The sequence below is a fragment of the Plectropomus leopardus genome, chromosome 10 (genome assembly GCF_008729295.1).
Source record: "Plectropomus leopardus isolate mb chromosome 10, YSFRI_Pleo_2.0, whole genome shotgun sequence".
Taxonomy (NCBI): domain Eukaryota; kingdom Metazoa; phylum Chordata; class Actinopteri; order Perciformes; family Serranidae; genus Plectropomus; species Plectropomus leopardus.
In genome coordinates, this window is record NC_056472.1 from 26,684,741 (window position 1) to 26,943,038 (window position 258,298).

At 38.8% G+C, this 258,298-nt stretch overlaps 8 protein-coding genes and 3 long non-coding RNA genes across 18 annotated transcripts; 8 read left to right on the forward strand and 3 right to left on the reverse strand.

The window, feature by feature from the left end:
- Nucleotides 1-2,427: 2,427 nt before the first annotated feature.
- On the forward strand, nucleotides 2,428-25,624 carry itga4 (integrin alpha 4). 2 transcript variants are annotated; one of them, XM_042494369.1, is made up of 29 exons: nucleotides 2,428-2,822; nucleotides 4,451-4,633; nucleotides 4,893-5,011; nucleotides 5,444-5,544; nucleotides 6,664-6,796; nucleotides 7,093-7,160; nucleotides 7,575-7,707; nucleotides 9,866-9,951; nucleotides 10,165-10,227; nucleotides 10,310-10,450; nucleotides 10,646-10,754; nucleotides 12,730-12,824; nucleotides 13,724-13,814; nucleotides 13,908-13,953; nucleotides 14,308-14,462; nucleotides 14,589-14,743; nucleotides 14,887-15,039; nucleotides 16,456-16,532; nucleotides 17,137-17,278; nucleotides 17,697-17,798; nucleotides 18,354-18,430; nucleotides 18,576-18,665; nucleotides 19,226-19,313; nucleotides 19,561-19,668; nucleotides 20,547-20,672; nucleotides 21,373-21,498; nucleotides 21,992-22,090; nucleotides 22,223-22,342; nucleotides 23,193-25,624. In XM_042494369.1, exons 2-29 carry the CDS (start codon nucleotides 4,464-4,466, stop codon nucleotides 23,298-23,300), a joined length of 3,081 nt encoding a protein of 1,026 aa, XP_042350303.1. In that variant the 5' UTR covers nucleotides 2,428-2,822; nucleotides 4,451-4,463; the 3' UTR covers nucleotides 23,301-25,624. The 2 variants fall into 2 exon arrangements, with proteins under 2 accessions (XP_042350303.1, XP_042350304.1); XM_042494370.1 differs by having other exon boundaries at nucleotides 17,700-17,798.
- Nucleotides 25,625-26,037: 413 nt separating this feature from the next.
- cerkl (ceramide kinase-like) lies at nucleotides 26,038-60,425 on the reverse strand. The gene is given in 16 exon segments (XM_042495171.1): nucleotides 26,038-26,594; nucleotides 27,403-27,599; nucleotides 31,517-31,613; nucleotides 31,718-31,826; nucleotides 31,941-31,966; nucleotides 32,206-32,253; nucleotides 33,579-33,756; nucleotides 36,524-36,598; nucleotides 36,692-36,822; nucleotides 39,694-39,716; nucleotides 39,719-39,762; nucleotides 39,962-39,964; nucleotides 40,979-41,110; nucleotides 52,053-52,283; nucleotides 59,820-59,929; nucleotides 60,274-60,425. Coding segments are annotated over 16 exon segments (1,635 nt in total). The 3' UTR covers nucleotides 26,038-26,515.
- On the forward strand, nucleotides 33,672-36,779 carry LOC121949478. The gene is made up of 3 exons (XR_006106237.1): nucleotides 33,672-33,751; nucleotides 34,754-34,844; nucleotides 36,698-36,779. It is a non-coding gene; the product is annotated as an uncharacterized LOC121949478 (long non-coding RNA).
- LOC121949479 lies at nucleotides 52,255-61,773 on the forward strand. Its single transcript, XR_006106238.1, has 3 exons — nucleotides 52,255-52,297; nucleotides 59,687-59,866; nucleotides 61,702-61,773. It is a non-coding gene; the product is annotated as an uncharacterized LOC121949479 (long non-coding RNA).
- Nucleotides 61,774-64,009: 2,236 nt separating this feature from the next.
- On the reverse strand, nucleotides 64,010-71,399 carry neurod1 (neuronal differentiation 1). Its single transcript, XM_042494382.1, has 4 exons — nucleotides 71,327-71,399; nucleotides 69,356-69,597; nucleotides 66,109-66,338; nucleotides 64,010-65,113 (listed from the first exon to the last, which is right to left on the reverse strand). The coding sequence occupies exons 2-4, from the start codon at nucleotides 69,583-69,585 to the stop codon at nucleotides 64,554-64,556; spliced, it is 1,020 nt and encodes a 339-aa protein (XP_042350316.1). The 5' UTR covers nucleotides 69,586-69,597; nucleotides 71,327-71,399; the 3' UTR covers nucleotides 64,010-64,553.
- Nucleotides 71,400-76,427: 5,028 nt separating this feature from the next.
- On the forward strand, nucleotides 76,428-130,689 carry itprid2 (ITPR interacting domain containing 2). 7 transcript variants are annotated; one of them, XM_042494375.1, is made up of 24 exons: nucleotides 76,428-76,497; nucleotides 86,103-86,226; nucleotides 88,283-88,507; nucleotides 90,891-90,933; nucleotides 93,795-93,844; nucleotides 94,131-94,184; nucleotides 100,900-100,939; nucleotides 101,043-101,138; nucleotides 103,894-103,953; nucleotides 104,051-104,198; nucleotides 105,261-105,321; nucleotides 115,486-115,518; nucleotides 115,695-115,802; nucleotides 116,936-117,299; nucleotides 117,716-117,938; nucleotides 119,190-119,241; nucleotides 119,703-119,785; nucleotides 121,050-122,792; nucleotides 123,205-123,255; nucleotides 124,397-124,521; nucleotides 124,677-124,791; nucleotides 125,829-125,894; nucleotides 126,054-126,374; nucleotides 127,330-130,689. In XM_042494375.1, the coding sequence occupies exons 2-24, from the start codon at nucleotides 86,184-86,186 to the stop codon at nucleotides 127,435-127,437; spliced, it is 4,212 nt and encodes a 1,403-aa protein (XP_042350309.1). In that variant the 5' UTR covers nucleotides 76,428-76,497; nucleotides 86,103-86,183; the 3' UTR covers nucleotides 127,438-130,689. The 7 variants fall into 7 exon arrangements, with proteins under 7 accessions (XP_042350309.1, XP_042350311.1, XP_042350310.1 ...); XM_042494377.1 differs by having other exon boundaries at nucleotides 88,283-88,453; XM_042494376.1 differs by lacking the exon at nucleotides 115,486-115,518.
- A 920-nt stretch (nucleotides 130,690-131,609) lies between these two features.
- cwc22 (CWC22 spliceosome associated protein homolog) lies at nucleotides 131,610-153,022 on the forward strand. The gene is made up of 20 exons (XM_042494383.1): nucleotides 131,610-131,702; nucleotides 133,044-133,100; nucleotides 133,208-133,431; nucleotides 135,060-135,427; nucleotides 136,174-136,428; nucleotides 137,520-137,648; nucleotides 137,779-137,947; nucleotides 138,735-138,788; nucleotides 138,935-139,070; nucleotides 139,490-139,696; nucleotides 139,844-139,880; nucleotides 139,998-140,086; nucleotides 141,168-141,249; nucleotides 141,721-141,781; nucleotides 147,165-147,242; nucleotides 149,118-149,270; nucleotides 149,409-149,536; nucleotides 149,997-150,098; nucleotides 151,015-151,199; nucleotides 151,304-153,022. The coding sequence occupies exons 2-20, from the start codon at nucleotides 133,046-133,048 to the stop codon at nucleotides 151,840-151,842; spliced, it is 3,051 nt and encodes a 1,016-aa protein (XP_042350317.1). The 5' UTR covers nucleotides 131,610-131,702; nucleotides 133,044-133,045; the 3' UTR covers nucleotides 151,843-153,022.
- Nucleotides 153,023-183,275: 30,253 nt separating this feature from the next.
- On the forward strand, nucleotides 183,276-218,209 carry znf385b (zinc finger protein 385B). Its single transcript, XM_042495106.1, is given in 12 exon segments — nucleotides 183,276-183,411; nucleotides 184,004-184,147; nucleotides 184,244-184,360; nucleotides 210,685-210,821; nucleotides 211,044-211,154; nucleotides 214,270-214,441; nucleotides 214,866-214,903; nucleotides 214,905-215,271; nucleotides 216,824-217,008; nucleotides 217,242-217,337; nucleotides 217,827-217,967; nucleotides 217,969-218,209. Coding segments are annotated over 12 exon segments (1,776 nt in total). The 3' UTR covers nucleotides 218,101-218,209.
- Nucleotides 218,210-223,325: 5,116 nt separating this feature from the next.
- LOC121949475 lies at nucleotides 223,326-228,226 on the reverse strand. The gene is made up of 3 exons (XR_006106236.1): nucleotides 228,149-228,226; nucleotides 226,833-226,934; nucleotides 223,326-225,329 (listed from the first exon to the last, which is right to left on the reverse strand). It is a non-coding gene; the product is annotated as an uncharacterized LOC121949475 (long non-coding RNA).
- Nucleotides 228,227-230,362: 2,136 nt separating this feature from the next.
- On the forward strand, nucleotides 230,363-239,811 carry LOC121949356 (solute carrier family 22 member 4-like). Its single transcript, XM_042495022.1, has 12 exons — nucleotides 230,363-230,426; nucleotides 230,728-230,992; nucleotides 231,837-232,043; nucleotides 232,787-232,890; nucleotides 233,230-233,384; nucleotides 234,147-234,318; nucleotides 235,138-235,258; nucleotides 235,338-235,438; nucleotides 235,793-236,007; nucleotides 237,423-237,605; nucleotides 238,538-238,673; nucleotides 239,205-239,811. Exons 2-12 carry the CDS (start codon nucleotides 230,783-230,785, stop codon nucleotides 239,305-239,307), a joined length of 1,707 nt encoding a protein of 568 aa, XP_042350956.1. The 5' UTR covers nucleotides 230,363-230,426; nucleotides 230,728-230,782; the 3' UTR covers nucleotides 239,308-239,811.
- A 1,663-nt stretch (nucleotides 239,812-241,474) lies between these two features.
- On the forward strand, nucleotides 241,475-256,228 carry sestd1 (SEC14 and spectrin domains 1). Its single transcript, XM_042494786.1, has 10 exons — nucleotides 241,475-241,713; nucleotides 246,019-246,088; nucleotides 246,210-246,318; nucleotides 248,845-248,935; nucleotides 249,033-249,146; nucleotides 252,688-252,801; nucleotides 252,899-252,993; nucleotides 253,080-253,135; nucleotides 254,489-254,560; nucleotides 255,957-256,228. The coding sequence occupies exons 2-10, from the start codon at nucleotides 246,019-246,021 to the stop codon at nucleotides 256,226-256,228; spliced, it is 993 nt and encodes a 330-aa protein (XP_042350720.1). The 5' UTR covers nucleotides 241,475-241,713.
- The last annotated feature ends 2,070 nt before the right edge of the window (nucleotides 256,229-258,298 follow it).

Genomic DNA, 258,298 nt, shown 5'->3' on the forward strand with positions numbered 1-258,298 from the left:
AATAATTAGTACAATATGTAAATATTAAAAAATAATGTATATCATGTTGAGTAGGTAAGTTTGTAAAAACACAAATGTAAAGAAATACAGTAATAAACAATTAGCACTAATATGTGAATATTTAAATTATAACATATCTAATGTGCTTAGTGTGTAAAGTGTGTAACATATAAAACTGCTTTATGCAACATAAAGTGTATAAAACTAGTATGTAAGTTCAAAATATAAAAATAATATGTTTGCAATGCTACAACGAACAACAGAGATATACATAAGAAAGAATAACAATAAGAATATATACAATATGTGTCAATATGTGACCTACCCATAACCCCAACTTGCTCATTGTGCAGACTTTTCCTTTTTTTAAATGCCAATTTCTTCTTTACACCAAAACTGCCACTTCCATCATGCTCAGTTCTACTTGGTGGTTTCTGCTCATTAGCAAGTGTTAAATCTAAGAAAACATATTGTAGCATTAACATAAATGCTGCCATTAGCATTCAGATCTGTAGTGTGGCTATAGGGTTTGACTTAATTATTAGTGTGTTAAAAAGACTCAGATAACGCTACATATTTCAATCATGATGCAAAATAATTAGGATTCATAGTGTTTAATGTATTTCAAAGGGGAATAGTGAATGAGTGATACAATGATAATCAGTTGGGATTTTTTTTTCCACAGTGCTGTTTCAGGCAGTGTTAGTTCCTCCTTAATTATAGGTTACACTGTTAGAAGTGTCACTTCAGTTGAGCAGGAGGCTCATCTGTGACGTCACACAGTGTTACATTCCCAATACAGAACTACATACTCCTAAACTTCTTTAAATCCTAATAAACTGTAAATACACTGTAAAACAGTGTTTTAATTCATGTACAACATAAAGCCCAGTTTGATCTCAAGTGGACTGGACAAGTAAAACCACTACATAATATCCCATAAATAACAACGCCTCCAAATTTTGCCCTCACATCTAGTGAAAAGAAGTTCATTATGAAAACATCCATCCATTTAGAAAAACACACCATGAACAGCCTGAGATGTCTGAAGGAAAAAAATAAGTGCAATTTCAACAATCTGTCTCAGTTTTTCCACATTCAGCCCGTCTACTACTCACTGTCATTACATGTGGATTTTCCACACATTTCCTCTCCTGTGTAGTGATGCTGGCATCACCACTCCAAACTAAAGTGGAAACTATCAAGAAACCAGTTTAAGTTATCCTCTGCCATTTAATGTTTTGGAAATGACTCAGCAATCTATTTTCATCAATGCCAGCTTTGCTTTTTTAAACACTCAGCTCATGTCCTGTTTGTATTTATGTGTTCTCTTACTAAGATCTTTCCAGTAGAGGAAGCAACACCAAGGCGTAAAAATACTCTGATAAAAGAAACATGCATTTGAAATTAAACTTAAGCTAAAATTTTAGCACACAAAGTGTTAAAAAAGGCTATTCATTATGCGGACGGGCCCATTTCAAAATAATACATAATATTTTAGCCCACTGTATTATATTATTGGATTATCCTTATATTTTATATCCCATATCTATTATATGGCATTATGCTATAAAACATGTTAATATATTAACTGTTTTATTTACATTATTTACTAGGCCTATAGTATATTTCTATTATACTTTTATATTTATACAGACAAACAAAAAGTATCATTACTTAGTGATAATACACTGTTGACATAGATTTTTCTGACTTAAATTCCACCACATCATCACTCATCACTACATTGAATGTAATTTTATTTATTTTAATTTTATTATTAATTTTAATTTCTACTTTTTTATTTATTGATATATTAGATGCTCTGTTATTGATGCATTAAGGTATACATTACTTTAATGTTATGGCTGCTAAAAGTAGAGCAAAGTTTATACAGCCTACTACTGGGTAGCTTGTCAATCTTTCAAGGATCAATTAAGTTTCATTTTAACCTATAATAACACATCATGATGTATTTGTTGTTAAACTTTTTGCACTTTACATGATTCCTTTGAAATTGCAAAGAACCTGAAACGGTCAGAAAAGTGGGCTAAATGTTGCCTAAGTATTGAGATTCCAGTGTGGTCTATTGTCACATCTGTAACATCTGTAAAAGCTTTGAGTCCGACAGATATTAATGTTGTTTGTTTGTTGTTTTTACATCTGTGTATTTGACTATTTATGTGTTTCAGTGTTCAGACACTGAAATCAGATTACAGCCACTGACTCCATTCACACTTTAGTGATAACTGAAGAGGAAACACCCCAAACACACACACACACACACACACACACACACACACACACGCAGGGAGCCGCGCGCACATCCTCGCGCGCTTACTTTAGGCGGGGGTGGAGAGGAAACACCGTTACACACACGCGCGCGCGCGCACAGACAGAGAGGGAGGGAGGGAGGGTCTCCACGCGTTCAGTTCTCAGTTTCATTGACTTCATCTCAAACTCAGATGAAACTTTTGGGTTTTTCTCTTCAGTTTCTTTCGCTCTGCTTCATTGTTTTTTTTTTTCTGTCTGTCACACAGTCTCGGTGCCTCGTGCGCTGCCTCCTCGAGCGCACGGACAGACAGTGGTTTCACGCACGAGACGTTTAACGGACCGAGGAGCAACAGGAGGTCTCCCCCAGTGACTCACACCGGGAACAAGAGGGATTTAACGGGGACTTTTTAAAGCACACTGCGGCTTTTTGAGGCTTTCTGTCCGGTACTCATTCAACATCTGCCCGGTGCTTGCCGACTGGATCCATAGTTTGACCCGGGATAACTGCTGTCTGACCCGGGATAACTGCTGTCTGACCCGGGATAACGGTACAGTAAACCCACCGTCAGTTAGAGGTTTAACGGTGGTGGGTGGACAGAAAAATAATGATTGGCAAGAGTCAATGAAGAAACGTTTTCAGTCATAAATTTTCATTTTTTAAACGATTTCTCTCCTAAACTGAATGTTTTATTAATGAACAGTCAAACTGAAAAGAGAAGTTTGTAAAGTTAGATATTTTGTGTTTTTAAAAGACATTTTCGGGACAAAATCTCGGATCCATCGAAATTAATCTGTAAAAGTAAACAGTTAAAGAGAGAAGCCTTCCTTTCAGTGCTAAAAAAATATTCCCAAAACCTTTACTTAAGTAAGAAAAACACAATGTAAAAATGCTCTATTTCAAGTCCTCATATGGCCATTTATAAACTAAGAAATATGTTAGCAAAAGTTCATTTGACAGGACCGGACCAAGAAATTTTGGGGTCCTAGGCAAAGTTTGTTCCTCCAGCTGATTAGTCCTGATCTCATGTCAAAGTGTGAGATGTTGATACGTTTGATTTAATGCTGTATATTAATTAGGCTAGAAGTTAAGAATGACTTATTTTATGAAACTGATAATTACGTAGAACAGTAAAAATAATTCAAGGTGTACTATTGCTCATGATTTGATTAGAAAATATATATGTAATGTTAGCTAATGTAGAGTTAGCAGGCGCTTATCTTAGCTTAGCATAACAGGTGAAATGTTAAACAGATTGAAGCGATTAGCTAGCCTGGCTCTGTATGAACAGAATTTGCGTATGTGCATCTCAAAAGCTCACTTTTTTAACACATTGTATCTTGTGTGTTCAATCTATCCAAGTTTAAAGACAACAATTCACCATTTCCACTTTTTTAATATTTCGATTTTAAAGGCAACTTGTGGAGACTGCGGGAAGCTACTGGTAAAAAATGTTATCGCTTGTTTTTACGTTTTGGTTTTGTATTAATTAAACAAACAAGATGTAACATGCTAAATAGTGAGTTTTAGAGGTGGTGACAGGTGGTTTTTTTTGGACAGAGTCAGGCTAGCTGTTTCTCAAGGCTCTCAGTCTTTATGCTAATCTACGATGTAAATAAACATGAGACCAGAGTTACCATGGTCATGGAAAACCTGGAAAAGTAATGGAATTTGACAGTGTCCTTTCGGGGTCTGGAAAAGTCATGGAAATCATTCAAAATCATTGAAAGTTTTGAAAAATTTTGTTGTGTGTAATGAAATGAATTGTTATGGTAATCTTCTGTGGATACAATTTCATGTAATGTAACAAAAAAAGGTTTGAAAAAGGTTGCTGTTTATTTTTCATACAGTAATTAACATTTAGAGTAAAGCATAGTATACAGTTCTGACTACGTTATATGTTGTGAATGTAAATTGTATTATGGGTCCTTGAAAAGTCATGGAAAAGTTTTGTTTAATAGATTAATATACATTTTCAGTTGGCCCATATTCAGCCTGACATCAGCCATCGTTGAAAACTTTACCTCTAATAGTATTTTAAATAAGTTTTTTGAGTTTGAGCAGAATGGAGTCATGCAACATGAACTTGTACAGATGGAGATGGGGGAAAAAATCAAGTTTGGTGTGATCTCATGTGTATTAATTCATGATTTGTGTCTCTCTCTGCTGTCTTTGCAGTCTTTTCTCCATCATGCATCCCTCAGCAGGGAGCCTGTGGTTGTTCTGCAGCCTGATCCTGGTCCTGGTCCATCCTGCAGCAGGGTACAATCTGGATCAGGAGCACAGTCTGGAGTTCAGTGGCCCCCCCTCCTCCATGTTTGGATACTCAGTCTTGCTGCATCACCATGGAGCCCACAGCTGGTATTGACCTACTATTAAACCTATTTTGTAATTTCACAATTGGTCCTTTGAACAGTCAGTTTAGATCAATTTATTAATCTTAATGACACCATCTCCACAGTTGGACTGTGTCTGCGTGTGTTTGTGTGTGCATGCTAATTAGCCAGTTCTTGTCAGTGAGAGAAGCTCTTTGATGCTTCACACACAGATGCCATTCAGACACTGAACAGACACAAAGACAGATACTGTCTAACGGTCTCTGTGTGTGTATCTCTCTCAGGTTGGTCGTTGGTGCCCCAGTGGCTAACTCGTCCTCAAGGCCGTCAGTTCGATCTCCAGGAGCCATTTACCGCTGCAACATCACTGCTCATTCCCATCGCTGCCACCCCATGCATGCTGGTGTGTTTCTTTCTGAGTGTGTTGTTAAGTCTTTTCTCGAGTATTTGGAATACTAACCTGTTCCTCACATGATAGACCAAAAGATGACGAGCAGTATCTAAAGCTTTACCTCAAAGATACGCTAGTCAGACTGGATGTTCTGGATCGAACAGTAGAAAGCAACACATTCACACCATGAGCCCCCTTGTTATTTTTGACACAGTGCTGTTGTCGGCCCGTGACATGACTTAACACAGTCATTTGACTGATGTTAATGTTAACACTATCAGCTGCTCAGCTTTGACCTTTAACAGTTAAACACCATTGAATTACCTGCAAAGGCTGCATGTGTGAAACCTTGTAATCAATGTGTGTGTGTGTGTGTGTGTGTGTGTGTGTGTGTGTGTGTGTGTGTGTGTGTGTGTGTGTGTGTGTGTGTGCGCGCGCGCGCAGACGTGCATACCTGTGGGAAGACGTGTGATGCAGAGAGTGATCACCAGTGGCTGGGAGTCAGTCTGTCCAGACAACCTGGAGACAATGGAGGACACATCCTGGTAACACATACTTTTTCCCTGGCCTTGTTTACACCTGATATTAATGTGTCTGAGGTGATTGGATCAAAAGTGAAAAGCTCTAAGTACAGCTGTGAAGGCACCCGGTGTGTCTTCAATGCATCTTGAGATCCTGATGCTCAGACCACATTCAGAGGTGGTCTTTGCTGAACTTGGCCACTGCGTGTAAGCTTATGTGTCCTGGGCCACATTAAAGGACTGCCTACTAAGCTGAAATCCTTGCTTATTAGACTTCCTGTCGAAGAAGCAACTTTCAGTTTCTGCCAATACACAGATAAGTTACAGTGCTTGGAGCTGCTCTCCCCCCAACAAATGGTCACTTTCAAACATCTCAAAAAACTCACACCAACACTAAAGCAATTCAGTTCTGATGTTAAACCTGTTAATTAGGTAACGTTAGCAGTGTGATGCTAAAAATCAGTCCTGTCACTGTGTGTGTGTATATGGACTCTCATTAACTGCCCCTGGCATAGAGCTCACACTCCAGCAGCAGACGTCTCCTGATGAGGGTGAAAGAAATCCTGTAAAAATGAGCAGATTTTTTAGCAAGAGTGAATTTTAATTTAAATTAAACAAAAGAAATATAAAGCAGTTACTCAGCAGCAGAGTGAGTTTGAAAGTTCATCAATGAGGAACTGAGAACACTTCTGTTATATTTTTACACGTTGTTAAATTTTCTCCTGCAGTGACACAGCAAATCTGTTGCTCTGTCCCTACTGGTCCTGTCATGTGTGAGTAAAGCCATTATTGAATGTAACAAAAAGTTATGCTTAAATAACTTCAAGAAAAGATCTTCCACAAGCCAGCGATGTTTAAGACTTACATTTCTGAAAGAGGTTTTAAATGTAACGATCGAGCAAAACTTTTTTCCAGCATCATCAGCTGTCTCCTCGCTGATCGACTCTTTTACACAGTGAGTGAAAGATTGTTGAGGTTTCAACTGAATACACAACAGGGCTGAAATTTAGACACACACGGCATCCCTGTCACAGTGACATGGGTCATGGGAATAACGACACTCTGCTGCTGACTTGTGATTGTGTTATTGTCAGTAATGAGTCCATGTCACATGTTGTTTGCATGCTGTTCGTGTTTGTTCAGGCGTGTGCTCACCGCTGGAAGAACGTCTTCTACTCAAAGAAAGACGGTCAGAACCACAAGCTGCCGCATGGTGTCTGTTATCGCTATGGAAGTGACCTGAGAAACGCCCAACCCATCATCCCGTGCTACAGAGGTACAAACAAGCACATTAATATAAAAATGTGATTATTTCCACACGTGTGTCACTATCCAAATGTCTTGTGACTACATAAATAGCAACCTGTCTGCAGTTTGATGGAAACAGTTTTTAGAAGTCAGGACAGTCTCACATGTTTGAATTTTGGATTATTTCTTGGCCTCATATCTTTAGTATGTGTGTGTAAACGCAGCAGCTGTTTAGCTTTAGGACGAAAACATTTTGGTTTTATCTTCTTATTTGTTTGTCCACCTTCACCTCTCAACACATCTGTCTGTCTCCGTCTCTTACAGACCACCGGAGGAAGTTCGGCGAGGATTATGGGTCGTGTCAGGCTGGTATTTCCAACTTCCTGACAGAGGTCAGTAAGCTTCTTCAAGATCCTGTTTGTCTTCACCGTTTCCACTAGCAGACAGAATGTGATCTATCTCTGCCGTCTTATGTGTAACTTCAGTGAATGTGCGTGGTGCTTCTTGTTCCTCCTCACGCTGCTCAAATGTAGAAATTCATTTTTACCGTTTTGAGAAACAGAACTAAGACTGTCAGCTTCCTTTGTCGAAGACAACTAGGAGAAATACTCCTACGCTTCTGTTTTGAAATACATGTGCAAAGTTTCCTTTTGTTCTGAGCTTCCTGTGTTGAACATGGAAATTCCCAACTTCCATTTTAAAGCCACAAATGTTAGAGAAATTATTATTCTGTTAGAAGTATCTCATGTATAGAGAGATGTAAGTCACATTATATCATCGAGACTTCATCTGCCTGTCTCTCTCAGGATTTGATCATTATGGGGGCTCCGGGGACATCTTATTGGACTGGTTCGGTCCTGGTCTTCAACACGTCCAGCAGAGGGATGTCCGTGTATTTGGACGACGCCGCCTCAACCGTCAGCTTTGGAAGCTACCTGGGTAACTGATACACCTTCTGCCCTACTAGTACTACTAATGTAATACTGCTATAACTGCGTGTGGTTGTGTGTGCATGCACACAAACACACGCAACTCTGTGCAACTCTGTCCTTATATCTACTGTAGCTACTGCTGATACAACTACTGTACTATAGCCACATACAGGGGCTACCAGATACAGTTACTATGAGTGCAACTAAAACACAACGACAGTTTGTTATAGCAGCTGATACACAATTGAACTCTTGACACACAATCTACACAGGAGGAAGTTTTCAGTGTTTTTAAATGTCCATCTCACATGATTCAGACTGAACAGATACTCTTCAGTTTCTTTCAATACAGTTTTCAATGAATAGTTTATTTAGATACCACTGAGCCCAAAGCAGTGCTGAGGCTGAGTGCTTCCTGTGTGCTGATTGATGACTTAGGCTGCTGCTGTTATGCTGATGATGCAGTGCTCAGACTAAATAGCCTGTGTAGTAGTGATGCGTGGGTTAGATTTTTGTAAAACCCCACCAAACCTGGCTGCAGTGAGGGCCATCATACCCTGCACAACACACACACTGCTAGCTGCTTGTAGTGTGACAAAGACAAAGAGGAAAGGGGAAGAGAAATTGTACATTGGATTACTGCACAATGTCTCTGTAAATTCTGACAATTTACTCAAAAATCGGGTGTGATAACATTCAGCTGCAAAAAAAACTAGTTGCATTTAATAGTTGTTATTCAGTCAGTAATCAGATTTCTTCCCTTCACTTTATCGTCCTCGTGTAATATGAGATGAATCACTGTTACGATTTTTCTTTCCGTGCACATGTTACTTATCTCAGTTTCAGTTCTGACTCCATGGGGAATCACTTTAGGTAGACCTGCTGTTGTGCTGTTTCTTTTCATCCCACCACACTGCTGTCTCAGTGACCTTATTCTTCCTATTTATCCTGATTCTTACAATAGACCTGCCGTTGACAGTAATGCTAGTTATGTTGTGGATCCAGTTGGACAACTGGAGATGTTCATCCTTGCAGTAACCTGTTCTTTTTTTTTACATGGAGTTTCAGAGAGCTCCATCACACCCATCCATTTTTGCCACTTATCTTGATCAAGAGTACATTGATTTAATTCATTATATCAATAGGAATTACATGTTATGTTGAACCCCGCAGAGACCCAGCATATAAATACTTAGCCAAATGTGTACATGAACAAGAGTCAAGTCTCTCTTAACCCTAACCTTAACAGACCAGGCTTGCATGACATTTATGATATTACTTGAGTGACTCCATTACCTCTCAGAATTTGTGCATAAACAGGAAGTTGAGCAGAAAGGTGCAATGTTCTGCAAATGAAGTTGTGAAAACATCTTTAATTTTCTCACCATGTCAGAAGTACACAATAAGATAATAACTGATGAGCTGATGATCAGGTAGTAACATCAGCACACACTACAAAAAACTTTGTTTGAGCCTGTGTTGTCCTCAGTTTGGAGTGTGTGTGTGTGTGTGCAGCAGTTTAACACAGTAATCCACACATATTAACAGAGAGTGACAGCTGACATCAAAGGCGGAAGTTCATTTCGAACACATCTGAAAGCTGTGGTTGTGCAACTTTCTCTAAGACACTTACACACACGTGTTTTTTGCACATAATGTACAGCTGTAACCACTAGATCTCAAAACCTAACCAAAACCAAAAACCTTTTTGGTCACACTGGTTTCACTCTACCGATCTTCACATCTGACTTTTCAAATCTTAGTTTGGTATTTTCAGTATGATTTACCTGAAAAAAGTTCTCTTTAAACAAAAGCTAGAACAAAATCCCCCTACTAACACTTTTTAAGTTCTTGTTTGCAAAAAACTTACCAATTGGTATGAAAGTGCCTAATTTTAGATCTTTTTACAGATTATTACAAGGTGCACAGTAGGAAAATGCAGTCTCTGCAGATCTGTCAAAACCTGGAGTATCATATGTTTTTATGTAAAATCTTAATCTGAAAAGTCATCAGTTAAAGCAAAATATTTCTTTAAACCTTACCTAAATACTCAAGCAAAATACCTTGAAATTGTACTTAACTTGTGTACTTGAGGAAATGTATTTAATTTCTCTCCACAACTGCAAAAGTTTGAATATGTGGTGCTGTGTCCTGCTGATGTTCAGGTTACGCCGTTGGAGCTGGTCACTTTCTGAGTCCCTCCTCTGTGGAGGTGGTGGGAGGAGCTCCGCAATACAACCAGAAGGGCAAGGTGAGACCTATCTGTCTGTCTATCAGTTTACTCACTGCATTTAAAGTCTGAATGTTTGCCTGTATGTGCAATATCGAGACTGATATTCCCACTTTGTTTGGATGGTGTTCTGAAGACTTTTCGGTTTGTGATAATGAAGAAGTTCTTGTTGATGGCGTGTTGTGTTATGTAGTTGTTATTGTTAAAGTTGGTGTGTGTCTTTGTGCTGTGCAGGTCTTTATCTTTGCCGTCGAAAGCTCTATACTGCAGGTCGTCTCTGAAGTGTCTGGAAAAGAGGTGAGGAGCCTTTCAGCATTAGCCTCCTCCATTCAAAACAATTGAATACTTAGCACTTAGCTTGTGTGTCTTTGTTGTGTAGCTGGGATCTTACTTCGGCTCCAGTGTGTGTGCAGTGGATCTGAATGCTGATGGTTTGTCGGATCTGTTGGTTGGTGCTCCGATGGAAACAGGCGTCACCAGGGAGGAGGGAAGAGTCCATGTATACATCAACCAGGGGCAGGTGAGCATGTACCCAAACACACATACCATTTTAGCACTAAACGGTGGATATTGATCTGAGATCTGTCAGTGGAGCCAACATGGCCGACACCGGGATGAGGTTCTTCTGTTCCACACAACATACTAATTTCATACTTCTGTGAAAAAGAGTTTTTGAGATAAAGTTTTTTTTCCTCACAAACTGACTCTGTCTCAGGCGAAGCTGTTGGAGGCGGAGTTTCAGCTGACAGGCAGCAACGCCTACGCTGCCCGGTTTGGAGAGACCATTGCTGACCTGGGAGACCTTGATGACGACGGTTACCACGGTAATGATCACACATGCACAGCCTGACTGATGAGCTTTTATATAGGTGACACAATTTTAAGTATACAGCGCCCTACTGATACTTCCTTTGCTAATAACAATGAAAATACGACTAACTATTGCCACTTCTGATAGTACTGCAATACATCTTCTACCATCACTTGTACTTTCACTCTGATACTATTACTATTGCCAATACCACTGCAAATACTGTAACTTGCTACTGCTAATAGTACTGCAATACGATGATTCTACTTATAAGTACCGCTACTACAAATACTACTACTCCTTGTGTTGGGGGTTGAGTTTACAAACTTCCTGTTTTGTTTTTGTTTTGTTTTTTTTTTTTTGTTTGTTAGAGCTTTCTCTGCCAGTTGGGTCTGACCCGACCTGCCGGGTTTGGGCCAGGCCAAATTGTAATTTCTCACTGTTCCCTCTTGAAGCGGGTCGGGTTCTCGCCAAATTAACGTCTATTTATTTACATTTTTTTTCTTTTTTTTAATGAAACCGATGTGATCTGTCTTATGGCACTTTGGCTGGAGTTTTAATGGACTGAACCGAGAGGAAAAGAGAGAGAAAGAGGGTAGAGAGAGAGGGGAAAGCAATGGAAAATGTGGAGAACCGGGAGTGAGAGAGTGCAGGTGAGAGAGGGAAAGAAAATGAGAGAAAGAGAAAGGTGGGCTGAAAGGTGAATTAGGTGGCAGTTTCTGCTTCTCCCTCTCGAATAGTGGAAGACATGTAAATAACATGCAGCGGAGAGTGGTGATCATCATCTGCATGCTGCATCACCATCGCTGTGCGTTCTAGACGCACTGAGGAGGGCTGCCTGCCTTAATACTATAGACCTATTGTTACAGTACAATCCAGCTCAATGAACTGTTAAGTTTCTCTTTACTGCATGAGAGGTTCTTCGTTGCCCTAAGTACACTTTGCACTCCAAGAGTGTGGTGTAGTGCACAACTGAAGACTGTATATATATTGCAGTAGTGCTCATAATCAACTGTGCAGCTTCAAAAATATGAAATCAGTTCAGTTATTGCAGATGTTTTGATTATGGCGGGGCATCACAAAGAAATGAATATGATAACAATGATAATTATGGAGGTTCAAGATCTGTTTGGCTTTTTGCCCAAATCTGCTGTCTCATAAATGACCCTACAATACTACTAATACCACTAAAATTACTACTACAGTACTGCGATGACTGCTACTGCACTGAACAACCAAAAACACACATACAGTTTGTTCATTTTAGGTTTCTCACCAAGGTGGCAAAACCCACCCACCACCAACAGTAACTGCCACTTCCTGATAACTAACATCACTAACTTTGACACAACGCCCTCACACACGCAGACCTCTCAACATGTGTGTGTTTGCATGTGTGAGGGTGGAGTGTGTTATTAAGTCCATTAAAACTGTAATGACAAACTGTTGCTGCTCTGTAACTGAACCTGCCTTCTAATCTTTCACAGCTAGATAAAAGGCTGTGTGTGTGTGTGTGTGTGTGTGTGTGCGTGCGTGCGTGCGTGCGTGCGTGCGTGCGTGCGTGCGTGTGTGTGTGTGTGTGTGCGTGTGTGTTCAAATAGCTCTGTCTTGCTTTTTTTTAGACCTGTACATCTTCAAAAGACTCAGGTTAAATATTAAAGGACCATGCTGGTGTTTTCTCATGTTTATTTACTAATCCTGGACACCTTTATCCTGCTGAACATTTTCCAGCAGACTTTCCAAACACAAACACTTTACGGCCCTCAGAAACATTTGGACCTGACTGCCCAGAGGATCAATTACCAGCTTATTGTAAACAATCTGCAGCAAGTTTCAGGCCTCGTAGTAAAAGCAACATAAACTAATAGCTGCCTGAAAGGAAGGAAACCAATTTGTAGCTTATTGGTTAGGTCAGGTCAATGGGTTAGTTAATGGAGACCACAAGAGTCCTCACAAATACAGTAATATAAACTAATGTGTGTGTGTAGATGTGGCAGTTGGCGCCCCACAGGAAGACGATCTCAAAGGAGCTGTTTACATTTACAACGGCAGGAAGGAAGGCATCTCACCAACTCCATCTCAGGTACTACTACTACTACTGTAACTACTACTAATAATAATAACAAGAATTTACGATTCAAGCACTTTTCAAGATACTTAAATTCACACTTAAATTCATTAAATGGATAATTGTAGCTTATTACAACTTGGGTCATATTTTCATAGTTTATTCCTATCAGCTGTAAGGGAAAACAATGGTAACTTTTGTTATGTATTAAATTATTTTACATAACTCTAATAACAATAATCAATCTCCAATAGGAGTCCGTGCTAAGAGAGGTGGAAATGAATAACTAGAGTGAGTAGATTATATTATATTATATTATAGTAGAATAATTAGAATACATTTATATCTGTAATTCTTTCAGTGTAAAGCAAAGTATAATAGATTTCGAAGTTTGGATTATTGTCATTACAGCCAAACAAATACATGAGAAGAATAAAATATAGAACTCAGATATCTGTGATTCATTAAACAATAAACATTATGATAAATAAAACTGAGTTGGTAAATAAGTAATTAAATAGATAAATAAATAGATAAAGTGAGCAATGCAGTGTGTTGTTAACAGTAAAATACTAAAACTGGGGACTGAAAAGTAGTCAAGCAGTGACAGGACAAAAGCTTTTCATTAAGACTGATCGACCCCAAATTATTGTTGGCTATGTGGGACACCTGCTGTTTTTACCAAACCAAGTGCTTTAGCTCTTAAAGATTGTGATTTTTACACTGAAGATGTCACATGATGAGGACAATGTGGTGCATTATAAGAACAACGTATAAGTCAATTTTTATCATGGGAACATTCATATTAAATTTAATCAGCACTGATTTTGTTGAATGCCAAAATTAAGTTTCAGTTAACTTGTTCTGTTCTGTGGTGTCCAATAAGGTATGTGTGTGTGTGTGTGTGTTTTTAGAGGATTACTGGATCCACACTGGGTCGTGACCTCAGGATGTTCGGCCAGTCCCTGAGCTCTGGCATTGACATTGATGCTAACGGCTACCATGGTAACCTGAACTGTCATAACAGCTGTTTCCTGTATAACATTGTGTCCTAATGTTGCACATGTAAACGAGATGAAATCCCCCTTTTTTCTGCAGATGTAGCAGTCGGTGCTTTCCTCTCTGACTCGGCCGTGGTTCTCAGGTAAAACATTGTTTTAGCTTTCTGTTCAAACACAACCTCGAAATGTTCCAGTTGTAGTTCTGTCTCCTTTCATACAGGTGTACAGGAAGGAAGTGTCCTCATTTTAGCTGATCTCAAAGGAAATTACTCAGCAAAGGAAGCGGGACATCTCACAATAAGATAACCAAAACATCTGCTGAAAATATTGAAGATGGAAATCTTTGCTTTAGGGAAAAAAGATTTTCAGAAAAGAGATTCATGATTATAAATGATATCCGTCTACTGTGTTCAGTCCAAATATGAATCATACGACTTTATTTTGATTCAAGTCTGCATGCTGCAATAACGTTTCTGAATGTGTCCTGTGTTTTGTAGGACTCGTCCGGTGATTCAGGTCACTGCGTCTCTGACTCTGCCTAAGCAGATTGACCAGCGGGTGGCGCTGTGCCACGACCACAAGACTCCAGCTGTCTGCCTCAATGTTACCGTCTGCTTCAGTGTAAACTCCAGACACTTTAAAGGAGCTATAGGTAATATAAACACAACTGTCCAGTTTGTAAGACTTGGGTTATAATTTATTATTAACAATACTAATACTGTCTGTGAGAGCTGATGAGTTATCTAGTGATAATAATATTTTTCCTCTCCTCTCTTAGATCTTCAATATAATTTGACCTCTGACCTCCTCCATAAACCATCTTTCCCTCATCGTTTCTATTTCCATGGGAACGGATCATCCAATAGCACTAAGGGGCGCGTGAGGGCACGACATGGCCAGCTCACTTGTACAACACACGTGGCTTACCAAAGGGTAACACACACATGGAAAAATTCATACACTGAATAAGTTTAATTTTTTAAGAAGTGATAGAATGTTAATAACTGATCGGATTGGCTGTGGTGACGCTAGCAGTGTTCATTCCTCCTCTGTTCCTGTTTTTTTTCCTCCTACAGAAAGATGTGAGGGACATTTTTACTCCGGTCAAGTTTGAGGTTTCCTACAGTCACAGAGAAACAAACTCCCACAGAGGCTCTCCCAAAACTTTCCCTCCATTAAAACCAATTCTGCAGCAGAGCGCAGGACACCAGAACACCATCACCAACCAGGTACCAACCAGTGCTAACACCAGCGATTTACAGCTAGTTTAAATACAGCTGCGTAACAGCCAATACTACAGACAGCTAGGTACTGGCTATTGGTAAAACCAACCAGGTACCAGTTAATGCTAATACTAACTAGGTACAGGCTAGTTATACCACCAACAAGGTACAAGTACTAACAGTAAACATTAACCAGCTATTGCAAGCACAAACAAGTGCTAAAAACAAGCAACTTTGTGTATTTGTATAGTTATATGCATGTCTGCTACTGTGTGCATCTTATCTCTGTCTCTTTTTCCCATCTTTTTTAACAATATTTTTATTGAAGTTTCAACTGCACATAAAAAATCCCCTTACACAGTCACACACTTTACTGAAACGAACAATGACAACAACACTAATAATTACAATAATAATAATAGCAGATTGCAAATCAACTGAAATACATACATTATTTATGTAAAGGAAGTACATGATGATAGATTAAAAAATAATGACGTTAAAAAATATGAAAAAATAAAAATAGAATTGTAATTAATATAACAAACACCAAAGGAATAAAATAAAATGAGGTCAAATTTTAAAAAATAATACAATAAAATAAAAGGCAGGCTCAATACTTTCATTTTATCCATATCACATCTCCCTGTCAGTCAGAGATACATGGCTCGTTGGCAAACAAGGACATAAATGAGTCCCAAACACAAAATCCTTCTGTTTACCTTCAACAATACATCTCATCTTTTTCCCATCTTACTAATATTTTTATTTATAAAGTAATGTAATAAGGTATACAATACATCTCTATTGCTTATGTATTACTTTGTTTTTTTTGCATATGTTTTAATAAATAAATCAAATTAAATTGTAACTGATTACTAACTCTTTGTGCCAACTCTCTTAAAGCCTCTATTGCCAAGTATTAACTAGAAGTAAATACTAGTCTGAGTTTACTTTTGAATTTACTTACTAATACCAGTACCGTGTGCACTGTGCTGTGGCTTTTATCAGAGCAACAAGATGAAAAAAAAAAATGATAACAGCAGCTTCAGTATGAGATCTGTCCATCACCAAACTGATCTGTGTTAAAGGGCAGGAAACAGCTAATCTGATGTCAGCTCCACCACACTGAAAATGACTTCCTGCTAATCCAGATGTGTTTACAGCTGCAGCATATTAACCCACATCAGTCAGCTCATCCTGTGTCCACGCCGTGTCCCACTGACTCATAAAAACAGAGCCCAACCGGCTAACATGTAGGAATGTACAGCAGGAGCTATTCACCAGGATATTACTCATCATCTGTAGGCTGAGGTCAGAGGTCACGGGAGCTATTTGTAATGTCATTTATCAAGAACGGCTCCATTCATTTTTATTATTGACACCATCGATGAACTTTCTGCCTCGTTCTGTCTCTGTCAGACTTGGTTCGCTCGTTCCTGTTCGCTGGTGAACTGTTCGACCAACATGCAGCTGTCTGCTCAACTAGTGCTGCCACAGTAAGAACACACACACACACACACACTAATGCACACACAGCAGGGAGTATGTGAATCATAAAGACGGACTGAAATAACAGCAGTATTGTATTTTATTAGTCTAGTAGACTAACATTAGTCAGGAGGTTAACACACGATGCTTATTAGCTGCTGATAAATGACGAGAATTATTGTAAAAAACATCAACCAACAGCAAGGCTCTGATGTTGGTTCATGCTGGTGTTGTATACGTGTTTCTTAAGTTCCTGTGCCATGAGAAGATTTGTATCAATCAAATGTCATTAGAGACAGCAAACAAGCTCATTTCAAAATGTTTACTTCACCTTTAAAGTTAATATTTTTGTTGAAAATACTCCTGGTGGTGCAGCCTGGTGTGAGATTTGAGCCTTTGTTGATGTGATGGAGGTGGTTGTTAATACCTCATCAAGCAATGTAACTTATTTACTGTGTGTCAGAGTTAATAATTTTCATATGGGGACATTTTTCTATAAGGGTTAATATGTTTTTTTGTTGCCCAGCCCTTGTGTTTGTTGTTGCCATTAGTAAGCAGCTGTAATTTGATGTTGCTTCTCACTGGTACCTCAATGTTGTTGTTTGTCATCAGTCAGCAGCAGTACTTTCCTCTCGGCTCTGGACAGACCATCATGTTAAAAACCTCGCTGCTGAACTCTGGAGACGACGCCTTCCTGCCGAGACTGACGCTGCGTTTCCCCAACAACATCCATTACATTAAAGTGCTGCAGAACGTGAGTTTTTGAACACACTGCAAACACTCCCTGAGCAGATACTTAGTTGGAAATACAACAGACGAGCAGTTTGTATATTTGTAACAGTGAAGCCAAAAAAACATGTTGTTTTGATAAAGAAGTTAGACAACAATCTGTCTTTTCCCATCACACCATGAAACACCTTGAACTGATTTTATGGTGCAAGCAGTTCCCGACACAACAGCAAGACACAGTAAAAATAACAGCTACTGTATAGAAAGTTATTTGCAGAATGTGAATGTATTAAATGGCTCGTGCTGAAAAGATCCAACCATAAATTGTATCAAAAACGTGCTTTAATTTCATGAAAATCTTACGGATCAAAACTCTAGCAACATAAATAACTCACTAAACAAAGTAACAACAACTAACTAACTGCCTGTTTGTGTGTGTGCAGCAGGACAATGTGGTCAGCTGTGATGTCACACAGGGGGTCAGCAATACAACGGCAGGTGTTGACTGCAGTGTCACCAGCCTCCTGCTCTCAGCTCACGCCCAGGTAAGTCAAAGCCCAATCACACGCAGTTATGAGATAGTTTTTGAAGTCAACAGCCGTGCTAGACGCTCTGTGAGGCACACTGGTGCTTTGAGCTTAATGCCAGCGTCAAAGGACAGCCGATGCTAATGGGAATATCATTGGTTTTGCAGGTATTTAGTCATAAACAGAAATATTGGACAAATTATGTTTTGACCTGACCAGATGTCAGAGGACTGTGAAAAATATTCTAATTTATCCTGAGGAGGACATAAGTGACTGAACCAGTGCGTCTGCACTTTTTGTTCTCCTGCTTTTGTCTCATCAGCAAATATTTGCTGTATTTCCTTCGACTCTTGTTTTTCTGAGTAAGTAAGTTAAGTAAGTAACTGTTGAAATCTCTGAGTCCCCCCCCCCCAAAAAAGACAGAGCAGCAGTTTTAAGAAGGAATTTCCTTAAACATGTACATGCAAATACTAAAAATGATACTGAGAGGAGGCAGTAAAGGAGGGAAAATTAATCATCAGATTGAACATCCTGCAGTCTTCAGTAATTAAAAACATTTCCTGTTTATTGTAGCTAAATATCAGCTTCCTATTGGACGTCAACCAGAACAGCACACCTGGTGACATCATCATTCATGCCAACACCGAAAGGTAAGGAAACACCCCCTCCTCTAGTTTCAAGATGTGATGAAAATAATAATTTCAACTGAAGTAGAAATATAGAAGCATTCACAGTAAAATAAATGTATCAAAATGTGTTGAATGAATGAATGAATTAAATCTGTTTTCTCTTAAGTGATAACTTTGAGAAGGAGGAGTATCTCCATGACAACTCCATCAGTCTCCCCCTTCCTCTCAAATATGGAGTCAACGTAAATATCCACGGGTGAGTCAGCATGCATTACTATTATTATTACTCTCTTTAAAAGTTAATATTTATAGTATTATTCATATATAAATAATGAAAGTCCAAGTTATGAAGTGTTTCTCTCAAGGCAGAGAATTAAAGTCAACAAAGTGATGTAAGACAAAATAAACAAAAAATAAAGAGAAACAAAAACTACAATTAAGTTAATTTAATTATATAATAACCCACAATTCAAGTAAATCTAAAACGTTAAGTAAAATCAGAATGTAAAATGGTATATGTGTGTTATAATTTAAGAAGCAAAACAGAGGAAAAACAGGATATAATGCATGTTCAGCATCTATGTGGAAATTAATATATACATTTTATACACTTACTTTCAAGTCTAAGATTTGTTTTTCTGGTCGATGAGAAAATAGATAACGGCTTGATGATTCGAGTTGAGTTGAGTTTTCTGATTAAATTGTTGAGTGAATGTTGCAGTCTTAGCTTCATAAACAAAGCTAGAAAACAACTTTGTAACAAGGAGCCCTCAGTGTTTGTCACCGCTGATGTCTGTCTGTGTATTTGTCTTGTAGTTTTGTGACTCCCACTTCATTTGTGTTTGGCGATGAAGACACGACTCCAGTTGACTGCTACACTGAAAGATTCAACTACACATACACAGTAAGTTCCCTCAGGTTTGTTCAGGAAGAACATCTTTTCGCTGCCACACTGTACAAGTGCTTCTGCAGTCTCCCTAAACTCCAGTTTTTCCCTCCAGTGGCAGCCTGAACAGAAACCCAGCACTTATTGAAGAGTTTGTTTTTATAATTTGTCCTTTGCAAAGATATCAGGTCATAAAGTGAGTGAGTGACTCAAGGAGGTAAAATCTGAACTAATCAGATGAATCTGCTAATTTGTGTGTCTGCAGGTGTTAAACTCTGGTCCCAGCAGGTCTCTAGATACTGTGGTCGACATCAGGTTACCAAAGATCCTCACACCTTACCGACACAGACTGCTACAGGTGGTTGAGTGGCAGGTACGTCCAGTACTGACAACAGAGGTAACAGCAGTAATAACAGAAGTAGAAGTGACACAATTAGTATAAAAACTATGAGTAGTATCTGAGTGGATCCTCACAAGTATTTGCTTTTGTTTTGTCAGTTACTGGTTAATTGCCAGCAAAAACATAGATGAATCCGTGTTGCAAAAATCTGGTAAAAATGCATTGGAATATGTCTTTTTAAGCTTAGATATCATTTTAATTTAACACTGACTCACATTACAGTAAGTGAAATGATCTACTGAGACATGAAGTTATTGTGGAACAAAACTGCTTTGTTAAAAAAAATAGTTAAAAAACTAGTCAAAAAAACCCCAATCTTTTAGAGCAGCATCTAGTGGCCATTAGAGGAACTGCAGCATTAAAAGATTTCCTTCACCTGCAGATGCCAGACTACACGTTTTATGATTTTTTTCCACTCATAAATAGTTTTTCTTTAAAACCTTTTTATACAATTTAACAAAATAACTCAACTATTTTAAATGTTCCCTCAATAATTAATTTGTCCTAATAAAAAAAACAGTAAAATAAAGGTAAATAAATTGGATGAAATATTAATTAAACCAGATGAAAAATCTGATCCAGAAATTGAATACCAACTTTAAGAACTTTGATACACTGCGCTGATTTTGGTCAATTCCACGAAAAGTGTTTACGCAGATTTCGACCATGGTGGTTGCTGGTTGGGTAATGGTAGCAGTGGTGGTTTAAGCAGTATTAGAAGTATTAGTAGAAGTACAGTAGTAGTTGTGGTACTAGTTGTAGTCATGTTAGTAGTCATAGTGATGGTAATTTAAACATATTATTGGTGGATGTCAGAGGTGTTTATCAATATATTAATTCTCTCTCTGCAGACGTCTCAGGGTGTGTGTTCGATTAGTGACGCAACTGTTTCAGTCGTCGAGGACTGTGACGTCCCTCCAGCTTCCTTCATCAAACAGCTCGTCTTCTTCTTCTCCTCCACCTCTACACGCAGAATGGTACACACAAACACACACACACACACACACACACACACACACACACACACACACAAAATAAATACAGCCCTACTTGACTCTTAATTCTCAGTATTACCTGATGCAGTGTTCATCCAAAACATTTACTCACAGTTGAATCACTAATTAAAACCCTGGGAACTCATGAGTACTAGACTCTGTCCACATCAGAAGAGAAGTTAAGTCCTTTAAAGCTTTGGTGTAAGAAACGTGTTATCAAAGAGCTTTAAACTCTGTTGCTATGTTGCTAATGTGAGGGTTAAGTTGGAGGTTATACTATTTATAATTTGTGATATAAGTTTAGGTTTTAGATCAATTTTAGATCAATTCAGCAGCTATGGCAGCATGCTTTTAATTTCAGGTGTTCCAGAAATACAGTAGATTAGGGGTGCAATGTTGTTGATACACTTGAGAATCTTGATATTGTGTTTGTCTTATTGTGTTTTTCGATGTTTAGTTGTTTAATTTTTTTTTATTTTCTTTGTTAAGCTAAAGAATCCTGCAAGCTCAGATTGCACAAAGTTCATTAATTGCGTTACATAATGACCAGAGTTTGATTACAGTGTTGAAGGTTTTAGCGCTGCTAGTCTGCTTGAGTTGGAGCCAACAAGAAGGCCATCTTGATTACACTTCACAGTTTTTCTCTCTGTGTGTGTGTGTGTGTGTGTGTGTGTGTGTACAGTTTTGTGGCCATGGTGACGATTTGTGTGAGCGGCTGGTGTGTCGTCTCGGTGATCTGGATGTGGGAAAGGAAACTCTCATCCAACTGGAGATCAAACTGAACCCTGCTGTGCTTCTGCAAGCTCCGGTAACGCACACAGATCACCATTTTCACTCAGAATAATTCAGCTCTGCAGAAAAGCTGCAAGCTGAGACACAGGTGACCTGCACTCAGCACTGTGCCTGAATGCATCCTGTTCAGACACAGAGGACTGAAGCATTGCCAGCGTGCTGCTTTCAAAACAATTAATTTACCCATAAAACACTAGAAATTTGATAATTAAAGAAAAAAATAGATGATGACTAATAGCAGTGACCAGCCAATAACTGGCCAAAAAAATGAAACACCATTAAGGTGCATTATGTAAAAAAGTCTCAAGTAAGGTAACCTTTAAGTGCACTTATCAATATTTACACAAGGTGATCATGTCTTCTACAATTTTACATACAGTGAAACACATTTCTGGTGGCGTCAACGCAGTCATAGAGCGCATTCATTAAAACACTATCAACAGCTGGACAATGTTGGAAAAGTTGTGCTTGTACTCTCGTCTTTCTATAAAAAATGATCTCTGTCTCAGGGTCGTCACGGTGTCATGAGGTTGGAGAGCATGGCAATGATGTCAAATCCCAGAGAAAGTCCTCACACAATCCTCATCCACGAACAACCTGTAGCAGAGGTAAAAACCCCTCGACACCATTCACAACAAAGCTCATCTATGTGTCCAACTTGGAAATATGTTTATGTTTTATGTGCTTTATATTTCACACAATCCTAATAACCATACATTGTATATGTGGTGCGTTTGCAGGTGGTGGTGGAGGCTATTTTTACCCAGAAACCCTCAGCAACAGTAAAGGTCTTTATCATTGTTGTCAGTTTAGTTTTGGGTCTGCTGATCTTGGCTGCTCTCATCTGGTGTCTGTGGAAGGTAAACACAATTTTTTTTAACATCAAGTATATTGTTATATAATGTACTTAAAAACTGCAACATATGGCAATAAATAGTACTGATAAACTTAAGTATATCACAATATATGGTACTGATAAACTGCAGTATAATGTGATATAATGGCAATAGTACATTGCAATATAATATGCAGATAAGCTGCAGTATATTGCAATATAAAGGTACTGATGAAACAGTATATTCCCACTGGAAAGCTGTAGTAAATTGTAATATGATGGTACTGATAAACTGCAGAGTACTGCATTAAAATTAACAGATAAGCTGGTACTGAACAAAACACAATATATTGTACAAATAATGTACAAATAAGCTGTGGTATTTTGCAATAAACTGATACTGAAAAACTACAGTATATTGCAATATTATACTAGTATAATGCAATATAAGATGCAGATACGTTGTAGTATATTGCAATATCATGAAACTAATAAACAGTGGTATATTGCAGTATAATAGCACTGATAAACTACAGTATATTGCAATATAAAAGTAGTAGTTTGTTGCAGTATAAGATACAGATGAAATGCAGTATGTTCCAATATAATGGTTCTAATGTATATAATATAATATAATGGTTTCTAATGTAAAGTACAGATAAGTTGTAGTATATTGCAATATAATAGTACTGATGAAATGCAGTATAATAATGGTCGGTGTATCGTAACTTAATGGTATTGACAAACTGCAGTAAACAGCAGTATAATCTACAGATAAAGCTCAGTATATCACATTTCATAATGGTCAAAGTAACAACACCAGTGTCATTTTTTGACTTCATGTCCACCCGTCTGTCCACCTGTGTGTCTCTCAGGCTGGTTTCTTTAAGAGGGAGTTCCAGAAGAAGAAGGAGGAAGAGGAGTTCAAGAGGGACAGCTGGGACTATGTTCCTAAAAACGAGAAACGAGAGAGCACTTCCTAACCCCAACAGCCACCTCTAACCACGACCTCTGACCTTTAACCACAGGATGGAGTTCACGCGACACTTTCAATGGGACATGTCTGCTGACGGATGGATGGAGTGCTGTGTATAAAAATATGGCAACCCCAGTTTGGCCCAAAAACATGGAAAGTGCTGCTGTTGAACATCATCGGCCAATGAAATCTGTCCACACTGAGTCAGCTGATCTGACTCATGACGAGTCAGAGCTGATGCGAGTGTGACAGATGATAAAATGTCTCAAGTGAACGTCTCCTGACCACACCTGAACCTGAACGTGCCTTTTTAAACTATTTTTCCGAATGTGCCTTCACAAATACAGACAAGCTCAGAGACTAGACAAAAACTGCAGCGATTAAGAGAGGATCAGTAAAAAGGGAAAAAACAAAAACAATCAAAAGGCCTCGGAGCTTCCCGGGATGCGGCATCACCTGAGACAGGTGTTGATGACCGCCGTTTTGACTCTTTCAAGAGGAAACCAAAGGAAGTGACTTTCTGATGACCTTCGATCTCAGGGGATGGAAACCTGGCCTCTGATTGGCTCATAGCTCTGGAAAACCTCCCTTTTGTGTGTGTGTGTAAATTATATTTCTACGTTTTTGTTTACCTGCTGACTCACACTTTATGCACTGGCGACGCACAGAGAGCAGACTCACACTGGATGCTGTCCGAACAGAAGAGGCAGTCCAGTTAACGGCTGCCTGGTGCTGCTGGTACAGAGCTTTTGAATCAAGCATGGATGCTTTAATGGATGCCGAACTCCATCTCTGTTTTACTCTTCAGCCTTTTTTCACTCTGGGATTTGTTATTTTGGTCCCTCTCAAGTCACCGTCACACGCTAAAAACTGCCATTTTGTAGCAGAATCACTTCATTTCAGTGGAGTCACATGATCAACGGATTTGCTCGCAGAGGTGAAGTGAATCCATGGAAATTCTTTTTGGGAAGCTCAGCTTTGGTATGCAACAATTTTGACTGATATCTGAACCGCCATCTTCACTGTGCTAACATTTGGGGGAACGGAAAGCTGCGGAGTCCACTCGCCTGTGAATCACTGTTGTAAGGAAACCATTCAGGAAAACTGCTTCGGAATAACTTTGAACAATCACCAGGAGCTGCGTTAGCACAACTGGATGAAGCCTAAAGAAAAAAAACAAGAACGCTTCTTCTCCAATTTCATCCTTAGAACAAACATCATGTGAAACCAGTGGATATTTTTTTACTGTTTATAAAATCAGTAAGTAAGACATTTATTTTGCTCTGTAATAATGAAATTCATCCTGTGGGATTTCTTTAATAATAATAATAGTACTTAATTTATTAGATCGCCTTTCAAGATACTTAAAAATGTGGTAATTGTAAAATTTAAAAAGCATACCACAAAGCATACCACAGCTTCACTGACTTCATGCCTTATTTCCACTGCATCGTGCCGCTCGCCTCAATTTTCCGTTCATTTTTGGTTTTCAGTTTGCTAAAGATGTGCCTGGTATTTTTTAGGACCTCAATTGAGGTTCCAGGTGAGCTGAGACGATACGCAGTAAAGAGAGAGCTGTCACTTGCACAGCACAGAACATCCTGCACCAACGTGCAGTTTTCAAATAGCAAAGCTACCATCACTATTAATGAGAATTATTTTTTTCCCCTTGACCCAAATTTAAGAAGTGGCAGCCCACAAACTGCAGCAGAGGTGCAGAAATTCCTCTGTTTGGTTGCAGATCAAGAGATTCATCAATTGCTGGATGGAGCAACACACACTGTGTTGCTTTAAAGTTAATGTCACAGCAGTTTTGCGTGCAGGAGGAAACAAAACTGCGAAAACCTGGAACCAAAAATGAGTCGAGAAGAGTAGAGGTGAACCATGCAGCGGAAACGAGGCTTCTTCAGGTCAGTCCAGATAAAATTCCTCTCGACACTTTGATTTGTAAAAAGCTTCAATGTCACCAAATTCTTCAGTGAACTGCTCCTGAATTCAGACTTAACTGTCAGTGTGGAAAAAAAACAAAAACAAATCGATGCAACCTGTTGAGTAGCCGAGCCACAGGGTTGAATGATGAAAGACTACTTGAAGAAATGTTTGATACTTTAAAATATTCAGATTCACAGATTTAACTGTATTTTGTAAACACGGACATTTAAAACAGCTGCCACCCTCCCTTCTGTCTATCTGTTTAGTACAAATGCACATCACACAGAGAGATGTTTTTGATATTTTAATGGTTTGTTTTTGTGAAAATTGTTCTGCACTGGAGAGTCTCACTGCTTTTATCAACACTTTTCTATTAAAATGAAGGATTTTCTATTTAAACAATCTGTACTCATTTTCTCTCATTATCGCAGCTTGTACGCTAAAAAAAAAACATTATTTCAATAAAAAAAACAACTTAAAAACAGCTCAGTAATATTGAAATATAAAATGTAAAGTCTTTGACACTTTTTGCTCATCCAGTCTGATTCTGCTCATCTGTACAGAAAGCTGCTCGACTACTAACATAAAAACAATAATCTAACGATTAATACATCAAGATTCAGCTGACACAAAAGAAACTTTACTCTTTTACTCTTTCTCGCCGCGTTAAATTCAGTTAATTATTTTCAGCTCACATGATTATTGTTCAAATTACAGATGAATCTCTGCAGCAGAACCAGAAACTGGACAATGAAAATTGTAATATTAAAAAAATAGAAAACATAAATTGGATCATCTGAGAAGAGCTGGTGATTAAAATAGTAAAATGTAAACATTTAGTTGAATTAGAAAAAAAAACATTTTTAACCTCATCAATCAGTTTGAGAAGTGCTTTATCTTTACATCATGAAGCACAGGTAGTTTGGAGTCAAAGGTAGCTCACAAATTGACTTGAGGTTATTAAACCTGCAAGAATCAATCAAAATCAATTAATGCAGCTTTAACATAAAAAGGAAGCTGCAAAAATCTGTTGCTATTTTATAGTGGGGAGGTTTTTGGCGCTCTGCTGCTCCGTCTCCCACACAGAGTGCGCTCCTCTGCTCCAAGAGTGTCCTTCTGAATAACTGAGCAGTGCGGTCCAACAGCACCCTGAATTTTACGAATAGTCAAATCTGTGAGTGTGCACTCTGAGTGGGTCTTTTCAAACACACTCCTAGAGAGGGCAGTGTTGAGTCTCTGTGGTCACCATGGTGACATGTCTTGCACGCTTAGCAACGCCCTCTGCTGGACTCAGATACAGCTGCAGGAGACGGTCGACTGGGCCTCGTCCACATCCTCGCCATATAGAGTGATGAGCCTCGGGTGGACCCTGAATAGATCATACACACACACACACACACACACACACACATACACACACCAGACAGTTGAATGCATGGTAATATGTATGTAGTGGATATATTATGTATTTATAACTGTTGGTTAAACTATCACACAGCTAATTGATACTTTTTTGTGGATATAAATTTTAATACTTGGACATCTGCGACTTAAAAAAAAAGAATTTTAACTTTTTTTTTTAATTTAAAAGACTAAACAAGAATTACACTTATCAAGAAAAATGTTGGAAGAATAATTATTAATTAATAATGTATTAAATAATTACCACAAAACTTCAATTAATAACCCGGGCTATTATTTGTTTAAATCACTCAACTCCACAGGCTTATGTTTGGGACGAGCGTCTATACGGGACGGGCTTTTAATTCCTTTCACACAAAACTCAGCAAAGATGGAAATACAATCATATTATTTACTTAACCCTTTGAAACCTGATCAAATTGGCTTGTAGTATGTCCATATCGACAAAAGTTTGAACACACACAGATATTTGTATGCGTGATCTTAGCAGCTAGTGTTAACTCGAGCAGGTAGCTAACAACCCGGTTTTATACATCCACAGGATTTCTATAAAATTAACTGCATGGCAGCCGAAATGGGCCTCTAATTGAGACAGGCCTTTATTTGTCAAAATGTGTCACCACACAGCTAGTACACGGGACTGGGCGTTTAATTGGGACTAGACTTTTAAGTTTAAAGGTACCTCTGAATTTTAAAATTAAAGGTACCGTTAATAACAGTATTTATGATTATTGTACTAAGTTTATAATTTATACCTGACGAGCACTTCGTTAGCGATCTCCACCAGCTCTCCATCGATGTTCCAGGGGAAGGCGGCTCCCTCCGACTGGATGATGGGCGAAGTTTTGGACTCGCCCTCATCCTCGCTTTCCTCCTCCGACAGGCCAGTCAGAGAGCGAGGGCGGATCCTCACCGCTGACACGGCGTGCGTCTCCACGAATGAGAAGCTGAACTGCAGACAGAAAGGTGTGTGTGAGTGTGTGTGTGTGTGTGTGTGTGTGTGTGTGTGTGTGTGTGTGTGTGTGTGTGTGTGTGCGCGCGCTCACAGATTAAATGTCAAGACTCATTAAGATCCTCGTTAAGAAGCTTGATTATCTGGAGGAGTGACTGGGTTTGTCCCTGTTCACTGTCCTCTGCTGCCTCTACTGTCACACCATGATGCTCCAACAGGGGGGAGCAAAGACCAACAGACAGACAGAGAGACAGCCGGAGAGACAGACGGAGAGACAGACTTTTCCCCTCAGGTTTAATTTTTTTTTTTTTTAAATAGAATAAAATTATGTTGGAGGACAGATTCACCATTTCTGTAGTCTGTCTAACAACAATCATCCAGAAGTAAAATGTAATTACAACATCTACTAAAGTACAGTACTTCTGTAAAAAATGGAGGTATTTGTACTCTGTATTTCCATTTCATGACACTTTATGTTTATACTGTATTTGTCTGAGGAAAATATCATAGTTTTTACTCCAATTAGTTAATTTGACATCTTAAGTTACTAATTACTTTGTAAATAAAGACTGAAGCCTTATTGGAAAGTTAACTATTTCCCTTTCAAACAAACCAGTTCTCTGTAGATGAGGCGTCTGACTGGAGTCATTTTACTTTAAACTGTTTTTATTGCAGCTACAGTCTGTTTTCCAAATAAGTATTTTAATATTTGCAAAAGTTGAAAATAAAAGCCTAAATTGGAATTCTTCCCACTTTAATATTATTGTCCACCCAGATCTAGTCACTAATTCTGTGTAAATCTCACACCAGAAAGCATCAACTTTTGAACAGCCCCAAAACATACGGTAGTGTCTGAGTGATGTTTTCAATGCAGGGCTTTTACTTGCAATAGAGTATTTCCTACAGTGTTTTATTAGTACTTTTTCTTCAGTTACTGCTGCTTTTACTGTAACTCTGGTAGAGACCCACTTGATGAATTTAACCCTTTAAAACCTTAGCATTTTGGTTTGATTAAGAAGGCAATGAGTAACTTAACAACATAACCCCCCCAAAAAGCAAGAATTTAGTAAAAACAAAAAAGCAAAACAGCAAAAGTAAAGAAAGCAAGAAAGAAAAATATTTAAATGTGCTGGGAAAAATATGTGTGTACAGTTTTGAATACATAAATATAGAATAATTATAAAAATAGCTGTCTTTTGATAGCTTTTGATACATTTCTAATAACCCGATTTACAGGTAATATTCTTGTGAAAATCACCAATTTCTTGCAATTTGTGTAATATTTTTTGCCAGGTGTATAATTACTGTTTTAAAGAAATCAAACCATTTTGCTAAAAGGGTTAAACAGCTTGTGAATGATGTCTGAAAGCAGCACCAGAAAACGGATGATGAAAGTAGTTTCGATGTTTTTTTTTGTTTTTTTTTGGTCTTCAGATCACACAGCTGATAATTCTGCTTTGCTTTCTTCACCTGGCAGATCTGACTCAGGTGAGGGTTAACTTTCAAACCGGGGTTGTCATGGTTACGTGTGGGCCGCTCCACCACGATGCCGGTCTTGTCATGTTTGACTCTTAGCTGTCCCCGTCAGGACGGAGACCAACAGGAAGTAGGTCGGTGAGTAAACAGCCTGTTTACTCTGCCGGACGGTGAACGCCATGCGGTCGGTATATATAGTAAGTGGGTTAGTGTGCGGTCTCTGAGGCCGGGCAGAACCGGGCTAATCTGCTCTCACACCGCTGTGTTTATTTTCGCCCCGCGGAGCCTTCAGGACGGGGAGGTCAAGAGTGACGCAGCAAAGACAGGCGGCGCCATTTTGGCTCCGTTTCCTAGTCTGAGAAATATCTGTAACTTTTATCTTTTCACTGTTAGCGGACCGTCGCTGGTTAAAATGAAAAGTTTGTCTCTTTTCTGATTTATGAACTCTCGACATCTGGAACAACAAAACGTAGAAAAATGTTTAAACGGGACGGTGATGCGTTGGGCATGTAAGCTAGCAGGGATCGTCCCGCAACATTAGCTAATTTTACCTACAAGTTGCAATAATGTTTAAAGATAACATTTTAATCTAAAGTTAAAATAATCCTTTAAGGTTGTTTAGCATATAATAATGTCCTTTTAAGATTAAATGCTGACTAAGACGTAACGTTTTCGCTGCAACATTATGATTCTGGTTTCGCTTGTATGGAAAGTGCTGCACAATAGAGTCTGATTTGTTTACTGTCTAATGTTTGGTGCTGAGCAGGTAGTGCACTGGGATGATTTAGGACTTTTCTCCAATATGACACTATGAGATTAGTGGAAGTTACTTAAATTACCATTTTTCTAGCAAATTTAAAGCGCATATGCAGGTCTTTTAACTTGGAAAAAATCCAGTAAAATTAGGCAGTAGACTCCTTTTCCGTCGCCAGTGGACTAGACAGTAGATAATCGGCTTTGAAGGGTGTCATAGTGTAGGTGTTTACAAGAGTTTTTAAAATCTTGAAGTTACCATCAAAAATACAGACCGTCCTCTTTCTACAAACTCATGTGGAGGTGCAGTATTGAGGAAATAATGTATGTAATGCACATCTCCTGCCACCAGAGGGCAGGCTATAATTGTGTAACAGGCAGCTGAGCTGATATACATGGCGAGTGTTGGGGATAAGGTTAAAGGACTTGAAAAAACAGCCAGCAAAGATAGAGAGTGCTAGGAAAACAGCATCATTTCACCTCTACCTCTGTCAGTTAAGGGTTTATTTGGACCAAAACAGAGTTGGTGATTGGTGGAACAGAGGATTAACTAACAACACTAATTCTGCCTTCACATGCTCCTCATAGATATTGTATTTGCTGTATTAACGAGTTACAAGCACATAAACGACCCTTCAAAGTCATAATTATGAGTGGGACATTGTGAAATTTCAATGATACTTGTTGGAAATCATGGAAATAGTGTCAACAATTGACAGTAAAAAGTTATATATTTCGATATTTTGTTCCTGGTAGCTATCATCTTCTTTTATTAGTTGCACATTGTAGGTTATACATCTATTAGCTGTAGCAAGCAAGCAAATTTGAACTCTAAAGCATGTTAGGTGATTAAACTTTTACCTTATACAATGCACAAGCATTTTAAACTTGCACTTTAAAGCACCCAATTTTTGTTGCAATTACCTGCAACACCTTAAACCTTTATTCACTGACACAACAGGAACATAAAACTAGGCAAATAATACATAATTGTAATGGTATTTAAGTTGGTAACGAATTCAAACATCAACTAAATGCCTGATGTGCATTTTATGTGCTTCATTCTGCCGCTGAAGCACAAAGGAGCTCTGTGCTACTTGTTTTTGGTAAAACATCAACCATGTAAAAACAACCTTTTTAATTCTAGCGTCCATGTTTGTGCTTTTTTCTGACCAGGGCACTTGAATGTCGTAATTATGACTGCACAGCTGGGAAATATGATATTTCCAAGGAGCACGTGAAGGCAGCATTTTGTTTCTCTTAAGTTTGAGTGAAGTGTATTTTATGGTTAGTTGACAATGTATTTAAGCTAAAGTTAGCTTTGTGAAAGAGAGAAACTTTGATTCAGAAGGTGTATGGTTGAATTTCTCTGATGAGGAAAATATGAATGAGAATATTAACTTTATTTACATTTTGTGATTTTATTGTTTGATTATTAGACTGAAAAAGTGAAGACACTAAAAGCTGCATCGTTTCTACCTTCTCAGCCAAGAAAAAGTGATTAGACATATTTCAGTTTTGGTTATTTTGGCCTTAAAATACTGTCAAATGTTAAAAAAAGTGGACGTAGATTTGAAAAGATGTTGATTCTGACACTGGATTTTAAACCCCGTCACTCAGTCGGGTAACCTCTGCAGAGTAAATCAGAGGTAAAGATTGAGAGGGTGTTGACTGACAGCTGTTCTCACCTGTCCACTAGAGCTGCTGTATCTCTTCAGGTGTTTGATGAACTCGGACCTGGAAGTGTTTCCCACTGCGATCAACGCCGCGCTGCCGTTTGACAGACTGTCACAAACAGGAAGTGGAGGAGAAACATGATGAAATAAACCTGCAGTTTGGTGACACAGCTGACGTTAATGTTCTCAGAGGCGTAAGCTGCTCTCGTGTACCTGGTGTTGGGAGCCAGTCCTTGTGGAGTGTGTGGACTCAGACAGGGGATGGACATGACGCTGATGCTCAGATACAGGCCCTCAGTTGTCGTCCAGGACTCCTCCCCCTCTGCATCGACCAATCACAGAAAGAAAAGCAGTCAGTCAAACTGGTTAGGTGAAGAAATCTCAACCAGCTGTGATCTCCCGTCCACAAGTGTCCACAAACATGAAGTGGTCTCACCTGACTCCGGGTCCTCGTCCTGGTCTCTGAGAAAGAGATCAAATTTTGATTTGAACATGACAGTTTAGTTTTTTCTGGAGAGAATCAATATGACATACAGACATTTATAAACACAAAGACAATATTTCACAGCATTCAAGTCTGAGTGCACCAAGACTAAAAACAACAGTGTGTAAGCGGCAGCCCCAAAAATCAGGAACACAGCCTTGAAACAACCACGTACTGTTTCGTTTCATACAGTGCTAATGTAGTGTGTGTTTCTCACCTGTGTGACCTCTTCTCAGGTAGAAAAGACAGCTGGCAGTCTTCTGGTCTGAGGGAGACAGAAGAAGACAAAGGAGAGACCAGAATGAGTCTGCAGCCATTCTAGCAGCTCTGTGATGCTAAACGCTAACATCAGCATCCCAACGAGGTAAATACTTACATGCTAATGATCAGCAAGTACATGTTCACCATTAAATCTTAAATGTGCCAACATTTGCAAATTACAAGGAGGTTCGATTGGACATCTGTACCAAATTGAATCAGACTCCATCTAATACCACACCTTCACAGCCAAAATGGTACTTTTTTCAATGTTGGCATGTGACCTTTGGTGACATCCTTATTAGAAACAGAATTCAAGTCAGTTTTTTGGAGAGTGTGAAGTTGATGTCACGCCGTGTTAAATGTTTCTGACAGGGGCGCAGTCTCGTGAGGTATGTGCTCTGTTACACCAGAAACACTGTGCCTGCATCAGCAGTGCATGAGTGTCGCCAAAACGGATTTTTTTTTTCCCAACGCCCATGTTAACTGCGTGAGCTGACGTTAATCAAGCGCATCTCAGGTTTTTGTCAGTGGCAGCACATCTAAGAGCTCGCTGATTTTTTTGATGGGCCACAAGCAGTTTTCAGCAGAAATAGACAGTGAAAATGCTGTTTTGATACTTATACTGACCCCATACCACATTTTATTACAGTTTCAGTGTCTTTATCTCTCACAGAGATGAGAAAATACAAACAGTTTTTTTTTACTCAAACTTTCTTGCTTCCGTTTCAAAATAAAAGTCCCCTGACACAACGTCTCTGTCGACAGAATCACACCAGTTATAGACACAAGGCATTTTATTGTGAAAGATTTGCAGGACTGTGTTGTTGACAATGCTGCACAACTTGATAAATGAGTGGAATCTGTGCTTATAAATCTGTAAATAACAGCAGGCAGACCTGCCGAAGCGTCACAGGCGAGGTTGGCGTCACGTGCTGCTCATGCATGCAGTGTGTTTCTGGCGTTATTGTGCATGCTACAGTGAGCAGGAAACTGTATTTGGACAAACTTATTAGAGTAAACAGCATAGATCTGTATGACTTGGCAGCACAAGGCTGGATTAGCGATCCTGTTGCACTGCTTCACTCACACACCCTGACGTTTTTTTGGACTGAGTGCGTACACTTTGGTAACAGAGCACGTACCTTTCAAGATGAAGCCCGTGTCCCACACGGTGTGAATGTACCTTCACATTTTCTTTAACCTGAATTATTGTTTTATCTCAGAGGTCTTTACAGTCTTAAAACGTATAACCTCCAACCTTTGACCCTTAAAAACATTTAAAATCACTTCAACTTCAAAATTGTGTGTATTTGTTTTCGTGTGTGTTACCTCAGTCGAGCCAACGTCTTCACCAGAGCGTACTCTCGTCGCCGCGCTGATGGCATCCACCTCTTCTTCTCCGCCCGCGCCAAACTCCGCCCGCCAAAGCCGAACATGGCGGAGAAACCGAAACACACCAACTGACCGAGAGACGAGAAGCTGCACATGTCCACCTGCTGCAGGTGACCTGAAGACAGACGGAGAGATTAAATACTGACGAAAGATTATTTTTATTTATGAATATTTATTAAAATCAGGACCCTCCTCGTGGACAGCCTGTGAGAGGGCCAAGTGTTCCTATGGTGAGACATTTATTAATATTGATGAGGAGCAGCACGCCAAATATGAGTGACAGAAAGAGGTCGAGAGTGTGTGTGTTGATATCTATAAATGACACTGCAGTCGAGTGACCAGTCTCTGGGTGTGTATCAGTCCAGCAGCGTTCCTCCAACAGCTGGTGGGATTTAAGACTTTAATGTCACTTGGAATAAAATTTAAGACCAATTTTACTGCAGCCAATACTAAAGGAAAAAAAGCATGATCTGACATCAGTTACTTAACGTCACGGAGAACTTTGCTTTATTTTTTAAAATAAATATTGTAACATAAAACATGACTTTTGGATGATGTTTGTGCAAGAGACATTTGGGTAAATAGTATTGTTATTCTTTTAAAGTTTCCCATTATTTTTTTGCAATGCAAAAATGTCAGAGAAAAATGATCAGCAACAACAAAAACAACTACTTCCTATGTCTGAGCATTTTTAAGACTTTCAAAAGACTAGTTTAAGATATTTTAATGCCAAGTAAGGCCTCATATTTAGATTTATGGATTTAATGCCTTAATGCCATAAAGTCTTTTTATGGATCCGTGGGATCCCTGCCCCAGTTTGACCTGTCTCTGACGCAGCAGATTTAGGACAAATTTGTCTCTCAAAGTGAAGATTAAAACACAATTTGTCCCTTTTAATGTTTTCCAGCAAGAAGATGAATTTAACTGACTTTAAATGATTTGACTGTTTCTTCTTTTAAGTCAACACAAACATGAAACGTGTTGAAATCCCTTAAAACTGTCAAACTCCGTCGATTAGCTGACGGAGGCCACAAGATGAGGAGATGAGGCTGAAATATTTGTCCAGTAAGTTTACCTTCTACTGTTATTTATTACTGTGTATTTTCCTACAGCCCGTGAACGAACGCAGCGCAAACCACAGAAGTAACTGGAATGAAAATATAGCCAACCTCATCGACCTCATTTCACCATCAAGATCATTCAGTAAGATGCTACACACACACACACACACACACACACACACACACAAAGCAAGCGCGCCATCTGGCCACATACCTGCTGCTGTAACCTACTGAACTGTTGTCTCTCCACCTGTCTGTCTCACTGTTAGCCTGTCTGTCTCTCTGGATAGAATCTGATTTCCTCTCCATATGGCGTGTGTGTGTGTGTGTGTGTGTGTGTGTGTGTGTGTGTGTGTGTGTGTGTGTGTGTGTGTGTGTGTGTGTGTGTGTGTGTGTGTGTGTGTGTGTGTGTGTGAGAGTGAGAGAGAGAGAGAGAGAGAGAGAGAGAGAGAGAGAGGGTCAGTCTCACAGTCAGTGTGTCACTGAGATCAAACCTGCAGCGTTTCTTAAAGGTACAACCTTATATTTATTCTTAGATTTACATTTATTCTGACCAGCAGGTAATAAATACACTTTATGAACAAAAACTCATCATACACCATCATGTTGAAGTTTCTTGTTATCATACTGGTCATAACATTAAATGCTAATTTTGCTGTAGGACTCAACATAAAATGGTTAAGATGAAGCTCACTGTCACCAAAACAAACGCCGTGTCCTGCACTGATGACGTAGTAGTGGGACTCATCAGATCGGATCACCATGTGTCCATTGTCCAATGTCCACCATTGGTGGTTGTTTACACTTGTATTTAGCGCTCTCCACATTTGATTCGATCTCTGAAAACGCATGTTAATACCAGGTGTAGACAGAACCACAGAGTTCAGATGTGTTCACCTGCTGTTGTGAACACATCTGAACTCACCTGGAGTCACCTGGTGCTCGTGGGAAAAGCTTCCTGCCTGGGAAATTACTGTTTTCTATTGTTCAGGAATTATAGCATGAACTGTATGTACCACTGAATACTCCATCTGTCACACACGCACACACACACACACACACACACACACACACACAGAGCTCTGAGTGTTAATTAGTGTTAACGAACCACCATCTCACCACAGCCCCTCAACACAATTCAAACACAGCAGCCCGCTCTGCTGACAGCTGATTGGTCGACAGGATTACCTGACAGGTGAAGGGGGGCGGGGCTACAGCGAGCAGAGCGAACCTGTGATTTAGAGTGAAAGTGATCCTCCTGTTAGACATCTGTCCATCCGCGGCCTCCGGAGTCCGTCCACACAGTCTGTCTGTCTGTGTGTCTGTTTGTTCTCAATCAGTCTGACCACCAGCCAATCACAGCACAGCTCAGCAAGAACACAAGCTCCTGATTGGCTCCCTGTGAGCCACCTGAAGTAAAATTAAATTTGAGCAACGATGGGAAGATGACTGTAGATCGAGGACAAGTAGAATCCACCCAGACTAACATGAGTACAGATTTATAGCAGGTAGAAGCAGCAAAGGGCGATGAGACAGCAGAGGTAGAAGCTGCTCGAAACAACATGCCGATAGATCTGGAACAGGTAGAACCCACCCAGGACAACATGGCTGTATATCTAGATGAGGAAAACCCCAGCGTGTTAAAGTGACCATAGATCTAGAACAGGCAGAACCCACACATTATGTGCTTGTAAATCTACAACAGGCAGAACACTTCCAAGATGACCCAACTAAATATTTAGAATAAGTAGACCCCACCCAGGTCAGTTAGACTATAGAGCGAGGATAAGTAGATGCCATCCAGGAACAGGTAGAACCTACCCAGGACGATGTGCAGCGCGGCAGTGACTGGATCTCTGACTCCATGAACAGAACAGGAAACCACGTCTGTAGAACCTGTAAAGACGGACAGACTTTTCTGTGTGTGTGTGTCTGTACAGTGTTGTCTATAGTGTATAGATCTATATGAGGGTGTTTCCTTTCTCTCACCTGCAGGAATGATTCCAAGTGGCAGCACTGGTTTTACTGGTTTCTTTGGCGAATTGGCATCCAGCTGAGCTCTGAGGACCAGCGCGTGACACAGCTCCGCCACTGAACCGTCCCCGCCGACACACACCACCCTGACAGACAGTTGGAGACAGACAGGTAGATAATTATTTGTCTTTGCAGAGTTGTCTCTCAGTCATCCAGGTTAAAACAAAACTATCCACTGGACTTTTATTGTGACGTTTAAGACATTTTTCACTGATCTTTGCTTCTGATGGCAGACAGGAAATCCAGTGAACACTCATAGAAGTGAGTTATTTTTGACGCCTTGAACAGGTGTCCTCAACGTCATGGTCATCCAGCAGAGGGCGTGACTTCTCCACAGACTATTGCTGATTATCTCCTGACTGACACAGCAGCACTGAACAGGTCTGCGTCATGTACGTAACACTGACACTAATGTCACAGTCATAGCCTTGTTTACACTTTTTTTAGATTTCTTTTTTAGATTTTTTTTTTAGACAAAAAGACAACATTTAATATTTGGAACCATTTAGAGAGGCTATGAAATTTTATAGTATTTTTTTAAATACTGGTTGGTGACGACACAACCATTTCTTAGGGGGTTTCTAAGGGTTCACTCTGGGCAATTTCTTTCTTTAAATTAAAAAATATCTTGTCTGTAGCCCTGAAAACTGTGATAATAGACAGATGTGCACAAAACCTAAAAATAATAAATGAGGAAGAAAACATTAAATTATCGTTTGTATCTACAGATGTGCATTTACTTTGAGACTCTTATTATTATTACTGTCACAATGTGGTATTTTTTGTGTGAAATTTGGTGCGTTTGTCCACTTTTATCACATTTATGAAGGCGAGGGAGAGGTTTTGGTTGTTTATCATTAATAATAATAATTATGATAAAGCAGACTTATATAGTGCTTTTCCCCAAAGACACTTTACAAAGGGAGGTATAAATACTAAGAAAAAGAAAGAAAAATAATAGCAATAAACAGTAAATTCTTTGATGTCGACAATAAGATAAAATGAAGATTAAAACTGAACTGAACCCACTCAGGAAAAAAAACACTGATACTTATCACAGCTTGATTGTCTGACAGCTCTTTCCATGTTTTTTTAGGAGATCATCAAAAAATGAGACCATTTGTCTTCAGAGTTCGTGTTTGCAGCAAATGTGAAGTAAACAAGCCCCGCCCCCTCCTCCTATGTATGGGATTACCTGAAGCTCCGGTCGCCACGGTGACAGCTAGCCTAATTGGCAAATGTAGGTTTCAACCAAATCCTCACCAGAGCAGCCTCACACACACACACACACACACACACACACACACACACACACACACACACACACACACACACACACACACACTCACTCAGCAGCTAGCTTAGCAACGCTGGGCTAATCTTCTCTAAGCACATTAAGCTTTATGAGGGCTGAGCACAAAAGCTGCTTACTCACACACATACATGAGCATGCTCACACACATTCATGAACACGCTCACACACATACACGAACACGCTCACACACATCCATGAACACACTCACACACATACACGAACACGCTCACACACATCCATGAACACACACTCACACACATACATAGATGAACACAAATACACACACACACACACACACAGACCATCACAGATAATGATGAGTTTGGTGTTTTTGCACTTGCAGTTATTGTATTATTTGTTTCAGTACCACAACATATTGTTGTTGGGGTTGTTTTTTTTTTAAATTCTAACTAGTGAGTTAAGCTCATTTAGCAGTTGCCGTTTGACCTCACCTGCCTGTTTGTGTGTGTGTGTGTGTGTGTGTGTGTGTGTGTGTGTGTGTGTGTGTGTGTAAATCAGTCTGGGTCAGTGTGTTTTAGTGTCAGTCTGCAGTAAACTGCAGTATAATTATCTGGTTCAGTTCAGGTTGTTATAGAGGGATGATGTCACAGTTTGAGCACCTTTGATGTAAACTCTGGATCTTTATTTTACAACTTTATCTTTATTTAATGAAAGGGACCTAACTATTTCATATAAACTTATGTTTTACTTGAAGTAAATTATTTCTTAACTTTGATGTAATTATCTAGTTGTTAGTGGCATTATAAAAACACCATTAATATATCAATGAATTAAATAATTATATTATATTATTATACACTAACTAAAGATGGGGCTAAATGGATGACAGGGTTCCCACTCATTTTTACTGATGAATTTTCCAAACTTTTCCATGACTTTTCTAGAACATTTTACCCCAATTTCCATGCCTTTATCTAAGGAGTAAGAAATGTAGGTCTACAAAGTGACACAGCCACACGTTATTAAACATCCTTTTGCCAGCATTGGCAGATAAGGAAACTGCAAGCGTTATGACAACTTTACTTGCTCGTACAACAGCTGCTTCATATGTCAACAGAGCAGACCGTCACATAAATGTACTTAACAAAACATCAAGGCCACCCCTCTTTTGGAGGCCTGGAAAATGGGTTTTTTCATTTCATAACTTTTCCACGACTGTAGGAACCCTCAAATGGTCAATGAGGCCATTTAGGCCAAAAACTGCCTTGTTTCCCAGGAAAAATACCTAAACTCTAAATCTCATGATCACTTTTGATTCTTCTGCAAACACTAAACTCTGACCTTGAAATGTTGTTATATGTCAATATAACAATAAACATTTAGACTGCAGCTGTTTCTTCCTAATACAATACTTTTTACGCTACAATAGTAACTTACTGCCTGTATATTTGGCAGAAAAAAATCAGCTGTATTGAGTGCAGAAAGTCATCAATCTTATTTACATGAAAGAATAACATCTAAATTTTAAAATAAACTGAATTTCATTTGTAAAATACTGCAGTAGACCTAATTTATAGCAGGGATTTTCTTCATCTTCTGGGCATAAGAGTGGTAGATTTAAAAAAATTGAAATCACAAGAAAGAGATGGTGAAAGGGAGAAGAAGATGAGAGTAAACTAACCCGTCATATTCATCCAGCTTGCATTGCATTCCTTCATCACCGAGAGAGCATGACCCTTCCTCTCCGTCACTGGAGAGAGACAGACAGGAGGAGAGAGAGAGAGACAGACAGGAGGACAGAGGAGAAAGGGAGAGGGAAAACAGATGGAGAGACATTTAGATGGACAGAGACAGAGTGTTTATGTATGTGTGTGGTCACATGTACACAAGTGTGAGTTCCATGGCTGCCAAAAAAAAAAAAAAAAAAAGTGGGACAACGGATATCACACCATCTGCTGAGAGGAGGAGAGGGGACGATATGAGGAGGAGGAGAAGGGAGAAGAAGAGAGAAAAACATATAACAGGGAGGAGGAGGAGAGGGGAGATAAAGAGAGGAGACTAGGAGAGAAAACAAGGAGAAAAGAGAGATGAAGAGAGGAGACGAGAGAGTAAATGGAGAAAAGGGGTGAAGGGAGAAAAATGAGAGGAGAAAAATGTGAGGAGGAAAGAAGGAGGGGAGATGAGGAGAAAAACAGGTGATAAAGAGATGAGACGATGTGATGGAACAAGGGGAGGAGAAGAGAGTAACAGGGACAAATGGGGAGAAAGGAGAAAACAAGAGAGGAGAGGATGTAAGCAGGAGAAAAAAGGAAAGGCGGGGAGATAAGAAGAAAAGGGTGTAAAGAGAGGAGGGAAAACAGGGAAGAGATGAAAGGAAACAAGGAGAAAAATGGAGATTAACAGGAGAAAAACAAGGAGAGAGGGGATGAGGAGAGGAGAGGAAACAAAGAGAGGAGAGGGATGAAGAGAGGAGAGAAGGAGCGAAAAGAGAGAAAAAGGGAGATGGAGGAATCAAAGAAAGAAGAGGAGATGAGGACAGGAGGAGGAGAAAAGAGGAAACAAGAGGACAGGAGACAAGAGGAGAGGAGCAGGTTGTCCCCCTGTCACAACAGATGGGCTAGGCTCCGCCCCCTGTATCAGGTTACCTAGCGACCAGAGACTGCCATTAACTCTGACCTTTGGACCTCCTCTGCACACACACACACACACACACACACACACACTCACTCACACACACACACACACACACACACACACACACACACACACACACACACACACACACCCGTCTTCACATATATCAATAAAGAAGTAGCGACAATGAAAACTTAAAACCACAGTACTTTAACATAACTTTATGTTATGACAACATTCGGAAAAATTCATCCTGAGGTGTTTTAACTGTAAGGTTTTATAATTTACTGTAAAGATGGTCAGTAGATAAATAAACAGGTGGACGGACTGACCGGTGATGTCAGTGCGGACGTCGGCCATCTTGAAAAGCGGAGCTACATGATCTCTGTAGATGTGGACGGCCTCCTTCTTGTGGCTGCTGGGGTTGATGAACACCTTTAGATACCTGGGACGCCTGCTCGACTCTGCGCACACACACACACACACACACACACACACACACACACACACACACAGACAGAGAGAACACAGCATCAACAGTTAAGGCGGTCTGTCCAGTCATCTGTAGTTTTTGTATCATATCATGTATCATAATAATCTGCAGTGAAAATGGTCTGTTTTTAGCCACACTAAAATATCTCAACAACTTTTTGATGAAATTTTGTGCAGACATTCATGTTTCCCAGAGGATGAATCTTAATGAGTTAATGGCGATCCCTGACTTTTCTTTAGTGTCCCCATTCATTTTCACTTTTCAGTAAGGTTTCCATCACACACTTTTACAAAACTTACGTGATATTTTTTAAATGTCGATAAAACACATTTGTGAGATGACTTGCGTGATAACATTTCAAGAAGCATGGCGATGGATGCTTAAAAACATTAGCAGGTTTATTTCTATTGCAGCCAAAGCACTAGCCGTCATTATTTCCAATTAAAGGCATCATAGGCGTGTTATGTGAGCGATAATGGATTGTGGATTCAGAACTTCCAGATGATCAGCTCAACTTTTGAAGAGTTACGTGATGCAATAACACCTCTTGTAGCGCCTGCTGCATCACGCCTGAGGGAGCCACTTCCTGCTGACAAGCGCATAGTCATGGCATCAGGTGAACTATAAAATCGGGAAAAAAAAAAAAAAAAATTTAATTTATTTTTTTTAGTAAAAATTAAATTTTAATTTTTTTTTTGCCTGAAATACACACTCACACGGGCTTAAAAACTTTTTTGTGATAAATAGGATTTTTTTTTAGAAATTGACGTGTTTCCATTAGGCAGGTTTTGTATTCAAATTTCTATTTGAATAATGTGGGTTAATTGAAAACCACCAAGTGATGATGCCACATGTCATTTATAAATCATTTTCAAAAATGTCAACATAGTTCTAAGTAAACTTTTAATTGTCTACTAGTTTTCCTCATTATTTTTAGTTAGGCCATAAGATAAGATAAGATAAGATAAGATAAGATAAGATAGAAATGTATTAATCCAGTGGAAAAATGCTGTGCAGCATTTTCAGTACAAAGTATTTAAGAAAGCAAATATGTAGTTAAAAAATATCAAGCAGATATCGAAAAACATCAAAATCCAAAAAATGCACAATACCAGAGTTATAATCAAGGTTAACTGTCAGAATCATAAATTGCTCTACTTCTGAAATATTCTTAAATTTGTGATTAATCTTTCAATTGTTCAGTCAGTTACATGTTGAATAGTAGTGGAAAAAATGCCTATAACAATCTGCCAAAATTTTTCAAGTTTCAGATTCTCAAATTTGAGGTTTTACTGCTTTTCTTTATTTTGTATTTCAGTAAACATAGTAACTTTGGGTCTGGGACTGTTGTATTGTCCCTTTTGTTACATAAATTAAAAAATCGGCTAGTAAAAGTCTGAAGGGATGATGAATTGCAGATTGGACTTTAGCAGTGAAGACACCTGTATACTATTTTAACATGGAAGAAGCCTGATTGAATCAAATATATTCAGCATGTTGTTTTACATCACAAGCACTAGCAGACAGTGTGTGTGTGTGTGTGTGTGTGTGTGTCTCTGCAGTCAATACCATGTAACCACATACACACACACACCCCTGACCCCCTGTACAGCTCATCATTAGGCAGATTTAGAGACCGCATTATAAATCCCAAAAGACCAGCACAGATCAATACACACATGCACACACACACACACACACACACACACACACACACACACACACACACACACACACACACACACACACACACAGCACCAGCTCCATTATCCAGATCATTACTATAATCTGCTCCCAGAAGGCTGTGACCTCGCCCTGTTAATGACCCCACTCATACACACAGAGCAACCTCCTGCCATCACTCACACCCACAGCTCTGACCAGGTTCAGGAGTTCCTGTGAGGAGTAACCCAACGTCCCCCCACCACTCCTCTCTCAACTCAACCCCTTACATTACCAGAAGCTCCGCCTCTTTGGTGCTCCCCAAAATACGTAGACCCAACGTCTCCAACCAACATGATTCCACTACAGTATTTAGGGACTTTAAAACCTGTATCAACATCAGCTTTCTTGTGCTGTGTTTTAGACACCAAGCAAGACAGAGAATTATTTGAAAATATCAATAAATAGATAAATAAAAAATTAATGGGGAAATATGTCCTGAAAATGACATTCATGATAATTAGAATTATTTATCTCAAGGTATGTTATGTAATATGTAGCACTTTTGTTTTGTTTTCCTTGTTTTTGTTTGTTTGCTAATTTTCAGAAATCTTTTTAATTTTATTATTTTTTTTTTATTTTGAGGGGTCATTTCTTGTAAAGTTGCCCATTGCCTTCTTCCTACGTTCCTGAAAGAAATCCGGCTAGTTTGCGCAGGCTTCAAAGGGTTAAATTTGAGTTTCTACCCTTGTTTCACGAGAGTCACATCCATGAGAACAGTAAGGTACTTGCAGCTGCTTTATCCTCAAGAACCCAGGATGATACTAGGAGCCGGGGTGGAACAAAGGCTTAGGATGGCTCTTGGGGCCCCTATAACCGCCAGACATAGACAAGGTCCCAAGGCAGCACTCGGAGCCAGCATGAACTAGAAACCAATTAGCCATTTATGATCAAACTGTTCCAGGAAACTATGGAACCAACGTCCCTAAACTCAGGAAATAAAAGTCCCTTTTGAACAGTGATGTTTGCGTTTCCACCTCATCTGAAGAACCAGGAAAATTAGACAAATAAGACGGATGACTCACTCACGTGTTGTTTGCGTTTAATGTGGGATGACCCTGTTGTTTGAGTGGATGTAATGAATGAATGCAAAATAGACTAAAATTGTCTCTAAAGATGATCAGCTGAAAGTAGTATTTTTGCATTACAGTACTGAAACAATCAGTAAATCAACTTTAATTTTTCTTGTTTAAATTGCTTTTTTCTGTCATTGCCACTCTTCCTCTCATTTATTGCCTGTTCCTCTCTTCTAACATGACTTGACAACATAACTTTGTTTCTGAAATTAATAAAAATGACTCGACATGTCCACCTCTGGACCCAGTATGACATTAGAGTCACAGCAGCAGCAGCAGCGACTGTTGCACAGTTTATGGGGTTGAAGTCTTTTAGCATGCAACTGCCCCATTAGCACCAAAACTGTCAAAGTAGTTTCTAATTTCGATACAATACAATACAGTCGGAGACCCCTCAGTAGACTGAGATTTCTCCAAGTCGAGCAGTTGTTTTGTTTTGTCTTTTTTTCTGGTCAATGTGCTGTGCAGTGTGTGCTTGTTTTGGTCCCCAGATTTTGTGGCGGAGTGAGTGCTCTTTACTTTCACACTCCTCTTTGGTACAGACTGCTGCATAGATGCAGGCAGCGTCACAGATGAAGAGTGGTTCCGATATAACATAATCTTCTCTCTTTTTCTTAAAAGTGGTGAATTTACAATAAATATGACAGTCTCTGGCTTTTGTTTGATATCTAGCGTTGGCGTAAAGGTTGCACACTGCTGATCCGTAGGCAGCGTCCATAGCTTTTTTACTATATTAACTGAATGCTGCTGTCACACTGAACTGCTGCTGAGCCCCATTTAAACTTTATATATGTAAAAAAAAAAAAAAAAATAAATAAATAATTGTTAATAATAAATAACAGCCAAATCTGTTTCGCCTGGCATTGTTCTGAGTCGGGTAAAGCTCGTACAATACCTTGTAAAATATCAATATGTGATAACATTTTGGATACCATAGTGAAAAATTGACATTGAGGGCATAATATTCAACATTTTTAGTGAAATATAAATTTAAAAGAGGCTATAACATATCCAACAAAAAATGTTATAAATAACATGTAATTATTATTTAAAATAGTTATTGTTAGTCCTATAATGATTCTAAATGCCTAAAATGGACACTCTCTGTTTCTCTCAAAGCAGTGATGTATGGTTGAGGCGCACTCTCTTTCTCTCTCTCTCTCTCTAACACACACACACACACACACACACACACACACACACACACACACACACACAAACACACATAAACAGTCTCATAGGATGAGGTCATTCACTTTGGATATTTTTCTAAGACGACATGCAGACAGGTACATGCAGAGAGATCAAATATCCATCAGATCATCTCCGTGCCTCGGCCAGCAGCAGGTTGCTATGGAGCTGCTAAAACGTTACCATAGTAAACAATCCCAGTGTTGTCAGGGAGAAGTGTTGAGTTTCTGACAGAGGACTAAAGACTGAAGCTGCTGGATGTTGATGATAAAAACAGATGATAATTTGGTGCATCTGAGGTCAGCAGACAGAAATCATCAATTAAAGGCTTTTAACATCCAGTTTAATCAGATTACCTGAAATGATACATTTTAAGTGTCTGACAGACACCAGAGAAAATGATAATAGAGAGAAATGCTAATATTTGTCATGTAGAGTGTGATTTTCAGTTATGAAAAACATTTCATTCATCACCTCCCTAATACAGATTTATGAAATTTTGGAGTCTGGCAAAAACTATGTTTAAACTTTAAAGAAATCACCGCAAACACTTGTCTTTAAGTCCAACCAAAGTAAGCATAGAAAGTATTGTTCTGGAAATCCCTGTAGCCCTTTACCTGAATATGAAAGACAGAGACAGACCTCTCCTCGAGTCGCTATGGAGACACTCGCGGACCTCATGGATACACCGGTTAATATGTAACACAGAGCTGCACACACACACACACACACACACACACACACACACACACACACACACACACACACACACACACACACACACACACCATAGAGGCCATAATGGAGTTTATAGAGGCGTCAGACTGAACTGTCCCTTCATGTTAACAGAGATAAACTAGATCAGTGCCCGCTGTTTGATACACCAGGTTGTGTTAGTCATGTGTCAGCAGTAACGTCATTAGGAAAACATATATTGTTGTTTTTATTACTGCAGTCTTAGTGACTTAGTGTGTTTAGATTTTGATGTTTGAGAGAAAAATTACAATTAGATCTTAAACAACTAGTCAATCTGATAGCTATTTTGAGCTATTCAGATAATTAATTTATTGTTCAAGTAATATTTCATAAAATATAACATCCATTTTCGAGTCCCTTTTCCATTATGAGGATTTTGAGTATCCTTGTGTTTCTGATTGTTGGTCAGACAAAACAAGACATTTAAAGATGTCACCCAGGGACCCAGAGAATGACATTTTGTAGACCAGTCGATTAATGAAGAAAAGAATCGGAACGATAACATCACAAATAATAAAATAATAAAGCTGCAAAAAATAATATTTCTAATATTAATAATATTATCATAAGAATAAAGTTGCATTGTTTTTTGAATACTTTGATCTGATCAACTTCATAGTAATTAATCAGGACCCTAAACATTTGAAGTTTGTAGTTGGTGAAGTACAGAGGGCTAAAACTGTTACTTGAATGTGTCATACATTTAATTAACAGAAAATCAAGGACAGACATGAAGACAGACTGAAGGCGTTTCCTAAACAGTCCTGTGGACTCCCAAAGAACTTTTCTGTTTGCACTCGGAAAATGCCTGTTTCCATTTTAGCTAAATTATTCTGCTCATCTCAGGATAATCATGACTTAGGCTAACACTGAAAATTGTGTTTTTGCCTTTTCAGCCAAGAAAAGGTGATTAGACTTTGAGTTAGAGTTGTTTTAGTTACTTGATAACTGGAACTATAAGATTCTTTAAACGGTACGAAAGGATTTGGATTTGATAAAATGATATCAAACCAAATTCCTGCGCTGATGTTTACGGCGTAATTTTGACCTCAGCACACTTTACAGTCCCACCGGACTGACCTCACTTTGTCTCTGTGAACCTAAACTGACAGCTCTGTAAGCGAGCGCAAAACTGGCATCAGATTGACAAGACAATTGATCTGGGAGGAGTCGTGGCGGCCGCTGGTGACCTAGGCAAGCTCAGTCTGTCCGTCCCAGTCAGCTCTGCCGTCGCCGGCCTGTCAGTCTGTTGTGCTGTTAAACAACTGCAGTCAATCCATCCCGCCGTCTGACTGCGTGTCTGGAAACAGACTCTATACAGCGTCACTGCTCGCCTTTTGTCACCGACTGCCATTCACTCTCCGCACAGCGTTCTGCAGCTGCTACATACAGCAAATAACGCTCTTGAAGAGTGTCTGCTCTCTGCTCGCCTTTGTGAGGCTGAATGTTTGGGCCTGAAGGTTAAGAAGTGGCGGTGGTGTCGGCAGTGGCGGGACTGCCCGCTTCGCGACGCCACGATTCACACAACAATGTGCTTTTCACCCTGACCTCTGGCTGGAAAATAGGCTTAATGTCCGCACAGCGGCAGAGTGGCTGACTGTTTACCTTCTGCGCACACACACACACAGACTCCTCCGCCGCGGTGTGTAAAGTCACAAAAGCCGTCACAGTTTGATGTGCGGTGTGACCACACGAGCTGACACACGACCTGTGAGCCATTCATGTGTGCGTGAAGACAAACACTTAAAGAAGTTGTGACTTTGCTGCAGGGCCTCGTGGGTAATCTGGTTTGATGGACGGAGAGACGGACAGACAGACAGGTGACCAGCGATAATGTGTCAGACCGATGCCATGGTGACAGTACGGCGGTAGTGTGTGTTTGACCTTTGACCTCCTCATTTATGGAGGAGCTTGTAACGTCTCTGTTGTAGTCGACAAAGAAAACCCGAAATGTAGAGAGTGTGTTTTGTGTGTTAAAGTTAAATCCATACACACCAACAGCACTCTAACATTTCTATTGTGTGTTAAGTGTCAGCCAGGCGCCGCCCACTACAGTGCACCTGGGAGAGCAGCGTGTGGGAACGCCAGTCCGCAGCAACACCCTGGACTTTATCAAACTGGTCCCATCATGAAGAATTTGAGGTACAAGTTGAAGTTGCTGTTGCTGAAGTTATGCCACTTTTTTATATGGAAAAAAATCATAAAAGACACAAAAAGATACGACGGAATACAGCAACCGAGGGAGTTATAAAGTTCAGATTAACTTTACCTGCACAAGCCGTAAACACAACACACTGTCTCCTTATAAAGTTGTTGGTGAACGTGTTAGCAAGAGGCTGCTTATTTACACTCATTTATGTAAGTCTTTATCCAGCAGACATGGATTAACATTAATTTGGAGTCATGTTTGTATGGACCTGATGAAACAAAATCTGGCTCCTTCACTTTCTTTACTTGTCTGTGTGCTGTGTGGTGCCGAGCAGGTAGTGTGGAGTTGGACCAATATCTGTTCCAGTGGTGGTACCTTGAATTCAGTAGCGGTACCTTTTTTGGTACTTTACTCTCTCTGTAATACCAACATTTTAATTTTTGAACTACTAGTGACACAGTAGACTAAAACTCAACTTTGCTCCTCTGTACTTATCTAATCACACATAGAGCTAATCTTCATTTTCTCTGTATGTCTGCTTGTGTGTGTATATGTGTGTCTGCCTGTTGAGCAGTAAAACTAGGCTTTTGCTAAAATAACATAGAAAAGAGATTGTGCTAAAACTCTCACTGTAGATGGTGCTGCAGCAATAGTTTGGGCTCGCTGCTGACAGAGCAGCTGCAGAGCTCCCTCGCCGACTTTTCAGCCCTGGGGCGTTTCTGCCTCCTGACCAACGCACTCTCATCCCCACTTGTCAAATACTGCCACTTTTTAAGTGGTACTACACATTTAAACATGATGCACTACGTACCCTCCAGCGTCTGTTTTGGACGTTCAGGGACGACATGTCAATTTCTGCTTGTTACATAAACTTTATCTTTTCAAAATACACTTCAGTTTGAACAGGAAAAGTGAAGTTTCTGCTCATTACATACATGCAGTCTTTTTCAAAATAAACTTCCAATTTAATAAATTTACCTTGCCTTTGAAGGTGAGGTTTAGAGAGCAGAAGGTGAGGTTTAGAGAGCTGGCAACGCTACAAACTGCTGCCGCTTGGTGCATATCGCACCGCCATGAATGGTGCATCTGTACAACGTTGTTTGATGCTGACATCCACTGAAAAAGCGCCTGTATTCAAAGAGTTGGGTTGTTGCCCTCCGCCTCTAAAACCAACACACCTAGTGTGTATCATACTGCTGTGAAAGGTGCATCTGTGCATCTGTGTTTGACGCGGAAACCAGTGACAAATCGATGATATTTGACATGATAAGTGTGAGAATGGGCTGACCCGGCAGCTCTGCGGGACTCTGTTGCTTCCAGGCTTTGCGACTCCTTGCAGAACTTCTGCCTGTTGTCTCAATCCTGGCATCACCCAGATGTGCTCTTAGGTACCAAAATTTGGCACAGATGGATTTAATGGGAACCTGTACTTGGTACTACAGACGCAATCTGGTCAGTCACTTTAAAGTTTTTTGTACCTCGCCTCAGGTTTATCAAACCTTTTTATTTGGCTTGAGACAGCTGTCTGTTGTTGTTGCTGGAAACTATCGATCGAGCACTGAGAGTGAAACAAAATGGTAAAGCTGCAGCCCAAAAAAACTAAAACTTATCTGAAAGGTGCTTTTATGCTCAGAAGAGTGAAGAGAAACTGCAATAAATCTTATTTAGTTATTTTTGAGACTGAGATCGAGTTGAAAAATTGGATTCAAAGTCTTGACGTCAACCCTGTCCAACACCTTTGGGATGAACTGGAACACCGACTGTGAGCTAGGCCTTATCTCCGGTGTGGACCTCACTAATGCTCTTGTGTCTGAATGGGAGTAAATCCCTGCTGGTGAAAAAGTCTGAAATCAGGAACACGGAGGTTGCCTGGGTGCCAGAACTATGAATCTGCCCACTCCACTAAGTTTGAGTTGACTGATTCTGAGGATGGAAACAAGGTGTAAGAAGTTGGCAAGCGTGGAGACTGTTATAGCTGCAGGTTGATGGTTTCATCCACAGCTGTAATGTTTGAATGTCCACATACTTTTGGCCTCGTTAGATAAGTTTCTATTCTTTGTAGCTTTACATTGTAACCTAAAGTGAACTATAAACATGTAAGCGATCGTGTAGACGGTAGTTGAGCTAATCTCTCTTGCAGACAACTTGATTCAGTTGCTGACAGCACCCTACTGAGTATTGCTGAATGTGTGTGTGTGTGTGTGTGTGTGTGTGTGTGTGTGTGTAATCTGTGTCTTTGTTCCGGTGGATTAGCAGATTAGCTCCTGTCTGATGTAACTCTGACTCACCTCATTAAACTGAGTGACGAACAGGCTGATGGAAAACAATTAAATTATAATCTGAGCGGCTACAGCTCGCTAACCCTTAGACATGATGAATGTTTACCTCGTGTATGCAGTTTGAAAATTTGTTTTTCCTTTAATGCCAATGGAGACACAGCACACAAAGGTGACTTTGATTTATATTCAAGGGCTGTTATTATGGATGGCTGCAGTGCTGAATGACCATGTCTGCACAGAGCAATGCAGATGTTTCGACTTTATTTCCAGATCATACTGTAGTGGAATATTTTACAATAAATCTCTGGAGTGTGGGTATGGTCAGGTGACCACCTGTAAGGGCTACACAGCATGGATGTATAAAAAGAACTGGATACAGAGATGGGACCCTGTTAATTTGTATAAAAGTCAAAAAAGTCTGACTTCCGTATGCTGGGTGCCAGATCTTTTGATTTGAGATTAAAAATGAATAATTGTGGGGCCCCTGGTGGCTCAGTGGATGGAGCGGGCACCCCATGTATAGAGGCTGTATCCTCGCTGCAGCGGCTGTGGGTTTGATTCCGACTTTGCCCCTTTGCTGCATGTCAACCTCCCTCTCTCTCCCCCTTTCACACTTGTGCTATCCTGTCAATTAAAGGCAAAAACGCCCAAAAAACCCTTTAACTATATATATATATATATATATATATATATATATATATATATATAGATATATTAGAAATGATTTGAAAATTATGAAACATCAACCTCATGGTGGCAATAAAGGAAGAGTTAGGGGATAACGTAAGTCTGTAGAATTCATCCTCAAGGCTCAAATTACAATCCATCCAACAGTGGTTACACAGGTACAAAATATATAAAATCCGATATGATTCCTCATTACATCATAGCTGAATTACAGTGTGTAAGCGTCATCTATCTATCCATCTGTCTATGGACAGGTGAATGAATACAATGACATTTCGTGCTGATAATAACAGTATTACTCAGCAGTGTGTAATCATCTTACAGTATGACGCTCATAGAAGTACTGAGTCATGTTTCCAGTGTATCTCTGCTCTTATCTAACACAGACAAGCTGTAGATCTCTCTGTCAGCCCGGATTTGATATTCTTCACGAGTCCATCACAATGACAGAGACTCCATGTGAGGTGACTAGGCTACGAATTGGGCCCAGAAAGGTTTACAAGTCCGTCTACCTCCAAGCAGGACTCAAATATAGAGACTGAATAAGCAAAAGATATTTATATATATAAAAAAGAAGTTACCACTGGCTCCCACTCTTCTTTCAAAGGTTTACAAGCCATGTGTTATGGCACATTCATTCGATTGAATGTGACACACCACAAAAAGCCATACTCATGTCCTGACAATTGAAATGGGGTGGGGGGTCGGGGGTGGGGCTTCCTTTTTTTTTTAAAAAAGGAAGCCGAAATAAAATCAGCTCCTGTGATTCATAGCTGACCTGCCGTACTACGCCTCAACACCAATGTCTCTTTCCAGGAACAATTATTATTCCCAAACTCTCTAGACACTAAAACATTTGGAAATCCTCCTTCACTTAAATTTTGTAGTAAATTAAAGTTTTGTTAAACTGTTGTGGGGCTAAACAAGTGGTTAAATCCACATTTTCAAAAGCCACTGGAAAATAATGACTGTCACTCTAAAAAATGTATAAAATTACACTTTAATTCTTTTGTTTCTTTCTCTTTGTGCTGCAGGACCATCTGAGCGTGTTACCTGCGAGCAGCTCCTTCAAGGTGTTGTACCAGGTGTGTGTGTGTTCTGCGGAGGCGTTGTGGAGGTGCAGCGTCTCCTCCTCCAGCCGTCGCCCTCTCCTCCTGCAGCAGAACAGAGCCACGCCAAGCACCGGTCCCCCTGACTGCTGGCCCGCCGCTCGCCGCCGCTTCACCTTCACCGCAAACACGTCGCGCAGCAGCATCACACCTGGCTGCAGCACACACGCCTCACCTGCACAGAGAGAGGTACAGTCAACACACCTGAACACAACACACCTGACTTCACTAATAACAATAATAATATTTTAGAAAACTGCTCAATATTAGTGACTTGTTTGAAATAAAGGTGATATACTAATTAATAATATATTCTGTTATTAGTTTTAAATTTTTTTAATAACTTTATTGACACTAAAGCTGCAAAGAGGAGGTGTACAAATTATTTTGTCTACCCTCTTACTACTGGTTCACCTGTGTTCACATTACATAATGTCATTAACTGTAATAATCACTAATCCATTGATCAGCACCTGTCAATCAATCAGTGTAATCAGGGAGGAATTCTGAAATCCGATTGGACGATGTACGATTAATCATCCAGTCCTCCGAGGATAATGTCAGCAGAGCTCAGACAGTGCAATCAGTTACATAACACACACACACACACACACACACACACACACACACACACACACACACACACACACACACACACACACACACACACACACACACACACACACATTTTGTCTCTGTGGCTGATGGTGCCACTAAAATTAAAAAATATCAGCAGTCAGCAAACTTTCTGTCTGTGTGTGTGTGATCCTCTGTGATCACTCTGTGTCCCCTCTCTTAAATATGAACTTTTTTGGTGGCACTCTTCTTGAGTGGGATGGAGTTGAATAGTTAAATTTTGTGTGCGGGAAATCGCAGATTAAAGCGCAAGTGCTGCACGGGAAGGTGAAAGCAAAATTTAGGTGCGGGAACGCAGAAAGCGCAAGTTTTCATGGGAACGGAGCAGTTTCAGTGGCTCTAGTATCTAAAGCAGACATGATTGAGCAAACCGCGTCCCCCAGATTCACTTATGTACCCACACCTCTTTTGTCAAACTGTAAAGTAACCCATAAAAAAATAGGTCAATAGAAATGATTTTTTTAAAATTGTATTAATCACATATAACATAAATACTGAATAAACAAGGGTATTACTTTAAAAAAAAACCAAAAAACGACCTTCTCATCTAGTCATAGGAAGTCAGCCACATGACATACATTCAAGGCTGTATTTAGTTGTTTTTAGCATTGTGTTTGAGGTTTTGACTGTTAGAGAAAATAAGACATATAAAGATGTCAGCGTGGATTCAGCAAACTTATTACAAACATTTTGACTAATTTCTGACATTTTATCAATAAAGTGATTAATTGAGAAAGAATATTAACCAAATTACTTGATAATGAAAAGCCCTACTTGTTTATGTACTTGACATGAATGTTTTATTTTTCATTTTTTTATTTTGATCAAACACATTTTGGACACGTCACAGCAGGTGGATAAACATCTGCACATGAAAAAACAAACTCCTTAATGACATATTAATCCACTTTAATCATCAGGAATATTTAAATCCATCCAGATTTTTTTAAAAAAAAGGTATTTATGCACCCAGATTTAAACCTTTTACAGTCCTGTTGTAGACACCATATACTGTAGTAGGGCTGCCACTTTTTATATGAAATTACAACAAATTGTGTGTTTGTTCAAATTATTTGAACTTAACTATGTGAAAAATACTGTATATAATACAACAGGCTGGATCCCAGACCAAAGTGTAACCTGTTTTATATTTACTTGGTAATAACTTTTTCATATTAGCTTCAAACACTTTTTTGGCTTTAAGTGCTGAACTATACATCATGTTTAATCTTGTATTGTTGTCTGATAAACTCAGCTATTAAAAATGGAATTTTTAATATTTTTAACTTGTCTGGCCTTTCAGTGAAGAGCTATGCAGCTCTATAATTTTAAATAAAGGCCTAATTCTGTTACTGTAATTTTATGTTTATTTAATCTATCGTAAGAACACCTTCTTAACTTGGTTTTTCTGCAATTATGGGCCACGGCAGCAGCTTGGCGTTATTGTGGACTTTTTTTTTTTTTTTTTTTTTTTTTAGACAATTAACAATTGATCAACACACATCCAGTAAACCAAAAATGCCATCCCTACACAAAACATATGGTTAAAAAAAACAATCGTACATCACCTTCAAATATCCAACAACAGGTCACATATACAAAAGTTGTTTTTAAAGAAGACGGCAGGTAGAAAAAAACAAAAAACATTCCTTTCTTCTTCTCTGAGGAAATGAAATGACAAAAAGAGACGTTAGGCTGCTGCTCTGCTGCCAACATATATAAATAACAACAACAACAATAACAACAATGATAGTAATATCAGCAGTAAATATAAATTAAAAAAAAAAAAACAATGCACCCCCTTCAACAGTATAAAATATGCAGTAAATAGCATTAACCCATTCAAAGGGGACAAATCCATCAGGAAATAGTTATATATGATAATTGCTGATTACTCCCTCCTCTCTGGGAAATAGGCTCACCTCCTGCTGTTATCAAATACCAAAAACCCAAAACCACCCACCCCTCTTGCACCCGCAGAGGCCAGCGTCCATATGTCAGGGTCACAGTGTGTCTGTCTGTCTGTCGTTGTTGCTTCGTTCTCAGCTCAGTGTGTTCATTTAATATTATGAATGATAAATTATTTAATACAAACACAGTCTAATATATCATCACTTTAACATATTGATGTGGTGAGCCTGTTGCATATTTACACACGCTGAAACACACTGCAACATTATCGTCCCTCAGCAGCTGCATTTGTGTCCACCCAACAAATATAGGTCCAATAACACACCTCTTGTTCAACTCTGATTTGATTTACACCAACTCCTGAGAACAATATCTGACTTTATCTGTTCAATGTTCCAACTTCTTTAGATGCTCACTTTGTCAGCCTGCTGTTTGGTGCTGAGCAGGTAGTTTACATCGGATTTATCAGACTTTGTTTAAAGAAAACAGCTGCCTGCTGCTGAAAAGTGGTGAAAAAGATCTAAAAGAATAAATGCAGCATTGAATCAACACTATGCAAGAGGCTAAAAGAAAGCTCTACACTGTAAAATCTGACAAGTTGATTTTACTTAAAAACATCGAGGAAACAGATTGCCTTTAAAATTGTGAGTAAATGTGTAACTATTAATCTTAATTTATGTTTATTGTATATCAGGTTTACTGTAAGTTTACTTATTTACTTTATTTTTTTAAGTTGCAACTTCAGTAAACCAAGTCTACTGTGCTATATATCTGTCATATTTGTATTTTCTTAAACATGTTAACAAAACAGAAATCGCAGAAATCGTTGTTATAACCTTGAATCAGAGTTTACTTGTGCATCACAATAACTTTTTACTTGCACCCTTCAGTTTTTACTCTCTGTCATTAAATAGAGCAGCATCAACAAGAAGAGTTCAGCAAAGAAAATATCAGGATGGATTTTGATCTGCTTTATTTTAGCCGACACCTATCAATTAAAATAAGCCCACATCACTCGTCCTTCATTTCTATCCATTGTTTTCTTTCTCTGTACATCACATTTCATCTAAAACCAAAAAATGAATTAACGAAAAGAAAATAATAGAGAGAGAGAGAGAGACATATTTTCCATCTAGCCCAATAAAGACGACACTGATCTGAGCTGACAGAACCTACAGAGTCGCTGCACACACACACACACACACACACACACACACACACACACACACACACACACACACACTCACACACACACACACATATGCATACAGTGTATTGCCCATCACAGGTAGCATGTTGGTTGGTTCCAGATGGAGATGAGTTTCCCATCATGCCCTCGCCGACCCACTGTGCCAATGCACACACACACACACACACACGCACGCACACACAAATAAATATATAACATATGTTATGTTGTTATTAGTATAATTGAAAGGCCCTTGTACCAACTTCCATTGAGTCATTGAAGGCTTCATCTTCTTATGATTAAAAATATAACACTGAAAAACATAATTACATCCAAAAAAATAATAACCATGTAGGGACGTCCCCTCAACAAACACACACACACACACACACACACACACACACACACACACACACACACACACACACACACACACACACACACACACACACACAGTGGCAGTCCGGTTTCATGGTGACCAGGCCATGTGGCTCACTGTGGGGAGTTATTGATCATAATTCACACACACACACACACACACACACACACACACACACACACACACACACACTGAAGCTGCATCACTTCTTCAGTGCCACTCATGACATTGATCATGTAAACTGCTCTATCAAAAATATTTGCAACAGGATTTTTTTTTGTATATCGTGCAGCACTATTCAGAAACCAGGGGCACCCAAAATGTCTCCACCCATTTTGAAACTCTAAAGAATGCTCTTCGCATGTTTAGTCCACGTTTCATTTGAAATTCTTTCATACTACTGCAGGTTTAACACCTGAGTGAGTGTGTGTGTGTGTGTGTTGTGTGTGTGTGTGTGTGTGTGTGTGTGTGTGTGTGTGTGTGTGTGTCTGACAGCTCAGGTCTACCTAACAGAGAGAGAGACGGGCTGCTGGGTGAGACGGGATGAATTCATGTGTACAAATAAACAACAACAGCTGATCCATTTATATAGAAATATCTGATCAACACACACACACACACACACACACACACACACACACACACACACACACACACACAGCATGCTGACTGTGTGTGTGTGTGTGTGTGTGTGTGTGTGTATGAGTGTGTGTTAATCTTCTCACACTGAGAGACTCTAATAACCCCCCATGGGCCGAACCAACTGCTCTATACTACTGCCAACACACACACACACACACACACACACACACAGAGTGCTGGCTTAATGACATTAGTTTGGATGAAATACAGCAAAACAGATTGGCTTCAACATGCACACACAAGCGCGCGCGCGCGCGCACACACACACACACACACACACACACACACACACACACACACACACACTGTAGTTACACCTTCATCCTGCTCCTCTAACCAGTTCTGTCTGAATGGACTTCAACCAAAAACAAAACATACAACAAAGAACATTGTTACTGTGTGTTTCAAGGAGCCGTCACACTTCTTAAAGCTCCAGTTTGTAGGATTTAGGGGCATCGATTAGCAGAAATGTTTTATAATATTCATAACTGCATTTTTATTAGTTTATAATCGCCTGAAAATAGGAATTGTTGTGTTTGTGTTACCTGGGAATGAAGCATTTATACTGAGCGTGTCCACAGACTCAGCCATGTTGTTCTACAGTAGCCCAGAGTGGACAAACCAATAACTGGCTCTAGATTTGTGTTTTTGCGTTGGCTACCGTAGTTTTTCCACACGCTTGGCCCAGACATACCAGGACTATTAAGTTTCACACATGTGCAGGATAAAAACTAAAACGTGTCTTTAATGTGTGCGTTTCAGTTGTGTTTCGTTTTAGAAAGCTGGAGGTTAATCTAGCTTGATATCGAGCTTCTGCTACTTCCTGTAATCACAGGAGAAAGGATGTCTTTCTGCCAGCTTCTGCTGTGATCAGAGCTGCAGGGGACCGCCATGGCTGAGAGGCAGTATGAGAGATGGGGGTGGTGGTGGTCCTGCTCAGAGGCCTGCACCTGCAGTCAGTCCAGGCAGAAAGGGTTGAGATAGACTTGACTTTGACTTCACGTCTCCACTTGAAGCGAGGATGTGTAGATTGCTGCTTGTGATCACCAACATTTGAGCAAATATGAAATACAACGAGATCAGCTGGTCATGTTCTTGTTAAAATCGCCATGGTGACCGATGAGAATGTGTTGTTATTTCTGTTTTAGTATGTTTGGGATCTCCTGATCGGATCAAAAGGATCGGTATCAATAAAATAAGTTGAAACATGCAACTACTTGTCATGCGTTAGTCTGCAACATTCAAACAGCCTGCTGGTTAACACAAGACAGTGTCATCTCTACAGCAGCAATCCTCTGTACTACCACTCTGATTTCCAGCTTTTCAGGTTTATTTTTTAGCTTAATATAATTCATAGCTTCTTAACGTAAGACTACGCTTAGTCATAGTAAGATACCTGCTACATGCATCTGTTGTAGTGAGGAAATGGCAAAAATATCAACAAAAACAACCTGAGCTTGAGATGTAAAGAACTCATAATAAATAGGCTGTAATTATTTAAATTGCCAGCACCCATTACTTAAACAATGAGTGTGTGAGAGTGGCATGTCCACAACAGCAAGCAGCACCAGTGACCCACCGTCTGTCACAGACATGCTGTTAAGGACGGAGGGCTGTGGTCAGACTCAGTTAGGTTGCAGCAGCGAGCAATTATGCCGTCTGTGGACATTTTGGCCGGCGGACTTTGCTACAACTCGAATGTCTGTTGAAACAGGTGATGTGCTTTACGTTACAAAACCAGCCGATGGCCGAGCTGAGAGTCACACGGCTGCAACGTTTCTCTGCAACGTTCTAGGTTCATCTTCTTGCAAATCTTTGGTCTAAACTGGGCTTTACTCTATTACACATGGCCCTGTTCACCATGGCAGAGGCTTATTACTATTGTGTAACGCGCCAATCATTCAGTACAGGGGCCATCTGCCCCCCCACTTTACACCTCTGGCCCACATGCGTTTAAAGCCAGGGACTGCTATATGGTAGTTGGAGTCATCCTATCACATGATGGTCTCTAGTTTATTAAATAAAAGGGGTGACACGAAATGTTTTAACAATGATATGATGCATGTTATGATATATGGTTGGCGATACAATACAAGAAGATCTATGGGCTCATTTAGAGCCTTATGTTATGGTAAGATTCAGTGACTAGAAATCGATATAGTAATTTTTTTGCCAAAAATAGAGGAAAAGAAAAAACCTATTTCTTTGCATTGGAAAAGCATGATACACTGAACTACACAAACATTCAGTGCAAGGCCTCTTTTCAATGTGTGTGAAATAAACACCTGGATACTGGATAGCAGAGGTCATGATTCAACAGGTTTTTTTGCAAGGTAATCAGAGATAAATCAACATAATAAGTTAACAAAATAATTACCATTGTATTTGATCTTGTATCTGCATATTTTGCAAACAGCAAAAGTTTTATCAAGAACGTTTCCATTTTTACAAAAGCCAAAATGTGTCTAAACGCAAATGCAGACTCAAAAATCTCTCCGTCAGTGTTGCCCTGGTGCTTCCCTGCCATGACCCGCCATTATCTGATATAACGCTGCTGAGTGCTCATGCCATACCCACGCCCTAAACAGCGGAGAATTGGGGAAGTCTTCTGTTTAAAGTTTGGGGAAATTAGTTATTACGAACATAGTATAAGCCGACATCACTGACAGGTGTTTGCATTTATAAATTGCGACACATTGCATTGTTAGCAGAAATAGTGTACACACCTTGGTTGAAAGGATCTGACACAAACAGCATCATAACTCTATTAATACTGCGTGTGTGTGTGTCTGTGTGTGTGTGTGTGTGTGTGTGCGTCCAGATGTCATGTTTAAGGTGGTCTCACTCGCAGCATGACAGCACTTCTCCATTACAGCACCAGCTGCCTCGACATTCACACAGCCTGCCTGTCTGACGCCTGATCACCATGACAACCAGTCACCATGTTACCTGACCTGTGGGGTTCTCCGGGGTGATGGGGGTCCACGTCAGTCTGGTTCTGGTGAGCAGGACATCGTGACTCTTCTTCCCCAGTTTGAAAATCCCACGCAGCACAACACACTCACTGAAACACACAAAAGTTTATTTCAACCAATCAGAGTCTAAATATTTTGTCATTTATGTCTCAATAAAATGACTTAAAAAATCAATTATAAAGTCATAATGCATGCATCAATCAATTAATTAATTAATACTCTAAAAGGGAGGATACATTCTTTTAGTTTTGCTTTGGTAAAGTTTTGACTGCAGGGCTTTTACTTTGAAAGAGGTCCTGACGCTTGTTGACACTTAAACTGAAATTAACGTTTTTCTGTTTTTTCCTCTGATTCGTTAATTTCGTTGTATGAACCAAGAGCTCTCCGTGGTTCTCTATAGAACCTGAAAGAACCCTTCAGAACAAACACTCACCTCTGCTCCTCTTCCTCCTCCACCTGTTGCTGCTCCTCATCCTCCCGCTTCTCCTTCTTCTTCCTCGCGCTCCGTTTCTCTTTCCTCTTCTTCTTCTTCCTCCGCGTGCTGTCTCTCTGCTCTCCTTGGTGCTCCTCCTCGGGCTCCGACATGTTCACCAACGAACAAACAAACAAACAAACTCGATTATGAGTTTGTTTCTCTTTGATAAACAACTCGGTAGATAAACATACGGTAAGCTAATCACAGGTTTATGTTGTATTTCCGGCGTGCCGTCGCTATGGAGACGGCAGCAGCTCTGCCGGTGGACTTGGGCACGCGCAGACCCACCGTCGTCGAATCAGCGGCCGTGCGCGCTCCCGCGTGTATCCTTAATCAAGGCGGGAGTGCGCACACGTTGAGTAAACTGTCGATCAGTTTATGATCGACTTACACCGTTCTGATCGATTTTGTCCCAGTGTTTGCAGTTGTAAGGCATGGCAACTTTATTTGTAAAGCACATTTCATACAACAGGGCAATTCAAAGTGTTTTACAGAGCAATAACATATAAAAACATAATAAAGGATACAGGTTTACAATAAAATAGTAAACAGATAAAATGTTAAAGGTAAAATGAATTAATAATGATTTTAAAAAAATGAAATAAAAATTACCATTAAAAATAACAAAAGTGCAAAGAGTAAAAGATAATTTAAAATGGTATAAAATCCAGTTGGAAAATAGGTTTGTATGGGGTGGAGTAGGCATTGTTTAAAAAAAAATTAATGTTTGTAGTTGGAACTAACTAATACATTTAGTCAGTCACACTTTTGAGGTAGGACTACTTGTGACCAACTTCAATTGAGTTTCCCATTTTATGTGACTATAAGGCCTAACCACTGTGGAGTTACTGAGCATATTTTGAAATCTGAGCAAACTGGTTTGATTTTTTTTTACATGAACATGGGAGAAAGGCAATGAGCACTGAAAGGTGAAATTACCCCAAATCTACCTGAAAAAAAATTACCTGAAAGTGAGTAAAATAAATACATTTGTATTTTTATTTTTTTTAAGTCCTAAAAGAAAGTTTTTAAAAAAGGCATGAAAAAGACCTGAAAAACTTAAAAAAGAAAATAAATTATAAAAATTTTGTAACATAATTTCAAATAAGTAATTTTGATCATTTTATAGTTTTCCCCTAGGTTTTTTTCTTTTTTTCCCTAGTCATTTTTTTCCATTAAAAAAAAAAAATTATGTACTAAATTTGATCACTTATGAAGCATTTATTGCTAAGTTGCCCTTTGCCTTGTTCCCATGTTTTTGGAAGAAATTGCACCAAACAAACACAGGTCTTTCACTCAGGAGACAAAAAACATATTTATTTTTACTTTTTCTTAATATAACAAAGTTTTGTTGCCTAAACCTAACAGTGACCCTTTCACATACAGACTTAACGGGACACCTTATCAGACGACGAGTGGGCGTGACAAAGCATCTGTATTTGACAACCTGCGAATGAGAAGGTTTTGACTTCCTGTTATAAAGAAATAACTTGGTGAGTGGAGGTGAGTCCATTATTGTTTCTTCTGTCTTGTCCACTGACTTTTTAAATACTCCTCCCTGTTTTTAAGTGTGTTTGTAGTCAGTTTAACCCACGGTTTCAGTTAGGTTAACCATTCAGTTAACTGTTATTATTTGCTTTTAATTATACCAGGATCACTGATTGTTAAAGGTGTCCTCCCATATGATTATAACAGACACCTGCCAACCAATCAGAGCGCAGGATGCTCCCTGGCTGTGGCATAAACACCATATTATGTGTGTGTGTGTGTTGATGACAGATGGCTGAGTTTAAGCTGCATTAATCAGTGTTATGATCAGCCAACAGACTGAAACACAAACCCTCTATATACATACGACAGCTAATGCTACAGTTAATACTGCTAATGCTGCGGCTGCTGCAGTAGTATTGTGAGTGTAAATAAAACATCTAAAAAAAAGCAATTTTCATTTCATTTCCAGATCTTCATATTTATCTGTAAGTGCTTTGTTATTGAATTTAAAGTGGCTTGTCTTAACATTATCACAAAAATAATTTCTTTAGAAGATATACTTTCAGTAGATAAGTGTTATTAAGATAGCTTCTGCTCAATTTAAAGAGGATGAATCTTTATGCCGCAGTCTGACTTTCTATTATTATTATTCCACTTTAACAGGGAAGCTAAATGGTGGGATATGGCCACCATATTGTCCCTGTTGACTTACACACACACACACACACACACACACACACACACACACTCAGTAGGACAGCAGTGTGTATGGAGGGGGCTCTCATGCATAAACGAGATCATTTTCATAAATTAAAATCTTGCCTGCAGAACGAACATCTGTGCCCTTCACACACACACACACACACACACACACACACACACACAGTGATTCTGGTTTCGTCCTTCAGTCGCTGAGATAATGTTGTTAACGTGTTAACAGGGTTTTCTCTGTAAGGAGATATGCGTTTTCTCCTCATGTGTTTATCATTCCCGGAGCCTAAAATCCACTTTAAATAAGGCTGTTGTCACGTGGAAACCTTGAATCTGCAACACCTCAACCTTCAGTCTCATTTCAGCTGACAGTCAGAATTTTTTATGGATGTCTGCAGGTTTGGGAATTATTGGTTCTCCAATGATATTATCTAATATAAACTCACTACAGCTTAAAACGGATCTTTTGTTTACAGCCATGTGGACAGTAGGATCGTGGAACTACTTCCAAGAGCCCAACGTCTGACCAAAATACCAGAAATGGCCTGAAACTGAGGATTATTTCCACTGTCATTTAATGTGAAGATTATTTTTCTAAAGTAATTGTTTTGAAAATAGGCTATTGAAAAATGCCATCACAATATGACAGAAGCCAAAAGTATGTCTTCAATACTGTGCTTTGTCTAACTGTCTAAAATCAAAAGATATTCAGTTTACTGTCATATGAAAACCAAGAAAATAAGCAAATATTGACATTCAAACCACTGGGACCAGTGAAGTTTGGACTATCTTGCTCGTAAATTGTCTAAAATGACGAATCAATTATCAGAGTTCTTGTTAATTAACTCTATTTTAAGCTCCCTAATTAGCATTTATAAGCATATAAAATCTAATGATTGGTTTTTAAAAATTAGGCCTAGATCTAAGCAGTGAGGACATTTTAAGTGTTTATAAATTATTGTTAGCCATTTTTCAACCTTTTAAATGTCGACTTTTTGACTGTCCCTTGCAATTCTATACCAAAAGCTTCTTCAAAGTGCTATAAAATATTTATGTTGTGACAACTGTGTTTTAATATCATTCATACTTAATCCTTACAGTGTCTGCAGCAGCATTTAGCATAACCAAGACTGGAGATGAAAGGGTTTATGTGACACTGACGACATATTATATGTATATCACCTGACTGCTTAGGCTTTTTGTGTTTGTGTTTTTTTCTGTATAAAAGTGTTTTTAGATATACAATGAAGAGATTCAAATTTACCTTGAACTTGACCAAATTGGAGGAGACTGTAGGAGACTAAACTAACCTGGAAAAAACTGACCACAGCGACGGTAAACTGGACTGAATGGAGGTGTTTTGTTGTTGTATTGTTGTTGTTTTGTTGTTGTTTTGTTGTTGTATTGTTGTTGATGAACAGAGTCTCTCAGTTTTAATCACATTGAAATCCTTTTAATAAAAGGCCTTTATAAACATCTATCTTATAAAATATGAACAAGAGTCACATGAAATGTTAACAGAACGCTACAGGAACGTTATAAAAAGCAAAAAGTAAAAACCACATAAACAACATGAACACTTCGGCCCAACGCCGGCCCAAAACCGGCCCGATGACGGCTCGACGCCGCCTCACACACTGACCCAAAAATAGAGAAATCTTTATTCTTTTAACATTTGGAATTATCAGCTGAGCGTTGCTCAGTTTTTAACAAAATTGCATAGTTTCCTCCAGATTATTGCTCATTGATTATTGATTATTTTTTAGTGATAAAATGGATAATAACGAGACATTCAGAGAGCGTCTCCTGCAGGATGAAGCGCTACAAAGAAGGTTACATCATCAACGTGACATTGTCATCGACGTCACCGCCCTCGTGATGAGGAGGAGTCGTAGAGCCTGGCGCAGACAGACAGAAGAAGAGAAAGAAGGAAAGACAGCGATGAAATGACAAATACAGTCTGACCCTCCATTTAACTGTCTCTCTGTTCGTCTCTCTGTCTTCAGCAGTCTCTCAGTCCTTCGTCCTCCTCTTCCTCAGGATTCGTGAAAGATGGCGTTCAGCTGGGCGTTCATCATCCGCTCATGGTGTGTGTGTCCGTCAAAACCCATCAGCCCGTCCACCTGCATCTCCCCGCACCGTGGGTTGGACCCCCCGCCGCCATAGATGGCAGGATGTCCCCCAGCTCCTCCTCCTCCGTAGTGAACGCTGAAGGAGAAACTTTTGTCGTACTCTGCAGCTGCGACGGACTCGTGCTTGAAGGACGAGAAGTTCCCGTTGATGCTGAGTGGCGGGCTGAGGGGCGGATCAAACGCTGGACCGTCTGACACCAGGACGCCATCAAAGAAGGGCTCCAGCGGGCCGTAGGGTTGACCTTTGACCTGGTGGAAGATGTGGGAGGGCTCCATGTTGCCGTATGGCGGGCTGGGCAGGCCGGCCGTCAGCCCGGGGCTCTGGTAGGAGTAGTGTCCAGGATAGGTGGCAGCGCCCGCGGGGGGAAGGTGAACCGGCAGGTCGGGCGTCTGCTCCGGCAGGAAGGTCCGAGGATTGAGCTGCAGGCAGCCCGCCACCAGGTTAGTGGTCGGCTGAGACAGACCTGAGAGAGGAGAGAAACAGAATCATCAGTCAATACTGATCAATAAATCAAAGCTCTCTAACGCAGTGATGCTCAACTTGCTTTGCCTGGGGGAAACTTTTGCAAGTTTGCAACTTTGCAAGTTGAGTATCACTGATCCAAGGCCATCAAGCTGTCTAAGGCCGGAGATATTCTCACTTTTTAACCCTTTGAAACCTGAGAAAATGGGCTTGATTTCTGTCAAAAACATTGAAAGGAGGCAATGAGCAACTTAAGAAAGAAAAATTAGTAAAAAAAGTAATTAGTAAATTAGTAAGAAGTTACAAAAAAACCTAAAATTAGCTTGAAAGAAGAAGAAGATTGAAAGAACAAAAAATAAAAAATGATCTGGAAAAAGTGCTAACATAAAATGATACTTACATAAATAATAATAATGAATTAATTTTTTAAACCTAATTGTATATATAGAATTACAAATTTTCTTGCCATTTTTTCCAGTTATTTCATCATTTTTAAGTGCCTCTGTTTCTCTTTTTAGGGCAATGTTAAGGTCATTTTCTTGTCCTCTATTTTTTTGCAGTCTGCTGGAAATCTTATGCCAAGTTGCTGATTTCTTCTTTTCCCATTTGTTTGAAAAAAATCAAACCATTTTCAAATGCTTAAATGCTTGTGAACTTGTAAACTGATGTCCAGGTTTCGTAGGGTTAACCACATATTCAAAAAGCTGCAGTTCCTCTAACGGGCACTTGAGGCAGGCTTCAGTAGACAACAGGCTGCATCATGAATGAAATTGTCTAGGAAACACAAATTTGTTCTATAAGTGCGCATTGCATCTAGAGGACACATAAAGTTCAACAAAGTGCGGCAGGTGAAGCAGCCATCATGCACACGTAAATAAAAGAAAAAATAGTTTCGGACAAAATGTTTGTTCAGTATATAAAAATATTCTTATTTTGTTATAAAGTGGCCCCAGTGGCGCTCCCAGCTTTAGCACTAGCGGGTAAATTGACACTGACCTTTGCAGAGCGCCTGAACGAAGCTCATGAGGTCGGGTGCCTTCCCGGAGCGCAGGACCTCGCTCAGGGCCCAGATGTAGTTCTTGGCGAGGCGGAGTGTCTCGATCTTTGACAGTTTCTGGGTTTTGGAGTAACAAGGGACGACTTTCCGCAGACTCTCCAGAGCGTCGTTTAGCCCATGCATGCGGTTCCTCTCGCGGGCGTTAGCTTTCATCCGACGGACCTTAAACCTGCAGAAACACAAAGCGGATTCATTGTTAGCCATATTAAGTATTATCAGCTTCACTAGGAAGGAAGTGTGCGCAAAGTCGTTTGTAGCTAAACAAAACCGTTAGTGGTTAGCATGTTAGATTACAGCCATTTTGGTGCAGATTACAGCTCAGTGAAACCTACAGTATGACTGATAGTTCGAAACCTCAGCAAATTGGCTGGATTTCTTTCAGTCATGGGAAAAAGGAAATGAGCAATGAAAGAATAAATGACACAAAATTAAAAAGAAATTAGTATAAAGGACAAGAAATTACCTAAAAATGAGTAAAACAACAAAACAACAACAATAGAAAAAAGGCAAACTAGACTTGTAAAAGTGCTTAAGAGTTCAGAATAATTCTGTAGCATAATTTTAAATATGTAATTATAAATATATATTTTTCCCCCTTGCTTTTTTCTTTTTTTCCACAAGATATTTTTCTTAGATTTTTAAAAACAATTTTCTAAATCTGTTGATTTTGTGCAATTTGTGGAACATTTCTTACCAAGTCGCTTATCGCCTCTTTGTCCCCGTGTCTTTTAAAGAAATCACACCAGGGTTCAAAGGTTTAATTACTAGTGATGTCGCTCCAGTTTTCAATTTGCAAAAGTTTGGGGAAATTACTGTCAACATTTGACTTTATTCAAGAATTCACACTGCAAAGGAAACTGACTTTATTTTGCAAACTATTTTTCACAATCTAGTTGATGTTCAATTGATGAATATAAGATTAAAGCGCTGCGCCAATAAAAGCTCCCGCTGCTGCTGCTGAAGCTCAGTGCTGTGGGAGCTCATGCGCATGTTGCTGAATACACTTTTAAGTAACTTTTCATATTTAGCTGTCTGTAAGCCGTGCTATATATCAAAATACCTAAGTAGTAATGGCTCTTTTGCTGATAAGTGCTATAAATGACCAAAAAAAGAGGTGGGTATATTTGTTATACCTGCGTATACCCTCCATGACACAAGGAATATTTCATACTTGCACAGGGTTTCACAGATCCATAAAAAGTCCGAAAAGACATTGAATTAATCTAAAAATCAGGCCTTAATTTGTATTAAAATGTCTTAAATGAATCTTTCAAATGTCTTATAAATGCTCAAAAATTGGAAATGGGATTTTAAGAATCCCATTTCTGACATTGAATTGTAAAATTAAATTATTATTATTATTATTAATATTATTATTATTATTATTATTATTATTATTATTATTAAATCTTCCAAATTCTGTCCACATGAATATCACCGAACAGTTATGTTTTATGTTACAATAAATAGTTGGTAAAAGTAAGCAATTATAAAAATTGTCAGTTTTAGTTGTAGTGAAATTGGTCTTAAATTTAATTCCAAATGACATTAAAAAGTCTTGATGATTGAATCTAATGTGTCTGAAGCTGCAGGAACTCTGTTAGAGCTGATTAATATGAATCCAAAGCTTCTTTAAGTCATCGTACTACTGTAGTCTATAAAACATGACACATACAAAATATGCACTATAGGTAAAAAGAAAATAAGATGTTAAAAATGTTCTATTGGGAGAAGTCAGCCAGAAGAGATTAATATATTAGAGAGGAGGACGGTGGTGGCAGATCAGTTTGCAAATCACTTGTTGAATTATCTGTAGGTGTGTGTTAGTCGCCTTTTACAGATTGTTGTTTTGCACTGGGGTTAGAGTAGTCAACCTGCAGCTATTTGGCTGTTTCTGCCCATTCCTACGGCACGTTTTTACGTTTCCCACTGTGTGTTATGGTTGTATCACTTGTCACATTGATGCGTCGAGGTCAGATGCAGTTAGGATTATAAATTTACGGTAAAGTCATGGTTAGTATCTTGGATATTCTCTAAGATTATAGAGCTGTAAATTTACGTGTACAAAAAAATCACAAAGGTACTGCCACAAAGTCAAGTGACGTGGTACAAAGAGTGACAGTCCGTGGATGAGATGAGGTGTGTGATTGGGTCACTTTCACACAGGAGACAGAGGTTTGATTTCATGCATTTCAGTATTGGCTGACTTGTTATTTTCAATTTTATAATGTGTAAAGTTGCTGAATGTGCACAGCGTGCACAAACTCTAGCAGAATAGGTGAAGACACTCGTTTGTGTTAACGTCACATTTCGACTTTGCAAGGACACCCAATTTAGGCCCAGCCAGGTGCAAATAGCATCTGCCGTAATCTTTTCTTATTTTATGATTTAAACATTACAGCTCATTTTACTTTCCATCATTCAGCTCATTACTTAACACAGAACATCAGTATTCATAGAAAATGAATTTAAAATTAACAAAACTTAAATATTTTTGTAGTTTTTCTCAAACTACAGCCTCAGCGTCAGCTACTGCAGCGTCAGCCTATAGAGAATGAGTTGGTATAGGAGGCACCTGTTAATCATTTTTAAGCGTGACTTTAGTTGCGATGCTTTTGGGAAACACATATTAAGCTTAGGAAGGTACATAAGACAGATCTTACTATTATCTCAGCTTGAAGATGCTTTTAGCAAATGAGGCCTTAAGACACAGGGAAGATTATGTTTTAGACTTGGACTGTGAAAGCGGGACAAGAAATGCTGAGACTTCTGGTCTGAGAGTTGCATTTTAACATATTCTCAGATCCACAAATAAGTTTTTAGATCCATCAAAAGTTAAAAAGTTATGTTTTTTAATTTTAATCACATAACAGTGGCAGTCCAAATGTTTTGTCCTATAATTATTAGATAAATAATTCTAATGTGTTATTATTGTTGCTGTTTTGATTTAATAAATTATTATTTTTTTATTTCTATTTTTTTTTTTACTTTTTCCAATATTTGGCAGTCCAACCCTTTGCTTTAGAGTGTCTGAATGAGTATACAGGTCAGATTTTCTTAAAATCTACAGATCATGCTCCTCAGAGGATGAACCTTGAGTTTTCCCTGTAGTGCCACCCTGAGGACAGACTTAACATTTTGTGCATTTTAGCTGAAAATATTTAAAAAGACATCAGTCTCCGTCACCTCTGCAAACGAGCCTTCGTCATCTTCTTCTTCTTTGGCCCTCGCCTCTTGGGTTTGTTCTCTCCATCCTCCTCTTCCTCCTCCTCCTCATCCTCCTCTTCTTCCTCCTCCATACGGCGGAGGCTGTCCTCCTCCTCTTCCTCTACTCCTCCTCCTTCTATGGGGCTGTGAAGCTCCTGCTGCTCCTCCGACTCCACTGACGCCTGCTCCTCCCGCACAGACCTGGTCATGATGCTGATTTTCTGTTTCAGAGTAAAAGAAACAGAAGAAAAATGTTCATTAGAAAACAATTAAAAACTCAACACAGAAATGCTGCTAACAGAAAATAATTAAAACTGCTATCTTGGTTATCATATAAAACACATTCTTAAATCCATTAATAAGTTTTGAATAATGTTTTAAACGTTTAAAATTAAAAAACGGCTCAAAAAAATATTTCTCCACACTATTTTTTGCTTTTGGGAATTAAAATGTTGTTTTTGGTCTTGATTCTGTAATAATGTGATTTATAAATCCCACATTTATATGTTTTTATAATAACAAAAAGATTTATTACCATGAAACCAAACTCTAAATGCTGCATTTCAGTGAGTTAAAAAGAATCCACAGGTATACAGGTGGACAGAAATACAATTTAAAAGTAATAATAATTATTATTATGAGTTTAAAATACGTGAAAATTATGTTTTTAATGCAGCAAACTTTAAATCTGATACAAACTGGAACCTAAAAGATATAAGCAATGTAGTTTAAATATTTATTTATGCGGTTTCTAATTCAGAAAATGTATTAAATCAATTCATGTAGGCCCGTGATAGCCTTCTTTTGTGTGCCCCAGCAGGAAAATGCAATATACGTAAAACAAAATACTGTATGTAGAAATATATACGTTAACATAATGAGACGGGTAAATTCTGACAGCATGAAGCTGCAACTCCAAGTTTAAGAAAAAAGGCTTTATCCGGAGATTGTCCGGAGACAGAGTGACGTCCAGTTTAATCCACTTATATAGACCAAAACAGAACAAAGAATAAACAAATAGCCTAAATAAAAAATCGACTCCAATATAACCTTCACATTTATATATTTAACTGTTAATTTTTTCTTTTAAATGTTAGAAAACTTTCACAAGAACAACCTCCGGAGAAAAACGGAATCGGTTTTGTTAATAAATTGGTCAAATCAATAGCTTTTGTCACTGAAATGAACAGTTTAAATTATTTAAAAAATGTCATTATAATTCGTCCAAGTCCGTACGAATACTGGGCCTATTTCTGTGCAATAAATAAATAGCGAAATATAGGAATTATTGTAATTAGGCTCTTAAAAAAACTGAAGCGGACGATGTAATAGTGTTGAAAAATGCAACTCTAAAATTGCCGTTGATTAAAAGTTGTAGTAAAAGATTCTGAACAACAATTAATATTATGATGATCTTAATTATTTCCTCCCGTTTTTGCGCTGTCTGGCCCCGTTAATTTAACAGACATACGGGCTGAACACGGATAAACAAAATAAAACAACAAATAAACTAAAACAAAAAACAAAAAAAGCTTTTTAAATCATTATTTCAGAGTAGAATTAACGGTATACACGAATAAAACCTAATTAGCCTATATGAATTTAAAAGTAGGCCATTCATTCTAGGGGAAAAAATGAGAAATAAAATAAAAACAATAAAAAACTAACTAATTTGAAAAAAAGAAATCTTGGTTTATTTATCTTTTTATCATAGTCATGCTGCTTTAGTTCAGATTGATGTGGTTTTGTACAGATGAGACACATTATTAAATTCAATTAGCACTTAGAGTTTAGGCTCTTAATTTGATATTAATAATGAATGAGCTTTATCTTCCTGAAAGGTTTGAATACACACATATCTGCTGGAAACAATTAGAGGAAAAATGTATCAATCGGTTATTAGTTGTTAATCTGTAATATAAAAAGAAAGACAGATCAAAAGAAACTTACCTGTTGTAACAAGCCGCTGTTTGTCAGATCGCACGCATCCCGCGCGCTCTATGTGCGTGTCCGTGCGTGACTGTGCGTGATCTGCTCTGAGATTTCTTATGAGGTGTGTGTGGGAGGATGCCGCTTTTATACTCAGCAGACACACACACACACACACTCACACTTTGGGTTGGAGGAGTAATTAGCATATCGAGGCCACGCCCTCCCGGCACGCGCCATATGGCGCGTACGTCATTAAAACGGCCCCGGGGATCACGTGACAAATCTTCCATTTGTATCAGCCAAGGAGTCTCTCTCTCTCGCTCTCTCTCTCTCTCTGTTTTTTGTGAGGAAAGTTGACCATCTGTCGCCACATATGACCACGCATGCGCACACAAATCACCATACTCATCATGGAAGGTATCTTTTCATACATGTGTTATTTTATGCACGTGTTTACAGTGCACGAGTGATCATTGCTGCTACTGCTGCTGCTGCTGCTGCTGCTGTTGTTGTTGTTGTTGTTGTTGTTGTTGAAGAGGAAGAATAAGACAAACGAGGCTAACGTAAACTACATTTCCAGATCGGAACAATCCAGTTAGGCCTACATTCTGATTGCAATGCATTCTGGGTGCATTTACACCTGCATTAGGTGAGTTCTTCCTGATGGAGGTGAAATATCCAGATTACAGATAATACAGGTGAATATGTTCATCTGCAATAACTTTTACTGGTGCAGGTTCAGGTTCAGGTGTCAAAGTCACTCTCCAGGTTTATATGTGTTTCCTCTCACCTTTACCTTTTAATATCAGTCAGTCTTATTGCTGCCTGATGCTGGCCCACCTGTGGTCCCTCTCTCCCATATAAACTGGTCTAAACACACTTGTGATTTATTGATTGATTTTATTTTCACAATGTGCCCAACCCTCATGGGTTAATAAAACACCAAAATTACAGTTGCAGTAGTCAAATATGTCACGTTTAATTTCATTACAAAGATTATTTTACAGCTCAGTCTTTAAATATTCTGCTTTCTTCCCCTGAACTTGAGAAATGAAATTTGCTAAAAAAAAAAAGGTTCCCTTCCCGAAGCACAACTCAAGTTTTTCATATTCGTCCAACCAAAAGAAATCAGCATAAATTTACGATATTTTAGTAAAAAGTACACTTTCAATTCATCATAAACATGGCAACAAAACAAACAAACTAAAAAGGAGCTACTTGGTTAAATTTAAGGTTTTAGTCATGACAGTAGCGAGCCGCTAAGGACGTCCATCCGGCAGACTGATGGTTGAGACCATCCGGACAGAAATAACGTAACAATTATTCAGTTAATTGTCGTCAGATTTATTAGCTAACAGACAATCGTGTTTCCCAGAGGATGAAACCTAATGAATTAATTCTACTTTACTGTTTTTCTTGTTTTAGTGTTATTAATCAGATTTTATCACTTGACTCTTTAATTTTATATACTCACTGTTTTACAAATATTCACACCTCTGTGTGTTTATATAAGCCTATATTTATACGTATTATTATGCATACTACTTCCTGTTCATTAATTTGCCCTTACTTTCTAAGTTACTTTATTTTATATGTATGCTATATTTTATCCCTTATATTAGCTTGCACAGTTTTATGTTTAGATTCTTGTTTTGTTTTTACCTGTGTCATATTTTTCCTTTTTCATATATTGATGTATTTTTTTTGCATTGTTGGACTGAATCTGAGAGACAAGATTTTCAATGCCTGCGGCTTACGTACTTTAAGAACTTGAACGTGAACTTAATTAATTAGTTTATTTATTTAGTTAGGCGTTTCTGTTAAATTTTACCATAATTAAATTATGGCCAAAAACGTGTTTTGTGAGGTCACAGTGACCTTTGACCACCACATCAGTTCATTGTTGAGTCCTTGTGCCAAATTTGAGGAAATTTCCTCAAGAATTTGTTGACATACAGACGCAGGGTCACAGTGATCTTGACCTTTGACCACCAAAATCTTATCAGTTAATTCCCGAGTCCAAGTTGACATTTGGGCCCAGTTTGAATAAATTCCCCCAAGGCGTTATTGAGACATCACGTTCATGAGAAAGTTACAGACGGACGGATAACCCAAAAAAATAACACCTCCAGCAACGTCTTTCATTGGTGCGGCGGTTTAAAAACAGTTGTTTTTACAGTAAAAAAACAAAAACTGTCAGGACATTATAGGCTTCTTCTGATTTCACGGTTAAGATTGGAGTTTAATTCCATATTTTACTGTACAAACACGTTTTTGCCATAGAAAGACACTGTTTTGCCATAAAATTGAAATATCATTAGCATGTAGAGTGTTAACCTTGATGATCGATCAGTGGGCGTGGCTTATCCAGACAGGAGGAGGGGCTTATCTGATCAGTCCACGTCCACTGAGTCAGACCGCAGACGCTCTGACCAACTGTGAAGAAGCAGCGGACTTTGGACCAGGCTTTTTTCCAGTGAAAGGGTTGCTATGGTGTCGATAGAGTGGTTGCTAGGGGGTTACTAGGTAACTTTCGAGGACCGGTGTGTCCGTCCCATCAGTGGATCCTCTGACAGCTAATGGTCAACACAGAATCAATCTGTCCTTCTGTCTGTTGTTCAGTTTTGGACTAATGAAAGATTTATCTCTGAGTATAACATGAAGTGAAATAAAGTTTAATCACTAAAATGATATTTTTCTCTTATAAAAGTAAATAACAATTTAAAGAATAAAATCACAGATACACAAAATAGATCACATAGAAGTCACAGTTTCTTTTTTTTTTTCTCAGTCAAAGTAAAGCTGTAAGAGGCTTTGAATTACAGCAGCATTTACAATTTTAAAACATCTTGAAATTGTAGGTTTTTACAGACTTTGTTTTTGGACACAGAAACAAGAATTAGGAATAGTTTGACATGAAGAATAAACAGCAGTGAGATGAAAATAACTCACGGGTGAAAAATATTTCTCTTTTGTCATTCAAAGTGAAGTGAAAAAAACAGCAGAGCAACTTGCTGTTGAATAATAATTATTCCATTCTGCAGGTGTGAGTGTGTGTGTGTATAAAAGGTCAGATTTCCCTATTCATGCACAGAGTGAAGCAACCACTGAAAACTCAACACACACACACACACACACACACACACACACACACACACACTAGTGTACGTCAGACAGCAAAACCTCCTAATTCTTGGACGGCTCATTATGGTTATACAATCTAGATAATTGTGATAAATCTACTAATTATGATTAACAGCAGAAGTACATAAACACATTACCTACACTGGATTATAACTCACTAGTATATAGTTGTAAGCAGATGCAGCCTACAGTGAGTGTTTTCTAATGTGCAGTAACTTCTCCAATGAAGACATATTTTATATTGTCACAGCTATAAAGTGTAAAGTGTCACCAAACCCCTTGAGATGTATCGTCATGATTTTAAGGCAGTCCCAAGAAAATACTAACATAAAAAAACAGAAGACAGAACAGCACAAAACATAACACAACTGTGATGCATTGGAACAAATAAAACAGTTATTTTAATAACTAAAACAAAAGCAGTGTCTCTTTTTTTATGTCAGATATAATGAGATGTGCAGAACAATGTGTGGATTTAAAGTCAATTCAGATTCAATCAAAACTATTTATTCAAACTTTCTAGAATTACCTGAAACAGAGACAACAAACCTTTGGCAAGTATCAAAAATGAATAAGCCTTGTTCAGATATTTTGGTTGGTTTGCTTTACATTCAGATCAATGAAACCTTTAAATATTTGGATGAATGTGTTTATCAGCAGCTCTATCATTGCAGATCCAACAGTCACTAACTCAGAGAAGATGATCATCACTGATGGTGTTTGGTTTCTATCTAGTGGTTAGATGCAGGTACTGCAGGTAAGAGCTCAGGTCAACAAGTCACTGCACACATTTACTGTCTGTCTTCTGTTCTTTGAGGTAATACTTTATCTGGGTGTGTAATGCGTTGAGTTTGTTGGGAGTAAAACACATTTTGATGGTGGTGTTGTGGGTTTTGTTGCTGAAAGGATATTCGAACTGTAAATCACGGTGCACAAATGAAGGATGTGATGGATTACAGTTCACTCAAATTGTATAAATATGATTTCACGTGATGAATAAATTGAATTGTTATTCCAGATGTTGTTTACAACATACAAGTTATAATAATAATAATACCAATATTACTACTATTATCATCATCATCATCATCATCGTCATTATTATTATTATTATTAGTAGTATAGTAGTTTCTTTTTAATTACATGATTAATTAATCTATTTATTTATTTATTACCAACCTGTTTTTATAAACACAGTATTAGTTGCTCAGCGGTGCATATGTCCTAAACTTTAACTTGTAAGTTAAAAATACATTTTTTTGCTAAAAATGCAGTAAAAGTAAGAAAAATGTCTCTTCAGACAACAAATTTTTAAACAGTAGATTATATTAAGTACAAAAATACCAATACTAATGTCATCTTTAATAAGGTGTTGCATTTTTTTAAATTAAAAATCTTAATCTGAAAAATAAAGTAATTGCCAGCCAAATGTAATGAAGTACTGAGTGAAATTTTGTCCTCTGAACGTAATAATAATAAGAATATAATAGAATAGAAATACATTTGTTACAGCAGCAAATAAGTGAGCAGCAACTGAATACAATACTTGTTAAAAAGGCAAAAATAATACAAATATATACACAAAGGAGGGCATTTAACATAGAATAAAATAGAATAGAATAAAATAACAATAACAATAATAAAGATAGGTACAGTATGCACAGAGAACAAACAAACAAAGCCAAAAAGATTAAAAAGAGCAATAAAAAAAGAAGAAAAATATGCAGAAAGTGAAGATGAATGTGCAAATACTATAATAAATAATAATAATAATAACGACGACTCAGAGAGAGGTCTATGGCGACAAAAATGCAATATTTTTGCTCGAGAAAAAGATGCATTCTTACTCCCCGTCAGTGACCGTCCTGTGTGTGCTGCCTCAGCCCGGCAGGTGTCGCTGTTTCTCCACCGCGGCCCGAGGACACGCCCCCTGTCCTCCCGCTGGTTTCAGGAAGCGGAAGCAGGAATATGGAGTGTTTTCAGAAAAGTTTGGACAATTTTGACAGTTTTGGGAGCAGAGACACGAACTGCGGAGAAACATGACGGTGAGTAACTGCACCCGCTCAAAGTACTGCGAGTAGTACTGCTTATTGTACTGATAAATGAGTACTGCTGGTGTCATTAGTCTGTGGAGACACGAGTTTAGGTTTTTTTTGTGTTTTTTTTTTTTACTGCTGTCAGTCCTGTCCTCCTTGTCAAACAGAGCAGGAACAACTGAACAGGACAAACAAGTTAGTCTGAGCTACAAACAAAAAAATCCGAAAGTTTAATGGACACAAAAGTTAGTCTGAGCTAAAAAATCAACAAAAAAACGAAAGTTTAAGCACACGTGGATTTAATGATGGTGCATATTTTTATTTTTAATTCAACAGAACAGCAGATATTTAAAGTTAAAGTGGTTAAGATTAATTGTACAATATGTGTTAAAGCAGGACAGTGGTGGAAAGTAATATATTGTATGGTACTATAATACTGTATTTAAAACTACTGTGCTCTTGTACCACGTTGAGGACTTGCATGCTTCCTGCTACTACATTTATAGAGTAATTATACTTTTTAATTTATGAAAGTGGTCTTTGGCTTAGGGAAGAGGCATACAACATCAATAGTTGTGTTTTGTATTTATTTTATTGCCGGTTTTTAAAGAAAACATGTTTTCTCTGAAAAAAAAAATCACAAAAATTACACCATTTATCATGGACCGAATACTGTGAAAAACAGAAATCATTATTGGATTTTCAAATTTCTGATGGTCCTCAGACACATCATGTGGGACCATCAGGAAAAGAAAAAAGCTATAACCAAATCTAGGCTTAAAATAGTGATATTTTATCAAAATCCCTTTATTCTTTGTGTCTTTAAAATTTGGCCAAAGGTCAACAGTTTGCACAAACTAACCAGCATGCATGACGAAAAGCCAAAGTTAGGCTGAGCTAAAAAACAAACAAAACAACAAACAAACAAAGGACGTGGATTTTTTTTTAAGTCAACAGAACAGCAGATGGTTAAAGTTTAAGTGATTCAGATCAATTGCACAATATGTATGTTGAAAGTAGCGAAATCTAATTGGCTGTACTATAATACTGTATTTAAAACTATTGAACCAAAGTGCAATGTGAGGTACTTATATGCTGTCTTCTTGTACAACTACATTTTTGAAAGTAATTTAACTTGTTTATGAGAGCGGAGGATGTGGTGCAAAATTAATTTAAATGGTTGTATATATATATATATATATATATATATATATATATATATATATATTTGACTGTAAAAACCATCATAATTACACTATTCATCATAGCCGAAACAGTCAAAACAGAAATTATCATTGGATTTTTCATATTTCCAGCAGTCGTCTTCGACGGATCATGTGCGACGAATGTTTCTGTCAGAAAACAAAAACATAATCAAATCTAAACTCAGTGGTATTTAATCAAATTTACTTTATTCTACATATCATTAAAAATTTTGGCCAAAAAAACCCTGCTTGCACTAAGTAAACCGGCATGCATGACGTAAAAGTGAGTAATGAGAAACAAGTGCTTTTTTCAACCCCCGGACTTCTGCGACAGCTTTTCACTTTCAGTCACTGCCAGTTTGACAGTTTGAAGAACTCTGACAACTAATTTATGTTGGAGGTAGGGTCATGCATTTTATGTCACTTAGGGAGGCTCAAGCAAACATATTTTAGCCTCAGGGAGGGTCAGAATAATTAAAAGAAAATAAGAATAAATAAAGTAGAACAATAAATAAATTAATTTAAATAATTTAAAAATAATTATATAAAAAATTAAGAACAGTCCCTTACAAACTAAAATTTTTGTGCACAAACATAAGAGCTTGCAAAATCTGATGTTTTGATGTCAAAAATTAAAGTACTTAAAAGTATATTCAAGTACAAGCTCAATTGTTTATTCAGTGATTTTAAAGCAAAAAAACATTTTAAGGTTGCGCAATTAATGGAATATTAAACGGGATCAGGATTTTGTTTTCCCACGATTAAATGAACATGTTTGACTTTGATACAGACGTTTGAAATTTGTGCTGCATTTATAAACACTGCTTTCATTTGGTAGCATTATGTGATGGCGGATATAATTTTAATTAGCCTGTATTTTGGGCAGAATTTTACTAATATTTTGCTCATAGGTAATGCACTGGTGAAGTAAAAACCTTATTTTAAGTTTTATTTTAATGCAAAGATATTTTATTAAGCAGGCATGTAGCACAACGTGGACGTTAAAGCAGTGCTCTGATTTTTTTGTTTTTTTTTTTTGGAAAATAAAAATAATTTGTCCCGAACGAAATAATCGTGATTGTCATCTTGGCCATAACTGTGCAGCCCTTCTTTAATTTCATTTAATTTGTACTTTTCTATCCATTGATCAGTTGAGAAAATAATAAGCAAATGAATCCATAATGAAAATAATTAATGGTTGCATTCTCATACAAAACAGTTAGAAAAAACAGCTCCACCTCAGCCAGCTACAACAATAAAATCCTGCTTTTAATAATGCATGAGTAATAATAGAGAGTAATAATAATAATCTAGTCATATAATAGTACAACAGTACAGCACTGAAGAAAAAAACAACTGCTTTGCATATGTTTCACGACTGCTGTGAGGATACAAGTACAGTCTTTGTTAAGCTTCAGGGTCGTCCTGCAGTTTACTATAACAATGATGTAACAGTGATCTAAACAGGCTCTGCGTCCCACGTCTCCGCTGTTAAAGTCTGTTTGTGGTGGGCGTACATCACTGTCAGTGAGACGAAGGTTCAGGTTGCAGGAAACAGACTCTAAGTGCGATTTCATTCATGCAGTCGTGACCTCAAAGTCTGGTTTCTGTCACACAGTCAGTGGGTCATCTGCTCTCAAAGACGTTTCATTTACGATGATATAAAGCAGAGAAAAGCAGAAAATCATAACATATTTCTCTCATTTATTGCAAGAGTGCCAGAAAAGAGTGGAGAAGTATTTAGATCCTTTACTAAAATAGAAATACTGATGCCACATTCTAAAAATACTCTGTTACAATTAAAAGTCATGCATTTAGCTGAAATTTGTAAGTATAATCAAGAAATGTATATAAAGTAAAGGTACTCAGTGCTTATGTTTCTGTTCTATTATATATTATATCATAATATTATTATCACTCATATGGTTAGATAAAAGCAGGTTTTTACTGTTCTCGGTTGAAGTAAAGTTTTTTAAACCATTGTCTATAAAGGAAAGATTATTTTCATTATTGATTAATCTAAAAGTTATTTTCAAAGTTAATTGATTTTTGAAAATAGTGATAAACCATGAAATGTTTCTTATTTTGGATTGATAAATGTACCCTTCTAATCTATTTATATTTTATATATTGGTATTTTTTTGTTATATTTTACACCTTACCGATATGTATTTGTATACTTAGTTTATATACCCTTTGTATTTTATATTTGCTACATATTTTCTTTCTCTTCTTTGTTATTTTAGTGCTTGTATATTGCATGCTTTTTTATCTGCACTCCTCTGACTTTGTATTGCAACAGCTGCACAGCAGTTTCCCTTGGGATAAATTAATTAATTATCTTATCTTCAGTGTTTTTTAAAAAATGTCTTTTCGACCTCAAATTTATCAAATGATGAATTAAAAATAGGCCTGCAAAATAAAGCAGTAATATATAGATATTGTGATATGAAACTAAATATAGATTTCGGTTATTGTAATGTCGTGTTATTTCTTTCCTGGTTTAAAGGCTGCATTGCAGTGAAGTGCTCTATTATGGCATCACCCACTTCAGTCATTATATCCAAAATATCATCATGTAAATATTTTTTTGAACGCACCAATAATCAATCCTACAAAACTCTCAAAATATCTATATTTAGATTTTTGGTCAAGAACATTATGATATTTGATTTTTTAACTAATTACAGTGAAATAAGGAAAAGCAGCAAATCCTCACATTTCAGTGACTGACACCATGAAATGTTTGTTTTTATGGCTTGATAAATGACTATTATATGACTAATAAAACTATTATAAAAGTAGCTGTTGATTCATTATGTTATTGGCAGTTTCAGGGCTGATTTGGTGATTTGAAAATCAAAAGTAGCCTCGATGCAGAGGTTAAACCTAGCTAAGTTTGGTCAGACATTGAATGCCTCTGGAAGTCTAGGTCACTTAAACAGCATATAAATGACTGTATTTCAGTGTAAATAAGGTCCTTAATACACAAATTGCATAGGTGTTAATGTGGTTACATTATGAGGAGCATTGTGTAAGATGTCGGGGGATTTAGGGGCATCTAGTGGTGAGGATTTCAGATTGCAACCAGCTGAAACTTCTCCTGGTTAGAATTATTTAGGAGATTTTCACCATCAGCCAGTTTATCCGTAGAGGTCTCTTCCTCTCCAAAAAGAACACATCCGGTGATTTAAACTGGTTAAAATACTGAATAAAACAGTCAAATCAGTGTTTTTTTCCAATGCAAAAAGGCTGCTTCGGTGGCTGACCTGAATACATAAATGGCCCTATCTGTAGTCAGTGTTTGTTTTGTCCGTTCTGGACTTCTGCAGAAACACGGCCGCCTTTGTGGACGAGGATCTGTTCCCCATGTAGACATAATCGGCTAATTTTTAAGGTATTTCATTCTAAGGTTATTCTTTGCTCCAGCTTTTAAAGTACTTAAAAGTATATTTAAGTACAGCTCATTAAAAAACAGCCTTTTTTCTGTGTCATCTGTGAGAATAAATTAAATATTTCTGGGTTTGGGGACTGTTGGTACAACAAAACAATCGATAAGAAGTCACCATTTTTTTATTATTGTCATTTTCTGACTTTTTATGGACAAAACAACTATCCTTTTTTAGATATTTTGATGCTTTTCTCCTCTATGAAAACTAGTCTCCATTGAATCCTTTGATAACTGCCAGAATTCAAACTAAACACAGCTGCTGTTTTCTGTAAAGAACGATACTACAAACTCTTTATAGTCTCATTTAAGCCTACAGGAGTGTTTGATGCTCTTTTATGTGAACGTACAAAAACAAAAAAGACCATTTAATCATATAAAAATGAAAAATAAATAAATAAACAAATTATGAAGGTAATAAAATTTTAAAAAATGATAATTAAATAAATAAATAAAATGAAATGAATAAATAAATAGGTGGGGGGGAAAAAGGAAAAATGGGGGGTAAGTAGATAAAAATTCTGAAAAAAAAATAACGGTAAAAAATAAGTTAAAAAAATTACGTCCCGTGGACAACACAGCATTGGATCAAAACATACACGCACAGACAATGGGCGGCTACTAGTCACACTACGGTGTGTTTCTTAGGAGTGTTTGATACTTAAAGACAGACGTTGTTTTGAAGGATGAATTTAGAGAGCTGAGTGACTAATTATAGCCGAGTGTTAAAGACTTTGCTGCGGAGGACTTCCTCTGTGCACGCTGTGTTGTTGTTTTTAATATTCAAGTTTGTTTTGCATGTACAAGAGAAATCTAAAAATACATTGATCCCTGCCTCCCATCTCTCTCTGTCTGTCGTTCTCTTTCAGACAGGAAGTTGTTCTGTTATTCATCCTAAACACTTGTTTCCTGTTTCGCACGTTCTCATTTAAATTTGGCCTCATGCTCCTCTTTTTTCCTCCCTCTTCCTCTCCATCCTCCTCCTCCTCGTCCTATAGTCATTGACTTCATATAGATTTTTATATTTTTACCCCCCCCCATCACCTCGTTTTGTTATCTTTAGTCTTATTTTAGTACATGACTTTGTGACTGTTGCTGTTTTTAGCAACAATGTTATCTAAATGACCTATTACTTCAGTTCAGTTTGTGAACAGCGTAACAGACATTCAGTACTTCCTCATCAGTAAATTGTGATCTTGTTCCTGTTGGTATCAACGGTCGGCTGATAGCCGGCTGCCGGGGTTCAGCCGGCGTTTTGCCTGTGAGACTCAGCTGAGGGAGTTAGGCTACTGCCCAAAGAAATCAAACAGCTTATAAACTCCTAATTTGTTGATTGTTTTTACAATTAAGTAGCAGATCTTCATACTGCAGACAGCAGAAGTAGAGACGTTTTGACATTTTACTAATCACTTATATATTATGATTAGTAAAAGTACTGTCAATTAATTTTCTGTTGATTGAAAAATTGATAATTAATTTGATTATTTCAGGTCTTCAGAAGTTTTTTACTGTGCTTATGAGCGCAGAGCTTACAAAGTTCACTGTCTGTGAGGATTTTCTGCTTTTAATCTGATTTTAAGTCATTTTTAATTTAACACTTTTGGTTTTTGAACTGTTTTATAAACAAAACAAGACTTTTTTTGATTAATTTACTTATCTGGTTAGACAAGTGGGTTAGAAATCTACTTGCTTTATTTTTTTATCACAAAACATCAAAGACTAAATTAATTTGTCATGAAAAACAGTTGAGTTTCGTCGGACTTGGTCTCAAACCTTCAGCAAAATAGTTCGATTCGGCCATGTCCTGTAATGCCACCCAACTAAAGTCCTGTTTCTAAGATAATTAAAACGCTCACTTGTAACCTCAGCTCATGAACTCTTATGTTTACCTGACGCAATTTTCTCACAACTACACAATCAGTACTGTGCATGTGCAAAGTTTAGCACCAGCTAAGATGGCTCACTCTTGCGCGATCATCAGTACCGGAAAAAACAATGAGTTTAAATTTTTTTCGGTAGAGTTGCTAAATTTACTCGTCCAATGTGGCATTTTGCTTGTCCGGGCCAATGGGGCAATCTTTAGGCCTATTTTTGAGCCCTACATATGTAGCCACCTTGGGCTCTCAGAACTACTGTAGAGCATACAATTTTTTTACATTTCATAAACTAAATGAAAAATAGATTAATCTAAAAACTAACTGACACAGTTGATAATGAAGATAATCATTATCTACAGCCCTAAAAGTCATATCTAGGAAATGTGTCTTCCCGTCTTTGTAAAAACTCGTTCCAAACTTCAACACTGACTGATTTCAGTCCAGCGCTGACAGTTTTTAGAGATAAACCACGTTCAAAGCCTGAAATGAACACCACGCGTTCCTGCTGATCATTTTCTGCATCATTCATCAGTTTTTTGATTTAGCTCCTTTCATCCAGGGAGCCTCCTGTTTCACTTCATTTTTGTGACAAATCACCTTGCAAAGACTTGAAGTGTGTTTTAGACGGATGATTTATCAAAGTCAACATTTACTCATCTTATTTTTGTTTTGTTAAAGTAATGTTATCATTGTGTGGGAGCACTTTGGAAAACTCCCAGTTGGTGCATTGAGGGACACTTGAAATCTGAGGGATGAGCTGCTTAGAGAATAACATAAAACATGATTACTCACGTCAGACTCATAACTCGCTGATGATGAGTTTTGCGTCACTAACTTTTGCTGGTGGATGGGCGGAGAGCTTTGGGCCCTCGAGGTATAGGGGAAAACAAACACTGTTAATCTGCACACATTACCCATACCGCAGGGACACAGACTTTATTATTAATTGTCAAGTTTCCCTGTAAGTAAAAGTAGCAAGACCAAACATTAGAAGTTATCTGTCACAAATACAAAACCTGCAATAAATGAAACACAGAGGTATTGTCAAGTATCATCAGTACTGTTATTTTAAATAGTGTAGTCTCTTTGATTATTACTTAATTTGTTTCTGACTTTTGCATCAATGTGTAAACAGTAATTTGTGTATTATGCATCATTATTTTGTGAACTGATCATATGGTTTGTCAGTAAAATAAAAATCATAATCTGAAATTCCAAATGTTAAATAAATGGAGTACGAAGCTGTAATTAGGAATATCCCGATCAAGTTTTTTGTGCCCTGATTAATATTGATATAGAGTCTGATTTGATACTCTGATGAGCTACAACTTGAAAATGAGATAACATAGAGACTAATTCATTGCAAAAGAAATGTTTTTTTTTGCCAACGATGCTCAGAATACGTAATACTAATAAATATATAGCCCTACATTTTAGTAGCATGTTTATTAAACATGTATCTGACACATTTATATAACAGCTGGAACTACTAAATATAGCACATCTTGTGACCTTTTATGAGCTACGTGATCTAAATACCAAAGGCTCTGATTCAAAACTAACAAATGCATGAATGATAATTGATGACCGTTAAAAATGAAAGTTCATCTGGTTGAATGCCACTCCCAAAATTGACATGATGGGATCAGGTGATTGTTTTAAGAGAGTTGTTGGAACTACAAACACGGAGTCCACTTGTGGTTGTATGTTGACGTTCGAGAGCTTCTTCTCTTATCAACAATCTTTGAGTACAGAAACCTGATGACTGCCAAGTTTAGTTTTACCTGTTATAAAGTTAGTCAAGGAGAACTAACACTGCTTAAGTTAAAAAAAAACATGGTTTTATGAATACATTGTTATAAGTAGAAATCATGAATTCAGAATATTTCTTATGCAAAAATAAAGTATTACCAGCAAAATGTTACGTATCCAAACTGAAATTCAGTATTCTTTATAAAGAATGGTTCCTTTCAAAGGGTCATTAGTATCAGTATCAGTATCAGTATTATTAATTATGTTTTATGAGTAACAAATACATGCAAGAACATTTTAATGTTGTAGTTTGCCAGTGTGTTGCCAATTTTAGTTACTTTGTACCAGGTAGATTAGTGCTGCAGTTCTCCATCATATCTTATAAGCATATCATGGTTTTTATGTAAAAGTAACTAGCAATTGTAAGTGTCATATAGCTCAAATATGGAGTAAAAACTACAGTATTCCCCTGTGAAATGTAGTGGAGTAGAATTATAGAGTAGCATAAAATGGAAATACCCAAGTAAAATACAAATACTTTAGAAAAATGTACTTAAATAGACGAAATGTATTTAGTTACTTTGCACTAGTGGTATTTTTATAGTGTCCTTTCCTTTCAGTTTGTTCTTGTCGGGGTTAAATTTATTTAAAAGAGCTCAGCACTGGATTTTTTTGGCTGCTGTGTTCGTGCGTGTGTGTTTGTGTGTGTGTAATCTCAGTTGGTCTCAGTGTGGGTAACTCAGTCATTAATAATAAAGGCCACTTCTCATCTCACCACAAAACATCTCCACTTTGTTTCATCTTTTCAGGTTGGGACACACAACTATTTATTTAGATCTCATTCAAAGAAATGAATCATTAGTGGTTAGCTTTGTTGTTTGTTTGTTTTATTGTGTCGGAGTGATTTATGCATTTCATGGTCTGTGTCTTTGTTTGTAGCTCGTTATATCTATGTACTGTATGCCTCTGCTTTGCATGTTTGAATTGGGGCCAAATAATGCTGCAAAATGTGCTATTTAGTGCATGATATTCTCCATTTTATTGCTTTGTATGTCATGTATTATATGCTTTTGTGTTGCATGTTTTAAGCAGTATCTGTCAATGCCATGTAATTATATCCAATATTATTGCTTTGCATGATTATAAAATATTTCCATAACTGTCATTTTTGTATTGTTTTACTCTTTTTATTATGACTTTCATAACATCTGCTAAGGGACTACAGATGAAACGAGGCCCTTTGAGCCACTCTGCCAAATTTAGAGCAAAGTATATTCATGTGTACTGTTACTGTTTAAATAGATGAGCCTAATTTCCTCATTCTCTCTCTAGGTGTGTTACCTGTTACTGATGTTGCTGTAGAGTTGTCAGTCTCCTCTGACTGACCTCAACCAGACACACAGACAAGCAGATATGAAGAGTGGATCTGTGGAAATGGACACCAGCACTGCTCCAGGTGGGTCATCTTACTTGAACAATGTTAGCTAAATGTAATAAATAATAGATAATATAATAACGGATGAATTGTTGGAACAATTTGTTAAAAGTAATGTATAAGCAGTTTGAATAATTAGTTAAAAGTAACCTATAAACAATTGGAATAGTAAGCTAAAAGTAACAAACAGTTAGCTAAAAGTAAAGGAGAAGCAGAATAGTTAAAGTAATAAAGAGATATTTGGAATGGTTAGCTAACAGTAACAGATAAACCGCTGGAATTATTAGTTAATAGTTATGGACAAATAGTTAAAATGGTAAGCTAAAAGCAATGTAGAAACAGTTGGAACATTCACTGAAAGAAACTTATAAACAGTTGCAATATTTTGCCAAAATTAAAAACAGTTAAAATGATAATCGAAAAGTAATTGAAAAACATTTGCTCGCTAAAAGTAGTTGACAATCAGTTGAAATAGTTAGCTAAAAATAATGGACAAACAGTTGAAATGATTTACGTTAGCTAAACAGAACAGAATACAGTTGGAAAAATTTGCTTAAAGTAACGGACAAACAGTTGAAATAGAAGTAACGGTTAAGCAGTCGGAATGGATTGCTAAAAGTAACGGATTAACAGTTGGAATCATTTACTAAAAGTAAGGTAAAAAAAAAACGTTTACAGTTTAAATAACTTGTCAAAAGTAACTGATAAACTACTTAGAATAGTAAGCTAAAAGTTACGGAAGAACAGTTAAAATTGTTAGCTAAAAGGTAGAAACAATTAAAAAAGGTAGCTAAAAATGAACAGATAAACAGTTGGAAAAATATGCTAAAAGTAGCGTATTATCAGTTAAAATAGCTAAAAGTAATGTTTTTATCATTGGAATAGTTACCTTAAAGTAATTGTTAAACAGTTGGAATAGTTAGCTAAAAATAATGTATAACAGTTGGAATAGTAAGCTAAAAGTAACAAATACATTGTTAAAATAGTTAGCACAAATAACACAAACAGTTAAAATAATTAGCTAAAATTAATAGATAAACAGTTTAAAAAATAACTTAATGTAATGTTAAAATGATTAGCTAAAGTAACGGATAAGCAGTTTGAATGGCAAGCTAAAAGTAGCAGATTAACAGTAAAAATAGTTAGCTTAAAATAACATGTAAATATTTGGAATACCTAGCTGAAAGTAATACATAATCAGTTGGAAGTTAGCTAAAAGTAATGGACAAATGATTGAAAGATGCAGCTTCTGACACTGTGTAGTGGGAGGCGTATGAGTGCAAACAATACAGTATCAACATCTAATTTAAATAAAATCGGAAAACATATTTGGAACATGTTAGCAAAAGGAGTACTTCATCTGACTAACTTAAAAAGGCTATGAGTCACTGGTTTTAAAGACTTTGTATTGTTTGATAGCGCAAATTTATTCGTCAAAGTTCATCAAAGTTGAACCTTAGGGGACTCGGGTTATATATTTATCTTACTGCTACTCTGAGTCTTTATATATCGGAATTCAATTTGATATTAAATTGTCATCAGTGCTGGGCCCTTCGTCATGTCTTTATTGTTCCTTATCAAAGTGGTGATTGAAAAGAACAGTTTGGTGACCTAGATATGCAGTAGAGCTGCACAGTATGAAAACAAAATCACTACACTTTGCAATATGAGTTGGGGTGTTACTGGTAATGGTTATTTTTGCGTTTTGCATGATGATGATGATGTGTTTTTTGCTTGAGTCTGCACCAAACAAGCATGTTCCCTTATGTATAGAACATGATTTGTAGGCCGGGGCATTTCTGTAGCACCATAGTGCTTTGTTTAAGTTATGAAATATTTTATCTTTATCAAAAATTTGCAGCTCTTACGATTTGGATAATATTTTGATAAATTGTGCAGCCCTAATACGCAGAGGAGGACTGATGTGTGCGACCACTCAGCTGGACTCACCTGCTGTGTTTGTTTGTAATCAATCAGTTGTAGTTTCTGTCTGTCAGGTTGAATACCTGCCAAACCTGATTGATCACTTCATAGTAGTCAGGCTGTCTAAAAGATTGTTTGCTTGATTGATCCTCAGATCCCAGAGTGCAGTCGGACTGCAGCTTAGCGTGTCTGCGGCGCCGGGCCTGGGCCCAGAGCAGAGACTCCATCTGGCAAGAATCAGAGGGAGAGAGCTGTGGCCCCGAGGGGTCCCAACAGAGCCAGAGGGATGGAGAAGAGCAGACAGAGAGTCCCTCAGAGGAACCAGGTCAGACTGAGCTCACCAGTGTTGTAACTGGGGATACTTTAACAATTTCCAATGGTAACTGTCTTCTTAAAAAGCAAAATATTCACATTAACTGTACACTCAAACCAGTTCAACCACTTAAAGTCAGTGTTGAATACAGCGCATTATCAGACGTTTTTATCTTATAACAGTTATGTAAGTATCACTGTATGTTGGTTGATAAGAAACAATAATATGCAGGGTAGAAAGAGAGATGGAAGAGAGTGTGTGCTGTAACTTAGGAACAGTAGGTGGGTTTCCATAACATAACAGATTTGCGCAACTTAAGTGATATTTTTGAAATGTCAGTAAAACTCAGTTGCAAGAATGTGTGTCCATTGAGTGATAGTGTGCGATTTCTCTTGCAATAATATTCCAAGAAGCATGGCGATGGATGTTCAAAACATTAGCAGGTTTATTTCTGTTGCAGCCAGAGCACTATCCGTTATTATTTCCAATCCAAGGTGACTTAGGCGTCCGAGTGATTATGGAAAGGCAAGCCCCTTATAGGTGGGAGCAGCCACATTATGAGGGATTTCTGGGAGGTGATAGTTCAGGTTTTCACAGAGGAATTGTGGATTGAAAAGGATGATCTGCTCAACTTTTGAAGAGTTATGCGATGCAATAACACCTCTGGTAGCACCTGCTGCATCACGCCCGAGGGAGCCAGTTCCTACTGATAAGCGCATAGCCATCATGTGACCTGTAAAACAGAAAAAAAAGTGTTTCCATTGCAGTTTTGCGAAATATGGCTATTTCAAATTGCCTGAAATACCACCTAATGCATGTGTAAAAACATTTTTGTGGCAAACAGGAGTTTTTCTTTCGAAATTGACTTGTTTCCATTAGGCGTATTTTGTGTCACAATTTCAATTTGCACAATATTAGGGTTAATGGAAACCTGCCAAGTGTCTCCATTACAAAGAACACTGACAGTTTTAGTTTTGGTTTATTTTTGATAAAGTAAAACACATACTGGTGAATTTGTTTATTTTGGATTTTTGAAATTCTTGAATATCGATGGTTTTGTATCGTGTGGCTCCAAAAACTCAAGCTCTCATGTCGCAGTGTTAAGCTGCAGTTCCTCTAATGTCCATTAAAAAACTGACCGTATTCAAGTGAATGGAGGAAAAAAAAAAACAGTTTCTTTTTTTTTTGCATACGGTATCAAGATATTATGAAAGAAGAAGGAAAAGGTGTAATGTACGGTGGGCGGACAGAATGGATAAATTACTATATCATGGAAATCAAGCATAACTTAGTATCACAACATAAGTTGGGTTTCCGTTCAAATGCAGCGCTAATTTGAACCAAATTTCGGAAAACTGACAAAAGAAAATTTACATGCCTTCACATGCACTACTGTTATGCAAATATTGGGAGTTTGTTCAATAAGGTAAACATCAGGTGGTGCTTACTCTCCAGTCAGGTGCCACTGCACAGGAGAGCACAACAAGATGACCTTATTAAAAGAGCATCAATCAGACCTCAAGCAAAAGAATGCAATGGATGTATTACTATCACAGACTGTATAAAAAGATGGATGACATGGTGGATTTCTCACCCTTACACCTGTCCCACCAGTTGCGAGCAGCGCCATTGATTGCAAGCTCACTAATTGGCACTCATAGATGTCAATAATGACATTAAATTCCCTTTAAATAAGATTAAATAAGTAATTTAAACGAACATTTGCACATGCATCAGGGTGATCAGAACTACCTCGAGTGACAGAAACCATCTTTAATAAAAAAATGTATATACGTGCTTTGAGTTTTCAGTTTGCCACGCGTCCCATCCGCATTATATCTGCTAAACATCAGCACGTTTTCATTGTCACTGTGAGCATGTTAGCAGGATGGTTATAGCCTTTAGCTCAAAGTGCAGCTGTCCTTAAGTACATCCTCATAAAGCCACTTGTGTGGCTGCAGACTCTTGTTTAAACATGTGAAATCCTCTCACGTCACTGAGAGCATTACTTTTTTAAACTGTAAACAATCTTTAGATACTTTGACTTTGATCATTATGTAATTGTTTAAGCCATTTGCTAAACAAAAATGCCAAACATTTACTGGTTCCAGCTCTTAAAAAAAAAAAGGAAGTCATCACAGTGAGCTCAGGGAAACTTTCATGAGCATTTCTCGCCAAACTAATTGGAAAAATAATATGCATAATAAACGATAACAAAAATGATGAATAGCTGCTGCAACAGTTGGTGAATGTGAAAACTAAATTGTGGGTCATTTCTATGTAAACTGCAGTGGAACTGCTGACACCATGAGTGTAATCAGCTGAGATGTTGAGTTATATCCTGAAGTCTGGCACCACTGTCAAGCTTTTATAGCATGTCGTAACCACTGTTGCACACTGCATCTGCCGGCTTATTGCGCTAACATGCTCATATGTCTCTCTCTGTCAGGGCGAGTTCCCAACAAGATCGCCAGCTGGCTGATTGAATGCAGGTACAGTAGCCATTCACCTCTTGATTAACCCTTTAAAACCTGGAATGACATCACTTTTCTTGTGCTGCTTTCAGATGCCTTTCAAAAGTATTTAAATATTTGAACCATGAGCAAATGGGTGCAATGCCTTTCAAAAACATGGGAAAAAAGCAATGAGCAACTTTGTTAGATTTGTTAGATAAGTAGATTTGGAAAATAATTTTTAAAGAGCGAGGGGTAAAAGAACAGATTTAGGAAAAACTATATTTATAATGATCATAACAACACATTTAAAGTTATCTCACACAATTATTTTAAATTTTAAAGCACTTTTTCCAGGTCATTTTCCTTTTTCTTTTTTTTCGTTTTTCTTTTGTTTTATACTAATTTTCAGGTATTTTTCTTGTACTTTTCACTTTAAAAAAAGGGGTTTTTTTTGCAAATTTTTAGGTAATTTCATCTTTTGTTGCTCATAGCCTTCTTCCAATTTTTTTGAAAGAAATCAAGGCAATTTGTTTAGGTTTCAAAGGGTTGAAGGACCAAAGCATTGTGTTTGAGTGTCTTGTTTTAGCCCATTTTACTACATGTCATTTGTGACTTTTCACATCAATTTGTACTTGATAACTTAAATAAGTCTCACAAAATGTTGACTGTAGCTAATTGATGAACCAAAATCAGTGACTCCATAGAAGGAGGACGATCAATCCTAAAAATTATGGATGATAAGAAAATGATCAGCAGCAATGTATGGTAAACAGACTTGGGATAAAAAAAATGACTGTGTCGTTAAAATTGTGACTGACTGGTTGAGTGGCTAAATGGTTTTCTTGCTGACTGGTTTATTGATGTTTTCCTGGTGTCTGAAGGTGCGTGTGTGTGTTTAGTGGCTGTGTTATCAGCGGCTGACGTAGAACCGACACAAAGCCAACGCCTAGACATACAACACACAGAACACACACACAAAGAGCGCCAACCAACGCCCAGAGATAGGGCACCTAGAGCTGTTCAGGCGAAAGAAAGAAGGAAAGAAGGAAAGAAAGAGGCAGGAAGAAGCAGACAGAAGACGGAAAGAAAAGAGAGTAAACAGAGGAGGGGTTTCTCCTGCTAAGTCAACATTGTTGTCACACATACAGTGTTTTAGCTGCTGTCACTCACAACCCTGTGGCTCTACAGCGCTCTGATGTGTCAAAAATAATGTCACCATAGTAACATGAAGCAGAATCAGAATCACAGGTTACTATAACAACCGCTGCAGGACAGGGGCTTGAGGCCAACATGGCTGCTGGTCGAAAATGGGAGGATTAGCAAACACTGCGGCTGCGCACTGTTATACAACCGTGTGTGTGTGTGTGTGTGTTAAATGGTGGCATGAAGTTTGTCCCATTGATAAGAGTGGCTGGTTGTGTAACAGCTCAGTGTTCCCAGCGTCCGGCTGCAGACAGCAGCTCAGACCCGCTAGTTTACTGTTAGCGTCAACTTGCCTGATCTGTCAGCTAGTTAGCCTGGGACAACTAGTCTGGTCAGTAAAACCCACCTGGGATGGGTACCAAACCAGGATATAGCCTTGGATATTTAGTCTGATCTGATCAAGTGGACTACCATAAGAAGCCTGCTGACAGGAGTTATCCTGGGATAGTTAGCCTTAGCCTGACAGGCAGTTAGCCTGTGTTAATTAGCTTTAGCCTGATAGACAGTTAGCCTGTGTTACTGAGCTTTAGCCTGACAGACAGTTAGCCTGCGCTACTTAGCCTTAGCCTGACAGACAGTTAGCCTGCGCTACTTAGCCTTAGCCTGACAGACAGTTAGCCTGCGCTACTTAGCCTTAGCCTGATAGACAGTTAGCCTGTGTTACTTAGACTTAGCCTGATAGACAGTTAGCCTGCGTTACTTAGCCTTAGCCTGATAGACAGTTAGCCTGTGTTACTTAGGCGTAGCCTGAAAAGCCGTTAGTCTCACAGGCACTTAGCCTGTGTTACTTAGCCTTAGCCTGACAAGCACTTAGCCTGATAGACAGTTAGCCTGTGTTACTTAGCCTTAGCCTGACAAGCAGTTAGCCTGTGCGATTTAGCCGTAGCCCAACAGACAGTTAGCCTGTGCTACTTAGGCAAAGCTTGATAGGTAGTTAGCTTGCATACATAGCTGTAGCCCAATAGTCAATTAGCCTGCATTACTCAGCCTCGGCCCTACAAGCAGTTAGCCTGCGTTACTTAGCCCTAGTCAGACCGGCAGATGGCCTGTGCAACATAGCCCTAGCCCAGCAGACGGTTTGCCTGTGTTACTTAGTCCAAGCCTGACAGGAAGCTAGCATGCCTTACGAAGCCTTAGCCCAAAAGGCAGTTAGCCTGTTTTACTTAGTCTGAGCCGGCAGTTACTTTTTACATCGGGATTGTTAATCTTAGTCGGACTAGTAGTTAGCCCAGGATTGTTATAAAGGCACTAACGTTGGCATAGTTGGCCACATTAGATTTGGACTGTTATCTTTAGTCCTGGTATACTTAGCCATGTCTTGATCAGAAGCAATTTGAGAAACTTAAGCCTCAGCCTAACAGAATGTGATAGTTAATGTAGTCTGGTTTGCTGGTATAGTTGTTTTTTTTATCATCCAGGAATTAGTCTCAGATGAATTGTCTTTATTATTATTTATTGACCAGGTGTTATTCTAGTGTAGATAGTGTAGCCTGGTTTGTCATTAGCAAATCTAGCTCTGGTAAGGACTGCACCTGAAGGTTTTTTAAGATGGTAATGTAGCTGTAAAATGACAGTAGATGAGGATTAAGGGTGAAACGTCCTGGCATAAAATATTTTCTATGTTAGCCCACAAACTGGCAGTCTGTTGGATGTTTTTAATGGTCGGTTTATAACTCTCCCTCTCTCTTGTCCAGGACTCCCCTTGGAGCCTCTCTAGATGACCAGACTGCTTCTCCCAGCAAAGGTAATCCACATAGTCTGTGTTGTTTATATATTCATTGTGAATACCCCAACCTGTCTGGACACATTCTGGAGATTTATGATTAAATACTTGCAACCACAACTTGTTTTTAAAGTTAGGATTTTGTTTTTTGCTTTGCTTGCTTTTGTCAAAATCGGTAGAAAAATTCTTCTTTCCCTATGTATCTATGGATATGTTACCGAAGGATTTCATAACTGAACTACTTTGTGTGTGTGTGTGTGTGTGTGTGTGTGTGTGTGTGTGTGTGTGTGTGTGTGTGTGAGAACAGGACCGCTGAAGAACGGCTGCAGCTTTGAAGATGACCTTTCACTGGGAGCTGAAGGTCAGTACATATAAAAAACTCACAATACAAACAAGATTACAGATTTCTGCTCATTGTTACCAGTTCCCCTCATGCTCTGCTAATCCTGTGTTTTAACTTTTGATGCAAACTTGAGGAACTTTGACTTTGACTTTGAACACTTTGACATTTTGATAAAATCATATTGTTCTCCATCTTACCCAGAGTCAGATGAGAAGGTGGATATGGGTTGGACTTTACCCAAAACTTTGACTGTAAGAATTAGTAATTGAGAAAGCCCTGATCGGATAATTAACTGCAAACAATGGAAATAGGAAAGTGTAACTGAAATGGAGGACAAGGGATTTTAATACTTATTTCTACCTCAACAAAACCTATATCTCCATAAACAAATAATATAATAACACATCGTGCTAAGACAGAGTGGCAACAGGAAACAATAAAAAACAGATACATGAAAAGAAGAAGTGTCTTATCAGAGCATTTATCAGTGCATGCATTATAGGTAGGTTTTATTTAACAGGAACAGTGAGTGTACGTGTTGAGTGTGATACAGGTCAGGTTTGTAATCACTATCCGATGTTAATGTGGTCCAACTATAAGTAGCGGCCAGTGTCACGAATATGGACTTTGACAGGCTTAAGTCAACAGATGCAAGTATATTTTATTGTGAAAATTCACTAAGGTTCAAGGCTGAAGGTTCAGTTTTGTCATCATACAATACCATCACATTCTTATCCTAATGTGCCAAATACCGCAGCTTTGTCAGCGGACCTACATGTCTAAACATGATGTGGTAGGCGCCTTCCTGTATCTGTTTTGGACATCTATGGACCACATGTTAACTAATGGTTGTTTAAATACATTGTGTCTTTTCAAAAATAATTTCTGTTTTCGTAGGAAATACAGTTTCTGCTTGTAAAATAATAATATTTTATAAAAAAATTTTTATGGTCAAACATATTTTTAGCTTTATTTCCTTAGTTTTAGGTAACAAAAGTCTGTGGTTAGGTTCAGAAAAAATCATCATGGTAAGGCTTAAAATTCACATGGGAAATGAACAGCAGGCTCCCAGGTGAAAGCCCAAAGTTTGTTTGACTCATCCACCCCCCTTCCACTATACTTCCTTGCTCTGTATATTATGACTGGTATGATAAACTGCTGGGAATCACACTGCCTCAAGGGATGCCTCTGTGCGTCTGTGTCTGACACAGGCGTCTACTGACAATGCATTGTTGCCTGCGGCCTCTAAATTGATGTGCCTCTGTGCATCTGTGTCTAAAGCTGACATCACTGACAAAGCGGCAGTATTTGACGAGCTGAGAGTGAGAATGGGCTGACAATACAGGATTACATAATAGAATACATTTGTAGCTCCCTCGTACAAAGAAAATGTGTGATACGTGCAATATCAGTGCAATATGTCAGTTATAGTGCAAGAAAGACTTCAGGTAGTAGTGAGATTGAGGGTATTGGTATAGTAAAGTGCAAAAGATGATCAGAGTTTCATGCATTATTTCACAGATGCAGTGCAATGTATAGAACAGTGTGCAATCTACAAAAAACTTACAGTAGCATAAAATCCCAGCGCAGTGCAGACCTGTAGCTGTATTCACAAAGCTTCCTTGTACTCGAGTTGCTTCTAGTGACGAAATTCTTGGAAAATTCTTTCTTTTTTTATGTTAAAGAATTTCCTCTTAAAGATAGGACTAGGTCCTGGTAAAGATAAAAAGTTCTTCACAAAGTGTCTTAGCCCTTAAGTGAGCTGCTAGGAGGGAAAACTGGTAGAAGTGGTGAGGAGGACTTTATAGAGGCTTAAGAGTTAATCAGAGGAGAAAATGAAAGAAAAGAAAAGAGGAAGGAGAAATATTCTCTAAATGCCGGATGGAAATGAGTTAATGAAACGCCACAAACTATATAGTGCAGGGGCAATGTTTGAGGTCAGTTTCATCAGAAATCAGTCACATCTACCACCCAACGCAATAACAATACAACACCAGAAATAAAGTGATCACAACATTAATGTTTTTGAAACATGAAACATTTTGCACTGCATCAGTGTGATCACAAAAACAGAGCTCTCACTGTCTCATACAGTAGTACAGTTCATTTCATTATTACTGGGTGCCCTCACCTTGCAGGCTCACAAAAGGCCGCGTCTGTGACAACCAATCACATCTGTTTAAAGAATGCATCATATCTAGCAACAGGATCAGCCACAACCCCTCACTAAGATAAAAGTTTCTGTCACTTTCTTGCACAGAGTTGCTCTGGGCATTTTACTGAATCACTCCTAAGTTAGGACTTCTTGTTAGAAATGTTTACACTCACTTAAGAGCTCTCTAAAAGTATTCTCTGAATGTTTGTGAGTACAGCCCCTGTAGCAGAGCTGACATGCTGTGACTTTTTAATGTAGCTCAGTGCTTCTGCCAAATCATCAGTGAGGCTCAAGATAGTTTCCTCTGTCAAACAAAAGCGGCTCGCAGTGTCCTCACATTGGCTGTGGTTTATGTTAAGGCTGAAAATAAATCTTTTTTTATGGAACTGACTAATTTGCATTAGAATAATGTGTTTTCTACATTCACAAAGAGCTTCTGAAGAAATGACTAATCATAAGCGTCATTAGTATTATTCGATCGTTTGTGTGTTGTGCAGACATTCCTTCGACGTAATGAGAATGTAGTCTGATCACGTGTAAATGAAGATGTCTGACAAACACAACAGTGTCAGCAGAATCAACAGAACGCGGTCTGATACACAACGATACACCGCTCCATCTTCATTCCTCAGTCCTCAGTTTTTTTCTTCTTTTGAGGGGAAAAGTCAACAATCACAGAGGTGTGGAAACACACTGCATGCATGACTGACTGTCTTCTGAGTGTGTGTGTGTGTGTTTTCATCATACCTCTAAACTGCTCTGAATACACCAATAATGGCTCTTATAGCAGGAGGGTTTATGTGTTTTTGAGTTAACAATAGATGGTAATGAGTTTATGTTGAAGCATTGAACACTGGCATGTGGGAATGCTCTATGTATGTGTGTGTGTGGTCAGAGGGTCAGCTGTTGGAATTTGGGACTGAATAGATGCTGATGAGTTGATGCTGAGAGGCCGCAGGTTGTGTAGATTTTATTGGAGACACCTTGTCCAGGAACAGCAGCTTCTGATGCGCTTTAGTTTCAGTATTCACTTACAGTTCACTTTAGTTAAGTTTCATACACACTAAGAAAGAATACAGCAACACCTCACTCAAATCTGATGCTGTAATGATGAATTCCTCATTATTTCAGCGTAAAGAATTAGTTAACAAATGAGTCTATCTTCTGTTGTAATGTCTGACCGGTCCCCGCGCTTGATTTTCCAAACCTGGTTGAATTTTTTTGCTCAGTGCGAACACTTAAACACCTCGCCCAAGTTCTCATGAATGTTGTTTTTGGTACAGCATGACCTACATTTTTGTGTCATGTGCTGGCAAAGTGCAATCACTATTGGAAAGCTTTGATGTGCAGGACTCTTTTTCTAAATAGTGGTATCTTAAAAGCCTGTTTGGACTAATAATAATAATAATAATGATCAGTCATCATTATATTTCATATAATATTTAAGAGTATTGTGTAGGTATTTGGAGTGTGGTATGACTTAAAACTTTCAACCTTAGTGTCTGTATATTCCGGCTGCCTCTAAATTTTGTGTTCTGTTTTATTTTTGCGCACCACAACCATAGAAATAAAATCAATAGAAAGGACATTGAATTGATTGCCATGGTCATTTGACCAGTATAGAAGAAAACGGTGATTGCTGTTGGTTACAGTGGTGAAAACATATGCTGGTTGAGCCGTAAACTGTGTCACATTCATTAGTTTGAGAACTCTGTCCTAACACTTACGTTACTTATTAAGCAGAAAAATACATCTGTAAACCTATCAAAGTTTCTTCACTTCATTCAAACTCGACAGAAACAAAAATAAAACTCACTAACACCGTCTTAGTCTTGTTAGTCATCTTTTCAGTAAGTCCAGTAATCCAATAATCACCTACTCGAAATAAACCCTTAATTCACCGAGTTAGATGTGAAAACATGCTGATCCACATGCTGTTTATTCACGCTGGTTGCCTCTCAGCTGTCGCTGAGCAGCGGCTTTCGCTCGTTCTTTGGAGGCAGCTATAGTAACTTTATCATCATTTTTAAACATTCATTCAATTCATGCAAAGAAATAAAAAGTGAATTAACAGTGACAGTGATATTTTAAAAGTAAATGATTTCTTATTTGAAAATGCACTTTTCTACCGTTGTTTTAGTCATCAAGTTTATTCCTTTTGTTTATCCAGAAGTTTTTAAGGAAGTTAGCTCACTCTAAAATTTGAAACAGCAAAGTTACACATAAAAGTGGCTGCTGCTCTGATCATCCTGCTACATTGATTTAAATGGGAATGTCTGTTTTGATATCATTTTATTTCTATGCTTGCAAATGTTTTCTCCATTTGTGCAAACTGTTTGTCTGTTGCTGATGTGACATTAAGATGAAAAGATAATGAAACTTTTAGATATGGGTGAAGTATTTGTTGAAAACCTCATTAGTTGAGTGTCTCTCTCTCTGCTTTGTGTCATCAGTCATAATCTCACCTCACATTGTCCTGTCCTGACAGTAAGTGCATTAGTCATATTGACATTTGTCAGAGGCCCTTAGAGGTATGAAGACTTTGGAGATGTCATGTATGAACAGATCCTAATGGGCTGCGATGATGTTAAACTTTATGAGGACAGGAGGATGGGAGGGGATTAAAGTCTCACTATGTGAATAGGATGGAAGTGAATTAGTTAATGAAAGCATTCGGGGTGAATAGTATGAAAGTGAATCAGTGAATTAGAGTAGGTAGGCAAGTGGTTGTTACATATGGCTCTTTTGAACCAGACAAAAACACTGCAGATTCAAAGCAAGAAGAAGAAATTTAGCTGAAATTAAGTGGAAAAGAGGGAGAGACATTGAGAGACAGACAGTGGCAGGGCGACAGGTCCCAGCAGGTTCTTAAAATTGCAAAAGAAAACAACAGTCACACCTGCAGCCCACGATGACTTTCAGTTCCTCGACAAATTGAGAGTGAACTTGCTTCAGCGTTATTTACACAGTCAGAATTGCAGCAGATTTAACCTTTAAAGTTATTTTGGGTCCTTAATTTCAGACCGAGCTGGACAAAAACAGCTTCTCATTTGTTTATCAAAATGACAGCTGTCACTGGCAATTTTTATCTTTAAAAGCTAGCTACTAATGAAGCTAACATTCCCTCCATAAATTAGTTGTAAATGCCATATCTGGCTGTCTTTTTCCAGGTGATTTGTTTTAAAACTTCTAAACTTGGTCTTAAACCCTGTTCACATGGGACTGGTATGGAGACCTGCAAATTACCTACCATATTTTGCCAAACATGGAGTTCATGTGATTATAGTAGTCCTGTGTAAATTAGCATTTCTTTGATGTGGGTTTTTTTTGTGTGTGTGTCCCATCTTTTTTGAATGAAAGTTTTTACAGTAATTGGAGTACAGGAGGCTTATCTTGTTATAGTGTGGAGGCCAATTTACAGAAAGAGCAAGATTCCCATCTGAAGAGCAAAATCTTGACATGTGATGATGTGAGGCAGAGTGTATTATTTTAACACACATCTAATAAAAGAAAAATAGAGGTTCACACAATACATCACAACGAGTGGTGCTGTAGCTTTTCTGTGTTGTGTAGTGGCATTATAAATGGTTAAGTAATATACAGACTTTGCCAATCTTGTGCAAATACGCTGCATGAAACACAGATGTGAAGGGTTAATTTTTTTAAAATCACATAAGGTCCCTTGATAATACGAGTCCAGTGCAAATGGGGCTTTGAATATGCACTTGACTGCATATCTGATAACATACTAAAAGGCTGAAGCTAAAACTGCATGTCCCAGGCATAAAATCAGCTCCCTCAGCTGTTGATAGATGTAGAAGACGTGAATAAAGAAAGAGCAATGTTTTTGTATTGCGGAGTACAGCCAGCTAGTCATAATATTACAAGTGTGATGAAGAAAAAAGGAAGATCTGCCCTTTTTTGTGCTCTAACGTAGTACTGTTTGGCTGCTCAGCTTACATACTTGTTCATATTTTCAAACAAAATGCTTAACTTTTGACATGAAAATAGAAAAAATGAACCAATATAACACTGTCTCTGGTAACATCAGCTGGAGTGTAAATTTTCAAAAATCTGTCCTGCAGAGCCACTAATGTTGCATACATAACCTGCAACCTCCAAAACCAAATGCATCAGTTCATGATGTGTTTGGTTTCTACTTTAGGTGGTAAGCTAGTTAGCCAGACGTGCTAATGATTGCATGTTATGTTATAGCAGATAAACCACAACATTTAACATGTGGAGAAATATGACGGTTGACAGATCTAGCCTGCCTAGTTACGGTTGCTAAGCTATGATTGGATAATCACTGTCTGGGGGGGGGGTTATTGAACATTTAACTCAATCTGATTATCAGGGAGTTGCTGGACAAACAAAATAAGTAATTTCAAGTAATTAGCTTGAGCTTTGGGGGAAACTATCTGTTTTTTCACTATTTTGGATGACTTGTAGTCATCAATCAATCTGAAAAAATATTGACAGATAATACAAAGGAATATGCTGCCTTTCTTTGTCTGATCAATAGGATGTTGTCTTTATTGATATGTGTCAACTAAATCTCCTTGTTTTTCTTTGCAGCTAACCATCTTCAGTCCAGTAACAATAAAACTGAATCCTGGTGAGTTCAACCTTTTTTTTCTACATTCAGTAATTTAAAGTCTCATCTGGTTCATAACTCTTTGTGTGTGTGTTAATGCTTCTGTGTGTACGTCAATGTGCAGTTTTGGTCTTGCTGCGGATCAGAAGAGGAGTCAGTTTAAAGAGAGAGGAAGAAGTATGAACTCCACAGGATCGGGGAAAAGCAGCACGGTGTCCAGGTGAGTTCACCCCATCACTCTCCAGTCAGACTCATGGAGGTTTCTGCAAGAAGTAACGCAGGTAGAGAAAGGCGGAGACACGGCGGGCTGTTATTAAAATCAAACCAACAAAATTACTCCTCAGAAAACTCAACCAAAAAATTAACCAGAGGTGCCATTTTCGCTGCACAGGCATGGTTTGTGATTCCTAACCAAAGGATCCAAAAATGAAATCTAAATAAATTTTTTAAAAAAAAATCACATTGTGGATACTTTTCACTTTTTCAGATCCCTAAAGATATTTCAAATTAAATACCATAAAAAGACCCTTTTCCCTTAAAGTTACGGCCTGCATTTTTTTTAGCATTTACCACTCTGTTCATTCAACTATACCTCTACATAGTAGTAGTAACTTATGCAGTATGTTATCCAATGTCACGGTTTACTGTAATTTAATATAGTTGATATCAGCCACACTGTACACTATTAACTCTTCTATATCCAGGTCAGAGCTGTAATGAGTTACTGCTCATGCTAACACAGCATTTCCCTCTGCTGCTACTTCTCATTAAAAGCATTCAACTTGCAAAACAAGAGCTAGATTTAACACGATTTATGTGTTTGAAAAATATGAATGTTATGCAGTCATGAGAAAATTTCATCTGCCAATAAGTTATTGATGGATTTTTTTTTTTATTCTTAAATATCAGCATTGTTATGGACCTTGAAAGTCCAGTAATGGGCAGGATATGGTCAGACATTGCTTTTTTTAATGATCAATAGCAAATATCATTTGGAAATAGAATTATAAGATTGTGTAAGGAGCATTGACAGATGTTAAGACATTTATACCATCGATTTAAATATTTGTGGTTAGTTTCTGGCCAAAATATTTTGTTTTCTCTAACTAATAATTAAATATTCCCTCTTAAGTAACCTATAACAGTAAAATAAGGACACACTCTTCTTAACTCCTCCCAGCAAAATTTCACTGGTTTGAAAAAACAATAACAGCTCCCAGTGTCACTTCTCTGTCAAAAAATTGGGGTTAAACTCAAGTAGTCGTGGTCAATAAACTAATTTAATAAGTATTTAAATGTCTGAGGTGTATTTTAAGTAGAATTTTGTTTTTGATTATTTACTGCTGAACAAACCGTCTGTGATGGAAACTCTTATTGAAGGCTGATTTCTTGGTGGTGGGTGATTGGGGCAAGCTGGTGAGGTAAGCGCAGGGTGCTGATGGTGCCAAGGTTTGGGCAGTGCTCCAGCAGTTGGAAGTTAATGGTGTATTGTGTGTATAATGGTTCATAATGGGCAATGCATCACAGATAATCCATCCATTGGATTATTGTTGATACAAGGTATAAGAGACACCTGGGCTGTGTTTTTGACGCAACAAAGTTTTGCAGCAGATTGAACAATTTTTCAGGTTTCTGAGCGTCTAAGCAAGAAAACAAATCAATTAATGGAGAGCAGACACCACAGAACCTCATTAATTAAAGGATAGATTCACATTTTCTGTCGTAGAGCAACAGTGAAGCGCCCATTCGGACACTGAAATAGTTACTCCTTGCTGTAGTCATTCTTCCTGATATTACTGTCCATTTTAAGATACCTTTCAAATGTGCTTTCAATGTAAGTGCTGATGGTCCTTCAATGCACCGCTGTTAAGAAAATATAAACAAGTCTTACGCTATTTTGGCAGGGCTGAAGGCAAATCCAGGTTTTACTACATCATATACTCCCTCCAAGAATCTCTGCATTGATGCAAATTTAACCAGTCCCTGCTATTTGTGAAACATCTTTTTTAACTTTTTTTTTTTTTGGAAAAAAGGTCCAACACCACCAATTCATTTACTACAGTGTTGACACAGTATGTAACAATAATTCAATGCAAATTAAACACTCTTTACATAATTATTATAACTATAATAGGGACAAATTCGTGTTATTTATGTCCATAAAAAGCTCTCAAACATGACATTACTGCGATCCATAGAAATTCCTATTTTTTCTTCTCACTGGAACCTATTAAACCTTTCAAACCTGGATCAGCATCACTTTTCTTGTGCTGTGCTCAGACACCTTTTACAAGTATGTAAACCTTTGAACCATGAGCAAACTTATTGAATTTCTTTCGAAAACATAGGAAAAAAGGTGAGTAGGAACTTGGCAAGAAATGTCATGCAAAGTTCAAGAAATAAGTAGATGTAGAAAATCAATAGAAATAAGCTAGGGTGTGCTAATTATTATAATTAATTTTTTGCTAATTTTTATTTAGGTTTTTTTTGTACATTTTTAATAATTTCTTGTAATTTCTGGGTCATTTTTTTTCTCAAGTTGTTCATTGCCATATTTCTGTGTTTTTGAAAGAAATCAAGACAATTTTTTTATGTATCTATGTTAATTATTAATTATTAAACCGGCATCATTTTTACAAATGACCACCATTTTGTTTAAAACAATACAGCAATTAACAACAATGGATGTGAATTTTTTGAAAAGCTGCTGCAAAATGAGCCTCTGCGTGAGTTCCTACAGGGCCGGCTCCTCTGCTGCTGGTTAGCTTTCTTCTGGTCTCTACTTCCTCTAGGTGGGGCTGCTGAAGAGCTGGGGAGGGGCAGAGCATTGTGGCAGTCTCCAGAGAGGCTGGGCCATCACACGAACTAAACTGCCTCACTAACTCCATAATTAACTAGCTATCACACCAACATACTAACCCACTAACGTAAATCTGTGCGTGCAAAGTACTAACTGGCTGTCTGTGTTTTCGTAGTGTTTCAGAGGTGTTGGAGCAGTCAGAGGAGCACCCAGAAGAGACCTTCCTTAACCTGCGGTTAGCCTGACTAAACTAACCAGCAGACTAACTCACCAGCCAGCTGACTGAATGACTGACTTACTGATTGACTGACTGCCTGTGTGTGTGTCTACAGTGTGTCAGAGCTGCTGGACCTGTACGAGGAGGACCCTGAGGAAATCCTGTTAAATCTTGGTTTTGGTCGAGAAGAACCAGACCTAGCCTCTAAGGTTCCCTCCCGGTTTTTCAACAACTCCTCCATAGCGCGAGGCATCGACATCAAGGTACTGACGACAGCGGCGTGATAACACTGGAAACAAACTCTAAATTAAAACACATGGTGTGTTTCCAAGGCCAGACAACTAAGCAGTCTTGCACATTAAGAAGGTAGAAGGTATATTTATTAGTCATTTTTTAAACAGAATTTAAAAAACAAATACATTTGTCCTTGATCCTGATTATCTTAACAACCTCGCACACCTGCCTAATTGACCTATCATCAAGCCCCGCCCCCTCAGCTCACTGGGGCAAACAATCGGCGTGCTGCCTAAACTAACAGTGGCAGCTGTCAGTGTCAAAGACATATCCAAAGATGCTATACAGAAGTTTTGGGCACAGGAGCTGCTTATTTCACACAGAAGCCATGAAAAGGTCTTCACTATAACATTTCAGCTGAGTTAACATCAATAGTTTTCAGTTGGGTGGTCTTTAACTACAATCTTTTGCTACAATTAACACTGATGTCCGATTATCAAACAACAAACATATTAAGACTGAGTTGAACACATGACGTGATGAGGTAAACCTTACCAGAGACTAAATAAGTTGGACACTGTGTAGTATTGTGTTTTACGTTTCATTAGTGGCTGTGAAACCACATAAACCCCTGTACACTGTATACTACTGCTAAATGTCCTCTGTCTGTCCGCAGACTCTCGCATTGGTTGATTTTTATATGTAAGAGTCTACTCGGGCTGGTTCCCTCTTTTTTTTGTGTACATACATGTAAAAACTAAAAATGAATATGGCCTGTCCTCCCACAAGGTTCGCACACAACTTGACAAAAAAGCTTTAAAATAAGGCGCCCCGTCTTCTCGAAATGTCTAACAGAAGGACCCGAAATTGTCTGAGCTGATCGCTGTGGGGGAATTCAAGTCACTTTTAAAAGAATGAGGAAATAGTATTCATGGTTAATGTGATTGCTACTCCAATTCACACTGAAATCGAAAATTGGTCTTAATGTATTTGACTGTTTGTGTTGAATTTTAACTACAGGTTGTGCTTTACCTGGTAAAATTATGGATATGTATAAAATGATATTACCTCCTGCTGTGGTGCACCTGCAGGTCTACCTGGGAGCTCAGCTGCAGCGCATGGAGGTGGAGAACCCCAACTACGCTCTGACTAGTATGTACTTCCTTACTGTCTACTACAGTACTTCTGCATCTGTCGTAGTGTTTACAGTTGTACTCTACTCTCCAAATCCTCAACTGTGTGATCTGCTGTAATCAGTTTCAGAGGAGCACTTAAACACTTCAGTGCTGCAGATGGAGGGTTAACATGTTAGTGATGAGGAGCTCAGAGGTTCACGTCCTGAAACTGTAGAAAAGAGGAAGTGAACCTCAAAGACTCTGTGTGTGTGTGTGTGTGTGTGTGTGTGTGTGTGTGTGTGTGTCCTGTTCCCAGTATTATTATGGTGTTTTGTGGGGTCCTTCAGCTCTTTAAGTTGTTCTGCCAACTGCCTGGACAACGCCGCCAGCAAGGACAAAGATCTGTTTGTCCCAGACGCACACACACACACACACACACACACACACACACACACACACACACACACACACACACACACACAGACACGCCACGCCACACACATACCCATAGACCTGCTCCGCTAACATCCTGGCCTCTTTTTGTTTTCAAACTCGTGTTTGCATGAAGGTACTGGCTCCCTAATTGAACACACACACGAGAGGCTGATTCTCTTCTTCTTGACAGTTTAACTGTCTTGGTGCTGTAAAAAGAAAAAAAAGCTTAACCAAAGATCCTTTGTGTGTGAAAGGATGAATCACTCCATAGCTGAAAGTACTTTGGGTTCTGCTAAAATATGATTTTACACTTTGATGGCTGTTTGGCCAGTTTGAAACTCGTCACTGGTCCCAGTTTGTTTGATGTGATAGTCAGTTAGCGAATGGTCTAAAGCTTACACATGGCATAAATGGGTTTCAAATAGCGTTTGAGTCTCTAATATTCTTGTGTGTGGATTTTTTGTGTTGTTAAGTGCAGCAGATTTATATTTTTGCAATTATGTGCCAGACTTTCGTTTCACCAGCTCTGTGTAAATTCACTCCTGAGTTAGGGCAGTGGGTTGCACTGGCTCTGTGTAATGGCCCAAACAAACCAAACCGACATCAAAGAACTAGCAGCGACAACGCTGACTGTTGTGTCACCTCACATCGCCTGTGTCTCGGCCAAAAGCTTGCACATGAACACAAAGCAAAGGCTACAACCTGTAGCCAACCAGCACATATGTTATGCCTCTGCATGAGAGGCAATAACTCTCCATTCCAGCAGACCAGAACACAATCCTATGTTGAAAGAAAAAACCACTGGGTTGCACGAGCTCTGTGTAAATTATCTTCTAAGTGAGAGTATTGGGTTGCACTAGCTCTGTTTAGATTCTCTCCTAAATAATGGGACTAGGTTGTAATAGCTCTGCGTAAGCTCTCTTTTAAGAGGGGGCACTAGTTTTTATCAGCTCTGTGTAAGTTATGACACTTGGTTGCACTATCTCCTGTTCATTATCTCCTAAGTTAGAGTTTTGGGTTGCACCAGCTCTGTGTAAGTTAGGGTAAATTGATAGTAGAGGCTTAGTAACGACTAAATCAGCTACTAAAATTGGTTGCAACACGATCACTTGGAGCATAACCTAACTAGTTTGGATGTAAATTTATAAGCAAGGCAACTAGCCAGTTAACAATTTAAGTTACATCATCATGATTAATGTGGGCATTAGCTTTTTTGCTGGCATGAGCCACTTATCACTGTAGCATATCATAGTGAGCCATTTTTATATTGAAATACATCAATAAATTAGGTCGTTACCCTTACTGGGTTGCAAAATGGTGTGCAATTAATGAAGAAATGATGCTGTGCAACAGAAAAACTGCTCTTTTACCATTAGTGATTATAATTCTGTGATATTTTATAAATTAAACCTACCATTTTATTTGTTACAGAGTTTTGTTTTTATTTTAGGAATGCATGAAACACTATTTAGTCATACTTTACTTTATAGCTAGATTAAGTTTGTACTTTTCATACAGCTGACGCAACAGAGTGCTGTTTTTCAGTTTTAATGACCTTATTTTGGCTGCCCTTTTTTGTTTGTTCCATCTCTGGCTTTGTCTTTCAGTGTCTCTCTGCTGTTGCAGGCTGTAGTTCATGCAAGTACAAAGTCTTGATCGTTTCACACAGTGTACCTTACATTTGTCAAAGTTGGGAACACATGTCCACATATGAATATAAATAAAACATTTTTTGCATTCCTCACACACCAGATCGTTTTAGCAAAGTTGGTCTGGAATCTGACTGAACTGATTAAAACACAAATCAAAGCTCAAATTTTCATACAATATATTTTATTAAAAGTATAATTTGAAACAACCAGCTTTTTGCGCAATAATAGTATCATGGAAAACTAAACTATTAAGTGTAACTAACTAAATTACTCTCCACTTTGACTCTGTATTTTGGACGAAGATATTGTGTATTAACAACAAGCATTTTGAACAGTCACTGAGACAGCTGTTATGATTTTATACAGTTATAAACTCATAAAACAAAAAAACACAAATACCAACAATATCTAACCATGGCTGTTTTAACCAGATGACCCCAGAGCTGTGTGGGAGAGCTGATGTAATATCGGTTGATGTTTGTCAGATTGCTGTAGATGAACTTCTCTCATTTTCTTTCCGCTCTGACAGGCCTTTGCGCCGTTTGTTTTATTGGTGGTCAATCACTTCCAGCATAGACAGGAAATAAAAAGGACAAAACAATCAAGTCAGGGCGTTTTCTTGTCAGTGACAGGGTTGCAAAATTGTTCTTTGACGATTTTGTCCAAATACTTAAACAGCCACATAAATGAATTAATTGGATAATTTCACTGTGACTGGCTGAGTCTGGTAAACAAACTGATTTCCGATCAGTCTTTCCATTTGTTTGGAGTTGAGATTTCTTTCCAGTCTGTTAGGTCACCAGATATATTAATATAGATGTTGGACTTCCGAAACAACCCCCTGACGCAGTGCATTATGGACATTCATACATTTTCAATCAGCTTATCTCAGGATCACGGCCTTATTTTCTTGTTATCTGCTGATAACGACTAAATGAGTCACGCACTGTTTGGTTGCACGCACGCTGAAGCTCAATGAACCGAGTCAGGAGGAGGGAGAGGGCCAACATTTAGTGTGACGTGCAGAAAAACAGCTCATGATGACAGTTAACTAGTGAACGAGAACACATTAAAAGGCCCCCTGATAGAGAGTGGAAAAGCTAAAGAAGTGCTTGTTCACTGTCAAAATCCTCTTTACTGTATCAGTGAATCACTGATGTTTAACATTTTAAACACTACGTGGTATCCAATTTTGGCGCTTTTTAGTGCTAAAATTGACAGCAGTGCAAGATCCAACTAAGGGACACACGTGAATGGCTGAAAGCAGCAAATATTGTAAAGCTGTATTTCTACTCTATTGTACAACACAAAAACCTGACTCATTCAGTTTTGGTTTTCCATGAGCAAACGTTATGGATAGCACCTGGTACGTTTTTTTGGTACCACCTCAGTTTAGGTTCAACGTGAGCTGAGCTGATACTAAAAAGTGGAGTTAAAACACTGCAAATCACTGATTGTTCACAGATAATCATCTCCAGAATCACCACTTGCGCAACCTGGAATATCCAGCACAAACCTGCCATTTTTCAACGGTCAATAGTTATTTTTTTATTCACTCAAACCAGATTTTGTAAAAATGGCAGCCTGCAAAACTACGCCACACAATTAGCCCCTCTTAAGTTACGTCCTTTTCGCTCTACCCTCAGTGACAGCTGAGCAAGCTTGGAACCCGACAGAACTGGGGTCAACTTTCCCTTTTCCTGTTATATTTGTGCCTTGTGCTAGTTAAAAACATTTTCAAGAAAATAAAATTTGTTTAGATGTTTAGATGTGGCTTGAGGTTTTTTAAGATATTTTTGGGGGGATTTTTCCCTTTATTGACAGGACAGCTGTAGAATGACAGGAAGTGTGAGAGAGAGGGGTTGACACGCAGCAAAGGGCCACAGGCTGGAATTGAACTCGGGCTGCTGTAAAGGTTTCGGCATATAGGGTGCATGTTCTCGCACGTGAGCTAGAGGCTGCCCTAAGGGCTTGAGGTTTTTAACGCCTCTGGCTCCGATCGGCATTTATGAACGCGGTAATTTCAGCTCCTTCACTGGCGAGATGCAATGACGCGCTGTCACTAATTACCATCCATATCCTCCCAAGCTGCGCTCAAACATCATTCCGAGTTGGTCTGAGTTTGAAAGAGACTGAATAAGTAAGACATATAGAAAGAGGAGAAACCGATGGAAAGTTTTCAAAGAGCTTTGTTCCTACTGCTTTCTACTGTCAACCTGTTTTCCAGACTGGTTGTTGATATCGCACCGACACACCAGCATAACAACCAACACACACACACACACACACACACCAGCTGACAGAAAGGCAGACTTGTGAGGCAGCGGTGTGTTCACTGGCAGTGAGAATGCAACCTATCACCAATATTTAACGGGTTGAAGTGTGTTTGAAAAACTGACATGCACGTGCAAATTTTGGTGGGAAAGGGGTATTTAATTCAGTTTATTTGGGCTTAACAAGCCGAGGACGAGACCACCTGAAAAGGAAGTGTCGTTTGTTAGTGGTTGGTTCGTTAAAACATGCCGTTGAGTTGCGTTTTTGACAAATATTTCTTACAATGTGTGAGCTTTATGTGGAATGAGAATATTAATATGCACATAGGAAGTGTTTAAATTCTGCATGGCTTTCTATCAGCCATCAGAATTACATCTACATTTGTCTACCAACTTAAAACTCGGTAAAACAAATTATTTAAAAGATATCCAACAGCAGGTTGTCGGGTCAAGTTTAAAACAAACTGCTAACTAACTTTCTGAAACGCTGAGGTGATTCAGATCAGAACTACATGTGTTCTTTTCTTAAGTGAACTGCTCCTTTAACAGTCTCTGGGCTGTCTGTGGTTCCTGGAAGCTATTTTTCTTTTCCAGAACATTCTCATACTGTTCCATCGGTTCCTCGGATCCCAGACATGTGCGTGTGTGTGTGTGTCTGTGTGTGTGTGTGTGTGCATTGTTGTTGTTTGTTATGTAAGCTCTGTTCTCACCATCAGAAAGAATCTCCAGGGATGAGGGGAGAAAAAAGAGGGAGTACGTGTCGTTTTCTCTTATTCCTCACTTCCTGTTTTAGGATCCTCAGAGTGAGTGTTAGTGTGGAGTCAGCAGTCAGCAGGAAACAGGCTCACGCAGTATTACAATCATCACACATGGCCGCTGTAATAAGAGGTTCATGTTCTGTAGTCGTGTCCAGATGTGGCTGAAAAAACTCAACTGCATGACTGGCAGTCATTTCTTTGAGCTTGAAGGTTCTCTTATATTTTTAGCTTCTTTCAAAATAGTTTCAGCTTGTTTAAAAAGTGTATTAACCCTTTAAAGCCTGGGTTGGCATCAGTTTTTTTGGGCTGCGTTCAAATGGATCTCACACTCTATTTGCAAATTAGTGTCATTTTTTTCAAAAACATGGAGGAAGAGGTAATGACCGACCTTGCGAGATATGTTCCACAAATTGCAAAAAATTAGCAAAAGGTGATGAAGAAAATAACCTGAAAATGAGTTTTTAAGAAGGGCAGAATTATTTGAAATTTATCAAAAACTAGGAAAAAAGTCAGGGAAAATATATTTATATTCAACATAATTATATAATTAAAACTTAATCTCACACACACACACACACACACACTAAAACCATCTCTCTGATATATTCTTCATCACGTTTTGCTAATCTTTTCCTTTTGTTGTGGAACATATCTCGCAAGGTCGGTCATTACCTCTTCCTCCATGTTTTTGAAAAAAATGACACTAATTTGCAAATAGAGTGTGTGCTCCATTTGAACGCGGCCTTATTGATTTATAAAGTTATTGTTTAAGCAAACAGCTGCCTACTTCTACATCCAGCAGACACAGAGAAAAAAAAAATTATCCCAGTGGAGTTGTGGTCCAATTTAGTCATTTTAGCTTGATTTATTTTTTTTCACCAACTCCTGAGAAAAATATCTGGCTCCTTAGCTGCGAGATGTTCCAGTTTCTTCTCCAGCTAGCTTGCTAACTTTGTGTGTCAGCTGTTTGGTGCTTGGCACATAGTGTACCATGGATTTTTTTCACTGAAAACAGCTGCCTGCTGCTGGAAAGCAATGTTAATCTGAGCTCTGAGACTGATGCCCGGGCCACACTGCTGCATGTGTGAGCAGCGCGCGTGATGGCAACCTTGCTGAACCTCTGCAGCTTGCACGCTTGTGGTATCCACACTGGCAGCGTTGTTGCTGCAGCGCTACAGAAGAGCTGCCTTATGGTATAACTACTGTATTTTTACAATTGAAAGCACACATCTACCCAGTTATGAAACTGTGCCAACCACTGCATTGTCAACAACACAGCAAAATGTTGCACATTAAAATGCCTTGTGTTGAGGGCTTTATTTTGTAACAGAAACAAACAGTTGAACTGTAGACCAGAGCAAAATTGATTGCCAACTGTTTTAATAATTATTTTTTCAAGCAAAAAAGTACTAAGATTTTCTGGTGCCAGCTTCTTTATTGTGAGAATTTGCAGCTTCTCTTTTTCATTTATAATTGTAGATGAAGGCTCTTTGGGTTTTGGACTGTTGCTTGGACAAAAAAACTCTAATTGTAAAAATTAGCGGTTCATTGCAGCCTTACTTCTGGCTGAGGATTTTTGTTGCATTTTATCCCTCAATTCATGTTTCCTGCCCATTTAAAATACCAACATAATTTCTTTTAAAATGTGAGGATTGTAGATTACATTGGACTTTTTTATATAATGATGGCATCCTTCAGTGTTTACTCAAATTCACTGTAGTACTACTACAAGTATAAGCTCACTGTAACAGTTATTACAGTAGATTTCTTCCATCCAGAAAATGTGTTTCAGTCCTCCATCTAAGATTAAATTAGAATGAAAATCACCAAAATTGGAATTGGGAGAGAAGAGTGATGTAACTGAATTCCACTAATGAAATGTGTCAGATACAGCGAGTGTGTTTTTTTAGGAGTTAGAAGTCAAGATGGGATCAGAGGTTAGAGGGTAAGAGCGAGCAGGCCTCTGCCATATTTCAGGTGATTACATCGGAGCGAGTTATGTGGCATTTACAGAGCAGCGGACAAAAGGCGAAGAAGTCTGTGTTTAATAACAGACTGACAAGTATTTAGACAGTGAGGGATGGAGGGATGGAGGGATTGAGAGACAAGTACGGAAGGAAGGAAAGTATGCAAGTCATCATCCTGTTAGAGATGAGACTGACAGCTCGACTTACACAACCACAGAAGAAGAAGGAGGGAAAGAGGGGAGGCTCTGACGTGCTTGTTCAGTCTCAACATGAAACTTTTAGCTGATTTGTCTTCTTCTGCAGATAGTTATTTAACCCTTAGGGACTGTTTGGTGCAATTTATGTGCATTATTTTTATCATTTTTTGATCATTTTTGACAAGCATAGCAAAATGCATTGTATTGTTTCCAGGTGTCATTCTGGGCTTTTACCTTGGAATTTGTAATTTTTACTATTTTCCACCTGATGAGGTCCTTTTATATATATCCTTTTTTTTTAAACTTCTCCTTTTTCTTATTTTCACAATGACATCTTATTGATTTATAAAGTTATTGTTTAAGCAAACAGCTGCCTACTTCTACATCCAGCAGACACAGAGAAAAAAATAATTATCCCAGTGGAGTTGTGGTCCAATTTAGTCATTTTAGCTTGATTTATTTTTCACCAACTCCTGAGAAAAATATCTGGCTCCTTAGTTGCGAGATGTTCCAGTTTCTTCTCCAGCTAGCTTGCTAACTTTGTGTGTCAGCTGTTTGGTGCTTGGCACATAGTGTACCATGGATTTTTTCACTGAAAACAGCTGCCTGCTGCTGGAAGCAATGTTAATCTGAGCTCTGAGACTGATGCCCGGGCCACACTGCATGTGTGAGCAGCGCGTGATGGCAACCTTGCTGAACCTCTGCAGCTTGCACGCTTGTGGTGTCCACACTGGCAGCGTTGTTGCTGCAGCGCTACAGAAGAGCTGCCTTATCGTATAACTACTGTATTTTTACAATTGAAAGCACACATCTACCCAGTTATGAAAGTGTGCAAGCCACTGTATTGTCAACAACACAGCAAAATGTTGCACATTAAAATGCCTTGTGTTGAGGGCTTTATTTTGTAACAGAAACAAACAGTTGAACTGTAGACCAGAGCAAAATTGATTGCCAACTGTTTTAATAATTATTTTTTCAAGCAAAAAAATACTAAGATTTTCTGGTGCCAGCTTCTTTATTGTGAGAATTTGCAGCTTCTCTTTTTCATTTATAATTGTAGATGAAGGCTCTTTGGGTTTTGGACTGTTGCTGGGACAAAAAAACACTAATTGTAAAAATTAGCGGTTCATTGCAGCCTTACTTCTGGCTGAGGATTTTTGTTGCATTTTATCCCTCAATTCATGTTTCCTGCCCATTTAAAATACCAACATAATTTCTTTTAAAATGTGAGGATTGTAGATTACATTGGACTTTTTTATATAATGATGGCATCCTTCAGTGTTTACTCAAATTCACTGTAGTACTACTACAAGTATAAGCTCACTGTAACAGTTATTACAGTAGATTTCTTCCATCCAGAAAATGTGTTTCAGTCCTCCATCTAAGATTAAATTAGAATGAAAATCACCAAAATTGGAATTGGGAGAAGAGTGATGTAACTGAATTCCACTAATGAAATGTGTCAGCCACAGCGAGTGTGTTTTTTTAGGAGTTAGAAGTCAAGATGGGATCAGAGGTTAGAGGGTAAGAGCGAGCAGGCCTCTGCCATATTTCAGGTGATTACATCGGAGCGAGTTATGTGGCATTTACAGAGCAGCGGACAAAAGGCAGAAGTCTGTGTTTAATAACAGACTGACAAGTATTTAGACAGTGAGGGATGGAGGGATGGAGGGATTGAGAGACAAGTACGGAAGGAAGGAAAGTATGCAAGTCATCATCCTGTTAGAGATGAGACTGACAGCTCGACTTACACAACCACAGAAGAAGAAGGAGGGAAAGAGGGGAGGCTCTGACGTGCTTGTTCAGTCTCAACATGAAACTTTTAGCTGATTTGTCTTCTTCTGCAGATAGTTATTTAACCCTTAGGGACTGTTTGGTGCAATTTATGTGCATTATTTTTATCATTTTTTGATCATTTTTGACAAGCATAGCAAAATGCATTGTATTGTTTCCGGGTGTCATTCTGGGCTTTTACCTTGGAATTTGTAATTTTTACTATTTTCCACCTGATGAGGTCCTTTTTTTTTTTTTTTTTTTACCATCTTTGGCACATGGAGGAAATACATGCTATTTCCTCTTGGTGTTACTGCATCAACATTGCTGCAAATCATCGACATATCCTAGGCTTTGATATAAAAATAAATCCATTTTACATGTAGTATACTGAAAGTATTTATATAGAATATTTTATTCATTTAAAGACATAGTGGCATCATGACAAAAAACTGGCATTTAAAGGGTTTAAATTCTGAAAATGAATGAATATTTGATATTTAGCGTTAGGACTGATGCTGGTTAAAAAAAAATCAATGAAAGTAGAAAGTAATATTTTTGCATAATATTTTGTTAGAGCTTGAATTTGAAAGGTGCATTTTATGCGCAGAGCAATATGAGTGTGTGTAATATTAAAGCGGACCCTAAGGGATTATTTCAGACTTTTGATTTTGGGGAAAAAAAATTGTAAGCATCATTATTTTATTTATTTTAAGGAATAAAATGTAATTTTTCCTCATACTAGCGCAGCGCTCTACCTTTCTCTGGCTGAGATCACCTTCTTGTTTACTAACTTACTAACCCCTTTATAATAAGAAGCAAGTTTACTAAATTTGGGATACTAACATTACAGAGCACTATAATGTAAATAGGGGAGTGATTTGGGGTGCAACATCTGTCTTGTTTGGTGACAGTATTTCTGTCAGTAACATAAACTGCACTGGAACCTCATTGGTGGAGTTTATTGTGGTTTGAGAAAAATAATTTTTAGGGGGAGTGCTTTAAAAACAAGCAGAGAGACATCAGGAAACATCCGACCAGCAGAGATATTTGAACTGGGTCAGAGGAGGAAGAGCGCTGCTGGATGCTGACATGTTTCAGACTTTTGACTAAATTTCCTCCTGATCTTCTCACTGCCTGTTACAGTACACCGGTATGCGGGGACACATAAAGGAGCAGGTTAGGAAAAGCCTTCTTCAAAAGAATCCAGATCTTTTTTTAAAGTTTTTTAAAAAGTTTTTTTTACTTTTATTCTTTTTACTAACATTTAACCAGTGTTCATATTTTCTGTCTTTATTTTGACTCTGTTTGAAGCACTTTGTCATTTTTTTCTTTCGTTTCTGTCTCTTTTTTAGGTCGTTTCCGTCAGATCGAGGTCTTGACTACAGTAGCTAACGAGTTCTTCCAGCTATACAGTCAAGTTTCTGGTCAGCCCGTCCAGCGCATCAGCTCCAGGGACCAAGGTAACCGTGGCAACCAAACCGAGTCCACTTGAGGACAGCTTTTCTGCACAGTCTTCGACTGTTTTATAGCAGAACAAAACTGTTCAGGATATATAAAAATATCAAGCTATTGCAAATCATAAGTCTTAAGTCTTTGCACTCAAGTTACAAATCGAGTCACAAGTTATAAAATTTACAAAGATCATGTTTTTTTTAAATGGTATTTATTTTTCAAAACAAGTTTGTTGGAAATCGTATCTCTTATTTACAATTTTCAACCTGCATGCGTTGCATACTGCAGTTTGTTTTTGGCTGATTACCGCAGAGTTTTTGTGCAAATGAAATGGTCTTTTTTATCATTTTTTCAGAAACAAAACTTAAGTTCTTCGTGGTTCTCTCTTACAACTTGATTTGATGCTAATTTGTTCAAATTAAGTGTTTGATCTGGGGAATTAAGTGCTGACTTGCTGCTAAAGAATAGTTTTTATGTCGATTCAGGACATGAAGGAGAATGACTTGATTCAGGCATCTTCTTTAAATAACATACTTTTTAGTCCTGTGGCTCGGGAGAACGCTATCAAATATTTTCAAGTCAAAAGACTGAAGTACAAGTGAAATTGCAAGTCATTTTTGTCAAGTTGCATCATCAAGTTTGTGACTGGATTCTGCATCAAGTCCACACCTCAGATAAATACAGACTGCATTTGGTAAATAATAATGAGCTACATCATACCAAAAATGTGCTTTGCTCTAATAGTGTGATGACCCCCGTAAATAACGCTAGTCATAGAGAGGGATCAGTCTTTTTTTTTTGTTTATTTTAGGATTGATTCACATTTTTGTCTGTTTTTTGTGTATACCAAGTTTGAGTATTTTAAGTCAAATGCAGAGTGCTCCCAGATTGATTTTCATTTAACTGACTGGAGAAAAAAAGTTTTGTCTCCTCTCAGAAATTGCTTTAATTGTGAATTTTTTTTCTTGTAAACAACAGAAACTTTGAGACAATTTTTGTTTCACAAAGTCTTATCTCAGTAATGTCTTATCTCAACCATGGACTAAAAATTACTTGACGAATATGTTTCGTCACAGATTTTCTAAACAAAAATAACGCATTTGAAAGACTGTGGTTTTTGTTCTGATCTTTTATCTCTCAGGAGGAGAAGGGGGAGGAGAAGCAGGAGGCGGAGAAGAATCGTCTCCTTCTCTAAGAAGAAGCGGCTCGGCTCGGAACGTCGCCAAATTACTTAAGAAAACCATCAGCAAACACAACCTGCTCGCTGCCGCATCCGAGTCAGCTGAGGCAAACACACCTAACCAAGACACACCGTCGAACGGACACGCCGCGCCTGATCAAGCGCAGACCAATGGTCACGCACAGGCCGCCGGTCCAGAACAGGACGTCTGCAGCACTGACCCCGACCACCAGGCGGAGACAGGAAACCAGAAACACATGCGCAAGAAAGACAGCTATCCCTTAGCGACAGTTACCGAGGAAACCAACGGGGATGGAGACGACAGGTACACCAGAAACTAATTTCATTTCGCTAAAATGTAAACCAGGTACAGTGGTAAAGGTACGAGTACAACCGAGTAAAAATACTCAGAAGTACACAGGGTCCCTGCATATCCTTAAAATGTCTTAAAAGGCATTGAATTATTTAATTCCAAAAATAAGGCCTTAATTTGTCTTGAAAGTCTTAAAAGTGCTAAGACATTGCATTGTTAAATCTCAAAATAAAAGGTAACTTAAACCACTTGCATTGCTGTTACCCAAAAGTAGTAAATATTTGGGTAAAAATTTCCCCTAACCCTAAGTAACTGGTGACACACACAGTTTTGCTTATAATGAAATCAGTCTTAAATTTCATTCTGAATGGCACTGAAAAAATCTTGGGATGCGAATTTCTGCATCATAACATGTCGCCTCCCATCAGTCCTGAACAGAGCAGCGCCCAACCAGCAGCCAACGGAGAGCATCCAACAAATTCTACTGACTCTGAGTCAACCAATCAGAGAACAGAGGAGGGAACCCAGGTGGTCAAAGAGGAGGAGGAGAAGAAACTTACTTCAACCCCAGAGAAAGCTCCTCCTTCCTTGGCCCCGCTCCAGCTGGCCCAGCTTCGCACGGAGCACACGGACTCTTTCGACATGGAGGAGGTACAGTGTTCTCCTGGGTTCTCTTGGGTTCTTCATAACTTGCATATGGCAACATAGAGGAGGTGTTACGTTCTCCGGGGTCACGACTAATGTCTTTATTATTCAAATCATCCTCCACATCGATGAGTTTGTGATGCCCTCCTAGTCTGACTAGACCATCTCACCACCTCAACATTATCCTCGTGTGTCTTTACCTGTGTATACCTTTCCGCCGCCTGGTAACTGGTAAACATGACCCGAAAGGGTATTCTAGCAGTCAAATTCATGCAAATAAAACCAAAACTCCTCTCTAAATCCGGACATACTTTGACTCAGAATTCACACCAGAAGTGAAACATTAGTGTCATGTGAGACCTACTGAGGCAAAACTTACTGAACAAAAATAGATTTACCGTAGACTTCATGTGGAATAAACAGGTAGAAATTATAATTTATAATAATAACTTTGCCACCAGACTACAGAGGAGCTTTATTCCCCAGGCTGTGAGACTCCTAAACTCCTCCTTCGACACCAAAAGATGTAGGAGGATTTAGGGACAAATTTTTATCTCATTTTTCAAACTCAACAAATCTACAACAAATCTACCTTGTACTTCTGCCATTCATTTTACTGTGGTTAGTTCATTGAGACTGTGATGGTGGGTCTGTAGGGGGATCCAGATCCAGCAACTTTTGGTGAAAAGGTTCAAACACATACAGCTTTTGGATAAACTCAACATGACTATATGCTGCGATGGCAATTGCATAACCGCTGATCAGACCAGAAAGACACCCACAGGAATAAGTAAATGAGTCTCTTTGCATTATTTAATATTAAAGTGAGTAAAAGAAGGTAAATATTAACAGCTTGCGTGTACAATCTAGCAAAGGAGAACACTTGCTTTGTGTGTTTGTGTGTACACTTGTACCGTTTGTGGCAGTAAAAATAATACACTAATGACAGTCAAAAGGAGTTCTACGGATCTTTTAAGCCTATGTAATAAAACTTACTGAGGACAATAACCCAGCTGCTAAGATTAGCTTTCTGTTTAACCTCCACTCCCCCATAATAAGCCGTTTAAGTGACCACACACTCCCCGCACAATCCTCCTAAGAGGACCTAAAATTCACCATAAACCGGTGTGGATTGACCTTTACAGCATTTCCTACCCTGTGAGAAGCCTGATGACAGTGTGCTGCTGTAGGTGCACATAATGTTGACTCGGTGTGTGCTTCTGGTTGTTAAAATGTATTGTGTTGTTTGTCCTTTAGATTGTGAGTAACGAAGATGAGGCGCTGCCACTCAGGACTTCCAAAGCCAGCGGTGAGTTCATCTCTGATTTCGACCTCCGACCTGAACTTCAAAGTGCCCTGTGGACTTTTGTTCCAAACATGCAAAAGTTATGATGACATTTGATGGCACTTAAATACATTGTGTATATCTTTGAGGTTTACCAAAGGTGAAAAATGCGTTTCCTTCCTCATTAAAATTGCAAAACATTTCTTTTGAACATTTTGAAACCCACAGCCATGTTACCTTGCCAGTCTTGTTTGTCTTTGTTGGCACATGGCTGCATTTCTCTGCAGAGTATCTATGAGACTTTATCTCTGCAGCCTGCGTCTGAATGCAATAAACATGCTTCCTGTGTTCGCTTTGATCTCAGTGAGGACAGGCTGTCCTGTCTCTTAATGTTCAGTATAAATGATTCTACTCTGCTGCCAGCTGGACAGCTGGAGTACTGCAGGAGTAATCGTGGCGTTTTATTGTCTGTGTGTGTCTCTCAGACCTATTGAGGACAGTCAGTCAGCAGTCCGACAGCAGTGGTTTTGCTGAGGAGCCCTCCGCCGATTCCAACAGCTTCCTCAAGGTCTGTTTGTTTTTGTTTGAAGTCCTTCCTGCCTCAGTTTAGGGGACCAACTTTGACCTTTAAGTTCTTGAAACTGACTCATAATTCCAGTCAGAGTCTTATCTCACCAGGAGGGAGAACATCCCTACACATTAATCACACATGGGAGAAAATGATTTCATGATGAGCAACAAAACCTTGTAAGGCAGTTTGGAGCATTTATTTCTGCTGTCGGCAGTAAACCAGAGTGTACGCCTCCTCCTCCAGTACAGTACAAGAAACTGCAATGTGTCTCTTATACACTGGGGATATTACGACACAGAAAATTACTCAACAAAATTATTCTCGTGGTAACTTTACTGCTTGTGCTACAACTTGATTTATCTTTTTTTCCCCCAGAACTTCATGTTATTTTAGTAAATGATTCCTAATATGAATGAAATGATTCCCAGCAGTGGAATGTAAGTAGGCTGATTTATTATTTATTAGCACATAGTACAATCTTGAGTTTTTTTTACACATTGCTGCAGAATTTCAGTTTTATGCAATTTGATACTATGCCATTCAACTCTATCTCTATCGAGGGGGATCATGCACTTTCTACTGATGCATTCATTTGACAGATAAAGCTTCTTACTTTTCAGGTAACAATTTTGACTAACTACATGTAAAAACGTCATCAAAGATTAAAGCAGTTTTTCTTAACCTGCTTGGCTTGTGACCTCTTACAAAAAAAAACTGTAGTTTGGCGCATTGTCACATTTCAGCTGTTGGAGTTGTGAGCAATTCAGTAATTTCCCGAGTGAATATTAAATTACTGTTTGATATACAGTTATTTTACAAAACGCTAGGATTAGAAAAAGGTACCAGATTGAATGTAGATGTTTGTAGCTCCTATAAATTATCTCTTGTCTCCTCAAATTTACTTTCGGACCCTTTGTTTGAAAACCACTGGACTACATAGCTGTATAGAAAGTAGTTAAAACTCCATCTCAATTAGCTACAACAGTAAAATGCCTCTTACAAACTGATATATCAGTAACAATCTAATAATATACAGGGCCACCTCTAGCATTTTTGGAGGCCAAGGCAAAATTGTTCAAGGTACATGATACATTTGATACATTTTAATGAAAATACCTCTCTGCTTTGACTTAAGGTGTTTGACCGCAGTGCCGTCACTTGTATTAGAGTATTTTTAAATTATTATATGTTACTTGTCTTTAACAGAAAGATTTGAGTACCTCATTCACCGCTGGTTAATTAATTGTTTATCTGTGATCAGATTCAGGAGAGCAGTGACAGCTGTGACAGCGAGACCACTGTGACATCACACCCTTCACTAGATGCGGCCACACCCCTCGCAATGGACCAACCAGCTTTTGTGCTGCCAGACAGCCAAGAGAAAGAGGCGGGGCCTGCTGAAGCTGCTGAGGCTGATGGGAGGAGTAGTTCCAGGGAAGAAGACGAGCAAGATAGGAGTTCAGAGCAGTTTCCACAGTACACAGCCCACCATCTCCCCAAGAGCCAACCAATGGCATCACAGGATGAGATTGAGGAAGAGGAGCAAGTTGAGAGTCTAGACCGGACCGATCCTGAACTAGAACCACAGCCAGAACCAGAACTAGAACAGAAGAGTACGTCTGCTGCAGAACAAGAATCACAAGAGACCGCTGTAGACTCAGAACCACCCACAGAAGAAGCGGGTGCAGAAGCACAAGAGGAGCACGCGTTCTCGGATGATTCTAGTTCACTCTGTTATCCTCCTGCTCCATCCTCTCCAGTCCTCAACGCTCTGATCCGAGCCAAGCAGAGCCAGCTGGGACGGGGTGGGCAGCGGGTCGACCCCAAGTCCGCCATTTCACCCCCCAGAAGAGGACGTGGAGGACGTGGAATCCCTCTGCAGAGATCCTCCTCCCTGCCCTCCTCGCTCCTCTCACCCTCAAGAGTCGTGTCCTCTGTTAGGATCCAGTTTGGGCGCGGCCAGACATCCTGCACGCAGCCCAGATACTCCTTCAAATACGCCCAGGAGCCCGAAGGGGACAAGGAAGAGGAAGTGGAGGAGGACAGACCAACCAGCTGTATGTCCACTCTGATCATAAACCCCGCCCCCTCATCTGACTCCATTAACCATCCACCAAAGCTTCCCACAGAAGCTCCCATCCCACCTAAACCCATCCCACGCCACCTGATGCGGTCAGCATGCTCCCTGCATAGCGCCAGCCCTCCTCCTGATTGGTCACCAGGAAGCCACACCCACTCCTGGAGCACTCAGAGCGTCCCTGATCTCTCCTTCAATCAGCGGCAGCCGTTCCAACAAAACAACCAAAACCAGCAGAGTTGGAATCCTGGACAGACGATGTTCCGTTATCCTAATCCTGCAGCTCAGTACCCGAGCCCCAGTCCTAGTCCGAGCCCTTACCCCAGCCCGTACCCCTTCACCCAGAACCCTCTTCCGCAGTACCCCTCCCCTCTCCACCCTTATGCCAGTCTTCCCAACCTCCTTCACCACCACAGCTTGACCCACCATTCCAGTCTAACCAGTCTCTACCAGCCTGCAAATCCTACAGTCCCCCAGCACGGCAGCCTCTCCAACCTTCATCAGCCCTCAGCTTCCATGTCTCCGCACCACCTCAATCTGAGCAACCTGCATCAAACTCCAACTCCACCAATGCACCACCAGGCGTACAATCACCTATACGGTCATCAGTCACCTTACCATGCCCCTCCTCACGGCTCGCAGTTTGCCTCACCCTACTTTGGTTACCCTGGATACAACATGAACCCACACCCAGCATTCCCTCCCCCTGTCACCCAATGTCCACCGTTGCCCCCAGAAAACAGCTTCCACCCGGGGCTCACTCCTCCTGCTCCAGGCTTGTTCCCAGGCCTGGGTCACGGCCTCCATCCGGGGCTCGCTCCTCACGCTGCTCTGGGTGCAGGACCCAGCCAGGGCCCCTCCAGCACTGAGATGCAGTTGCGGAGAGTTCTGCATGATATCAGAGGAACGGTTCAGAGTCTGAACCAGGTAAGTCCTCTTCAGTCCCAGTCTCTTAAGCTTTAGTTACTTTAGCTTAAGTCTGTCTGTGGTTGTAGTCCTACTCGCTCCACTTGACTTGTATTGACCTTATTTATTTATGTATATATTTATTTATTCTGTTTAAGATTAAAGGGGCAGAGCACATTAACCCTTAAGGCCCACTTTCATATTACACACACTCATATTGCACTTTTCAAAATTGAGCTTTAAAAAATATTATACATTCATATGGTTTTGTAGTTTCATTAAGTTTATTTTTTTAACCAACATCAGTCCTAATCATAAATATCAAATATTCATTAATTTTCAGAATTTTAACCCTTTAAATGCCAATTTTTGGTATGATGCCACTATGTTTTTACATTAGAAAAACACTGACATCACTGTCCTCTCTGTCTAGAACCAAACCGACACTTCGGACACGTTCAGTGACCACAGAGCAGGTCACCAGGTACTGTCATCCCTCATAACTACTGCAATTTCCATCTGATGCCTTTCGCATTTTTGTGCTTCTTCTGCACGGGAAGTGAAGTTTGTGGGTTAAATATGGGGCGCCCAGTAGCTCATCTGGTAAAGCGAGCAGCCCATGTACCAAGGCCTTGCCGTCGTGGCCCAGGTTCTATTTTAACCTCTGCCTTTTGCTGCATGTCACCCCCTCTCTTTCCCCATTTCCAGGTTTCCCACGGATCCTTAAAAAGTCCTAAAAGGCATTAAATGCATTAATCTAAAAGAAATTGCCTTCATTGGTATTAAAATGTCCTAAATCAATCTTTCAAAAGTCTTAAAATAAGACATTTGAAGTAGGATTTTCTGATTTTTTTTCTGACATTGCATCTTGAAATCTCAAATTAATTGGTGATATCTATTTTTAAATAAATTTTCCTAATTTAATGTGGGGACATCATGAAAGAGGAACCAAACAGATAATTTGTTAACATAATTAAGTTTATTTTTTCCACATTAGAATTTTTTTTTTTTTAGCATTTGAATTAGATAATCTAACTTTTTAACTTGACCAAAACATAATGTTTTGTGTTGTAGTAAACATTTGGGAAAAATTGTCCCAAATAGGTAGTTGATGATGAGTATGTTTTTTCCCTTCGTTTCTTGTTATCGTAGAATTGGTCTTAAATTTTACTTTGAGTGGCAATAAAAAGTCTTAAATCTAACTCGCCTGAAGCTGCAGGGACCCTGATTTCACACTGAAGCTGTCTCGTCAAATCAAAGCCAAAAAGCCTAAAAAAAATAATCTTGTAAAAAAAACTCTAGAGGAAATACTTCCTTCAGTTTAAGTCTATTATAATCTAACCCTGTACACACAAACACTAAATTAAAAAACTCAGTTTGAAGGCAGATATGAGTCTCTGAGTGGGTCAGTTGTAAGAGGACAACATGTGAAGAACGTTATGTGTGTTTTTTCCACCATTTTATATTTATAGTTACATAATAAACCATTTACATAACCCAATTTACATGCTGTTAGTTTGAACTCTATCAATGCAGGAAGCAGCGGACAGGACTGATGTTGTTGTCATAATCCGTAAATTATTATTTTTCACTTTATTACTCTCTCACTCTCTCCGTATTGTCAGTCTTTGGCTGTGTTTCAGCAGAAGAGGCAGAGTCTGAACTTGTTCCGCAGTCAGATGATGGACCTGGAGCTGTCAATCATCAGACAGCAGGCTCAGGTCTACAAACACCTGAGCCCTGCCGACAGGTGACTCATAAACAAACAGACACATGTTTAACAATAACTTGGACTGTGACGACAGTGTGATGCAAAACAAACCCGGCTTGTGTGTGTGTGTGTGTGTGTGTGTGTGTGTGTGGGTGTGGGTGTGCGGGTGTGCGTGTGTGTGTGTGTGTGTGCAGGATGGAGGTGGAGCAGCTTCAGTCTCTGAGGTCAGCAGTCAGAGAGGAACTTCAGGAGCTGGAACAACAGCTGGAGGACAGACTGATGGAGCTGACGCATCACACACAACACAGGGTATTTACACACAGTGCACAAACTGAATACACACATGCATATACTCCTGTGTGAATACATACAACGCTGCATGTATATATACATAGAAGACATTTGGTATACACTCACATCAGTCTGGCTTACAGGATGTGGACTGTGCAAATAGACCCTTTTAACAGTTGTAAACAATGACGTTCTCAAGGTTGCACATGCAGTATGGTAATGGAAATGTGCTAATACCTTGTTAAGATATGCAAGGGCATGACGAATGCTGCCTTAAAAAATGGATAAAAAATCCTCCTTAGCCAAAGCCAAGCATCAGCCTAAACTAAAAAAAGCCAAGCTCACCTGAAAATGCCCAGTTTAAACTAGCACCACCTCCCATTAAGCCTCAAGTTGTTCCACTAACTCAGTGTAGCCTCATTTAATCAAGGCTGACTCAAGACAGGCCTGCATTGTGGTGATTTGTGCTCACAGTCCGGTTACATAAGAAGCCCAGATGAATGGATGAACGAAAAGACGATCAAATGATTCAGAAAGCGGAAAAAATTAGAGTGAGTGTTCAGCGGCTGAACAAACGCAGCTGATGGAGCTTTATGAGGAATATAAAGCGGTATATACTTCACAGGGCATGGGGGAGAGCCTGGGGAGAAACACTGACAGACTAAATGCATAAGTCATACAAGCATACTTATTTTTCTCTGGATTTGATGATAAATGAGCAGTCAGATAGGCTTAAAACTGTGGCTGTGCAACAAAATTGTGGCTAGTGACTTGTGAAAACCACTAGCCACAGTGGCTTGTGAGCAAAAAAAAGTTCATGTCGAGCCCTACGTAGACTGTGTAGACATAGACAGGATAAAGCCACTGTGACCACCTGTTTTGAAGCTTCAAGTTCGGCGTTTTGGCTGTTTTTGGATTTATATTCTAAAACGCACAACGCTGTCTGATCAGGAACTGTTATCTTTAGTATGTTTTTGAAACTCCTTTGAGTCAAATTGGGTTATTTTAGAATAAACAGATAAACTTGATGTGATGCCACATGCTCTCTTCCTCAGGGTCTCCATAGAAACAACAGTGTTGACAGTCTGTCCACCGCCTCTGCACTGAGAGCCATGGAGCCGGTCAGCGTGCACACACACACACACGCACACACGCACGCACGCACGCACACACACACACACACACACACACACACACACACACACCTATACACACAAAAAATTATATAAAGCCATTACTTAACATTTATCCTAATGTACAACCTTTTCCTCTCTGTCCAGGTGTCGGACCTCCTCAGAGAGCAGCTCTACCTCCAATCAGAGCTCAGCTATGACGGCCACGCCCCCTCTACCAACCACTCATCCCGATCCTCCAGTCCAGTCCGAGGAGGAGGAGGAGGTGTGTACAGGGCATCGGTTAACATAACTCCTGCCCCCCCTCCTCGACCAAACACACAGATTGAGGAAGAAGAGCAGGAGCAGGAGAAGGAGGAGGGACAAAGGGACGAAGGAGGAGGAAGAGGAGGAGGAGGAGAAGTACCGAAGGAGGAGGGAGCAGCAGGAGGAGTCAATGTGGAAAACCTGCAGCAGCTCATCAGAGAGGTGACAGTCTGTCAGAACTTTTACTGGCATTTTACCGCTTAAAAAGTCAGTGTTTATATTTAATTCAATTCAGCTCAACAAGCTTTATAGACAGAACATTTGGCATGCATTTTCAAAGCACAATTACAATTCAAATACACTGAACGTGAGGCGCCAGATAGCTCACCTGGTAGAGCATGCTCCCCATCCACAAAGGCTGTATCCTTGCACAGCAGCCGAAGGTTCAACACCAACCTGCAGCCCTTTGCTGCATGTCATCTCCCCTCTTTCTCCCCCTTCACATTTATTTAAAGGAAAAACATAAAGGAAAATAAAGGCAAAAAGCCCCAAATATAATTTTTCAGTGAAAGAAATCAACAGATCACATGCATTATTAGTGAAATAGGTCATTAAACTAGTAAAAGAGAAGACAAGAAAATAGAATAATACATGCAATAAAATGAAATAAAATAAAATATAATGAATGTTTTTTTGGGGTCATTATAGAAAAATGAAATAATATATGAATCCAAATTCATAGGATTAATTGGAAAAAAAAGAAAGAAAAAAGGAGTATGGTAAATAGAGTAAATTAAATAAATTAAAAGGCAGAGTATGAGCTGTTAGGAGATGAAGTCCAGCTGTTGGGAGTTGTTGTGTTGGTTGTCTCTAAGGCTGTGACATGCACTGACATATTTTCCTGTTTCTGTGGCATTGACACTATTTTCTCCATGTAGATGTTGCATTTTAATTCTGGTCAGAATTTATCAAAATCTTGAAATTTACGTGTAATTTTTGTAAAGAACCTTGTTCTAATGTCTTCATTTGCACTACATTGTAGCAGGAAATGTTTATTCTGTCATAATAGATACTTGTACCTGTTTTTTTTTTTTAATTTAGTTTTAGTCTAATTTTTGTTGTAATAAAAGCTCATCAGCAAATGAAATTTTTACTAGTTCAGTCTGTTGTTTTCCAGATCCGAGAGAGCGTGGCAAAGGAGGTCCGACAAGAGATCTTCAGCGAGCTGCTGGCTGCTGTGTCGCCACGGAGATCACCCCTGCCCGGTAGGCAGCAACCCCAGTAGTCATGGCAACAGCAGAGCACAGCCCCCTTTCACCTTCAGCCTTCGTAACCACAGCCTGAGAGCAACACTGTCTGTCTGTAACACTGTATAGCTGAGTAACACTGTCTGTGTGGAACACTATGTGTCTGTAACACTGTACGTCTGTAACACTGATGACAAAATGAGCACATCAGCCACATGTGAGAAACTCGGACAGGACGCATGACATTTATGTGTCTATATGCTGGTGTGATGCATGCTGGGAGCATCAGTCTGGAACAGCCTGTGAACCATCAGTGATGATGTGCCTTCTTTTCCTCACATCCTGTTTTTTTTTCTAAGCTATTTGATCAAAACAACTACAAGTACTACAAAAAGTACCACCAATACTAGTCCCAGTCCTGTGAATGTCCCTATCAGATTCATTTGTTCCAGATCCCAGTATGAGATCAGATCGTCCGTCCTGATGATGACAATAATAATAACCGTAAGTAATGAGTAGCTATGAACTTAAAACAATCATTAATTTGATAATTTGGCTGAATTTAGCCTTTAACATGTCATCAGAGCAACACACAGGGAACCAACTTTCATTAAAAAACTATTAAGTGCCTTAATAATAATTTAAGCTAAACTCTTACTCCTTTTAGTTTGGGCGTTACATTCCTTAATCTTCTCTCAAACTGAGCTTTTACCTCTTAAAGTTACTCATTCCATGCACATTTCATCTTCATGTAAAAGGTTTAAAGAGGTCTTTTAGTACATAATTATTTAGGGATTGTGATCCTACAACTGTCCACCGTTCTTCATCACCACCATCATCATCATCATTGTCATTGTGCTTCTCTTCCTCTCGCCTTGTTCACGTTTAAATCTGTCATGTTTTTTTTCTGATTCGTGCTCAGCTAGGCTAAACACGTCCCCAACTAAAAGGATTTCACAAAACGTTGGACTGTCCCTTTAAAGGCCCAGACACACCAAACTGACATCAAAGAACGAGTGGCAACGAAGGCCGACTGTTGCGTCGACTCGACTTGTGTCTTGGGCAAAAAGTTGCACTTGAACACACTGCAAAGATTTCAGCTGATGGCCAACCTGCACGTAATCTCTGCGCCTGGATATAACTCACAGTAGCAGCAGGTGGAGGTAGTCTGTATTTCCCCCCAAAAAAAGAAAAAGTGGGAGACCGACAAGACGGATTCAAGGAGCTAATTAGCCAGTTAGCTCATTACCAACATATGATATTTACTGTGGGCTAGTGAACAGTAACACAAACCATTATGAACCAAGCTCAATGGCTAAAAATAAAGAGAATTTAACAAAATTGATTTCACACCCTCTCGACTTTAGCTGTTTTTTTCTCTTCTCGTACGCCAAGCTGAACTGCCAATCAGAGTGATTCATTGAATGATGAGCTCTGTTGTCTCGGATGCTGATTCAACATGTTGAATAAGCCAGAAAAAGCCCAGCAAAAGCAAACAAGAGGTGACGAAGGCCAACAGTGCCTGATACACCGTGATGTCACATACATCCGGCTCCAAAACTAGCGCACCGGACACTCATCAACCCCCTTTGACCAAATGTGAACCATCGGTTTGGTGTGTGAGGGCCTTCAAACACTCACGGTCTTTGTTTTGTGTGTGTGTGTTGGTTGTTTCAGAGCAGGTGATGATGTTCGTGTAGATGTCATGAGGTACTGTGGAGGTCAAAGGTTACTCTGCAGCAACAGCAGGTTTCAGTAAGTTGTCATGGCGACAGTGATGATGATGTTGATGATGATGATGTAATGCCCGGTTTTAAAAGCTCAGTGAGCAGATTATTGCCGCTTTCCATTTAGTTCGGGAGTCGGAATCGGAGCTGCGAATGACTTGTGTTGATCGCATTCCAGTACGAGAAGTCGGAAAAGCTTTAGTCAGCAATACCAGTTAATAACAACACGTTATTTTACATCTGTTTTAGTGAGACACAAAAACACAGAAGTGCAAATAAACAGTATATTGTCACAGCTTTGACCACTTTTCATGCACGGATTGGCCGTCTTAATTTTAAGGCCAAGGTTGGTGAAGTTACTCTAACTTTTTGAGTCCTAAATCCGACTTCGGGGGGGAGTTACAGTTGAAATTTTCGACTGGGAGCTTAGAAAATCAGACTCATAGTTGAATTCCGACTTTCTGGTGTTAATGGAACGCATCACATTTATTGTGTGAGCGGACGGTGTAGCCGAAACCTTTGCTGCGTCAGCACGTTAGCTGCATTAACATCTTAGCTTCCCACTGTCCAATCACAATTTTGTGTGCAATAATATGAACATATATATATAAATATACATATTGATTACTGACACTATTGTAAATAGATTATCAGTAAATCACTGCTAACATTTCAGGTCATCCTGCACCACTTCAGCACAAACTGTCTACCTGCATCACTCATGCTAACTAATCTGCAGCTGGTTTTATTGAGAGAAACTCTGATTTTCTTCCTCTTTGCACAGAATCCACAGAAATGATTGATTACTGAGAAATTATTAACTAATGACCAATTAATGAACATTGTTTTTTTCAGCATTAAAGCCTGTTTGCAGGGTGTTTAGGGTCCTTCGTAGGTTTTCACATGAACTTAGCTGAAAATCTTGGGAGTATCTGAGGTGACACAAACACTCTGCACCCAAGACCTGTCAGTCAATACAAACACGCTCCTAAATACCTCTTTCTTTTTAAAAATCTTCTTCGTAGAACAATGAGTCTCAAAATTTCCACACAGACTCACATAAGAATTAATATTATCTACTGAAAGCTGAACTTTTGGAAATGTTTGCGGATGTTAATTTTTGATATTTGTGACAAATACATGGTGAGGAGAAGCTTGAAGGTCCAATTATTGATGAATCAGAGCCTTCAACCACATCTCACAGTCTTAATTCAAGGTTCTGAATCATTATTAACCTTCAGTTATCCTCATCATTTATTTTTTGACTTTGTGTTTGTTTAAAACTTTATTTTTCATGTTCACTGATCACAAACTTTGCTCTGCTGGACCACTGTGAGCTCCGAGGCTCTACGTGCCTTTATTTTTATATTTTTAACTGATCAAGAAAAAAATCCTACACGCAACCTTAATTACACTTCACTGTTTGTCTGTTGGTGTCTATTAATTTCTATTGATGTCTATTAATGATGTGTATTTTGTATTGATGTCTTGTCAGCGGGATGCAGGGAGGGAAGGGGTCACTCTATAGAGATGAGAATAATAAAGATGTATTTATTTTCAGTACAAATGAGTGCTGATTTATTTGTGTGTGTGTGTGTGTGTGTGTGTGTGTGTGTTTGTGTTTGTGTCTGTGTCTAAAAGCCATTGTTTCTGTTTACTTTATAGGTTAAAATTTTACATTCTGAACTAAAAATATGATTGAGATATGACACATCATTATGGAGTAAACTATGCTATGAATGAAGCTTCAGTAAATCTCAGCATTTAATTGCTATTTCAACCTTTTCCAGCATTTGTATATCAGATTCAGATTTTGAATACTTTATTGATCCCTGTGGGGGGTATTGAGAGATGCAGTTTCTTTTCCACTGTATGTAGACAAACAGAAACTGTTAGAAAATAGAAATAAGAAGTATGCAAACAAATTTGCATTATGCTACCATATAAAACACAATATATATGAGACGGACATCAGAAAATATAAAAATATAAGATATATGCTGTATAAAAAATACAAATATATGAAAATCTGTACAAATATGTGCATAAGAAGTATAAGAAAGATGTACACAGGAGCATCATACAACAAGTTTGCTAAAGTATCAATTAAATAGTAGAATAGCTAAGAATTAAATAAGAGTATGGTGCAGTTGAAATATTGCACATTTTATTACACATTTAAATTATTACTGCACAATAATGTAGAGGGCTTCAAGTAAGTGTTGCAGTGTTGTAATTGAAGCAACACGCACATGTACATCTTCCTCAGAAAAAAGACTATATATATTTATAATATACAAAGTACTATTCATATGATGTGCATATGGTAAATTAATAAATAATTTGAACCTGACAAGCAGAACACTCTTGCAGGAGATAATAATTATCACCATCAGGGGGCAACACTGACATACTCCGTCAAACATGTGGACCTTTATTTTGAAATCCGGAAGCTCTCCATGACCCGGCAATATTTTAAGTTATTGGAGGAAGTTTTCCGCCGGAAAAGCGACACTGATTTAACGGAGCGCCGAAAACAGGACGACAAGAGGAATTTGAAAGACAAAGGGAATAAAGTAAGAAGACAGAGTTTCTCTTCAAAGACAGGGGTAAAAAAAAATCAAAAATTTTATCGACGGACTGGCAGATAATTAGCAACACAGCTAACTAGCTGGAGCTAAAGTGGATTAGCTGACGAGCTAACTTTAGCTCATCCAAACACACATGGCGATAAAAACTGATGTCCGTTGGAGGTGATTCTGTAGTTACAGACGATATTGTTGTCGTAATAACATGTCCAAATGACTAATTTAGACGTATAGACTTATTAATTTAACGTCAGGTAATTCCTATCGGAGATATAGTCACTTAGCACAGTGTTAGCTTTTACTGTACGTTAGCTAAACTTTCTCAAAATGATTAATCATAAACTCTTTAAACACGTTATATCGTCTTTAAAAGTTCAGTTTCCCCAAATAACAAAATGGGGGCTACTCGATTTTTTTTATAATCATACAATTCAATTGGCAAGCCATAAAAAAGGTAATATTTTGATTGTAGTAGGGTATCTTAAGTTTGGAAAATTGGTGCTTTCTTCATTAAACAGTGCAGGAAATTTCTATCTTTTGAACTGTTGGTTGGTTAAATAAAATGAAAAAAAAGAAGGCATCATCTTGAACTTCAGGAAGTTATCATGGCCATTTGTCATTGTCAATGCATTGAATGAATAATCGAGAAAATAATTTGTATTGACAAAATTAGTCGATAGTTGCAGACCTACTTTTTACAGTCAGTGTCAAGTACCCCTTTTTCTGAGTTGGCTTGATTTTATTGTTGATGTTATATCAAAGTTTTAGAAAACTAACAGGTGTGATTTTTTTCCAGAGCAACAAATCTGTAAGTCCAATACTTAGTGTGGCTACTTTTAGTCAGCAGGATCCTAAACAAGCGCTTTAAAGGAGCAGACGAAAATGTGTAAATTATGTAGAAACCATCAAGCTCACAGTAACATTTTTACTGCTGTAGTAAATACTCACTAGAGCACGAAAAAAGTATTATTCTGACATTGGAAATAGTCACCAAAAAGATGCACCACTCTCTCCTGTTTGTGTAGCATTTGATAGAAATGGTGGTGACAGCTGTTTTAGGAAATTGCTCAGCTTGTTTTAACACGAAATAATATCTCCGAGAGCCATAGACAGAATAGAGAAGTCAGAAAATAGAGAGACATATTTTTATTGAAATATTGCTGCCTTTATGTGGGAATCGGATGACAAGAAAAATGTGGAATATTGTTAATTTTAAGTATTTTTATTATTAACAGGATTTTTGCTGGTTTTCTACATGAGCGAGTTGATCGCTGATGGCTGATACAATACTTATTAGAACTATAAATGTGTATGTGTGTTTTTTTTTAGGTATGGCCTCTCCAGGTAGAAGTCGAAGTCCCAGTCCTGCACAGAATGAACAAAGTGGTGAGTAAAACCACCTTTCACTGTTTTATCTTGTTGTAGTAACAATAGCAGTTGAAGAAGTTGTAGCTGCAGTATAGTCATCTAATAAGCCCGCTCTCTGTCTTCAGGACCTTCAGAGGACGAGTCCAGTCCAGCTGCAGAAAAGCCCCAACAGGCCGACTCGGCCGAGAAAAGCCCCAAAGAGAAGCCGTCCCCTCAGGCCAGTCCTGCGGGCCGTTCCCCCTCCAGGAGTCCCGCCTCCAGCAGCTCAGACGACACCAGCAGCAGTGATGATGAGGATGAACATCAGGGGGCACTGAGGAAGATAAGAAGCAGCGTAGCTCAGATTAAAGTAAGCAAAGAGTAATGTGGATTTTACTGGCATTTCATGTGTTTACGTGCACCGATTACTTTTGATTTGTTGTTCCTCGTTAAGGGCGTAAAATGTGCACAATCAGGTTCATGGGTTAGAAAAACTTCTGCTGGAAAAGACTGTCGACTTTTACACTTGAGCGTGTGCAAGAATAATTTTTATGAAAGGACAAATGTCGATGTGACAGGAGTGCTGTGAGAAAAATCATAAAGTGTGATATGTATGGCTTGATATTGTCACTAATTCAAATTGATTATTCAGTTGCATCAGAAAAATGCCAACGTTTCATAAACGCTTCTCAAAATTTCTCCACCCATCTATTTTTGCTGATTATTTGAGGCCACTTAAGCCAGGTAGTCCAGACGTTCCTCTTACCAACAATTACTACGTTAACATGCACAAAATAGTCAATTTTTTGCCCTTATTCTGAAAATGAAAATATTCCTCTTAAGCTGTTTATCTGGCTTCTAAAATGAATATTTCACTTATGTTAAGTTTACATGCAGCTGTGCATACTCCAATTAACATGCCCTAATACGTCGTTTATCACAGCCACTTGAGCTATTTTACTTCATTGCATTATAAAAGGATTTATCCAAAGTTTTCCACAGGTGTTGGACTTGTTGGACCGTGCAAACACAGCCTCCCTCTTTCATTTCTTCAACCACCCTCTTGAATAGGCCCATGCTGCAATATTTGCACATCTAAAAACCTGTTAACATCCAAATCTACATAATAGGAGATTTGTTTCTCCTTCTGATCAGAGATGTGGGCTTTTCTTTGATTCATGCATCCCTGCCACAGCCTAGCAAACTGTTGGCAATTTGGTTTATGTACAACATACATAGCTGACAGTCAGTAGTAAGACACCATGTGTCACAGACTGTGGTAAAAACCTCTGTTGAGACTCGTCTTCTGAATGCACTGCATACATGTACAATTAATGCTCCTAAAACCTGAATTAAAGCAGCATATTCCACTTGAGCAAAACGGTTGAGTCAGAATAATAAACAGCCTGCAACACTTGCCTTTGTGGATGTTGAGGTTGTGCAGGTAAAACAGCAGTCTGCACCTCTCAGAGTTGGTTTTTGGTTTCTTGTTGAGGCTCTCTTTGAGATATCGGGCCTCACTAAACATTTTGTGATTCTACATGACTGCCCTTGCAAATCTGGCTAGTTTGCAGTTAGTTTCCATGGCAACAGAGCATGGTGGAGATGGAGTAAAAGTTGGCTGGCCTTCTTCATAAATCAGACCGGTGACCAGTGAAGAAAATGCTACTGAACAACAGACGCAGCTTGTTTGATTGACAGGATCACAAATAGAGGAGAACTGTGCGTCCATTACTGTCATCGTAGACATGAACTCCGGGTGCCTACAAGCTTTTACTGAAAGTAGAAACTGACTCAGACTGACTCAAGACGCTCCTGTGTTGTCTCTCTCGTCCAGCTAACCTCAGACTTTTAAAATGTGCAGCATGTTTGTCTGTTGGTCCAGTTTTCTCTGAGGAGTTCAGGTCTAAGTCCATCATTCGGGGTCGATCAGATTCTTTTAAAATGACCAAAAACTGGAAGAAATACTGCTGACACTCTTCTGTTTTTGTTTTCCAGAGATCAAGATCCAAATCCAGGTCCAGAGAGCGAGACAGATCCATATCCAGAGAGCGAGACAGATCCAGGTCCAGAGAGCGAGACCGATCAAGATCCAAAGAGCGAAACAGATCCAGATCCAGATCCAGGTCCAGATCCAGATCCAGAGAGCGAGACAGATCCAGATCCAGATCCAGGGAGCGAGACAGATCTAGGGAGCGAGACAGATCCAGGGAGCGAGACAGATCCAGGGAGAGAGACAGATCCAGGGAGAGAGACCGATCAAGATCCAGGGGACGAGAAAGGTCCAGGTCGAGAGGACGAGACCGATCTAGGTCCAGAGAGAGAGATCGAGACCGGGGGCGCTACGACAGAAGACGCTATGCTTGGTAACAGACTGACACACACACACACACACACACACACACACACTCTTTATTGGGTTGTAGTCACTTTAGGAATCTACTTTTTTATTTGTTTAAAATGAGGCGATGAATATATTTTATTGTCTCTGTCTGCAACTTTGTGTTCTCACAGCTGACTGTCTTGGCCAGGTCTCCCTTGGAAACGAGATTCTTAATCTCAATGGGACCAACCTGGTTAAATTAAAAAAAAAAAAAAAAAATGATAGACCTTAAGAAAAACATTGTTGTAAGAAAACACCTTACGAAAAACAAACATTCAAATATTTACCAAAAAAAAACCAACAAAAACTCACAGTCAACCCAATATGAAACAAACAACAAAATAAAAATATAAACAGCACAACAAAGACTGCTGCATCTCTGCTACGACACTGCAACACTGACATTTTTTACAGAAGTTTTAAAAACACTCCCACATCTCTCCTGCTTTTCATTCCACTGACTCAAAAGTTACAGGCAAAACTTTCCTAAAAGCTGTTTGCTGCATCTCTTAATTAGTGATACAGAGCTGCATTAGTTAACATGTTTTCAGTCACTAAAAGTATGAAGTATGCATTTTTTAATATTTAGTATTTTAATTTGAAAAAAAGGCTTGAGTGAGCTTAACACATTCATTTCAAAATTATTTTTCCAACTAAATTATTCCAAGAAACGTAGCTAAACAAACAAAAAAACTAAGTTTTGATGATTTTGTTTCCTTGTCCTCCCAGGGATCGCTATGACGATCGCCGTGACGATAGGGACGGGCGATTTGACCGGCGGACCAATCGAGATGCCGAGTCAGATCACAGGAGGCGAGGACGCTCAGGCTCCCCTCCAGCAGACGGAAAGCCGGAGACGGCGGAGGAGCCGCCGGTCAAGAAGAAGAAGGAGGAGATCGACCCGATCCTCACCAGGACGGGTGGAGCGTACATCCCTCCCGCCAAGCTGCGCATGATGCAGCAGCAAATCACTGATAAGACCAGGTCAGAGGGTTTTTCATTATTCCTTTTTATAGAAGTGAGGATGAGAGGCATCCTTTTTGGTTTTAGTTCATAACTTCTTATTCCCAGTTTAATTATATAAAATTTTACATGTCAAGTCTTGAAACTTGAGACTTGCCAAAGAGCGACAATCCATCACAGTAAGCATTTAATTATGTCATTATAAACCTTTATAAAGACCTTTATTTTTTGGCCAAAGTTGAGTCATTCGGTCATAAAACAGTTGAACATGGTGCATTCAAGGACACTCGTGACATCTGCGATTTAAGTGCATGATTTGATGAGCTGCGTCAGAAAATGAAATTAGGGATGCACGATAATATCAGCATTAAATAACGACTTTAAAACGAAATGTCGGCACCAGCCCAAAATGAACTTTTCTACTGATATGACCGGACAATAAGATGGCGCTCAAATTATGCAACTTTTATGAGGTGAAAGAGGTCAAATCTAGCCTGTTTTTGACTTTTATCAGGATGACCTCAGGGAGAGCATCATCCAAGCTTGTTAAAATGGGATGAATTTTACAGTTTTAAGAAATGCAGCATGTTTTACTTGTAAGCTAGGTTAAAGCAGTTTATTTTTTTGTGCCCAGTTAATGTGTACATTTTGAAAAGCATGCAGTTTTATGCCTGCATTTGCTACCACTGGGCCGTCATGATGAGGCTGGGCGTATTATGTTAATTCCACAACAGGAGACTTAATGTTCTCTGAATTTAGCTGGAAAAACATATGTGCATATATCCTCATCAGCATCGGCCAAAATAAGTTAGAAATTTCAGCATATCTGATTTCGTCAAAATCCAATATCATGCATCCCTTAATAAAACCTAGATGATAAACAGAAAGTGGTAAACACACCACCCTGCTGCGTAAAACACAAAAATAATGTTTCTCTGAGCAGCAGTTTAAACTGAACCTGTAGCTGGGATCAACTCGGTTCTGACTCTAGACCTAACAGTGATATTTTACTAAGATGTCGATTGTTTATTTAAAATGTTTTTCCATATTGTGTGTGTGTGTGTGTGTGTGTGTGTGTGTGTGTTGTCACTGATGCCCTGCCTCTTGTGCAGCCTGGCCTATCAGAGGATGAGCTGGGAGGCCCTGAAGAAGTCCATCAACGGTTTGATCAACAAAGTCAACGTGTCGAACATCGTTCACATCATCCAGGAGCTGCTGCAGGAGAACATCATCAGGGGGAGGTGAGAAATAACACACGGCAACGTACAGCAACACTCAGTATTCAAACATTAGAGTATTCACCAGCAAAAGTGACATTTCTCGGCTGCTTCCTTCATAAAATGTCTTAAAACGGTGCTGTCTGTCTCTCAGGGGTCTGCTGGCTCGCTCCATTTTACAGGCTCAAGCAGCTTCTCCGATCTTCACTCACGTGTACGCCGCCGTTGTTGCCATCATCAACTCAAAGTTTCCTCAGATTGGGGAGCTGATCCTCAAACGCCTCATCCTGGCCTTCAGGAGGAGCTACCGCCGAAACCTCAAGGTACCTGTGACGGTTATCTGTGTAACTGTGTGTCTGTCTGACCGTCTGTCTGTGCTGTTGATTTGTGGATCAACTGAAAATTTCTGGAATAATTTACAGATGCCAGAAATAAAAACAAAGTATGTGTGCTGTAGTGTTGGGCATCAGTTTTATGCTATAAACTTGTCCCTATACAAATAACATGAATGAATAATAAATACGCGTTAAAACAAAAAGATGGATCTCAACCACGAGAGTACAGTGCTGCCAACGGGCAATGTACTAGATTTATATATTCTGTAGTTTGTTTTTTTGTGTTTTGTTTTTAAGATGATTTTTTGGGGGATTTTTGACTTAAATTTATAGGACAGAGGGGGGGCGACATGCAGCAAAGTGCAGAGGCTTGAATTGACCGGATTATTTAGATTTGACCTTTTGGCCTTACTGTAAAAAAAAAAAAACAAAATCACACTTAAATCGCACTTTATACCATGTAGGTTATCTTTTTAAAATGTCAGGGCATAAATCTAATGATCTGTTGATCTTTACAAATTAAGACTTAGTGACAGTGGCTCAGTCTTCAGTGCTGAAAAATAAAATCTTTAAATCGAAACTTGATTCAAATTGAATCATTGATTTGGAGAATGGTTACCACCCTGAGTCTGAACAAACATTTAGATTTAACCTTTCGTTGACACTGGTATTAAATTTCTATTTCATATCTTATCATCGGCAACACTGGCAGTTTTATTCACAGTAGTTTTAGTATTTGTGATGTATTAAAAACAGTATGTTTTTTGTTTTTCAGCAACAGTGCCTGACCGCCTCAAAGTTTGTGGCACATCTCATCAACCAGAATGTGGTATGTCCTGCAGTCTGACGTTAATATATATATATCTATTTAAATACATAATAACAGAGAGCTGTGAGTTTCAATCTTCACATCTAATGAAGTGTGTTTACCTCTCTCTCTCTCTCTCTGTCTGCTCCGGTGTCTCTCGCCCTCAGGCCCACGAGGTTTTGTGTCTGGAGATGCTCACTCTGCTACTGGAGCGTCCGACTGACGACAGCGTGGAGGTGGCTATCGCCTTCCTGAAAGAGTGTGGACTCAAACTGACAGAGGTGTCACCGCGAGGAATCAACGGTATCTACAACTCATGCCGTGTAAACTAAGCGGCTGTCCACACGGCAAAAGTTCTCGCATGAAACGTTCAAGTTTTGTTGTGGTTTGGCCTTTAAGTTCACACGAAAACATTTTACGAAAAAAAGTAACCCGGGTTCCAGAGTGTAATGTTTTGTAAAAACAGCCCCTTCTGCTGCTGTGTGAATTGGCAATCCTCAGATCCTGTGAGAATGGTAACGTCATGGCCGCGCTTTTCGCAGCACCTCCACTCAGACTGTGTTTGACCTCCGAGAGGCAAAAATCACCAAAATATTTCATCCAGAAAGTCTTAATTCAACAGCTCAACCTGATCCGTTAAAATAAACTGTAAAAAAACTCCCTAAATATCAGTACAGTTCATCAGAAAAATACTTACAAATTCTATTTTTCTTCTTTTTTAGCCATATTTGAGCGTCTCAGGAACGTCCTCCACGAGTCGGCCATTGATAAGAGGGTCCAGTACATGATCGAGGTGATGTTCGCCATCAGAAAAGACGGTTTCAAAGACCATCCAGTGATCCCAGAGGGGCTGGACCTGGTGGACGAGGAAGACCAGTTTACCCACATGCTGCCACTGGACGATGAGTACAACCTGGAGGACGTGCTCAGTAAGTCCCAGAGAGGGGGACAGAGGGGGACAGAGGGGGACGGGACTCCACAAGTCTCTCTGCAGAAATAAGTGTCTATATGTAGCTTTAATGTGTGTGTGTGTGTGTGTGTGTGTGTGTTTTTTTTTCTTTTTTTTTTTCTCTCAGATGTGTTTAAGATGGACCCGGACTTCCTGCAGACTGTGTTTGACCTCCGAGAGGCAAAAATCACCAAAATATTTCATCCAGAAAGTCTGAATTCAACAGCTCAACCTGATCCGTTAAAATAAACTGTAAAAAAACTCCCTAAATATCAGTACAGTTCATCAGAAAAATACTTACAAATTCTATTTTCCGACGGCAGCGATGAAGATGAAGAAGATGAAGATGAGAACGCAGAGGAGGGAGAAGGTGAGACAGACAACCTGTCACACGGACAGTTTTCTTTGTCAAATTAAAGGGTCATTCCACTGATTTTTACCGCCAAGTCTGTGGAAACAGTCGAAAAATGTCACGTTAATTTTATTTGTTTATTTATAAACAAATTTTTTTAATTGACAAAAAGTGTACATAACATCAAGCAAATAATAACGTAAATAAAAATACGAATGACATAAGTATATAAGAATAATATATATGACATTATATAAAGATGATTACAACAATAACAGATAAGAAGTATATTCTTTCAGAGCATTTGGAGGAATTGGAGGAAAACTGCATTATTTTCCAAAAGCTTGCCACGTATTTATTTTTTTTCAGTGATGTTTATGTATTTTCAGCATTTAACAATCGACAAATATTTTAAGATGATACAGAAAAAATAGAGGTATAATTAGATGTGTGCTGTACAAAACATAGTTTCACTCAAAATTTGTTTAAAGAAAATAAATGTTGGTGGCCTTTGGTGGCACCAGTTTAACAAGATGCACTTCTTTGCTGCATAGGATATTATACCAGTCTTTTCAAAGTTATGAGGTTCATCATTTTGTCCATTTATGTACCAAAGAGGAACCATGTTGGTGTAATGTCCCTTATGTTGTTTTGGATAAATCCATGATTTGAGAAGAGCCTTTAATTCTAGGGGGAAGTGCACTTTAACATGTTCCTGTCAAGATTTGGTTGAGAACATACTGTACATGTGGTATTGATCTCTTGGCAAGAAAGAGAATATGCGTATTTCCCGAAATGTCAAACAAATCCCTCAATCTGTCCCTTATAAGTCCCCAATCTTTATGAAAAAACTGCTGAAATCCTCCTTTAATACTCCAGAAAACTGAAACTTTTTAAGAAACTCTTTAAATTAAGCAGTTAAATTAATGGATATTCCACTTTGGGGTTCATGTGAACAGATGGAGAGTTAAAGAACATTTCACTGACCATGTTTACCGTCCAGTAGTCTGATATTATAATCACATATTAATCATGATGTAAATATTCTGGTAAGAGTCTAATTTTAACATATTTAATATTCTGTCTCTCGCTCTCTCAGATGAAAAGGTCACCATCTTTGATCAGACCGAAGTCAACCTGGTTGCTTTCAGAAGAACCATCTACCTCGCTATCCAGTCCAGGTACACACGCGCACACACACACACACACACACACACACACACACACACACACACACACACACACACACACACACACACACACACACACACACACACACTTACAAACACACACAAACACACATCACACAGTCAGTGACTCAGTTGTCTCTCAGGGTTTTGGCAGTTATTTACAGCTCCTTCTATATTTGATGGACTTGGACTAATATTTAAAGCTGTGTTTAAAGCTCTGTGTGTGGTCTGTGTGTGTGTGTGTGTGTGTGTGTACGTGTGTGTGTGTGTGTGTGTGTACGTGTGTGTGTGTGTGTGTGTGCGCAGCCTAGTTACCATGGTTTCATTGTAGAGCAGCTCACATGTTTGGGGAACAGGATGAAACACTGTAACAGACTGATAAAATTACACACAAACAGGAACACACACACCTCAGTTTACGGACGTGCACTTTATTGATTTATTGATTGATTGTTTCTGTAGTTTGGACTTTGAAGAGTGTGCTCACAAACTGATCAAGATGGATTTCCCTGACAGCCAGACGGTGAGTCCACACACTCACACACACACTCACACACACTTGGCAGTCTTAAAAGGCTTCAGTGACTCAAACACACATACACACACACACACACACACACACACACACACACACACACACACACACACACACACACACACAGGACTGAGGATTTATGTAAAAACTCATCTTTTTCTCTCAGTTTCTCTGCCGAGGATGAAAACATAAAATGCTCTGAAGTATGGATAAATAAAACAAGCTGACATTCAGTGAACAGTGTTTTTTTAACTGTAAGCAACGCCGCCTCCGAGGGTGATAAAGCGGGGGACACGTCCACCCTGATACAAATGATGTGCTGTGTAAAAAGAGAAATCATGATTACGTGACCAGATGTAGTAAATGATATGTATGTTGTGGAAATTATTATTTTATTTTTTAATCTTCAGAAAAATGTTTTCATTGCGCTCAGGACAAAGTGGGTGAAATACAGAAGACTCTGTATTTGAAGTATTTGTTACTGATATAAAGAAGACCCTCAAATAAAACTAGGGAGTCTCTAAAAAGGCCGTTACTGGGAGCTGGATGAAACCTGACGCTCCACATCCAGAGCAGTGGATGGACATTGTAGAGGAACTTTACTGTATGGAAAAACTACAGACTAAAGCATAAATGGACAAACTATAAGAGAAAAAAAGTGTTGTTCAGTAAGCTGAATGCAGTGGCACCCTTTTATTCTTTGTGCATTTTTTAACTGAAAAACTAATAAATATGAAGTTAAAAAACAAAAAAGGGCGGTCTCTGCAGTAGGAAGATGTATATACTTTTGAAATTGCTGCTTTATGACCAGAGAAAACAGAAAAAATGTGCCTTTGCTCAAGAAGAAAAACCTACAAGTAACCAGAATGCTACGCGCCTGATCAGACAGGCGCGTGACGCAACGTGCTGTTTCCAGCCCCCACGACCCTAAAGAGGACACGCGGTTAGTGTAGTTTTTTAACTGGCCTTTATACTTCAACCGCATATTCAAATTCCTGAAATTCAGTCGTGGCTTTTGGTTTTGGTTTTAGTGTACCAGCCCATGATTTTCACCCCTCCTAAGGAAAATTTCTGGGGCTCCGCTGATTAGACGTGAATGAAATAAGATCTAGAGTTATAACAAATAAGTTCATCGCCAAAAGGTATCTGCAATGAATTAATTTTACTTTATTTCGAAATAATTTATTGAGTCAAAAAAAAAAATTAGCCTTTAAAATGCGACAAATTATTTTATTTTCCTCTCACACACTGCTGACCAGAAGGTGGCGCTGATAAATGAGTTCACTATTTGATAACCAAGAGATGAAGAAGAGTGTAAACACGCTGTCTTTGTGTCTGTTTAATAGCTTTACATCCGTGTGTGTTGCGTGTGTGTGTGTGTGTGTGTGTGTGTGTGTGTGTGTGGGTGTGGGGTCCTGAGGCCAGGTTGTGTAGTTGTGTAACAGTAATGGTTGCTTTTAGACGCCGACAGTTGCATGTCAGCTGTGTGTGCGTGTTTGTAAGAGAGATGGAGAGCTCTGTGAATGACATCATGTGTCAGAGGACAATCAGCTCTGTGTGTGTATGTGTGTGTATGTGTGTGTGTGTGTGCGCGCGCGCATGTGTGTGTGTGTGTGTGTGTGTGTGTGTGTGTGTGTGTGTGCGCGCATGTGTGTGTGTGTGTGTGTGTATTGTTTTTTTCTTTGTGAGGAGCAGTTTGTGTGTTTGACCTTCACACTGATGACTCCTCAACACCTCTTCAGACAGAAGCAGAGTCTGATTACCAGCCGGCGATTTGAATTTGTCGACTGAACGCTTTTTTAATGTTTCCATCTGACTCATTAAAACAAGAACTCAGTTAAAGGCTTTTTAAATGAGCACTTGATGTCTGCGTGTTGGATATCACGCCAAGGAAGTTACAGCTAATAGGTCCCAGACAAAAACAGCCATGATTGATTTTTTTATTGCAGAGTTGAGTCGGTCATTTTTACTATCACAAGTATGATGAGAAAAATCTAAGATTAGACTTCAGTCTAACTTTAACCGGTGTGGCTGCTGCGTAGATACATTTTGTTTGTATGGTTTTACACGTGCTATTTAAAGTGTTTGCCAAAACATGACACTATCTCGAGAAACATTGGCTGTCAGTGTCGTTTCTCCAAATCCTGTGAAAAACAGGACAGAGCCGCTAACATCACCCTAAACTCTGATGGCGTCCCTAAACCAGATTCCACACCGTGGATTTGCTGGTCATAGCGTTTTTTTAAATGTAACCTACTGTACATCTCCATAAAATGGTGTGGACAATTAATGATGTGTTTTGGGCCTTGCAAATAAGTAAAACTCTGAATTTTGCTTTTAGATTTTAAATTTACAAAATATCTGTCATACATACTTAAAAATAATTTATACTATCATAAGTTCAATAAAAAATGTAAATGTAATGTCAGTAAACCACAAGTGCAATTGTTAAGTGACCATTTTGAAACAAGGATCAAGGCAATGTTAATTTTTATTGTCAGTCAACTAGCAGCTGTGTTCTTATGACCTAAAGTTTTATTATACCCGTAAATTTGTTTTCTTAATTTATTTTATCTGTTGTTACAGTGTTGCTTTTTAACTCTGCCTTCTAAGGTGACCTTGAGTGTTTTGAAAGGCACCTACAAATAAATTATTATTATTATTATTATTATTATTATTAGTAGTAGTAGTAGTAGTAGTAGTAGTAGTAGTAGTAGTAGTAGTAGTAGTAGTAGTAGTAATTTTTAAACTATTTAAATATAAAACACATTATGTTCTCCTCTTCCAAAGAGTTCCATGTGAAAGCAGCATAAGCATATAAACATGCCACATTTGACTGTAATATGTTATTGACGTCCATTCAAACACATGCAGATATTTTGTGTGTGTTGTGTGTGTGTGTGTGTGTGTGTGTGTGTGTGTTTGGGGGGAGGGCAGTCAGTGCTTGTCCTCAGGTTCTCACGCTGTACATGAAGGTGAACTTGATGAACTTTGACCTAAACAGGGAGGCGCCACATCTGTAGCATCATGACATCATCACCTGCTCATGTCTTTATTTTTTATGAAATTAATTTAGTGTCAGATGTCGTAAATGTGGCTGAATTTGAAGCCACAGAGATCATGACAGGAAACACCTGCTGTGCACAGTAATGATGACGGTCCTCACAAGAATACTGAAACAAACTGTGTGTGTGTGCGTGCGTGCGTGAGAAAGAGAAAGCGAGAGACACAGAGAGGGAGGGAGGTCAATGCTGATGACCTTGTCAGCCAGAGTTTCATCAGCATCAGGAGTGAATCATTTAACACAACAGCTGGAAACACAAACATGTCTCACACTCACTCAACACACTGACTGACGGACTTACGAGTTTGTGGAAGAAAAAACACATTTTAGTTTAATCACGAAGCAGGGATGCATGATTTTTAAAATCTATATATTGATGTTTAAAATATCTACATGGATAATAGGTAACAGCGTTGGTTTTTGGTTGTTGTTTATTTAGTTTTTGTTGTCCCTTTGTACCCCTCTTGTAGCAAGGAAACAAAAAAAATTACAAAAACAAAAAAAATCATTACGCTATCTATCACTAAGCACAAATCCAGTCACGCACATGTAAGGTGCAACCTTCAGTATAACCTTTTACATTAACATCATTTATTAAAGAAAAAAAACCTTCCACTTATAATTTTTTGTGATCCCCTCGCTAATAACTATTTTATATTGCTGTGAAAACCAAATTTCTCCTTCATTCAACTGTATTTATTTTTGGGATGCATGTATTGGATTTTTTCACTGATATGCTGATACCTAGCAACTCATTTTTGCAATTACCGATATTGATTTATCCACTTTTTACCCACCTAATTTTTATTGCTCATCCAGTCTCTTCTGTAGTGAAATTAACATCATATTATGAATACTCTTATTGTGAAAGTCCACCAGCAGATGAAGACACTAAATACAATGTTTTTCAGTGAATGCAGTATAATAGCGTGTTGAATCTGATATTTCAATTTAAAGCCAATATCTGCCGATACCAGAGACATGCCAATATTATCAGGCATCCCTAACTTATTTAAGTATTTTGTCAAAAACTACATTGTTGAACAGGACGGTGTGATTAGTGAAGACGAAATAGAGGAGGAGGATGAAGACAGATCCGGGCAGATCAACTGCTTTGGCTAAATCAAATTCGTGTTTGTTAGTTTGACTTAAAAATGATCAAAAACAATAAAAACATGTGTGTTTCTTCTTGGGTCCGTCTGCAGAATTTTAAGACGCTCTTAGTCTCGTGTGAGTGGGAAGGAGATGCTCGTTAACGATCGTTTCTAAGAACGTCTGAAGTTACAGTGCTTTTAGGAAACGCCTCTTGAGATTAAGAAGGTGAAAAAAACATGTTTGCTTTCAAGATGTTCCTGGGAAACGGGGCCCAGATCAGCGTTTGAACGTGTGTGTGTGTTATGTGTGTGTGTTATGAGACGGACACTGACATCACTGATATCTGAAGACGTGTCATGGCAGCTGCTGTCTGCGTGTCACACAGACGATCAAAACGAAACGTCTGGAGATGTTGTTTTCTCTCAGATTGAGGGTGTAACCACCTCTGGGATTTCGCTCCTGGCTGCTGCGCTCACATTCACCTAATTTGATCTTTAACCTCAAATAACACTGAGCTGATCACAGCTGGTCCAAAAGCCTCAGTATGAACAAATAGTATTTTTTCAAACTGAGAAGTTTTACACAGTTTGATTAAAACAGGGAATTTTAACACCTCAGTTCAGATCAGGGTGCCTGCAGGACCTTAAAAGGTCTTAAAGAGGGGCGTCGAGTGGCTCAGTGGATAAAGCAGGCGCCCCATATATGAAGGCAGTCTCCTTTCCGCAGCGGCCGCGGGTTAAATTCCAGCTTGCTGCCTTTTGCTGCATGTCATTGAATTCATTAATAAAATAAAAATGCCTTAATCTGTGTAAAAATGTCTTGAATCAGTATTTCAAAAGTCATGAAAATGCTCAGTGTTATTTTATGTCACATTCTTTTGATGTTGCATTGTAAAAAGTCAAAATAAATGGTAACCACTACATTAAAAAAAAAAAAAAAAAAAAAAAAAAAAATTCAAAATAAAGGTGGAAAAGAAAACTTTCTATCATTTTCGCTTCTCTGGATTGTTTTAAGTTAAAAAAAAAGTGGGTTCTGTTTATTTTTCATTTTGGTTTCTGTAAAGTCTGTCGTAAATATCATCCCTGGTGTCATTAAAAAAGTCTTTAAAGGTTCAGATTTTACACCCACATTTTGATAAAGTTGTGAACTTTAATGTGTGATTTCTGTTTTGTATAAGTGTGTTAATGAGATATTTGATGTTTGTGTGAACAGAAGGAGCTGTGTAACATGATCCTGGACTGCTGCGCTCAACAGAGAACCTACGAGAAGTTCTTTGGCCTGCTGGCCGGGGTGAGACAAAACAACATTTTCTCTCTTCTCTTGTTGTTTCTGTCAATAGTTTTTGTTTTTTTGTGTCCAGATTTTAAGATATCTTTCTAAGATATTTTTGCTTACACCACGACACACTGGAGGTGAATGGAGCTTAGTTTATGATGCTTATCGTATCGAGAAATTACATTTCGAAAACGTAGCCGCTTTTCCACAGTTTCCCTGTGAATAATCCAAAACATTGTTGTTTTGTTTCTTTGGAGCTATTCTGTGCATAGGAATTTAGTCATGCACTGAAAAAAAAACACTCCTGCCCCTTTTTTATCATCCAATTAAAGGCTAACATTTTTAATGTTAAGAAATTGTCATTTTTAATGTATTATTCTTTATTTCTTTTCCACTTTACTCGTTGACGTCTCTGTCCTTTGTGTTAATTAATATGTGGGATGGATGACATGGTTTTTAAATTTTTATTTTTATTTTTTTTACCACCTCTACCCACCTGCTGCAAAGAAAAATGCTGCAAAAAATTGCACGTTCCCACAAGATTTGTGTTGTGTCCCATGGGATCCAAATGCAGATCCAACTCCAGCTATCTCTGGACTCCAGGTGGCTGCTGGCTCTCACTATCCTCATGAATTTAATTTCTGTGGAGAAACAGACGGAAGAAGACTCTGATCTGAGTTCTCAGTTTGTGTTTTTCATCTCTGGTTATGAGAGCAGAAACTGCAGGAGTTCAGTGGTCAGCAGTCTGCAGACATCAGACTGAGATCTTGTCTAGAAACACAAACAGCAGACGCAAATTAATAAGTGCGCAGAATTTTTTTGCTCCATCGCAGCTGAAACTTATTAAACTGGATGTCTGCACTCTCCTTAGTTAAAGCATCTGGTACCGACCCTCCAAAGCTGCCTGGGATAATTTGTAATATTTAAATATGTGTAATGATAACAGAGTTGCAGGTGGTGCATGCTTTTACCATCACTGCTCAACTCTCCTGCACATTAAAACATAAAAATATGTTATTAACCCTTAGGGACTGTTTTGCACATTTTACTTCATTTTTTGATAATTTTGGCTGTGTTCATGCATATGGCGTACGGCGTTGGCAAGATTGTGTATTTTTGTTTCATCTTGAAATATCCAGCTCAGCACCAACAATAAGTCTAAAATACACTCTGTAAACAAATTTGTTATATTCGTACTGTTAAGTGCAAAAAAAGTGCCATTGAAACCCATACAAACTTAAATTTTTGATCCCACAGCTATCAAAGCATAAAACATGCATGGTATTATTTCAGGGCGTCATTATGGGCTTTTAATGTGGAATTTGTAATTTTTAGTATTTTGACATAATTTTTACTATATTTGGCATATGGATAAATCTATGTTCCTGCTCATTCTTGACAAATCTTATGCCGTGATATTACAAACAACTTCTTAGCATGTAGTATATTGAAAATAATTCATTTTTTGTTTTTTCTTTTTCTTTTTTTCGTTTGAAAATATAGCAGCATCATGACAAAAACCTGGCATTTTAAATGATTAAAAATCTGAAAATTAATGATTATTTGATATTTATGATTAGGACTGATGTTTGTTAAAAAAAACTCACTGAAAGTGGAAAATAAGATTAATGTATGAAATCTTTTAAAGCTTGTTTTGAAAAGCATTTCTGTGTCCAGAGCAGTATGAATGTGAGTAATATTTAAATGGGCCTTAAGGGTTAAATCGTGTTTTAGCTTTTCTTGCATCCATACACAACATAATAAGTGAACACTGATTTTTCAGTCTGTAACTTTGTGTGTGTGTGTGTGTGTGTGTGTGTGTGTGTGTGTGTGTGTGTGTGTGTGTGTGTGTGTGTGTGTGTGTGTGTGTGTGTGTGTGTGTGTTTTCAGAGGTTTTGTCTGCTGAAGAAGGAGTACATGGAGAGTTTTGAAGGGATTTTTGCGGAGCAGTACGACACGATTCACAGACTGGAGACCAACAAACTGAGGAACGTGGCCCGACTGTTTGCTCACCTGCTCTACACAGACTCTGTACCCTGGAGTGTAAGAACACACACACACACACACACACACACACACACATTCAGATTGAACTCACTTAAAGCTGATTGTTTGTTCTTATTTGTTTACCTTATATTTTATCTCTCTGTCTCTGCGTTGTGGATGTCTCTTGACCACCAGGTGTTGGAGTGTATCAGGATGAGTGAGGAGACGACGACATCGTCCAGCAGGATCTTTGTGAAGATCCTTTTCCAGGAGCTTTGTGCCTATATGGGCCTCCCCAGACTCAACCAGAGGCTCAAAGACCCGTACGAACACACACACACACACACACACACACACACACACACACACACACAGTTGAAACACATTGCTGATGTATTCTGTCCCTTGTCCAAAGTACATGAGTCTCTAATGCTGTAATAGACAGTAAAATATAAACATTATGTTTTAACATAGCAAATATTTTTTTAGCAACCTAGATTTATCATGAATGTTATTATTATTTTAGGGAAACAGTTCTGAGGACTTAAGATCAGAAATAGGAAGAAGGAAAATGTGTGATTGGCTGCTGGTCTTAGCTGTTACTGGGCTGTTAGTCCACTTACTGGTTAGAAGTGTAAAAGCAGGAAGAAACAGCACTGATTCTCTGATGATTGTGGTTTGTATACTGTGGGTTACTGAAGAGTAAAACACGCACATATTAAGCTGCCAACTGTGTGTGTGTGTGTGTGTGTGTGTGTGTGTGTGTGTGTGTGTGTGTTTCAGGACTCTGCAGTCGTTCTTCGAAGGTCTGTTCCCTCGTGATAATCCCAGAAACACTCGCTTCGCCATCAACTTCTTCACCTCTATTGGACTGGGAGGACTGACGTAAGGCATACATGCAAACATGTTCACAAACACACACACACACACACACACACATGCATATGATGCTCTATATGCAAAACATGGCTAAATAAAAAACTCAGAACACTTGATCATCTCATTTCAGACCTTGGGCATTACTCTGCTGCTGTAACAGGGTATCTGCAGGTCTTGAAAAGTATTGAATTTAGTTCCTCAAAAAAAACAACCTCAAATAACGCTCTTAAAGGGCATTAAAAAACTTAAATATATTCTCTTTACTGCTGTAGACAGTCATGTTTTTGTACTTGATTGTGGGCTGCTGAGAGATGTTAAACATTGTACATCGAACTAAAAGTAGGATTGTTTTGACAGTGGATGGCGCTGTGGCTACTGAAAAAAGGTAATAAAATAAAGAATTATTGGCCATAGCATCTGCATATTTTTAAGTAAAACAACTATTAAGTGTCTTAAGACTATTAAAGAGTCTGAACTTCCAGAAATCCAGCTTTAGAGACTTTACAGCAGAATCATAAAAAGTCAAACGTTCAACACAAAACGAGGTTATTTGGAAAAAAAAGATTAAGTTTTGCTGTGTGAATGTGACACACTCAATGCACATGTAGTGTCTTTGCGAATTTTAATTAGACTTTCTTTAATTTTATTCCCCAAAAATCTGTTAAATTCAGTCTGAACATTCACATAAATGTTGTTTACAAACATCATGACTTTCTTATTCTGTGACCACTGTTAAGTATTGTTTTACTTACGTCCTGATACCTTGTTGTTTTATTACTGTATGTAATATATTTATTGTATCTGTAAGGTTACCTTAAGTGTCCTGAAATGGTTATTAAAAGAAAAAGAATAATTATGTTTGTAATCATCATTATTATTATCATTATTATTATCTCACACACATATTTCCTGTTTCTCTCAGGGACGAGTTGAGGGAACATTTGAAGAACGCTCCCAAGATGATCATGACTCAGAACCAGGAGGTGGAGTCCTCTGACTCCTCCTCGTCCTCTTCGTCATCCTCTTCCTCATCTGACTCCTCCTCCTCAGACTCCTCCAGCGAATCAGATTCCTCAGATTCCTCCTCCAGCAGCAGCAGCAGCTCAGGTTCATCCATATTTATTAATCAGTTGACTTTTATTTAGTTTTATTACCTCTGACAAAATCTGAAATTAAAATCTTAATATATATTTTCCCTCCTTTTTCTCCAGACTCAGACAGCAAACACAGGAGGAAGAAGAAGAGAAAAGAACAGGCCGACGATAAAAAGAAGAAGAAAAAGAAAGTGGAGGACAAGAAGAAGAAGAAGGACAAACAGTCGGACAAGAAGCGAGGGGGACGCAAAAGTGACAAGGACGACGATGACAGTGACGACGAGAAGCAGGCGAGGAAGGACAGGAAAGGCCGCGCACGTGAGGTGGAGGGGCATGATCGTGCACGTGAGGCTGAGGAGCGTGCACGTGACGGCGCCCGCCGGAGCAGACGAGACGAAAGAGAAGAAGAGGACGAGAGGCAGCAGCAGGACGAGAGGAGACGAAAAATGGACGTTCAGAGCCGCCAAAGAGACAGAGACAGAGAGAGGGAGAGAGACAGTGGGAGGGACAGAGAGAGGGAGCGAGGGAGAGAGAGAGAGACAGAGGAGAAGAGAGAGAGGGAGAGAGAGCGAGAGAAGCCGAGGGACAGAGAGAGGAATAAAGAGAACAGAGACAGGAACAGAGAGAGAGAGAGAGAGGAGAGGAGGAGGAGGTAAAACTCTTCATCCCTCCGTGCAGAAGCAGCAGTGACGGACTGATGACTGACAGACAAGTGAAGTCTCCGTCTTCTCCTCCTGTCCGTCATCCCTCGTTTCTTTACCTCACCCTGTCACTCTGGTGTTTTGGATTTGGGACCCGTCTCTCTCTCTCTTGCTCTTTTCGCCTGTCTCTGTCTTCATCCTCCGTCTGTATTTTCTATTAATGAATTTTGTTGTTGATAAAATGCAAAAAAAAAAAAGATTAAAGTTGATTTAGATGTTTTGTAATCTGTTTCTGTTTCAACTGTATTTTGTTTTACCGTGGAGTTTCAGGAAGCTGTCGGCGTTCAGCGACTCTCTTTGAACATTTCTCTAGTTACCAGCATCAATATAGACGTTTTTGTTTTTTTAAGTCACATTTTGTTAGCTCCTCAAAGGTGCTCACACACTTGTGTTCATGCCCTGATGTAACATATAATTAAATGATCTGTATGTGACACTCAGAGCATTAATGTAGCTGCAAACCACTATTTTCTGTGTAAAGATTTCGTGGATTAATGGCGTCCTGAGCAGAGAAAGAAGTCACACTCCCTCCGTGTGTGTTGTACTCTGAACCTCACTGCTCTGTTGTGGTAGACGATCCGCCTGCTTTTGCAAATGAGTGCGGCTGAGTCCCTGTGGGTGCATCCAACTGGCGAGGTAATTGCCATCGCTTTGCACTGTGCTTATACTGCCTATAATTTGAATTAAATCTAATTTAAATGTTTTTAATATAGGAATCACCGTAGGTACATTTGCATAAGTATTAAATTACACTCACTGGCCACTTTATTAGATACCCCTTGGTTGGACTCCTTTTGCCTTCAGAACTGCCTTAATTTTTCGTGGCGTAGATTCATCAAGGTGCTGGAAACATTCCTCAGAGATTTTGGCTCATATTGAAATCACGGCATCATGCAGTTGCTGCAGACTTGCTGATTGCACATCCATGATGTGGATCTCCCGTTCCACCACAACTTCCGCTCACTGTATATTTTCTCTTTTTCGGATTATTCTCTGTAAACCCTTGAGATGGTTGTGCATGAAATTCCTAGCAGAGAAGCAGTTGCTGAAATACTCAGATCTGTTTGGCACCAACGACCATGCCACGCTCAAAGTCGCTTAAATCACCTTTCTCGCCCATTGTGATGCTCAGTTTGAACTTCATTTCAGAGTTGCTGACATGTAATTGGCTGATTAGATCTTTGCGTTAACAAGCAGTTAAACAGGTGTACCTGTTAAAGTGGCCAGTGAGTGCAGGTGAAATTTCAGTGACACTGGTATTAACTGCTAAATTTCTATTATCAAGACATGCCTTTTAGCTGCAAGTCACGGGCTTACGTCTATGTAGAGAATCCCAGCTCAAATTCTGAATCACAAATATGCTCTGATTGTTGTATACAGCTCTTTTGAATTTATTTACTACAGTTTGTTAAATGTGAACGCTCATGTTATTATTATTTAATAGAATTCATTTAAAAATGGATGAATAATAGTGATAACTGATCATAATTTCACTGTGGGGCCAAACTTGTGATGGTCGTATACAGTCGACACCAGCTGTTTCTGAAAAATGTCTCTTTATATTGTGAGCTGATGTCTTCATGTTTGCTCTTCGTCTTTGCAGCTCTTCTTTAAAGATCAGACTGAGGATGAGTGTGATGTAGCTCTTCCTCCTGCAGCTCTGACTGCTTCAGTGAAATGTTCTCCGGTCAGCTGGGATGTTCTCAGTGGAAGTTCTTGTTTACAACAAGCTGACGTTTTGTCCTGATGGTTTAACGACAGTTCTCTTTAATTATTATTATTATTATTATTAATCATTTGAATACCTGCAGTAAATATGTAAATGAAACCAATTATTATTTTGGCCCAACTGTTAGTTAAAGGAATAGTTGTACATTTTGTAAAAGTTGCTTGTTAGCTCTGTTGCCAAGAGTTAAAAATGCCAAAACTATTTCTTCAAGAGAAAGAAAAGTTTGATCTACAGGGTTGAACAGGTTAAAGTAGCTGTTTAACCCTTTGAAACCCAGAGCAACCGATTTTCTTTTGCTGCATTCAAATGCTTTTCGCAAGCTATCTGGCCCTTTAAAACCTGTGCAAATTTGTTTGTCTTTTCCTTTTAATTGAAAGAAATTAATAAAAGGTAGGAAGACAATTTCCTTGAATAGATTTTATTAGAAGAGGGGAGGATTATTAGAAACTTATTTTAAAATGAGAAAAATCTAATACATTAACTATATATATATAATTATATACTATGATTTTATATAAAATTAAGAATTAATTTAAATAAATAAAACCAATTTGCTCAGTATCGAAGGGCTAAAATGTCCCAGATGAGACCGCAGCACCATAAAAACTGACCAGCTCTGTTTTCATGACAGAATTTGCTGCTTCTGTAGCAGAACTGTAGCATCAGAGCAAACGTGACTTCAAAAATCAACTTTAACGTGGAACAACAGAACCAGACGTCCGCAGGTGAAATCCTTCAGGACCTCTGAGCACCACAGGTATGTGCAGGTGTGTTCCAGCTCACACGGGCTCATCAGTTTAAGCTTTCACCACTTCAAACTGAAAAATGTAGGTTTGTTGGAAGCAGTGTTTTTGTTTACAGTAAACAGTCTGTTTGGTGGTGTCAGCTCAGAGTGTTGTTGACGTCTGCAGCTCATTTCCTCAACAGGAGCAACAGTGTTTCTGAAGTCTGACCTTTACCTGTCACGCAGCACCTGCCTGGTTTCTACAGCTCCAGATTATCTCGCCCGACACGATGTTGTGTCACAACTTCAAACTGTCGAGGGCGCTTCACATCACGGAGGAGGAGATTAATAAACAGGTAAACTGTGAGACTCTCAGCACGAGCCAGAAACATCCGTCACTGATCATGTTAGAGATCACATATAATACACACAAAATGAGCATTTTACCTTTTATCATTCCTACTTGCTGGTTTGGGCCAATCATCACCCACTGTTATGAAGTGCAATAATAATATAAATAATACTACATTTTAATTACAGAACACTTTTCAGGATTCAAAGGCACGGGTCATGCAGTTGATGGGTGTAATTCAGTAGAAAGAAAATAGTTCCTACATGAAACTGCTCACAACAGACAGGAAGAAGGGTGTCGTCCCTGAACGTCACATGTGGAGGTCATGAATGTTCATAGGAGCATCAGCTAGTGCACAGACTTTATTTTTGTATCCCCGTGCTTTCCTTACCCACAGCCTTAAGTAATTCAGCTTATTGAAGGAGGCAGTGTTACATTAATATCACACAAGACCGTCTGATTAGACGAGGCAACAGTCAGTGTCTCCTGTAGCTCGATTCACTCAGAAAATGCAGCCTGTGACGGTAAAGTGTGTGTCAATCATGCATACTTCTTTGCTACTGGTTGAGGCTGTGACTTCAGGGTTAACGTTGAACATCTCGTGATACGAAGATGCAAATTTGCTTTGCAATGGGAAGCAACTGTGTTATTTGCCCTTTTGCCCACATTAAATGGAAGTGAACTGAAGGCAAATATGTGCAAATGTTAATTTTGTGCATGTTTTTTTAAATCTGTGGACAGAGCCAGTTTATCTGTCACCCAGTTTCTAAGCTTTCTGCTTTGCTAAGCTATTTGTCCTCCAGCTGTAGCCTGCTTTATGTCCAGCGTGCAGACCATGGACTGTATATACCTTTATATACAGTTTATAGTACAGACGTGAGTGGAATCGATCTTTTTGTCCAATTCTCTTCTTCAAATAGAAGAAGCATTTTTTCCTCAAATATTGAACCAGCCATTAAAAAAAAATCAGACTGATGCACTTCTTTGAAAGCAAATCAGAAAGTTTGCAGTAAATTGAAATCTGTCATTCAAAGTGTGTGTGTGTGTGTCCACTGGTTTTTTATCATAATCATCACAGTACTGGTTTTACTGGAGAGGCTCCCAGCACTCTCTGTTTCGCCCTCAAACACACACAACACTGTGTATCCTTGCACAACCTTGATGGTGACGTTCAAGGTGAGAGGGGTGTGTGTTCGTGTGTGTGTAAGTGGGTCGTTGCAGTGCTGGACTGTGATTGGCTGCAGGTCCCGAGGAGCAGAGGAACTGGATTGGTTTGCTGTGGCAGCAAATGTTGGAACAGATCCACTGAGACCTGGGAGCTGCAAGGAACTCTGGGAAACCACAGCGTGGCCCTCAGCTGAGAGGAAGAGGAGAGAGAGAGGAGGGTGGAGGTGAGAAACGAAGGAGTGAAAAAATTAACAGTCTGTGGAGGATCACTGATCTTGTGGTGTTTCAACTTCAAAATTTCCAAAAGTGTCAGATATGTGCAGCTGAATTTTGGGGAAATGTTTACAAAATGTTAAAAGATGTGGAATATTTTCATGAATCCTTTGAAGCCTGGATTAACACCAGTTTTTTAGTGCTGCTTTCAGACGCCTTTCACCAGCTATTTGACCCTTTGAAACATGAGAAAATCGTTCTGAAAACACGAAGGAAAAGAGGCAACGACCAAATTGGCAAGAAATGTCCCACAAATTGCCAGAAATAAGTAAGAGGTGACATTATGATTACCTAAAAATGAACTTTTAAAAACATAGACAGCAGTTTACATTAATACTATTTTACACTTTACGTGTGATCAAAAAATTATATTTAATACATGAATCAATAAAAAAGTTTGACCAATGGTGCCTTTTGCCCGCCATGTTTATGCATTTATGTTGTCGGCAACTTGTGTTATAAAATAATGTCAGTGCTCGTATACTGGCCTGTCATGCATTATAGTTAAAAGTTTGCTTGCTTATTACAGCTTAGATGCATATACTAAAGTGCGCAACTACTAAAAGTAAATGATAGCTACTAGGAACAAAATAAGTAAATATATTATTTTCCCCATATTTTCCAACATTTCTGCTGCACTAAAAACGTCACGCAAACATGGGAACTCGGGTAGCATCGAAATTTCACAATTTCCCCACTTATGACTGTAATTATTATGACTTTGGAGGACTATGACTCCAATGAGAACGTGAAGGCAGCGTAACATTAACATTACATGTGTTCAACTTATAGAGGGCCCTGATATTTTGAATACTGGCTCTCTTGAAAAGCTTACTGGGAAACTAAATGGAACTGAGCCCGTGTTAATGATATCAGTTTCACCTGTGCTTCTGCTGCTGTGACAAGTCAAGATGTTTTCTGTGAGAAAGGTCCATTTGGTGCTGAGCAGGTAATGAACAGAGGGTTTGCGTTTTTGTTTCTTAAAGAAATGATGTATGGGCATTGAAAGTGAAGTGAAACAGTGAATCTGCAGGCTATAAAACTCAGTGCTGAAAGATGTAAAATACAGTCTTGCAGAAAGGAGCTTGAGAGTCAGGGGTTAACTCTGTGAACTCATCACTATGGGAACACGTTTCACATACAAATAGTGGCCATTTGTTGATTAAAAAAATTACATCTATTTATTATAGCAACTTAACACCTTGAAAATCTTGTTTTTTTTCTGACTTCTCGCTGCAGTGATGTTCTCCAGCGACACTCTGAAAACAGTATCGACCGTTTTGCTCCGGCGTCTGGGTGCACAGCAGGCTTTAAAGGTATGTTTTCTCTCTTTTTTTGGGTGTGTCACAGGTATCAACAGCAACACTTAAACACACACCATTGAATGAAACTGTGCTGTATTAAAGGGCAGTGCACCTGTGTGACACAGCAGGGTGTTTACTGCACCGTGTTCCCGTTTAAATTAATGTTTTATCGAGGCTGAATGCAGCCAAGGACTCTGACATCACTGCTGGGCGTGGTTACAGGTACAACAAAACACTTTTGAACGCACCCGGAGGCGAAACGGGCTTGAAGCTTTCACACAGAGAGCGCAGCAAAACGCTTTTGTCTTTCAGCCTGGTGTTAAGTGACTTTTTAGGTGGGAATTTAAAGGATGAGGCTGCATGTATTCAACATTTGGTCATTGTCAACAAATACCATGAAAGATAAAATGAATAAATAAATGCTAAAATGATGATTTTCTAATTCACATTGAAAATGAACTGATTCCTGCTGTAAATTATTCATTTATTTATTTATTTTATTTGTAGTTTTAATGTACTGAATGTTCCAGAGGGTATTAAAAAAGCATGAAAATAGAGCTTGTATATGAACAAAAAAGTGCCGAGGGAGGATCCCTTTGACCCATGGCGGATATACGGGTTAATTTTTTTAACATATTAATTATAATGTTTATTTATTAACTGGCCCCTGGCCTTCTGTCATTTCTACACATTTGCCCCCAGGCGAAGCACGTCAAGTGTCTGTGCTTTATGACCTTTTACTGTCGCCTACTTTGTATTTGTTAAAGGATCTTTATGACTTCTTTACCCTCAGCCTCAAGGTCATTAGTTTCTACTGAAGGTATAAATATTAAAAAAGCATAAATACATAGTTTTATTTCTACAAAAGGCTTAGTGCTTTCCTCGCTGTACTTTCTAGCAAACATCAAACAGGAGGAAATAGTGCTTTTGTTGGGGACTATTTTCAGTGGCGGATTAATACACATTAAATGAGAAACACTGCGGACACCCAGTGCAAACAGTGTGGCTCCCTTATGTGTGTTTACTGTTTTTTAGACAACAGTAAAGGTCTTTGGCTCAGAGGAATACATGATTTTGGATACACAGATGATACTTTTTGGTAGATTTATTGAAAATTCAGTGTTGGTTTTGGTCTTTTTGTGATATGTCTCGGTAGTAAGACACATACAGAGGATCAGCAGACTTTTTGTCTTTAAGAGAGTTGGCTCAGCGCCACGAGTTTCCCATCATGCTTTGAGTTTGTTGGGAGGTCGACAACATTTCTGAGTTTTGGATAGAGACGGGCAGGCTGATGTGTCTCTCCCAGAGCAGCAGTGTGGAATGTCTCAGCTCTCTGACATCACTGTCTGTCTGTGTCTGTCTGTCTGTCTTCTTAATGCTCTGCGACATCAGACAAAGGCTGTAAAGCACAGCAGTAAGTTTAATCTTATATAAAGTATCCGGTGATTAAAAAAATCTTTAAGTGGCGTTAATTAACTGATAAAAATGCTATTTACTTCACCTTTGTAGTCCAACAGCCCGATAACTAATTCCATAAAATAAAACTTTATTTACTTTTTTTTTTATTATCCTGCCCATAATATGTTATTTGCTGTAATGTTATAAAGATATAAACACAGGCATAGCATTAATATATTTCTTGTTTTTTAAGAACCTCTGACATTATGTCAAAAATAGTTCTTTGGAACATATATGAAATAAAATATGATATATGCTTAATAAAATAAATGCAACAAATACATAAAAATAACAAGATGTTTGCCAAAAATATCTTTCAGTGAGCAAAAAAAATTAAAAAAATTATAAAAAGCTAACATCTCTCATATTTATATATTTTTTCATTCATTGTGCACAAAAGGAAAAATAATAAAATGCTTCAACTTAGGGTTGATGTCTTGTATGTGTTCATTTGTCAATAAAAAATATTTGTTATATTGGCAGAAATCAGCATGTTGGCTGATATGCCCATATATTTCTTTTTTTTTTTTTTTACTTTTTATTTATTCAACATAGAGATAAAGCATACAACATATGACACAGAGGAGATGTTTACAACATATTCACATACTTATCACATTTTTGGTCTTTTCATGTCCATTTTTAACATTATTAAGTAACCATTTATTGGCAATACCACTTCCCTCTATGCATTGAGTAATTCAGCATATATGTCTCCCACTTTGCTGCACACAGGAAAAGAGCACAAAAAATGTACAAGTATGACATATCAGTAGTAATAATTAATATAAACCAAGGTTAAATACTATGACATGCCATTGTGATTCCTATTATATTATTTTCCATTTCTGCCAATAAGCCAAAATTCTACACAGTGGACCTTGTAGTACATTTTGATGCAGGTCTTGTAATAGAGTACTTCACGTGATAGTGTTGCTTCTTTTACTGAAAAGATCTGAGTGAGATATTTCTTTCACCACTGTTTAACACCAGGTTTTCAGGAGCTTCAAGTACAGTTTCAGCTCTGGCTGCTGCAGGAATCTGCGAAATGATCCTTTCACCTGACACCTCCTGACGTCATGAACAGGTGAGTTGACAGTAAATACAGAGAGAGAGAGAGACACAGGTAGAGAACCCTGCTGAGAACAATACCTGTGCTGCAGCCAGCACGGTTTAAAATAGATTTTATCCGCTTTTATTTGCCAAAAGCAAAACCTGGAAACAAGTCAATCAACCTACTGCAAGTCAATCAACCTACTGCTCACACACACACACACACACACACACACACACACACACACACACACACACACACACAGACACAGACACATGTGAAAAGCTGGTTTTAAATATGCATTTTCCTTTGAAAAATTATCCAATTATTTTTTTTTTTATTGGATGCAACTTAATCCTCCTCTCTCTCTCTCTCTCTCTCTCTCTCTCCCTCCCTCCCTCTCTGTGGCGCATGCGCAGTCTCGCCGCTGTGCTCTCGGTGCGGCGCAGAGCGCGCGGCTCTCCGCTGCTCCCACAGAGTTGATGATCAGACTCCGGGATACCTGATGGATGGATGGATGGACGATCAATGGACTGATCAATCAAAAAAAAAAAAAAAAAGCCCGCGCGGACTCAGAGCCAGGAGTGACACAGACACCCGTCCAGTATTGATTATTGATGACTGATCGGCTGCTGAAAGAGTGTGTGTGAGCGGAGTTCAGCGCTTCTAACCTACAGGACTCTACTTTGTACATCCATCACCTCCTCCTCCTCCTCCTCCTCCGGTAAGTCACCTTCCTCCTCCTCTTCTTTCTTTTATGTTTTCTCTCTTAGTTGATGGTTATAAAACGGAGCGCAGCAGCCTTTAAACACCGGAGACCGTCTGTCCGGTGTTTTGTTGTTGTTGTCCGGATCACTTTCAGGCTGCTTCTGTGTGTTTTTTTCGCCTGTTTTTTCATAGTTTTCATTGACGTCTGTCTGTGTTTTGTCTTTCTATTTTGAATATAGTAGCACAGACATACACTAGAAACATATAACCTATTTTTGAGATGATTTTGAGTGAAAAGTTCAACATTTAACTTGTTTATGTTTTAAAATGTAGTCAAGTGAAAGATAAAGCAAAATATAAATAGTGGAGAGAAATACAGTGAAATTGCACTTCAACAGTGGTGAAGGAAGTATTTAGAACAGCTAAAGTAAAAGAAGTAAGTAAATAAATAAATAAATATAGTAGTGATAATAATATAACTTAACACAACCAACCAAGTGCTTTACACTTTAAATAAAAAATCAGTCACAAGAAAAAATACAACTCACACACACAAAAATAAAAACATCACACGGGAAAAATTCTAAAAAGCAAAAAATACTACACATAAGAAAATTATTAAATTGAATTTAAAATGAAAACAGAGCACTGCTAGACTGAAGTGCAATTTCAGGAATAGGGTACAGTATAATAATAAAATAAACCTAAAATAAGTAAAATCTTAAAATCAATCCTAAAACAAACAGACCAGTGTAAATTCGATACAATCGGAGTGTTGTGTTCCCTTTGATTTATTTTAGGTAAAGGTCGCTGCTGCATTTGGCACATTTTATGAATCTCTACAAGTCTATGAATGCTCCCGTCAAAGGTCCAGTTAAATTTGTGGTGTATTTTAGCTCTAAACTGATTTGTATTTAGACTATTCAAATTAACCAGTAACTACAGCTGCCAGACAGATGTGGCAGGGTACTAAGCACAGTTTCAATTTGTTATGTGTAAAAGTAAAAGTGGGATAAATCAAGTAACCTCTTGTTTAAATGCTCGTCTATGAAGCCTCCATGTTGTTCCCACTTTCTGACCCAAAAGCACATGAACGCAATAAAGTCGGAAGAACAACTTCCCAACTTGGAAAGTACGACCTTCTGACATGACATGAATTGCACATTATATTCTGAAAGAAGTACATGTGACTGATAAAAATCATGTCCCTCCTCCCCTCCTACTGCTTTTAATGGCATTTGCTACAATCGGACTGCATTTTCAGCAACAACAAATCAGCTGACAAGTCTCTAACGCAGCTGCCAGTCACTGCTTGTGAACTGTAAAACTAAGCAGCCAAACAGTCAAATTTGACCCAAGATTTTGGTACTGTGTGGCTTATTTTTCACCTCAAATGTTTTTAGAAATATATTTTTTAGTGCACTGTTTAGCTGTAAAATGAGAAAGTTCTTGGGCGGTGGATGGTACTCCTGTTAAAGTTTATCCAACTTGGTGGCAAGTCACAAACCTTCTGATTTTACAGCTAAACAGTACACTAAAGGGGTGATCACACTGACACGCATTGCATCATGCCCACCTGCTCCAAAAAAACGCCACAGAAGGGCATCTGGAGAGACAGCCTGTGGAGTGGGGTTGTGTGCACGTGGCTAAAAGGGACATTGACACGCGGTGTGACTCTGCGTCTTGAGCAGAATATTTGAAAATATTTTAACTTTTATGTTTTCTCCAAAACTGCCAAAAAAACAGGCCACACAGCAGCAAGAGAGGAGCGCCCGACAGGCGCGCTGTACCATAGGGAAACAACGGTTTTGCTGGCGATGCTTCTCTAGCGACGCGTCTCGGTGTGATCAGCCCCTAACATATCTTTCGTTAGTGTCAGGTCCACCCCATTAACTTTAATAGAAGTGGCACTCTTTCGTTGCAAGAATCAAGAAACCTATCAGAGTCCTTTTTTTTTGTTTCCTTGACAGAACATGCAAAGCACAGTCTGTATTTCGAGCCGCAGCCTGGAGCCAGTAAACATTTTATAGATTTTTTGAAATTTGAGCTGAGAAATGAGCAGGGAGATGAGGACACTGGAGTTTACCACATTTCACTGTTACGATACGAAGCTGGTTAAAAATCGGCAAAGTTTCTCTTGATGTCTGGAGTTGTACTGTATGTCTGTTTCCAGTTCAACTTTTGTAGTTGTTCAGTATTTTTTGTCACAGTCTTTTTTTCTGTACTTAGCGTCCACGTAGAGATGCCACAATGTTTTGATTAATCAAATAGTTGATTGATATTAGGAAATGAATCTGCAACTATCATGGTAATCAGGTCATCTCTCAGGTAGTATTTCAAACATTAGACGCTTCCAGGTTCTCAAACGTGAGGATCTGCTGCTTGTTGTGTCTTGTGTGGTACATTTGATATTTTTGAGTTTTGGACTCGTTCAGACATAAACAGACATTTAAAGAGAACTTGTGATGTTTTTTTTATGAAGCAAATGAAAACAAATAATCGGAAGATCAGTTGATATCAGCGTGTTTCTGTCTCTCTCTCTTTGTCAGTATGTTCGGAGGTGGTTTTGACCTTGTCTGTGCTTTTATTCTCACTCTTATTCATTTATATGGTTTTGTAATTAAATTAACTGTATTTGGTACTTTAGAGAACAACTTACCTGATTGACAGTTTTTCTTGTATTATTCCCCAAATTGAAATGTGAATGTTTTATTCACAAAGCTGTTTTCATTCAGCAGACAGCACTTTTGTTTTCACATGGAACAGATTTGGTTTGACCTGCAGCTTTTAGTTATTGACATCTTTAAAATAAACTGTAATCAAACATAAAAATATACCTGATTACTTTAAAAACTGAGTGTTGAAGGAGAAAGCAGACAGACGGACAGACGGACAGACAGTGTAATCTTGTGCGTGTATTGAACATGCTTCATTATTGTCAGATAATCCCTTACAAAGCCCACATACACACACAAACACACACTCACACACACTCACACACACACACACACACACACACACACACACACACACACACACACACACACACACAACACACACACACACACCACACACAACCATCCAAGTCTACCAATGTCCTTTTCTCTCTCTCTGTCACGCAGAAACGTTGTTAATTTTCACAAAGGTGACAGTATGACAGGCTGTGTGTGTGTGTGATGTGTGTGTGTGTGTGTGTGTGAGTGGAGTGTGTGTTGTGTGTGTGTGTGTGTTGCTGTGTGCGGTGTGGCGTGCGTGCGTGCGTGCGTAGCGTGCGTGCTTGTGTTTGGATCATGTCTCTAACAATGACATACCTGATCAGCTGGACTGTTTAGCGCCTCCTGCAGCTCACCCAAACACAGAATTCATCTTACCCTTAAAACAACCACCTCCTCTCTTGCAGCTCCTCCTCCTCCTCCTCCTCCTCCTCCCTGTCCCCTCCTTCACTTCTTTAATTAACTGTTTCATTTACCTTCATATTTTCCTCCCTTTTTCCATTTTCCCTCTTTAACTTTGTGACCTGGAAACTGATTTCAGTGCTGCCATCTCTCCAGGGCGTCCCATATGAAATAAAAAGACCTCCCGCCCTTTTTTTTATGTCTCCTTTCTTCTTCCTTCTTTCCTAGCAGCAGAGCTGTCCTCTCAGTGTGTCTCCTCCTGCAGCTGTTTGTTTGGACCTTCAGTCTGTGTGTCTCAGGCTTCTGTGAGTCTAATTAAAAAAAACTAATCAACTTAATTAAAGCAGAGTATTTTGTTTAAAACAATAGAGGGAAGTTGACAGTGCGAGGAGGAAGCAGGAACACTACGTTCACAGTTAGCTGAACACAGGAGCCAAACCTCGGTGGGGGTCTGGGGAGATCCTCCCTCGGGAAAAAATTTGATTAGTAAGCTCTCTTACATAATAGTACAAAATAGTACATTAATTTAATTACTGTAAAATTTAAAAATGTGTGGTGGTTTAGTCTGCTTTCCCCAGATTACTTGTCGAGCGATAAAATATTTGTAGTTTTTAGTCATCAGTTTTGTGTGGAATTCTTTAACCGCCATCATAGATTTGGCAAAACAATTAAATTTTATGTTAACAGGTGGAAAGTAAGTACAAAACTACTTGTACTTTAAACCTTAGTATTTCCATTTTTTCTACTCTCACCACAACTCAGACGGAAATATTGTACTTTTTACTTCCCAGTACATTTAATGTGACAAACTTACCAATTACTTTGCACGTCTAATCAGAGGACAGAAATACAGACAGAGACACTAACGTGAAACTACTAGACAAACCCACAACTGGACCCATGGCTGTTAGACTGTAAAAAACCGCACCGGCTGTAAGACTGTACTTTTATTAGTTTCATGGTGACCAGAAATGAACAGATATATGTGTAATAACAGTTGTGGGTTTAAAATAAATGAAAGTACTGATATTGTACATGTATGTGACATAGACTGTACATAAAGATGGATGATGCATCTCCACTAACCCCACTGTGCAAATTTAAATCTAAAGTCTAAAATAACCCGGATACAGCTGCTGCCATCTTGCTCTGTTGACGTCATTTGGAGTCCTGCGCAGTAGCGATCTTTGCGGTGGTCGAGTTCCCGTCCATACACTGTCCGATAAATCACGTCCAATCGCCATTAATAGCGAGCACACTTTAGTGGCACTCACAACTGTCAATCATGTCATCAAATCTCATTTTTTATAGCATCAAATAACTAATTAAAACATAACTCATTCAGAAAATTAACATTTAAAAACAAAAACATCAGGGTGATAAAACTGCCCTAAAAATGTGGGAAACCATTGTTGGGAAAAAAAATGTATTTGTGTGTATCAATTGTGTCCATCTTTACTATACAGTCTGTGGTACATAACTATGCTTAGCATTCAGTTACTGTACAAACATGCATAACCATATATACATAAATAAACTGACCATGTATGCAGAAGCAGATACAGATGCACACCTGCACATACACAAGACCTAAATCCTTATTTACACGTGCACATACACCACATAAACACGCAAGACTTTACTTTTTAGACCATCACCTGCTGTTAACTCGTACTAACCAGCCAGCAGACTGAAACTAACCTGGCTGTTAGACTAATTAGTTGTTTTACAGAATGGCTTTTTTAACCTACTGGTAAACTGGGGCAAAGGGATAGTTGGATGCACTAACTAACTGTTAGACTGCACTCAAGGTTGGTGCGTGGCTTTCACTTTCACGTCGACTCCTAACAGTCCTAGTTTTAGTTTGCATTGTCCAGCTGCACAGTTAAAGGTACATTTAACCTACTGTAACACACACTGTCTCCTTGTTCTCCTCCACAAAATCAATGGTTAATCTATTTATAGAGCATGACCACATTACTAAACACTGCGTTTGTGCAAGAGTGTATGTGTGTGTCGTGTGTGTGTGTGTGTGTGTGTGTGTGTGCGTGTGCGTGCCAGGACTCATGCATCTGGGCAGATTTGAGAAGCAGCATGTTGTTACGTCAGGACAGATTAGTTTGGAAACCCGCAGAGAACACACACATAACACACAGGCAAACTGTTGTTTCCGTACTAAATGTAGCCTCACTCCTTGTGCAGGTGTGTGTGTGTGTGTGTGTGTGTGTGTGTGTGTGTGTGTGTGTGTGTGTGGGGGGATTGACAGCAGGTATAATGAGCTCATCGTAACAGCTTTATTGCCATTCTGTTGAAAGAACAGAGACGTGACTGTTGCATCAATATTTATTGTAATCAACTTACAGTAAATGATCTTTTTAAATTTGCACTCTGGCAGACAGTCAGATCAAAAGACAGATATTTTAACTCTCTCCTGTTTGGACATTGAACATGAAGCTACACATTTAACAAACAGCTAGCCTTGCTCTATCCAAATGTCACAAATTCCACCTACTAGGACGTCTCAATATCAGTAATTAACATATGATATCGCCTTTATTTACAGTGTTCAAAAACTGAAGCATGAAAACGACATGCTGCAGTTTTACGAGGGGTTCTGACTACTTCTTGGCAGGGAGCAAAGATTGTGCAATAGGGTGGTGTCTAACACAACAGCCTCTCGTGTGACATAAAACATCATCAGCAATGCTTTTAAAACAATAACAATGGAAAAATATGGCAACAACAATAATTTACCGTCTCTGTTATACAGCAGCTGATCTCGTTCTCTGCTTGAAGAATCTCATTGTTTTCCCAGTTTGCAGACATTTTTGTCTGCGGTTTTTCCATCTTTGAGTTGCTGCTTTGGGTCACACTCATAGCACTCAAAATGTCACATCTGTTCGTGGTCCCCTCCTGTCGGCGGTCCCTTTTATGCAGACATTGATTTGGTGCTGTTACTACCTCCGCTGCCAGCTTAAAGGCGAGACAGCTGTGTTCCCCAGGGTTTCACACACATTTATTTGTTTGGGGTGCTGTGCCAGAATCAAAACATCAGCTGCCACAAGCTGAGGTTATATTTTTTTGAGGTAGACTGTTAATTAGGAGTGCTACTGAGATTCAGGCTCTACCGTTCCCTTATTCATTGCACTACACTCCCGGAGCGCAGAGCATACCGTTGCCACAAAAGGAGGAACAGAACGACAGCTGCAGTGAAAGTGAAACTTGACCGTTAACTGCACTGGTTTTAGAAGTTTAAATTTCCATTCATCGATCTGATCAGCTCTGACTGCATCGACAGATCAGTTATCCACCCTGTGACTCAAACTCCACAACCTGCTGCACAAAGTACTCATGATGAGCTCTGCCTACGGTGCGTTCACAAATCCGCAAAAACGTTGGAAACCTTTGTTGGGAGCTAACCATCCCCTGGCTCCAGGTCCTCCTCTTGCTCTCAGCAAAAAAAGCAGAAAAGCAAATTTTTCAAAATGTGTAACTATAATTGGCCCACTTTAAGAAAATCAAATAAAAACTTGCTCTGGACTCATAAATCAGTGTTTCTGTTAAACCTGATCACTGGCCAAAGAAGTTTTGAGCTCGCTCAGTAGTTTTGTTGTTGATAACACCAAACATGGACACTACCTGTGTTTTGCAGCAGCTGTGTTTTCCCTCAGAGATGTTTTTATGTCACTGTAGCAGTAATACTGAGAGTACTGCAGTAGTGTGTGTGTGTGTGTGTGTGTGTGTGTGTGTGTGTGTGTGTGTGTGTGTGTGTGTGTGTGTGTGCTTGGCTAGCCAGGTACTGTATCCTACAGAGCGCTAACAGCTAGCCTCCTCATTACTCCCATTCTGTCTTCTGTGATTTATGGAGCTACCTGTGTGTGTGTGTGTGTGTGTGTGTGTGTGTGTGTGTGTGTGTGTGTGTGTGTGTGTGTGTGTGTGTGTGTGTGTGCACCTGCTCCCTGTGTTGTCTCAGGAAGTTTTAATTAATTTCCCGTCATGTGATGAAGAGGAAGTGATGACAGTAATGAAATGTGATTGGATGATTAGCATCAAAAGTGCAATTAGTGGCCTGAAGGCGACTTATGAGAGAAAGAGAAAGAGAGAGAGAGAGAGAGAGCGAGAGCACACAAGATAGGTGAGGAAAGTGTGTGTGAAAAGAGTTTATAAAGAAAACTTCTGTGTGTGTATGTGTAATTGAAAGTGTGTGTAAATAGGACGGCAGTGATGAAGTGTTTCCTCGCCACTTGAGTCTCTGAGGTATTACACGCACATACACACACACTGAGGTTGTGAAGGTCACACTGACACACGTACACACGCTCACACACCGTGTCATCAGTTGTGAAGCTGCAGGAAGTTGTCAAAAGTTTAACCTCTGAGACAGACAGACAATTGACCACGTCCACGGGAAAAATGGCAAAATCTCTTCTCCTTCATCAATTTAAGACCACTCCAAAATCTGTCATTTAAATATGGAGGTACAACAATGTAGCTTAGCTTAGCACGAAGACTTTGTTAAGTCTGAAGGACGCATGAGAACAGACGCTGTCTTGTTAGTTACATCCACGTCTGTAAGGATTTAGATGAGAGCACGAGTCTAATGTTAGTGTGTAAAAAGCAAAAACTGATGAATGTTTTATCACCTGCAAAATACTGATGAAAACTCAAAACGCCTGAGAAAAAAACTTCTACTTCCTGAATGCTTTTGAGGAGATTTGAAAATATCGAGATACATATCGTATATGTAATATTCAGTCCATATTGCCCAGCCTGACATTGAACCTTTAACAACAAATGCGGCACAAAAAATGTCTCTTATAGACTGAAAACGGAATAAAAAGGCTGCTTTGCTTGTAAATGATAAGCAGTTATTTTTACACTTTGTTTTTTGTACAGATTTATCAAAAGAGATAGAGATATAATTTTTTTTTAAACTTTTGGACAGAACCAGGCTTGCTGGTTTCTCTTAAGTCTGCTGGCTGCAGCTTCATAATTACTGTACAGGCATGAGAGTGATGTCAATGTTCCCATCTCGCTCTCTGTAAGAAAGTGAATGAGCATATTTCCCAGAACATGAAACTGTCTCTATTAACTTTGTCCACCCTCCAGCTCCACATCATCGCCATTTCTGTGTAAATACAGCTGAACTCGTGTTTTCACGGTTCTTGTTTATGTATTTTATGTTTCTGCTGGGACTTGTGACAAAATTAAAAGGTGCTGCAGTGGCTACATTCATATTTAAAATAAGAGGCAACAGAGAAAATCAGAGCAGACAAAGTTTTTTTCGTAATAGATAAATCTGGTGTAAGTCTGTATTTTTTAATATTGGGGTAGGGTTACTGAAAGACCAAAACCGATAATCTGTCCGTCTCTAAATATTTACTGACAAACATGCTCTGTTGCACTCAGCTGTGAACCCGTTGGTTTCTTCAGAAGATGTACATCTTTGAAAATAACGTATGTTTTTTTACGCTGTAGATTTTTGCAAATTCAGGAGGAAATATTGCTTTTATCAGCGACTATTTTCAGCAGCAGAGGCTCCAAAACTGAAAGAATAAAGATTTATTTTTTCAGATTTAGTCGGCTCAGTGTAAACATTACTCAGTCAAACAGCTTCTGTGTGTCAGCAGAAAAATTACAGTCAAGTTAATCTTATCAAACACGCAAAGTCACAGTCCTTAATGTGAAGGTGATATATAGAAGCCAAAGCACAACTTTACTCTCCGTCCTCCTCTTCGTCAGCTCTAAACTTCAGCTCCTGCTCTGAAAAAACAAATTAGTGTGAACTAACTTAAACCACCCGCCCGCCAAGGTGTGTGTTTCTGAGTCTCATGTTTCTTCTTCCATTAGTTGAGTGGAGCAACTGTTGAATGTTTGATGAGTCAGCATGTTGAGAAGGAAGTGATGTCATGGTCATCGTCTTCTCGTCTTTCGGGGCCGGGTTAATGTTTTCCGGCAGCAGCTTCCAGTCTTGAACTCCTACGGTGAATACTACAGATACTCATCATGTTGTACTTAAACACTGTGCTTGTAGTACTGAAGTGTAGTTTGTAGTACCCAGGTTATGAGTGCTGGTGTTTGGAAAGGATTTGTGGAACTAAGAAATACAAAGTAAACATTTACAGCTTTAAGTCGGTCATGGAGGTGATAAAAACCATCACCAAATACATAATGACTCGATTTACATTATTTGGAAAAGAGTGAGAGAAATAAAAGTTTATTTAATCCCACCCCTTCCCATTTATTAATACATATATATATATAAAACTCAAACAGTAACAAAAGACAATTACGGATCGGTGCCCCCACTGTCTCCACGTGTTATCTCCGTAGCCACCAAAGCCCTGAAGTAGTTTCGTGTGGTTTCATGAAGTTAACACGTTAATGCACCGCCATAAACCAGCGTTAAGTCATGTGATGACACCTGAGCCACTCTTACTGAATGGAGACCATCTGATGACGTTGGCCTTTGATTTTAGAATATTTTGTCGCATATACTGGAACGTGTATATCCTGCAGACTGTCGCTCACCTTAGTGACACACACACACACACAACTACAGACACACAAACACACACACACACACACACACAGTCACAGAGAGGTCACAGCAGCTCAGTGTTTTTCTAAGGGTGAAGTCAGACGACTGTCAGTAGATGTTCAGAAGAGTGCGAGTGGTAATCTCACACACACACACACACACACACACACACACACACACACACATTTATCTGTGGATTATAATCCCAATCCCACAATCCCCTTTTGGCTCAACCAATCATGTCCCACCAAACCCTGCACAGCCCTCTGCGTAACCTACATGCAATGGTGTGTATTTGTGTGTGTGTGTGTGTGTGTGTGTGTGTGTGTGTTAATCCCTGACGGTCCGTAATAGAGGAACATCTGGTTTATCTCTGCGACTGAAGCTTCCTATTCAGTCAGGAAACAGAATCAGTTACAAATGTTCACTTTAATCCCAAATTATTTTACTATTGCAACATGATGCTACATATGACGCTACAGTTAGCTTAGCTTAGTTTAGCTTAGCTTAGTTTAGCGTAGAGACAGAAACCAGGAAAAACAGCTAGCGTGGCTCTTCCTGAAGGAAACATCTCACCACCTCTAAAGTGGGATTATTTCTTGGCTGAGCTCAGTGACCTTTTGGAGTCTTTGTTGGTTGCCCTGGTAACCTCACGTTGATGACAAGACACCAATATGCGAAAAAATAGTATTTTACAAAAAAAATGGGGTTTAATATGTGCAGGTTTTGTATGGATTAAAGTAATGAGATATTACCTGTCAGTTAAATCAGTTATATCATTTAATTTAATTAATAGTTTTCGGGTCCACGGTGGTCCATCGTGGTTCACAGGGGTCTGTGCAGACTTTTTTGTGCAGCCAAGAGACTAAACTAAAACTGATCCACGATGGCGCTGCTTTTTCTGCTGTGATTCATGTCTTTATGAGTGCTGATAAATGCCGAATTTTGTTCATGAGTTTTATCTTTGCGGTTGGCTTCAGTCTTCAGTCACTGGATAGGGAGGTGGTTCATTATCAGCGGTGTGTCAGGTGACGGGGCCCCTCAGGTGTTAGCGGTAGCAGTTAGAGGTAGCAGTTCAGTCCTGGATTTTAGTGTGAGAGCTTTTAGAGTTTCTCCTTGAACAGTGGGTGTCAGGTCCTGACGGAGCAGAGCAGCTATTTAAAGATGAACACAAGTCACAGTGTCCTGAAGTGAAGGTTGGACTGACAGAGTCACCTCACTGTACCTCCTGCTGCACGTGTGTGTGTGTGTGTGTGTGTGTGTGTGTGTGTGTGTGTGTGTGTGTGTGTAATCCCTGCTGCAGTATGTAAACCATACAGCATGATGTCAGTTGTATACATGAGAGGATTAAAGTCACACAAACACACTCTGCATCTCAAAGCCAACCACATTCACTCTTGTTTTGGAACAAGCCTTGTCCGTTTGCCGTTTCACCTAATTTTATTTGCTGTTTTTCTTTGTTTTTTTTTGTTTTTTTTTGCATATGATCTGCTATGACCTGTTTGCAACTTTTTCTCCAGAATCCCGACGACACCTGTGTGCTCTTATTGGCTTGAGACTACACATCCAAAAAGTGTCCTAGCCACAAAAAATCAGATGAAAATACAACATATCTGTAGATAAATACACTGCCACGCACTCCTAGTTGGTCATAAATCTTGTATGAGTCTATACATTGTTTTTAGGAAAATCGTGCAGGGTATACCTGTGAGGTCATGTTAAAAACTCAGGCCATAATCTGCATAAAAATTCATTTGGATTTTACTCCCCTGTGTTTGTGTGTGGTTGGGTGGAAAAGGCCATATTGTGTTCCTCACAAAGCAGCCGATCAAAGGAAACACAATCCTGTGGATGTTACTTATCCTGTTGTTGTTGTCATGTAACTCTCGCTGAGTGTGATCTGAATTTAAATCCCTGATCTGTCAACACACTGAAATCAGTCATTAATAATCGCTCATTAATAATAATCGCTTTCAGAGAGGTGAGGTGATTAGTGTAACCACTATGATTAAAACCTCATCAGGAATTACTTTTCTTGATTTTTAGACGTATTGCTTGTCAGTGTTTGCTGTCAGTGTTTAACCTGCGTCAAATACATTGCGTTTTTTGTCACTGCTTCACAATAAAACCACCCCACGTTTCTCCATGTGAGGCAGCAGTAGATATTCTGTTAGCATTAGCAGTACCTTAGCACAGTCTGATATGTCTGCAGGAGGATTAACAATAAAAAAGTGAGGCTGCTATCAATATGGATAATATCGAAAAATAGTACTGCTGGATTCAGAGCTGAACCGATATGTCAGCTGGTATCATCTTATTGGCAGTATACAGTAAATTGGTACTGTTGTAAATGTCAGCCAGTAAGTAGAACTTAAATTGACATTTACAGCTTTGATTCTTATCAGAATTATAAATGTCATGCGTTTTTATTATTAATTCACTTTGGCTGTTATATAGCCCAGTCGCCATGCTTTTTTTAATCTCCAAAACTGCAAAATATTGGTCAGGCTAGATGGATTACATAAAGGCAGTTTGAATGCAGCACATGGACGGCAGACTCCTCCTGAAAACTTCTGTACTGAGACATAGTTACTGGATGTAAACACACTGAATGGCTTTTGTTGAAAAAATGTCGACCATAAAGTTATTTCATGGATTATAAATTTAAAGCTGCTGAGATTCAAAGAGTGTGTAATCCAGCCTCAGTGCTGACCCGACAGAAGAAACCAGCTCAGTGTTTGAAAAGGAGGAAGAGATTTTACCGTTTCTTTTGTTTGTTTTACTTTTACCTTTTTTTAAAAATGTCCTTTTATAAACCACCTGGACAGAAAAGTGAGGATGTGGACGGAGAACAGAGAGACTGCAGGTTACCTTTCATCTGTGTGTGTGTGTGTGTGTGTGTGTGTGTGTGTGTGTGTGTGTGTGTGTGGGCGTCATAGTTTCCCAGTGGACCGACCACACTGACATCATCAGTTGTGGTGTTGCCACACAGCGCTTCCATGACAACCAGAAAACAGACAGACAGGAAGCTGGACGGTCAGTGAACCTGTCGTTCCACCTGTCTGACTCGGAGCTTTTCCATTTAGCTAATTCGGCTCTTTGATTCCCTTGTTTGTGTGTTTTTCTTGTGCCTGAGCTTCTCCAGCGTCATTTCGGGTAGACAGTGAATCCTCATGACGCACAACTTCTTCAGTGTCCCATAATGTGTAGAAATAATTAAGTGACAGTTTAAAAGAGCGACGTTTGTCTGCTCCTCCAAAGTCTCATTAAACATGACCAATAAAACCACCAGCAGACAGTTTAAATTTGTTAATTAATGAAAGAACAGCTGTAAAGGGGCCATAAAGACCATTTTAAACCTGTTTATATATTTCATATAATACACATTTTGATTTTAAAAAGCTGCGGTTACAGTACAGTCTGGCACTTTTTAGACTGACATTATTGGACTCATTAGAACCGTGACAAATATTTGGATAGGATTCCTCCTTTTCCCAAATGAGACAAACGCAACTGGAATGGAAAAATGAGAATAAACAGCCCACTAGCCAGAAAAAACTTGGCATTGTGGGTTTCTGCAAGCCATGAATACATTACATTTGCATGTTTTATAGGTTTCATATTAACGTTTCTAAAGTGATGTCATATATAGGCTGACTTTTTCATGAGGAGATGGTTTATGGCGAGACAAATACCAAACTGCAGACCACTGTTCGACTAACGAGCAACAAAACTGTTTGTGCATTAGCGAGTCATGGCTGTGTTTCCTGCGGCTTTTTAGGCTCCAAATGTGGGTGTTTTGTAGGAACCAATTAGTGTGTGTTTTTCTAGCTGGGATAGTCCCTGTGTTACAGAGACATCGCTGCTTTGCCAGCAGCATTTGAGCCGCAAAATTTGGGTATTTTCAGCCAAATCATAAACTTTTCCTGACTAGTTTTTGAGCCTAAAGAAACCAAACTTAAATAACAGAGAGATGCTTCTGTTAAGTTTCAACATATTTGCTACACAGAATGAAAATGTCATGTATCCGTGGTTTGCAAAAACACACAGTGCCAACATTTTTTCTGGTTATTAGGGCTGGAAAAGAAAAAAAACGATTAATGAAGAAAAGGTGTTTTTAGGATTAAGTCTTGATTCAGATTAAACACAAGTACCCATTTTTATATTTCAAATAACCATGAATAACTTAAGAGTCACTGGTGGCGGTTTTTTTTTTCCCTTCCAGGTAACGTTCCCACAACATCTAAGTTGCAGTAATGTTTTAAAGAAAAGTTTTTAATCTTATGCTCAAAGAACATTTTAAGGATGTTTGTCATTTCAAATAATGTTCCTGTAAGGTTAAATGGTGATGACTCTGCAGCATTCAGAGGATGTTTTGGTGATGTTAAGAGGTGACGAATCACAGAATGTTCTTTTTTTATAAAACGTTCCCACAGTGTTACATGAGAACATCGAAAAAACGTTTTCAAAGCAACATTCAGATCATGTTATTGAGGACTGAGATTACAGACCATTTTTATGAAAATGTTATGTAATGTGATATGTTTACAAAAAAACCATTTTTAACATTTTTTATGTTTATATCAAATGTTATGCTAACTTTAAGAACATACTGGGAACTAAAAGAAAACTTGCTGCTAAAAACGTCACTTAAACATTGCACTGGTTGCATTGGACTGTTCAGAAAGTTTTTAGAACCAAAAATTGATAGCTGGGTTGTCCGACCTGCAGTAATACAATGATGCAATAACGTCCATATTACAGTTTCCATAGCAGCCAGGTTCACTAATCAATTGCTGAACAGAAACGAATCGAAGTTGTTGTTGCATTTCGGTAGAAACATAGACGAGGTTTAAGGTTTTGGAACATCCTCGATGATGGAGAACCTCGACTGACCTCTGAGTCACCGTCTGAAGGAGGGATGAAGCATAATTAGCTGAATGGAAGGCACCTTAAGTGTCCTCAGAGTGTCCTCAGAGTGTCCTCAGAGTGTCTTCAGGTTACGGCCTCCTGCAGGTCTTCACATTCACTGCAGTCTGAAGGTGATCTCAGACTGGTTGTTGTGAGTATCACTGAAGCTTGTTTATGATCCTGTTTATATAAGACACATCTGATGGCGAAGGGAAGAGTAAAAACTCGAGTGATATTTGGCGTTATCTCCAGGCGCGCTCACTCCATGGTAAAATAATCCCTAATACGATAAAACAAGATCCATTCAGTGGCCCAGACAGCAAATTGGGAAACAGATTCACGAGTTTCATAACACACGTGCAGAGTAATGATACTGTGGGAGGAAGTCAGGTGGCGTTATTTACAGAGCGTCAAACTGTGTGTGGAGAGCAGGCTGTTGTGGGTCAGAAACACATCAGACTCTAACATGTTAAACGCCTGTTAAGGCGACACGATTAGAGGAAAATATGCCATCGCATCATTAATGTCAGTATAATGATATTTATTACGGTGAATGAATAGATATTAAAGTGTACTCAGTTTTCTGATGCTTTCACTGCTAAAATACAACAATTTGCTTATTGAATTTAAAAAAAAATGAAAACATGCTCTTATTGATCAAAATAAATTGAATTCAAAAGGCACCAATAGATAAAAGAATGATTGCTACATTTAAAAGTGCAGTTTTCTCCTGATATTCTGTTTCAACAGCCCCAAAAAGACGTCAGTATTGCAGTCTTTTGTGATGATGATCGCAATGATGATTTAAAAAAAAGAGCCATAACTATGAAGAACCACTAATGCCAAGTTTACATTACATTTTTTTAGCCCTGATTTTACACTTGCCAACAGTTTTTGGAGAGAAAAAATACACATTAGATAAAGTTAACCCTTTGAAACCTGGAGCAACATCACTTGGTGGTGCGTTCAGATTATTATTATTATTATTATTATTATAATTATGTTGCAGAATTATACATTTTTAAGCGCTTTTTGTAGTCTTGTTTGCATTGCTTGTTTTTTGCAATTTTTCTTTTTTTTTGTTTGTTTTTTAAACATTTCAGGTAATTTTCTGTTTTTTTTTTTTTTTTTTTTTTTTTTTGTTTGCTTTTTTATAGATAATTTCATTGTCATATGAAATGGGGGTTTTGAGGGTTTCCTTGCCAGAGAAGTTTGGGTACTTGATGTCCTGCTTTCTCATGAAATTTTTGCACTAATTTGTGCCTTTTCTGTGTCAATTACAGTGTAAATGTCTTAATTTTATTCTTTCAAAATAAGTTCCCTTTCATGTTTTTATTGGAAGAGACGATTGAACATTTTCTAAATTTTGAGATGGACGTGTCCCCTTTGTCCCCCCCCTAAAGTCTACGCCTATGACATCAGTATTAAATCTTGGTGTATCATAGTGTGTCCCGGACAGTGATCAAACAAACAATTTATAAACATAAGCCTAAGATAAAACTAAACAGAATGTGAAGTTTTCCAGCTTCTTTTTTCTGCAGCTTAACCATAGCGTTCTTTGTTTACTGTAAATTTAGGTTAGAGCAACCTTAAAGCAGTTTTGTTTTGTGAGGAGTGAGGAAGAATAAAACTTATGCAAAAAGTTTTCTGCCCTGAATTCAGCCTGTCAGCTAGTTTTTAATAAATCTAGTGTTAAGTTTGTGGTTTCAGGTCAGAGCTGCTCCAGTTTGAGGTTTTGAGGTTACAGAAATGAAATGATTTGCTGAGGTTTGAACTCGTGGAGCCTGTTGGAGGTCAAACGCAGCCTGGGAGGAAGCTCTGCCTGAGTGGACGACTTCTAAAGGACACAAAGCCCGATCGGATGTTAATGCGTTCGTAGGTTTGATTTTATTTGCCCTGGATTTTTATCGCTGGTTCTCAGAGGGATTACTGTGTGGGAAAGAATGGAAATGATTAGTCATTTTTTTTTTTTTTCTGAATGTATCAGGCTGTTTGTGAGGCAGCGGTTTGAGTTTTTCACCGGTTTCCTCTGATTGTTGGATTTCTGATTCCTGCAGGGACAAACATACAAACATCAAACTGGATCTAGTAGTTTGTTTCAGCATCTCTGCTGCTGGCGGCCACTGCTCTGTTTACTCTGCGTGCGTGCGTGCGTGTGCGTGCGTGTGTGTGTGTGTGTGTGTGTGTGTGTGTGTGTGTGTGTGTGTGTGTGTGTGTGTGTGTGTGTGTGTGTGTGTGTGTGTGTGTCTTTGACCACTGTCATTACCAGCTTCTGGCCTCAGGGTGAGAGACAGCCACTCTAAGACCTCTCTCTCTGTCTTTTCACATCTCCATTAGTTTCTTTGTCCCGTCGTCCCCTCAGGTTACTGTGAGTGGGGTGTGGGTGGGGGGTGTGTGGTTGTGTGTGTGTGGTGTGTGTGTGTGTGTGTGTGTGTGCGTGTGTGTGTCGTACTGTGTCTTTCAGGGAACAGGGACATACATTAGTGCCCTCCTCAATATTTCCGTCTCTTTATCTTTTGCACCAGCGGTATTCAGAGCTTTCAACCAATCAGATGAGCTCCTCTTGTTCACACTAAAAACAAGAAAAGATACCATCAGATGAGATATCTGACGGTGTAAACCTTGAGTCTTCTTGTTTAGTGATTTCACATGCTGTCAGATAAGTTGAAGGGTTATACGCTTCTTCTTCAGACCTGCACAAAGGCTCATAAAAGCTTTCATAACCCGCTGAACAATAACACACACTGCAGTTGTCTTGGTAGTTTCTGTAGAGCTGACACACATTTGGGACGTAAAAGGTTTTCACTCGACAATACTCAGATAGTAATAATGGTTGCACATCATGCTTAAACTGCATCTTTTTGTATTTTATCAGTTAAATTCAGTTACCAACATTAAAAATGTCGTACATTGTAGTTTATCTAAAAGGGGCAGTTCACCCGAAATCACAAATACATATTTTCCCTCTTGCCTGTAGCACTATTTCTCAGTCTAGGTTGTTTTGACATGAGTTGCAGAGTGTTACAGATATCGACCTTAGAGATGTGCGCCTTCTCTTCAACACTATGGAACAAAATGGCACTCGGCCAGTGGTGTTAAAGACAACAAACAACAAAAAAATACATTTTAAAAATTCAACAGAAATCATGACCTGGTTACTCAAGATAATCCACAGACGTTGTTGTGAGCAGCTTCATGTAGGAGCTATTATCTTTCTACCGAGCTTCACACGCAAGTGTATCACTGCGCATAAGGGACCGTGCATCTACTGTGAGCTCAGAAAGCACCAGTGATCTCACAGACATTACAGTTCAGCTGAGGAGAGGGACGCCATTCATGTTTACATCTCCTGCTGTCACGAGCACGAACTTCTTTTCCGTGAGTTTTGCATGCTCTCTTCTGTGTTGCGATACAGTTGGAACTTGCAAACCTGTAGTTGTGGCAGAAAAGAAAAGAAACATCCAAAAAGTTAAATGACACTGCTTCAGGACTATCTTGAGTAACCAGGTCATGATTTCTGTAAAGAGAATTTTTCAAATGTATTTTGTGTTTTGCGCTCTGAGCACCACAAGCCAAGTATTAGCCATTATATTGGAGAGAAGACAAACATCTTGACGGCAGATATCGCGATTTCACTCTCATATCTGTCAGCAAGCCTTGAAGAGGAGCCACATGCATACAAAACTGTCATCTGCATAAAAGTGGACACTAGAGTGGATTAAAGGGAAATGAGTTTGCGTGATAATGTTGTTTATTTAGTATTAATATTAAAGGAACCGGCACAAAGCCTTGTGGTTCCCTCTTATTTGTCTAAGGGAGCGTGTTTTGACAGCATCAGTACAGATTGCATGTGTTCTGTAGACAAATATGCATAAATCCAGTTCTGAGCAAAAACGTGTCAGCTTAGTTTGAATAAAATGCAGCTGTCAGCAGTATCAAAAGCCTCGCAAAGATCCTCAAACGCTGCAGTGCAGTCCGGTGAATGTATTTGATAATATTCACTGTGTATTGACACTGAAGATGTGTAAACTCAGACTCGGTTTCTTTGCTCTGATGAGTCTCTTTGAAGTCTGAGAAGGAAGGAGAAGAAATCCAGGTTGTTGTGAAGCACTGACGCTGAAGAAAATATTTCTGCTTTCACTTTCCCATCAGGAATCACATTGCAGCTTGACTGCTGGGGGTGTGTGTGTGTGTGTGTGTGTGTGTGTGTGTGTGTGTGTGTGTGTGTGTGTGTGTGTGTGTGTGTGTGTGTGTGTGTGTGTGTGTGTGTGTGTGTGTGTGGTGTGTATGCGTGTGCATGTGTGTGGGATTATAACCCACAGCTGGCCTCTCTGATTACTGACTGCCTGGTCAGCCTGGATTAGACTCACACACACACACATTACAACAGAAAAGGTAAATACACATATTTCATTTCATTTCATTTTAATGCCAAATGCTCAGTTTGCTGACTTGCTTTTTTCTTCTTTCGCGTCTTACTTTATGCATGTGTATGTGTGTGTGTGTGTGTATGTATTTACCTGTGTGTGTGTGGTGTGTAATTCCCAGCTCAATAGAGCAGATATATTTAATCCTTCCCTCACTAAAGCTGATGTCAGCATCAGCTGGCTCTGCGTGCGTGCGTGTGTGTGTGAGTGTGTGTGCATTTTGTAGCTAATTCATCACAGTGGCAGATTAACCAGCTGTCTGCAGAACATAAAGTCGACTACTAACAACCAGCTGGAGGAGAGAGACAGGTAGAGAGAGACAGGAAGTGTGAGAGCAGTGGACTCTATAGGTTTGGTATCGACAGACTTATGATCATCAGTTGTAATATTTACCCCTCCAACCTGGAAAATTACATATTAGCCTTATTTTGTTATGTGGAATAACTGAATACAACAGTAAACGTGACACAAAGTGAAACCAAAACTACCAAGTTTCAGAAGTTAAAAAAAAACATCACTCAAAATCAAACAGGTTATGTCCAAAATTTCATCCTTGTCACTTTATCATTTTTATAATAAATACTTTACTTAATACTGAAAAGTAAACACAGATTCATACACTTACCAATCATCATCCTTTTTGCATCATCACTAACAGGTGTAGGGTCGCCTGATGTTTTTTTTTTGGAAAAAAAATTGAAATATGGACTACTGCATTGTGGGATTACTATCAGAGACTAGTTTATCTGGATGCTATTTTTCAGATTTTTTAGGGGAGTATATTGCAATAGTATGAAGAGTTGTGGCTAATTCAAAACAGTAAATGAAGTTGAGAATAAAATTTAGCACCTTAAAGCTCTGTGGCTTGGATATTGTACCTTAGGAGTCAAAGTAGGAGTCACAAGTAGGACTTGTACCTTTGATATATTTATGTATTTTTATCAGAGAACCAGATATTTTACAACACAGTTGTATGTTTTGTTTGTGCTGATGATTAAACCAGGAGCGTATGATGCCTATAGAAGAGTTTCACCTGTCAGTCATGTCATAGATTGTGTTATGAGGTCCTGTCTTTACACAGTTTTTGCATTTTCACACAAAACCAAAACAACAACAGCATCATGCCATCTCAGTTTATAATTTTAGAAAGCATGCCGGCATCACAGACCCAGAAAAGGCATGATGTGTAACACAACAGCATCACCAGTGCTTTATAAACAATAACAATGGTACAACATGGCAATAGCAATTATTTACCTTCCCTGTTGTATGGTGTCTGATCTCGCCCTCTGCTCGGAGGATAAGGAGCTCCCCAACCTCATTGTTTCCCCAATTTCTGGCCATTTTTGGACGTTTTTTTTTTTTCTTTGATTTAGCTGCTAGGTTTTTTTCCCCAGACATATTTTTATTCAACCTTTTGCAAAGCAGGGAAGACAAGGAAAACAAAATACATTACAATAATACTGACTTAGTTGCTAGTTGCTGATAAATCTCCTGCAGTGGGTCACACACACATCAGTATGCCACACCCTTCCTGGTCAAATGGTCTCCTGTTTATACAGGCAGCTTTCCGGCGCTGTCGCTGTTGGCTTAGAGGCGAGACAACCCGGCCCCCCCCCATACCACAATCATAACTTCATACAGAACGGTGAAGCAGTATAACGGCGCCATATTCCTGTCTTGAACAGGAAGTATAAAAGTGGCTAATGTCTATGGCAAAAATGAATGGAAGGCTAAATAACCGCTCTGGCTTCACAACTCCATGAAGATGACTTGTGGCTTTATGGCATATCCAGAACACGTTGTCACTGCAATCAGGGACAAAACACTTGACTATAGCTGCCTCATAATGTATATATGCTAAATTCTCAGTAGATCCCACAGGCTGAGCCATGGCCGAGGAGTAACAGCAGCGGCTTCCTGATTGCTGCCTTCCTAAACGTCAAGTCAGTTCAAGTCAATTTTATTCATATAGACCAAAATGGCAAATTTGCCCCAGAGGGCTTAAATGCATAGCTGGTCCAGCTGGTCTGCCGATGTTGATACTAGAGACCTTGATTTCCTCTCTAGTGCAAGACCGTATGGGCACCAGCAGCTGCTATACCACTCCATGAATTAAAAATCATCATTAGGTAACAATTCCTTTTGTGCCTTTAGCCAACACTGTGCCATTACAGCCTTAATGAGATGATCCAAATCTGATCCAAATCCCTAAAGAGAATTTAAATACAGTAGTAATGCATGTAGGTCATACGAGATAACTGAAGATGAAACAACTGAGTGGGTGGGTGTGTGTGTGTGTCCTGTCAGAGGTCATGTGATTTGGCAAAGCTGACAGAACAGCAGATGGGCACAGTCATAGACTGACCTGACACACACACACACACACACACACACACACACACACACACACACACGACGTACACACACACACATATGTCATCCTTTCTCTCTCCTCTTACTCATTACTTCATCACTCTCCCTGTGAGTGTTTGATGCTTCACACTCTGCATCCGGTGTCATTCAGGCCTCACTCCTCTTGGCCCGTCTGTCTGTCCACCTGTCTATCCGTCCACCTGTATGTCCCTCTGTGAGTGTCTCCCTTTTAGGGTCATTACTTGCTCTTGTGGTCCGTATCACCCTTATGTCAGCATTGTGTGCATTGCTGCTGTGTTTGATCAACACTGTTTTGCATCTGGAGTAGTTTTGGCGTCATGTTGCGGTTTTTCTCTGCATTTCGGTGGTAATGTCTTGGTGAACGTTAATTTTTTTTATACTTATTTTTTTAGGAAAGCCTTTTATTTTAATGACTGATTTGTACATTTGTTATATTACATGTTACATTTGTTACATTTTTTGTTTTATGTACTCTTGCTCTGTGCACACTTTTAAAATTGTTTTATTTATGTTAAATGTATATTTCTTTCTTTTATTCTTATGCACTTTGTAACTTTCTTTAGAAAAGTGCTATGCAAATAAAGTTAATGATATAATTAATTATAAAAAATAACAGTTTTAAAAAATGATTTATTCTATTAACTGATATGATGTTTTAAAAAATGCTTTTGTATTAAAGACCTCGTTATAGCAGTTTTCAAAGTTTTCAGTGATGTGTTTTCAGCTGCTGGCTGCAGTAGATCGTCACTCTTCAGGCTCGGTCACAACATGAAGTTGTGTAGTTTATATAAGTGTATAAACTAAAGTGTTAACCACTATGAATCACTTAATTTTAATTCACTATCTTACATTGTGTGTGGGCATTTTACACCTTTTTATAGTTTATATCATCTATAAAAGAATATTAAGGATGTCCATCATTGGTTATTCTCTTTTTCTTCCTCAGGGATGAAGACTCCTCTGAGTCCCTCTCAGCTCCTGGAGCGGGGGCAGATCTTTGCCTTTGGAGGGATGTGTCAAGAACTGATGGACCCGCCTACATCTACATCCATCAGTCTCTCTGTCCAGCAGACTCCGTCCTCAGGTGATTGACATGCTCCAGAACCAGTACTCTGAATTTTCTCCTACAGTCTGACTCATCCTTGATGTTTCCTCCTGACTAATCTTCATAGTTTTCTTCGACAGTTTGACCCTTCCTTTTAGTTTTCTCCTATATTAAGACTTATCCTTGATGTTTCCTTTTATAGTCTGACTCATCCTTGATGTTTTGTTTTTTTCCTAAATTCTGACTCACCCTTGAAAAGTTTTCTCCTACAGTGTGACTCATCTTTGTAGTTTTCTCCTACATGCTAATACTTCCTTGTAGTTCTCTTCTATAGTCTGACTCATCCTTGATGTTTTCTCCTAGAGCTTGCTCACCCTTGATGACTCATCCTTGATCCTTGATTTTCTCCCACAGTTTCACTCATCCTTGATGTTTTCTCCCACAGTTTTTACTCATCCTTGATGTTTTCTACTACAGTTTTACTCATCCTTGATGTTTTCTACTACATTGTGACTAATCCTTGATGTTTTCTCCTACACTTTTATTCATCTGTGATATTTTCTCCTACAGTCTGACTCATCCTTGATGTTTTCTCCTACAGTCTGACTCATCCTTGATGTTTTTCTCTCAGGTCAGGGCGGGGCCTACTCGCTGTGTGAGGTGTGTAACCTGCAGCTGACCTCTGCAGCTCAGGCCCAGCTGCACTACAATGGCAGGTCTCACCTCCGGAGAGTGAGACAGCTCCAGGCTGGAGAGACAGGACAACAGGCAGCAGGTACACTGTGACTACCACTGTCATGTGATTGCAGCAGTAGTTTATTATTGTCAGCTCCTCATATGTTGTGATGTGTCTGTATGTCTTTGACTCCAGCGGGAACTCAGTCTAGATCCCTTCCCCAGGCCACAGGGCTCAGCTCCCAGCCTGCAGGACTAACTTCGAATCCAGGCCTCAGTCCAGGGCTCAGTGCTCCCTCCAGCACGACTGCAGGTAGGACCAGTGCTGCTATGCTCCTGATGCTATTGTTCTGTGCTGACAGAGACTGATTCATCAAACATTTTGTGTCGCCTCGTGTCTGTGAGGAGTTAACGCATCACAAAGAGCAAAACTGACGTGCATGAAAATTCTGTACCTGCATAAGAGGATATGAGCCGTCAATAGTGTGTGCTCCTAACCAGACCAGACTGCAGAGATGCAAGTTGTCACGGTAACCAGACGAACATTAAGTGCTTAACAGGACATTAATTTGATAAGTCTGACTTTCTGTCTGCTGACTGAGAGTGACTTTGTCCCATCCACCATCAACAGCTGCTGCCATCTGTGAGAGGTCAGAGAGAGAGAGAGGGTGTGTGTGTTTGTGTGTGTGTGTGTGTGTGTGTGTGTGTGTGTACACATTCGTGTATCTGAGATTGACCCCCGAGAGAATAAACTGACCTTGCATTAACTCAGATCACATACTCAGTCTGTATGAGTATTGTTAGCTCCACCCAAACACCTGTCAGCGTTGTTGACGGACGTCCATGTTAATTGAAATGAACTGATCGTTCCAAAGCTAATATTTCAAGGTTTGTTGTGTTTGGAAGATTAAATTACACGTTTCCCTTAAAGCTGAACAGCAAGGAGACTATTTTTTGACAACACTTACTGACTACTTCCTGCAAAAAATAGTCCCATAAAAAAACACTGTAAAACCGCAACTTGTTGTTTTTACATTTCTGGTTTTGTTTTTGGGTCTTTCACAAATAAGACATAACGTGTAATTGCTGAGTTTTAGCTGAGCATTTAGGTGGAATTTGTTGCTTTGGACAGAGCCATGCTCGTTGTTTTCCCCCGCCTACAGACTTTATGCTAAGCTAAGCTAACTGCTGAAGTGGCTGCTGGTTTTAGCTTCACTCTTAACGCACAGACATGACAGTGGCATCGATATTCTCTAAATCTGGGTAAGAAGGTGAGGAAGCTTATTGCCCAGAATGTCGTGTGTTAGCTCTGGCATTTTATGTTCACACTGTTAAGTTGGAGGCAAGGGTTTTTAAGCATTTTCATTACGGTTTAATCATTGCAGCAGTCTTTCTAAGTACTTCTGGCTCCCTCTGCTGCTGAAATCACAGTCTGAGCTTTTCACATTGCCTGACCCTCTTTGGCTCTGTGATCATCTGTGACTGGAACAGTTTCAGAGCGTCTTTAGTGATTCAGACCCAGTTTTTAAAGTCAAACTGCTGGTCAACAGAGTGGAAATGTGCTGCGAGATGCAAAGGAGTTAAAGTGGAGCAGACAGCAGCGGGTCATTAAACTGGGACATGGCACAGCTCCGAAACCACACTGACATTACTCAAAGACACCGCTTGCATTGATTCTTGTCATTACATTATATTTGGTGTTTGTCCCCTAAATGTACCTGTCTGCACAAAAATATGCAGTGATAACACTTTCATGGGAATCAACTTTGAATATAGTGTCCCAGTTTTTTGTCCTTATTTTCTTGATGAGAGAAAAACACAATGCAAAACTGCCACCGAAAATCTGCCATATAACTTTATTTATATAACACCTTTAAAAACAGAGTTTACAAAGTGCTTTGACAAAGAAAAGCAAAGCAGAAGCAAGATACCCCAAAAGCAATATATCAACGTAAGCAAAAAAATAATGCTAAACCAAGACCAGACTAAAATTCAGGTAGAATTAAACAAGAACATAATAGAAAGAAGACAGGCAATTATGAAAAGAGATTAAAATTTAAAAAATTTTATGATCCTGCTAATTAATTAGCAGGATCATGAAATAAATAGAATAACAGTCTCACACACACATATACCCAAGTGCACGCGTGTGTGTGTGTGCAGGAGCAGCAGCTGTAATTACATACCATGTGTCCATATCAGTACAGGCTACAGTAACACTGATTAAAGATTAAATCACACACACACACACACACACCCACACACCCACACACACACACAACTCAGCCTGAATGGTCATGTCTTTCTCTCTCTCTTTCTTTCTCTGTCCATTACGTGATGCTCCCTCGACCATGAAAAGCTCTTTGGCCTGAACTCAGCTCCTCTAGGCCAGTGTGTGTGTGTGTGTGTGTATATATATGCGTGTGTATGTGTGTGTGTGTGTGTGTGTGTGTGTGTGTGTGTGTGAGAGAGAGACAGTGACCTGGCTGGCAGGGCAGCCTATCAGCAGTCAGGTCAGATGACATCATAGTCGATATAAACATGAGGACAGTCGACAAGATTTGTGAGCTCCTCAATCAACGATGTTCGTATAAAACTGCTAGAATCATTTAGTTTGTATTGATTATTGTGTAAAATCAAGTTATGGTGTCAAGTTATATGTCTTTTTTTTTTTTTTTAATCTATCTAACTTCAAAAAAATCTGCATTCTGTAAGAACTCATGCATCACTGGAAATGAAAGAAGTACCCTTAATTTTTTCATTAAGTGAAAGTATTAATACAACAAGTACAAAGTATATAGGTATCATCATAAAATGTACTAAAAAATCAGAGTAAAAGTTCTCACTGGGTAGAATAAACTTGTCATTGGTATATTGTTATCTTTTGTATTACTTAGTTATTATTCCTGATTATTATTATTATTATCCTATTATTGCATCAGTAAGCAGCATTTAATGCTGTAACTGGCGAAGGTGGCGCTCATTTTAACGACTTAATATTCTGTTGGGTAGTTCAGTCTATAATAATGCATCAAAATTTATAAACTGATATGTTTTGTGTGTAAAATCTTAGTATGTTAAGCAGTAACTACAGCTGTCAGGATAAATGTAGTCAAATGTACAGAGTAGTAAAAGATACAGTATCTCTCTCTGAAATGCAGCAGAGTTCTTCTGCCCACACTGTGTGTGTAGGTGCACAGCTACAGTATGCAGCAAGCTAAACACATTTTCAGTAAGGTTATAGATGAGAAATGGCATTAGTTAGCTTTTTTTGCAGTAAAATGATCACAGAAAAAAAATCGATAATCACAAAGCAGCTGCAATAAAAAAGCGCTTGTAAATAATGTCCAAAAAGAGCCAGGCAACAGCATCTAGAAGCCACTGAGGCTGTCAATTTAGCAGGCGAGTGGTTAACAAAATGCAGCGGTATGCAAATGCATCATTTTGATGACAGAGGAAAAAGATGAGGCCATTGGGAATATCACGTTTTACTCAGACATATAAGATTATGAAAAAAGTCTACATGACTAAAATTACGATTGTAATTCTCTGTCTTTCTGTCTGAAAAATGCAATTTCAATGTGTGAATGTTTGGAAGGGTTGTAGCGTGTGACAAATGGCTTAGTATTCACTTCAGTGACTATGGGAATAAGGGAAAGGTCATAATCTTTACTTTCGTTCACTTTTCCCACTGGAATGAATAGACTAAGGGCTGCTGCTACTCCCCTAAAGGGGCGGGGCAGTGGCAAAACCTACGTGACGCAGGTATAGGAAATTAATCAAAAGTGGGCCGTCTTGGTTTATCTTTGGTGTAAAGTAGCATCAAATTGAAATAGTCAAGTGAAGTACAGTTAGAAAACCTCAAACTGTGTTTAAACACACAGTGCTTAAGTAACTTAGTTCATTTCCAGCACTACTAAACACATACATAATATACAAAGGTGTGAAAACAGACAAATTTAAATAAAATCAATAAATTAATTTTTTTTTAAAAGTGCACCTTAAAAACGCAAAATTACAAACATGCAAGCAGTACGAGAAGAAGAGCCAAAATTAGGTAGATGAAAATATAAAAACTATGGTTTTCTCAGACTTAGGAGCTGACAGAAGGGGAGGAGAGTGTTTTCTCTCACTAAACACACTCAGTTTTCACCTCAGTGACAGTTAGTGACCACTAGGAGGCAGCATTAACACTCACACACACACTTAGGCACACACACACAAACACACTGTAACTAATGAAAGAAGTGAACTCCCATGATCCACATGTTAAGTACAAATGAAGAGATTAACTCACATGAGACTAATAACATTTTCAATATTTGGGCTCCCCCCTCCTCCTCTCTTCAGTATTCAGCGCGGGCAGAGAGTCGTCACTCGGCACTAAGGACAACAACACTAATGTGCTCCGACTGTCTAATGCTGTATTACAGTAGATATATGCTAAAGAATACAGTGTGTAATGTATTTCAGGGAGGAGACTCAAGTTTCCTCAAGTAAAGTTTCATTTTAATGAGACCCGCTGTTTTCCTGATTGGTTTCTTACGCAGTGGAAATGTCAAAATCAGCTCACCTTTTCCTTTCTTTGCCTTTCAAGTGAAAGTTTGTGTGAGTGTGTGAGAGAGCTAGCTCTAATTAGCTCTCCTGGGCTAATAAAGGTCAGCGTGTTGTCCTGCTGATTCCTCATACATAATGAGAACCAGACAGTTATTAATAGACACCCATTGTAGAAATGTGTGTGTTTGTGTGTGTGTGTGATGGAGAGACTGAGCAGGTGTCGATGTGTGGTTTTGTGTTGATGTATTCAGCTGTGTATGAATAGACCTTGCTGACAGATACACACACTCATGGTGCTGTACGGTGGTGACAATAGGCTCAGAGAGGCGGGGGGTGCGTTGGAGTGTATGACCAGATTTGAACTTGAGATGCTGCACCCACATGACCTACATCTGTGGTCACCAGACGACAGCTTGTAATACAATATACTGTATGTTGATTAGATAAGTAAGTAAGAAAAGTTGATCATTTATAGCACCTTTCACAGATCAAAATCACAATGTACTTTACATACAAGAGCGGTGATAATTAGTCCAAAGCTGACAAGTAAAGTCGACCTGAGATGAGGGCAGAGACACGCATATACTACTTTCTCACCAAAATTAGAACGTGAACGCAGGTTTGAGTGTTTCAACTAGCCACTGGAAAGCGAGTCTGACTTTCTGTCAGCTGGTGTGTGTATGTGTTGTCTTGTTGGTGTGTCCGTGTGATGTCACAAACAGGCAGTGGAACAGGTAAACAGTAGAAAGGAGGAGGATCAGTGATCTTTGAAAATGCTTCAGAGGTTTCCTCTCTTTATTTATCCCTTACTTATTAAGTTCCCCTTTCCAACTCGGTGCAGACTAATTTCACAATGTTTGAACGCTGCTTAGGAGGAGATGGAGGGTAATTAGTGACGGTGGGTCTTTGCATGTTGCCGGTTAAGGAACTAAAATTTGGGTGTTGTGTTTCAATCAATGCCAATTGGAGCCAGAGGCAATACAAACCTGTGTCTACTGCAGAGTCATTTGACCTTGATGTGAACGCCAATTGTACGTATTGCATTAAAAACCCAGGTGTTAGCGGGTGATAGCGTTTTTTTTTTTGTGCAGTGGAAATGAGGTTATATACAACAAGGAATAAAACAAATAAAAGTTAATAAATAATATGAATGATGCTTCTAACAAAATGCCTGTGTGAATGAAAATGTTTTCAGCTGCTTCACGATGTTATCATACGAATCGGGGGACACAACACAAACACTACAGAAAAGCAAAAATTAACAAACAGATAATTCTGCTAACTGTACACCGTGTGTGCCGCCATATTGCTGTAACATCAGTTCAACTGACGCGGTCTACATAGATCTTGCCCAAATTTCCGATTTGGTATACCGACTTGCATTTTTCCAAGTCGGAGGTCGTCTTTTTCCTAAGCTCTAAGCACAATGAGAGGTTAACTTAGCCTGTTAACTTCAGGCTAACTTCTTTCACTTTAATCAGCAGGTGGCAAGCAAAACACAGGAGTTTAGCTCGGGTCTTGAGAATTTATAGCATTTATTCACTGACAAACAGCCTCAACTGTTTACACGTTGCACTGCTCTGTGATATTCAAACTCTCTGCTCCGGTCGCTGCAGCCTCATTGTCACTATCACCGGCCAAACGAGCTGTATCTCTCTTGGCCACACACCTGCTATACACACAATGTGGCACTGAAATTTGTGTCGTGATTCAGTCCGGTAGGTTCAGCACATAGAGGAAGATTTAGCACCTAACCCTAGTTTTGAGAGGCTGATAATCGTAGTGTATCTAGTAAATGGCTTTGTGCGGTATTGGGGACTGAGAGGATTAATTAAGGTGAGGTATAAAACTGGAACTGGCTGGACGAGGACTATGTACAGCAAAAAAAGCATAGAGAAGTTAATAAAGGAGAGGCTGTATTTGTAGAGAAACAGTAGACAACCAGTTGGACTTGTAGCGGTAAAGGACTGTAGAAGCTCTGTTAGAATACAAGAAGGACCGATAAAGGACTGGTTGAGGATAATCTCTGTAAACAAATATGCATATGTGTGCAAAATCTGTGAGCACTATTGGAACAGCGTTTAGCATCGTAAGCATTCTGGTTTCTGTTCACCAGTAAACTGTCTGTGTGTAGAGGCAGAAAGTATTAGCCGAAATCTCGGAACCCGCTGACTATAATTGTAGAACAATTCATCTTTATATTTATTTTTTCCTTTTTTTAAAGCAAATTCTGCATTCGTATACAGATCTCTGTTCATAGAGATTAGCTGAAATGAAGAGCGAATGGAAGGGAAAGTCTTGGCTCAGATATGTGCTTGCTCAAACAGATATCCCAAAATATTGGCCATCTCCCCCAGGACAATCGGTTTATCGCTGTCAGACTGTTAGGCGTTGGGTTCCAAGATTGGGTTGAGGATAGCTGTTGTTTTGCTCCTCCAGTCCTGTTTATTTGTCTTTTCAATCATGCACTTTTCTGTTAACTTGCTTTCTTCTTTTTTATTTTTCTCTCTTCTTTTATCTTCATTGTTTTGTTTGTTGCTGCTTTTTTGTAAAATCATTTCGTAGTTTATATAATTGCTGTTTTCACCTTTTTTCTTTTTTAAAAACGCACTCTGCGTTTTGTTCTTGAGTATTAGATAACTAGTAGCCTCTTCTTTGAATCACGGTGCCATGAACTGGCTGAGAGTGTGTGAACAACACTGAGATAGAGAGACAGTGAAAGAGGGATTTCCATTGAGACGGAGTCGCTGTCATCACTGCTCACCCTGAATATCATCACCTCACTGATTCAAATATACTGCACACTCTCTTTCTCGCTGTGTGTCGGTCGCCCTCCTCTCGCCACAAAAGTGTCCCTCTGCGCTCACACAGACAGACAGTCAGGTGGCGATTCTCCGCTGTTTGGTTTGGGTTTTCTCTTCGTTGCTTTTTGTCATCGGGGGAGCAGATGATTGAAGGGGGAGAGAGGTGGAGGGGGAGGAGGAGGAGGTGAGACAGCTGTCTCCCTGTCGATGATGTGGAGTAGTTTCCTGAGTCGAGGTACGTAATCCTTCTGTCTGTTTGTGTTTGAGCTCCACATATAGCTGCTGTGGTTTTTAGTTTTAGCGTTTTTTATCTGTGGCTCTTATGAGTGAGTGGGTTTGTTTTCGCGGAGCACGGAGGGGGATTACATGACCCGCAGGTCGTGACCTGGACTCGAATCTTAAACTGAGGTCTTTCTGCTGGTAATGTGTTCAGTCTGAAGTAGATTTAGTTAGCCGTGCATCACACGTTGGTTGTAATTACTGTTACAATGATTATTATTTTCACATCACTGCAAATTCTCTCATTTCTTGGAGCTGCTTTACTTTTTTGCAGTGTTATTACAGTTAATATATTCAAAAAATCAGTCCTTTCCATTCATCTTTTGTTTGGAGCTGGAGTACAAAAGTTGTGCTATTGATGAAGAGAAGATGGGATGAAGGCTGATGGAAGCTGATTTAAACTATAAAGGATGATGACAAGATATCTGTGACAAAATTAGAACCTGAGAGAGCTTTGGTACTATTTGACGATTATTATTATTATTTTTAAATGTTTAAAATTAATGGTAAGTGTAATTTAAAGGTTCTGCGTGTGACAGAGTATCAATATAACATCAAACCACTACTTGCTATGTTGGCTTAAGATACAGTGGTGTTATGGTAACCTGAGCAGAGAATGAAGCAACGCTACCTCTGTGTGTGTTGTAGTCCGAGCTTCTCTGTGGTTTGTTTTGGTAAGCCGGTCCGGCCGCGCGTGCATGTTCGTGCATAGAGCTAAGGGCTGGTGGGCACTACGCTTGTGTAAAGACGCATATGAGCACAGTGCAAAGAGGGCACAGAGCTAGCAATTGGGATATTATGCACTAAAATGCACATGCAGCTGGACAGGCTTACCGCAAAAAAACACAGAGAGGCTAGGATTACAACACACACACACACACACACACACACACACACACACACACTCCATTCTCCCCTCAGGATGCCATTACTCCGCTATATCTTTACACAGCAAAAGGTTTGCTGCTATATTAATGCTCTGACTGTGCACACACAGAACCTTTAAGGGATTACCCAAAGTTACTAAATTAATCATAAGGGGAGTGTGAGAGTGTGGGCCAATTTTCATGGCAGTCTATCCCACAGTTGTTTTATAAAACAACAATTATTATATTTACTTAAAAAAAACCCACAAATGTAAACTTCATGGTTGCGCTATGAAAAGTCAGGGGATCACTACAGTCAGTATCATCCTCTGAGGACCAAAAATGTCTGTTAAGAGCCTCGAGCTGACCTGGTAGAGTGTGTACCCGGTATGGATTGAGCCCTTTGAAGTGGGACTCAGGAACCGGGTTTGATTCTGACCTACAGCCCATTGCTGCATGTCATCCCCTCTCTCTCTCCCACCTTTCCTGTCTAGCTGTCCTAGCAATAAAGACAAAATGCCAAAAAATAATCATTAAAAAAAAAGAACATTTCATCCTCCCAGCAGTCGAGATATTTCAGGGCTCTGGACCAAAGTGCTGGTATGACATTGCATCTAAAATTAGTTTCCTTGAGTCATCGTCTTCTCTTTCTTGATATGCCAACTTTTACACCTCAATAAAGTCTTCAAAGTTCTGGCATTTCCACTCAGAATATTTTTCATGCAGAGTAAAAATGCACATTAACTAATAGAGATGGAAATGTACCTCCTGTGGTCTCAGCTACAAACAGTTCAACACACTGTGCAGCTTCTCTCGCTTTGTCTTCCTATGTGCACTCAAATCTGAGTGACTGTTCACACAGAGGACGTTTTCCAGGAATGCCATTAGCTAAATGAACATTTTGGATTATTTTTACACAGAAAACTTTAGAGGATTCTTGGAAGAAACTGTAAATTGGATTAGAGAGAAAGTAAAGGCCGTGATAGGTCCACTGAGTCTGTGACTACATCCTGTCTGTCTGACATTCCTCTCATTATAGATAGCGTGACTGCTGTGATTACCCACACACTGCTGCTCATCATCACATCACTGTGTGTGTGTGTGTGTGTGTGTGCGTGCGTGTGTGTGTGTGTGTGTGTGTGTGTGTGTGTGTGTGTGTTTGTCTCTTTCACACACACACACTCATGCACAATTGTTTCCCTTGTTTGGCTTTAGTTCTGCAGATTAAACCTGAGCTTCATCCCTCACTGTTTCTCAGAGATGTTTTTTCTTTTTTTTTCTGAAGCACTAATACGAAATTATAAAAATAGAGTTCACAAAAATAAAATTTAATTGATACATTTAGGATCTGTTGTCTCTATGTTGGTAGTGATTTTACTTTGAGAGCACACAGTTGACGGTTTTGGTTTCAGTTGCCAAGGACAGGTTTCATAAAGAGATTTTAGACTGGTCTGTTGTCGTGACAGCTACCCAAATAAAGATGGACTTACTGTAAGCCTAAAAAATTAACCACTCGATCCCCAGGCTAACTCAGAACTGAGAGCCATGTTTATCATTGACATCTGCGCTACATTTTTAACATTCTTGGCTGGAAAAATTCCCTGTGTGTAACTGTTGACTTTCTCCATGAGGCAAACATTTTCTGCTGGTGTGAGTGGAGCGGGGAGGTTTGATGCTGGTCAGTCATGCTTTTTGTTTGAAAAATATACTAAAATAATGCAGAGTCATGGTAAATTTACTAAACTAAATGTCTGTGAATTCTAGTTAGGTCTAGGTCTTGTGAAGGCGGTGGAATGACTCAAGATCTGAGTCAAAACTGATAATTATAGTCCCTCATCTCATCTGTGACGCCTGACGACTTTGCTGATATGTAGACTACGTCGTCCCGATGTTTCAGGTAGCAAAGTAGATAGATTGCGGAGAAGATAGAAGATTTAGATTCACTGTTTGCTTTGCAGAATGCGTCTTCATTTTCTCTTCTGCTTTTAATCTTGAAGAGTCTTCTCTTCAACAAAATGGTCTGTCTCTGTAGGGATCCATGTCTTAATGTTGTCACTTACAATGATTTTAAGCCTGTCAGTGACAAAAAAGAACTACTGGACTTAAACTAACAGTGCAAATGTGCCCTGACTGGTTACATTACAGCCAGTTTCAACGCTGCTGGCTGCAGTGGTCTTCCTCAACACTGTAAAACGAGGTTATTTCTTTGAAATAAAAAAAAAATGTGTTGGGGTAGCCTTAAATTTTTAAAATGACTAAATTTGAGAAGAAAAGTTGAATTATTGGCTCAACTGGTCCTCTCAAATTAAGTCAACACCACACATTTAAAAAAAAAAAAAAAGCTTAAACGGTGGTTTCTTTTTACAGTGAACACTGGACCAATTTAAAAAACTTTGTCACTGAGACATAAAACCATAGGGGGTAAAGGGTCCAGGTGGAAAGTACATAAGTTTCCCACACATCACAGGTGCTGCAAAAAAAAAAAAAAATCCTCTAAGATGAATAACAGGACAGATCAGATAAAGATACATGGCTTCTTTTTATTTTCCACTTTTCTCTGTGATTTCAAAATAAAGTGTTCCTCCCTACGGTTTTATTAGGGCTGCCCACTGAAAGTCGGAGTATCCAATCATCAGTTGGGGTCAAGCAGTCATGTTTTTTATTTGTTTTTTGCTTGTCAGTGTGCTGTGCAGTCTAGGATTGGGGACAATTTGGTCCCCAGATTTTGCTGCAGAGTGAGGGCTCTTGACTGTCACAATCCTCTATACAGGTAGCTGCGGACATGCAGGCAGCTGCACAGAGGGGCAGAAACCTTCTTCTGCTTAGAAGTGGTAAATTTACAGCTCACAGCAACTAAGTGTGACAGCCTCTGGCTGTTGTTTGATATCTAGTGTCTTTTTTCCATCCCTCGTGAGCGCAGTTACCTTGTTTACATTATTTTGTGAATGCTGCTGTCACAGTGAAAATCCCTGTGAGCCCATTCAAACTTAATATGGAAACAAAAATATCGCCAAATATTTATATTCAGTGGTTGAATCTGGCCAGCCTAGTTTTTTCACAACATTTTCCAGCATTGAGTAGGTTGTTTTCCATCTTGAGGTGGGACTATGTTCACTTCCTGCCCTACGAAACATTCCTGATTGAGCGATATTTTAAAATCCACTTTTCATATTAACAATCTAACATATTTATTCCCATCCCTGATTATCAAATAACACAAAATCATCAGCATGCTGTTAGTTCTGTCTAACATTTAAATTTACAGTGATAGTTTGGTTTTAATCAGATGATTAGACTGCATTATTTCCACTGAGTCGCAGACTGGAGCTCTCCTGTCTGCTTTCATATTCCTGACTGGTCTGATGTGTGTGGGTCTGTGTGGGTCTGTGTGTGTGTGTTATTTTGGATGAAGAAGGATCTGAACGTGACCTACTTAAACACACACACATACAGGCTTGTTATGCTAATGTGTGTGTTTCTCTGCATAATAATAATGCGGTGTGATGTCTAATGCTGCCGTCAGCAGAACACTAAGTCTGTGTCGCTCTGCCTCGCTCCTTCTCCGCGGATAAGGAATGTTTAAGATGCAGATGAAGGTAGTGAGACGGGTTCTCCTCCCAGTAGGATAACTGGTGTATTAGCATTCTGCGTTCTTCCAGGCTTCATCTTCAGCCGCAGTGATTTCAGCTGCAGAGGGAAGCCAGTGAGGGATCACCTCATTGTACTGTGAGGGACAAAACGGAGCCCACTTTTACCCAGCTTCACTTTTAGAAATAGAAAGTTGTTTGGTGCTCATGGAGCTGATCTTTGTCTTGATTTATAAATTATTTGATGGAACCAAGATGAGGTTAACTTAGCTTAAACAGTGAAAGCAGAGGGAAACGGCCAGCATTGCTATGTCTAGATAAAAAAATAAAAAAAACCATATATAATATATATATATATATTCATATATATACACACACACACACACACACACACACAAACACACACACACACATATACATATATATATATATATATATATATATATATATATATATATATATATATATGCCAGCACCTGTAAAGGTCAGTAATTTTGAATACTTTTGATTTAACTCTTTGGAGATTGGCATCACTTTTCTTTTACAAGTATTTAAACCTTGAAACCTTGAGCAATTTCTTTCAAAAACATGGGTAAAATGAGTAATGAGAAGAAACTTGGTAAGAAATGTTGCATAAATTGCAAAAAAAAATTAGAAATTTCAGAAAATTATTTGAAATGAGGGAAAAATGCTCAGGGAAAAAGAAAAAAAAGCTAGAAAAATATTTTCTACATATCATAGTTACATTTGTAAAAACTATTGTTACAGAATTCTTATAATTTTTAATACTTTTTCCAGGTCATTTTATTGTTGTTGTTTTTTTCTTAATTTTTCCTTTTTTTTATTTTTATTTGTTAGTTTTCTTCTTTTGTATAATTTTCAGGTCATTTTAACTAATGTCTTTCTAATTTCTGGGTCATTTCCTCTTTCATTGCTCATAACTTCTTCCTTTGTTTTTGACAGAATTGAAGCCAAACTGCTCAGGTTTCAAAGAGTTATCCATTACACATAGAAATGTTTGTAGTTTTGGGGAGAGTTACATGCCAGAATGAGCACAATATATATTAATACAAAGATGCAGATGTGCCAAAAACAGAAAGCAAGCAATCTAGCAAATCAATTTACAAAATTATCTACAACTATTTTCACAATCAGTCGTTTTGAGTAATTTTTTAAAGAACAAATGATAAAATTCTCAGGTTCCAGCTTGTCAAATGTTGATTTATTTAATTCATTTAAAAGAGACCATGTACTGTTTAAAAACACTGCAGCAGATGGTAGCTTTAAGGTCATTTACATCTGTAGTTCCTCAGAAGGTCAAAACAGAGAAACAGCACAGTAGCAAACAGTAAAGAGAGAAAAAATAATTCAAAACACGCAACACAAAACTTCACAGCTGTGAATATTTTCTGTTGTTTTGAGCTGTCTATATTCGTAAACAGAGCATCTCTGGCTTTTTGGACTGTTTGTTGGACAACATGAGACATTTGATCATCTTACAATGAGTGTGTGGAGGGAGGAGGGGGCTTCACGCTGTTTGACACACACTCCTTTTGGAGCATACTGACACCTTTACTGCGGGTCAGTCAGTGTTGGCTGGAGTCAGTTAGAGTGAAACTGAAACATGTGATATCACACTTTAATTATCCTAATGTGTGTTACATTAACTGCGAAGCAGCCGGCTTTGTGTTTTGTGTGTGTCTCTCTCTCTTCTTAAACACACACATATACACATGCACACACACTTGTGCTCTGTGTAACAGGAGACGGTGTGAACCAACAACTGCAGCAACACACACTCGAAGAAATGACTTCTGCAGAGTAATTTAATCTGTAATCGTACAATATAATCTGTAAGTAATGTTGGGTCATCTCTTTTTTTCCTCCCTGTCTATGTCTCGCTATCTCTTTTCTCTCTCTTTCTCTGTGCATTTACATCCACCTCTTTTATGCACATTTTGAATTTGTGCGTGAGTGTTAATGCAAGAAAAAAGGACCTCAAGATATCGCAAAAAACAGTTTTTACGCTTGAAGGAGGCGGAAAAGTTGTATCTATAAAAAAGAGCAACCAAGTGAAATAGAAACAGATTCAACAACAAGTTATCATCATTTCATAGGTATTTTATAGGCGAGCTCTCTTTTTCATCCGAGGAGGCTTTTAACACGTTTATGTATTCACGCAGATCTGTTAGCAGAACTCTTCAAAGAGCAAACAGCTGCAGTTTCAAACTTTGTACTTCTGTTGTGCAGTGTGCTCTTGATTGTTAGACATCCATTTTTTTATTTTTCCTTTATTTTAGGCCTGATTGGTTATTTTAATTATCTTGTTACGCTCTCTCTTCTGCAGTGGCACCTGTCTGAAGAAGCGGCATCTATTGCCCATCTAGATGCACCAACTCCCAATATTCACATAACATCCGATGGAAAAGAGAAAAAAAAGACATTTTCCTTTGCCAATTTTATGAAAATTTGGCTAAAATTACCTTTGGATGGAAACCCGACCTCTCTCTCACTCTCTCATACACACTCTCTCATATACACACATACACACACACACACACACACACACACACACACACACGCTCCCGCTCTCTCGCCTCTCTTTCTCAGCGTGTCTCTCTTTTTTTTCTCTCTCTATCTCTCTCATCCCCAGGGATTGAGTTTCTTCTCTGTGGAGGAAATGGCAGCAGGGGATTAAGAAGTCACACACACACTCACACTCACACACACACACATACACACACACACCTGACGCTCGGGGTTTGGGGGTTCAGATAGCGATGACACATGCCACTCTTGCTCCAGTCAACTGATACACTCTCTCTCTCTCTCTCTCTCTCTCTCTCTCTCTCTCTCTCTCTCTCTCTCTCTCTCTCTCTCACACACACACACACACTCACACACACACACACACACAGGCTCTCACACAGTGAGTGGTGGGTGTGTTTGGCTTTTGCTCTTTGGTTCGTAAAAAGACGAGATCAGAGTAACACGGAGCGACGAGAATAGATCACAGCAGGGTACAGTAGACGACAGAGCAGCAGAACACAGTAAATACAGACCGACAAACAAAAGACAAAAGAAAAAAGTCAAATCTGGATCAAGACAAAGAAAAAAAGACGTCTGGTTCAGGTAGGAACCTTTAATTTCAATAAATGCCGTCCTCTTCACCGCCATCCTCCTCCTCCTCTTCCTCCGCCTTCATCACTTCCTGCTGCCTGTTGTCTGCCCGCTGCTGTCGGTTTCACTTTAACTGCAGCCGTTCACATCACTTTACAGTCTGATTAACAGCACCAGATGTTTCTGTTCCCTCTGCTCTGTTGGATGATGATATAACAAAACTGCAATAATGATATTCTGACGTTTATACCTCAGAAAATACTCTGTCACATAACTGTTATCCAAAACACCGTTCACCTTCATTCACCAAACTCTGAAATTAGTCAACGTTTATCCAATATCCAGAGATGGATTTATTAAATCCACCGAGAGTTTTGACCTCAGAGTGGCAACGACGCAAGTGTAGCTCAATTTAAATTTAAGCCTCCACAAACACATGGCCCATCTACACTCATTATGTCTGATTAGACCTCTTATCAAGTGTGTGTGTGTGTGTGTGTGTGTGTGTGTGTGTGTGTGTGTGTGTGTGTGTGTCTTCTTTAACACTTACCTCCTTCCTTTATAGTCCTTGTTAATATGGTACAAGTTACACATATCATTTTCTGTCTGATGTATTTAAGTACATTCATTCAAGCGCTGTGCTCGGGTACAGTTTTGAGGTTCTCCTTTCACATACATTCTACTACATATTATACTTTTTTCTCCACTAAAACAGTTACTTTACTAATCAAACTTTTTCCAAAAAAAAAATTAAAATCATGTCTTAAATTATATTTGTTCTCTGAAGACGAATCCTCCTTCTTGTAAAGTTTTGTTAGTTTATATTTGAGTCATATAATATTTCATATTATTTATTTATTTATTTATTTATTTATTTATTTATTTATTTATTTATTTATTTATTTATTTATTTATTTATTTATGCAATGGGCTGAGTGGTTGCTGTGCTCTTTTTCTTTTTTTTTGTTTTTTCTGAATTGACCTGCAGTGAGGCGTACTACCCTTACTGTAACGTCACATGTTGTCTGTGTGAGCTGACACTGCAGAGAAAGTCGCCAGAGATTAACTTTGTTTGAGACTAATATTTTTTGAGGTGCGCATTGGTGAGGAGTTGGTTTCGATTTTAAATTTAATTTTGGTTAGGAGAGGGGTTAGAAATAGCGTGACCCGTTCAAATATCGATGAATTGCTTGAGTTTTTTTTCTGTCTTTTTTTTGTCTTTCTGTTTGTGAGTCGATAAAGGTTTCATTCATCTTAGTTCAGGTGTAGTGTCAAAAACTTAAAGACATAGTTAATTTTTAGACACTAAAAACAGGTCAACATACTGGCATATTTTTCCACTGTTTCAGTAAATCCTTTTTTTTCTGTTTGCTTATATTTCTACAAATTTTAGCTATAATTACCAGTTGTTTTTAAGGTTTTAGTTCGACACACAAAACGATAATAATTCCCTCAGTATACTAAGTAGCTCAACTTCCTGCTACAACATTGAAATTCTGTTTACACTTTAATGCATCAGTGATAATAAACCAGTGATGCGGTTTGTACTTTCTTGATTGCAGGACTTTGACTAGTAATGTATTTTTAGTATGTGGTATTGATACATTTTACTTAAAGGATTTGAGATAACAGGATTGCTAAATGTCATTAGCTTGGTTGCTAACAGGACAATAAATTTGCACAGTTTGTTCAAGAGACATATTTGTAGCCTGGACTTTTGTTTCACATCTTTCTGTGAACATTTTCTCCTCTTGTTGGATCCGTTTATATAAAACCGTATGCTGCAACACATCTAAGTCAGGTTATGATCTGTTCCTGTATTTTAGACTTTTCGTCCGTTTGTTCCCTCAGAGTTTGGCTCTGTCAGTGCGGCTCTCTGCTGTTCCCTTTTTATGGATTTAAAGTGGATTTTCTGTATATGTTCACGCTGTAGACTGTACAACAACAAAAACAGACATGTTGTTTAACTGAATTATGCCTGCTGCAGGATATTAAAATGTTCCTGTCATGAAGAAATATACTTGATTTGACACTTTGATATCTGTGAAAACATATTTATAGCGTAACTGTTTCACAGAGTCTCTCGTAAACACATACGCACACGCAAGACGTGCGTAGTGCAGTTGAAACATGAGTTGTTATTGGCCAGCTGGTTGCTATGTGCTAGTTTTATTTTAATTACTCTTACCTGGCACTCTCTGTGTGTGTGTGTGTTTGTGTGTGTGTGTGTGTGTGTGTGTGTGTGTGTGTGTGTGTGTGTGTGAGTGTGAGTGCCTCAGTCTTGCCACCTCTTTATACTTAATTTAGCTGAGTTCAGTGTTTCATTAGATTTATGTGGGCACCTGATCAGATGCTTTTGCCCAAAAATAGTTGTTCATGTTGTCTCCGTTGTCCTCATTTTTTCCTAACTCAAACCAACATGCAGCTGATTATGACAGATGTAATTTTGTTGCTCTGTTTGCAGCAGTGTGCTGTGTAACATACAGAACGTATTAAGCTGTTATATTTTTTGTTTTTTGGGGTTTTTTTTCAAGGAAAAGGGCCATCTGCCCATTGAAGGGGAAGATACTGTACTTTGAAGTCATAGCTTTTCAAGCTGAACTAAATCTAGTTAGATTAACTAAAGCTACTTATAGTTCACACTACTTTTTAAAAAATAATAATAATATTGACAACTGACGTGACTCGAAATTATAACAACATATAATACAATAAAAATCACATGTAATTTAAAAAAAGCCATTTATTTGAGTTTATTGCAAAAAATGGTTTCTCTAAACATTTGTTTATAAATAGCAATGATAAATATGACTAACAGTGGTCAAAGGGGGTCAAATTACAGTAAAGACACATTGATAAAATAAAAATCAAAATCATTCCTTTCCTTTTATGGTCCGAAACTGTTAACTACACAAAAAAGCATCTTAACTACTTGAATCACAGTTGCAAATATGAATGTTGTATAACTACAAGAAAACTACTGCAAAATGTAGTCATTTTTGCTGAAAACAGAAAACATTGCAGGGATCCTTGAGGAGGTTCTGCAGAGTTCTTGAATGGTGAACAGTGATATTGTTCATTCATGAATTTGAGGTTGAAGATTCAAGGTTTGTCACAGAGGGTAGAATTTAAATTTTTATTTGTGTGTGTTATTTATTTGCACATACACATGTATAGAAAAGGCAAAAAAAAATAAATAAATAAATGTTTAAACATTGTGCAGGAGAACCAAACATGGCTTCCCTATTAAATTACTACTATCACTCCTGAAAGGAGGATAAAAACAAGACTAAGCAATATCACGATGATAAAAAATGAAATCAAGCTGAAATTTAACACAAATGAATCAGTGAAGTGCTATCAGTCTTTAGAGTCATTTTCAGATGTTTATTAATAAAAAAAAAAAAGATAATGCTGATATTGACTGTGGTGATGGAAGTAGGTTATTTAATTTAAGTTTTCTTGTGGAAAAACCATCATCAAAACAAATTATGATTCCAGAGTATTTTAAATGTCTTAAACATTATCTGTAGAGGATCTTTTCAAGCTGCTGTGATGCACTTTGGCTCATCAGCGCACTTCTGTCCACACTCCCCATTGCTGCATATACTTTTTCAACCTGCTGGAAACACCGGAGGTGTTCTGTGTGCCATTAACTGAAACGTTTGTCCCATTTGGACTTATAAATGAGGGACAGCGGGGTGCGAGTGATTAAATATCAGCCGCACTTCTTGGTACCCGCAGCCATTGGCTAAATGAAAGGGGTGGTTGGTAACAGATGACACAGAGCTCTGCAGGTCGGATCACTTACAAAAGCTTCAGTGTGCAGCCGGCGGTTCAGCAGAGAGCACTGTGGGAGATTTTCCTTCCCTACGTCTTCATCGTATGAGAAAGTGTGTGTGTGTAAATGTGAGTCTGTATGAGGTGTAAATGCCAGAGATAACCCTGACCACAGCCACAATCGTAAATCCTGCGGCAGCAGCTCAAAGTGGACTGACCGCAGGAAACTGGACACTACGAATCAGAAAGGATTTACAATCAATTTATAGACTGTAAATCTCAGCAGCTGCCGATGTCAGCTGACACTGCACCAGGAAATAAACTCCGAACTTGTAGAGTTTTACTTTAAAATGATGGAACGCTGCAGCAAAAATGATGAACGTCAATGGAACAGTTATAACTAGTGGATAGTTTTTGCCCATCTTTAGCTTGAGCAGAGGTCTTTAGCAGCCAGGAAACGTACGTGTTTGCAGAGCTGTTAACCTTCTCAGTTCACCCACCCGTTCTCATTTCAAGGTCATCAAATATGAAGGCTTTATCACGCCCCTCAATGTCTGATGTAGTTTAGCCAACTCTTTTTTTTTAATGGAAGTAGCTAATTTAAAGCTAAGACACGAATTTCATTAAATACTGTTTTTGACACAGAGCCAGAAGAGAGCAATGGATTCATCCAGGAAGCTTTTAGGAACTAAACTTTTAGCTCAGACGGTGTCTGAAATGAGTAGTTATAACAACTGTTTGAGGTCATTTAAGGGTTAAACTGTGTGATTACATTATGTTAAACTAGATTAAAGACAGAGATGTGACAGTGTTCAGACGACAGAGTGATGACGGCTGAGTTTTGCCGACAGCTCAGTCGGGTCAGATGACACATATAAACAAAACGCTTTGTCGACCACAGCTGACACCAACAACAGGACAATTTACAGCTTCTAAAGACGATTGTTTCCTCATTAAAGTAAAATTTAAAAGCAGCAGGGATCTCTTTCAGTCTCTTAAAGCTGAAACTGATTACTTAAACAGTTTAAGTAATCCATGAGCAGATTAAAGCAGTTCTTCAGTAAGTTCTAATGGTGTTTGAGGCCCAGTATTCATGTATACAGCTATTGTTAAAAACTGATATTTACCCCTCCAATTAAAAAAAAAATAAAGTCCACATGGACTTTGTTTTACAAAACGTCTCCGTCCGAACTAATGAAAAATGACTCCAAACTCTGGTGGCGTTAGTTGTCTTCTAAAATCTTGTTGCAAAGTTTCTTTAGTGTAGTCATTATAGACTGCTGCATCTTTTGATTTGAGTTTTTATGAGTGTAGTTAGTTGAAAAGCGTGGTGCGTCTCATAAAAGCGCTAAACTGTGCCATTGACGTGGATTTCACTCACAGAGGAGTTGGACAAAGTGTCGGTATTGGACAACCTGGAGTTGAGAATGGGCTGCGGCGGGCATATTAACACTGCTCCACAAAAGAGGATTAGTTTGTGAATAGGTGGAGACTTAAATTGAGTAATAAACTGAGAATTTATTGCCTTGCTTGCAGCCAAGCTGCTGATCTCTTCAGCTCTGAGAGCTTGTTCCTCCCTTTAGTTACTCTTTATTGAATGGAATAATGTGTATGCCTGGGTGTAATATGTTCATAGAGACTTTACATCATAATACAGAGAAAATGTAAAGACGGACTTTTGCAGGACTTGTTTTTTTCTTTTCTCCTACTTGAGTTCCTTGTGATCGTTTTGCACCAAAATGCCAACACAAATACCTTGTTTATTAGCTAGAACTGGATCAAGTTCAAGTTCAAATTCATTAATTGTCATTCCATCCATATCTGTGAGAAAGCATACAGTGGAGAGAAATAGCATTTTTGTTCCGGACCAGTGTGCAAAATGAATAGAATAAATAAAAACAGAGACAGTTAAAAAACACGGAGCAGCAGTTAAAGAGACAAGTGCAATATATCATAAATTACATAAATTTAAAGGGCAGTCAAGTGCCTGATTTAAAAAGTTAAAAAATGCTAATAAACACTACTAAAAAGGGTAAATTATTAGCCAGTTCCAGTCTCAGTTTTACCATACAAGTATAAACTTGTCAGTTCCAGACCCAATATATGCTCCAGTTTAAAATCCATCAGCACTTTTGTTACTTTCTTACTCATTCTTCAGATTTGCAGGCTGCAGATAAAAAAGAAACGTGTAAAGAAACTTGTGAAGAAGCTCCAAACCAAGAGTGCTGGTTTGTTTACATGTGGTGCCACGTTTCACAGATCTTCTGACCAATCACCAGCTGCCTGAAATAAAACTGTCTGGCTCGTTACTTAGTCGTTGGCCAATTTTCAATGCTGGTTTACAGATCGTCTCCATGCGAATGCAGCAGCAGATGTGCAGCAGTATTTATAGTAGCTTCTTAAATCAGCAACTTACTGTAAGACAGAAGGGTGACTGCGTGTTTATGGGCGTGTGTGTGTGTGTGTGTGTGTGTGTGTGTGTGTGTGTGTGTGCGTGCACGCGCACGCGTGTGCGCGCGTGTGTGTGGTAACCAGATCTCAGAGGACAGAATTAAGACGACCCTGTCACCACACCATTTATCACACCCGCACATACCGAAACATATCTTCCATTGATACTGATCATACAGGAAATCATGTACGACTACACACTTAATATGACTCCGTTTCTAATATGTCGTACGTCCACATTGTAAAAATGACAGAATTAAGTGCAGTAAAAATACAAGCATGCAGACTAAAAGTCACTGGATATATGAGTGTGGTGTTGATGGACACTGTAACACTGACACTGGAAAATAAAGGTCACATAGTTGCAAGACAGGATTTGTAAAGGCTAAAAGAGTCCTGGAAAAGGGTCAAAGAGTCCTTCAGAATGTTCTGGTGGTCCTCGAGGTGTTTTAAGTTGTTCTTAAGCAGATTTTAGGGGTCCATAACGGAAATGTCATGGTGTTTGAGGAAGTTAAAATCATCCTTGAGCAGATTCAAGGGCCCCTTAGAGAAGTATTTTACTGCTGGAAGTACAGCAAGGTTATATATGCAGTAGAAAAAAGAGCATTTGCTTTTGCTCAAGAGGTAGAGAACCTACAACTACCAGAATGCACTGTGCCGCACCGGACCAATAAATGCTCCCGCTGGTGGGTGACGTTATGCAAGCTTGGCCGTAGTGTTTCTCCTGGATGTTTTAGGCGTTCTTGCAATGGGGTCAGTAATCTTTGAGGTTTAGTCTGATCTCATTTTGTATGAGTGTTTTTGGGAGATTGTGTTGCTTTTTTTAAGGTGAAATGGTTCTTGAGGTAGTTTCAATAGTCTTTCAGGAGGACACAGGAGTTTCTTTGTTTCCTTGCATTAAACGCTCAACATGGAGGACATATGCAAAAGTTCCTAAGAGTAAAGAAATGTTATGTCAGGTTATGTTCAGTACTGTTTTGTACCAACATACAAACCAGATCAAACTTACTTTGGAAACAAATACTAAATACTGCTAATAAAAACTGGCACAGAGAAGGTGGTTGAATCCTTTTTGCTTTGCAGTGGTCGCAAATACCTTCTTTTAGCAGTGAAAATCTGCAGGAGTTCAAATTTAGTTTAGTAGCATTACATCTTCATTATGACCGTATTACTGAAGGTGAAGCTTTTGTTTTGGCAGGACCACCAAGCTGACACATTAAACCGTCTTTAAATAGACACTAATCTGTATTTACAATCATGAATAATCTCCCAGCTCATAACAGCTGATCCAGACAGTGATCTGAGCTGTTGTGTGCCTGGCTACATGTGTTTGATTACAGCACTGTGTTGTGTCATGCTGTCCTGAACTCAATAGTGAGCTGCAGTGATAAATACACACAGTGACTCACGGCTCTGCTATCTGTGGATAAAGTCGGGCAGCAGTAGCATGGTGCAATGCAAATCCACAGCTATCTTAATGTCAGTTGGAAATAACACAAACAGATGACCTGGCCTGGCCTCATTTAAACTCTAAAACGAAAACCTGTCAATCCACTTTATTCAGATCAACATTTTAAACTGTCAGTCCTCATCTGCAAGGGTTAGGACTGGATTTAACACGTTATAATGGATTACAGTGCATTCGGAGTGGGTTAGAATTTGTTATAAGGCATTTAGAGTGGGTTAGGATGGGTTATGAACAAAGACTGTATAAATTAATGAATGCAGCTACCATGACGTCACCCACTGGCTTGTGAACTCCCGTTCTGAAGTCTTGAGTTTAGCATTTTGGCCATCACCATCTTGGTTTTTGGAGCCAGAGCTGACCATATTTGGACAGGAGGGTGGAGCTGTGCATGAGCGAGGAGTGGATCTGTCTCATAGACTGGAGCGATGCCTTGCAAAGAGCCTGTCGCTCAAGCGCCCTTAAACATGTGTAACTTTGGGCTTTAATGAAATGTGAACAGGTGAGTTATATAAAAATTTACCACCTGAACAGTTGCCATGAATGGGGAAATTAGCTACAGAGCCCAAAGCCATTTTTTGTACCAGGCTGTAAACAGTTATTTCTGTTGTACATTGGGAATTTGAACATGGTCTAAGGAACTTGACTTGCTTTCTGAGCCAGCCTCAAGTGGCCATTTGCAGGGCTGCACTTTCTGGCACTTTTCAGGCTTCCTTTTTCAGCCCCAGAGGTTGCCACTTGGTTACATTAAGAGTGGGTTATGCAGCACTTGACATGGGTTAGGATGGGTTATTAGGCATTTATATTGGGTTAGGCAATAAGGAATTCACAGTTGGTTGGAGTGGATTTTAAGGCAGTCAGAGTTGTGTTAGGTTGGGTTTTAGGTTGTTTTTTTTAACTCATTAATTAGGTTAGGATGGACTTTAAGTCATTTATTGGGCAAGGATGGGTTATAATGCATTTATATTGGGTTAACATGGGTTGTCATGCATTTATATTGGGTTAAGATGGGTTATAATGCATTTATATTGGGTTAACATGGGTTGTCATGTATTTATATTGGGTTAACCTAGGTTAAATGCCATATAACCCATCTTAACCCAATATAATGCATTTATATTGGGTTAATGTGGGTTATAAGGCATTCAGAGTTGTGTTAGGTTGGGTTTTAAGTCATTTTTATATTATATATTTTTTTTAGATTAGAATGGAATATAAATCATTTATTGGGCTAGGATGGGTTACAAGGCATCTACATTGGGTTAAGATGGGTTATAAGGCATTCAGAGGGGTTAGGATGGATTTTAAGATATTAAGAATGTGTAAGGATGGGCTAGATGGTATTGTAACAGGGTTAGAACAGATCCTAAGTTTAATTTACATTGGATCAAGATGGTTAAGGTATTAAGATTGGGTTAATATAGGTTTTAAGTCAATTGCATTGGCTAAAGTTGCATTATAAGGTATTTGTCTTGGGTTAAGATGGCCTGTTAGGATGAATAAAAGGCATTTAAAATGGGTGACATTGGGTTATAGAGCATTTAGAGTGAGTCAGGATGGGTTATAAGTCATTTACATTGGATAAAGATGCTTTATAAGGCATTTAGAGTGGGTGAGAGTGGACTACAAGGTATTGGGAGTGGGTTAAGGGGGCATTTTATGCTATTTTGAATGGGTTATGTTGGGTCATTCAAAGTGGAATAAAATGGGTTATAAGTGACTTACTGGGTTAGGATGGGTAATAAGTTATAATGACATAATGCATTTATATTTGGTCAAGATGGGGTATAAGGCATTCAGAGTGGGTTAGGATTAAATTTAAGGCATTTAGACTGAGTTTAAGATGGGTTATAAGTCATTTAGAGTTCACAGTTAAATTGGGCTTGAATGAGTTATAGTGCAATGGGCTGGAATAAATAATAATGCGTTAGTGCATTGAGAATGGGTTAAAGGACTTTATGGGTTGAAAAAAAAAAGCAATTCATTTAGTTTGACAGGTTTGTCGAGTGTTTAAAGTGAAGTTGAACAGATGGATAAAATCAATAAGACCAAAACTTCTCCTCCTCCTCTCCTCCTCCTCCTCCTCTGTCAGAGCTGATTCAGTTGCTCTCAGTGTTTCCGCCCACACTGTCGTTATGAAAGGATTCACTGCAGGGCCTCTACAAGCTGTGACTGTTAACGTACACAGAAGAAATACACTTACGCCTCATCACATCTACTCTTTGTATTTGTGTTTACAGTGTACAGTATATCTAACACCTCCTCGCATTCAATTTGGATTCAGACTTTTTTCCCTTCTCAGCTGTTTAGTTTTGTAATAGTCGTGTATGTGTTATGTGTATGACCCTACTCTCTGTCACTTGGGAGTAAATGTACTTTTTTGCTCATTGCTGCTTTAAATGGATATGAAGGAGAGTTGAGATGCAAAGAGCTCTTACTGGCCCTGTGGCAACAGGGCACATGGACTCATTATGTGAGCCACTCGTTCGGTTTCTCTCTGTCTTTATCTTTATATTATTACCCTCTCTGCCTTAAGCTACTGTAGCTCCATATGTTCGTCACATATTAACTGTTAAGCAAGTCAGCTGCTCCAGGTTGACTGGACATAAATATCAGAGTGCGATGGATTTCCCTCGTTAGCTCTTTTGACATTTAGCCAAGACGTGTCAGTATCACTCCGCTAACAGAGCAGCTCAAGATACATTTACTGACCTGCTTACATTAACACCAAAGGTTACCGGTTGATCTGAAAACGTATTAACTTACAGATTTTTTACCATCAAAACCTCAGTGTTTGTCGTCCTGTCTGTGAGGAATAGTCAAAACAGTATTTTTACGTGTTATCCAGTTTGTGTCCTCAGAGGTAATTTCAGAATTGAACAGATGTCTAGATTTTTCTGAGATGATCAAATGTTTTACTGCGTGAAACCAACTTTTAAATGCAATTTCCACAGAGCGATCTGACAAAACATATGTTCCATCAAAGAAGAGGATGAGAACAGGGTTTTGCAGTCAGAAGAAATGTTTATTCAAATACTGGTTTCGCCCTGAGCAAAATCTTATCAATTCGGCCATAAAGTAAACATCTGTGAGACCTCAAAATACGATTTTAGTATTCACAGAAAGCTCTCTCTCTTTCTGCAAGAACACCTAAAGAAATAAACACGTCTTTTCCAGGTGTGTCATTAACAGAGGTGGAGGAAGCACTGAAATCCTTTACTGAAGCAAAAGTACTAATACCACACTGTAAAAATACTGTTACAAGTAAAAGTCCTGCATTCAAAGCAAAGCAGCAAAGCAGACTCAGGTATTCTACATGAGACAACAACGTATAACAGCTGCAATTCTATCAACAAAACGGGTATTTTTAACAAGATGTCGGGACACTTAGCAACGTTTTTCTGGTGACAAAACCAGGTATTTTCAACAAGACGTTGGGTCATTTAGCAGATGTTTTTTCGGTGCAAAAAAAGGTATTTTTTAATGAGACGTCACACATTCAGTAGATGTTTTTTTCTGTGAACAAACCAGGTATTTTTAACAAAATGTCAGGTAATTTATCAGACGTTTTTTAGTTCTTTTGATGTGACTTAACCTTCTTTTGTTTGATATTTAAAGAGCGCAGTCACCTCCCTCGGTGCCGCAGGAACTAAAGAGCACTCAAATCAATAATGGTGTCATCAGCTGATTGGAAATCAATTATTCAAACTCTTTGTCTCTGTTTGCAGGAAGTGGGTGTGGTGCAGTGGGCGGGGCGTTGCCGGGACTGATAGGTGCCACTGGTCCCTCGGTGATGATGAAACCATTCCTGTCGTTTCCTGTCGAGACGACATCGCCAGTCGGACTTTTCCCAAACTTCAACACGGTATGTGTGTGTGTGTGTGTGTGTGTGTGTGTGTGTGTGTGTGTGTGTGTGTGTGTGTGTGTGTGTGAGGAACAGTAACACTGACAGGGTGTCATAGCTGCAGGCAGTACAGACTGACTGCGATTAAGAGACCTGTCACTCTGTCAGCATCACCCTGTCATCACTGTTCAGCCAATCCCGAGCCGGCTGGTGACCTCTGACCTCTGTGTGTGACTCCTGCAGATGGACCCGGTGCAGAAGGCCGTCATTAACCACACGTTTGGCGTTACTTTAGTGCCCAAGAAGAAACAAGTCATCTCATGTAACGTCTGCCAGCTGAGATTCAACTCTGATGTAAGTGTTTGTGATTCTATGAGTGTTTAACCCTTTGAAACCCGGTGGACATCAGGATTTGTCTTGTGCAGCACTCAGACGCCTTTCACAAGTATTTAAACCTTTGAGACCCGAGTAAAACATTTAATTCTCTTCAAAAACATTGAAGAAAGTAATCAGAAAACTGCAAGAAATTGGTAAAAGTTGACAAGAAAACAACCTGAAAATAAATGTAAAAAAAGGAGAGAAGAATATTACAAAAAAAAATTTTTAAAAAAAGGTAAAAATTTCCAGAAACTTTATTATTTATTATTATTAGAATTATATATTCAAAATGTTACAAAATATGTAATATTTTTTAATTTTTAGCATCTTTTTCAGGTCATTTACTTATTGATTTTTTTTGTTGTTTTTTTTAACTAACTTTCTTTGCTAATTTTCAGGTATTTTTTGTAACTTTTTACTAATTTCTAGCTTATTTATGGGTAATTTCTTGTCAAATTGCTCATTTCGTGCCTCCGATGTTTTTGAAAGATATCCAGTTGATTTTCTCACATTTCAAAAAGTTAACTTTATCTAACTAGATCTGATCCTTCACACTCCTCCAGTCAGTTTGAAAATGCTTGTATGATCAACTTCCTGTCATGTGATCCATCTGCACTCTGGTCCTGCTGGGATCAAAATGTCTGAAGCACATCTGAAGGAATAGTGAGACATTTCTTAGATTCCTTGTTTTCACCAGAGGCAGATGAGACGATGATATCGGTTTCATATCTGTGTGTCCAGACATAGAGTAGATTCAGGATGCATTTAATTAGTTTAGCACAAAGACTGGAAGTAGAGAAGTAGAAGGGAAACTGCCAGCCTAGCCCTATAAAACTAAAAAACTAAAAAAAAACTTACAATGACTCCAAAGTTATTGATTTTTGTGAAACAAAAATGTGCTTTTCATGTTTTCACTTTGTTTTTGCAGATTTACAGTTTTAAAAAAGATTTTTCAAATTGTAACCATGTAACCATGTTTAAAATGTGAAAGACCCCTCGCATGACGACATTTAATGATAAATTTAACAGTTCTGTTAGGGTGAGGAGACCAACAATTTTCCCCTAACAGCACATCACAAACTATCTGATTTCACTTACAAACAACCAGAGTCCCAACTTTAAAAACTGAAATCTCATGCAATTCAACATGACTTTAGAGCAAATAAACATGGCGGATGATGGGCAAGAAAATTAAAAATAATATGGATGGGCTCAAGGAAACAATGTGAATATGGATAATACATTTTAATGTGTCCGGGGCCAGGCTGTAGGGAGGGGCAGCAGGGGGCATATATATATATATATATATATATATATATTTATATATATATATATATATATATATAATTATTTACAGCTATACAGCGAAAAAAATTCTGACTAGCTGACAGTTGTTACCAGATTGGCCTGATTCTTGTGTAGCGTGTGCCTGTCTTAAGCTAAGCTTAGATGCACAGAGATAAAACTGATGAAGGATGATGTTGGAATATACGTACCTTTAAGGAGATTTCCTGAGTACGTGACTAAGGAAAATATTCTCCTGTGACGTTTTATGCAGCTCAGGTTGATTCTTGTGAGGCGTCTTTGTTTTTCCGTCAGGCGCTCCTCCTCAGAACAGCAGGTGTATATTCAGGTGTAACCCCGACCTCTTTATATTATACTGCGTAAGTCACGTTCAGCTCATTCACATAATGAGCGCTGAGAGGTAACGAGCTGCATCGTTAGTGACATGCCAGTCAAACATGACTAATTTATGAGCTGTTAAAATTATTCATGAGTGAACATGAAAAACAGGAATCACTGTTGAGGAGAGGAGATGAGACAAGGAGAGGAGCAAAAGGGCGGCATTAAATCAGTCTAATAAACTGAATAAAAGCTGAGTCATGGAGCGCGCAGACAGTCACATGAGGACACTGTTAACCTGGAGGTTTGTTTTACTGTCACTCATCGCTCGGCTCACTCCGTGGTGACACCTACGTTTGTTTGTTTTTTACAGTGTAGAGATGATCTGTTCACGTCAACGGTTTATACACAATTCAGAGTCTATATACAGTAAATCCCAACTATGGATGTCTTTAATTTTACTTTCAACAGCCTGATGCACATTTACAGCTCACTAACTGGTTAATTTTTTAGGGGAAAAAAGAAAATCTGTGAAAAATAAGCAGCGACAGGGCTTGAAATCAGCTTTGCCCGGAGACATTTAACTCTTTGTTCAGGGAAGTGGAATCCCTCATGCTGTTGTCCAATCAGGCAAGTGAAAAATAAATTTGATGATCGCTAATGTAACGGAAAATAAATTGTGTATTGTATTGCCGAAGTGAAAAGCTTTTCCAGCCGAGCTGCATGCGCGAGTCCAGCACCACTAAGTGTTAAACAGGACTGATGAGAAATATCTGACAATATGTACACTATAGAAGTAACTGATGCTACTAATGTTAAATATCTCTGTGTGGCCAGTTTGGCCTGAGACACCGTCTCACTATAACCTCTGCTTTTGTGTGTTCATGAATAATGAAGAAGGAGATGAAGACCTCTGTTGTAAAACTCAATAATATCAGTACAGCAACCTCACAAGCTCTGGTTTCTAACACGCAAACTCTCCTCAGGAAGACCTCAAGCCGACTGCATGTATAAAATGTTTCCCATTATTACCTTTTCACATATAATTTTTCAATAAATCAATAAAGCAAAATACATTTCATCCTGATCATATAGTTACAGTTACAATGTCACTTTGAAAAGTTATTTTTGCAACCACCAGCAGCACTTTTGTGTATAAAGGGGCTTGCCTTTCCATGATCGCTCGCATAACACGCCTACGCATTCGATGGAAATAATGACGGCTAGTGCGGTGGCTGCAATAAAACTAAAACTGTTAATGTTTTGAACACTAAGTCATCTCACAATTGTGTTTTTCTCAACATTTCGAACATATTGCTTAAGTTTTGCGCAGCTCTGTAATTGAAACCCACCTAATGAAAGATATTGACTCTCAAAAAGCTCTCAAAAGCTAGCGTAAGAGTGGCTAGACAGGAAGTGACATCAGAAGTTCAGTTAATGACATAAACAAAAACATCTGTTGCTTCAGTCTCAGGCAGAAGCTCACTACAGAGGCAGTCGTCACGCCAAGAAGCTCAAGTCTCAGGAGAACAAGACCAAGGCCAAGCTGTCAATCACTGGAGAGACCAATGGGAGCAGCCCGAGTCCTGTTTGCCCCGCCCCTCCTCTCTCAGCTAACAGCAGCACCAATCAGCACACAGGTGGATTTTATCTACTAACAACACTGATATGATAATGTGTAATTACTATTACATGAATTTTAATGTTGAGTGCATTTTATTGTGTATTTTAGTGTATTCTGTTTTATGATTTTTTTTAACTTTTGGAAAGTGTGCTTGAGTTCCTTGAAAAGCACTCTATAGATATTTATTATTATTATTATATTATTATTATTATTATGACATGTAAATGTAATACCCGCATACATACCATATCTGTAAAAATGATCATTATCATCATCATCATGATAATTAACAGAGTTATTTCTGGTATTATTATTATATATATATATATAATTTAGTTATTATTTTTTAATTATTATTATCATTGGTGGTGGTTTAATTTTTATATCACAGGCTGTTTTTCTGTTTTTTCTCTCCTTCCTCTTCTTTGTCCTCCCTTCAGATCTCTTAGCTAGCATCACCGACTCCTCCTTTCCTCTCAAAACCTTTCCTCCTCCCCTCCTCCTCCTCCCCTCGCTCCTCCGCCTCCCCCTCCTCCAGCAGACCAGGCAGCGAGCCTCCTCCCTCCAGTCCTCCCTCCGCCCTCCCTGCCCCGGGCCTCTTCTCCTCTTCTTCCTCTTCTTCCTCCTCTCCCCCTTCATCCAAAGCCTCCCCGCCTCCCCCTCCTCCAGCTCCTGTCACCTCCTCTTCGCCCCCTGCTCCTCCTCCTCCTCCCCCTTCCCAGGCCTCCTCCCAGGATGCTCATCTCTCAGCGGAGTCGGAGGAGGAGAAGGCGAAGAAGCTGCTGTACTGCTCTCTGTGTAAAGTCGCCGTCAACTCTCTGTCTCAGCTGGAGGCTCATAACGCAGGTGAGGAAGAGCGAGGTGATGGATGAAGAGATGGTTTTTTTCATGTGTCGCCATTTATCATCTCTTCAATGGAAGCTTGACTGATGTTTCAGTCACATGCTGCACATTATGATTATTCACCAAGCCTCTTTTCATTTTATGGAGACACCAACTTTCCATCTTAGCCAAATGCTCAAACTGCTCTTGAATTTACAGCAATAAAAACTCAATCTAGCCTATCTGCTCCGCACCAAACCAGCTGGTGAACATTGTCAAGCATTAAGCAACTAAAGAGTCAGATATTTCCTGTAGAAGTTGGTGGAGGCCAAAAACAGAGCAAAAAGGAAAGAGAGAAAAATCGACTTAAATTGACCAGTTGAACAGAGCAGGACCCCAAATGGATGATAATGTTTCTTTATAACTCCTGGATGTTTAAAGAGGCAACTGTTTGCTATTAAGGTCGTCATATCAACTTAAAAGGATGATCTGTCGCGAGGCCAAAATAAATAGTTTTTGCGGGATTAAAAAGTTCTCTTAGAAACCAGCAGTAATCTCAAAGTACGACATACAAAATATTTGTATATTTTTATATATTTTTATAATTGATATGGGAAATATTAAGAATTTTAGTTTCTTGTTTATAAGCCCTATAACTAAAAATCTTGCTTTTTGCAAGCATCAAATTCAGAATGAGTGTATATTTACAAAAATACACATAAAGTTTATCAGTTTAAAGATTAAAATATGTTGTCTTGTATTCAATAAAAAAACAGTAAAAAATCATTTGCAAATCATTGCATTGTGTTATTTACGTTTTACACAGCATCCCAACTTTTCTGGGATCAAGGTTGTATTTGGTCAAAAGTATGTGGACAGCCCTCCCTCAGTTTTTTTCACTTGTGTTACCACAAACTGATGATTTACCACACATCATCCTTAAAGGAATACTTCACTTTTAGAATAACCATCTCTATATCATAACAAAAAAAGTGTTTTTCTTACATGCATCCACAGTGAATGAAGAATCCAAAAATGTTTTTTCATTAAATCAATGCGGACTATGTTTAACAACAACAAAGCTAGGTCCAATCATCTGTTAACAAAGTGTCACATAACTCGTGCAGAATAATCCAAGTCTCCTTTATCCAGTTGTACGCTTACTACTTACACAACAAATTTCGCTAAAACATTATGATTTAAAACGCGTTGATGAAAACAGTCTCATGCACGTTCTCGTTGGCAGAGGTGCAAATGTGTGTTTGGGAATAATTGAGGATACGACTGGATAAATGAGACTTGGATTATTCTGCACAAGTTGTGTGAGAGTTTGTGAAAGGATGCTCTGCTGTTAAAAGCAATCCCATTTTACTTCAATTCATGAAGAATGTTTTTAAAATTTCTTTTCCTCACAAATTCAAGGTAAAACATGGCGAGTAATTAATACACAAATCTTCATTTTGTGTGTTTTCTTTTTTAAAACTGACAAATGATTTGGAAAATGAGCAGCAGTAATTGAAAGCATACAGGATTTTTAATGCTTCTTGTTTACCAAAAGTTATTTTTCTGTGTGCAGGTTCAAAGCACAAGACGATGCTGGAGGCGCGGAGCGGCGCCGGGCCGATCAAGGCCTACCCTCGAGCCGGAGCCAAGCTGAAGAACGGCAGCAGCTCGGCACTGAAGGGCTCCGGCCTGCAGAACAAAACCTTCCACTGCCAGATCTGCGACGTCCACGTCAACTCTGAGATCCAGCTCAAACAGGTACGAACACAGCATGGGTATGAAAAATATACCAACATTATTCTAACATAACTTTTAACCGACTCAGCTGAGAGGGAGATGAATGCTTTGTCAGACATTTTCAGTCTTGACAGGAAGTGTTGCCTTGTCTCTTCTGCCCTTTGGTGAATTTCCAAAAAAAACAGTCGGACATGTCACAGGCCTCTCTGTCCTCTCGGCTCTGTTGTCAGTGTTTGTTGTTGTTTTTGTTGCAGCACATCTCCAGCAGGAGGCACAAGGACAGAGTGGCAGGAAAACCCAGCAAACCCAAATACAGCCCGTATAACAAACAGCAGCGCAGCTCGCTCTCTGTAAGTCCCACTCTCTGTTTCTCTCTCGCTCTTCAAATTAAATGAAGATTTTATTTTGTTTTTTGTGTATAAAAGATTATTACAAACCAATGATAGGGATCTCTAAAAACAATTTCAGACTAAATTATGATTTGGTTCTGCTTTCATATTAAGACATTTATTTGCTTTTTGTATTTATTCTGGCCTCTCTTATTTATCTGTCCCTTCCTTGCTTCCTCTCCTCTCCTGTTTTTTTCCTTTCCTCATTTCATTTCCTTTTTTCCTCTCCTTGTCTCCTCACCTCTCATTGTGTCCTGTCACTGTTTCTTCTCCTTTGTTTTCATTTCTCTCCACTTTTCCTCCTCTCCTCCCGTTGTGTTTCATCTCCTTTTGTTTCTTTCCAACCCCATAATCTCCTCTTCTCTTCATGTTTCCTTTTTATCTCCTCTCTCCCTTCTTTACCTCCTGTTTTATCACCTCCTTATCTCCTCTCCTCTCCTCTCTCCTCAGAAGGAGTTAGTGAAGCCCTCCCTCTCTCCCTCCTTTCTCTCCACTCCTTTTGCACCTCCGCCCTCCTCCCTCACCTCCACAATCTCGCTCCCTCCTGCCTCTCTCTCCTCCTCTCCTCTCCTCCTCACTCCCACCTCCTCACCCCCTCACCCCTGCCATCTCTCTTCACCCTCGCCCTCCCACTTCCACGTCCCTCTTCACCGCCTCCTTCCTGCGTCCGGCTCCTGGACCAATCAGAGCGAGCCAAGGATCAATTCTCTTCGCACCGTACTGATGATGACGTCAGCGGTGGGGGAGTCCAACCGGTGACCTTTGACCTTCAGTTTGTTGACCTGACAGAAGAGTCAGAGACTTGAGAGGACAGAAGCTCCTCGTTGCTTTAAATGAACCACAGACTTGAAGATGAAGAACAGATGCTGAAAGTTCCCACATATCCTGGAAAACCTGGATTTTTTTGTGAAACAGTCATGCAAAAATCCTGGGGAAAAAAATGACAAAACTGTCCTGAGATTTTTAGAAAGCAATAAGCGGTCCTGGAGAAAAAAAATCAGTGTGCAGCTTTTTTTGTCATCCTCATTTGTTATTTTGATGCTCCAGATTCAAAACATCCAACTCAAAGAAGAAAAAAACATTCAACTTGTGCATGAAAATAGAGAATATTTATATTTTTCTTTCTTTGACCTTTTTACCAAAACAAGAACCCCAAAGTACCTCGTCGGTTATGAAAAATGACTCTTTGTGACAGTCTGAATCTACCGCAAAATTAAAAGCTGGAGGTTGTTGAAAAAAGATCAGAATCAGGATTCAAGAGAAACCGGAAAAGACGAGCAGAATCTAAAAAAATCTCACTCAGAGATGGAGAGACAAAGATGGATAAGACAGTCTGGATTTGTTTGAGGTCTTATGGGTCGGATCCACAGAGTTTGGACAGGGTTGTTTCTGAATGAAAAAATCTCCTCTGAACACAGACGCTCTTCTTTCTCCTGCTGGAGGAGCAAACCAGCACAAACCTGATGTCAGACGTCCTCCATCACAAACAAATACGACTGCAGATGTCTTCATGTCGTGTCAACTCTGGACCGTGATGCTACAGATGTCCCCGTCAGACGTTCCTGAGTTCATGAGTCGCTCTGAACATACAGCATCTCGAGCAAACAAACTGCAAAGTGGAGAAAGAGTAAAAAATAGATTGTTCTAGATTTTTCCAACTGTCGACAAAACCATGAAAAGACCAAAACCATCGTCAAAAATAACTGAGCAGTAAGGCCAAAAATCTAAATAATAATAATAATAATAATAATAAATTAATAAATGATGTCGTCTGTTAGTATCAGTGAGAAGCCGAGCTGCTGCCTTCTTAACTAAACTGTAAAAATTACTATTTGTTTTAACTAAAAGAAAAAAAGTTAATGTTGGGTCTGCCTTAAATTTTAAGTTGACTGAATTTGAAAAGACAAGATGAATCATTTCAAAATTACCCCAACTTGTATTTTCTAATTCAGTCAACTCAAAATTTAAGGTTTATTTTTACAGCATAGTTGCAGGCAATATTTTTGGTCAAACCTCTTACAGATTTCCTTTTTAAGATTCAGGCAATTTTGTTATATATCTTCAATATCTTCCAATAGGCTTTAAATATTTATTATAATTTGTTTCACGAGTTAATTGAACAAACCACTAAACACAAAAACAACACTCACTTTCACTATCGTAGCCTGCATACTGTAGTGCTTCTGTTAAGATTGTTTTTTGTTTATATACACCACAGGAGAGACAACGTGTCTCTTGTGACTTTCCCGGTAGCAGGAGGATTTTCTAGTTCTGTTGCTTCTCGGTCGTCTCCGACTCCAGCAGTAACCTCGGTGTCTGGAAAACTGTAGCTGCAGGCTGACATTACCGGCAAGCTCCACTGTGTCATTTTTTTTTTAATCAAAAACGTTTTTAAATGTACACAGCTCCTCTTTTGGGCAAATATTCTTCAAAAAGTTTTTTTTGGAAAATACAATGTCACGATCATCCCGGCCAAAATAATCGCAATATATTATCCTGATAATGATAAATATATGCTTAAAAGTCTTGATTTTATTGCATCACAGATGAGATACATGCCTTTTTTTAGTGAATGTCTTTTTTTTAAAAAAAGTGAAAAAATATGCCAATGCTTGATGAAGATCTTTTGCAGTTTTTGAGACTGGTGCATACTATGTTAGTAGCTCTTATTTTTAAATATTGCCGTGGGTGGGTTTACGTTGGAATTAGTTGAAAGTACGGGGTGTCTCATAGAGATGCCAAAGGGTCATGTCAAGTCAATTTTATTCATAACACCCATCATCACAAAACACAGTTTGCCTCAGAGGGTTTTACAGCATATGATATCCCTCTGCTCTTAGACCCTCACATCATCGTCTAAGGGAAAACTCCCCCAAAAAAACCTGTAACGGGAAAAAATGGTAGAAACCTCAGGAAGAGCGACTGAGGAGGGGTCCCTCTTTCAGGACGGACAGACAAAGCGTGACAAAGCGTTGGTATATAACTACCTGGGATTGAAACAGACCAAAAAATAACTAAATCTGCTTTAAATAACTAAAATAGACAAATTATCCTTTCATGGAAAACTGACGCCTAAACCCAAACCTTCTCTTTCAAATGTAGTTTCAGGAGGTTTGTTCTGTTTATCACCCCTCAGAAACCCCAGACAATAAGCCTTAGCAGAAAGTCATGGTTGAATCGTTGATTCAGGACAGTTTGTTGCTCGTTCTCGCCTCCTGCTGACTCAGCTTGCTGTATGTTTGGAACCGGAGTCTGAACTGAAGTCTGAACGCCTCCTCCTTATAACACCTCCTCCTTCTATCTGATGTCCACACTCCTGCCTGTACCTGCTGTCGTCTCCACTGCCCGTGTGTTACAGACTCACTCTGCACTCCGGACCAGGCTACTTCCTGGTTTTACAGTGAAAAGGGCCTTTTGTCCCGACTATTGCCTGGTGTGAACACTCAGTCTGTCGGTTTCAGTCTTCACCTTCCTGCTGTTACTGAATCTGACCAGAACTTTCTGGAGTTTAAAGCGTCCGAGCAGCAAAACTTTTACCACAAAAGAGTCTGAGGAACTCTTACAAACTCTTAACACATCACTGGAACTTTTCACAACCTGCAACAGCAAAGGAACGTTTCCTTCAATAAGCTTAATCACTCTCCACGAGGAAAAAGAAAATGATAACACACTTTTCTGGTTGCTTTATCTGTGCTCCAATAAGTTGTATGATGTAAATAATTTCCCAAAAGTTTTGTCACGACTCTGAAGCAACCATATGATCCATCCAAAGCTGAGAGACATCACACAAACCCTTTAGATTTGGTCTCATTACCTCTCCTCTAGTGCCACCCTCAGGACAAACTTCACACTGAAAGATCTGCTGTTAGGCTCTAAGAGCAGTGAAATCATTTTGTTTGACAAAATAATCTCAACTCAATCCACCTACTAGCTTTTTTCTGAGCTTTTGTGACCATTGATTTAGTCTCCCAAGTTCCTACGGTCATGGAAAACCTGGAAAAGTCATGGAATTAGGAAAAAAATCATTGGCAGTTATGGAAAAGTCATAACCTTTGTTGTGTTTTAATAAAATTGTTACAGTAATCTTCGATGGAAGCTGACAGCGTAATATAGCTCAAATTTGCTTCAACAATTGACTTTTTTTTTATATATATACTTTTTTTAACATGCGTTTCTCCTTTTTTACCCTGCAGTCCGTCTCTCCCTCTGCGCTCACCACCTGAAATTATGTATCCAAAGAGTTTGAATCTGATCAGTTTAAAAAATGCAGCGTAAGTGGGGTAAGAAAAATATATAAATATTTGGAGTCCTTGAAAAGTAATGGAAAAAGTTTTTGAATTTTGTCTATGAAAAATGTCTGTTGTGGCTGAGGTAAATTTGTATTTATTTTTTCTGGTGCGTCACATCCTACATCTACAACATTGAAAGTCTCTTTATTTATTCTAAATTATGAAAAGAGCCAATCAGTATTTTGGTCCTGGTTAAACTCCCCGCATATAATCAAAGTGACTTTCAGCATTTGAAAGCAAAGAAAACATTTTTATGTGGGCGAGTAAATTGTAGTTTTCTAGATATGCATGTTTTTAAAAAGAAAAGACTGGAGGAGAACAGGTGACTGACCCAGGCGATCATTAAAGGCAAAACATTTTAGGCTTGAAAATGGGTTTCTCACGGAAAGAAAATGTCACCTTTAAGTGGCTGTGAATATTTCTTTGCCAGCGTCGGCTTCGGCTTCACTGACTCCTGTAAAACTGAGGCAGAATGGCAGCTCCGGCTCTGAGATGCCGTGACATTAATCAGTTCTGAATGACTGACGTCTCTGCCAGCTTACAGGGCTGTAAGTCACTGTACTGCACTTGTAGATCTAAAACTGCACTGAGGGAAACTGAACAAGCAATAATATTATATTATAACGTTATAAAGGAAGAAAAGATATATTTAATTGTCCATATGCATGTTTTTTTTCTCGTTCAACATCTAATAAAATGCCATAATTGATTAAAAAAGTATAGAAATCACACTGGACAGAATGAGATAACAGATAAAAGTTTTATGTTTTGTCTGTATCGATCTGCTGAGACAGCCTCTCCAGCTCGACCTTACAACTCCAGTTCAAATTCAGTTTGCAGCCAACAATGAAATTAAAAAAATATGTGGCTTTGTCACGAGTAGAAAATCTTATCTGCCAGTTATCTTGATGATTTGAGTAGATTTTGTCATACGGCATTTTAGCAGTAATATCTTTCTCTTACATTCATGTTACGTGTTTTGTGTAGGATTTGCTGATTTTTATCTTAATCCTATGTCGAGATGAGATTTTCCTCATTAACAGACTTATGTGAGTTTGCATCATTCACGAATACGAGTCTGAGATGAGTTTGAAAGCCACAAAAAAGCTCCTAACTGGATCTTTGAGTTGAGATTTTGTCACACAATCTGATCTTCTCTGCTCAACGTTAATATGCTGTTTTAATCGCTGATGTTTTGCAGTGAACGCTGCAGCCTCAAGCGGCCACAAGCAGAACTTCACACTTGGTCCGCAGTCGACACACAACATTGTTAGCCGCATTTTGAGACCAATGTGTCATAAAATGAAAATAATCAGGTGGTTGTTTGACAGTCGTGAAAGAGCTTCAAAGAACCAGGAGAAACCACAGAAAACAACGTAGAAAATGTGAGACGTTTAAGTTAAAATGAGGAGAAAAAGCTCAACTGAAAGACGGTCACCAGTTTATTAAAAAGCCTCTGAGAAAATGAAGCAATGAGTGTTGAAAAGACTGTTGAATCTTATTGGCTGCAGTCGATTTAAAGGACAACGTTACATTGTATTTACAGCCAGTATGAACAATGTTTTTATTATTATCATCATCATCATCATCATTATTATTATTATTATTATTATTATTATTATTATTATTTATTATTTAAAAGTAAGCACTTTCACTTTTTTAAAAATTCAAAAGATAAAAGAAGGGGAGTTCATGACTAAAAATCCACATAGGTGAATCTGATTTCTTGCCTATCATCAACTGATAGTCACGTCTTATTTTGTTTTTGGGGAGGAGATTTTGTTTATTGGTCCATAATCTCATTTTCACAAGTGGACACGATTGATGCTCGATAGACAGACGGTGCAAACATACAGAGAGAGATATGCAAGCCACGAACAACTGCTTCTACGTGCCTCCCCATGCTAATTTTAACACAGCTGTTCGTAAAGTCGAAAATTGCTTAACAATTAAAAAACAATATTTAAAAAATCATGATGTTGTTATGTGAGTGCTCTGACTGATAAATTTATGCCAAAATAGGTAATATATTATGATTTATTGGGAGGAACCAAACATTTCTAAGTAAAATCTGACATTCGGCTCCTCATGAAACAATCATTGAAAACAAATTCATATTATTCTCTTTAGATCAAATTGTCGAACTACAGACTATCTGAGGTCACACCTGCTAAATACAAATTTTAGTAGTTCCACAGCTTCTGTTTTTGTAAATATAAAAAGACACAGACTTCTAAGCTGTTATTTAATTAATTAAGTTACATTTCAAAGCACTTTCTAAGAGCTTAAAATTGTGTATTAATCTTGTGAACCAAGTACTGAACATTTACACATACAGAGACCACAAAAGTTATTATTTCATAAGCAATAATCTAAACATTTTTGATTGATATTATTTTGATAGAAATCTTTATTTTGAACATGTACTTTTTTTCATGACGGTAAACATACAAACCTAATCCTACTCCCTCTCCAATATTCATTAGCTAATAATCCTGCATATGCTTCCTTATTTAAACACAACTTATAAATACATAAACAAATAGATGTGAAATATATATACACACATACGTATACACATACACATGCATACAAATGTATATCATTTTGGATTTGTTTAGATAGAAGTGCTAAAAAACATCACGCTAAAGCCACGACTATGAAAAGACATTTTAAGGAAGAGTGGATCAAAAAAAAAAAAATCAGAAATAATAATATTTCATGCAGAAAGTAAATTTTTCTCCGGTGGTTGTTTTCTGTGGTTTCTAATGGTCGATGTTTTCTTGTCCGTCTTCCTGCCTCCTCCTGAAGAACTTGAAGCGTCTCAGTCTTCCAATAATGAACAAACAGGTTTATTATGTGTGTGTGTGTGTGTGTGTGTGTGTGTGTGTGTGTGTGTGTGTGTGTGTGTGTTTATCTATGCAGTATTTTGGTCTCACGGTGCAGCAGCTCTCATCTGCGGTTTGTCATCAACGTGCAAACATGGAAAACGAAGACGTAGTGTCAAATCAAATGTCGATGATGCTGATTTAACCTCCGCAGCTGAACTTCCTCCTCTGTCCGATGATGTCATCATGATGCAATAATGTACAGATCAGCCGCTGCTTTTCCCGTTCGCTCTGCTTCCTTATCAGCAATACTGGGGCCTGACAGTCTTGATACTGGTCCTGAGTCTTGATACTGGGACTAAGTCTTGATACCAAGGCCTCAGAATCTTGACACTGGTGCGAGTCATATTATTGGGGCCCAAGAGCCTTGATACTGGTCTGACTCTAAACCAGGGCAGAGTCTTGAAACTAAGCCCTGAGAGTCTTGACACTGGTCTGACTCTGGAAACTGGGGCAGAGTCTTGAAACTAAGGCCTGAGAGACTTGATACTGGTCCGAGTCTTGATACTGAGGCCTGAGAGTCTTGACACTAGTCAGAGTCTTGATACTGGGGCCTGAGAGTCTTGAAACTGAGAGTCTTGAAACTGGTCTGAGTCTGGAGACTGGGACAGGGTCTTGATTTTGAGGCCTGAGAGGCTCAGCGCTGGTCCGAGTCATATTACTGGGGCAGAGCCTAGACACTGATCAGAGTCATATCAGTGGTGCCTGGGAGTCGTGATACTGGTCCAAGTCTCGATACCAGTTTTGAGTCTGGGTACTGGGGCTGAGTTGCAATACTGGAATAAAACAAACAGAGATTCACTGTTTGAACTGAAGCGTTATTTCACATTATAAACTTTTCATTTTTAAGTCAAAGATGTCTTCGCTGAAAACTGAGATTCTGAATGTGTGTGTGTGTGTGTGTGTGTGTGTGTGTGTGTGTGTGTGTGTGTCATCTCTCCATGCTTGGAATGAACCATGTGATGTAATCACTTTGCTTCCAAAATAAAAGCTCATTTTCCATTAAGTCCAGAGGGACATGCAAACGGTGAGTGATTCAAGAGTTTAAAGGAGCAGTTCACCCAAACTGCTGCACACGAGGCTCCACTTTGAACCGCACAGTAGTTGTTTTTACACATCTGATGCATCATTTAGTTGGAAAGTTATTTGTGCTGGCAGGTTACTAAGTTTAAATTTTGACCAAAAAAGCACAAAGAAGCCCTGTGCACAGCTGTGCCTCTCTCCTGGGTGCCGGCAGGTGCAGGACAACAATGAATCAAGGAAATTAAAGTTCCAGTGCACACCGAGTGAATCTGATGAAGTGAAATGCAAGATGCGTCACTCACACCTTTTATTTTTTTATATGAACTGTTAATAAATGTCAACCTGGGCATCTTGGTGTGAACTTCAATTTCTTTGATTCATTTTAATTTTGACCTTTCTTTTTATTTTTTTTTTTTACTGTAAATCAAGTTATGAAATTAAATTAAATTAAATTAAACTTTCATTTTTATTTCCAACAATAATTATTGAATTAATTCAGTTTTTGAAATTTCAAGTTCAAACTGTGGTGGCACTTCAGATTCAGTTTTCTGAGACTGTGCACAATAAACAAGCAAACAGGTTCATATTAAATTGATTGAAGGCTTTAAGAATTGATTTTGAAACAGGTAAATCGCTTAAAGTTAATTAAAGATGATTAATTAAAGATTAATTAAAGATGTTAATAATAAAATCAGAAACAGTTCAAAGATGAAAAGAATAGATACTTCGTTTAGATTTCACTCAAAACAGCAGCGTTCAGCCTCAGATGTGTTAAAAAGTGACATCCTGAGATTATGTAAAATTTCTCTCAATCTCATTTTATTTCTGTAACTTTGTTTTATTTGTTTTCATTACAAAACTTCTGAACATACATCAGTCCCGTTATTAGTTAAAAAGTAATTAGCTTATTATACTTAAAGCTTAAACTACACATAAAGCTCAGTACTATTTTTTTATTGATCCAAAAGTTGGTGTGGACTGTTAATTAGCACAGAGTACTCAGTCACATTTTTGGGTTTTTTTTCTATTTAGCTTGATTTGAGTCATCAACAAGAAAACATTAAATAGACACAGATGTAACATTAATGAAATCCAGTATTAAAATTTGACTAAGTACATTTACTCAAGTACTGTACTTAAATGCAACTTTGAGGTAATTGTACTTTGTGTATTTCTATTTACTTCTACTCAACATTTATTCACATACCAGCGAAAAATGCCACTCAGTTGAGTTCATGGCGGGGTTTTGCACTTACTGTTCACCAGTCAGACACCTGCCTTCCAGGTCCAGGTGGGTAGATGACACCAAGCAGGATTATTTAGTGAATTTCTAAAAAAAAAAAAGAAGCATGCAACAACTTCTCAAAAGGTTAATAAAGAGTGTCAAACAGTAATCAAAGCAGAGAAGCAATGGCAAAATAATTTTAAAAAATCTTTTATGGTGCAAAATTGTTTGTAGTTTCAGTAATTTAATCACTGCAGATATAAATGCACTGTAACCACCAGCAGGCCACTGCACTTAAACTACTCTTTTAATTACATATCGTTCCCTTATCATTAAATCTGATGATACCTCTTTGTGTTGTTTTTTCCACCAAAAACAATGCTTTGCACTCCTTGGCTGAAAACATTTTATAAAAAGAAGTGCAAAAAAAGATGAGAAAACCACTGCCCTGTCTTACCACTGTACAATAACTCTCATGCCCACTAGAGGGCAGTTTAAACTGAGATTCATGGAGTTCAGTAACAGGAAAACTGACCGTGTGGAGGGTTAATATGAAGAAAAGCTGCAGAAACTGCAACTTCTGACCTTTGCTTCTCAACAGTGAGACTCCCTGACCTATTGAAATTGAATCTAGTAACTTTTTCAGTGAACCTGCAGTTGAAAACTTGTTGCCCACAATTGGCCTTGAAATGATAACACTGTGACTGGAAATAGCTCACCCTCCTCCTCCTCCTCCTCCTCCTCCTCCACCTCCACCTCCACCCTCTTCTAGTAAAGCGTGTCTGATAACAGCTGTCAAAGATGTCTTACAGCCTTTGTTGTTTTTGGTTTTGGTCTTTATCTCATTTCAGGACACCAGAAACATTTTTATTTAAGCTGCAAATGATTTTATTTTTGTTGTTTTGAACCCCAAAAGTCTTTAACCCTTTGAAACCTTTGAAACACGGGGAGAAGGCAATGATCAACTCAAGAATTCATGGCCCAGAAAACAGCTTGAAATTAGTCAGAAGTTAAGACAAAAAAATTACCTGAAAATAAGCGCACACAAAAAAAGTCTATTTTTTGTGTGACAAAATTTTAAATATATAATTAGAATGATTATAGATACAGTTCCTGGACATTTTTCCCTAGTCACTGATAATTTTTGAATAAACATCCCCCTTTTTAAAATCTTTTTCATTTTTTTTTTATTTTTTTTTAAGCAATTTTCTTTGTCTTCTACGTATTTCTTGCAATTTATGGCACATTTATTGAAAAGAAAATACACAACTAAAGAATATTAAAAGTAGAAAAAGTGTGTTAAATGTAATAAAATTACTGTTGAAAGAAGGCACAACAAGCACTTACTTTAAGTATGAACAGGAAGTTCAACATCATCTGAAGACAAAGAAAAACCCAGAGTCAGTCTGACCTGAACAAACTGGTACCACTGAGGTCATCTGACAGACAAAGAGAGCAAACTGGACTGGACTGGAAGCTTTTAACTGGTTTAATCATTTACTGTACTCTCAGCATCTCCTGCTCTGTGGAAATAAATAATCTGGTCGGTTAAAAGGTGAAGAGGAGTTTTCAGTTTTGTCCAGCTCGCTCCTGTCATGAGCAGCACCTCACACAGCATATACACACACACAATGACTGACTTTCTGTGAAACGTTTACGTGCACAAAGAACCTTTTTTGCTATTTTGCTCCCAATTTGTTTGTTTTCAGTCACAGAGTATGGACATTTTTTGCTTTAAATCTGCACGCAACAGAGGGTTGTATATTTATGCGTTAAGAAAAGCCTTCATCTTTACATTGAAGTGACTGACAAATGAGTTTATGAGCTTTTACGGCTGAATATGAAACTAATTGTCAGTATTTCAAAATATAAACATGAGCACCTTTCTCTAAGAGCGAATTCACAGTATCTTCAAGGTCTCAAAGTGTAATGTTTGTTTGTTTTTTCAGATTTTGAGCACTAAGTAATTGATTGATTCCCAGTATTGATACTAAACTTAACCAAGTCCTTTTAATCAGTTGGGTTGTTTGAGGAAGTAATTTTATGTAATGTAGTCATTTAATTGGTAATATTTAAATACTAGTTAATGATAATTCCATAAAATTCATAAAAGTCCCCCAGTAAAAAAAAAGTCTGTTAATTACTTCACAAAGAATAAATCTAATACTATCATGCTATTTGCAGCTGTGATATTTTTTAATGAAGAACTGTTTCAGGTTTGAAGTTATCACAACTAGAATGTAATAACTTTCACATTAGTGAAAATAAAATTAAATGGTAAACTTTCTTTAAAGAAGATAGATTTAAGTTTAACTTACTTTCTAAATTTGAATAAATTCCATTAACATATTTTTAATAAGTTTGGAGAAATGCAACATTTGAGTGCACTTCATAGATTTAACTGGATTGTATTAGTGATAATAACTTTTTTGAGCTTCTTGGACTCAAGTCAATTATTTTTATGTCTCCATATTAGCGATAGCTGCTGTCAGAGGCATTATGTTTTTGGATTGTCCATCCATCTGTCCTGTTCTTCTAAATGCAATATCTCAAGAACACCTTAAGAGAATTTCTTAAAATTTGGCCCAACGTCCACTTGGACTCAGCGATGAACTTATTATTTGGTCAAAGGTCAAAAATCAAGGTCACTGTGACCTCATCTCTCTCATTCTTGTGAATGTGACATCTCAATTCTTCTAAATTTGGCAACAATGTCCAAATGGGCTCCATGGTGACCTGATTAGATTTTGGTGTCCAAAGGTCATGGTTCTTATGACCTAGCATCCATCTTGCTCTCATGGATGAGATATCTATAGATCATCTTGAGGGAATTTCTTCGAATATGGCACAAATGTCCTTTTGAACTTATTAGAATTTAATGGTTTAAGGTCAAGGTCATGGTGACCTCAAAATACATGTTTTGGCCTGACAGAAATTTACACAAATGTCTAATAGGATATAAAGATGAAGTGATGATTTTATAGTGATTTTTTATCTAAAAGGTCACTTCACTTTGACATCATAATGTTCTACAAAAACGCATTTCTAGCCATTATTCAGCTCTCAGGAATAGAAGAGGAGACAACTGGTCAGGTACTGAACTTGTGACATTAGTTTTGTGTGTCTGCTTTGATACTTTGCTGATTATGTAGATTTTCTGTGCGGTCGCGATGAAGATTTGTGAGAAGCAGAAGTTTCGCGGAGGCATATGACCACAGTGCAGTAATTATATTGTTCGAGTCAATAAACTGAAATGGTTTGAGGCAATCAATTTTATTAGATAGTTTGAGTTGAGGTTTTACAGTAAAACTGTACATTTGGAGCTATGACTCACTCCCTTTTTCTTCCTTTAGTCCCAGTAATCTCCATGTTTACCTCTTTAAATGGACACAGTGTTTCTCTCTGCTCTGCTGTGGCTCTCTGTCTATTTCGGGTATGAAGATTTCTCCCCACATGAGGAGTTGCAACAAGTAGCTGCACCACGAGCACTGACTCTTAAGAGAAGGAGGAGAGAGGAGGGAGGAGGAGAGGTGGAGTACTTTTGTCTTGTTCGGGGTAAAGGAGGTGTGAAGCCTCAGAGAGGTCCTGCGAAGAGAAGCTGACACCTGCAACAGGAGTATTAACGGTATTCAGAAAGATATAAAGTATACGTACTTATTGTAGCATTTATAGGTGGGACAGTTGTGTTTTTAGTTGTCGTAACAGAAGGTTGTTTTTTAATTTTTGTCATAATATTGTCTATATGTTGGTAGTTTTTGCACCTATTCTAAAAATAGGACTTTGTCAGAGCGGTAATATTTCTAAATGTAGTTGTCAAAGTGTTTGTAATTTAGAGATATATTTTCTTTGTGCATATATAGCCAGCCTGAGTGTTAGTTGCTTCAGTGGTTTGAGTAACACTTAATGAATTAAAGTTTTTACTGCAGGTGCACAGTAGAAACCAGAGTCAAACAGCAAAGAGAATTAGTAGAGTCCAGTAAAATGCAGAACTACGAGGAGTCAGTGTCTTTCCTGGGGACCTGGGGCCCGTTCCAGAGGAGAGTCTTCTTCTTTCTCTGTCTCACCTCCATCCCAAGTGGATTTAATCTCCTGTCCGTCATCTTCCTGCTGGCTACGCCCTCCCACCGCTGCTACATCCCTGCCCACGCCAACCTGAGCCAGGACTGGATCCAGGCCAGCATCCCAGTACAGGTCAGAACTGGTCAGCCTAAAACTGAATGATTCTAAAAGTATTGATTATTTGGAAAAAAAATAGAGATTTCATGCGATGTTAAAGACTTTTATCTTTTTTAAATATTTTTTCCCACTGTCTTTAATTTTAATTACTTTATTATATATGTGTTTTTGATTGTATTTTTTACATTTTTTTTCCCCCAAACCAAATCAACCAACTCTGCAGTTCCTCTTAACTCCGTGGAGCATTTTGGCACCTTAGTGTTTTGATATTCAGGCCCACATCAAATAAAACAGCGATTTTGAACCTGACTTTATCTGATCCATATTTCTATTCTGGAAATATGCAAGTTATGGCATATTTAATTAGATAATGCCTCATTTGCAAATTTACACATTACACATCAGAAAACTTGTAATACAAAAAATATTTGTTTTAACATAAGTAATCAGTTAGGGAAATTTCATGGTGATATCTATTAGTTTCAGGTTTTACTCTGTTTATTTTTTTTTTTTTTATTCACGTGCACAATTAAAAACAGTAACAGAATGGGTTCAAAAAGAATACAGAAAAAGAGGTGCTGGTTAGAGACCTAAATGGGCTTCCACGATAAATTATAATATTTTTCTTTAAATCCAGTTTAATGCTGAGACATTAAACAGCTGATGTCTGTGTACAAGCTAAGGATTTCAAATATCTGGAAATAGTGTCAGATAATAATTTACTCTACAGCTTTGGATCAGGACTGTGGTCCTCGTGCAGGTTAGAACTGGTCTAGTTTGACCTCATGTGGTCTACCTCCCCTGACTGTTGTTGCGGCACAAGTTGGAATAATGACAATGTTGTTTTCCTGGTCAACAGGTCGCTGGGCAGCTGCAGAGGAGCAGTTGTAGCCGGTATGAACTGGACCTGGTGCAGAACCTGTCTGCACAGGGAGCCAGACCCAGCCTGGACCTGATCCGCAACCTGTCCAGTCAAGAGGTTGTCCTCTCCAGCCTGACCCAGGAGGGCTGTAAAGATGGATGGACCTACAGTACTGAGAACTACCTGTCTACTGTGGTCACTGAGGTACGAGGCTACTGCTGCTACTCTTGTTACTCTGGAATTTACGTCTTCTACTGCGAGTACTAATATGTTGAATTTTACTTTTACCGTTCCCATAAGGGATCCTCAACCTTCCTCCATCTACTGTTAGTTACTGTTTCTGTTGTAATGTAAGAGTCGAGTCTAATCAGAACATCTGTCTGTAAAACACTGAGGGGTCATGACCTCTCTCAGTGGCAACTAGTCACTGATCCACCTCAAATGATAAAACTGGACTGCTGTCTCCTGTCATCCATCATGTGTTATGCCACAACTTCCCCTGCACAACAGTTTGTTAATCTGGGTTAAACTTTTAGTTTTAATGTGCAACTACAAAAAAACAGCTGTATGCTGTGCTAAACACTGTCCCATTTACAAACCACAAACTGCTTCAGACCAGTTTTGACCTCTGAGTTAACTGAGGAATAGCCATTAAAAAAATATACTGTATACTCAATGCTGCAGGAAGACACACCCACTTTCATTTTTAGGGTGTTACTGCTGCTTCATTTGGCCAACATTACTTACCTAACTTACCTGACTGCTGGTGACCAGGGGAACTGGTCTTTTTGGCTTTTTATCCCCATTTTTTAAAAAAAGTTTCTATTTGTTGTATTTGAGTTGGATTCTCAGGCTGGCTTTGTTTTCCAGTGCCTGTGTCTCCTGTATTATTCCAGTTTTCATTTTCACGTCTGCTGCAGAATTCCCTCATGTCCCTTGTCTTGCAGTTTAACCTGGTGTGCGGCGACCAGTGGAAACAGCCTCTGACCTCTTTCGTCTACTTCCTGGGAGGACTGACTGGGTGCTTCGTCTCTGGACAGCTCTCAGACCGGTACTTTTTAGTTTCAGTTCAAAGTGTTTTCTGTAGCTGCTCCTTTCAGTTGCAACTGTTGCCAAATTATGTCTGTTGCCAACCTAGCACTGGCCAAAGAGATACAGGTCTTCTGGAGGCGATAGAAAAAGGAAATGTATTGCAAAAACTCAATAGTTTTGATGTTTGGTTAGCTAAAACGCCATAAATCCAGAGACCTACACAATGTATACTCTACACATCCAAAAACATGAAGCTTTCATGGTTTGCCATAAACTTGGATGATCAACATGACTGCTTCCTACAACACCCTCCTACTTGTCTTCTTTGACACTAATATCTGTTGTATTTGTACTTCAGGTTTGGCAGGAAGCCTGTGCTGTTCGGTGCCGTTGCCGGACTGAGCATCTTCAGCGGCGCTCTTGCCTTTGCTCCGTCCTGGCCCATCTTCATTGTGCTCTTCTTCATGCTAGGCCTGGGTCAGATCACTGCCTACATAGTTGCATTTGTACTAGGTATGGCTTTTTGATTTTCACAATACTGTGACTGCTGAAATTTATTCACCTCTCCAGTGGCTGCGTGCTGTAGTGTTATTGTCCCCAGGTTAACCCGGTCCACTTAGATGTTGACTAAAATTCTAATCTTCTTCTATGTTTTGGCCTTTTATACATATAAAGCCAGTGCTTTCAACCCCCAAAATGAGTTTTTACAACTGAAGTGAAAACACCAGTTCTGTAATGTTGACGGTGGAGAGAGAACTTTTAAAAAATGCTGATGAATAGGGCTGGCAATCGTTTGAAAAAATTATGAAACCAGTACAAATACCAATCCCATTAAAGTAATACTGATATCAATAAGGCACTTCATGTGAAACCTTTTTTTTCTACTTCATCTGATACTCAAAATCTGAATGGAATAATTCAATTGTCTAACATGCCATCAGATGTCACTAAACTGCAAACTCCATCAAATACACAGTGTTTGACTTCACCACACCACAGAATGTCTGAGCTGGAGTTGGTGTGGTTATAGGCCAGGCCATGCACGTTTTATTTGACTGGAGAAGTTTCAATATTTCTAGGTAATGGGTTACTTTGGTTGAAACATTACCGATATCCAGCCCTGCTGAGGAATGATTGTTTTCTTGTCAACATTTTACTCACATCACTGATGTATCTCAATTACAGAGCCTTGACAACAGAAACTGCAACAACCAAACATTTAATTAGGGCACCTAGTATCACTCTCTGACACTTTTTTAAATAATTCCTCTGCAGGTTCTGAGATCCTGATCGGTTCGACCAGAGTGCTGTTCTCCAGCCTGGGCTTGCCTTGGGTCTACGTCTTCGGTACGATGCTACTGCCTGTCACCGCCTACGTGGTCAGGAGCTGGAGACACCTGTCACTGACCATGGCCATGCCGGGCTTGGCCTGTATCCCCCTCTGGTGGTAAGATGAGCTCAGTAAATTATCATGATCAATAGCTGGTGTACTTCTTGAATTTTTATGACATGAAGGAAAGGATGAAATATATCAGGGTCCAGCTGAAGAATTTTTGCAACTGTGGGATGATCATCTCCCTGTATACCTGATTTTGTACCTTGATGTGCTACAAACAAAAGACCTTGTTCAGACAGACAGAAGAAGTGCATTATAAAAACCTTGAAACCCTTGCTTTCATTTGAATGCAGCCTCTTGTTGAGAATGGACTCTGGTAAAGACATGCAGGGTTGTCTGGCAAAAAAAGTTTAACATGGCTCATTTTTGTTGCAATGCAATTCAACATCATCCAGATCAAATATATGCAAGCACACATTCCTTATAGGTTACTTTGTCACATTAACACTGTAAATCTACTATTCTCCACATCCAGTCTACGTTGCAATAAAATAATTGTTGCTGTGATAACGTTATGCTGTTTAAAATCTTGTTTCAAAGTATTATAAAGTGCAGTGTTTTGCTATCTTATAGACCTTCAGACTTGCAACTTGGGAACACAAGGACCGCACTACTGCATGTTTAATGTAGCTTGGACATGCCCCCTGCACAAACTAAAAATGCATTAAAAACCCAGGCACATGGCCTTTCACTTTGGAGCACAGAGTTCATTTTTCCCAAAATAATTGCCATGCTTTGCAGAGAATTTCTGACCTGCTTGGACTCCCTAAGCACTCCTACCACAGTTTGGTGAAGTCGCACACAGTTGGATGAACTTTTATAATCTGGAGTCCTTTTCCACCAAAACATTTTCACCTGTCTGTCCACCAGGCTGATTCCAGAGTCTCCTCGCTGGTTGGTGTCTAACGGCCATCTTCAGGAAGCAGAACGAATGCTGAGGTCAGCGGCTCTCGAGAACCGAGTAGAAGCTCCACCTGTCATGTTCCTCTCAGTAAGAACCTCAGACATCAGCCTTGCTCCTCGCAGTAAAAGGTGGTGGACGTTGTACTGTAGCTTCTGTCTCTCTACAGGTTGAAAAACCAACAAGCGAGAAGACAGAGTCCTCCAGCTTCCTGGACCTGCTGAGGACGGCAAACATGCGACATATGACGCTTATTCTGTGGCTCATCTGGTGAGTTAAAGCACTTTTCCATTGCGAGAAATGTCCCGTGAAATTCAGGAACCTTTTCGCTTTTCCCATTTGCAAGTGCCCACAATAACAACACTGAGCAATATAAGATATTTCAACAAGTCATTGCCCATTTCTATTATAGATACTGAGTATGTTGATTGTCCCCAGAGGATCATCACCAATGATTTTATTAACCTTTCCTCTAGCATCAACATCTGGAAAAAATTTCCACTGTTACTCCGGGAATATCATCATCTAATGTTCAGATCCACGATGCTGCTCCCCAGAAGATGATCCTTTTTAGTTTTTACTGACCCCCTCTGAATTTAAATTGTGTTCTTTTGTTCTTTACAGGTTTTCTTTAAGTGTAAGCTATTTTGGACTGTCCTTTAACATGTCTGGTCTCTATGGCAACCCCTTCCTGAACTACTTCCTGTTGACGGCCATTGAGCTACCAGCATACTTTGTCAGCTGGCTGGCGGCACGCAGTTGTCCTCGCCGCCTGTCGTTTATGAGCTTCACTCTGCTGGGGGCGCTGGCTCTGCTCCTCATCCAGATCACTCTGTTCAGTAAGTACGACCCGCGCAAGCTGGTTTTAACCCTACACTGATTTCTTTCTTCTTCTGTTTTTTAATTATTTTGTGAATATTTATTTATCTTGTTAAAAAAAGCTCTAATTAACGAGCCATTGTCAGCACCCCCTTAGTTACTGTAGTTAAGACTGTCAAGGATTTTCATTTTTTCACAGCACTTGCATGATACCAGACAGAATTGTCATCTCATTCAGCCTCCTGCAGACTGTGGGATTTCTTGCAATCTTATAAGCTGAGTGCAAGCTACAATGTGCAACATGGATCTTAATAAACATGGGTACAACATCGACTTAGTTGTATGCAGGCTGTATGATAAAATCACCTGCTGTATCGTAGGCTGTCATCCATGTCCACTGATGTCATTACTCATGAACAAAATGTCTGAGACTGAGGCTAAAGTTGAATGTCCCGGGCAGAAAAGTCAGCATCCCCACTAGCTGATGATGTATGAGGTCTGAAGGGAAAAAAGAAGCAGCATTATTCTTGAATTACAGAGTATTGTCGGTAAGCCCTTTCATTCAGCAGTGTTGTAAATGAAAGTGTAACTAATTAGGTTTTTTTTTTTTTAACCTGACCTGCAGTTCCACAAAATTATGTCGCAGCTGTTTTCAGCTTTGAAACTAATGCTAGGTTCCAGCTGTAAATTATGTAGTAAGCTTGGTGGTCACACGTGCAAACGCTTGCAGCTCATGTTAGAGCAAATAAATAGGCTGCAGGGTTCAATTTTGGTTATGTGGCTTTGTAAAGGCTAAAAAACACTCTCCAAACTGAAATATCTATGACTGCAGTTACAAGCATCCCACACATCAAGAAATACAAAGCTGGACAGGCCTGCCGTGCCAGTGGGGGAAGGGGTTTACTAAACTGTCACTTGCTTCACAGCAATGAGTGTATATGAAGAATAGACAACATGTCTCCACTTCCTCCCAACTGTGCAAAAACATTTGAACACGGGCCCTGCCACCTTGCATGTTTTGGCATCATTCAGAGCCAGAGTTTTCACAGTAGTGATCTTCATGGTATTGAGTTCCCACTGTCCGACTATTAATGTCAAGCACTCCGATTGGCACACACAGCTGACATTTATGATGTCACATTCCCCTTTTGTGTCGTCAAACAACTTATTAAAATCAGACTTTTAAGAAATAATGAGTGCTTAACCCTACATGTTAATGGTAATAATATCTGTGTCTGTGACAGTATCAAATTTCATTGCATGCACTGCATGCAATTTTTTAGAAAAGCTACCATAAAATCAGAAGGCTGCAACAATCCCCAAAACAGACTGCGAAATCCTTGAGGAACTGATAAATTATTAAGTATATGCTTCATAGTGGTTCGGTTTAGATTGTCCCTCCATCACTAACATACTGCCCACCTCCTCCTTGTAGGTCATCCAGCTATCACCCTGGCTCTGGTGCTCCTGGGTAAATTTGGCCTTCTGGCCGGCATAGGGGTGTTGTACATGTACACTGGTGAGCTGTCTCCCACAGTCATCAGGAACACAGCAATGTCCTCTTGTGCCACGTTCTCCAGAGTGGGGTCCTCTGTGTCTCCTTACCTGCTGCAACTGGGTGAGACATTTCAGTATATTATATAGAATAATGTACTGAATCAGAATCAGGAATGCTGTATTGATCCAAGGGGGGAAATTTTGGTTCGTTACAGTCGCTCTGATGCCAAGCACGGAGAATTATAGCAAGTAGAAATAATTACCAGCACAGAGTATGTAAAAATATAAAATAGAAATACAGTAATAGTAAAACAATTATCACTATTTTTTTAATTTAAAAAATGTATATAAAGTATAAGAATGTGAATATGTAATTTGTGTGGAAATATAAAATATAAAAGAAATACAGTGATAAAAAATAAGCAGTAGTATATGAATATTTAAAATGAAAATATACAAGTTGTAAGTTAAACATGTAAAATATTTGTGTGATGCTATAGTGAACAACAGATATATAAATAAGTAAGAATAACAACAAGAATATGCACAATGTATACAGTAGGTGTAACATGTTAAACATAGCCTACATTAAAGCGTTGGAAGAATATTGAATAATTGCACATTGGATTGCTGGTGATGAAATATTGCACCAAATATTGCAGGTAAGACAGTGATAAATAATTATTGCACCTTAAAAACCCTATAGCACATTTGAAGAATAATAAATAAATTATTAAATCTTAATTTCAGATGTGTGAATTACTGTAGTAGCAGTGCAATACCAGCCGAAATAGTAACTGTGAGACATTCAGTTTGAGCATTTCACCCAAATGACAAAAACAAACAAACAAACAAACAAACAAACAAACAAAAACAACAAAAAAATGCATTTTCACAGGTGTCCTAAGTTTAAGGTTAACAATACAGATTTGGTTTTTATCTGGTGACATTTATAGAAATTCATCAGATTTTTTTCTTTTTGTTATATGGATGATTTTGGTGCACATAAATGTCAGATCTGTATGAACTCACTGATCCTTGTTTTGTCTCCAGCTGTGTTTTATCAGTTCCTGCCGTGGATCGTTGTGATTGCTCTGTCACTGCTCAGCGTCCTGGTCTGCATCTTCCTGCCCGAGACCTTCAGACAGCCGCTGCCCGACACCATCCAGCAGATGCCGGTCACACAGGGGTCAGTCTGCAGTTATTTGAATATTATGATGTGAATTTTTAGCAAAGGAAAAAGTAAGCTATATAGCCTGTGAATCTGACTGTGGCTCTATGAAATACAGTGAAAGAAGAAGTATTCAAATACAACAATGGATTTATTTTGTGCTATTTGTTCAGTTTTAGATATTTTAGAAGAATAATACAAGTCGAAACAAGCACACCTCCAAACATGACGTCAACACCTTTACCCACACGGTGTTCCTCTGTGGGAAAACACTCACAATTCTTCAATCTTTGCAGCTCACCCCACAAAATTTGAGAATGAAAAAGCAACAGTAGTGAATGGATACAACAAGACACACAAAAACACCTGGCTCTGAATTACCAAAAAGAAATATATGAAAATATATTCAAAAAAAGAAAATATTTAGTAAAATGTGTTTTAAAAAATCTAGAACAAGACACCTACAGTGTAAATAACACAAACACGTGGCAATAGAAAAGATTGTGTACATGCAGCTTGAATAATCAGCTCTTCTCATCTGGCTTTCAGGTTCAGGTGGCCGTGGGCCTCCAAGTCGCCTCCAAAGGATGATGGGAAATTAGCTAAAGACCAGAATATTGCACTTGAGGTCATCTGCACAACTCGCCTATAAGACTCTTGACACACAAACGATGGAAAAAGAAAACTACAGCGAAACTATGTTATATTTCATGAGTTAGTTGTTAGTTTTGAGAACTCTGGGAGTGATGCATTCACGGACACCTTATGAGTGGTAGCAACAGCTTACTGTCTTTACATACAGCAGGGACCGCTGTGCAGCCGTGACACAAAATGAAGCTACTGCAAAGCTTTATTGACAATAATAAGTGAGAGAATGACTGTATTGTTGTTTTTCATTAAAAGTCAGCAGAACTTTAAAAGGTAGGTTTTAAATTAAACCGCAGCTTGCTCCACTCGCTGTAGATCTAGTTTACTCTGCTGCCATTGATTGAAATATCGATTCTTGAACATGAATATTAAGTTTTAAGTGTACATTCTGTATAGACTCCAGGTGATAATGTGTATTTTGCTCCTGTACAATTGGTCATAAAAACTTGAATTTTTTGTCGTGTATATATTGAATGTATTGTTTGGTTTCTAACAGAATGATGGAGGGAAGCCCATAGATGTGTACATATTAAATATGATTTAAAAAATGATAAATGCTGAATTAAATAAGTAATTCAAATTCTTTATTAGTTATTTTATTTGAATGAATAGGTGTTTTCAAGCTTAGTATTTTCATTTGAACATGAATCTGATTCCTGAACGTCTCAATGGTCTAAACCTGGATGGGGCGTGGTCTGTCCGGCTGTGGCTCCGCCCCGGATACGTCTCCAGTTTTATGAATCTCCACAGATTTTACCGGAGGAGAGGCAATTAGGGTTTCAGAATAAAAGCATGGGGACTAAACTTTTTATACACGGACATGCACTCACGCACGCACGCACATACATACATAAAAGAAAAGAGGATATTATAGAAAGAAATGTGAGGACATACTACATTATCAAGTACAATTTAAAACATGTAATGTGAAGGCATATAATACAAGACATACAAAGCAACAAAATAGGAGATACTCATGTTAATAGAAATATGAACTAAATGAGACATAATTATGCTGCATAATAGATATTATCTGAAATATGCAAAACAGAGGCACAGACATAAAAATCATATAGTTAATAAAATATATAACTCTTGCAAACAAAAGACAAGTCATAACAAATACATCATATTAGTCAGACATCAAAACTGTGACACAATCACATTTCAAATTTAAGTATACAACACTTTAGAATTTCTTTTCGATAATGTGGACAACTTAGTTGGAAACTAACTTGTATTGGTTATGAACTTAGAGAATTATGATAATTAAGTATTAAATTACCATATTTATGAACACACATTTTTTAATTTCATTCTTTAAAAAGATAAACATTTTTCTAAACTAAGCTTTTCTAAACTATTTTGATTATATCTTATTATAACTTTTGCCGTACTTTTCCCATATTTTACTTTTATTTCCTTTTAATAGGCTATGTTTATTATCTCCTCTAACATTGCACCAAATACCAAAGCAAAATCCTTGTAAGTGAAAACCTATTTGGCATTAAATTATAATCAGATTCTGATTACATAAATACATAGAAATAGAATAAAATATTTCTAAAACAAACAAACAAAAAAAAACACCAAAGATGTAAGAATACAAATTATAAACCAAAATTGTACATAGCTTTATTTAGCAAAATTATGTGTACATTTATCAAGTAAACAAAAACACAAACATATATGAGCGCACAGATAATTGACATTCTACATAATAATTAATAATAAATAATCATAATATTCATACATAAATCAGCAAAAATCTTCTAAAAAGAATGGACATGGACAGAAACAAAAGCAAGCAAACAAAAATAATTCGTATTCACATCACGTCAGAGGGTTTCGCCCAATACGTTTTTGTAATAGTCTAAAATGATATTTTGATTAAATGATTTTTTTTTTATTAATAAGAGCATGCGAGGAAAGCATTGATTTGAAATCACTCAAGAAAAGATAGAAAGAGGGGTGTGAACCTAAATGATGTGTTAATGGATAAAGAATTTCCCCAATTAAAATAAATAAATTAATTAATTTAAAAAAAACAATGCATCCGCGCTCCAGCTTCTCTTGGCTAACGTGTTGGCTCCTCCTCCAGGCTTTTATTTGGAATGTCGCCTTACCGGAAGTTCTCTTCCTTTATTGGGCTTCACTGAGTCTGCGCAGAGCAGCGAGCTGCGCCGCCTGCTCCCTGTGTGTTTCACTGTTGTTCAACGCTAACGGAGAGCAAACACATATTCAGTGTTTTTAATGGAAAACAGATCAAATATCTGCTCATAAAGCCATAGAGGAGGACGAGGAGGAGAGGAAGAGCTGCAGAGAGAAGCGGAGACACGGGAGGAGAAGGAGAGGAGGAGGACAGGGAGGAGAAATCGGAACAGTATAATGCTGCAGATTTGACTGAAAGGTAAGAAAATCCGCCTGATCAATAGTTATTACTGATCGATCCTAAAGTTGTCGATGCTGGGTGGGTCGAGGCGGAGGTGAGGGAGGTGAAAGCCGCAGCCGCCGCAGCCCGCAGCTGCTGAATGTAGGTCATTGTGTCTGTGGGCCGAGCCGAACCAAGCCGAGACAAACCGAGCCGAGCCGGGCCGTCCTGCAGCTGCAGCCAGGCCGCAGGCACGCTGAGGAGGAGGAGGAGGATGAAGGTGAAGCCCTCTGCAGCAGGACTGACTGCTGCTGCTGCAGTGACTAGACCCATTAATCACCTCAAATACTACTGTAGTACTACTACTTTCACTACTTCTGTCACTATTACTGTAACTACTGTTAATGGAATTAATATCCTAATGTTTTATTATTTAGTAACTGAGTTAAAGGTCAAAGTAAAAAAAAAAAACATTAACAACGTAAAATATCAAAGGTCTAAAGATTTTTTTCTTTATTTCACTATTTCTCAATATATATTCATGATTAAAAGACATAACAAATTAAAAAAACAAACAAACAAAAAGTTGCATTTTATTTGATCTATTTATTGCCAACCCTTAGTGACTGTCCCTTTTCATTCTTCAGTTTTTAATAATGTTGGCTGTGTTAATGTATATGGCAAACATTTTGGTGAGAAATCTTGGAATTTCAAACTGAGCTCCTACAATAAGTTTAAAATACATTCATACTTTTAAGAGCAAAAAATGCACCTCTGAAACCCATTCAAACTGCAATTTTTGACCCCAAAGCATAAAAACATGCATTGTATTATTTCTGGGTGTCATTATGGACTTTTGCCTTAGAATTTGCAATTATTACCTTTTGCCACCTGAGGACAGTATTTTTTTCACCATATCTGGCATGTTGAGAAAATACATTTCCACAAGGTGCACTGACACAATCAATGTTGCTGAAAATCCCTGACATATTCCCGGCTGTGATAATAATAATAATAATAATAATATTAATATTATCAGAAAAAAAAAGAAAATAATAATTATATTTTTTTTTTCTTTTTCACCAAAAATATTGTGGCAAACCTGGAATTAAAAGGTTTAAAATTAACGAATATTTGATGTTTATGATTAGGACTGATGTTGGTAAAAAAAGAATAAAGCAGTGAAAGTAGAAAATCCTGTTAATGTCTGATATTTTTCAAAGTTTGATTTTGCAAAGCACATTTTGTGAGCAGAGCGATATGACTGTGTGTAATATTAAAGCCTTCCCTAAGCGTTAAAGTCTAAAATACGCAGCTAATCTGCCTCATCGGGGCTGTGTGGGAGTGGTTTATTTAGATTTGATTTTACAGCATAAAGTAGCATCCCCAAAGAACTGTAATCAGATTTCCATCAGATATTGCTAAATCCTGATTGATGTTCATAAATACATGAAATCTTTTCTTCCCCAAAGATCCCCACTTACCTCAAGCTGGTGAGAAGAGCACTGATAAAAACACAAACACATGAATTTATTGCGAAATAACCTAAACCATTTTAAAATAGCTTTTTTGTTGATATTGGATAAGGTTGATGAACAGTAAATTAATTGGCAACATATGCTGGTTTCACAGTTTTTACATGTAAGAATTTTATGATTTTCTTTGTCATAAATGATAATAAACTGACTAAATTTGGATTTCTGGAACATTAAAACATAATATTTGAAGATGTTGCTGAGGGTTCTTGGACATTACATAGACTGTTTTCTGCCATTTTATAAGTAGAGTGATTAATTGAGAAAATAATGGGAAGATTAATGGATGATGAGAAAAACTTCGTTGGAGCCCTGCTGATGGTTCACAGTGCCTTCACGATTTGGCGGCTTTTTGGGGATTGTTACAGACTAAAATGCCTGATTTCACGTCAGCTTTCTAAAAAAAATTTCAATCCATGTTACAATATTTTAGGATTTTTTTTGCAACAAAATTGTGGGAACAAGTGAAAATTGCCAAAAAAAAAAAAAAAACAAAACTTTTTTTTGTATAATTCATTAAATATATGAGGTAACTGGTTCCAGTGAGAATAAAATCACACTCTTCTGAATTTATGATTTCCACTAACATTAGCACTGACCTGCATATTTATTCTGATATTCTCCGAGTCTCTGTATGTGCAATAATTATGGATGCAGCAGCCTCTGTCGTGGGGATTTGTCCTGTTCTCTGGTTGTGTTGCGGAGTAAAAAAGTGTTTATTTTCCACGACGGCGTTGCACATGGAGAACATCCGGGAATTACCTTGCACGTTCTTGAGCAATAATTTTGTTTGTGTCACGAATGTCTGCATCTTCGAAACCAGAAACTGACTGATGGAGCTTATAATGCATTATGATTACCTAAACACACCAACAGACTTTTATAGCTAGTCAAGAGCGTCAATAAGACACCTGATACTTATAATTCATTATGAGTCACATGTGTAATGTGTTATTACTGTTGATGTAGTGAATCAGTACGTTTGGCGATTTTATGCAGGGGACTGCTACAGTTGGTGAAACTCACATAAAACTATGATTATTGGTCAAATTTGCAGAAAAAATGTCAAGGTCGCACAGAGAGGTCTTTGATTTGTGTCAGATAGTGTACAAACATGTTACATACAAACTGAAGTAAACCAAAATTAAAGTAAGACAGTAGTGCAAGACATGTATGAAAATTTTGTTCATTGTGCCTGAAACTGAACGCACTGAAACAACAGATGTGGAAATGTACAGTGAAATTTAAAGGTTTCTTAAATAAATATTTAAACATTTTTGAAAATGTGCTTATTCTCTTCAGTGCCCAAATTAGAAGATTGATACCACTCTCAAATAATAAGAAGCTGGAGACAGAAGACAGTTATCTTAGCGTAGCATAATGACAGGAAACGGGGATATATTTTCAGCATCTTCACTGAATAATAAAGCAATGAAAAAAATGATAATTTAAACCAGCAAAGTGCAGAGAGAGGGTTGAAACAAACACAGATGCTGAGCCAACATCTGTGTTGAGACTGCAGGGCGGAGAAAACAGGCGAGGTTCTTTTTTGGTTTCAAGTCCAAACTAGAGCTGAGTTATTTTCATCACCAATTAATCAGATGATTATTTAGTTAAAATCCCAATCAGTTAACACACATATAAACGGGCTGATTAACTGACAGTTTTACTGTCTGACAGCGAACACACACTAAAGAAACAGACAGTAAATCACAGGCTGGGCTGAATGTGAAGCCAAGAGTCTGAATCAGCTGGGAGGGATGCCAGCTGAGAGAAAATCCTTATGGAAAATCACTGAGCTGTCTCTATAATATTCATATCAGACTTCAGCAGGGTTTGTTGTGTGTCCCTGCTACTACAGTGTGTAACAGTGACCCGATAGTAGCTGATTTTATCAGCCGTATTATGACAGTCATACTACTGTGTTTACTGGCAATGTGTTTATCATTTATCATCGTGTCTGAGGCCGTGGACAAGTGTCTGAGGCCGTGGACAAGTGTCTGAGGCTGTGGACAAGTGTCTGAGGCTGTGGACAAGTGTCTGAGGCTGTGGACAAGTGTCTGAGGCCGTGGACAAGTGTCTGAGGCTGTGGACAAGTGTCTGAGGGGACAAGTGTCTGAGGCTGTGGACAAGTGTCTGAAGCTGTGGACAAGTGTCTGAGGCTGTGGACAAGTGTCTGAAGCTGTGGACAAGTGTCTGAGGCTGTGGACTATTCTCAGAGACGGTAGGCTGTCTCTAACCTGTGTAACAGCAGCAACAGAAAGTTTGCTCATCTGTCGTGAGTGTGCAGGGTTGTCCTTTCCTCCTGTCTCAGGCTGTCTCAGTTGTGCTGTCTCGGTTTTCGGGTTTTCGGGTTTTCTGGAGCTCACTGTCCTCCTGTCGAGGTTGTGTGCAGCAGCGGGGGGTGAGTTGGAGGACGCACTGTGATTTTTCACATAAACAGGAACTTGAAGCTGCAGCTGTAAGCCTTTCTCCCCATCTCTGAAACGCGTCACTGATATAAACACGTGTTTTATTCTCTTTTATTCTCTTTCTCTTTAAGACCCTTATTTTGATAAGTCTGACTTTATTTTCTTAGATTGCTTTGCAGTGTACGCAGTTTTTGCCAAAGTTGGAATAGCAACTTTATTTTGCAGGATTCTCTCCCGTCACAGGCTAGAAAACAGAGCCAAGAGGAGGTGCAGTTTTATCTCAGACCACTTGAATTACAATATACTTTACTTTATTTAGGAATTTTTGCCCAATGGCACCAAAATAAAATTGCCTACCCCAGTTTTAAGTTTAATGTGTATGTTATGTTTGTCCGCAGATGTCCGACATTACCGTGGAAGCGACCACCATGCTCCCCATCCTCAAGAAGAAACTGGCCTTTCTTTCAGGTAAAACGCACACACACACATGCACACACCAACCATGGGAGACCTTGTCCTACATGTTATAATCTCAGTTTACGTGCAGTTTGGTCTGTAATCAGATCTTCCGCTCTGCGTTTCTCTTTAGGGGGCAAAGATCGGCGCAGCGGTCTGATCCTGACCATCCCTCTCAGCTCAGATCAGACCAGCATGGAGGAGCTCAGCGCCACACTGGACTACCTGCTCAGCATCCCCAGGTACACACACACACACACACACACACACACACACACACACAGTAGTAGCAGCAGTGACGCTCTGGTATGTGTCTGTTCCGTCTCATTTTTAATGTTTTTGGACGTGTTTGGAGTTAAGTTGTCTCTGCGGAGCTGCTGTATCTGTACTTTGTATCTTGTCTAAATCCTCCATGTTCAGCTTTACTGTAAAAGGCTTAAAGGATGATTCCAGTTTATAACAACTGGGGTCTTACCATAGTGGCCCAAATATGAGACTATTATAAGATGACCCCTTCCCTTACCAACAGCTGCTTTTTGAAAGTATAATTACTTTAAGATTTCTCCTGTCAGGCAGTATTGGAATTCAGCCAAGTACATTTGCCCAAATACTGCACTTAAGTACAATTTTAAGACACTTTACTTGAATATTTTCATTTTATACTACTTTCTTCTTCTAGTCTACTACATTCAGTCGAGATCACCTGTTTGTTTTCCATTTCACAAATCTTTTTAATGAAGCACAATGAATAGTTGTAACATACATTCATGTAAAAACATTTTAAAATATATTGGTTACACACACACGTGCAACCCCGGACTTCCCTTGTGACGGTGCATAATTGAGGATTTCATTAATCAAGCCAATTCCAAGTGTTTCTGTACTCCATTACTGTCATTTCCCCGACTGCAATGACGGTGCAGAGACGTGCAGATACAGAAGACCCATAAATGCTGACCAATTAGAGCAGACTGGGCTTTTTTCGGGATAGATGCCTAAAGAGACAGGCACTAAAACAGAGTGTTTCAGAAAGAGGGTGAATTTAGAGCAGCACAGACACAATGAAGTGTTTTTTGACCATTAAAGCATGTAAACATGTTCCAGTAGAAGCCCAAAATACAAGTATGAACCTGAAATGAGTATTATAGATCCCATTTAAGTAAGAGTTTGAATGCAGGATGTACATTTGCAACAGAGCACTTTTAAACTGGGTTGTTGCTTTCTTAATTAAATCATCGGGGTCGGGAAAGTCTCCCTGAGCGCTAATGAGGAGACCTCATCCTTAAAGACCTTTCTCACATAAACATAAATGCTTGCGTGCTCTCGCTCTCTCCTGTCAGAACGATTTCCTCTGCTTGTTTGTATTTTTCAGTCTTTTTTTTGCTGCACATCATGTTGTTCTCTGACAGCGGTATTCTTTGGCAGCTTGACAGATGATTCAGTCCCTGTTTCACGTTTGCAGTAAAGACGCCAGCAGATGCTTTCAACTCGTTATCACTCGTCAGGAATTTATTTCCTCCAAAACACTTTACACAAGCTGTTTGAAATTCTTTTGGGTTAAAGTGGGCTTCATAAAAACAAGGATTATCAAGGCTACAATCAACACATGATGCACCATATTCTGTAGAAGCTGCCTTTGCACTTTCCAGTGCAATCAAAAGGAATATCTGATGCAGCTAAACACAAACATTTCTAGCCTTTGAATAAAATACCATCCCAATTTTTTCAAACATAACTTCCCGAAATAAAAATCTGTCTCATGTTTGGTCCAATATCATATTTGCCGGTCTTAATTTTGTGGTTTATTCAAATCGATTATAATTGAAAGAAATAATATCTCAAGGTTTCATTGTAAGACCGAAGTTTAAATAAACTTTTATTTCACCTCAAATCATGGCAAATAAATCTTCCAGTCATTATGGTTAACTGTCTGTTCGTGCTCATTGAATTCGAAAGCTCACACTTAATTTATACATAAATTTTGGAAAAATGCTGCCTCAACAGGAAACTGTGTGTAGATGTCGATGTGTGTTGTTCATGGTTTGAATAATATCCTTGTTTTATAAAAAGCTTCCTTTCTCTCTTTCAATTCAATTAAATTAAATTATATTGCCTTTTTAGGCATGATGTAATACTTTACATATTGCCAAAGCATATTTAAATGTAAAAAAAAGTAAAAAATTCAGAAAAAAATTAAGATGTAGAAAAGTTATACTCATACATATATAAGCATATATACTTATGCATATACATATACATATCTACATACATATGCACAAACATATCGTATATGTCTCGTATGTCACGTTGACTGTCGACTGTTACGCAATTATGTTGTGTGTGTGTATGTGTGCATACAATCTTCTGTATTAGCAATTTAAGACTGTGTAAGGTCAATAAAGGAACAATTAGCAACAATATGTTAATACAAAATCATACGTATTAACTGTAAAAAATAAAATAAGACAAATAAAAAAATAAATCCCATGCAGCAGGGAAGAAAAAGGAAAAGGCAGACTCTAGTGTGTGTGGGTCTATAAGATCTTTAGGTTTTATTAGGCATATAGGTCTAATGTATATGTATATACACTCATGTATAAGCAATTACAGTTTAATGTCGTTAAAAAAACAATTAACAACGATACAATAATTCAGAAAAGCTTATAAAGTAAGTGAAGTAAAAGTAAAGTAAGAGTAATAAATGGAAATGCACAGTGTGAGCTTTAAGCAGATGAACTCCAGCTGTTTCGTCTCTCTCTTTGTCTTAGTGAGAAGTGTAAAGCTCGCGGTTTCACCGTTATCGTGGACGGACGCAAGTCTCAGTGGAACATCGTGAAGACTGTGGTGCTCATGCTGCAGGTACAAACACATCTAACGTCCCTCCAGACTCAGTGATAGCGACGTAAATGATGGTGATTAACAGCTGACTGTCGCGATGCTATCTATGTTTTTTCAGAATGTGATTCCAGCCGAGGTGTCGCTGGTCTGTGTGGTGAAGCCAGATGAATTCTGGGATAAGAAGGTCACACACTTTTGCTTCTGGAAGGAGAAAGACCGCCTGGGCTTCGAGGTGAGTCTTTCAGCTGCTTCAACCATAATAATCAAGGAGGAGTGAATAATGGTGGACTTTGTACAATCTGTTTTTAAAATGATTCAAGCCATGCGTCAGTGACTTCAGCTCTGTGTGCATGTTGGTAACAAGAGAGAGAGAAAAAAAACTATTTTGTGTGCCGAGGACTTTTTCCTTTTTTCCATCGTATCAGTGGAGGTATTGATTATGTTTTTATTATGTACTAGTATAGTATCAAAGTTTAAAACTCTGGTTTTGTGACATTATTTTGTCTTAAAATGTTGTACCTGATTTGAAAAAGACTCATTTGCTGTAAAACATGATCCTTAATTCAAATGAGTTAATTCGAATGCTGTTCAGTATGACAGCATGACCTTTGAGAAAACAATGTTGGGTGGTTAGCGGGTAAACCACTTTTCGACCTGAGACGAGCTGGGTCTTTCAAAATAAAAGCACCATGGGTCCCGCTTTGATTTATTTAATTATAACAATACTTTTAAAAATTGCATCTTTGTAACACTACTCTATCCACTATATTATACAGCATTATCTATTTTATTTAACTTATTTACTTTATTTTAACTGCAGTTCATTCAATATTTTTTATTTTAGTAGTTAACATTAGTTTAAAGGACATTTAAAAATATTGCAATATATATCGTGCATCGCAATATAGCCTTAAAATATTGCAATAATATTTTAAAGCCAGATCGCCCAGCCCTACGCCCAGGCACTTTTTGCGCTCCTTTTCTTAAATAACAAAGGTCCCATATTGTTGACTTGTTGTCCCACATGAAGCTGGAGTTCTGCACGGCCACACTTAAAGGCGTGGTGCAAAGTCACAGAGAGAACCGGTGTGAAGAACCCAGATTTTATTCTCACTTTGAAACAACCTCATAGAGAAAAAGAGCGTCTGTTTGCCCACTTTTTTCCTCCTGTGTTGTGAGGACATTTTGTCCCAAAACACACATGAACACACACACACTCCAATTGTATTGTTACCTGATATCAAAAAGAAAGAAACAGAGCCAGTTATGATAACCTTGAGCATCATTAACCGTCCTGAGTGCTGCTGAAACCTGAGCCAGGGTCGATGGTGTGTGTGTGTGTGTGTGTGTGTGTGTGTGTGTGTGTGTGTGTGTGTGTGTGTGTGTGTGTGTGTGTGTGTGTGTGTGTGTGTGTGTGTGTGTGAGTGAGTGAGTGAGTGAGTGTGAGAGATTTTCGGCCAGCCTCCTCGTCTATTATAACAGATGGTTTTACTGACAGAGATCGGTAGTCGCTTTGACCCAGATTTCTACAGCCATGTTGGCTCTGTAGTTGTTGCCACGGTAACCGGAGCAAGTTGGTGGCTGTGTAACAACTTCAAAGTTGCTGCAGATAATAGATAATCCATCGCAACCTACGTTTAGATGACTTTATTTATTTTTGAGTCAAAGTGGAGTTATCGTTGTGTGCTGAGAGCAGAGAGTGTTCCTGACGGTGCGTTCAAGGACTCTGTGACATTTATGAGTCAGCTAATGAAGATAATGTGCTGCGATTGTTGTTTAAAACTGCTGCAGCGCTCATCTTCTTCACTTTATTTTAATACACACACACACACACAGCTGCTGGGAGGGAGATTCCAGTGACTGTGTTGAAATGTGACTCATCCAAACGATGGAGTGTGTGTGTGGATGTTTCAGAGGGGTGTGTGTCGTACAGCTGCTCTACTGTCTGACCTAACGTTTAAATAAACACACACACTCACACTGAGCTGAGTCAAATGTGTGTGACAGCGTCTGCTGCAGTGACAGCTGGAAGAACGACTCACCACCGGCTGTCTGACTGTCCAGGTTTCTTTGTGAAGCAGCTTTTCACACAAGACGTGATTTATTGAATATGAAAGGATAAAACATACAGCGACCAGAGAGACGCAGAGAAAGCTGCTGAAGGTATAAATCTTCGGATACACTCAGAGGACGGTCTTTTGTGAAACCTCAGATCAGCTCGCAGGCTGTTAATGAACACTGAACGCTCTATCTCCAGATTTAGAAATCGCTCTGGGAAGCTGACAGAGGAGTTTGTCTTGTGATCCAAAAACTCTTCTGGGTTAATAGACTGAAGCAGTGCGAGATTTAAAATCTTATCAGTTATCAGTGCTGGTATGAACAGCTGATACGAAACATCTGAAGAATGGTCGTAACCAGGGCTCCACAATATGAGAAAATGTGCAATAATGCTGTTGAATTTTGCAATAATTGTTTTACTTGCAAAAAACAGTGTTGCGGGGCAGTTAACTACATTTATTTTATTTTATTTTATTTTATTTTATTTTATTTTATTTATTTATTTATTTTTTAAGATTTTTTTTGGGCATTTTTGCCTTTAATTGATAGGACAGCACAAGTGTGAAAGGGAAAGAGAGAAAGTGGGCGACACGCAGCAAAGGGCCGAGGCTGGAATCGGACCCGCAGCCGCTGTGGCGACGACACAGCCTCTGCACATGGGGTGTCCGCTCCATTTTATGGCTGGAGGCATTATGTTTTTGTTGGCCATCCCATTCTCGTTAATGCATTTTCTTGAGAACGCCTTGGAAAAATTTTCTCAGATTTGGCACAAACGTCCACTCGGACTCAACAATGAACTGATTACATTTTGGTGGTCAAAGGTCAACGGCAATGTGACTTTGCATCCATTTCTTAATATCTCAAGAAAGACTCAAATTCGTCTTAAACCTTTGTGGTCAAAGGTCAAGGGTCAATGTCACTGTGACTTCTTGTTACTCATTCTTGTGACTGTAATAACTGCAGAACACCTTAAGGGAATTTCCTAAAAAATTGGCACAAATGTTCCCTTGAACTCAGTGCTGAGCTGATTAGATTTTGGTGGTCAAAGGTCACTGTGACCTCACAAAACATGTTTTTGACCGTACCTCAATAATTCATCCGCTTTTCACAAATTTGACACAAATGTCTAATAAGATAAGATGATGAAATTATATCAAAGAGGTCAGAGGTCAATTGTGACATCATCATGTTCTGCAAAAACACTTTTTTGGCCATTATTCAACATTGACGGGTTTGTGGAGGCAGAATAATCATGTCAATGGTGTCAATGTGTAACACTTTAAGGAGACATCTGTGGAGGTTATGTCATAAAAAGTATGTCAGTTTGTACCGTTGGTTGTTTTCTTCCAAAGGATAGAACACAGGGATCAACCTCAAAGTAAAACATTTCCCTAAAATGGTTATTTATTAGTTTGTCACTTTGGTGTTTTGTTCCTAATTGTCCTTTGAACTTATCAGAGTTCTCACAGATCACATTATATCACACATGCTGCACAATTTCTTAATTATATAATAGATGTGAAATTTATTCCGTGACCCTTGCGAGGAGAAGCGATTACGGACAATAAATGAATGAATGAATGAATGTGAAATTTATTGATATCACACTGTGAACATTTTATTGTCTATGCCTCTTTTTATTGGGTCAGTCTTTGTCTTTTTCAAATTTTAACATTAAAAGTTTACTCTGTGTTGGTGTCTGTGCTTCCTGTCAGGTGATCCTCGTTTCGGCCAATAAGTTGACTCGTTACATAGAGCCCAGTCAGCTGACGGACGATTTTGGAGGAAGTCTGGACTACGACCACAACGACTGGCTCAACAAGAGACTGGTCAGTATTTAATTTTAAATAAATTTATTATCTAATAACTTAAAACAATGCTTGTAATCTGAGCATCTTTCTTAATGCTTGTTTAATTTGTTGTCAGGTTTTTGAGAAGTTCACCAAGGAGTCGACGTCACTGCTGGACGAGCTGTCGATTATCAACGATAGTGACAAGAGCAGCTCGGTGGACAAGGAGAAGTACGTATGAAACTCACACACACAGTTTAAAGTGTGCCAACAGTAGACCGATAAAACTCAGAGCTGTGTGTGTCTGTCCTCTGCAGATCAGCTGACTGCGCCCTCCTGCCGTCCTTCGACCCCGAGACTGTCCTTCAGACGGGTAAATATCAACTCTTTTCACAGAGATGCACGTCATCATGTAACTGTGACGACTTTTACATGCTGGTCTCAGACAGATTTTCACTCTCTCGCCCTCCACTGCAGCAGGATCACAAACATGGACATTCATACTAAAAAGACTTTCACTTTGGAAGATATCTGCTTGATTTTTCTAACCCAGACTGCTCATTTTAGCTTCAGATAAAGTAAAAAACAAAAAGAACAAAAAATGAAAAAGCCTTTAATCAGATGACTATTTCTTCTTTTTTTTAAAAAAAAAACCAAAAAAACCCAAAATGTTTTATTTAATCTGGACAGCAGATTATGATGCAGAACATAAATCAAGACGGTCAGTTAAATTTCCCCTACTGTTCAGATTTTCCAAATTTTAAGAACTTTAGATGAGACAAAGTGTAATGTAAAAGTTCTGTATATTTATTTATTTCTGTATATGTATATATATTTTAGGAGGAGATTTGAAAGAAAACAGAATACTTTATATAATATTTAGAAGGAAGTGTAAATAATAAAAACAGAATAAGAGAACATAAATGTACGTACACAATAGCACAGAAAAAATCCTAAAGGAAAATATAATATCAGCATGTGGCAATTTAAACCTTCAGGTAAACCTTTGAATACGTGTTTGCACCACAGAAAGGAAACGTTTAAAGGTCAGCACGAACAGGAGAAATGATAACTGCAAGAAATACCTCTTTTGTGGTTAATATAGTTACCTGAATGTTGTTTTAAGTCAGATGTGAGATTTTGAGCCAGTTGTATGTATTTTTAAGGAGATTATTTCTCTGTAAAATGATTTTCTCTTTGCAGTGCAAAAAAAACCAACAAAGCTCATAGAATCAAAACAATAGCCCAACAGATTTTTTTCTTACTTACTGTGTACAAAACCACTCACTTGTGGTCCTAAACTCTGGGGAGTGACTAAAAGAAATCGTTGATGCAAGCAGCCAAATAACTGTCTTTGTTCGAGTGTCTGGGCTCGCCCTGACCTGGAGGATGTGGGTGGTACTTAGACGGCTGCCACCAAGACCTGGAGCTAAATAGACACTCAGGCTGGTTAAATGATGGATGGATGGCTGCGTTCACTATACTGAGCAGCTGTGTGTGTGTGTGTGTGTGTGTGTGTGTGTGTGTTGGGCAGAGGTGAAAGGAGTCTTTGTTTGTGGTACCACCCTCCTCTCTCTACAGCATGTACACAAACACTGATGCATTATTGTTTCAAATGCTTTTATAACAGGCTTTTAAATCTCAAATACCCCCCTCTCTCTCGCTCTCTCTCTGTCTGTCTCTGTCTCTCTCTCTTTTTTTTCTCTCTGTCTGCCTTGCCTTGCAGGTCATGAGCTGCTGTCGGAGCTGCAGCAGCGTCGTTTTAACGGCTCGGAGGGAGGAGGAGGAGGACAGGGAGGTGAGGAAGCAGCTGTCAGTCATTCAGGTGTCACTGTGCTGGCTCAGCTCAGACAGATGAATGAATGAATGAACAAACTCATTTGTTTTGTTTTTTGCAATTTTCTTTTTCTGGGCTTTTTTTGGAGATGGACTGTTGAATACAGCCAGTTGTTCCAGAGGACTATGCAGGGTACTACAGTATGATGCAGTGTTTTCAGGTTCTGCATAGGCTGCTTGGGTTCTAGTTAATGTATAAGCAAAGTGTAACAGTGACTTCTGTTTCTTTGGCTTTTGTGAGCCAAACCTTATCTCACTCCATCGATGTTAGACCTCAGCTGTGGCTGCATGGGAGCAAATACCTGCAGCCAGGTTCCAAAATCTGGAAGAAAGCCTAAAACCATGAATGCAATGTTTGAATGTCCACATATATTTGGCCGTGTAATCATTTTCATGACTGTTGCAGATGTCTAAATCCCTCCAGAAAAGACAAGCTGTTTTTAAAAACTAATAGTTTTAACTGCAGGTACGTTTTTGTTCAGATGCATCTCAAAAAAATTAGAACATCATGAAAAAAATTCATTTTTCTTTGAATTTAATTAAAAAAAGGTAAACTTGAATATAATGTTTATTCATTACATGAAACCTTCTGTTGTAATTATGGCTTAAAGCTCATGGAAATCAGAAATCTGGTATCTCATATTCTTAGAATATTGCCTAAGATCATTCAAAAAATTATTTACAATATAGAAATGTCTAACTTCTGAAATGTATGTTCATTTATATACTCAATACTTGGTTCAGCGATGACCCTCAGTGGGCCATTGCGAAGAGTGTGTGAAGAGTGTGTGAAGAGTGTGTGAAGGGTGTGTGAAGGGTGTGTGAAGGGGGTCAGTCTTCTTCTGAAAAGCTGTCAAGTCCCATGATTGTGGTTGCATACACTGAATTAGACCAAGAAATACATGGTCTTTATACTTTTGAAACAGTAATTTACTGAATATTTTGAAATATGTTTTTTTTTTTTTTTTTACATTTTTCTAGCTGTAGTCCATAACTATCAAATTTAAAACAGAAAAAAATGCTTTCAACATTTTAGTAATAAAATGTAATGAGTCTAGAATATATTCAATTTCTATTTTACTGAATATTTTGAAATATGTTTTTTTTTTTTTTTTACATTTTTCTAGCTGTAGTCCATAACTATCAAATTTAAAACAGAAAAAAATGCTTTCAACATTTTAGTAATAAAATGTAATGAGTCTAGAATATATTCAATTTCCATGTTCTTGAATAATTGAACTTTTGTCCACTAGATTCTAATTTTTTGAATTACACCTGTACAGTTAGACCAGTAATGAAGAGATGTCCTGGACTGTAGCCCCAGCAGGTCTTCTACCTGACGTCTCTCTGACCTCCAGGTCCGGCCTGGTGTCCCATGGAGGAGGAGCTGCTGGCTCAGCCTCAGGTGATGAAGCTGCTGGACTCGCTCAGGGAGCAGTACACCCGATACCAGGAGCTCTGCAGGCAGCGAAACAAACGCACCCAGCTGGACGAAATCCACGCCAAGGTCATGCAGGTAACGCTAACACACAAGAACAGGTGTATGGACAGCTGTGAGTCTGTGTCTACCAAGCAGCAACGTCAGGGCTCAAAAAAGAAGCCAATGTGCAAAAAACTGCAGTTCCTCTGATGACCACTTGAGGCTGGCTCCAAAACACAGTAAATCCTCATAGACCCTCATGTTAAAATGCCCAACTTTACAGCAGAAATAAACGTTTTACAGCCTGGTGCATAAAAATGGCTTTCGTCTCTAGAGCAAACAGACACACAGTTTAAACAATACAGTCATCATCAAAAAGGAAAGACCAAAGGACATTCCCACCATGAATGTAAGAAGGTGCTTGCCTCTACATAACATTTCCAACACATTTTGTTTTGTTTTGTGAAGTCTAAACTGTATGTAGTTTTGCCTATGAATGATCTTATTATGCATGAATTTTCCCCGGATATCCCTGACAAACTATCCTGTATTTATTTCTGTCTTTCCATGCAGGAACCTCGATGTTACAATTTAGATCTTTTTGCCAAATTAATCCTAAATGTTCATACTTCCCACACCGAGCAATTCAGCATTCACGACAACTGTAGAGGAGGCAAAATTTATATAACTTCTATGATTTTATCAAGGCTTAAAGTTACACGTTTAAGGGTGCGGCTGCTTTTAGTGACGGACTGTCTGTGAGACGTCACCACAGTCTGTGTGTCAGATCCGCCCTTCGCTCCTTTACAGCTTAAGCCTTTTGTCTAGTTATGGTCTATTCTGTCCAAAAAACCAAGATGAGGCGGCCAAAATGGCAAACTTGAGGCTTCAAAACCTGAGTCCACAAACCAGTGAGTGATGTCACAGTGTCCATTATTTATACAGTCCACGGCAGGAGTACTCAGCTGGCTTTGCCTTTAGGCCACTTTTGGAAAATGACTCAAGACTATGAGCCAGTTTATAAATAAATGTTCATACTATTTTCAATACATTTAATAACTGTTTTCAACTTTTTGATGTTTCTGGTCCTCACTCATCTTTGCAAAGAGGCAATCAAGTTGCAGCAGCCCAGCACAGGTCAGGTGTGCACAGGTGTTGTCCAAGGATTTGAGGACATTCAAGGTTTAACCCGGACCTGTGTGGGGTTCAAGCTCTGTTTTGGGGGTTTCAGTGCTCTCTGGCACCTTATTTACATTCAGTGTATGAAAGACTCCCAGTGTGAAGCAGTTCATTTTTACTGTGAATTAGAAAATAGTCGGAGGGCCGCCCGGTACCCTATCACAGGCCACATTTGGCCCACAGGCCGTTAGTTGAGTATCCCTGGTCTGTGGTCTCGTCTGTAAATTCTGTTTCAGGGTGCAGTTTGTAAACTGTCTTTGGCTTCACTTACTGGAAAGAATCTCAGTTATTTTTTTTACCAACCATGGGGATGATTCATGATTGGAATTTGTTTGTTATTTTCCTCCAAAGTGGAGCGAGATTGAAAATGACTGCAAAGTGAATGGTAGGTGGATTTTTTTAACCGTTTACAAAGAGGCAGACTAGCTGTGTCCGCAGTTCTGCGTCCAGTCGAAGTTTCCCACATGTAGACAAAGTGGAGTGCAAGCTGTCCCAGATGTAGATCCTTATTTAGTCATCAAAAATGGCCGTCCCAGGCGTCTACTTTCTGTGTTTACTTTAGGTCAGAGACAAGTGTTGTAAAAAAATGAGGTTTATTTGGAAATCTGTTGGAGGCTTGAACTGATATACATGGCTTTGCAAAGAGTCCTCTCTTCTTATTTTCTCCTAATCTGCACAGTGCAGCTGACACGTCCAAAATTAGTACGATCCATAGAGCTACCACAGAGACATTTCACCGCCTTCGAATAAGGCTTCATCTGCGTTCTGAGCGGTTTGAGATACTGAAGTCCTACAATTTACATAATTTTAAAAAACAGCTCACATAATGTTAATAACAAGGTTCTCATGGTCATGGAAAACATGAAAATGTCATGAAATTTCATAGTCTTATTTTCCAGGCCTGGAAAAGTCATGGAATTATTAATAATCATTAAAAGCTTGGAAAAATTCATTGAATTTTGTTTTGTGTAATAACATTGTTAGTTATATTTTGTGTATAACTCTCCACGTAATCTAACATAATGGCAAATTTATTTTCTGTAGTCGTCTACATAGCGTAACTCTAATACGCGTTAATGTGCAACGTTTTGTTTACCTTCA

Coding starts and splice junctions, on each gene's coding strand:
- itga4 (XM_042494369.1), top strand. CDS start 4,464: ATGCATCCCTCAGCAGGGAGCCTGTGGTTGTTCTGCAGCCTGATCCTG. Junction 5,012..5,443: donor CTGCCACCCCATGCATGCTG/GTGTGTTTCTTT, acceptor GCGCGCGCGCAG/ACGTGCATACCTGTGGGAAG. Junction 22,343..23,192: donor TCATCTGGTGTCTGTGGAAG/GTAAACACAATT, acceptor TGTGTCTCTCAG/GCTGGTTTCTTTAAGAGGGA.
- neurod1 (XM_042494382.1), bottom strand. CDS start 69,585: ATGACCAGGTCTGTGCGGGAGGAGCAGGCGTCAGTGGAGTCGGAGGAG. Junction 66,339..69,355: donor ACGAAGGCTCGTTTGCAGAG/GTGACGGAGACT, acceptor GTGTTTCTGCAG/GTTTAAGGTCCGTCGGATGA. Junction 65,114..66,108: donor CGTTCAGGCGCTCTGCAAAG/GTCAGTGTCAAT, acceptor CTCCTCTCTCAG/GTCTGTCTCAGCCGACCACT.
- itprid2 (XM_042494375.1), top strand. CDS start 86,184: ATGAAGAGTGGATCTGTGGAAATGGACACCAGCACTGCTCCAG. Junction 93,845..94,130: donor GACTGCTTCTCCCAGCAAAG/GTAATCCACATA, acceptor GTGTGAGAACAG/GACCGCTGAAGAACGGCTGC. Junction 115,803..116,935: donor CATCAGCTCCAGGGACCAAG/GTAACCGTGGCA, acceptor TTTATCTCTCAG/GAGGAGAAGGGGGAGGAGAA.
- cwc22 (XM_042494383.1), top strand. CDS start 133,046: ATGGCCTCTCCAGGTAGAAGTCGAAGTCCCAGTCCTGCACAGAATGAA. Junction 133,101..133,207: donor TGCACAGAATGAACAAAGTG/GTGAGTAAAACC, acceptor CTCTGTCTTCAG/GACCTTCAGAGGACGAGTCC. Junction 137,948..138,734: donor GCTACCGCCGAAACCTCAAG/GTACCTGTGACG, acceptor TTTGTTTTTCAG/CAACAGTGCCTGACCGCCTC.
- LOC121949356 (XM_042495022.1), top strand. CDS start 230,783: ATGCAGAACTACGAGGAGTCAGTGTCTTTCCTGGGGACCTGGGGCCCG. Junction 230,993..231,836: donor AGGCCAGCATCCCAGTACAG/GTCAGAACTGGT, acceptor CCTGGTCAACAG/GTCGCTGGGCAGCTGCAGAG. Junction 232,044..232,786: donor TGTCTACTGTGGTCACTGAG/GTACGAGGCTAC, acceptor CTTGTCTTGCAG/TTTAACCTGGTGTGCGGCGA.
- sestd1 (XM_042494786.1), top strand. CDS start 246,019: ATGTCCGACATTACCGTGGAAGCGACCACCATGCTCCCCATCCTCAAG. Junction 246,319..248,844: donor TACCTGCTCAGCATCCCCAG/GTACACACACAC, acceptor TCTTTGTCTTAG/TGAGAAGTGTAAAGCTCGCG. Junction 254,561..255,956: donor AGGAGGAGGAGGACAGGGAG/GTGAGGAAGCAG, acceptor TCTGACCTCCAG/GTCCGGCCTGGTGTCCCATG.